The sequence below is a fragment of the Scyliorhinus canicula genome, chromosome 8, assembly GCF_902713615.1.
Source record: "Scyliorhinus canicula chromosome 8, sScyCan1.1, whole genome shotgun sequence".
NCBI classification, from domain to species: domain Eukaryota; kingdom Metazoa; phylum Chordata; class Chondrichthyes; order Carcharhiniformes; family Scyliorhinidae; genus Scyliorhinus; species Scyliorhinus canicula.
Window position 1 is genome coordinate 99,957,751 of NC_052153.1, and position 288,358 is coordinate 100,246,108.

General features: G+C 47.9%; 2 long non-coding RNA genes across 2 annotated transcripts; one reads left to right on the forward strand and one right to left on the reverse strand.

The window, feature by feature from the left end:
- Positions 1 to 22,167: 22,167 nt before the first annotated feature.
- Positions 22,168 to 159,955, reverse strand: LOC119970413. Its single transcript, XR_005461608.1, has 3 exons — positions 159,837 to 159,955; positions 22,618 to 22,760; positions 22,168 to 22,507 (listed from the first exon to the last, which is right to left on the reverse strand). It is a non-coding gene; the product is annotated as an uncharacterized LOC119970413 (long non-coding RNA).
- On the forward strand, positions 159,545 to 193,082 carry LOC119970412. The gene is made up of 3 exons (XR_005461607.1): positions 159,545 to 159,660; positions 185,690 to 185,876; positions 192,352 to 193,082. It is a non-coding gene; the product is annotated as an uncharacterized LOC119970412 (long non-coding RNA).
- Positions 193,083 to 288,358: the final 95,276 nt, after the last annotated feature.

The following is a 288,358-nucleotide window of genomic DNA, read 5'->3' on the forward strand; positions in this document are numbered from 1 at the left end:
TGGGCCATGGAATCGCTGGGCCAAGACGCCCGTTGAAGCTGGCGTGAAACACTCTGGTGCCAACACTTAGCCGCCGTTGTTTTTCATAAATTTAGAGTACCCAATCATTTTTTCCAATTGAGGGGCAATATAGCATGGCCAATTCACCTACCTTGCACATCTTTGGGTTGTGGGGGCGAAACCCACGCAAGCATGGGGAGAATGTGCAAACTCCACACAGACAGTGACCCAGAGTCAGGATCAAGCCTGGGACCCCGGCGCCGTGAGGCAGTAGTACTAACCACTGCGCCACCGTACTTTCCTACTTCATCGCCAGTTTGAAGAATCCCAGCCCTTATCCTTAACTCTTCATTATCCTCCTCCACCTTAAGGTTGAATCTAACTATGTTGCCGACATGTTTTTCCAAATATTCTCCGAGTTATTTACTGTATTTCATTTCCCAGTACCAAATCAAACAATACATTGTTCCTTGAACATTGAACCCTGTCTGACGGGAAACAGTCTTGTCTCGGAAACTGTCTTGGATGTCTGCTCTGTGCTCTCCTCAGCTGCAGACAGTCATGTGAGTTGTTTCAGCTGGATGGAAACTCTTTTGCATAGAAACTGTTAAGTGTTATTTCACCATGTGAGAGATCCACCAATATTGGTGGATAAGTCCACCAATATCATTGCTTTGTTGTTCTAACCTGTTGTTCTAACCCCTACTGCGAGGGGGTCATGCCAGGTAGAGCGCGGTGAGGGGGGTTTCCCAGAGGCCCTCCCCAAGGTTGGGGCGGGGGAGAGAAAGGTCAGGGCAGCCTTCCAAAATGGTGCCCCAATCTGTGAGAGGCTCGCCAGAGGAAATCCCTATTAGTGAGACATCAGCGAGGAGAAACTATCCAAGGCCAAAAACAATGCTAGGGCGCCATTGGACTTTAACTTGCGTCCGCTGAAGTGCGCCATACACTTGCATTCTTTCAACTAAATAACGTCTTTTAAAATATAAATTTAGAGTACCAGCCACATTGTGTCCCAGTTCGGATATTCCAATTAAGTGGCAATTTAGCGTGGCCAATCCACCTAACCTGCACATCTTTGGGTTGTGGGGGTGAAACCCATGCATACACGGGGAGAATGTGCAAACTCCACACGGCCAGTGACCCAAGGCCAGGATTTGAACCTGGGTCTTCAGCACCGCAGTCCCAGTGCTATCCACTGCGCCACATGCCGCCCTCCCATAACGTCTTTTAAGTACAAACATTTAATTGGTGTGCACAATCCCTTTTAACAACAAGCATTTGAATTCATCATTCCACTTCAAAGAGTCTATAACCACTTACATCTATCAATCAAACTGTGAAGCATCAGACACCCTACTTTGATAATGGATGGTTGTGAAATCAGCCATGCTGCACTCATCCAGCAATGGAAGCACTCAGATTTACATCAACAAACAGAATAAAATTGCAAACAATCAATTTTTTTGACACTCCAGTAATTTTTTTCTTAAGGTTTAAAGTGCAGGACATCTAAATGCCTTGACAGCATGGCAACTCCCTTTGTTTGACAGGTGCTTCAGACAGTTTTGGCAGTTAATTTTTACAGGTCCATTGATTGCTCCAATGAGCTTGACAGTAATGCACTATTGATGCACATTTGTGCCTACCATTAACAATTCCAAAGAGCACCTGACCACCAACACAGGTACCCCAGACCAGATTCAAAAGGGTACCGACCTCTCCAAAGGGATAGCCTGGCTATCGAATGAACCCACCAAGTTCAGACCTTCTATGACCTGATCTAATCTGCACATTTCGTGTTTCACATTCACGGTCTCACAAAATGGCAGTTCAGTGGAGGCAGCTCATGATTTAACTGGCCAGTTGCTCCGTAACCTGCGCATGCACGATGCATGATTTGGCATCAAATCGGCACCTGACACATTTTGGTGTCGGAACCTATTCTCCCCCCCAGTCGAGTTTCTCAATTTCGCCGTCAGTCAAAAGAAAATCCGGCCCTACATTTCTAGTCCTGTCAAGCTTACTGCAGCACTTTAATGTGCAGATTATCCAGACCTGGATCCCGCCCACAACGGGCAGGTCCCAGATCATGACGTCTTGCGGGATGCCGTTAGATTTCATGAGGCATGGCGTGCTGGGTAATTCTCACGAGAGGCCGCTCATGAGATTTACCAGCCACATTGTGTCCCAGTTCGGACATGGCATGATGTTAGATTTCACACAAAGTTAATTAAATTGACTTACTAAATAGAATTCAAAATTTCAGCGCAATGGTCTCCTCCAGATCTTTAAAATGTACTTATTCATAGGATGTTGGTGGTGCTGGCAAGGCCAGAGTTTATTGCCCACCCCTGATTAGAATCAGAATGTATCTAACTTTGGACCAGCCCACATGCTGATCTCTTTACACATCTTCCCTAGTGAGTAATCCTGCACTACTGTATGCTTCACCCGATGCCTTTGTCTATGTATTTACATTGTGTATTTATGCATGCCCTATGTTTTTTTCATGTATGGAATGACCTTTCTGGACTGTACGCAGAACAATATTTTTCACTATACCTCAGTACACGTGACAATAAAATAAATCCAAATCCAATATTTAAACTGTGAGCAAAAAGGAGAAAATCAAATGAGGTTTTCTTGAGTCATGGAAACAGCAAATTTATTAAGCACTTACCACAAGAAAAATAGTAAAAATGCAACATCATGCCTTCAGCTCTCATGCAGTCATTCGGCCAGTACACACACATTGACAGGTATCAGAAATAAGACGAGTTGGAGTCCAGTAAAAAAAAAAGTAAAATAATATACGGTTAAGTACCCTTCAATTTTCTGTAAGGGGAGGTTACTACAGCACTTTAACATGCAGATTAATCAGATCTTGCAAGATCCCGTTAGATCTTATGAGGCGTGCTGAGCTGGATAAATCCCGCGAGAGGCCTCTCTTGAGATTTACCAGCCGCATTGCATCCCGGTTCATGCACGACGTGGCTGTTAGATTTCACCCGTGCACACAGCGCGCACACTTGCTGCTGGAAAGTCAGGGCTTGAAGAGCAAAGAAGCATAATGCCCCAAAGTTCATCAACGCTTCCCTTAAGTGCCTGCTGGGCACAGTGGAGGCCCACCATAATGTACTCTAGCCATGCCCTGGGCGAAGACCTGCCTTCAGGATGAGCAATGTAGCATGGAAGGCAGTGGCAGTAGCGGTCATTGCCACTACCCTGCAGAAGAGGACCATCTTCCACTGATGAAAGAGGATGCACGATCTCTCCCATTTACATAGAATTTACAGTGCGAAGGAGGACATTTGGCCCATCGAGTCTGCATCGGCCCTTGGAAAGAGTACCCCACCTAAACCAACACCTCCACCCTATCCCCGTAACCCAGTAACCCAACTTAACCTTTTTGGACACTAAGGGGAATTTAGCATGGCCAATCCACCTAACCTGCACATTTTTGGGCTGTGGGAGGAAACCGGAGCACCGGGAGGAAATCTGCACAGACACGGGGAGAACATGTAGACTCCACACAGACAGTGACCCAAGCCGGGTATCAAACCTGGGATCCTGGTGTGGGGATAGGGTGGCGGTGTGGGCTTAGGTAGGGTGCTCTTTCCAAGGGCCGGTGCGACTCGATGGGTCAAATGGTCTCCTTCTGCTCTGTAAATTCAATGATTCTATCACTTTTCCCATGTTGATGCTGAGGCTGGCGGCACTCAACCAAGTGAGGATCCAGCACTGCAACATCCATCAGACAACAATACGGTGAGTGATGTCACCTGTTTCTTAGGCCCCTGCCATGCACTAATGGCGTTCCCTTTCTTTTGCAAGTACATCTGGGAATCAGTTAATGTATCAACGAGTGTCGTCTTCAACAACATTAGTTCTCGGACATCTGCAGTGTGTCAAGTGCCGATGTAGTCCCTGGGTCTAGCGAGGCACCATTAAGCGACGGCTCTCTGGAGTTCATGCCCAATGCCTGGAGCAGGCCCTGCCACTCCTTCCTCTTAATAGTTCTGCTCCTCATTTTGGCGAGCTGGGAACTGCCATTGACTTCTCTTTCTCTCTTGCCTATGAGTGAGAGGAATGACAGTGGGTTCACCAAGTTCCATGTTTCTGGCGGTCTCCTCACTGCAGTGTCAAAGATAGAGTCTTAACATTTAGCATTTGTCTGCTAAGGGCCGCTCTTTGTCCATTCATTATCTGCAGCTGCCTCTCAAAGCCCATTGACTCCTGTTCTGGCCACGGCATTGATGCTCAGTCCCTCATTAGCATAGTGGTTGGGCACGACCCCACACCAACCTGCCTCACACCACATGACCAAATTGTGTCAGCTTTTTCCACTCAACTGCATCCTGAGTTCTCATCTATGGCACAGGCATTGTCCAAACCTTCACTCCAAAGCTTTGCACTCAGTGTCCCATGGGGGCTCATTGTCAATTGGCACTTCAGCATAAAACAAAGGATTAGGAATGCTATCCTTGAGCAGTGTGCCATGGCCACCTATGCAAGGGGATATTGTCACTTGCCTAGTCCGGCAATGTTACATCCACACCAAGGCAGTCATCGAATTTAGAAGTCTGTGCACAAAGGGTTGAAAGCTGAGCAGCAGTCATTGGCACTCACACATAAGTACTGCTTGAGTGGGCATGAACTGTCTGACTCTAAGCGGGTCAATTGCGCACAAGCTAAACTGTCTCAACTGCAACAGAGAGCTCATCTTTGACATTTTTTTCAGTTTGTTTTGCCCTTGTCTTTATTCCACCTCCATATGCATTGAAGCCCATGACCCGGTCTTCCCTTCCCTTCCTTCCTGTGTGGAGTCTGCACGCTCTCCCCCTGTGTGCGTGGGTTTCCTCCGGGTGCTCCGGTTTCCTCCCACAGTCCAAAGATGTGCGGGTTAGGTGGATTGGCCATGCTAAATTGCCCGTCGTGTCCTAATAAAAGTAAGGTTGGGGGGGGGGGGGTTTGTTGGGTTACGGGTATAGGGTGGATACGTGGGTTTGAGTAGGGTGATCATGGCTCGGCACAACATTGAGGGCCGAAGGGCCTGTTCTGTGCTGTACTGTTCTAGTTCTAGTTCTAGTTCCCTTCAGCTCTGCGGACAAGAAGAAGTTGCTATGCAGACCTGCCTGTGACCAATTCCCCCGCACCCCCCCCCCAACCAACCCCGTCAATGTGGTGCTACACCGCAGGCGCTGTGCCATACTGACATCACGTAGCTGTGGAAATTCAATTCAAAATGAAAATGGCTTATTGTCACAAGTGGGCTTCAAATGAAGTTACTGTGAAAAGTCCCTAGTCGCCACATTCCGGTGCCTGTTCGGGGATGCTGGTACGGGAATTGAACCATCTGCTTTCAAAGCCAGCGATTTAGCCCTGTGCTAAACAGCCCCGTTTGATGTGGGGGTGTGATTCCGGCATATGGGCCGCTTAATGATATTCTCATGTATTATAATGATGTTCCCAACCTTGAACAGCATGAAACGCAGCTACTGATAGAGGGAGGGGCCGATCGTCTCCTACATTTACATCAATGGGAAACACATTTACGGCCTTCTCCCAATAATTTCTGTTCTCACTGACAAACCCATCTGATGTGAGAGGGAGTGGAAAATTCCAAATCTAACCACTGTGCTCCCATATCCCTAGTGAACTCCCTCTGAGGTTGGTTTTTTGCTGGGACTCTTCTGGTTTTGCAATTTCCATGGGTCTCTTGCAACTCATTATGTCATTCCTTACTTCATATTAGATTGGCTTGGAAATTGGGCCAAAATTTGGCAGATGGAGTTTAATGTGGATAAATGTGAGGTTATCCATTTTGGTCAAAAAATTGGAAAGGCAATGTATTATCTAAATGGAAAGTAGATTCAAAATGCACCTGGGCCGAGGGATCTGGGTGTTTTTGTTCATGAATTGCAGAAAGTCGGTATGCAGGTACGGCATGTAATTAAAAAGGCAAATGGAATGTTTATTGCAAAAGGACTGGAGTATAAAAGTAGAGAATTGGTGTTGCAATTGTGTAGGGTGTTGGTGAGACCGCATCTGGAGTATTGTGTCCAGTTTTGGTCTCCTTATTTGAGGGAGGATGTGGTGCCATTGGAGGCAGTTCAGAGGAGGCTCACCAGATTGATTCCAGGGATGAAAGGGTTGACATATGAGGAGAAATTAAACCGTTTGGGCTTATACTCCCTGGAATTTTGAAGGATGAGAGGGGATCTGATCAAGGTACATAAAATACTAAAAGGGATTGATAAAGTAAATGTCAACCAAATCTTCCCCCTTGTACAGCAATCTAGAATGAAAGGTCACAGACATAGAAGTTGTGAGGCAGTAGATTGGAATTGAGGTGAGGAGGAACTACTTCTCGCAGAGGGTAGTGAATTTGTGGAACTCGCTGCCCCATAGTGCAGTGGAATCTGACTCATTAAATTGTTCCAAGAAGGAGATATATATATTTCTTATTTTTAAAAATAGGTTAAAGGGATATGGGGAACAGGCAGGGAGGTGGATTTGAGACCAGGAAGAGATCAGCAGGATCTGATTGAATGGCGGCATAGGCTCAAAGAGGTGAATTGCCTACTTCTTCTCCTAATTCCTATGTTCCTATTTCACCTTGGAATTGCTGATACTTCACCAACGAGTTGCTTCTGAATCTGTACATTTTATAGACCTAAGCTGAGTTTTCCGTCAGAAATGAGATGCCTTACTCTTTTCTCCTCACAACTAATGTACAGGAATGTCTGAAGAAGTTGCCTTAGGTTTGAGATTGCAAGGTCCAACTTGGTAAGTGAACTATTTAGCTTGGGGAGGTGGTGTGTGTGTGTGTGTGTGTGGGGGGGGGGGGGGGGGGGGGGGGTTGTTGATAAAGGGGCGATGCAGCATTGATGGAATCTTTTTCAAAATAAATTTAGAGAATACAATTATCTTTTTCCAATGAAGGGGCAATTTAGCGTTGGTAATCCACCTACCCTGCACATCTTTGGGTTGTGGGGGTGAGACCCATGCAGACATGGGGACAATGTGCAAACTCCACACGGGGCCGGGATTGAACCCAGGCCCTCGGCGCCATGAGGCATCAGTGCTAACCACTGCGCCACTGTGCTGCCCTCTTTGGATGGAATCTATCATATCTTTCGGCCTGGGAGCTTGCAGGCTGATGTAACCAAACATCAGTCAACAGGCCCAACGTTGCCAGCCAGTCCCACAGTTATACCTGTGTACAAGTTAACCTTTTCACTTTGGGCCCATGCCACCTGTTCAGCACAGTCAAAGCTGCAGGTGGGTAATGAGGGCTGGTATATTTTCAGATTACAGTCGCTGTTGGGGTATCTATCATGACAGTTCTTTTTGGTTTGAACCAGCTGTCGTGACACTGTTGTTAGGGTCAGCCCCTTCTTTTCAAAGTGTCTCCCTTTCTGTCCCTTATTCTTGGGACTGCACCTAACAGCACAGGCTACATTAGGTAATTTGCAGTGTCAATGCAAATGTGACCAGAGTGCACTTGAACACTCCATCAACTGCCTAACTGTCACCTCTGTCAATGGCCCATGGTGAAGAACATGGGTAAACTGCCAACTCCACATTCTCTCTGTTACCAAGACCTGTTTCTTCAGCTTTCTTGGGATGTGGGAGTTAGTTTCTCTGAGAAAGTAGGGGCGAGCTTTTCAACTGCTCCTTCAACTACTGCAGCCCTTGCTGAAGAGATTGCCAGTAACACATGTTCCCTGCCTCTTCTGTACTGCTGCCCAAAATCCTCATCTGAGCTGTTTGGGGCAGCACGGTAGCACAAGTGTCTAGCACTGTAGCTTCACAGCGCCAGGGTCCCAGGTTCGATTCCCCGCTGGGTCACTGTCTGTGTGGAGTCTGCACGTTCTCCCTGTGTCTGCGTGGGTTTCCTCCGGGTGCTCCGGTTTCCTCCCACAGTCCAAAGACGTGCAGGTTAGGTGGATTGGCCATGATAAATTGCCCTTAGTATCCAAAAGGGTTGGGAGGGGTTATTGGGTTACGGGGATAGGGTGGAAGTGAGGGTTTAAGTGGGTCGGTGCAGACTTGATGGGCCGAATGGCCTCCTTCTGCACTGTATGTTCTATGTTCAATGTTCTATGTTATCACCTTGCAGCTCAATCTGGATGTTCCTGTATAAGGCGTCAGCTCTTCACAAATTACAACTCATTTTGAATCAATTGCAGAAAGTCCTGCGCACCAATCACTGTATCTCTGTGAACTCCAGGAATTTTTAAATACTTTAGCAACTGGGCTTTGCCTTCACTTTAAAATCCCCTCATTTCCTTACTGCATTTTGATTTCTGATTTTCTCGAGCCTCGTGTTGTAGAATGCACTCGTTGTTCCGAGGTTGCTTCACTTCTTCATTTACTATACTCCCAGGAACACCTCCTCCAGACCCCTGTGGCTTACTATGCCTGGCATGCTTTCAGAAAACTCCTCAATGCCCTTCCTTTGAACCATGCACTCACCTTCACACCCTGAACTTTCACTTTCCCTTCTGTTTTGATATCCACTGTTATCCCCTTGTCTTGTAAAATATTGTGAGATGTCACAGTTTGTGAGTTGCGCCATGGGAAGCTACGTTGCCATTGTTGGCGTTGAACAGAGGCTGCATGATTCAAATCACAGTGTCTGACTCCGCTAACTGAATCTCTTAAAGGTGCAAATGCAATTCTCAGATTAGTCTTCAAGAATGGGCGAAGAAACCTGAAGGGGTTTGAGGAAATATTTCTGTTTCCTGTATTTCTGTTCACTTGTGTACTGTATCACTTATTATATCATTTCTTCCGTGTTTGAACAGCTGCAGAAAATGATAATAAAAATGTCATAAAATTATACAATTCACAGAGGCCCTCCGTTTGCTCAAACAGTCAATTCAAACGATGTGATGTTTGTTTTTCAGCGTTTATTCCAGTGCTGCACATTTTAGTTTATAATCTGTTGCAGCAGATGGAACTGAAATGATCCAATGTATTGCATGTGCACAGAAGCATAACTATTTTAGATTGGTTCAATTGTGCAGACACAGAATCTGTTTAAACGAGGTTAAAATAAAACAGCATGAAGTGGTTGTATTGTGCTTCCCATTACAGGAAACTGGAAAGAATGACTTCATACCTCATATTTTTTATTTGGACATGTACAACAGCCAATTCAAAGGGAAACACATTCAGATTTCCACAAATCTGGTGGGATTGTGTGAGGTGAATTAATAACAGCTCGTTATTAATAGATTTGGCCAAAACTTTAGTCAGGGTTCCATTCCTGAACACCATCCACTGATACACCAGGAACGTGCATAAGTTGGAGCAATAGCGTCAGTACTGATGATGAAGTTGATCCTGCCAACATTCTGGAGTCAAAATTCCACCAACACACGGCTCAGCTGTGGAACATTGCAGGTTGTCGAATGCAGGAGTAACGTTCTCCATTCTCCACTTGTGATTGTCCAGGTTTACACATAGAGAATTCCAGGGATAGAGATACTTAACCATGGTATCAGGGAGCCGCTAATACCCACAAAGGAAGAAAAGGAAGACATGCATTAATATAGCCTTTAATTTATTTATTTTCAATTATTTTTTAAAAACCTTTTCCCAATTAAGGGCAAATTTAGCGTGGCCAATCCACCTACCCTGCACATCTTTGGGTTGTGCTGGTCAGACCCACGCAGACACAGGGAGAATGTGCAAACTCCACACAGACAGTGACCCGGGGCCGGAATCGAACCCGAGTTCTTGGCCCCGTGAGGCAGCAGTGCTAACCACTGCGCCACCGTGCCACCCTCTTATATAGCCTTTTGTGACCTCAGGATGTTCCAAAGCATTTTACAGGCAGTGAAGTACTTTGAAGGTGTAGTTATTGGCATACTGTAGCAAACTTAACAGCCAATGAATGCGAAGCAAGCTCCCTCAAAGACCAATGTGATAATGACCGGATAATCTGTTTGGTTATTGAAATTGACTAAAGAATAAATGTTGGCCCAGGACTGCAGGGATAACTCCACAACCTTTCTTTAAAATAGGGCCTTCAGATCTTTTGCATGCACCTAAGAAGGGGGATAGTACCTCAGCTTAAAATCTCACCTGAAGCCAGCACCTCCAATTCATGTTTCTGCAGTCAAGTTTGAATCTACAACCTTCTGACTCAGTGGCAAGAGTTCGAGTAACGGAGTCACAGCTGGCACTCAGTCCAGTGGGAAAGAGAAGGAAAACTAAAACAGAATAAAATCAACTAAAGTATTCAACCTCCAACTCAGCCAGTCAGTTGTGTCTCATTTACTTACCGTTCAGATACAGTGATAGAGGTGAATGCAAACCATTCATAACTACTAATTTACCACGTAATGCCTAGGAAATAAAACCAGACAACAGGTGAATGAGAATGCTATTTGTTACCTTCTGGTGCTTGGCCGGACTGACTTAGTGCACTAGAGAACGTCTAGTTCGTGGCTAGTTAAATGCTATTGTTACACAATAATGTTGGTCAGATAACAATAAGAAAACTATCAAAATCTACCAACTATTATATTACTATTATAAATTATCTTAGAGCTACTACAAATGCGACTATCCACTATGACGGCTATCTCCAGACTCCCCAAGGTAACAATGTCATGTAGTTGTTCTTTACTGCCACCTGTTGGTTGGATGTCATATCTATTACTATTTACATGATTGCTTATGCATATCACCACATCCCTTTGCCTTTGGAAATGAACAATATTTACATACATTACTTAAATTTAATATACAATACATATTATATGCATAATACTTCCATTATTTACATGTTTAAAGTCCATCACAAATTCAATCTGTCTGGCTTTCTTCTGTGTCTTGTCAACCTTCTTAGCATTGGTTGAACTCGTGAGTTTGATTTGCTTTCAACTGTTTCTGAAGGTGGTGTTTCTGTACTTTGTAACCTTCAGCTTGTTTTGTTTATGTGTGCTGAGGTAGCGTTTGTTCAGTTGCCCTAAGGTTGCTATCAACATCATCCAGTGGTTCTGAAATAACATGTTGCAACTGTGTCATTCTTTACTAACTGCTGCAGACACCTTGTAGATCTATCATAATACCTCTTCCGCCTCCTATTTTGAAATGTGAGCTTCTTCACAAGTTTTCGATTAGTTGGTTCCTGTGAGAGATATGGTAAAGTAGTTCTGAGTTGTCAATTCATTAACAATTGTGAAGGTAATAATCCATTAATTAATGGTGCTGCTCTGTAGCTTAGTAACGCGAGATATGGATCTTCCCGACTGTCCATAGCTTTTTTGGAGTAGCTGCTTCACAATGTGAACTCTCTTTTCAGCCTTCCCATTGGATTGTGTATAAAGAGGACTAGAAGTAATATGTTGAAAATCATAGCTTTGTGCGAACTCTGTCCATTCATGACTGCTAAAACATGGACCATTGTCGCTCATGACAATTTGCGGTATTCCATGATGAGCAAAAATGTTCTTGGTTTGTTTGATGACACACCTAGCTGATGGTTTTGCTGGTTGTACCACTTCTGGAAAGTTATAGAAATAGTCGATCACTAACAGGTATTCTTTTCCTGCCAGATAGAATAGATCCATTCCCGCTTTCTACCATGGAGTCATTATTTTGCCCAATTGCATTGATTCTTTTTGTTGCTTGTACTGAAATTTCTGACAAGTTGCACAGTTTTTTTTATCATGATCTAAATACCTGGCCAGTATATTGGTTTCCAGCTCTTTGTTTGCATTTTTCAATGCGGACGTGCCTCTCATGAATCTTCTGTAGAATCATGGATCTTAGAGATTGTGGTATGACAATCCTGTTTTGCCTTCACAAAAAAACATTGACTGCACTTAGCTCCGCTCAAATGTTGTAATGTTTGGAGCAGGATCCTTTTGGCCATCCCTCACTGAGACATTTTATGATCCTCTGTAGTATTTCATCCGTGTTGGTTTCTTTTTTTTATCATTTTTGGTTTTTGCATCGGACACAAGAAGTGTTTCTGTCACAAGATTCACGTGTACTTGCACACCCTCATCCATGTGTTGTTGTTCCACCATATCCGTAGCTCGAGAGAGTACATCAGCTACTATGATATATTTTCCTGGAGTATAAGTGAGGTTGAAATTGTATCTTTGCAGTTTCATCATCATACGTTGTATTCTTCGTGACATCTCATTCAGATTTTTCTTTATTATCGCTACAAGTGGTCTATGATCTGTTTCGATTAAGAATGTTGGTTGGCCATATACATAATCGTGGAATTTGTGAAAGCCATTTATCAGACTTAAGCATTCTTTCTCGATCTGAGCATATTCGCCGCTCTGTGTCAGTCATTGACCTTGAAGCATAGACAATTAGAAGCCAATTCTCATCAGTGTTGCTACATTAACACTGCTCCAAACCCACCTTTCAACGCATCTGTGAATATCTTTGTCTCCTTTGTACGGTCAAAAAATGGCAGCACTGGAGCTGTAGTCAATTCCTGTAGCATTCACCATTCTTGGTCATGTCTTTCAGACCATTGGAAAATAGTATCCTTTTTGATTATTTCTAGCAAGCATGTCGTTTTTGCTGATAAATTAGGAATGAATTTACCTACAAAATTTATCATAGCTAGCATCCTGAGGACTCCATTTTGTCCATTGGACGTGGCATGTTTTTTTTAACAAACAATTTTATTGAGGTATTTTAGGCATATAGAAAAAGTGACATTGTACAGTACAAAAAAAAAAGAAGTCAAGACACAAACTAAACATAGTGCAAACCACGGCTCTGTTCACGCACGGACCTGGCTCAATATCCCCCTGCTCTACTCTACTCTATCCTAGCCCCCCCCCCCCCCCCCCCCCCCCCCCCCCGCTGATGCTTGCTCCTCTGCGAAAAAGTCAATCAATGGCTGCCACCTTCGGGCGAACCCTAATAGCGAACCTCTCAAGGCGAACCTGACTTTCTCCAGGCCAAGAAAGCTCGCCATGCCTCAGCCCTCGTGGGCTTTGAATCCCTCCCTGCCAACAATATTCGTCGCCGGGCTACCAGGGAAGCAAAGGCCAGAACGTTGGCCTCTCTCTCTTCATGGATTCCCGGGTCCTCCGAAACCCCAAAGATTGCCACCTCAGGGCTCATTACCATCCCAGTTTTCAATACCCGGGATATGACATCTGCGAATCCCTGCCAATACCCCCTGAGTTTAGGGCATGACCAGAACATGTGTACATGGTTAGCAGGCCCTCCGGCGCATCTAGCACACTTGTCCTCCAGTCCGAAGAATCTGCTCATCTGGGCACCCGTCGTGTGGGCCCGGTGCACGACCTTAAACTGGATCAGGCTGAGCCTGGCGCATGTTGCGGTCGTCTTCACTCTGCTCAGGGCTTCTGCCCAGATACCGTCCTCCATCTCCCCCCCGAGCTCCTCTTCCCACTTAAGCTTCAGGTCCTCAGTATGCATATCCTCAGCTCCCATTAGTTCCTTGTAGACGTCTGAGACGGCACCAGTCTGCGTACAAAATCCCGCACCTGTAAGTATCTAAAGTCGCTCCCTCTCGCCAGCCCAAACTTCTCCTCCAGCGCCCTCATGCTCGGAAAGCTCCCTTCCAGGAACAAATCCCTCATCCTCACAATCCCCGCCCTCCTCCACGGTCGATACCCCCCGTCCATGTTGCCCGGGGCAAATCGGTGGTTGCCGTAGATTGGGGTCGACACCGATGCTCTTATCTCCCCTACATGGCTCCTCCATTGGCCCCAGATCCGAAGAGCCGCCACCACTATCGGGCTGGTGGAGTACTGTGCCAGCGGAAGCGGCAGAGGCACCGTGAGCAGGGCTGCTAAGCTGGTGCCCCTGCACGAAGCAGCCTCCATCCACTCCCAAACCGACCCCGCACCCACCACCCATTTCCTTATCATCACTATGTTGGCCGCCCAGTAATAGTTGCTGAGGTTCTTTTCTGTTCCTTTCAAGCATCACCCTCTTCACCCGCGGGGACTTCCCTGCCCATACAAATCCCAGAATAATTTTATTCAGCCTCTTAAAGAAGGACCGCGGGATAAAGATGGGGAGACACTGAAAAACAAACGAGAACCGCGGGTGAACCGTCATCTTAACAGTCTGCACCCTCCCCGCCAATGACAGCGGGGGACGTGGCATGTTTAAATAATCTTTATCTTCTCCTGATCTGGTTGTACACCTCGAGCAGACAGTTTGTCTCCGAAGAATGTAATTTCTTTGACACCAAACTGGCATTTGGTTTTATTTAACCTGAGACCATATATTTTAATGCTTCTGAGCACTTTGATAAGCTTTTCTTCGTGCTCTTCGTTTGTTGAATCCCAAACGATTATATTGTCTCCGTACACTCTGACGCTTGGACTTCTTTCTATGACGTGTTCCATTGCACGATGGAAATTTTCAGATGCTGAAACAATACCAAATGGCATTCTGAGAAAACAGTATTGCCCAAATGGAGTATTGAAGGTGCACAGCTTTGCACTCTCCTCATCCAACTTGAGTTGCCAAAAACCCTGCGATGCATCCAGTTTGCTAAAGCATGTTGCTCCTGACATCTCACATGTAATCTCTTCACTTTATGGAATTGGATAATGCTCTTGCTTTATATTTTAATTGAGATCTTTGGGATCCATGCAGATTCTCAGGTCATTGTTTTGTTTCTTCGCGCATACCATGAAGTTCACCCAATCCGTTGGTTCTTCAATTGGGTTTATCACCCCCAGATTTGTCATGCACCCCAGTTCATTTTTCAGTCATTCCTTTAATAGAGCTGGTACTTGCCTTGGTGCGTGTGTGACCTGGTTGCGCATTCTCTTTCAGTTGGATCTGATAAGTGAATGGCAAAACTCTGAATCCTAGAAATATTTCTGGAAATGCTTTAAGGATTGAATCCACTGATGTGCTTTGCGTGGTTACAGCATAGCCAGCACTGTATACTCTTTTTGCTAATTCAAGTGCTTCACAGGTTTCCACTCCCAGTAGTGATTCATGCTCAGCCTCTACTATGGAAAATTTCACTTTATACATCTTATTCTTTATACTGACCTCTAGTTCACATAGTCCTAGAGTGTAAATTCTTTTGCTGTTATAATCCTTCAAAAGTACCATTTTAAGTGGCAGCACGGTGATGCAGTGGTTAGCACTACAGCTTCACGGTGCCGAGGTCCCAGGTTCAATTCCAGACCTGGGTCACTGTCCGTGTGGAGTTTGCACATTCTCACCGTGTTTGCTTGGGTTTCATCCCCACAATCCAAAGAGGTGCAGAGTAGGTGGATTGGCCACACTAAATTGCCCTTTCATTGGAAAAAATTAAGTACCGTTTTATTCAAAACATGCAATTTAATTTTTATTTCTTGCATATCCTGTGTCGAGTTTAACATTGATTAATGTTTTATTAATCATTAAAGGAACTGCCCAGTTATCTCAATGAACAATCGTATTTGTATTAGTATTACTGCAAATTTGCTTTGAAGACTTTTTAGCTTGCACCCCGTTATAATGCTTGTCTTCGCTAGATATCACATCAATACAAAATGTGTCTTCGAGATTTGTTTCTTCAATCATGTTGATTGATTTTTGTATTCCTGCTTTTTTTATTCGAAAAACATTGTTTTACAAAGGGATTTTTGACTTTTTGCATTTAGATAGAATACACTTTTCCGAATGCTGGACATTGCCTTTGCAAATGCTTGTTGCCTCATTGCTTTCACAAAATGGTGGTAACGGCTATTTGTTTAAAATGGCTGCCACTGTTGGGACCACATTTTGCCTGATGGTGTGTTACAACATTAATGGCGTCAGCTCCATCTCCAATCATTGCACCGCAATTCTTTAGGTTTAGCGTGCTAATCTGTTGCACAGCTAGCTTGCTGGCATGTCAAATTTTAATGGCATTGTTGAGCTGGAACTTATTCTCTCGCAACAATCTTTCACAAACTCTGTAATTGCTAATCCTGAACACAATTTGATCACGGATCATGGACGCTTGCAAAGTTGCAAAGTTACATGTCTGAGCCTTTAACTTCAAGTCTGTTAAGAAGCTGTTGAACGATTCACCTGCCTGTTGCGTACGTAGGAGAAAAACATACCGTTCAAACATTTTGTTCTTTTTGGGTGCAGTGTTTTTTTTAATAAATGTTTATATTTGGTTTTTGAACACAGTATATTTACAGTTATGTATACAGATTTAAATATATATCAAAAAAAGCTGGTAGGATATTGTACACCAGCTCAAAAACAGCAACTCTGTACAGTTAGCAATATTACATTTAACAAATAAGTATGCACATGTTTGTAGGGTGGTGGAGAACTGGGTGCTGGAATATCTCCGTCAGTTCGTTCAGTGTTGCAATCCTGCTGTCCGTGTATAGGTCCCTGACTGTCAGTGTCCCTCCGTCCTGTCCCCACTTTTTAAAATTTTTTTTAGAGTACCCAATTATTTTTTTTTCCAATTAAGGGGCAATTTAGCATGGCCAATCCACCTATCCTGCACATTTTTTGGGTTGTGGGGGCGAAACCCACGCAGACTTCAAGTCTGTTAAGAAGCTGTTGAACGATTCACCTGCCTGTTGCGTACGTAGGAGAAAAACATACCGTTCAAACATTTTGTTCTTTTTGGGTGCACAGTGTTTTTTTTATAAATATTTATATTTGGTTTTTGAACACAGTATATTTAGTTATATATACAGATTTAAATATATATCAAAAAAAGCTGGTAGGATATTGTACACCAGCTCAAAAACAGCAACTCTGTACAGTTAGCAATATTACATTTAACAAATAAGTATGCACATGTTTGTAGGGTGGTGGAGAACTGGGGAGGTGTATATATATTTGGGTGCCGGAGAAACAATTACAGTGGTTATGTTCAATACCGAGATGGCAGTACAAGAATGAATCTGGTGTGATGTTGTTACTTGCTTCGCCTGGACGGTTTACCATGCCGTTGTTGTTGCACGTTCACCTGTTTGTCCCCTCTTTCTCCCATATTTTCTTGCTCCCTATTACTGTATTTGCCGAGTTTGTTGTCGTTTTCCGTGCTCTCCTTCCGGCTTTCATTCCCTCGCCTCACCTCCCTCTCTGGTTCGCCGCTATTGTTCCCTGTCTCCTCCTTCTTCCCCCCCTCCCCTTCTGCCCCCCATCTCACACCTTGGCTACTTTCCCCTGATTCTTGGCTACTTGGCTATTCTTCTGCTTGTTTGTTGGCCACAAACAGGCCCCGGATCACTTGGGTGAATGGCTCTCACGTTCTGTGGAAGCCGCCGTCCGACCCTCGGATGGCAAATTAAATTTTCTCCATTTGGAGAGATTCTGAGAGGTCGGACAGCCAGTCTGCAGCTTTGGGTGGTGCTGCTGACCGCCAGCCGACCAGGATTCTACGGCGGGAGATCAGGGAGGCAAAGGCAAGGGCGTCCTCCCCATAAATAGATCTGATCTCCTCCCCATAAATAGATCTGGCTGGTTTGATACCCTGAAGACCGCCACTTTCGGGTATGGCTCCACCCTCATCCCCACAACTTTGGGACATTGCCTCAAAGAAGGCTGTCCAGTACCCATTAAGTCTGGGGCAAGACCAGAACATGTGGGTGTGGTTGGCTGGGCCTCCTTGGCACCGCTCACATCTGTCATCCACCTCTGGGAAGAACCTACTCATTCGAGTTCTTGTTAAGTGGGCTCTATGTACCACTTTTAGCTGCGTCAGGTTGAGCCTTGCGCACATGGAGGTGGAGTTGACCCTATGCAGTGCTTCGCTCCAGAGTCCCCACCCTATTTCAATCCCCAGGTCCTCCTCCCATTTCTTTCTTGTTGCATCCAGTACGGTGTTGTCCCTTTCTACCAGTTGGTCATACATGTTGCTACAGTTCCCCTTCTCTAGGATACTTGCGTCCAGTAGGTCTTCCAGTAGTGTCTGTCGTGGCAGTTGTGGGTACGTCCTTGTCTCCTTTCGTAGGAAGTTTTTGAGTTGCAGGTACCTTAGCTCGTTCCCTCTGGCTAGCTGGAATATCTCCGTCAGTTCATTCAGTGTTGCAATCCTGCTGTCCGTGTATAGGTCCCTGACTGTCAGTGTCCCTCCGTCCTGTCCCCACTTTTAAAATTTTTTTTTAGAGTACCCAATTATTTTTTTTTTCCAATTAAGGGGCAATTTAGCATGGCCAATCCACCTATCCTGCACATCTTTTGGGTTGTGGGGGCGAAACCCACGCAGACACGGGGAGAATGTGCAAACTCCACACAGACAGTGACTCGGGGCCGGGATTCGAACCCGGGCCGTCAGCGCCGTAGGCAGCAATGCTAACCACTGTGCCACCATGCTGCCCCTGTCCCCACTTTTTAAAGGTGGTGTCAGTCAGTGCTGGTGTGAACCTATGGTTGTTGCTGATTGGGGCTTTGTCCGTCATTATGGACAGGCCCAATTGCTGCCGTAGTTGGTTCCAGGACTGGAGGATGGCTATCACCACTGGGCTGCTGGAGTGTTTTTTGGGGTGGGGATGGGAGTGCCGCCGTGGCGAGGGCCCGGAGGGAGGTCCCCATGCAGGAGGCCTCCTCCGCACGCACCCACTCGGCTTTTGGCTCCCTGATCCATCCCCTTATTCGTTCTTGGGTATACAGTGTTGATTGAAAATGTTCACAACCTCATCAAAGTTATTTCTATCAGCTTTATTATCGAATCTGAAAGTATTAAAGATTTCTATCGCCTATGGATCTGCTACGGTGAGCTGTAATGCTCTTCTCCGTTCATCAAGCTGTGCTTGAAGACCTAGAATTGCTGTTTAAATGTGCGCCAGTTCTCAACTACATTACCAGTGACTCAAAGCTGGTGTGGTGTCTTCAGACCTTCCATCATTAACTTTGATGCCTAGTAGTGTATTGATTTATTTTATTTTACAAATTTAGAGTACCCAATTATTTTTTTTTCCAATTAAGGGGCAATTTAGCGTGGCCAATCCACCTAGCTTGCACATCTTTGGGCTGTGGGGCCGAAACCCACGCAAAATCGGGGAGAATATGTAAACTCCACACGAATAGTGACCCAGAGCCGGGATCGAACCTGGGACCTCAGCGCCGTGAGGAACTAGTGCTAGCCACTGCGCCGTTGTGCTGCCCTGTGCATTGAGTTAGATTCTGTCAGTACTCTACGTGATTAGTAGAATTCATTTTTTCTTTTCTTCGTTGTTTTCATTGTCTTTGGGCTTCCTGAACCTTCAGAACCAATACTGGAGCTTCGCTGAATGGAATTAGTGCAGTAGAGAATGCCTAGTTCATGACTAGTTAAATGTTTATTATTAATAATAATGTAGGTCAGATAACAATAAGAAAACTATCAAAATCTACTACCTATTATTTTGCTATTATAAATTATCTAAGAGCCACAACAACTATCCACTACAGCGACTATCTCCAGACTACCCGAGGCAACAGTGTGACATGGCTGTCATTTACTGCCACCTGCTGCTTGGAGGTCATATCTATTACTATTTACATGATTCCTTCTGCATATCTTTTTTTAATATAAATTTAGAGTAACCAATTATTTTTTTCCAATTAAGGGGCAATTTAGCGTGGCCAATCCACCTAACCTGCACATATTTGGGTTGTGGGGGCGAAAGCCCCCGCAAACATGGGAGAATGTGCAAACTCCACACGGACAGTGACCCAGAGCCGGGATCGAACCTGGGACCTCGGAGCCGTGAGGCAGCAGGGCTAACCCACTGCGCTACCGTGCTGCCCCCTTCTGCATATCATCACACCAGTGTCCCTCACATACATTCTTTGTTCTTAAGGGCAGCACGGTAGCGTTGTGGATAGCACAATTGCTTCACAGCTCCTGGGTCCCAGGTTCGATTCCGGCTTGGGTCACTGTCTGTGTGGAGTCTGCACATCCTCCCCGTGTGTGCGTGGGTTTCCTCCGGGTGCTCCGGTTTCCTCCCACAGTCCAAAGATGTGCAGGTTAGGTGGACTGGCCATGATAAATTGCCCTGAGTGTCCAAAATTGCCCTTAGTGTTGGGTGGAGTTACTGGGTTATGGGGATAGGGTGGAGGTGCTCTTGGGGAGAGTGCTCTTTCCAAGAACTGCTGCAGACTCGATGGGCCGAATGGCCTCTTTCTGCACTGTAAATTCTATGATAATCTATGATTAATCTAGGACAAAGGTTCGGCACAACATCGTGGGCCGAAGGGCCTGTTCTGTTCTGTATTTTTCTATGTTCTATGTTCTATACCTTCAAACCGGCTGAGAATGTGGACTGGCACTTGGAGCAGGAGCAAGCTTTTTCTGTAGAATGAGCAAAGTTGGCTGTTTTTGCCACCAGGGAGCTTTGCATGTCGCTTTCTTTTGTAAAGTATTCTCAAAATGCGGCAGTTGCGAGCAATTGTTCCTTAATTCAACCTATGTTTTGAATGTGGTTCTGGCAACCCAGCAAGTGCACTTCTTCAATTGCATTTTTCAAAAACTGTATTTTATATAAAGATACATTAGGCAGAATTTTCCCCAAAAGGGCTGAAGTGTCAGGGTCTGACTGAAAACCAGTGCTTTCTCACCAGAAACACAACTGAGTTTTCAGACCGGATTTTCAGGAACTTAGTGTACAGAAAATCTCGGGGCCTGATAGAGCAGCAAGGCTGGCTACATACAGATCGGGGCGCCATCTTTAAACACAGCCTCGATGCATTTGAAATAAGTTCCCCCAACCTGCCCACAGACACGGAGGGCCATCCCCTACAGCTTTGGGGTGATCCCCCCACCACAAAAGTATCATGGGGCACTATCCCCACTTTCCCCCACTGTCAGCAGGGCTCTCCCCTCTCTCACCACACCACACACAAGGGGAACCTCCCCGCAATGGAGGATGGTATCCCCCACCACAGCCCACTTAGCAGTGCCAACTTCAGAGTCTCTGGCAGAGCCCACATCAGTGCAAACCTGCCACTGCCCTGGCACTGCCAAGTTAACACTGTCAGGTTGGCACTGCTGGGGAAAGTGCCAGGGCACTGCCCAGCCACGTTCCTCACCACCTGGGCACTATACTCACCTCTGTGCCCTCGACATGATCATCACGACTGGTTCTCGTTTTTGATAACCAGTAGTGATTCATGCTGGCGAGATGTCACACCAACGTCAGTAGGAGGATAAAGCATGGACAGACGTTACAGTATCAAGCTCGTAAGTATATGTTAAAATATTATAATGTATGGCAAGGGTGTGAACCTGATCAAATCACTGGCAGGGGATGGGGAAGATCTCAAAGTGAGATCTCGCCGGCGCAAATCCTGTCATGGCCCTCTCATGTGATTAAGCCATAACAGGATTTGCGTGCACGGTGATGGGCCTGGTACATCCTGAAAATTGTTTCACAAGCTGAGAACAAGATCTATTATGACACTTTTGTTTCTGCAGGTAACAAAGTTGTAAACTGGCGGCACTGTGGCGCAGTGGCTAACACTGCTGCCTAAAGCATTGAGGACCCTGGTTCGATCCCGGCCCTAGGTCAATGTCTGTGTGGAGTTTGCACATTCTCCCCGTGTGTACATGGGTTTCACCCCAACAACCCAAAGATGTGCAGATAAGGAGGATTGGCCACGCTAAATTGCTCCTTAATTGGAAAATATTAATTGGGTACTCAAGATTTAAAACAAAACAAATTTGCAAACTATTCCTCATCAAATGAAGTTCAATGTTTAAAACACTAAACAAGATTTAAGCAAACATATTGATCTCGATTTTAACCTTTCATGACAGGTGGGAGAAGGCCAGGAGGAATTAAAAATGAAAAATACAGGGAACGTGACCCCAGCCCTTCGCACACGCACCCATTGCCATTTTGATGGCATTGGCCTTTGTGACGCCTGACTACCAGGAGCCGTTGCTGAGGCCTCCTGTCATTAGTTCTCCAGCTGCCAGCTGGCCAGGCCGTCAATTTGGCTGGCTACCAGGCAGAAAAGGGAAGAAAAAAAATTCTAATGTGCTGCTGCTGTTGAATTCAGCATGACATCCACGTCCTTGGTTTTGTCGGACTCTTCAGCCCTTTCTGGCCTCCTCTGCTCATTCTCCCTGTAAATATCAAGACCATTGAATCTATTTAAATGAGGTGAAAAAAAATACAGAGGAGTTAGTGAAATAATTAATGTACAATATACTGTACTCATTCAGTTTTTCTTACCGATAATATTTATCATCCAGACCATTTAATCTAAATGCATTTAAACAAGGCAGAGACATTCATAGTCTGGTAATGACCTTTGTACATTACAGCACAAATTGATTTTAAGGACCTTTAGCCCCACGATAATAAGGCTTGCTTCATATATATTCGTCAGCCACCTGCCATGCAGAGATCACACCAGGCAAGGCTGCTGCTGGCTTATCTTTAATGGCTGTTTGTTGTTGTGCCAGGACTTGCGTGTTTGAGTTGCAGCTCATTCTTTTGCTTGTTGTTACATGTCATCAGATATTTTTTCCTCCAGTTTGCTTGAAGCATGAAGTTCCTGCTGACAGACTGCTGATCAGCTCTCACTGTTGATTCATCAGCACATTCATCATTATTAGTAAGACTAACTTTGCAATAACTGTTTTTCTGAACAAGATCACAAGATAATATGGATGAAGAACGTTGTTTGGCCCACCTTAGATCATTCATTTGTACTTCCACCAACCATAAATCCAACCTTGAGCATTCTTTGGATGAGGAAGAATTTCCAATTCAGAAGATGCCTTTCAGAAGTTTGAACCTCGTTATCCATCTGTGAGTGCATGGTTTAGCTGCTACCTGCATTTAAACAACAACTTTAATGTATACTTCTCAGCACGTCACGGGAATATTAAAATAAGATTTGACACTGACCCACATATTAGGATAGAGCAAAAGGCTTAACAAGGATGTAGGTTTTCAAGAGCACCTTAAAAGAGAAAGGAGCGATAAAGGTTTGTAGGGCAGGAACTCCAGAGTTGAGGACATTGGCAGCTGAAGACATTGCCATCAATCAGGGTTGCACACGAGGCCAGAATTACAGGAATGCAGATCTGTGGGGTTGAATGGGATTACAGAAATAGGGAGTGGCGAGGCCATGGAGAGATATGAAAGCAATTATGAGAATCTTTCAAATCAAGGTATTGCTTAATCAGGAGCCAATGTAGCGCAATGTAGGAACTTGGTTCAAGTTGGAACATAGCCAGCAGAGTTTTCAATCTCAGGTTTACAAAGGAGAATGTGGGAGACTGGCCAGCAGTCCCTTCGAGTAGTCAAGTCTAGACGTAAGAAAGGCATCAATTATTATTAGCAGAAAATGAGTTGAGGCAGGCAGAGATGGACAATGTTACAAAGATGGAAATTTGTAGTCTTAATGACCCTGACTACCATTCCTTTAGCTATATTTTTACTTTTTATATCTTTGAACAAGATTTTTCATTTCCCCATTAGGTTAATGAAATTAAATGAAAATCGCTTATTGTCACAAGCCAACTTCAAATGAAGTTACTGTGAAAAGCCCCTAGTTGCCACATTCCGGTGCCTGTTTAGGGAGGCTGGTACGGGAATTGAACCGTGCTGCTGGCCTGCCTTGCTCTGCTTTAAAAGCCACCGATTTAGCCCAGTGTGCTAAACCAGCCCTATTTTCCTCTGTATTATGGCCTATATGTTGTAAATTCTATGAACAGAATTTTTTCTGGACCCCTGCCAGTGGGTTTGCAGGGGGGCATAAAATAACCCAGGTAGCCTGCCCGCTGCTGTCCCACCTGCCCCTGACCTGGGGCAAGTGGGACAGGGGTGTCTATTGAGGCTCTTAAGTGATACTTGGCTAGCTTGGATTTGTTCTGCCTTTTGTGGAAAGGATATATCAGGGTAGTTTTCCACACACATAGGTAAATGCCAGTGATGTAGATGTCTTGGAACAGTTTGGCTAGGGGTGTGGATATTTTCGAAGCTCAAGTTCTGCCAGTCCAAGGAGAAATTGCCAAGGAAAATCAGATTTTCATTCTGGGAGATGGGGCAGGCGTTAATGGGAGTCAGGTCTGCCACCACTAGAAAGCATTGGGTTGCAGTTACAGAAGCTGCCGGGTGTAGATACGCACAATATGAAAGGCCCACCTTGGTGCTCCAGGACTTTGTCCCAGGTGTTAAAAAAAAAGTAAAACATAAAACAGCCCTTACTCCACACCCCTCACACTCCCCATACTCTTTTCCTTCTTTTTAAAAATAAATTTAGAGGACCCAATTATTTTTTTTCCTATTAAGGGGCAATTTAGCGTGGCCAATTCACCTACCCTGCACATCTTTGGGTTATGGAGTGAGACCCACGCGTACACTGGGGGAATGTGCAAAACTCCACACGGACTGTGACCCGGGGCCAGGATCGAACCTGGGTCCTCAGCCGTGAGGCAGCAGTGCTAACCACTGCACCGCCACACTGCCCATACTTCCCATACTCCATCCATGCCAACCCATGCCACCTCATGCCTCCTCACCCATTCCCTACAGCATTTCATAACCTCCATGCCAACCTATGTTCTTCTAATCACTCCCCATGCCCCTTCATACCCTCCATGCTAACTGATGCACCTCTACCTACCCCATGGTCCTTTATAATCCCCATGCCAATTTATTGCCAATTCATTCCAACAGTGCGTTGCACCTGCTGTGGAGCCGGGGCAACAGGTGAATCCCGTGAGAGTCCCAAATCGGGCTCTGAGCTGGGCATGAAACCTCGAGTCGCCCAATTCACTCCTCCCAGCATGATCTGGATCTCGCCCGCGCAGGGCATGGTCAGATAAGCAAATTTAAATGAGCTGTTAGCCTTATTTAAATACCCGAATACCTGCTCAGCTTACCACTGCAGAAGTGTGGCCCCGGCGGGGAGAAACTGCCCGAGGCTCAAAGCATTGGCAAAGTGCTGGTGAATGGCGGGGTGAATCTTGACGCTTCAGCTGCTGAGAAACACCTTGTGAAACGCGCTGGAAACCGGACTTAGTTTTTAAATCAGCTGAATCGTGCCCAACGTTTAATACCCATAAGGCAGCACTTCTGACATGACCTAGGTACTGAATCCAGAATGTTCTGACTTAGAGCAGAGTGTCGTTACTGAAGCAAGACTGACACCTCAATGATTTTGATTATTTCAATAACCTTTCTCCAAAATATCCAAGCTCTTTTTCCTATTCTCATAACACATTTGCATCAATATATCGGGTTTTATGTCCCTTTCTATTTGCCTATCCCTGCTGTAGTACAATCACCAGAATTGTACACAATATTGCAGACATGACCGTTACAGAATTCTCCCAACTGGCAAACAGGAACCGCAATCAGGTGGAGAATCAGGCGTCCAGCCAAAATTGAAGACCGTGCCCGATGCCGATTTAGGCGCAATACTCCAGTCCCTCCCTGGTGGCTATAACAGAGGTTTTTGCCAGCAGCAGCATGCAAAACCGGCATTTGAATACATTTAAATGTATTTTAAAAAATATTTTAAATACCCAATTCATTTTTTTCCAATTAAGGGGCAATTTAGCGTGGCCAATCCACCTACCCTGCACATTTTTGGGATGTGGGGACGAAACCTACGCAAACACGGGGAGAATGTACAAACTCCACACGGACAGTGACCCAGAGCCGGGATCGAACCTGGGACCTCAACACTGTGAGACTGCAATGCTACCACTGCGCCCATTTAAATGTATTTAGCGAGTTTGACCCACTATGCTCCTGACCTCCCGAATGTTCCTCCCCTCTCAGGCGAGTGATTTACTACCTCAATTACAAACGGGGACTGGGTGCCATGGCTGCTGAGGGGGAGAGAGAAGGTAAGCAAAGATGGAAAAACTCTTAAAACTGAAGTGCTTGCTGGTGGTGGCTGCCAGGGCTCGGGGGAGTAGCAGGGAGCAAATTGGTGACAGCTCTGTGGATTCAGGGTGTCCGCCTCATGATTGGGATGGCCTGGCTCATACTGCCATTGCTGCAGTATTGGTTTTAAATGCACCCATTTGGTACAGGCTACAGGCCCCTGGCTGCTCACTCTGCTGACTGCTCACTGTGTCCTGTAAATGTTCACAGAGCCTCTGGTCATTTGGGAGCCCACCCAGGCCACCCCTCTGGAAACCTTCAGACCCCAGCTGGCCCAACAACAGGATGGGTGTGGCCAAACTCAATCAGTGGCAGACCAGGTGCTGCCACTCCTCAATGCACTCATCAGAAGAGCAGCCCCACTTCAGGGGAAGCAGGGGAGTAGCAGAGCTCACTCCATACAAAAGACAGATGTACCCTGGCGCTTGGCCACTTCCCTGGTATACTGCCCCTCTCAGGGCAGAGGCCTCACCCATGACACTACCAGCTAGCCCACCCCGCAGGACCACCAGCTGTTTCCGAGCCCTGCCTGCCCACCACGCCCGTGCTCCCACACACCTGCCCCAGACAAATTGTCACAACCTGTGTGTCACACCGAGGACCCACATCACACTGCAGCTATGCTCCCAGCAGACTCACACCTCCCTGCCTCACCCTATCTGTAGGACCTGCCCACACACAAGCCTCTAACATGGATGTGATTGGTGGCACAGGGGGATGACCCTCTACACTGCACAACCAGGTGCCACGCCTCTGGTAGAGTAACACATTGCCCACCCAATGAGGACACCCACAGTAGACGCCACCGAGGAAACAGGACAGGGGCTGCAGAGTCTAATGCAGCCACTGGTGCCCCTGTTGACAGGGATGGGTGGTGAGGATAGAGACTATCGGGTGCCACTCACTGATTGGGACAAGGGTACAGTTTGGGGGGAAACATCGGGGGGAACGGCTGCCGGGTGGAGGTTTGGACATGTGGAGGTGGAGAGTGGAGCTTAAGTGCAACTCAGGGTCATCATATAGCCTTTTGGATTTGGATGGGCAATGGTATACTCATCTTGCCAACATGTCTTCTCTTTTACCCCTTGCAGAGAATGAATTTCAGAGTACAGCCAGGAATGCTCGCTATCTACCTGGCCGTAGCTGCCGTTGCAGACGCACGGAGGCTGGAGACACAGGGCCTGCTAAGCAAGGGCCCTGTGTGTCACACCGGGTCTCTTGACCCTGCTCAAGAGAAGCCTATCTCAGAAGAGAAGGGGCCAGCAGGTGAGGCTCAAGAGCCGGCCGTTCAACAGGCCGAGGGGGAAGTGAGAAGGAGGTGCCGCAAAAGGCACATATGTACCATCAGCACCCGTCCTTCGAGGCTCATAATAATCTTTATTGTCACAAGTAGGCTTACATTAACACTGCAATGAAGTTACTGTGAAAAGCCCCTAGTCGCCACATTCTGGCGCCTGTTCAGGTACACAGAGGGAGAATGCCAAAATGTCCAAATTACCTAACAGCACATCTTTCGGGACTTGTGGGAGGAAACCGGAGCACCCGGAGGAAACCCACGCAGACACGGGTAGAACATGCAACTCCGCACAGACAGTGACCCAAGCCAAGGGGGTGCCCTTCATCAATCGGAAGGGCTTCCACTCTCTGAATATGGAATTGTGTGACCATCAGCTGCACATCATGCACATCTGTGCTCGATACTGGGCAGTGCGCAAACATCCTGTGCATTTGTCAGTTTCCTACTCCTTCAAGGCACTCCCTTGGATAAGATGCTCCAATATATCCCCAGGAGAGTCTCTAACATCCTCTTGGCCTGTTGCATCCTGCACAACATCATGCAGCAGAGAGGGGACATGCAGGAGGAAGAATGCCAGGCTGCATTTGGCGAGGATGGCCAGGAAGAACTGAGCATGGAGCCGGGCTAGCACAGCAGACCACCAACCTGTGCTCCAGGGCTACCACACATGGGACAACCTCATTAGCTCCAGATTTGTCTACCAGGAGACCTAGCCACAGGCAGCTCCACCTTTCCACACTTTCCCCACACACCCCCACCCCTTCCAAGTGATGCCCCTTTCCCCAGAGCTGCTCACATCCTCCGCTGTCCTTCCTCCCTTCACTGCACCACCCCTGTCCCGCCACCCTTTACTACATCCCATCTCCCCAGCTCCTCCTCTCCCATCCGAGGGTCCTATGAGCATCACTACAGGGTGTTGGTCCTGACAGGCAGTATCAGCAGAACCTGTCCATGGGCCGGAGGATGATGACAACTCGCTGTGAGATGAGCTCTGGTGCTCCTTATTGTTTGACAAATTTTGGCTCCTGCCTTCAGGATCACATTCCACTGACCGCCCAGATGATCCCTGCATGTGTGCTGGCCATTCCATTCCATATATCCTTTGGGGGGGATGGGGCTGAGGGGTTGGTTATGGAGATGATGAGCAGTGATGAGTCACTCACTGGATAAGCTATCCTACAAAGCGGCCTCACACTCTTCTGGCTCCATTCCCTGCCACCTCTGGGGTGACTCCAGGTGGACCACCCAATTGACCTGGAGGCCCTGGACGTGCCATTCATCAACACCCACAACTCCACACCACCAATCCCCACATGCCCCACCCTGCATACCCTCTACACACAGCCCAGCCCATCCCTCACACTCTTCAGACGAGGATTGAGGCAGGTCGGAATGTTAGTGAAAAGGTGTTTGATCATGACTATATACATTATTGTGCCCTGACCCCTACCTCTAACCTAGGTGCTGCACCCATTTCAACTTAACTGGTGTCTAATTTCCTTATCTTACATGGCCTCCCACTCCATCTAGGTGTGACCCAGAGAGCACATCAGACGTGGAGGTGGCCTGCTGCGGATCTCACCCTCTAACTCACTATTGAAGGTGGACCACCTGAAAATGAAGATGAATCTCTGAGGCTGAAAGGTAGACACCTGAGAAAGAGGATTGATCTCAGGGACATTCTGAGGATGGAAAATAGATTCCCTCCAGGACACAGAATCTGGAAGGTCCACCTGCAGATTCTCCCCCCACCCACTGCTGTGGTATTCTAAGGTCCAGGGTTGACATCAGCCTCCATCCCGAACTCTGGAGGCAGTTTCAGGCATTGATCAAGTGAATCTTGATATCCGCTCTCCGGTATGCTCTCACATGGCCGTTGTAGAGAATCGGGTGTGGGTAGTCAGGCTTTCCTCTGCATCACATTTGCAGAATGCAAATAAGGTTCATGTCGGCCTCCAATGGGTTACCCAATCTGCCATGGCAGGCATCAGCGGAAGATACCACTAGAAAATCACGCCAGCATATTTTTGGGCCAGCCACAGAATTCTCCCCCCACCCACCATTGAACATGCTAACGGGGGCTTTAGAGAATTCCGCCCTATGTCTGTTACATATTTGTTATCGCCTGCAGAGATTTATCCCTTTCGAGCTACATAACAAGGTCCTTACTGATGCTGCTCAGTTTCAAATTTGTTCTCTAGATATGAGTGACTGGCAAATCTGCAATGATTGCCCATCTCTCGTTGCCATGGGAAGCGGGTAGTCATCCTTTTCCTTGAACCACTGTAATCCTCGTACACATGCTGCTTCCCCTTAGTGCTCCAGGATGTGCCAATTAGTTGGAGTTAATGTAATGACAGTGAAGGATTAGTGACCTGTGTCCAGGTTCAGGGTATTGTGTCACATAGAACATAGAACATAGAACATAGAACATAGAACAGTACAGCACAGAACAGGCCCTTCGGCCCTCGATGTTGTGCCGAGCAATGATCACCCTACTCAAACCCACATATCCACCCTATACCCGTAACCCAACAACCCCACCCCCCTTAACCTTACTTTTTAGGACACTACGGGCAATTTAGCATGGGCAATCTACCTAACCTGCACATCTTTGGACTGTGGGAGGAAACCGGAGCACCCGGAGGAAACCCACGCACACACGGGGAGGACGTGCAGACTCCGCACAGACAGTGACCCAGCCGGGAACTGAACCTGGGACCCTGGAGCTGTGAAGCATTAAGCGTGAAACATGTTTCAGAGGAACTGGGCCTTGGCCTTCTGAGCACAATTTGGCCAGACTTTTGCAAATAACCTGGAAAGTTAGAGAATTATTTTGCTTTGCTCCCTTTTTTTAAGCATAAGCCTGACTTTAAATTCCAATGCATTGTTGCTGATGTGTCCTTTGACATTGGCCTGTTGTACCAGCTCCTGACTGTTATGTACAAATGGAAATGCACTCATCTTGGGTTCTTGACCGATTATCCATGTTACAATCCAACATCGTTTCCAGTAGAAAGAGAAAAAGAAATCTAGGATTCATGTCCTGATTCTTGTGTTGACAACAGCTAGGATAAGAGCTATTCTGGCTGTGATGCTACTGGATTGAATTGCCTGCCAATACTAGTTGTCAAACACACAAAGAAAGTTGCAATGGAACCCAATGAGAAAAGTAAGAAAATAATGGTACCTGCTAAGGTGTGAGTCTGTGCTGGTTCCAATTCTTGAGGCAATATGAAGAAGTATTCTCAATCCCTACGGCTAAATGGGGATTGCAGGTGGTAAGAGGAGGGGAGTTTCCTGGTCAACCATGCTGCAGAAGGCAATGGCAAACCACTGCAGTACTTTGCCTAACATAATCATGGACCAATCCAATGGAAGTCTATGGTTACCAATGCCCTCTTAGAGGGCAGCAGGGTAGCATGGTGGTTAGCATAAATGCTTCACAGCTCCAGGGTCCCAGGATCGATTCCCGGCTGGGTCACTGTCTGTGTGGAGTCTGCACGTCCTCGCCCTGTGTGCGTGGGTTTCCTCCGGGTGCTCCGGTTTCCTCCCACAGTCCAAAGATGTGCGGGTTAGGTGGATTGGCCATGCTAAATTGCCCGTAGTGTCCTAATGAAAGTAAGGTTAAGGGGGGTGTTGTTGGGTTACGGGTATAGGGTGGATACGTGGGTTTGAGTAGGGTGATCATGGCTCGGCACAACATTGAGGGCCGAAGGGCCTGTTCTGTGCTGTACTGTTCTATGTTCTATGTTCTAGAGCATGGACCACAGAATTCATGGAATCCCTAAAAACCCTGTAGTGCAGAAGGAGGCCATTTGGCCCATTGAGGCGACACCGACCCTCTGAAAGAACACTCTACCTAGGCCCACTCCCTCGCCATAGCCCTGTAACCGCAACTAATTGGCACATCCTGGAACACTAAGGGGCAATTTAGCATGGCCAATCCACTGAACACTTTGAACTGTGTGAGGAAACCGGAGCACCAGGAGGAAACCCACGCAGGCATGAGTAGACATGAGTGCAAACTCCACACAGACGTCTCCCAAGGCCAGAATTGAACCCAGGTCTCTGGCATGGTGGTAAATGAAAGAAGAGGAGGACTTTTTGATCCAACTGTTTGCAAGAAAATAAACATGTATATTATGTAAAATAATTACAGTGTAATTCCATGTTAGTTTATTCAATGTCCCAAAAATCTACCAAATGTTACTGACTAAAATTATGTTGTACGTATTAGTCATCTCACTATATTTGATATAGGAAGCTTGGTATAGTGTGCGAGGTTGTCCTTTTGTAAAGACATCAAGTGTAACAACACAATGGAAACTTTGTATTGACATTCAACTGAAGGGGAGATGACAGGAAACAGGAAGTGACAACACCAGATAATGTGGCTACATTATCACAGAGTGTAATATTCCCTTTAGGAAACATTGCTCTGGGCCTTACATGGCCCTGAGTTGAAATGCTACCACTTTCAGCACAATTCAGAAGTATTCTCTGGGTTTAGCTCAATGCGGTCAATATTTATAATTCAAACCTCATTGATGTACAGTTGGTGAGTTTTCCACAGTTTGGGTCTTTAAATGAATGAGAATAAAGTTCATGGTACAAATTTGCAATGTCTAACTTTTTCAAAAGGAAATTAAGCTAAACTGAATTCAAGAGAACAGTAGTATTTTGGGAGCAGGAAAATTTGGATTTTCATGTGATTTTAATCTGGGCAGAATTTGGAAACATTTATTTGTTTTCCAAGTTTTTAACCATAGGACAAGATGGTGGTTAGTGTGGGGGTATTCATTGCAGCAACTGTGAAATCAAAGGAGCACCCTGCTCCTCTTGCCTCTGGAGAAGGGGCTGTTTGGGGAATTTTGTTTTAAGGCGTACCTTTTGGCCACTGAGCCTGGTATGCTGCCATCTACACTGTTCATTAGCAACAAATATTTGCCAGAGATATCCTTGATAGGCATTAGATCCCTTAGTAACACATACAAAAGGCTTAACGTTAATTTTAAATGGCAACAAAGCAATTGGGCTTGATGAATTTAGCAGTGACCTGAACACTCACCCAAATAGAGACAAAGAAGATTTATGGCACAGAAGGATACCATTTGACCAACTGGGCCCCCAGACGCAGCTTTATTGGCGGGACCAGGAGGAAACTTAGGAATTAGTGCATCAGCTCAGCTACCTGAAACGTTCCCACCTGTGAGTTATCTTGCCAGAGGCAGGATAATATGGCAGCAGCTTCCCACCCAGCAGCGCCAGTTGATTAGGCCAGTTAAGGGTCGATATGTGGGCCTGCTGGTATTTTGCTGACAGTAAACAATGAGACTGGACTCTGGTAGTTAAATGGAGCTGGCCTCCATCAACCTGAAATGCTATTTCTCTCTCTGCAGATGTTGCTGAGCCTCTATTTTCCACATTTTCATGTATTTTTTGGATTTCGAGCAACTGCAGTATTTTGCTTTTGTATTAATGGCCCAGCCTCGGCAATCTTTCTTCATAACTAAAACTCTCCCATCGGCCAACATCCTCATACATCTCCTCTGTATCCTCTTTAGTTTGGTGACAATATTTGAGACTTGGGCAACCAACAGCAGCAACTCAAAGCACTGCAGATGTAACACCAGTGGTACCTTTGCAAAATCCTCCAAATCCGGTGGCAAGAAAGATGGTCCAACAGCAGTGTCTTCCCCTAAGGCAATATGCCTAGAATTGAAATGCTCATCAGTCAACTGAGCATGCCATATCTTTCTTATGTTTGACACCAGACTCCAGAAGCAACTGCTCCACTAGGAACTCAGGTGCAACAGCAGAATCCCAAGAGGACAATATAAATATTTTGGGCATGTCCTCAAAGGATTCCTGAAGAGGTCAGGTATCCATGCTGATTCATGGGAGTCTCTGGCTTTTATTACCCAAATTGGAGAAGATTCATTTGGGAATGACACCAAACACATTGAGATACTTCATCAGGAAGAGGCGAAGTCAAGGTTTGAAGGGGGTGCATAACCCTCCAAACAACCCATCAATCTGACCCTTCAAGCACGGCCTGCCCCGCATGTGGCAGAGTTTGCAGATTGCACAGTGGACTTATCAGTCATCTCAGAACCCATTGAACCAGAGCAAGTCATTCTCAAACCTGAGGGATTGCCAATGAAAAAGACCAGAACTGTTTGCAGTATTCTCTCTGCACCCTAAAGAGTGTTTTCTGCAGTTTTATCATCACCTCCCTGCTCTTATATTTTATTCTTCAGCTATGAAACAGAAGTATCCTGCATTTCCTTCTTAAATACCTTGCACTGAACTTTACAGGAGGGCTTGTTGCTCACCACTTCCACACAGTCCCCTCCCCATTAGAAAATACTGTCATAAATACAGACCAACTTGAAAAAAGGCGACTGTAGTTTAATGCCAGATGAGGGGACGACTTTGGACCTGGCCTGCAGGCAGTGGAGATTGAAAAGATTCCCATTTGTTCTGTAGTTTAGCTCCACTCCAGCGGGGAGGTGGCTGAGGTTGAGATGGAGCATTCCAGCAAGGAAGATCGATCTTTCTTGCAGGTAGTCTTAACAAGCAGGGACTGGGACTTCTGTCCCTCAGCAGAAAGAGATCCCATCTGGCTGACAGTTTTTGCAGTCCCAGTAGCGCCAAAACTCAATAGTGGGCACTTCTGGGACCTCAAGCAGTTGCACGAAGGAGAGCAAAGGTGCCCAATCCCTCCCCGCTTTTGTGGCGGGGAGGGATTGGGCACCTTAGGGAGGGTATATTGGCATGTTGATGAAGTGTTTTCAAGGTAGGCAAAGGAAGGGATATGATCTTACAGGGGGTGCCCCCAGTTCACATAAGACACTCTACAAAGGATTTAGAACCTTCCTTCCACCCTTTCACTAATGTTGGTGAATAAAATGGCTTTTCACTCTCTCCCGTTTTCCACTGCCCAGTGTATTATGGCAGTAGAGGAAAATTGAGGTCCTTAAGTGGCCATTAATTGAGCAGTGAAGGGTCCCTATAGGGTTAAGGAAGGGTGAGCGAATGGCCACTTTACTTCTTCCCATAAGTAATTGGATCGAGGGTGGGCAGGAAGGTGCTGGACTATCTGTCCGTCATATTTTATGTGACCCCTGCCAAAAACATGAGGGGTGGGCGCTTGTAAATTCCAGGTCCTTATGTACCTATCCTGCCTGTGACCTTCTAGGATATGTGAACATGCACTCCAAGGTTCCTCTGTTACTCTATGTTTCTCAGTTTCCTACCATTTGCTGTGTACTCCTGTGTTTGTCTTGTTTGCCTCCCCAAAATGCAAAGTTTAGGTGGGTACAAGATGTCCCAGTGCTAAACCCACTAGCTTTGCACGGGGTCAGACACCAAAAATGGGCACGGCATATCCCAATTTCTACCAGAAGACTGCCCCTGCTGTAGTGCAGGTGCATCACTGGGCCTGCATTGGAGTTTCCTATGATTGACAAATACAGTATCATTTTTCCAAACAGCAGCATTCTTTCAACGGGGAGAACATGATATCTTTTCATCCTGTGACTTTGTTTCCATGAGCACTGAACCTTGTGAACAAATCAGCATTTTCTACATTCTTTGCGGAACCAGTATTCAAAAATATTGCTGCGTGAGAGAAATTTTTGTTTATATCAATCAAATGCCTGTTGAGTTGACTGAGAGGTGTGAAAGGAGCTTTATTAGAAGTATGTTCCAATTGGCTGATTTTCTCTCGGCTACACAAAGTCAACCAGAAAAAGTGATGCGCACCCGCAATTTTCTGTTGAAGCCAGTGCGCTGGTACTCTTTTAGACTGAAAGGCTTTCATTTGATATCTTCTTTCTTGATTTAAATGCCTGTCGATAAAAATGGAGGCCGACAATGATCTCCCTGACAGACTTGATAGTGGGGAAGGCAGAAAGCCAACCAATCAGAACTCACTTGTAATAATGTTAGTTTCACACTTCATAATCACCTAAATTGGCTGTTAATTTGTATAAATGCTGTAATTTTCATTCAGACAGCTGTGGATTATGCAGAAGAGTGTCAAACTTTGCATTGATGGCTGACTGCCAAATTTTAAAAGCCCAATTTACAGGCCAGGACATGAAGAACATAATTGATCGCAATTTTACAGAAAAAAGACCTAGCTGGACAGTTCATTATTATGATGGCAGATTTAACCTGTGGCAAAATGTTAGACACCAGGTAAGTTTTGGATTCTTGTTGGATGATATGGCAAGGAATGTGGAAATTTTGAAGTAAGGGAAGGTGACGTTATTATGTAATGTCACCAAATAAAAACAATGAGCCTGGTGGATATATATGGATGGGAATTCACTAGTTTTTACTGATTCAGAAATAAATAGATGCATCAAATTGTCAATTCAGTCTTTTAGAGAAAGAAAAGCATTTATATATCAGTTTTCATAAATAGTGGATGTTTCAAAGCACTTTACAGCCAATTAAGTGCTTTTTTAGGTGTCCCCACTGTTGTAATGTAGGGAATTGATAAGGAAATGTTGCTCATAACAGAAGGGTATGGCATATAAAGAGCAATGCTTCCATGAAATTAAGTTAACAAGTGGTCATGAAATAAGAGTTGCTCCATCAATAGAATGGAAGGCTGTTGAAAGAATGCAAACAAGTGGGAGTGGTTAGGTCCTGAACAAATCTTCCTCCATGGTTTGTTCCGCTTCTGCTGCACAACTGTTTAATAATATACTCATAGGGTTGATTTGCAACTCATTTGGTATTCTGAATGCTGTTGTATTGTGTGATGTGCCTATACTGTTGGATGTGAAAGGCTGGTGCTTATCTGCTGTGGGTTGATTCATGGCTTTTACAATGTTGTCCACATTGAGGTTCTGTGAGCCTCAGATATCTGACAAAAGAAGTCCACCATTATATAACCTGCTGCATAATGCACTCACTAACTAATTTTTACACAGCATGGTGACCCAGGTGATGGAGAGTAACTGAAGTTCATGAGCTCAGTACAGCAACGTTCTTCAGGAAATGCAAATGAGCAATATACGATGTCCATTAATACCAAACTACTCAATGCAAGATTCCCCCCTGGATATTACATCTAAATTAATGAATTAAATTTTTTTTTAGAATACCCAATTCTTTTTTTCCAATTAAGGGGTAATTTAGTGTAGCCAATCTACCTACCCTGCACATCTTTTTGGGTTGTGGGGGTGAGACCCATACAGACAGGGGGAGAATGTGCAAACTCCACAGGGACAGTGACCCGCGGCTGGGATTGAACCCGGGCCCTTGGTGCCATGAGGCAGCAGTGCTAACCACTGCTCCACATGCCGCCCTAAAATGAATTAAAAGTTGAAGGTGCAAAGACTTTACGCAGTGACGGGAAGAGGCAGTTGAATCACGCGAGTGGCCTCTCGTGACATTTGCGATGCTCGAAACATCTCGCAAGATTCAAAGGAATCTTGTGAGACACCACGATCTGGATCTTTCCCTCACTGGGCATGACTTAGATCAGCATATTTAAGTGATCTATTTGGCTCATTTAAATATATATGCACCGGGACTCCACACCGTGGATGGGAGACCCACCAGCGCGCCATTTAGCACTGATCCACCCAATGGGCCAGGTGTAACGGCACCTGAGGGGGTTTCCCAGGCCATTGGTGACCCCCAGGAGGTTGGGGTCGGGGCAGGATGGCACCCTGGTACTCCCTCTGGCTCCTGGGCATCTTGTCACTGTCATCCTGGTACCATGGCAGTGCCACCATGGCATTGCCGGGGTGCCCAGGTAGCACTGCCAGGCTGACAGGAGCACTGCCGGGGTGCCTGGCTGGAAGTACCAGGGTGCCAGGTGCTCGGTTTGCCCTGTCAGGGATTGGGCCTGGGGGGAGCCTTACCAGATAGGGAGGCAGGATGAGAGTGTGTGAGGTGGAATTCCCGAGGTCCTCCCCAAGGTTGGGGGTGGTGAGGGGGAGGGACGCGAAAGGTGGGGGAAGATCAGGGCAGCCGGTCAAAATGGCGCCCTGATGTGCGAGGAACCTTTCCTGCTGGCAAGCTTTAAATTGCTCTAAGTGCGGTCTAGGTGGAGAGAATCTCCTTGAAGCCAGAAAAAGTGGCAATGTGCCATTGAATAGCGAGATGTTTGGTGCTGAGAAACACTGTGCGAAACACATCGTTCAGTGGACTTTAACTCCGGCTGCTGAATTGCACCCATATATTGCAAAAAACTTACCCCCCTTGAGAACGTTCAATGCTCGGCAGCTTGTTTAATTACAAACAATAAGCGCGGTCTATCGGTTGTTCATGCTGGTGAGATATTCCAGTCTCACACCGGCCCACGGATTTCCTGGCAACGAGGGGTGCAGTCACTGGGAAACCCCGTTGACAATGGTGGGGTCAGTAAATCCTACCGGCGGGCCACCTCTTACGCCGAAAAGCACGATCATCCAACGTAGGTTGGATGGTAAATAGCGTCCAATTACGCAAGAGTCTCATACCTCCCAGTTGGTCACATTGATCGCCAGGCATAGTCTCCAGAACCGAAGCAAAGCGCATGGGTTGACAGGCCGTCATGAAATTTTGACTGAAAAATTAAATATTTCTAAGCAGTACATTTAAGTTCAAAAGTGACTGAGCTCGAACAGTTCATAACCAACAGCTTCAACTGTATACACCTCAATGTGCTTCCTTTGCTAATTCCTTGGTCCTCAGAAAAATTAAGGACTGGAACAATCTTCCACAAACCTTCATCTTCATGCTTTCTAAGATTCATTTGAGGAAAATCTGTTGAATTTTTCCAATTAATGAGACTATTGATTACACTCATTGTGCACCTCCTGTGAAAATTCCCTGGTGGAAGACCACAGAGGGAATCCTTATACCAAACCAAACTTTATCCATTCTAATTTCAGTAATCAATAGCTCGGAATCTAACATTTAGAATTATATATTTGATAATACGATGGATAATGCTTGTTTGTTATGTGGCTTTGATGTATACTAGCAATAGGAAGGGTTCCTGCTGATAATGTATTCAACATTTGCATCACTGTGGAAGCGTTCTGCTCTAATTTGTGGCCCTTCTGCCACAATCCTGCTGGAGGTTTGGGAATGTGCTGGAAGGACTGAGGATTTTTTGGTGCCAGGATGTTACATCGTATATATAATTTTTGGGCAGTCACTTGCCTCCAAACAAATGTGAATAGGTTCTAACCCAAATATTCATGGCCCATTGCAACTTAGAGAATATATGAAAACAACCATGAGCTCACAGCTGTTCAGTGTTTATGCTCGGATTGGGATCCCATGAGCGAATGTTGTTTCTTCAATGGTATGCATACAGAAGCAAAGCCAGGCTTACATGTCAGTGACAATTCGTGCCAGCCTAATCCTGCAAAAGTGATGCCACATTCAAAACTACAAACCTCTTGAGATTAAAGCAAAGATCTGTCCTGGCATTAATGCAGGTATGATTCAGAGGAAGTGAAAATACAGAGAGGCAGCAAGTGATGGATCTGATGCCACTGAGAATACCTCATAGAGAATAACAGTTAGGATTAGTGAGTTTGAGGGCAGCATGTGGCGCAGTGGATAGCACTGGGACTGCGGTGCTGAGGACCCGGGTTCGGATCCCGGCCCTGGGTCACTGTCCGTGTGGAGTTTGAACATTCTCCCCATGTCTGCGTGGATTTCACCCCCACAACCCAAAGATGTGCTCGTTAGGTGGATTGGCCACGCTAAAGTGCCCCTTAATTGGAGAAAAAATAATTGGGTACTCTAAATTATAAAAAAAAGATCAGCGAGTTCAGGAGAATTAAAATAAATATATTAAATAAGAGCAGTAAATGCACCAGAAGAATAGAAACTGTACACCTATTCAAATCCAATAATTGTTTTGAATGTGTTTGACCTGGGGTGGGGGTTCTAATTACCCAAAATAGTCATCTTGATGATTGACTTGTATCAAGCATGATGAATAATTGGACATGATTTTATATTTTTCGAGTGGACAGCTCGATCCAGCCCCATCTCTTAGATCAGCGAGCACAGGTGGCCAATTCGAGTTGCAAAGTGTGGCTCTGTGCCCAATCGGGAGCCTAGGCCAGGACATCATGCAGTAGAGATGTTAGGCCACAAACAGAAAGTAGTCATGGCTACAAATTTAAAGACCCCCTGATCTCTGAATCTGTCTTTACTTTTTAATGAATGTTCCACAAAGTTTAAAAGAAAGGACGCTGCCACCTGAACCAGCAGAATCTGCTGCTATGTGCAGCCATGGTCCCTGTGCCTCATTATACCTGCCGTAAAGCACTGTCAGACATTCCGGCCGACAGCCAAAGGATGCAGCGGGCAATAAAAAATATCTTGCAATTGGCTTTTTAACAAGCTCAATGATTTGTTAATTGGTGATTTAAAATTGGCGTGCAGACTTCTGATTTATGCGCCCGCTCACCTTGCATAATGTTTGAGAGTGGTGTGATATTTTTGACACAAGGTCATTATGCCATATTTTACATTCAGTCCCGGGAGTGGGCGCTGGAATGGTTCACCTGACCTCCAGTCTTAAAATCCAGCCGGTTATTGCTTCAGTTTCTTTTCTCATAATGTCTATTGAAGTTTAGGCCGACTGGTATATTGCGCACCAGGCTTTCAATTATCAGTTTAATACAGTGATGGCTGCCATTGTAATTAATTCCTCTATAAACCCCGCTACCGGTGACAAAACTAAACCATTGATGAACCTTGTTGCCTGAGCAATGGTGTGAAGCAGGCTGAACATTATCTTGCAATGGTCTTTTTTTTGTCAAGGTCAACCGGAAACTGTGCTCTTGTAAATCTACTCCTTGGGGTGGTTTGTTCTTTGATCTGGCCCCTGCTCTGCCCTCCCAGACTGTTCTTGGTTTAGCTCCGTTGGCTGGACAACTGGCTCATGATGCAGAGTGAGGCTAAAAGCACAAGTTCAATTTTTGTACCAACTGAGGTTATTCATGAAGGCCCACCTTCTCACCCTTGCCCCATGCCTGAGGTGTGGTGATCCTCAGGTTAAATTACCTCCAGTCAGCTCTCCCCCTCAAAGGGGAATGCAGCCAATGGTCATCTGGGACTGTGGTTACTTTACTTTCATCCAAATCCTTTTGCCCTATGATGTAGCCAATAATGACCATTGTGCCAATTTGATGAGTTTTTAAAAAAAATTTGTCCATGTGAGCATCGCTGGATGGCCAGCATTTACTGCCCATTCCTTATGGTATTTAAGAGTCAACCACATTGCCGTGGATCTGGAGTCACTTTTCAGCCAAACAAAAATGATAGATTTCCTTCCCTAAAGGACATTAATAATAATTTTTATTTGTGTCACAAGTAGGCTTACATTAATACTGCAATGAAGTTACTGTGAAAATCCCCCAGTCGCCACACTCCGGCGCCTGTTCGGGTACACAGAGGGAGAATTCAGAATGTCCAATTCACCTAAGAAGCACGTCTTTCAGGACCCGTGGGAGGAAACCGGAGCACCTGGAAGGAAACCCACACAGACACGGGGAAAACGTGCAGACTCCGCACAGACAGTGACCAAAGCTGGGAATCGGACCTGGCACTGTGAAGCAACAGTGCGAACCACTGTGCTGCCCATTAATGAACCAGATGGGTTTTTATGACAATCGACAATGGTTTCATGGTCACCTTTTAGACTTTTAATTCCAGATTTTGTTTATTGATTTAAATTTCACCATCTGAAATGGTGCGATTAGAACACGGGTCCCCAGAGCATGACTCTAGGTCTCTGGTTTGCTGGTCAACGATAATCCACTACGCTAATGCCTATCTCTGAGGGGAATAATCCTTTATTTATTTTACTTGTTGGAGGTCCTGTCTTTTGGATGAGTCATTAAACCAAAGTTCTATCTGTAATCTTGTTGTCTGCAAAAAATCCAATGGCACCATTCAAAGATCAGGTAGTTCTACTTTCCGAGCCAAAATTCAGCTCTCAGCCAACATAACAAAAGCAAATTATCTCCCAATGCATCTCAGTGCTCTTTGCCAAGTAAACAGTTGTCCACTGTGTTTCCCTACATTACAAAATACTCAGAAGTACCCCATTAGCTGTGAGGCAATTTGTGAGGTACTACAATTCCTCTTATTACCTGCCTCTCATGTGGCACAGATATATGTAAATATTTTAAATAATTTCTTTGTTGCCTCAATTCCAATAGCTGATATGAGTCAGAGGGTACATCACAAGCAGTCTTTGTATTTAAAACTTACTAGCATGTGAGACTTGCATCTTAAGATTCTCCACTCTACTGAGCCCTGCCTCTCTTCCTCTACTAAGTTCAAACCCTTGTGTCATTGGCGTCCTTTTCTAATATTGAGAACAAAACCTCTGCTGATCAATGCCTGTGGTTGTGAAACAGCCTTGCTGCTGTAAGCTGCACTTCTGCCTTGGCTGTCTGTGGAGCGAAATACTGGTCTGTCTACAATAACCTTGTACTCTTCCCAAGTTTCATTTCTACTTTAAATCACTTCAGCAGAACCTGCAGATTCCAGATTCTAGCTACACCATCCCTGAGGAAAATTAAGTATTGTTTGAAGTAAACAAGCATACTAAATGATAATCATTGCTGAATATAATTTTTGCTGAAAGGAGTTCTTTTGAAAATTGCACTGTAAAACATCAGTTCAGCTGTGCCACAAGACAAAGCATCATTTATCCAGAGGTGTGTGAACAATCACTCATGCCTTTCCCCTCTGCCTACTCATAAACACGTTCCAGTTTGAGGTCACTATAGGAAGGAGGAACCCCAGCTGATTTTTCACCTCACAAACCCAATATTGAGACCAATAGCAGTGTCAGTAGTGCTGTCCAGCAGAGAGCAGCTAATTCAGAAGTGACCAGCAGTCATAGGGGCAGCAGGGTAGCATGGTGGTTAGCATAAATGCTTCACAGCTCCAGGGTCCCAGGTTCGATTCCCGGCTGGGTCACTGTCTGTGTGGAGTCTGCACGTCCTCCCCTTGTGTGCGTGGGTTTCCTCCGGGTGCTCCGGTTTCCTCCCACAGTCCAAAGATGTGCGGGTTAGGTGGATTGGCCATGCTAAATTGCCCGTTGGGTTACGGGTATAGGGTGGATACGTGGGTTTGAGTAGGGTGATCATGGCTCGGCACAACATTGAGGGCCGAAGGGCCTGTTCTGTGCTGTACTGTTCTATGTTCTATGTTCTAAATGTTGGCATCTTGTTGATCTGTATGACTCCGACTGCTGACTGCTGAATACACTCACAAAGAATGAGTCAAAATGTTATTTTCGCATGAAACAGCATGCTTAATTATTCTTTAGCAAGACATTTGAAATTGTATAAACCATCCTTCCGAAGAAGAGAAACATCGAGCTAATTCTTAATAGAAGACTGAATTGTGGCTTTCAGTCTTGGAAAACAAATATGTAGAAACCATCTGTGATTAGTCTGCCTTAATTTCTATTGCAGAACGTGTGGTTAGTCACATGGCAGTGTGATGGCGTTTTACAAAAGAAATATGTTCATACTTTCTGCAAACTCATTTGGAAATTGTGTTTTCCTTGGTCTGTAGCCATATTGTTCCATTCATAAAAGAAGGAAATCAGAATTAAATATGGTCTTGACTTGCTTTAGCAAAGACACAAAACACGATTTGCTTTTGACACAATTGCTTCTGAAAAATGTAAGTAACTCATTCATTGCAATTTTTTGAAGGAAGATCATCCTATATTTAATCTGGTTTCATTCAACCAATCAACCTTTTAAATATAGAGACCTACACCCTAACAGCTGCTGGTTTTTTTTGAGAAGGGAAGAGTCCCACGATATTTAGGATGTATTGCACTGAAGCTATCTGGCCATTTCGTGAATTAACAGGCTTCTTAAAATGACATGTATGATCTTCACAAGTTGAGCTCATGACATCATTGTCAGAAATCCACAATTTGTTCGTTCTGCAGCATCTGAGTAATGCTTGGATCTAACCAGATCAAACAGAAATGTCAGAGGCTCAGAACACTGTTTGTCATCAGCTCTTTATTCCCAGGCAGCTGAATGGTGAAATGCAAGCTTTTGCACATAACACATATACACACAGACAGGCTCTTGTTGGCAGGCTCTTGTTGCAGAATGAATGCATGCTGTGAATGTAGACCATTTGTCTGCTGATTACTGAAAACCCCAGGGGACTGGTGTTGGCTCTCCACCTTTTCCCTGTATCTGCTTGCCATGACTACTACCCTCCTCCATCCCAAACTGCCCTTTTCTTCTGATACTTCAAATGTATATCGCTTCACAGTTTAACTGCAAATTCCTTTTTCATGGATAAGATTCGATAATTGCACTTCTGCATGGAGACAAGAAAGAATGTATGATCATCACCATTGTGAAAGAGGCAATAAAATTACACACACAGGAAGAATTACTGTGCTTACATTTTGCAATATGCTGTGATTTATTTGTTTGTTGCCCTTAATAGGCATGCTCAGCAGTCAACATTAACTTCAGTCAAACTGAAAAACTGGAAAAGAGATTCTAAGTGACTAAATGAAATAGGTCATAGCTGCACGTATAATCAATCAAGCATGGCCTAACTCAAACAGTCTGTATCACCATGGAGCCAATCTCGCTCTGGGAACTGCCATATTTCTTCAGTGGCTTTTGTCGACAGCCTGTCTGTTTCAAGCTTCCTTAGGTGGTTTAAAAACAATTAGCATGGTATATATTTTTTTAAATGAAGACTCATCAAAACATATTTGCTGAAGAGATAAAGGGTACTTGTACTTTGACACAATTATTTTTCTTCATGTGCAGTTTGTAACATATTAATAGAAGAAATGAAATGTGAGCCAATATTTAATGCACTCTAAGTGGACATAGCATTTTAATGAGCTGAAATCTGTTACATACTCTTTTACTTGCATTCTTATCTTATCTGACTCATTAGTCAAAATGTCAGCAGGGACGTTAGAACTGTTTTTTTCCTGGGTACACTTTAGCAGGACTCATGGGAGCTCTTGTAACACTGAGATGGTTAAGTGCAGCAGTAATCGGTGCTCCTTTATAGTGGGTGGTGATTGGTAACAGGTAGAGAGCATTCTGACTATTGTGATCATTGCAATTTCAGATAAAAAGACTTATCCGTCACAGTAATGCCTCCATTGCACTCTATAACCATTGATCAGCTGGTTAATCTTTTTCCCACATAAAATGATGCTACCAAAGGAAAGGGAGGGTGAGTAGATGTGAATGTGCATGGGTGAGCAGAAAACCTCTTTTGGGCGAGAGAACAGTTGTCAGAGAAATTACTCTGTAGTTGCACTGGGATTGAAAAATATGAGGCAAAATATTTTTTAAGTGAAGAAAGGATTGTGCTCCATGGTTAAATAGTCTGCAGATATTCACTCATCCCTGGCACTTGGTGAGGGTTTGGGCGATGTATCTGTCGCTTCTGGAATTGTACCACTCGAGGTATTGATTGACATCTTTAGGATGGGAGGAAGGAATTTAGATGGAGATAAAATAATTATTAATATCTGCTAGATTGTAAGTCTTAAATGTTAAATATGATAAAAATAACTTTTAGGATGACTTTGGCACAAATGCACATTGATCCCATTACAGTATGGTAGAAAACAATGTTCCCAAGTGTTTAAGTGAGAATGTATTGATCATGTGATTAGAAAGTGATGTACGATTGGCACAAATGCACATGGGTTCGCAGTATTTTTTTCACATCCTTGACCTTTGTTGAAGATTTCACAATTACTCGTCTTCTCTTTTTTTGTGGATTGGTTCAGGGGAGGGACTGGCTTTTTTGCTACCTGCTATTCTGCATTGTGCTTTCTCCACACTTCACAATAATATTAAGGACTGTGAAGAACGTTGACTGTGTGAACAAAATGAATAGCAATCCTATTACTTCACCTTATTCTAGTGCCTCTTTTTTTTCCCCTGGCCTCCCTACTGAGATTGAGGACAGCTGTAGCTTTGCACTGAATATTAACTAACCCCCTAACTGAACAGATTGTGGTTTAATCCATGCAAATTCAACCACAATAAAAATTTAATTACACATACAGAGGGCCCATTAATGTCTAAGAAATATTTGATAATTGGTGGCTGGGTTTAATTAAGCAAACTGCCTCTTGCAAACTGTCCTGAAAAGTCCTCCTTTCACTCAGACTAATTGCTTTGATGTAAGAAAGTGCACCTAATTTACATCCACTGTGTGTCCTGGCTCTGGCAGAGTAATTTCTAGGGTCTAGGTCATTGTTGGAGGAAGTCATTCAGAAACTTGCACAAAGCAAAGCTGCGCTCAAAGGAGCTTCGGCTGCTCCGGGAGGATCCACAACAGAAAAACAATTGTGACATTCTTTATATATTCTTAATACCCTTTCAAGATAAAGCTGTGTCTTTTCTATCCTCATTTTCTGAGACCCTGGAGGTAGGCAGTTCATTGGGGACGGAGCTGGATGTAATAGAAGAGGAGAAATTGGAAGGACAGGGACATGTTGCTGAACAGAGAGGTGCCCCTGCTGCATGATGAGGCAGCCTCTTCTTACCACCCTCCTGGAGGAGGATTACTCTCCTCTCCCACACAGTGTGCACCTTTTGATCTAGGTGGACATAGATGAAGTATGAGGGGCAGCCCTGATCCAGGTGCCAGGACTCTTGCTGTCCTTTGATAACCCCTTTCCCTCTCGTGCTTTCAAACACTTTGGCACAATTATCAGATTTTACACTTCAGACAACCAGCAGCTTCAATGATGGCTGCCATGGGTTGTCTAAGTGAGTCCCACATGGTTTCTGATTTCCTTCTGTTTTTTTTGCCCCCACTGATTCTAATCGGACAGGAAACCCATCCATTCCAATTCAGCGCTCACCCCTGAGAAAATCTGAACTTCAATTAGTTTCTCACCAGAGGCGGCTTTCTAAGAAAAAATAAGCACAGCTCTTTATTCCTGCCTCTGTGGTGGAAATTCAGCCCAGGGGTGGGTCACCTTATTTCTTTATTCAACCCCATCCCCACCCGATCCCCAATTGTTGCTCATTGAGCAGGACCAGAACCATGACTTTCGCTATCTTTAATCACCACTGAACTTGGTGGAGCTAGTGCATTGGTGGCTTATTTTCCCTTGTTGTAATGTACTGTATGTACAGAAGAGGTGTTAGCAACCCAATGGTGGCATTTTACACTTGCTGATATACGGGACAAAGCTGCTCTGAAACAGTACTACTGCTCTATCACATTACCACATTGGTGGGCAGCACGGTAGCATGGTGGTTAGCATAAATGCTTCACAGCTCCAGGGTCCCAGGTTCGATTCCCGGCTGGGTCACTGTCTGTGCGGAGTCTGCACGTCCTCCCCGTGTGTGCGTGGGTTTCCTCCGGGTGCTCCGGTTTCCTCCCACAGTCCAAAGATGTGCGGGTTAGGTGGATTGGCCATGCTAAATTGCCCGTAGTGTCCTAATAAAGTAAGGTTAAGGGGGGGTTATTGGGTTACGGGTATAGGGTGGTTACGTGGGTTTGAGTAGGGTGATCATGGCTCAGCACAACATCGAGGGCCGAAGGGCCTGTTCTGTGCTGTACTATTCTATGTTCTATGTTCTATTACCAGCACAAAATAGAACAGGTAATGTATTTCTATCCTTTGCAGAATAATACAATATACCTTTTTATATAAGAGTTTGCTAGAACCTTGTTTATTATTTTAGGAAGTCGAAAAAGAATTTCCCAGAATCTTTCCTAAATTGACGTCAGGTGTTCTTCCTGTCTTTTGACTTTTGTAGCGAATTTCATGGTTAGATGGTGGTGGGTCACTGCTACGTAAAATGTTTTAAAGGGATGGTGGGTTTGATCAACTAGATGGCCTTTTCGCAAACTTTACTTGATATGTTTGTATGTGCCATGATACAATGATCATGGGGGATTCAATCTATATATAGACTGGGTAACCTATTTAGCACTAATGCAGCAGAGGCTGAATTTTTGAAATGTATATTGGATGATTTTCTGGAACAGTAGGCGAGGTTCTCCAGTAACCCAGTCGTGTATTTCTTGGCAGCACGCCATTTGCTAGTGGCGGGATTCTCTACTCCTACTGCTTGTCAATGGGATTTCCCATTGAAACCACCCACTACGAAAGAGAAAATGCTGGAAAATCTCAGCACGTCGGGCAGCATCTGTAGGGAGAGAAAAGAGCTAATGTTTCGGGTCCGATGACTCTTGTCAGAAACCACCCACTACGCCAGGAAACCCGTGGGTGGGGGTTGCGCTGCCGGCAGGGGCAGAGAATTTCAATGGCCCGTATGGTGAGGAACCAACCAGAGAATGGGTTATTGTAGATCTGGTATTGTGGAATGAGAAAGGGCTAATTAATAATCTCGTCGTAAAGGAGCCTTTAGGAAAGTGTAAGCATAATATGAGAGAACTTTACATTAAGTTACAGGCATAAGAACAGCACCAGACTTCTGAAACAATTGTTATGCTTGGATCTGTCATCACAGGAGACTCTGAGAGGACAAAGGAAGCACTTTAGAACTGTCTTCAGAGCATCCCTAAAGAGATTAAACATTCCTGCTGACTTGTCGAAGTCCATGACGAATCAAAATGGAGAAGATATATTTGGGAAGGCACTAAACATAAAAACATGAAACATAGGAACAGGAGTAGACCATTTGGCCCCTCGAATCTGCTTCCCCTTCATTATGATCGTGGTTGATCCTCTATCTATATTCCCAGTCTCTCCTCATATCTCTTGATGCTTGAACAAAGAACAATACTGCACAGGAACAGGCCCTTCAGCCCTCCAAGCCTGCGCTGATCACGTGTCCTATCTAGACCAACCACCTGCATCCTTCTGTACCCGGTCTGTTTATGTGCCTATCCAGATAAGTCTTAAAGGTCTTTAGTGTCCAGAAATCTCTTTATATCCTTTTTAAACATATTCAGTGATTTGGTCTCCATGCCCTTCTGTGGTAGAGAATTCCACAGGTTCACCACCCTCTGAGTGAAGAAACTTCTCCGCACCTCTGTCCTAAATGGCTGACTATGTATCCTGAGACTGTGACCCTTTGTTCTAGACCCCCAGACAGGAGGTGCATCATCCCTGCATCCAGTCTGTCCAATCCACTGAAATATTTTGTTGGGGAAGACGCAGAAACAATGCTGATGCATTTCGTGAGGATTAACAAACCAAGGGAATACACAATGAACAGTAGGATGCTAGGAAATACAGAGGACCAGAGGGACCTTGGGGTGCACGTCCACAGGACCCTGGAGGCAGTAGGTACATACGGTGGATAAGAAGGCACAATGGATACTTGCCTTTATTAGCTGAGGTATACAATGTAAGAGCAGGGATGTTATGATGGAGTTGTATACAACGTTCATTAGGCCACCGCTGGAGTATTGTGTGTAGTTCTGGTTGCCATACTATAGGGAGGATATGATTGCATGAGAAAGGGTGCAGAGGAAATTCACTGGGATGTTGCCTGGGCTGGAGTGTTTCAGCTATGAAGCGAGGTTGGTTAAGCTGGGATTGTATTCCTCAGAGCTGAGAAGGCTGAGGGAGACCTGATGGAGGTGTACAAAATTATGAAGGACATAGATAGAGTAGATAGGGATAACCCTTTCCCCTTAGAGGGGTCGATAACCAGGTGGCATAGATTTAAGGTAAACGGCAGGAGATTTAGAGGGGATGGTAGGAATCTAGAACTCACTGCCTGGAAGGATCGTAGAGATGGGAACAACGTTTAAGAAGTATTTAGATGAGCACTTGAAATGCCATTTCATCCAAGGCAATGGACCAAGTGCTGGAAAATGGGATTAGAATAGATGGGAGCTTGGTAGCTAGAGCAGTCATCATGGACCGAAGGGCCTCTTGCTGTGCTGCATAACTCTATGGGCGAGATCTAACAGCCATGCCGCGCCCAACTCGGTACGTGACGGGGCCTGTAAATCTCGTGAGAGGCACTTCGCAAGATTTACCCTGCTCACCACACCTCGCACGATCTCATGAGATCTCAAAGAACAAAGAACAATAAAGCACAGAGACAGGCCCTTCGGCCCTCAAGCCTGTACTGGTCATGATATCAACCTCAGCACTTCCTTGTGCCGTTTAAAGAACACATTTATATTTTGGGGATCTTGTACAACTGGTAATGCCTCACCAAATAAACAGATAATATTGAGTCAAGTTTAAAAGAGCAACTTTTTAGCAGCATTAGCCCAGAATTATCTGGGTTGTGTTTTATAATTCTAATAACTAGGTTTGTGAAGTGGTCGTTATGTGATCAACTTTTAACTTTTATGTTGATTGTGCAAGTTAGTGCTCTGCTATTGACTGAGCTGCAGTTTTGTAACTGCTCTGGTACCCTACATTTTTCTAATTTTGATTAGATTGGTGTATGTCAGTTAGAAAGTGAGGGATTGATCAGGAATACAAGTTGTGATTGTTTCTGCTGGTATTAGAATTACAAATTAATGTCTGTTAATGTTCACCGTAGCAGTTACAGAAAATGCTGTGTTTATCGCTGGTCGTTGCTGCAACTTTTAATATTTATAATAGCTGTTTAAATTTATGTTTGTAGGACTTTGCAATGGAGTCTTTCTTGTTTTTCAGTTATCTCACAACAAGTCATGATTTGGATCCAATCCACTATGGGCGGGACCTCAATTTGCATATTTAAGTGCGCAGATAGGCATTTTGCCTGTGTCGGGGATCAGGCCTGAGGGTGCCCTGCCCTTAAGAGGTGGGGGCCAACAGGTAAGGTAGGTGGTTTGATTCCCGCCGGTGAGACTGGCATGACAGCAGCGGGACTTTGGCCCATCGCGGGCCGGAGAATCCGCGGGGGGGGGGCGCCACCGACAGGCGCGGCGTGATTCCCGCCCCCTCCAAACCTCTGGTGCTTCGGGAGACGGCGGGGGCAGGAGTCACGCCGCCCCCCGGCGATTCTCCGACCCGGCAGGGGGTCCGAGAATCCAGCCCCATGTATTGGATTTATCAGCCTGCTCAGAACCCATTGAACCAGAATGGCAACAAGTCACCCTCCTTCCAGAGGGACTGATGAAAGGAGAATACTCCATTTTCTGTTGAAGAACCCCAGCAATATAACAAAACTCTTACAAATATCTCAGATGCTTGTGTACTTTTAACAAGTGAACAATTAATTACTGCTCGATTTTCTTGATCTGTTAACCTGCATATTGTGTAAATATACTGAAAAGAAATTCTGGTTATTTATCTTATTGCTGTTTATGGAATTGGCTGCTGTATTTCCTGCAATACAACAGCGATGGATTTTTAAAAAAAAATTGCTTGTAAAACATTTTGATAAGTCCTGAGGTCATAAAATGCTCTATATAAATGCAAGTCTTGCCTCGTCCTATTCCACATCAAATAGCATCTGCAGATCCATTTAATTAACTGATCTAACTCAACTTAAGCCTGCAGTTTGTCCCATTTGACACCATCAAATGCAAGTGTTCTGCTTTGTCTCAGCTTTTATTAAAATAAATTTGAATTATTTGTGAGCGGACAAAGCGAGCACAAACAACAAAAAATGACATGTTAAAACAGATCAACATTTCATTAGTACTGCTGAATTACACAATATAGCAACAATAACAAACCTAAGTACAAGTTCCTCACAGCAGGATTTAATCCAATCAACAATAACATTCGCTACTTTACACTGTGCAGAGGTCCTGTGCTAGCACGGCTGGTTCTTCCAGTTCATGACACATGAGCCTCCTTCAGCCTCTTGCAGCCTGAGCATAAACCTGCTCGATTTGCAAAGAGCAGTTCCAGACTTCATTAGTGAACACAAAAGGTATTTAATTAATAAGAATTGTACAGCAGCCACATGGCTGCAGCTAGTTTCAAAATGTCTCTTTGCCTAAGAGGGCACCATTCCCTGGGGTGATTCCCCACGCTGAGTCCCAACTGGTCCCTCAGGTGGCCAGATGACCCTTAATCTGCTGTATTGCCTTAAAGGGACAATTGCCACAAGATGCCTCAACAAATTGGCTTAAATTCACACTGTAATTGACAGTGCTTAACAAAACCTAGCAGATTAACTGTACCAGAAGCAAAATATTGCAGATGTTAGTGATCTGAAACAAAAGCAGAAATTGCTGGAGGAACCTAGCAGGTCACCTGCTGAGTTGGCACAAATCAGCGTTTTGGGTGCGAACATCTTCAAAGAGGCAGTTCAAGCTCTGTATTGCCAGGGGTGATTGGGAGCGGCATACAAATTCAGAAGTTAACACTAGGCATAGCTTTAGGCAAGATATTCAGTGCTCTGAAGGATTAAGTCGATAAAACGGCATGAGTATTTCAGGCAGGAAAATGAAAACGAGAGAATGCATTTATTCCCCCTCTACACTCTTCATGTGCACCTGCTCCTCCATTTCTGTTCCTGGTGGAAATAGAAAATGACAGATCTTGAGATAGCTTTAAAAAATTCAAGCTTTAAAAGTCTGCTTTCCATGTAGAAAAGCGAAGAATTGGATTGCATTGACCCGTAGCAAATGGGAAAAAAAATCTACGAATCACCCAAATGAATCGATTTACAAGGAAAGTAATTGTTCCACAGAAGAGAATAGGCGCACATGCCTGCAGAGTTTGAATATGTGGCCTACAGGACCACTCCCAAAATGGGGTGAGACCTAACCATTATAATCCAATGAACCTAACTATCTAATCCATGGAGGCCTGCTCCTACCTGTGATTCTTTTTTCTATTTTTTTTAAATTCCAGTACCAAGTGTGCTACAGTGATACTATCACTGGTTCATCAACAAGTCTTATTGTATTTATAATATCCATGAAAGATATTGCCAAATATCGATCCGGCGCTTCAAGGATTATCAAGTACATTCCCACTGTCTGGGAATTAAAGTACTGCATTTGGAATTTGGTAATTATTTGAACTCCTCTAACTGCAATTTTTTTACTGTGTGACATATTTCTAAGAAAAAGCTTACTGGAAATAACTATAATTGGATGGCAACCTCCTTAAACGATAACAGAATTTTCACTAACAGAATAATCAGGATAATCACCGTCACCCCAAATACATGCTCTGATCTTGATTAAGCTAGCTATTAAATTGGCAAAGGCTTAATAAAACCTTATTATAGGGAGCAATCATTAGTATGTTATTATTAACTATTTAACATTTCTCCTAGCTGAACATCATGAGACTGTGTCAGTTTCACTGAAGATTAATAACACACTGAGGAGAATTTAATACAGTATTTGAAACAGCACGCAAGTCACAGTCTATAAAATGTACCTCACTGGCAAATGGTGAGGTAATATGATCTTCCAAGTGGCAGATTTGTAATTTATTGCTACATCCTGGCAAGAAAAGGAACTGTAATTGCTATAAAATCATGCCATGTTCTCTCAGCTTTCACCCTTTTTTTTGTAATGATAATATATTGCAAAGTTCACTTCTCCCACCCAAGATGTTCTTGAATAGTCTCCAAGTGAATATCAGCAGGTTTCTCCTGAAGAATACCAGTGCATCAACTTAGATGTCATATGACTTAAGTAGTGCAGACTAATAACATTCCACGAAAGGGAACAATTATCCATTGTTTGTTGCTCTGTGTTGGAACGCTGATATTTGATGTCAGGCGTAACCAGTTGTGTGACTTTGGTAAACACTCAGGATATCTGACATTTTACAAGCATTAACACAAGCTTCAGATAAAGCAGCCATTTTCATCCTGACCTCCTTGACCTCTTGGGAACTTTCACTTGTACTCCAAGTATCAATATGTTTGAAAGCCATTGATCAGTCAAGTGCAGCTGACCCTGTCGACCTTTTTAGCATTGCTTGCAAGAACCAGGACCAACTGTTAATAGTACACAGGCAGCTTATTGTTCCATACCAGTGAAGTGCAAATCTAAACTTGCGTTTTGCAGTTGGAACTTCTATAAATCAATTACCTCCTTTTAGTGACCACATTTGTTCACGTCTAATAACTATCCATTGAACGTAAATTAACTTTAACCTAAATATAGTAGCAATTTATGAATTTGGTTACATAACTTAATTTGCATGATGCGGGATTCTCCGTTGGCCGACACAAAATCGGGAAAGGTGATTGGGCGGAGAATCAACTCCGACACCAAAAACGAGGCACGCGCCGATTTGACGCCAAATCACAATTCTCCATCACCTCAAAGGTGGTGTCAATGCGTCGCAAAGCACGTACAGTAGACACCATTTGCATATCATTAGCGAGCCTGAACCAATATTCTCCGGGGCCTCTGCAAATCTCTGCCTCCGATGGGCCGAGTTCCCGCCGGCGCAGTTCACTAGTGGTTTTAAAAATTGTGAAACCGGCGACGTGGCTGATGAGGGACAGAGAGCGGAGGTAGGACCCAGAGAGTAACGACTGCGGACGGTCGGCCCGGACACTGACCGTGCTGGCTGGGATGAGGGAATCGTCACCTCCACCACGAACGTCACCTGTGTGGTGTTGGTCTGGGTGACATGCATAGTCGGCACCACCCCCTGCTGTTGTACGCGGTTGGACTCCTCCAACTGGACCTGCAGGTGATGGATGGTCGCCGACAACACCTCATGTAGTTCCGTGGTTCTGTGACTGCATTTCCACTATGGATGGGACTGTCTGTTCCAGAAGTCTGAGACCTGTCTGGACAGCAGCTAGTTCCTCATGTCGGCCTGCCCTCCGACTGTCCACCCCCTCGGGTGTTCCTACTTCCACCTGCAGAACCAGATCAGCTGTGTGGTACGCATCAGATAGTGTCCCAGGAGAACTCTTCAGTAAAGTGGCCAACCGAAGTGAGTATCTCTGGAATGGTGGGGAGTGTTGGAGACAGCTGTGACGGGAAATCTGTGTCAACCACCGACCCGAACTCCGGGGTGTCGTGCGTCTTGGGTGGCAGGCTGGTGTCTGAGCTGCTCTCAGCGTCACGGCTCGGCTCACAGGGAGGGGCCCCATCTCTAGCAGGTCCTGCAAGACACAAGACAAGACTCATGATTAGAGCTGGGGGTGGTGGGTGTGCATGGGGGTGGGGAGTGGTGGTGTGCAGGGGGCATGTGTGGGGGTGAGGGTGGTGCTGGGGGGTGGCTGACACACGTGTCACAGACAACAGCAACTCAGTGGAGTCTTACTTCCTCGTCCATGGCCGAACTCCACCTCGGCGACCTCCCTTTCCTCCGGGCCGCCAACTACGCCCAGGGCCCCATGCTCTGCCACAGTGAGGGACCACAGGTCAGGCAGCCCACCTCCTGTCATCTTCCGCTCCCAGCGGTTGTGCGTGGCCTTCTCTGGGGGGTGGGGGGTAATACATAAAACGACTGTTAGAGAATCTGACATGCGTCGCTGGTTTTTCTGTTGTGAAAGTCCATGAATTCTGCGATTGCGTCATCACTTAATAGTCTCAGAAACCGAGAATCCCGCCCATGGTTTTGCGCGATGGTTGAGTTCCGGAAATCTGATGGTTTAGTAACATGAATAAATCAAAACAATCCAGGAGAAATATTTATTTTCAAGAAAAAACAACTCATCGGAAATTGTGGTCTGTATTTCTTAGAAGATACAAAGCCATGTGTGCTGCCTGTGTTTGTCAGATGGTGGCTGTTACTGTAAATGGTTCTGATTGCAGATTCCACCAATCTCAAATAGCCAGTTGTGGTCAGTGCTGACGATTAGTGCTGAAAACTGCTCTTCACCACAGTCCTCTATTTGTGCTTTGGAAGTCTGTAATTAAACTTGGTGTCCAACCAAAAAATAACTTTTGTTGTACAGTCTATTTTGAAGACATTCCCGTTTTTGGACAGTGGCACAGTGGTTAGCACAGCAGCCTCACAGCTCCAGGGACTCTGGTTCAATTCCAGCCTCAGGTGACTGTGTGGAGTTTTCATATTCTCCCCGTGTCTGGGTTTCCTCTGGGTGCTCTGGTTTCCTCCCAAAGTCCAAAGATGTGCAGGTTAGGTGGATTGGACCTGCTAAAATTGCCCCTTAGCGTCAAAAGTTGTGTAGGTTAGGTGGGGTTACAGGGATAGGACGGGGAGTGGGCCTAGGTAGGGTCCTCTTTCAGAGGGTTGGTGCAGACTCGATGGACAGAATGGCCTCCTTCTGCACTGTAGGGATTCCATGGATTCTATGGATAGCACAGTGAAACCCACTATCGTTTAACCCTAAATAGATCAAGCCTTTCTCTTGTAATTAAAAATATTGTGGGTAATTAAATCTGAAAGATGTCATTTCACTTAAAGGAATAATACTTCCCTTCCTTTTTTAATTAGAAAAGGTTTACTCACCCATACTCCGATTGAGGCTGTTTTTTAGGGATCAGACTGTTTGAATTAAAAATTTGTCATCATTTTGGCTGGCTATATGCTGCCTCTCGATATGTAGCATAGAATATGAAGCATTCAAAACATGTAGTCAGAAACAAACTAACCTTTGTCAAAAATATTCATCAAATATTCTTCAAAATTCCTCACATGCAGAATAAAACGGCATTACTAATTCTCTGTGGGCTGGAATGTAGCAGCCATTGATCAGTAAATATAGAGCAATACACATGGAGATGAATTTGGGGATAAAAGATGTGCGGGTTAGGTGGATTGGCCATGCTAAATTGCCCGTAGTGTAAGGTTAATGGGGGGATTGTTGGGTTACGGGTATACGGGTTACGTGGGTTTAAGTAGGGTGATCATTGCTCGGCACAACATCGAGGGCCGAAGGGCCTGTTCTGTGCTGTACTGTTCTATGTTCTATGTTCTATGTTCTATGGTGGAAAGAAAGAGGTCATGACCTAGAATATCACCACATCAACAATCTGTCCAGGATGTTGATTGCAGTAACAGGCTGGCCGGGATTCTCCCATCGGGCGGTTAAGTGTCGACGCTGGTGTAAAAACGGGAGTGTTTTACTCCAGCGTCAGCGCCCATTCCGGGACCCCATTCTCCGGCCCACAGGGGGCTGGCATGGCGCTGGAGCAGCCCACGCTGCCCCAGCTGCCGTTCCTGGCGTGAACTCGGCGCCGCGGGGTCTGCGCATGCGCAGTTGGGCCGGCGCCAACTAGCACATGTGCAGTGGCCTTCTTCCCTGTGTCGGCCCCGATGCCAAATGGTGCAGGGCTATAGGGGCCGGCGTGGAGGGAAGAAGGCCCCTAACCAGAGAGGCCGGCCCACCGAATGGTGGGCCCGATCATGGGCCAGGCCACTACGGAGGCCCCCCTCCCACCCCCCTAGGGGTCGGACCCCCCCCCCACACACACACTACCACCTCCCTCCCCCACAGGCCGCCCCGGGGCCCTTCAAAGCCGAGGTCCTGCCGGCTCAGAGGATGTTAGGAGGTCCAATCCACCTAACCTGCACATCTTTGGACTTTGGGAGGAAACCGGAGCACCCAGAGGAAACCCACGCAGACACAGGGAGAATATGAAAACTCCACACAGTCACCCAAGGCTGGAATTGAACCAGAGTCCCTGGAGCTGTGAGGCAGCAGCGCTAACCACTGTGCCACTGTCCTAAAACTGACATTTCTTCAAAATAAACTGTGCAACAAAAGTTAGTTTTTGGTTGGACGCCAAGTTTAATTACAGACTTCCAAAGCACAAATGGAGGACTGTGGTGAAGAGTAGCTTTAAGCAATGTCCCGTCGGTGGGACTCAAATTTTTTGTGACGTCTGGATTCTCCGGGCTGGAGAATTGGCGCACGGGCCTGGGCCGGAGAGTCGTCGCATACCCCAACTGGCGGCGCGCCGACCACGCTGGTGCCAATTCTACGCTCTGCGGGCATCGGGGCGCCGTGGTGCGGTTCACGCTGCACCGCACGATTCTCCGACCCGGAGTGGGGGCAGAGAATTCTGCCCAGGATTCTTCCTTAAACTGCAAAGGATATTAGATTAAAACACTTTCAATCTCTGCTATGGTGCCTGCACTTGCAAACTCTATTGCAGCCAATCATTTTCAATTCTGTGAAGCCTTTCAGTTTAAAAAAAAAGTTAATTTAGAGCACCCAATTATTTTTTTTCCAATTAAGGGGCAATTTAACATTGCAATCAACGTAACCTAACATCTTTGGCTTTTGGGGATGAAACCACGCAGGCACGAGGAGAATGTTCAAACACGGGCAGTGACCCTGGGCCGCGTTTCGAAGCCGGCTCCTCAGTGCAAATTCCACACGACCAGTGACCTAGGGCCGGGTTTTGAACCCGGGTCTTTAGCGCGGTAGGCAGCAGTGCTAACTACTGCGCCACCGTGCTGCCCAAAGCCTTTCAGTTTTAGTATCTGTCTATAAATAAAGGCCCCACTGATCTTGGATGCAAAATTGGAAATATCTTGTAAAAGAGAAATGTAGGTGAGTGCCCAAGTTTTACTGCAAACTTTTAAGAATTTGTTACAACCAGGACCAGAGGGGTGATTAAGGTCCACTCTTTTGACAGACTGACAATGGGGAGGGCGGTAGGGCAACTGCGTAGGGCAAGAGGGGTGCAGTATAAGTATGGGGAGAAGGCGAGCTGAATGCTGACGCACCAGCTGCGGAGGCAGGCTGCGTTCAGGGAAATTATGAAGATACGGATTGGGGCTGGGGATGTGGTGTCGAAGCCAGGGAAAATAAACAAGATGTTTAAGGAGTACTACCAGACTTTACGAGGTGGACCAGGGGGTAGAGGAGGGTGACATGGGGCGGTTTCTGGACAAGCTGGAATTTTCCCAGGTGGAGGAAGCGAAGAGGCAGGTGTTGGGAGGAGCCCTGGGGCTGAGGGAGGCTCTGGATAGTATCAGGGGCATGAAGTCGGGGAAGGCCTCCTGGGCCGGATGGGTACCCGGTGGAATTTTATAAGGAAGTTGCGATGGACTTGGCACTACATCTGTTGCGGGCGTTTAATGAAGCACTGGAGAAGGGGGAGTTGCTGGAGACGATTACGCAGGCAGTAATCACACTAATCCTCATAAAAGGGAAGGACCCGGTGGAATGTGGGTCGTTTAGACCCATATCACTATTGAACTCGGATGTGAAAGTATTGGCTAGGTTGTTGGTGGGGCGGATGGAGGATTGTGTCCCGGGGGTGGTTGCAGAAGATCAACCAGGCTTCGTGAAGGGCAGGCAGTTCGCGAGTAATATACGATGGCTGTTGAATGTGGTGATGAATCCATCGGGGGCTCTGGTACCGGAGGTGGAGGTGTCCATGGACGCGGAGAAGGCATTTGATCGGGTGGAGCGGCAGTGCTTGTTTGAGGTTTTGGGAAGGTTTGGGTTTGGGCCGAGATTTGTGGCATGGGTGTGGTTGCTGTATGTGGCACCAAGGGCAAGAGTGTGGGCGAATGATATGAGCTCGTGAAGCTTTGACTTACACAGGGTACAAGGCAGGGTTGCCCACTGTCACAGTTGCTGTTTGCGCTGGCCATAGAGCCTTTGGCAATGTCTCTCAGGGGGTCTGCAGAGTGGCAAGGGATTATGAGGGGACAGAGGGAGCATTGGGTGTCGCTCTGTGCCGATGACCTCTTGCTGTATATTTCGGATCCATTGGAGAGTATGGGAAGGATTATGGGCCTGTTCTCTGGGTACAAGCTCAATGTAGGGAAAAGTGAGGTATTCCCGGTGAATGAGCTGGCACAGCGGGCTATTTAGGGAGGATGCCATTTACGGTAGTGAGGGATATGTTTAGGTATTTGGGGATTCAGGTAGCGAGGGAATGGACGGAGCTCCATAAGTGGAACTTAACGAAGCTGGTGGAGGAGGATCTTAGGAGGTGGGCTACACTGCACTTAACGTTGGCGGGGAGGGTCCAAGTGGTGAAAATTAATATTCTACCAAGATTCTTGTTTATCTTCAAGCTCAGCCGATCTTTATACCAAAGGTCTTATTTCGTAAAGTGGACATGATCATTTCTGACTTTGTATGGGCGGGTAAGGTGCCGAGGGTGGGGAGGACCCTGCTACAGAGGCAGAGGCAGCAGGTGGGTGGTTGGCGTTGCCGAACTTGCTTCGTTATTATTGGGCGGCGAATGTAAACAAGATGCGGCAGTGATGGGAAGGAGAAAGGGTAGAGTGGGTTAGGATGGAGGAGGAATCTTGTAAGGGGTCTAGTTTGAGGGCTATGGTGATGGCAGCATTGCCAATGGCTCCGAGTAGGTATTCGGGGAGCCCAGTGGTGCAGTACACAGTGAAGATATGGAATCAGCTGAGGAGGCATTTTAGGTGGAAGGGATGTCGGTGTCAACGGCACTGTGTGAGAATCATGTGTTTGAGCCGGGGTGGGGGGATGGATAGTGTATGCTGGAGGTGGAGAGAAGTGGGGCTGGTCAAGGTGAGGGATTTGCATTTGGAGGAAGGGTTTGCCAGTCTGGAGGAGCTAAGGAAGAGGGTAGAGCTGCTGAGGGGGGAGTGAGTTCAGGTATCTGCAGGTTAGGGACTTTGCACGAAAGGTCTGGAAGGGGTTCCCTAGGATGCCGGGAAACACTCTGCTGGGGCGACTGCTGCTTCCAGATATGGAATGGGAGGAAAGAATTGGGGATATATACTAGTGGTTGAGGGAGCAGGGAGGTGAGCGGGTGGTGAAGATCAAATAGAAATGGGAAGCGGAGTTCACAGGGGAGATCAATTGGGGAGTATGGAGTGAGGCACTGCAAAGGATAAACGGGACCTCCTCTTGTGCAAGAATTAGCCTGATACAGTTTAAGGTAGTGTACAGGGTCCATATGACTCGAGCGAGTATGAGTGGGTTCTTTCAGAGGGTAGCAGATGAGTGTGGGAGGTGTGTGCGGGGGCCAGCGAATCATGCGCACATGTTTTGGGGTTGTGAAAAGTTGGGAAGATTCTGGGCGGGAGTGTTCGCAGTCTTAGCCAAGGTAGTGGAGGATCAGGTGGACCCGGACCCTTTGGTGGCGATATTTGGGGTTTCAGAGAAGCCGGAGCTCATGGAGAGGAGGAAGGCCGATGTTGTGGCATTCGCCTCTCTGATTGCATGGAGGCTAATTGTGCTGGAGTGACGGTCGGCATCGCCACCGGGGGGTAGCGGCGTGGTTGGATGACCTGTACGACTTCCTGCGGTTAGAAAATATAAAATATGGGTTAAGGGACTCAGCGGGTGGAGTTGAGAAAAGGTGGGGGATGTTTGTGACTGTGTTTGAGGAGCTGTTTGTCATGGGGGAGGGTGGGGGGAGGGGAGTGAAGGGGGGTAGGGGGAGTGAGGGTGAAAAAGGGGAAAAATCTCTACAGACTGTATAGTTGATTGTTGGGAAGTATGCCTCCTGGGGTGTTTATTTGCTGTAACCTGTTTTGATACTTGTTTGTAATAAAAAACATTGAAAAATTGTGGGCGCAATTCAATGGAAAAACTTTGGGTGCATTTGGCGGGGTGTTCCTGAATGATTACACTGGCGTATTCACAGCCGTATTCAACGGCTTAGTGCTGAAAATTAGCCCCCACAAGCCTCTCGCCATTACTGACTGTCCTGCCGTCTGATTCACCAAACTTGTGACTCAGCTTCTCGCCGCTAACAAGCTTGTAAAAGCTCCCCATCTACTCACTTCCAGTCAGCACACAAGCATGGCAGTACGCAGACCCGGCTCCTCACTTCGGCAATGCCGAACTGATTCGGCTTCTCGATGCTGTGAATGATGCAGCAGGGGGTCGGAGGACCAGCAGCAGGGTCAGCAATGCCACCTGGGAGGCCGTGGCAGCACGAGAACCACTGTCCAGTTTCAGAAGAAGACCAACGACCTCCACCGAGCTCCAAGGATAAATTACAACCTCTCTCTTGGCTTCCACCTCCCCCCCCCCCCCCACCCACAGATCACTGGCTGACACCTCAAACCCTCCCCACATCCGATCTTTGTGCTTGTTCCTCAGAACTCACCGGCACCCACCAGCACAACCCCTTCATGTCCAGGTGTGGTGCCCACACATGCCACCTGGTATAGACCACCCTGACTCATCTAGCATGTGGCTCACATTGCCGTCTCTGTGTCCCTGCAGGAGAAGATAGCCCATAATAAGCGGGAAAGGATCAAGATGGGGGGAGGGAGCGGAGTTAGTGTCAAAGAGCCTGGCAGCTGGACCCTGATTTTAAGCACTCCACACATTGCAGCCACCAAGATTGCTCTTGAAAAGACCTGTCTCCCCGAGGTCAGAAATCCAAGGTGATCCACAACTCCATGCCAGTGAGGAAAGGAGGAACACCCTCTTCATCAGGGTGGGCCACAGACACAAGCCTACCATCTTGAACAGTACCTGGAAGATGGTGGCAGAAGCAGTCAGCACTGCCAGTCTCACCAGGAGGAGACAGCTGGCGATGCGGAGGGGTGGGGGTTCACTGGTGAGTCCCCTGCTCTGAGAGGGGCAGAGAGCAAGGGAGGATTACAAAGGCTGTGGTGCAGGTGTTCGCTGGTTGGGGTAAGCTCTGCTGATCCCCTGCTTCCTCTGCAGTGGGGCAGCACTTCTGAGGAGTGCCAACACCTGGTGGGCGATGAGGGTGTCCAGAGGGAAGGCCTGGCTGCACCAGAGGCCTTTTGAGCATTTAATGGACACAGGTAGCACTCAGAAGTGTGAGCTGCCAGGAGCCTATAAGTAGCACCGAAGTAGTGCGTTTAAAAGACAGACTGCAGCAATGGCGTTTTGTCCTGAGGGGGCCATCCCAGGTTCACAGACATGGAACCAAGTCACTACCTGCTACTGCTCCTGGCCTAGGCAGCCATCCCCCAGCAAGACCGGCAGTTTTCAGTGTTTCTTTAGCCTCCTGCTCCCCCTCCCCAGTCATGGCACCCAGTCCACTTTTGTAAATACTTGTAGTAATTCACGCCCATGAGACTACGTCTTGAGAGGAGTGGAGCATTGCGGAAGCGCGGACCATACTGTGTGCAACTCACTAATCACACTTCAATACATGCAAATGCCGGGTTTGCAGGCACCGCGAGCAAACACTGTTATTGCCACCAGTGAGGGAGCGGAGCATGGCGCCCGGACCGGCACCGGGTGCGGACCTTGAGTTTGGTCGGACACCTGATTCTCCGCACAATCGCAGTTTGCATTTGCTTCGCCAAGAGGCGGAGAATCGGGTGTCCGCTGCATTGCTGTCAAGTGCAGTCACTCTCACTTTATCCCTTGATTGGCTTTTTTGTCTTTATTAGGACCAGAGCTGTAATGAGGTGAGGAGCCGAGTGGGCTTGATTGTATGTAAACTGAGCGTCAGTGAGCAGGTTACTGCTGTGTAAATGCTGCTTGATAGCACAGTTTCTGACACCTTCAATCACTTTGCTAATGATGAAGAGTAGCTTGATGGATGTTAATTAGTTGGTTTGGATTTGTCCTGCATTTTGTGGACAAAACATATCAGACAGAGCTCCACAGTGGAAGCATCAATTTATGTTCACTTGACAGATGCTATCTCACTTCCATCTGGACTATATGTGCACGAGATGAAATGAGTGAAGATCTGACTCTACTGTGATGCTATCCCCAGTTGAATAGTTTGCCACCAATGACCATGGTTTAATGGGACGGAGGAGGGCCTGTTCACAGGCTGGAAAGTTGGGGGCTCTTTGACTCTGCCAGTCATGGAACCCCCAACTGCAATTTACTTTCCTGAGGCAACTAATTACCATTTGGGTCTTCCAAATGAGAATGCCCACTCCTCAATAAATGCCACCAAATTGGGTAACAATTGGAGCCCTTCCCTGCCAGCAGTGTCATTGGGAGTGGTGGCCATTGCTGGCACTGCAGCAGGCCTGGATTAGCAAAGGTGGAGAAGGCCCCAGTGTGCTTGTAAGTGTGTGTGAGACGTGTCAGGGTAAGCCAGGTAGACTCCAGCGAGAGGTGGGATGGCGGTCTGTTTTTATTTTATAATCTTTTTCAAAAATAAATTTAGCGTACCCAATTATTTTTTCCAATTAAGGGGCAATTTAGCATGGCCAATCCACCTATCCTGCACATCTTTTTTGGGTTGTGGGGGCGAAACCCACGCAGACACGGGGAAAATGTGCAAACTCCACACGGACAGTGACCCAGGGCCGGGATTCGAACCCGGGTCCTCAGCACCGTAGGCAACAATGCTAACCACTGTGCCACCGTGCTGCCCTTATTTTATAATCTTTATTGTCACAAGTCGGCTAACATTGCAATGAAGTTACTGTGAAAAGCCCCTAGTCGCCACATTCCGGCGCCTGTTCGGGTGCACGGAGGGAGAATTCAGAATATCTAAATTACCTAACAGCATGTCTTTCGGGACTAGTGGGAGTTGCCACCCTCCCTTCTGTTTCTAAAATGGCAGTATTGGCTGTGTAATGAACTCCAATTGGCTTTATTGGCTGGCCAATTGGAGTATGAGCTCCCTCAATGATAGCTCATTGAGGGGGCCCATATAATCACCTGTGTAGGCTTTGTGAGCCAGTCTTAAATTGACTGGACTGCTAGCAGCACTGTTTGTAGCTGCTCCTGTAATATCGTTATTGTAAATAAATATTGGTGTGGTGACGGAACTCCTGCCTCCCGTGGATTACTACAGTGGTGACGGGGTAAACTACGAATTTTGCGGAGACCAGCTGCCGCACTCGGAGGGTAAGCCTTGCCATTTTACAAATGCCGTTTTTTGGGAGGTTAGAGGCAATCGACCCAGCTATTGAGGACTTGTCCCAGTATGTGGAGAGAATGTGTTCCTTCTTCCAGGCAAATGATATACTGACGGACGAAAGGAGATGGCTTATCCTGCTGTCGGCGTGCGGACCCTCCGCTTTCGCCATTATACCTAGTCTGAATTCAGCCGGGCAGCACGGTAGCATTGTGGATAGCACAATCGCTTCACAGCTCCAGGGTCCCAGGTTCGATTCCGGCTTGGGTCACTGTCTGTGCGGAGTCTGCACATCCTCCCCGTGTGTGCGTGGGTTTCCTCCGGGTGCTCTGGTTTCCTCCCACAGTCCAAAGATGTGCAGGTTAGGTGGATTGGCCATGATAAATTGCCCTTAGTGTGTCCAAAATTGCCCTTAGTGTTGGGTGGGGTTACCGGGTTATGGGGATAGGGTGGAGGTGTTAACATTGGGTAGGGTGCTCTTTCCAGGAGCCGGTGCAGACTCAATGGGCCGAATGGTCTCCTTCTGCACTGTAAATTCTATGATCTATGAACCCGATGTGCCAGACACGAAAACTTTCCAAGAAGTAACGGAATTGGTGAAAGAGCACTACGACCCAAAACCACCCCTAATTTTGCGTAGGTACAGATTCTACACAGCGAAGCGGGAAGACAGGGAGTCAGTCACGAATTTCTTGACCCACCTGAGAAGGCTGGCGGAAAAATGTGAGTTCGGCCCAACGCTAAAAGAAATGCTTCGGGACCGGTTAGTGTGTGGTATAAACGACATCACAATACAGAAACGCCTGTTGGTGGAAACGGAGCTAGACTGCAGGCAGGCGTTACAGCTCGCACTGTCCCTAGAAAAGGCAGCAAGTGGGGCGCAGGAACTACAGGGCATGCCAATGGAGGTAGATACCTCTGAGAGGGACTACCACAACGGGTCCTGCTACCAGATAGCTGCTCTCAGGAAAAACCTGAGGAATAGAGGGAAAAAGGAAAACCCCAAAACAGCCCCCAAGTCTGCCAGGACTAACTGGAGACAGAGGGAAGTACCGCCTGAGGCTCCCCCAACAGAGAAGGACCGTTTCTGGCACCAGACAGAGTGGGGTAACAATGACAGAAACCCTAGAAGGAGGTGGCAAAAGAGGAATAGCAGGTGGTGACGCAGGGAAATACACAACCTAGACGCCCCATCCTCCTCCGAAGGGGAACAATTATATAATATTACAACGAAGAAAGCAGAACCCATTAGGATTACCCCACGGGTGAACGGGCGGCCGATAATAATGGAAATAGACACGGGTGCGGCCGTATCAGTAATGGGAGTGGCAGCATTTAGAAAAATCAAAGATGGACTCCAGCCACTAACCCTAACAAAAACATCGACAAAACTTAAAACCTACACGGGGGAACCCCTGGAAGTTGAGGCACGACTCATGTACCTGTGGAATATGAGAAACAATTGCTCAGATTACCGTTGACGATAGTAGAGGGCTCCGGACCGAGCTTAATTGGATGGAACTGGCTGAAAGACCTAAAATTAGATTGGATGAAAATTTTCCAGAGTGGAAGCGGGCAGTTGAGTGGAGTACTCCAAAAATACCCGGAGGTCTTCCAGGAAGGTTTGGGGGAAATCATAGGCACCAAAGCAACTTTGCATGTAGACCCAGAAGCCCTTCTGAAATTTTGTAAGGCCAGGCCGGTACCTTTTGCATTAAGAAAGAAAGTAGATGACGAAATAGAAAGGTTACGGCGCGACGGCATTATCAGACCAGTACAATTCTCAGAATGGGCAGCGCCGGTGGTACCAATTTTGAAGCCAGACTGCTCGATACGTCTCCTTGGAGATTTCAAACAGACAGTAAACAAATACGCACTGCTGGACAAATACCCAATCCCGAAAATAGACGACCTATATGCCAAATTGGCAGGTGGGCTTTTGTTCACAAAACTAGACATGAGCCACGCCTACCTGCAGTTAAAACTGGACAAGGGCTCCCAGAAGTTCGCTACGATCAACACCCTGAAGGGCCTTTTTCGTTATACTAGGCTACCTTTTGGAGTGTCATCAGCCTGTGCTATATTCCAGCGTACGATGGAAAATATTCCGCAGGGACTACCGCAGGTGGCGATTTATTTGGACGATGTCTTAATCACGGGTAGGACAAACAGGGAACACTTAAGGAACCTGGAGGAAGTGCTCAGGCGTTTCGCAAAGGCAGGCGTACGGCTAAAAAGGGAAAAATGTGTTTTTCTGGCCCCACAAGTGACGTACCTGGGATATAAAGTAGATGAGTCAGGCTTACATCCATTAGAAGACAGAGTGAGGGCAATAAAAGAAGCCCCAGCTCCCACCACGGTCCAGGAGTTACGATCATTTCTAGGGTTGGTAACCTATTATGGAAAATTTATTGAAAATAGGGCGTCCATCCTGGAACCCCTCCACCAGCTACTTAAAAAGAGGCAAGAATGGAAATGGTCCACCCGCCAAAACTGAGCATTTAGGGACATTAAGGAACAGCTGTCATCCGAAAATGTCCTAGAGCATTATGACCCAAGGAAGGAGTTGGTGGACACTTGCGATGCATCCCCATACGGGGTAGGAGCCGTCTTAGCCCATAGAAGAAGGAATGGGGAAGAACGGCCAATAGCCTATGCTTCGAGGACCTTGGCGATGGCTGAGAGGAAGTACGCCCAAATCGAGAAGGAAGGACTGGCGGTGATATTCACAGTAAAAAAATGTCACCAGTATCTGTACGGGCGGAAATTCACCATAGTGACGGACCATAAGCCGTTATTAGGGTTATTAAAAGAAAACAAGTCAATACCCCCGACTGCATCAGCTAGAATCCAACGCTGGGCGTTGCTACTGGCGGCATACAGATACGTTCTGGAGCACAGACCGGGAACGCGAGTAGCACATGCAGATGCTTTGAGCAGACTTCCCCTCCCGGACACTCCGCCGCAAATACCAAAAGTAGAGGAGACAGTAATGACTCTAAATTTTTTGGACACCCTACCAGTAGACGCACAACATATTCGGTTGTGGACGCAAAAAGACCCAGTTTTAGCCAAGATGAAGCATTCACTGCTAACAGGGGAACTGGAAAGACCAGTGGAGCCCCAGATGCACCCATACTGGAGCAGAAGGGACCAAATAACCATAGAAGACGGTATCCTATTATGGGGAGCCCGGGTAATCGTCCCAGCTCAGGGCCGTCAGGCAATCTTAACTGAGTTACATCACGGACACCCAGGGGTGTCTAAAATGAGGATGCTAGCTCGAAGCTACGTTTGGTGGCCAGGTTTGGACACAGACATAGCAGCCTTTGTACGTCGGTGCCAGGAGTGCCAACAGGGGCAAAGAGTGCTACCAGCAGCGCCATTGCACCCGTGGGAATGGCTAGGCAGACCGTGGACCCGCCTGCATATTGACCATGCCGGCCCTTTGATGGGCTCAATGTTTTTGGTGATGGTGGATGTCCACTCCAAATGGTTGGACGTCCACCGGGTAAACACAGCAAGCACAGCATCGACAATTGAAAAGCTCAGGGCCTCGTTTGAAACACATGGACTTCCGGAGGTATTGGTGTCGGGCAACGGAACGGCATTCACAAGTGGGGAATTTGGAAAATTCCTGAAGGAAAACGGAGTCCGTCACATCAAAACGGCCCCTTACTATCCAGCGACCAACGGCCTGGCAGAGAGAGCGGTCCAGACACTTAAAGCGGGACTCAAGAAGCAGCCGGCAGCGTCAATAGACACAAAGCTCTCCCGCTGGCTGTTTGATTACAGGACCACACCGCATTCCACAACGGGCATACCGCCAGCTGATCTCTTAATGGGAAGGCGGCTGCGAACGAGGCTGAGTCTCCTTTTCCCAAATTTAACGGGGAAAGTGGAGAAACAACAGGAGGCCCAACGCAGGGGGCATGATAATAGTCGGCAGCAGAGACATTTCCAGGTGGGGGCACCGGTTTGGGTCAAGAATTATGGGAATGGACCAATGTGGGTCAAAGGCACGGTAGAGTCCCAAACAGGGCCCATATCCTATGAGGTTTCAATAGGAGGTAAGGTGCTGAAGAAGCACCTAGACCAAATAAGGGCAGCGGAACCACACCTGGAGGCAAGCGAAGCAGGACCGCCTCAAGCTGGGATAGCCCAGACGGAAAGGATACCCACACCCCAGCCCCGAGAAATTTCTCCAGACCCCGTCATCCAGTCATCAGAGTCGGAGATGGGGGCAGCACGGTGGCCTAGTGGTTAGCACAACCGCCTCACGGCGCTGAGGTCCCAGGTTCGCTCACGGCGCTGAGGTCCCAGGTTCGATCCCGGCTCTGGGTCACTGTCCGTGTGGAGTTTGCACATTCTCCCTGTGTCTGCGTGGGTTTCACCCCCACAACCCAAAAATGTGCAGAGTAGGTGGATTGGCCACGCTAAATTGCCCCTTAATTGGAAAAAATAATTGGGTAATCTAAAATTTAAAAAAAAAAAAGAGTCGGAGATGGACACACTCGACGAGGCCGCCGCGACACCTCTCCCCGAGGAGGAGGAAGAACAACTTCCAAAGAGGTCGTCAAGGAAAAGATGGGCACCTATAAGGTACACCCCCCCACTTCGGAGAACGACCCGGCGGACGACACAAAGGTGACAGACCCAGACATGAGGAGCAGGAAGAAGCTCAGAGGAATGCCAGCTGGCAGGAATTCCTCGGACCTTGGGGGGGGAGGGGTGTAATGAACTCCAATTGGCTTTATTGGTTGGCCAATTGGAGTATGAGCTCCCTCAATGATAGCTCATTGAGGGGGCCCATGTAATCACCTGTGTAGGCTTTGTGAGCCAGTCTTAAGTTGACTGGACTGCTAGCAGCACTGTTTGTAGCTGCTCCTGTAATATCGTAATTGTAAATAAATATTGGTGTGGTGACGGAACTCCTGCCTCCCGTGGATTACTACAGGCTGGATGGGAATAGCCATGTAACTCCGTACCATCCCACCTTATTTTACATCCACCTGCCTTCAAGCATGCTCCCCCAGGCCTTGTAAAATTTCCACCACCATCTAAGTGTTCAGGGCAACCACCATCCAGAGTGTTGTACGCAACAAATTTAGGAGTGATGTGGACAAAATTAAGGCGATGAAATGTTTTGAGTTCTACTGGCGTCCCTATCTGATAATTAGTTGTAATTGAATCTATTTATTGTACAGCGTGTAAAAAAGTTGTATTCATTTCTTTTGCCTTTTGTTTGCGATTGTTCATTTGAAAATGTTAAGTATGAAATGTGAAAATCAGGAACATCTTGTCCTTGATTATTATATTTAGGCATGTTTGGAGGTGATGGAGAATCTTGCTGAGTTCGGGAATTTCTCGGGATATAAATTGAACCTGGGCAAGAGTGAGCTGTTTGTCGTACACCCGGGAGATCAGGAGAAGGGGATTGGTAGGCTCCCGCTAAAGAGGGCAGTGAGGAGTTTTAGGTACCTGGGGGTTCAGGTGGCTAGGAGCTGGGGGACTCTGCACAAGCTCAGTTTTACTAGGTTGGTGGAGCAGATGGAGGAGGAATTTAAACGGTGGGACATGCTGCCGTTGTCGTTGGCGGGTAGAGTACAGTCCGTTAAAATGACGGTGCTCCCGAGGTTTTTGTTTTTGTTTCAGTGCCCCCCCATTTTTGTTCTGAGGGCCTTTTTTAGGAGGGTGAACAGCAGCATTCTGGGATTTGTTTGGGCGCACGGGACTCCGAGGGTAAGGAGGGTCTTTTTGGAGCGGGGCAGGGATAGAGAGGGGCTGGCGCTGCCCAACCTCTCTGGGTACTATTGGGCGGCTAACGTCTCGATGGTACGTAAGTGGGTAATGGATGGGGAGGGGGAAGCATGGAAACGGATGGAGATGGCGTCCTGGTAACGGCGCCGCTGCCGCTCCCTCCAACGAGGTACACCACGAGCCCGGTGGTGGCGGCTACCCTCAAAATTCGGGGACAGTGGAGGCGACACAGGGGAAGTGGGGGGCTCGGTGGAGGCCCCGCTGCGGGGGAACCACCGGTTTGTCCCAGGGAACATGGATGGCGGGTTCCTGGGGTGGCACAGGGCGGGCATTAGGAATTTGGGAGACCTGTTTATCGACGGGAGGTTCGCGAGCCTTGGTGAACTGGAGGAGAAGTTTGAGCTCCCCCCGGGGAATATGTTCAGGTACCTTCAGGTCAAGGCGTTTGCTAGGTGACAGGTGGAGGGGTTCCCTTTGCTGCCCCTGCGGGGGGTAAGGGATAGGGTGCTTTCGGTGGTGTGGGTCTGGGATGGGAAGGTGTCTGACATCTACCAGGTAATGCAGGAGGTGGGGGAGGCGTTGGTAGAGGAGCTGAAGGCTAAGTGGGAGGTGGAACTGGGGGGGCAGATTGAGGAGGGGACATGGGCGGATGCCCTGGAGAGGGTGAACTCCTCCTCTTCATGTGCGAGGCTTAGTCTCATCCAGTTCAAGGTGCTGCACCGGGCCCACATGTCCGGGTCTAGGATGAGTAGGTTCTTTGGGGGCGAAGACAGGTGCGGCAGGTGTTTGGGGAGTCCAGCGAACCATACCCATATGTTCTGGGCAGGCCCGGCACTGGAGGAGTTCTGGAAGGGGGTGGCGAGGACGATGTTGAGGGTGGTGGGATCCAGGGTCAAGCCAGGCTGGGGACTCGCGATATTTGGGGTTGGGGTGAGCCGGGAGTGCAGGAGGCGAAAGAGGCCGATGTCTTGGCCTTTGCGTCCCTAGTAGCCCGGCGGAGGATCTTGCTGCAGTGGAAAGATGCGAGACCTCCGAGCGTGGAGACCTGGATTAATGACATGGTGGGATTCATTCAGCTGGAGAGGGTCAAATTCGCCCTGAGGGGGTCGGTACAAGGGTTCTTTAGGAGGTGGCAGCCTTTCCTCGACTTTCTGGCTCAACAATAAGGTACTAGGTCAGCAGCAGCAGCAACCCGGGGGGGAGGGGGGGAAAGGGGGGGGGGGGTTTCTAGGGGGATAGTGTTTAAGTTAATTTGCTTATTGTTAATTTCTTTTGTTGTTTATTGGGGCTGGGGGGGTGGGGGGGTTTGTTATATGCGTTGTTACGGGCGCTGGGGGGTGTTTATTACTATTATTGTTATTGTTATTATTGTTTTGTTGATATATAATTTTTTCAAAAATTCCAGTAAAGATTATTTAAAAAAAAAATAAAATTTAGGCATGTTTCTTAGCTCAGAGATTCAATGCCGGCATGTGAGTGGGGAATAGTTTGCTTTATTAGAGTAATGTGCTGATAATAGGGAAGGAGTTTTTTTCGGCAATCAAATCTTATCAACTGTTGTGTCAGCAGATACCGCCCATAGCCTCAACTGTGAAATGACTCTCATTTGGAGATGACCTCCATATGACAATCACATTTGGTTTTCCCTCAAATCAAAATGCATGACTGTGCTAAAATGCATGGACTTTTGTATGGATTACATGAATGTATGGATTACAGGAAGAAAAATATACGTAATCCTAGGCTTACCTCTTCAGTGCAGTATTATGGTAAATTCAAAAACCTATTTCCAATTAAGGGCGAATTTAGCGTGGTCCCTCTATCTACGTGCACATCTTTTGGGTTGTGGAGGTGAGACCATGCAGACAATGTGCTCCACAAGGACAGTAACCCAGGGTCGGGATCGAACCCGGGTCCTCGGCGCCGAGAGGCTGCAGTGCTAACCACTGCGTCACTGTGCTGCCCTATTGCATTATGGTATTGAGACCAGGTTTGAATCACGATTGTAGTAATTAAATGATATGGGACATAAGAACATAAGAACTAGGAGCAGGAGTAGGCCATCTGGCCCCTCGAGCCTGCTCCACCTTTCAACGAGATCATGGCTGATCTTTTGTGGACTCAGCTCCACTTTCCGGCCCCAACACCATAACCCTTAATCCCTTTATTCTTCAAAAATTCATCTATCTTTACCTTAAAAACATTTAATGAAGGAGCCTTAACTGCTTCACTGGGCAAGGAATTCCATAGATTCACAACCCTTTGGGTGAAGAAGTGCCTCCTAAACTCAGTCCTAAATCCACTTCCCCTTATTTTGAGGCTATGTCCCCTAGTTCTGCTTTCACCCACCAGTGGGAACAACCTGCCAGCATCTATCCTATCTATTCCCTTCATAATTTTATATGCTTCTGTAAGATACCCCCTCATCCTTCTAAATTCCAACGAGTACAGTCCCAGTCTACTCAACCTCTTCTCGTAATCCAACCCCTTCAGCTCTGGGATTAACCTAGCGAATCTCCTCTGCACACCCTCCAGTGCCAGTACGTCCTTTCTCAAGTAAGGAGACCAAAACTGAACACAATACTCCAGGTGTGGCCTCCCTAACACCTTATACAATTGCAGCATAACCTCCCTAGTCTTAAACTCCATCCCTCTAGCAATGAAGGACAAAATTCCATTTGCCTTCTTAATCACCTGTTGCACCTGTAAACCAACCTTCTGTGATTCATGCACTAGCACACCCAGGTCTCTCTGCATAGCAGCATGCTTTAATATTTTATCGTTTAAATAATAATCCCGTTTGCTGTTATTCCTACCAAAATGGATAACCTCACATTTGTCAACATTGTATTCCATCTGCCAGACCCTATCCCATTCACTTAACCTATCCAAATCCCTCTGCAGACTTCCAGTATCCTCTGCACTTTTCGCTTTACCACTCATCTTAATGTCATCTGCAAACTTGGACACATTGCCCTTGGTCCCCAACTCCAAATCATCTATGTAAATTGTGAACAATTGTTGGTTCAACACGGATACCTGAGGGACACCACTAGCTACTGATTGCCAACCAGAGAAACACCCATTAATCCCCACTCTTTGCTTTCTAATAATTAACGAATCCTCTATCCATGCTACCCTTAATGCCATGCATCTTTATCTCATGCAGCAACCTTTTGTGTGGCACCTTGTCAAAGGCTTTCTGGAAATCCAGATATACCACATCCATTGGCTCCCTGTTATCTACTGCACTGGTAATGTCCTCAAAAAATTCCACTAAATTAGTTAGGCACGACCTGCCCTTTATGAACCCATGCTGCGTCTGCCCAATGGGACAATTTTTATCCAGATGCCTTGCTATTTCTTCCTTGATGATAGATTCCAGTATCTTCCCTACTACCGAAGTTAAGCTCACTGGCCTATAATTTCCCGCTCTCTGCCTACCTCCTTTTTTAAACAGTGGTGTCACGTTTGCTAATTTCCAATCCACCGGGACCACCCCAGTGTCTAGTGAATTTTGGTAAATCATCACTAGTGCATCTGCAATTTCCCTAGCCATCTCTTTTAGCACTCTGGGGTGCATTCCATTAGGGCCAGGAGACTTGTCTACCTTTAGCCCCATTAGCTTGCCCATCACTACCTCCTTAGTGATAACAATCCTCTCAAGGTCCTCACCTGTCATAGCCTCATTTCTTTTTTAAAAAATAAATTTAGCGTACCCAATTATTTTTTCCAATTAAGGGGCAATTTAGCATGGCCAATCCACCTAACCTGCACATCTTTGGGTTGTGGGGGTGAAACCCACGCAGACACGGGGAGAATGTGCAAACTCCACACGGACAGTGACCCAGGGCCGGGATTCGAACCCGGGTCCTCAGCGCCGTAGGCAGCAATGCTAACCACTGTGCCACCGTGCTGCCCCATAGCCTCATTTCTATCAGTCACTGGCGTTTTAATTTGTGTCTTCCACTGTGAAGACCGACCCAAAAAACCTGTTCAGTTCCTCAGCCATTTCCTCATCTCCCATTATTAATACTCCCTTCTCTTAGCCACACTTTTTGTTTCATATATTTGTAAAAACTTTTACTGTCTTTTTATATTCTGAGCAAGTTTATTCTCATACTCTATCTTACTCTTCTTTATAGCTTTTTTTAGTAGCTTTCTGTTGCCCCCTAAAGATTTCCCAGTCCTCTAGTCTCCCACCAATCTTTGCCACTTTGTATGCTTTTTCCTTCAATTTGATACTCTCTCTTATTTCGTTAGATATCCATGGTCGATTTTCCCTCTTTCTACCGTCCAAGCAAAGTGTCCTTGGTCATTTTCTTTGATCAACAACCAGTAATTGTAAAGACTCAGGGTCTAAATATCTGGTTGTACATTGAGGTGGCATCACAAGTTAAGCAGACAGGTTGAGCTGATCTACTCCTTCCCGACACACTGGGCAAAATTTTCCCATAGTTTTTTCAGTGTTGAGTTTAGCGCGAAAACCGGAGAGAATCCCGTTTGCGAGAAAAATTGCTGTATCTTCAGCCAATTTAAAAAAAAAAGTTGCACGAGTCTCACGTTATGTTCGTGGCAGACTGCTCGCCCGCAAGTACTTCGTCTCAGCAATCAGCAGGGAACCTCTCCAGGATGCCTCAGCACTTGTTCCGAATCCAATTGGGAGGCCGGCTGCCTGGAAGACAACATCATATTTCACTGAGGGAGCCCTCACCAAGGTGGTAGATAGGGTGGAGCAGAGGTGTGACGTTCTCCAGCCTCAAATGGGCAGACGGCCTGCCAGCAAGATGGCCAAGCCCACATGGGTGGCAGTAGCCATGATGGTATCAGTATGGGGCAGCACCCACAGTTTTGGGCTTGCCCCAAGCTTGCTGGGTTCTGGACAGCCTTCTCCGAGGCAATGTCCAAGGTTGTGGGGGTGAGGGTGAAGCCATGCCCAATAGTGGCAATCTTCACGGTTTCGGAGCAGCCAGAGTTACACATGGGGAAGGCGGTCAATGCCATTGCGTTCACTTCCCTAATCGCACACCGAAGAATCCTGCTGGGCTGGCGATCTGCAGCACCACCCAAAGCTGCAGACTGACTCACTGACCTCTATGAAGTTCTCTACCTGGAGAAGATTAAGTACGCCATCCGAGGGTCAGAGGAAGGTTTCCTGGATACCTGGAAGCAGTTCGTTGGCCTGTTCCAAAACCTGTTCGAGGCCAGAAACGAGTAGTAAGCCAGGAAAAAAAAGATAGATGGGGAACCAAAGGACTGCGCAACCCGAGGAGGTGGGGGGGGGGGGGGGGGTGGGGGTGCGGAAGGAAGGTGGGGAAACCACAAGAGAAGAGGAAGGGTGCTGAAGCCAATGGGGGGGTGGGGGGGAGGGGGTGGGGCAGAAGGGGGGGGGGGGGGGAGGGAAATCATAGACCAATTCAGAGGGCAGAAAAATGTACATGGAGTTAGTCAATGAAGGACAGAACAAACCTCTGTAAAATAAAGCAAATTAGCACGGGCAAGAAAAATGTAATGTATATGCACAGCAACTGTTTATAAATATGAGAAAAGCCAATAAAAAGAGTTTCAATAAAATAAGTATGGGGCTGCAGTGCCGAAAGAAGATCAATGACCTTCTTCGTGCAGCCAGGGTAAGTCTGCCGCCTCATGTGTCCAGCCGCACCACTTAACACTTCTATCACACCTCCATGGTGGTCTCACTCACAGCCATCACACAGGGTCACAACACTTGTCAAGCCGCCCTTCCTCTCCCCACCATTCCCCAGTAGACAATCTGCTCCTCACATCCCCGCTCCTGCTCACCTCCCAGGCATGCCAGACTTCATGACCATTTGACCTGGCATGAGTCCTGCTTACATTCTCCCCATCTGTCTCGTTTGCAGGACAAATATGACCAGAATTGGCGTAAGTGGGCACAGCCAGCCTTTGTGATGCCTGAGCTGAAGACCCTCAACCCATTTTGAGGAGAGAGCCCTTGAGATGGCCAAGGAGGAGCAGGACCGCACCTGTGTAGAAGGAGAGGTGAGGGCAAGAGACACAAGTGGGTGCCCTCAACACATCCAGCTATGGCACAAGCCTTGCGTGAGTTACCTTCTTCTATCAGTCTGTTCCTGTCCTGCATTAATGCCACCTTACTCCACCTGCAGGTCAATCAGTCAATCCCGGACTATCCTTGTGCCCTCTGGAGACCACAGACATGAGTAGCTCCAACGGGAGATACCTCGGAGACCAGCATTGAAGAGGCATTACATCTGTCACCCGCACTCTCGACCAGCGCAGATACTCACACCTCAGTGGGACTAACTAGTAGGCAGGCTTCTGGGTCACTCACTGATGAGCACCTTGCAGCTGAAGATCCACAGCAGACGGAGGGATCCAGCACTTGGAGGGATGCCGGAGCCCAGGACTCTGCTGAGCCCCTGGTTGATGACATGCCCCTGGGCTTGATCGATTGACCCGCAGCTGCTGGAACTACAAAGGCACAGTCATAAATATCAGGAATGGATGTCAGCATTTTTCCTCAGACTGCAAGGCTAACTGGAGGAGTCCCATCGACCTCTATCAGAGGAGATGATGCCGTCACTCTGAGGTAACGAGGCCAACACTGCGAAGGTGGCGTCAGCAGTGCAGATCTTGGCACAGGGTGTGTACTCCACAGTGGGGAGGTATCCACTCCATGTTTCAGGTCATGCACTTCATTTCAAAGGCATGAGCTCCATGGGGCAGGGCTTCAACTGCATGGTACAGGCACTGGTGGGAATCCATGAGTGCCAGCACCAGAGGACAGCGGGGCTTCTGGCTCTCACTCCAGCTGCCCCTTTATCCCATGGAGGGGCTCCGAGGCCTCCATGCACCCACAGGGAAGAGGATTAGAAGGTGCACAGCCTTCCATCCAGGAGACCCTGGGGCTGTCCAGCCCATTTGAATTCCCCCTCTTTGTGACCGACACACCTCCAGCCCTGTACACCAAGTAGGGTTGTACAACTACAGGCGTGCTGCCCGAAAGGAGGCCTAATACGCAAGGTTTAGGCCCCCAGGATATGTCCGCCAAGCTCATCTCAAGCAGCAGGCAGTAGAAGTCAGGCCACCTCAACATCAGCTGTGAAACCTGGAGACACTCAGACGAAGCGACAGGGTGAACAAGGCACAGAAAATATAGTCATGTAGTGGGCATGGGTGGATTTAGGCACAAGCAGATATTTATCACCAGTGATAACACCATTAAGTGAAGTGCCACTTTGATCACCCTGCTCTCAGTTCATAGCGCCTTGCTCTGCCATCTCCGCAATGTCAGCACATCCTCCATTTGCTCTGAGAGAAAGGAGACTAATAGATCCCTCTCCTCCCACTGCGATGCGCTGTCATGCTGATATGATCCTTGTGATGCCTCCCCTACCTAAGGGATAGGCAACCCTGGGATAGGCAAGTCTCCCTACCCCACCCAGAACAACATGCAGGCCTCTCATATCTACCTTCATTCTTCCATCATGAGGGAGCCATTGCCGGAAAGCTTGTGAGAGTCTGTACACCTCCTCAGTAGGTGGAGAAACACCTACCTCAGAGTAGTGAGTAGCTGCTGAGAAGTGTCATTCAGCATCTCATTACCGCCCCCCCCCCCCCCCCCCCCCCCCCCCCCCTCCCCCCCCCCCCACCCCCCGATTACCTTGTTATGGGGCAGTTCATGTTCAGGTCTCTGTCAGGCAGATGTCAGACATTTGCAGAAGAGGAGTGTTGCTCTGTCCTCACTGCAAGACATCATCGTTCGCCTGCATTGTCCGGTCACATGGCTTTTGCGCCTTGCCCATGAAAAGAGCAAATAAACATCATGACCTCGCCTGGCAGGACACAAATTAAATGGTCTCACACCCCAACGGGAAAATATTTGGCCACTCTAATCCCAGTCCTCCCCAAAGCGTGAAGCAATCATGGCTTCTTTAGTCCTGCGCCCTTATGGACTTAATCACTGGCCATGCCAGAGAACCCCACACCGGCCATGCAGCCTGGCATTTCACTGCGGCCCACTCTGGGACCTCCTTGCTGATCCTTTGAATTTACCCGCTCCCACCCACTGCCAGCTGCCAGTCCAGAAAGGCAATCCCTCTGAGGAAATATCGCTTAAACCAGAGTAAAGGGGACCTGAGAAGTGGCAACTATACACTTGGAGTCAGACTCCTTGGAAACCTAGAGGTCCACAACGACAAAGGCCTGCCAAGGCCTGCGAGCAGTAAATGATCTCCTCCCACCCTCAATGCGAGACTCACACACCCGCCAACCCCCTTCCCCCTGCCCCGGCTCTGAGAATGGCTTTGCTTTGCTGGTTCTCCCACCTCCTCTCCAGTGCCCCCTCTTCATTCAGTTCCCTGGTGGGTAATCGCGCCCTGACTATTCACCTCTGATATCCCCTTCATCGGTGAGGTCGCCAGGCTCATGTTTTTATAGAGCTGTTGGAAATTGCACCGGCATGACATCACGCCAGAGTGTAATAAATATTCAGTGAGGGGGAAGTCCCGGCGGGAGGGCTCACAATCAGATGAAAATGCATTAAAATTAGGTTTCCGCCCCTTACGTTATGGGCGAGGAGCATGGAAAAGCGTGAAATGCACCCTGACCGGTGAGTATCAGTGGTTCTCTTTCCACCCCCCCGCCCTACACCACTGAGCCAGCATCGCGGGCACCCTCCTGCTCACAGCTATCACCCACCCTCACAGCATTCGTCACTTCCCTTTTCACTGGCAAGATTCCCCCCCCCCCCCCCCCCCCCCCCCGCCGCCCGCCCGCCCCTCGTCAACTTCCCAGGCAAGTTTCCCCCACCCCACCTCATCGACTTCACAGGCAAGTCCTTCCCCCCAGCCCTCTCACAGAAAAGGTCTCTCCCAATTCACAGGCATAAGCCCTTCATTCTACTACCAAACCTTAGTGGACTTCACAGACGGCCTGCCCCTGGCACTGGCATCTGGCACAGGTTGGCACTGTCTGGTTGGCAATGCCAAGTTTCCCCCTTTCCCGCCAGGGCTATACTTACCTTGGCGCCCCGAGTGGGATCTCCTCGACTGAATCATATTCTTATAAAGCTGTTGTAAACCTCGCCAACGTGATGTATGAATATTCAGAGAGAGAGCAATATGTGATGGGGAGGCTCATTCATAAAATTAAAATGTATTTAAATGATGTTCCTGCCCTTTCTGGACATGAACCTTGTTCCATCACCGGTGGGGTGGGGCTGAAATCGAGGAAATGTGAGGTGGGGCGGGGCTGAAATCGAGGCAATGTGATCTCGCTGGCGAGAATCGCATTTCCCGACTCTGAAGGGATTTTGTGCCCGCATCACCATTTATGCTTATGGCAGACGCAGGCTCAAAATTTCGCTCCATGGTTTCAGATTTGTTTCTGACAAAAATGGTGGCATGACACATGGCGGACTTTGTGAGGCATGTGTGACGTGTAGTCTGAGGGACGGGATGCAAATAGAGAAACAGGCAGTTGGAAAAGAGCATTTGGCATTTAGCCTGGCACCAGGCTTCAAGTCAGTAATGATATCAAATCCTCAGGCCTGCATGCTTCAGAGTGGTGTCGAGGCTAAATCCAAACCCTGGAACACATTGGCAGTGAGATTAGATGTCAACAAGGACACAAAGCATATGGTATCAAGTTGCTCACCTGTTATGTGCTCTGCTCAATATTCAATTTCCGTTGACTTTGATGAAACTGAATATTGAGAATGTTGTATAATGGTCAGTCAGTGCAATTACATCTATCTTGTTAACTCACTCATGCACAGTTTTTCCCCCACCACTCATTGAACTATAATAGTGCTTTAGAAACATTGCCAGTAATAAGCTATGTCCTATCAGGGAGATGAGGTTTTAAAAATAGAGTACCCGATTCTTTTATTTCCCAATTAAGGGGCAATTTGGCATGGCCAATCCGCCTACCCTTCACAACTTTGGATTGTGGGGGTGAGACCCATACAGACACAGGGAGAATGTGCAAACTCCGCACAGTGACCCGAGGCCGGACCGAACCCTGCCCTCAGCGCTGTGAGGCAGCAGTGCAAACCACTGCGCCACCGTGCCACCCCCAATCAGAGAGACGAGTTAACTGGTGACACATTGCCATTTAAAAAAAAAACAGACAACACTTCCATTGAGTCACAGCCAGGATGAAAAGTAAGAAATAGGATTGGTATTAAGATCCTTACAAGTTTTATCAATGAGCTTCAAAAAAATTAAACTACATGTCCGATCCTCCAATGTGCAGAGTTTCATATTTGTTTAAACATGAATGCTGATTTCTGGTTCACACACCTGGAAACAAATTCTCAAGCACAGGCAACACATTTCATCTTATTTTATTGTAATGATTATGTTTGTGAGGGATGGTCCCCATTAACTGTCCATTGAAGCATGAAAATGGAGAATAGAATTTACACAATGTTATAATAAGGATGTGGTGGAATTTATACAATGTAACATGATGGCAAACTCACCAACAAGGTTAGGTCAAAATAATTTTAACTTTATCTCCTGCTGCCTTCAACAAGAATTAAGTATTATAGGGAACAGTCTTATGTGAATCTTCCATCTGTTATACAGAGCTTAATGTAGTGCCAAAATCTGGGTATAGTTCAGGTCTGCTTTCCATTCAACAGCAATCATGGTTGAATTAGGTGATTGACTAACTAACTTGGTTGACTGTCCTTCTAACTGAACAAAGGACTGAATGTCATATTGACAGTGAAACCAATTTATTTAAATACGCTCACATGTGTCCATGACACATCAACCCCATGGCCTATACTTAAGGGGATATTTTAACATGACAAAGTGGGAGTGTTTCTGTGTGTGCGTGTCAAGTTAAAACTGAAGACTGGTCAGATTGGCATGTGAGGAAGTTCCTGGACAGTACCATGCCCAGTGAAGATATGTCTTATTCATAACTTTAAGCATGGACTGCACTCAGTGTCTAATGTTTTGGAACTGTCTTTTATTTGAAAATGAACACTCACAAGACTGCTAAGATGGCTAGTGAGGGTCACGTTTTCAATTTCTGCACAGACAAAGGGTTAACGCTTATCTGAAAATGCCTCAGGAAAGTTTTCAAATGCAAATCGATTTCTCGGGTTCAAACAGACATCCTTACCTGCACCATGCAAGATATTTAACAATGACTGCCAGACGTGTCAGAGTCGTGAGGATGGAATTTCAAATAAGGTCATCCGGTGAGAAATTTTGTAGCTCGTTTGTTGATGGATTACCAATCATTTCCCCATTGTGTATCAATCCCCCTGGCTCCTATCCATTATGCAGACAATGGAAAGCACGGGCACCAGCCATCATGTGACCAAAACTAGTTTCTGATACCAAGTCCTTTTTTATTCCACGAAGCAGAGAAACTAGTCAGTCAGTCTACACAGACCACAGCTGCAAAGTATCAGCAGCAGACAAGGCAGTGCACCCATGTCATTTTAAACCTGGAGACCTACATCTAAAAGGTGTCTGAGCTTGATTCCTATTCCAAATCCACCTGCAAAGAAACTTGATCTCCTGGTCAGAAGAAACCACAAGTGATTAACTTTGTAACCTACTGCACATCTAATCTCCAAGGGAATCCTACAATAATCCCTGATACACAAATACAGTCATTGAAACCACCAAAATATCCATTCGGAGTGAATATATTTGCCTTCACCAGGCCCAAAAAGACTTTTTCCAAATCCAAACAATAAACTATGAACTATTCTTTTATTTATAACTTGTAAAAGTGCAATATTCTCTTCAGCTGTATCTTTCTCGTATGTGTGTGCGGTGAGAGATGTATAGCTTATACTTTTGGGGTGAATGTGTGAATGAATTATCCTCTTTATTTAAAACCACATAAACTTGCTACTGCTATTTAAATTGACCACACTTTCAGTTGAAGTTCTCTTCCAACCATGTCCGTGACAACAGGGAGGAATGTGTGCACTCAAGGTCTATTGGTATGGGGGGTGATGTGTAGAAGATGACTTTTTGAAAGGCAGAATGAGGGAGTTTATACTTGATTATACCCTGGCACTTACCTTCCCAGCTCTGATTAGATCATTGGATTTCTTATGACACTAATCCAGGAGGCTGTAGACGCTTAATCATTGATCATGTTCAAGACAGAAATTGATAGATTCCTGGAGACTAATGACATCCAGGGATATGGAGAAAGTGTGCGAAAGTGGCATAAAGGTAGATGATCAGCCATAATGTAATTGAACAATGGAACAGGTTTGACCCTCCGAATGGCCTACTCCTGCTCCTATGTGAAGCACCACACTTCTGCTGCTGACCTCCTCTATCAATTGCAACTATTCTTGCATGTTTCATGAGTTGGCCTTCTTGTTCTTCCTTGCAGGGAAATTAATCTCCCTGCGCGCCCTAACAGCCCACAGTATCGCGTGCAGAGAAGCATCGCTGAAGTGTGGCACTGCCTTGCTACATTGTATCTCCATTTCTGCAGCTTGTGGCTCTGCTCAATATGTGAACCATACTTCAGCTATGATCCTTGCACGGTCTCCTCGAATACTTCATCTAAAATAGATTGCTGTAAGTTGTCATCACACCCATTTGCTCTAAATAGTTTGGATGCAGTGGCTGTGTTAAAAAGGCACTGACAAATGCATGCTGAAACTTCCAGGTTACTGCGTGCTTCTGGCTCCCCCACTCTTATTGCCCAGGTTCACATGGAAAGGTATTTTCGGAGAGCTGGGGTCACTTGTTTACCCCTACCAATGGCACAGCTTTTTACTTCAGTGTGTCAGAAAGGCATACAGCTGGAAACTACCAAATCAGAAGAACTCAGTCAAAGGCTCTAACGGCTTGAATTTAATGATGGGAGGACATTTATGTGCTAAAGTGCCTATTCCCAGCAATTTCTTTTCTTTCAGACACATTGCAAAAAATTGCGGAAAGCAGCCCATCAATACCTTTCTCTTCTCCCAACCTCTTTTGATGTAAAAATGAAAAGCAACGACCAGAACCAACAACCGCATTCCTGTTCTGTGCAGATTTTGATCAATGTGTTTATTCTGAAGATAAGTGAGAATCTGACAAACTTTTTTTTGCTGCTGTGTTGTAATTCTCTGTTCAGCTAACTTCACAAAACTATCTAATCAATATTAACTTTACCTTTATTGGGAATTGATAGCTTTGTTCGGCTGGAGCGGAATATATCAATTGAATAAGGCAGTTATAGTTTTGTACTGAGTCTGGCTGATTTCAGTGATTTGCTCACCAAGGAATTTGCACAATATGACAGGCGAGGAAGCTGAATGATTTTTGAAAGGAAGCAGTAGCAGTGTATGAGTACAAAGTGCATCTGATGGTTGGCACATTGGAGTGGTGGCTAAATACAGGGGCTCTCTGATTTTGTTACTTGATGTGAGGTTGCAAGAATTCAGTTGGTTCCACAAATAGATCAGAAACATTTGGATAAAATTATTGTCAATGATCTATAAGAATATTGCTTCATATACAAGTGAGAAAGGTTCCAGGTTTTGATTCCCCACCTGCACTGAATTCTCTGAACTCAGCCAGGATGTTATGAGTTGCTTGCTGTACCTCTCTGACAGTGATTAACATCAACAGCAAAAACAACTTGGATTTTACATAGCACCTTTCGGATCATGAATTAAATGTCCCAAGATGCTTCACAGGAGTGTTCGCAAGCAAAGTTTGGCGTTGAGCCACACAAGGAGAAATGAGGGGGAAGCTGACAAAACGTTTAGTCAAACTGCTGGGGCTGGATTTTGCGGAGTCCGGAATACTTTTAAAAGTGGTGGATGGGACCCGGATGCATATGTCACGTCCTCCCTCCAGCTCCTGGCCACAAAACATTTCCGCTGGTAGGGGAAAGTAGGATAGGGCATGACTCGCAGGGGCACAAACCAAGTAAAAATAGGGCTCCTGATTTTTAAGGAACATCTTGAGGAAAGAGAGGTTTAGCCAACATTGCACTTTTGATCATTATCTATTCATCTTTGCTTGAAAGTATGTGTGTGCAATTGCATGTGTGATGTGTGTGTGTCTCTGTGTAGCTGTGCGCACAATTTTGTTAATGTGTTTGCTTGATGAAGATAGGGTCAGGCTGTCCCCCATGAGGAACGGCATGTTCGCATTAACTAGGTTCAATATATGAAGAATGGCCACTTTGATTGCATCTAATGTCACAGAATTTCATAGAATTTTCAGTGCAGAAGGAGGCTATTCGGCCCATCGAGTCTGCACCAGCCAATGGAAAGATCACCCTATCTCAGCCCACATCTCCACCCTATCCCTGTAACCCAGTAACCCCATTTAACGTTTTTCGACACTATGCGCAATTTAGTATGGCCAATCCACCGAATCTGCACATCTTTGGACCATGGGAGGAAACCGGAGCAGCCGGAGGAAACCCACGCAGACACTGGTAGAACGTGCAGACTTCGTACAGACAGTGACCCAAGCCAGGAATCGAACCTGGGGCTCTGGAGCTGTGAAGCAACTGTGCTAACGACCATGCTACCATGCTGTCAACAAACAACAAAGAACAAAGAACAAAGAAAAGTACAGCACAGGAACAGGCCCTTTGTCCCTGCAAGCCTGCGCCAACCATGCTGCCTGTCTAAACTGAAAGCTTCTACACTTTCGGGGTCCGTATCCCTCTATTCCCATCCTATTCATGTATTTGTCAAGATGCCCCTTAAACGTCACTATCGTCCCTGCTTCCACCACCTCCTCCGACAGCGAGTTCCAGGCACCCACTACTCTCTGTGTAAAAAAAAACTTACCTCGCACATTTCCTCTAAACCTTGCCCCTCACACTTTAAACCTATGCCCCCTAGTAATTGACCCCTCTACCCTTGGAAAAAGTCTCTGTCCGTGCCCCTCATAATCTTGTAGACCTCTATCAGGTCGCCCCTCAACCTCTTAGATCCAGTGAGAACAAACCCAAGTTTATTCAACTTCTCCTCATAGCTAATGCCCTTCATACCAGGCAACACCCTGGTAAATCTTTTCTGCACCCTTTCTAAAGCCTCCACATCATTCTGGTAGTGTGGCGACCAGAATTGAAAACTGTACTCCAAGTGTGGCCTAACTAAGGTTCTATACAGCTGCAACATGACTTGCCAATTTTTATACTCAATGCCCCGGCCAATGAAGGCAAGCATGCCGTATGCCTTCTTGACTACCTTCTCCACCTGTGTTGTCCCTTTCAGTGACTTGTGAACCTGTACACCAAGATCTCTCTGACTGTCAATACTCTTGAGGGTTTTACCATTCACTGTATATTCCCTACCTGTATTAGACCTTCCAAAATGCATTACCTCACATTTGTCCGGGTTAAACTCCATCTGCCATCTCTCCGCCCATGTCTCCAAACGATCTAAATCCTGCTGTATCCTCTGACAGTCCTCATCGCTATCCGCAATTCCACCAACCTTTGTGTCATCTGCAAACTTACTAATCAGACCAGTTACATTTTCCTCCAAATCATTTGTATATACTACGAACAGCAGAGGTCCCAGCACTGATCCCTGCGGAACACCACTAGTCACAGCCTCCAATCAGAAAAGCACCCTTCCATTGCTACTCTCTGCCTTCTATGACCTAGCCAGTTGTGTATCCATCTTGCCAGCTCACCTCTGATCCCGTGATGTCTGTTGGAATTTCTTCCCAGTTCACTAAGTACCTGCGGCGAGATTCTCCCTTCCCTGATGCCGATTTTGTAATCTGCGATCGGGCGGAGAATCCCTTTTTACACCAAAATCGGGGGTGACGCAGGTTTCGTATGCTCCGTCCCCTCCGAAATGGCATCATCATGTTGCGCTGCACATTTTGGGACGGCTTCAGCGTGTCACATTAAGGCCTCCCTGATGCTCCACCCCAGATGGTCTGAGTTCACGATGGCGCAGTTCACTTCTGGTCTCAGCCGTGTAGGAACCCGGCGTTGCGGCTGCGGACTTTGTCCAGCGCCGTCACAGTTGGGTGGGAGTCGTGCTGCTGGCCGGGGGGGGGGCTTCCATGAGGAATGGTGGGGGGTGGCCGGGGTGCACTATCTGGCAGGTCGGGTCTGCGCACAGCCGGCACCACGTTGTACAGCGCGACCGCTGCAGGCCGTCGCCATGTGCATGGGCGGCCACGGACCTGGCCATTCTCCAGCCGTTTATTTTGTGAAGGCCAGGAGTTTGACATGAAATGAAATGAAAATCGCTTATTGTCACGAGTAGGCTTCAATGAAGTTACTGCGAAACACCCCTAGTCGCCACATTCCGGCGCCTGTCCGGGGAGGCTTGTACGGGAATCGAACCGTGCTGCTGGCCTGCTTGGTCTGCTTTAAAAGCCAGTGATTTAGCTGAGTGAGCTAAACCAGCATGACGTGGCTGCTAGACCCTCACTGATTACAGCATCGGTGAGGGGCGACACCGATTTTTATTCATGTAAAATGCCACAGACCCTCCGCATTTAGCCTCAGAATCGGAGAATCTGGCCCATTTATATGAATGTAGACAGCATTGTAATAAGTGTACTGGGTATTGTGGCTGAGTGGATATGTTACTAGACTATTAATTTAGAGGCTTGGACCAATAGTACAGAGACATATCCCACCATGATCGCTGAGGAATTTAAATCTAGCTACCAAATACTGTTAGAATATCCATGCATTGGTAATGGTGACCAGATTGTCACAAAAACCTATCCAGTTCATTACTATCCTTCAGGGTAGGAAATTTGCCATTGTTACCGGTCTCACCTACATGTGACTCCAGATCCATAGCAATGTGGTTGACTCTTAGCTGCCCTCTGAAAAGGTCCAGCGTGCCACTCAGTTTTTTCAAAATGCTGAAAGAAGGAAATGAGTAAAACCAGCTATCATCGACTTAGAAACTGGAGATGTCAAAAGCACACCCAGTCCACTCGATCTTGCAAGGTCTTGTGCATGAACATCTGTGGATTTGTGTCAAAGTTAGCAGGACTTCCCCACGGACTAGTTAAGTAACAGTCTGACAGTATCATGCTCACTGAATCATACCCTTAATCCACACTTCCAAACTCCTTCATTTAAAAAAAATAAATTTAGAGTACCCAATTAATTTTTTCCAATTAAGGGGCAATTTAGCGTGGCCAATCCACCTAGCCTGCACATCTTTTGGGTTGTGGGGGCGAAACCCACGCAAACACGGGGAGAATGTGCAAACTCTACACAGACAGTGACCCAGAGCCGGGATCGAACCTGGGACCTCGGCACTATGAGGCTGCAGGGCTAACCCACTGCGCCACTGTGCTGCCCCCCAAACTCCTTCATTTTTAAAATAAAAAAAAAAATTTAGAGTACCCAATTAAGGGGCTATTTAGCGTGGCCAATCCACCTATTCTGTACATCTTTTGGGTTGTGGGGTGAAACCCACGCAGACACGGGGAGAATGTGCAAACGCCTCATGGACAGTGACCCAGAGCCGGGATTCGAACCCGGGTCCTCAGCGCCGTAGGCAGCAATGCTAACCACTATGCCACCGTGCTGGCTCCAAACTCCTTCATGACCATCCCAGTGAATACCATGGCCCACCAGTGGGACACACCTACAACAATTGCTGGCACAATGGTGTACTATCAGAATGTCCTGGGAGTACTCGACCTTGACTCTAGACCCCCATGAAGTCTTATGGCATCAGATCAAACATAGGCGAGAAATCCCCTGCTGATTATCATCTACTGTCCTGTGAGTAAAGGGGGTGTTTGCTTCCGCTATTGACCAATCTAGTATAGTCCAAAAGGATATATGTACTAGAATGGGCTTGTGGTAAGTGGGAAAACCAATGTAATCAAAAAATCTACTTGACCTTGTCCTCAGCAACCTACCTGTTGGAGATTCATCTGTTCAAGACAGTATAGGTAGGAGAGAACTTCACATAGACCTTGTGGAGATGAAAGAGCGGCACGGTACTACTGCTTCACAGTGCCAGGGTTCCAGGTTCGATTTCTGGCTTGGGTCACTGTCTGTGCAGAGTCTGCACATTCTCCCTGTGTCTGCGTGGGTTTCCTCCAGGTGCTCCGGTTTCATCCTGCAAGTCCCGAAAGACCTGGTTGGTATGTGATTTACATTCTGATTTCTCCCTCACTGTACCCGAACAGGGTGCCAGAATGTGGCAACTAGGGGCTTTTCACAGTAACTTCATTGCAGAGTTAATGTAAGCCTACTTATGACACTAATAAAGGTTATTATAATTATTATTATAAGTACCATCTTCAAACTCAGAATGCCGACCGTTGTGTTTCCGCTGTGCTAAGTGGGATAGATTCAGGATAGATCTAACTTCAAAACTGGGCAAACATGAGGTGTTGTGGGCCATCAGTCATAACAGAATTGTACTCCACCACAATCTGTAAACTCATGGCTGGACACTTCACTCACTCCACCTTTAGCTTCGGAACAACTCTAATTTAGGATCAGCAACAAGTGTCCCTGAAAACGAGACACCAACCTGGTGAAGTTACAATACAGGACTACGTGTTTGCTAAACAGTGGAAGCAGCATGCAATAGACAGGGCTAAGCAGTCCGAAACTAACAGATCAGGTCAACGTCTGTATTCCTGCCATATCCATTGTTAATGGCAATCGACAATCAAGCAACAATCAGGATGTTTATTTATGGATGTTCCCATCCTCAATAATTACAAAATACAGCATGAGGGCAAGAGACGAGGAATAGTTAAAGGCACTGTATGTAGCAAAATGAGTGTGAGGTCATGCATTTTGGCCGAAAAAATGGGTTGCCTACTTATTATCTAAATGGGGAGAGACTTCGGGGTGCTCTGATGCAGAGGGATCTGGGTGTCCTCATGCATGAGTTACAGAAAACTAGCATGCAGGGGCAGCAGATAAAAAGGAAAGCAAATGGAATTTTGGCATTCATCGCAAAAGGAATTGAATATAAAGGTAAGGAAGTGTTGTTGCAACTATTCAAGACATTGGTGAGACCGCACCTGGAGTATTGTGCATAGTTTTGGTCCCCTTCTTTGAGGAAAGATGAAGTGGCATTGAAGGCAGTTCAGAGGAGGTTCACTAGATTGATTCTAGAGATGAGGGGTTTGTCGTCAAGGAGAGATTGAACAGTTTAGGCCTGTACTCTCAAGTTTAGAGGAATGAGGGGGAGATTAAATTGAGGTATACAAGATGCTAAAAGATATGGATAAAGTAGACATGGAGCAGATGCTTTCTCTGGTGGGGCATCTAAAATGAGAGGTCATAATCTTAGAATAAGAGGGAGATAATTTAAAACAGATTTGAGGAGAAACTGCTTCTCCCAAAGGGTTGTGAATCTGTGGAATTTGCTACCCCAGAATGTGGTGGATGCAGGGACAGTGAGTAAATTTAAGAAGTTAGACAGATTTTAAATTGGTAATGGGTTGAAGGGTTATGGAGAACAGGCAGGACAGTAGAGTTGAAGTCAGGATGGACCAGCCATGATTACATTTAGGGTGTTAGGCTCAGGAGGCTAAATTGCCGACTCCTGATCCTAGTTCATGTATTCTAGGGAGGAGAAGCTCTGGCTGATTTTGCCAGTCAGCTCTTGGTCTGTAGCATTAGAGTCATAGATGTTTACAGCATGGAAATAGGCCCTTCGGCCCAACTCGTCCATCAGCTTCCATCACTAAGCTAGTTCCACGTTCACACATTTGGCCCATATCCTTCTATACCATTGTAGGTAACAGATGAGGGGCATATCAGCCATGATCGAATGGTGGCGCAGACTCGATGGGCCAAATGGCCTAATTCTGCTCCTACATTTTATGAACTTATGAAAAGACCATGGGTGTCAACAACATTCCTGTTAGACTGCTGAAGACTTGTGCTCACAAGCTAGCCGTGCTCCTAGCCAACCTGTTGCAGTACAGTGACAAAACTGCCATCTACCTGGCAATGTGGCAAATTGACCTGTAGGTGAGTCCTGTACACAGAAAACAGGAAAGTCCAATCTGAGCAATTACCATCCTAATACTCTCAATTATCAACAACGTGATGGAAGGTACCATTGACAGTGACATGTTCAACAATAACCTGCTCACTGGTGATCAGTTGGGATCTTCCATAGCCACTTGGCTCTGGACCTCATGATGAATTTGGTCCAAATATGGACAAAACTTAATTCCAGATGCAAGGTATTAGTGACTGTCCTTGACAACAAGGCAGCATTTGATTAATCAATCATTGACATTGTAACGCTAAAGCCAGAAAGAATCAGGGATAAGCTCTCAACCAGCTAGAGTCACACCCAGCAAAAAGGAAGATGGTTGTGGTTGTTGGAGCCCAATCATCTCAGTTCCTTGATGTCACTGCAGAAGTATGATGTTCAGTACTATTTGCAACTGTCATGTGAGAGTACCTTTAAGAAATGAGTGTTTATAAATGAGTATGTATATAAGTGTCTGTAGTGAGAGTACCTTTAAGAAATAGGTGTCTATTACTGCAGTGATGTCAGAGAGTGGGTGGTGCTGGGCTGTCTGTCAACTTTTTACTTTCGTTTTAGGTTGTTTGCTGAAGGGTGTGTTTTAGTTTTGTTTTCAGAGCTGGATAGCTGCAGTCACAGCCAGAAGATGTATTAGAGTCTCGCTCTGTAATCTAAAGACTGTAAATCAATCCTGGTGATTTAAAACTAATAACAGTAGTGACTGTAACCTGATGTGCTTCTGGTAAAAGGTGTTTTAAGTCTTCTGGATATTATTTGGGAAGTGTATAAGCATTACTTAGTGTTGTATTCTTTGGGGGTTGTATTTGAATTAACAATTGCTATGATGTTCACTGTATGTTTTAAAACGGTTAACTTGAGTTCATAGAATAAACATTGTTTTGCTTTAAAAAAATGTTTTTCCATTTCTGCTGTACCACACCTGTTGAGTGGGCCGTGTGCTCCCCATACCACAATTATTAAAAGTTGTGGGTCAGGTGAACTCCATGATACACTTTGGGGTTCTCTAAACGCTAGCCCATAACACAACTCTTAATGGAACCGTTCATGTCTGTATGCAGCAAGGCTGGACAACATTCAGGTTTTGAAATATCTTCAGACAACATGATATGATTCTAAACTCTATATTCAGTTTGCTAACTGTGAGGATGAGATCATCTGCACCTAAGGGGCATCATTATATTCTCAGTTACTCATGCTTGGTATGCTTTTATCCAGAGATGTGGCACTAGACCGCAGGGAAAGGCAAACTGTTTTGTGTACAGAAATGCAAATTTTAAAAATACATAAATGTATGAAAACTACATGAATTAAATTGAAATATTTTTTCTCAAAATCTCAATTTAACGCTCTGTGAATACTAGCTCATTGCAAAAATAGTGACCTTTTCTCACTTCAGATGTGGAAGAGCAAAAGTTGAAGGAATAAGAAATAAATGTGTTCCTAGATAAAGTTTAATGATGCTTCGATGAGCGCTTTGGGTGAACATTACATTCTGGAGCCTAATTGAAGTGTTTATAGGTCGCTGCATTGACCAATCTGGCACTGGATCATACAGAGCCAGAAAGCCTTGATCAGGTCTGCTCTCTCTGTGCTGACTTTGCTGCTTTAAGCTCGGCTTCAGCAAGTCTGCACTATGGAGGAGAATAAATTCAACAAAAGCTTTTTTTCCTGGCTGCTGATCAGTGAGCTTTGCTGGAATATTAATGTGTGTTTAAGTCAGGTGTGTACAAGATCAGGAGAGTATCCAGAGCTGAGAATCCTGCAAAACTCACTGAGAAAACCTTGCTTCTTTTCAAAGGTGCTGTGTGATTTTGAGCACCTACATGAACTGCAGGGTTGGCTTTGGTTTAAGATTAAATCCTGGACATGCAGCACCTGATTTTCTCTCCAGTTAAATGGATGGATGAAAATCAGAGATGTTAATCTGCAATTTATTAGCATGCACTCCCTCCAACTACTGTTCCACTCATAAAGAACCCACATCGTAATCAAAGCACAGCAGCCCCGACAATAAAGCAATCCCTCAGTTATGCTCAATTCTAGAAGGAAACGTGAGACCTCAACATTTTGTCTCCAAAACAAGAGTGCTTCCATGTAAGTCAAGCTGGATTTAAAACATCATGACCAACTGGGTGCTACTTAGTACTCAGCTGACAGAAGGCTTTCTGGATCATGTGGTCCTGGTTGGTCTGAAGTACTGCCTTTCTTTGATGTGAATGAGGATTAGCCGGGAAAATATATCACTAGTGCAACTGAATTGCAAAATACGAATGCAAAATGTTGAACAAAGTGAGGCAAAAATAAATATTTATTATGCTCCCTTCCTTTCCTTAAAGACTAGTGACCAAAGTCACAATTGTAGTGATCTCCATATATGTATATACATAAAGGTTAATGCATAGTCAGTACAGTTAAATGATCACTGGAGGGCAACACTAACAGGAGGTATAAATACAGGCTCAATCTGTTTTCCCACGCTCTTCAGGTGTGTTGTGACTAGAGAACAGGAGTGTAGAGTTAGCTCAGAGTGCAAGTATAATATTCATAGTTTAATCTAGTTCTATCTTGTTTAATTCAATAGCTAGTAAAAGTATTGAAGAATCAAACTCACAAGTTAATTTATTAGTTACTCAATAAATTATTTGTTATCACTGGACGACTTTGAGAATTCATCATCAGATGATGAACTTCTCGGCATAAACAAATAAGTAACATATATTACTTCAAGTAATATAACATGGTACCAGGGAACTAGCTTTAAGAAAGATTACTAGTAAGATTAGACAAGAAAACAAAAACCAGTACTGACTATTTGACTGTGGAAGGCATCGCAGCATTCGGATCCTCGACGACCAATCCACGCTCAAGCTCCACGGCAACTAAAACTACCAGTAATTTAAATTCAAACTGGAAACTGTTTTAAGCAGCAGTCCCAAATATATTTGGAAGCGCCTGATTTAAACACTGCGTCTGAAGCCAGAAGAATAGCAATGCTACTGACAGGTCAGCAAGATATTGAAATTTATAACTTGTTTATATTCTCTGAAGGAGGGGACAAGCAAATTTAAGGTGACAATCGCGAAGTTTGATGACCCTGCAATATGCAGACTAATGAGATCTTGGAACGTTTCAGATTTCATAAAAGGTTGCAGAAAAATGGCGAACCGACCATAAGCTTTGTCACTGACTTAAAGTTGCTCGCACAGACATGTAATTTTGCTGATTTGCATGATTCACTAATAAGGGATCAAATTGTTTATGGACTTTGTGATGAAAGTTTGAGGGAAGCATTATTAAGACAAAACAATCTAACGCTTAAAGTAACGATTGAAAAATGTATTTTGCATTAACAAAGCAAGATTCAATATTTAGAGTTTTATCACCGGGAAAAGGGCGTGAAAGTCCACCACGAGTTCGAGAGTGTTAAAATGGTATCACAGGCAGCAAAGAAGAACGTTCTGGACAGCATCTATCTTGTGCGTGCGCACTCCAGCTCGGGACATGCGCAGTTTGTACAAAAATGCGGCGCTCAAGGAAAGAAGTCGAACGTGCACCATGCGTCAGAGAGACGACGTCATGACGTTCTACCACTGTGGTGATGCCAACTTAATGGGGAAATGCCCTGCACCGGGAAAAAGATGTCTGAAATGCTCCAAACTCAATCACTTTGCTTCCCAATGCAAGTCCAAAGCTATATATCACTCTCCAACACAGAAACAACAAAACGTCATTGTTCGCCACTTTGATAAGAAGGAGAATCACAAATCAAAGAAAGATTTCTCAGACGAAGAGGATTATTTTTCCTCGTAGGAATTATTAACAAAACTGAGGAACTTCAGGCAACGACCAAGGCTCCTCAACAAATAAATGTAATTGGCTCTAACAGTGATTGGGCCTCGATAGTGCAAGTCAACAACTTGCCAATCCTGTTCAAGTTTGACACTGCGGCTTCAGCAAACTTAATGACAAGCAAAGAGCTTGCATCGATTCCAGTGGAACACGAGATGATACCTGCTGCATGTAGGCTGAAAGACTACAATGGCAACCAGATTGCTTCAAGAGGATTGTGCCATTTGAAAGTAGTTAATCAGAAGGTCAAGAAAGTACTGCGGTTCGAGCTCATGGATGACCAGAAATCTTCGTTGTTAGGAACTTGCGGCTTGTCCAACGAATTTTCATGAATACCAAAGACACATCACGATTGGACGATGGCATCCAACAACTGCTTAATGTATAACCTGACTAGTTTTGAGGTATGGGTACTTTACCTTACCAATATAACATTTTGCTCAAAAAAGATGCAAAACCCGTCATTCATCCACCTAGGAGGGTTCCAGCTCCCTTGTGCGAAAGGCTGAAATTAGAGTTACAATGATTACAATCTCAAGGAATCTCTCAAGAGTCACGCAACTGATTCTGTCAGTTCGTTGGTGTGCGTCAAGAAACCATCAGGTGATCTCAGAATCTGTATAGATCCCAAGGATCTGAACATTACCTATCCCTAAGCAAAAAGAGATAACTTGTGAGATAGCAAACGCTCGCATTTCAACCAAACTCAATGCTGCGCAAGATTTCTGGCAGATGCAACTAGATGATTCAAGTAAATTGCTTTGTACATTCAATACTCCATTTGGGCGTTTCTGTTTTAACCACATGCTTTTTGCGATCAATTCCACTTCCAAAATCTTTCACAGAATAATGGAGCAGGTGACTGAGGGTATTGAAGATGTCAGAGTCTATGTAGATGATATAATCATATGGTCGACTACGGAAGAAGACCACATCCCTCGTTTGAGAAAAGTGTTTCACAGGATCCTCCAATATGGATTGAAACTCAATCAATCAAAGTGCATGTTTACACATTCATCTTTAAACTTCTTGGGTGATACAATATCAGCTCAAGGTGTCAGGCTAGATGATAAAATATCAGCGATATTGAACATGCAACAGCTAAAAGATAAAAAACTGTGCTAAGATTTCTAGGATTCATTAACTTTTTAGGCAAGTTCATATCCAACTTGTCGATGAGGGAGTCAGCTCTACGAAACCTAATAAGGAGGACCATTGAATTTGAATGGGCACAACGCCACCAAGATAAATGGGTGGATCTCAAGCATCAACTGATGACAGCTCCAATTCCTACTTTCTTTGACCCAACCAAAACTACAAATATCTCCACCGACGCCAGTCAAGAAGGGATCGGTGCAGTGCTTCTTCAACAAAATGATCAATCAGACTGGGTTCCAGTTGTATACGCATCCAGAGCAATAACTGCCACGGAGTGCAGGTATGCACAAATTGAAAAAGAGTGCCTTGGGCTGATCATAGGTATCACAAAATTTCACAGCTATGTCTACAGTCTTTCTATGTTTATCGTAGAGATGTATCACAGACCACAAGTCAACATAATTGAAAAAAGCCTAAATGACTTGACTCCTCGCCTACAGCGCATGATGATGAAGTCGAGGAGGTATGACTTCACACTAGTATACACTCCAGGAAAGAACCTCATCATAGCTGCCACACTGTCTAGATCTATCAACACTGAAAGCTCACCACCTGAGTCCATTGACAATATTGAAGCTTAAATGCAGTTGTGCACAGAGAATCTTCCAGCATCTGATGAGAAGCTGCAGCAAATTTGTCTAGAGACACAAAAAGATGTGACCTTGCTCCGAGTAATGCATCATCTCCAGCATGGTTGGCCAAAGGGACGGTGCCCACAGTATCAGAACATACAGACACAATTGATAGCAGTGGATGGCCTACAGTGGATTACTCCTAAATGATCAGATTATTATTCCACCAAGTCTAAGGTCAGAAATGCTCAGCAAGATTTACGAGGGACATCTCGGAATCAAGAAATGCAAAAGAAGAGCACGGCAAGCTGTGTATTGGCCTGGTATAAATATAGAGATAACCGTTATGATAATGACTTGTGCCACTTGCCAGAAACATCAACCGGCACAATGTAAGGAGACACTCCAGCAGCATGAGTTAACTACGCCGCCATGGACAAAAGTAGGCATCAATTTGTTTCATGCTATGGGTCGTGATTATGTTCTCATCATAGACTACTACTCAAATTTTCCTGAAGTGATGAAACTTCCGGATCTTACTTCCTCGTCAGTAATAAATAAATGTAAGGAGACATTTTGGAGACATGGGATTCCACACACAGTTATGTCCGATAATGGTCCTTGTTCCGTGAGCTGGGAGCAGACAGAATTCTCCAAGCAGTACCATTTTCACCATGTCACCTTGAGTCCACACTTTCCACAGTCAAATGGCAAAGTTGAGATAGGTGTGCACATTATCAAGCAAACCGTAAGCAAGTGACTCGCAATGCGACATTCCCTTGACTTTGCTTTCTTACAGGGCATCACCACTAAGCTCAGAGCTATCTCTGGCTCAAATGCTTTTCAACCGTGATGTGAGAACAACGTTACCCGCACTTCAAATCAGCAATCAGGATCAATCGTATGTACTTATAAACAGCTATGCAACAAAGAAAGACAGATTTATGAGCTGAATGCGATTCCACTTAAACCACTAATGAAGGATGACATTGTTCGATTGAGACATCCAGGGCGCGATTCACCGATGCCGCGCGGCATTGGGAAAGCTTTTGTGAACTCGGCCGAGTTCCACGACGGCGCAAAACGGCCCCATTCACGATTACTTCTGGCTCCGGAAATGGGCTAAGAGCGGGGCCGCAGGAAACACGGAGGGGGTGGGTTACGTCTGAAGGCCGCGACGCCCGAATGACGCCGCTCCGCGTCGTAAAAGGCTGCGAGCGACGACAACAAGGGAGGGGATGAAAATGTTGGAGCCACGGAGGGCCGCCCCGAGGTTCCGTGATACGGACCTCGACACCCTCCTCGATGAAGTGGAGCAGCGCAGGGGCATCATCTGCCCAAGACGAGGGCATCGCCACCCTTCCAGTGTTGTGCGACGGGCCTGGTGTAAGGTGGGCACGGCAGTCAGTGCTGTGGGGCAGACCCCTCGATCCGGGGAGCAATGCCGCAAGAAGCTCCATGACCTCACCAGGGCTGCCAGGGTAGGTGCCACGAGGGTGCCCCCGGGTCACAACCATACCCCCCCATGTCCGTCATCACCCACCTCCCCCCGGGCACGAGGGGGAGGGGAGGGGGGGGGGCGAGAGTGAGTGGAGGGTGGTTAACAAAGTTGTCACAGACCCATATGAGTGCTGCAATCCCCTGGAGAGATGCCATGGTGTAGCTGCAACTTTCCCTCCAACCTGTGCCAATATCTGAACGCCCTGATACCTGCCGAATTGTGATGCTCTATCTATGCTCCCCCACAACAGGACAAGACTGCTCACAACAGCCGGGAGCGCTACAGGACCGGAGGGGGTTCACCCATCATGCACCCCCTGACAGTGTTCAAGCAGAGGGCACACTGGACATTTCTGGGGGATCTGCCACCTGGGAGGTCGTGCAATGCGAGGTTGGAGGTGCAGAACCAAGTGAGACAATCCTGCATGACAACCCCCCCCCCCCCCATCCTCTGTGCCCTCACACTCTACCCACTGGACGCCCCATCCTCTGTGCCCTCACACTCTACCCACTGGACCCCCCATCCTCTGTGCCCTCACACTCTACCCACTGGACCCCCCATCCTCTGTCCCTTCACACTCTACCCACAGGACCCCCCATCCTCTGTGCCCTCACACTCTACCCACTGGACCATCCAACGCCCGGCCGAGCGTGTCTAACTAACCCCGTATTATTCTGTTCCCTAGGGCATGCTGACGAACGTCCAGGGCCGTCGGGTGCCACACACAGGCGCCCATTCGCTATGACCACCACACCCAGGGCAGCACGCCAGGGGGTGGCAGGAGGTCAGCCAGGAGTGCCATTCTCCAAATCGGGGACTCTTGAGCAGGACGCACAGAGGACGGCGACGCAGTCAACAGACTCACCTGACGGAGAACCAGACATGGGCTGCGTGCACCCTGCGCTGGGATACGACTGGGACCAGGACACTGCTGATTTTTTGACAGACAAGGACCTAGAGCTTGTGGCACTGCTGTCTCTCACACCATCCACCATCCCAGAGACACTCACCTTGGTTGGGCAATTAAGTGATGAGGCTCCTGGGTCACGGTCTGGTGTGCACCACACAGCTGAGCTGGTACAGCAGGTGGAGGTCGGAGCAGCCGAGGGGCTGGACGGTCGGAGTGCAGCCCAGGCCCAGCATCCAGCTGGCTCCTAGACCTTTCCCGGGTTCCTGGATTTACTCGACCCACCTGGACAGCCGATGCATTTTGAAACCCAGGAACACAATGACGGGATGAGGGCCGTCTTCCAGCAGCTGCAGACGCAGTTAGAGGAGTCAAACCGCATCCAGGAGCAGGGAGTGGTGACGCTCATGGCAGCCACCCAGCCCGACACGGCACGGGTGGCATCCGCGGTCGATGCAATGGGTGAAACGGTTTCGGCCATGGGTCAGGTTCTGCAAGGCGTTGGGCTTAATGTGCACGTGTCATCCATGGCCCTGGAGAGGGTTGCCCTCTCACAGGCAGCAATGCGCCATGCCAACATGACATTGCCAGCACGCTATGGGCCCTGGCCGAGTCTCACCACGTCATGGCCCAGTCCCAGCATGGACCGTCTGACGCACGTTCTGGATGGCGTCGCGCACTCACAGGTTGAGGTCGCACAGTCCCTGGCGGGAATGTCTCACTCCCTGGACTCCGTCTCAGCGAACCTTCGGACCCTGGTCAATACGGTTGCAGGCCTCCAGGACTGGCAGTGCCAGGTGTCGGTGGGGCAACGGGGCACCTCCCCGCTCGCACCTCCGTCCCACAGTGAGGCCCGGGGGCCACGGGGCTCACCGAGGGAGGAGGAGGTTCTGGGGTTATCCCATTAACTCCATCACTGGGATGTCCCTGAACGCTCGGCCTCCCCCCGTCCCATCCCTGGTGCATCGGGTGGGCAGCGGGCAGAGCAGGGTGGCACCATGTCATCCGAAACGCCCGTGGAGCAGCCTGGCCCATCAAGGCCGGGTCGCCCCAGGAAACGAGTGCCGACGGGGAGACATGTCGCGGGTCTCCGCGTTGGTCCGAGGCCTCTGTATGGGCGTCATCAGCCAAGACCTCAGTGGATAACCACTGTCGCCCAGCAACCAGCCCCTCAGCCAGGGGGGCCGTCCCTCAAACATAGCAGGGATGAATGACTGCGCAAGAATGTACGCATCATGCACACTCCCAGGGAACCTTGCACACACGTGCATGATCTTCATGTGGGGGTCACATACCACCTGGATGTCCATGGAGTATGTCCCCCTCCTGGTTGTGAACACTTCCCTGTTGCCTGTAGGCCGGTGCATGGGGACATGAACACAATCAATCACTCCCTGGACCATCGGTATCCCGGCCACGTTGGCAAATGCACAGGCTCGTGCTTCTTGATTTGCTCGGTCCTTGGGAAAGGTGATGTAGTGGTCCGCGATGGCAAACATGGCGTCGGTCACATCCCGGATGCACCTGTGGACCGATGCCTGTGATATCCTGGATAGGTCCCCGCCCGGAGACTGGAAGGAGCTGGTTTCATAAACGTTAAGTGCCACCGTCACCTTGACGGCAACTGGGATCGCGTGTCCTCCTCCCGTTCCACATGGGGCGAGGTGAGACACGAATTGGCAGATATGTGCGACTGTCTCTCTGCTGAACCGGAGTCTCCTCCTGCAGGTGATGTCCAGCAGTGTCTCGAAAGAGATCCGGGCACGGTACACCCTCGGCCTCGATCGTCGCCTCTGGCGCCCTGGCTCCACCATCAATGTCTCCTCCGTCTCCTCCTTCTCCTCCTCCTCCTCCTCCCCCCCCATGCTGCTTGACGACGGGCCACTCCGTGGCCATTCCCTCTGCTGCTGCAGCTGCCCCTGTCAAGGTGACGGTGGCACTTAACTTTTATGCTACCGGCTTCTTCCAGTCTCCGGGAACACATTTGGCTGTTTGGGAGAATAGCGGGAGCATGTCGGACTGGCGTTGCGTGAACAACTGGCGCGGCCCGCTATTCTCCCAACCGGCATGACATTGGAGAATTGCGCCCCCAGAAAGAAGATGGTCTGCTACCGCCATAGTACTCAGGCAAGCAGCACCGCGTTCATACATTTTCGGGTGTACTTTTTCGACGAAATCGGCGAGACCTATTGAAAATACAACTTCCAGGGCAGCACGGTGGCCTAGTGGTTAGCACAACCGCCTCACGGCGCTGAGGTCTCAGGTTCGATCCCGGCTCTGGGTCACTGTCCGTGTGGAGTTTGCACATTCTCCCCGTGTCTGCGTGGGTTTCGCCCCCACAACCCAAAAATGTGCAGAGTAGGTGGATTGGCCACGCTAAATTGCCCCTTAATTGGAAAAAATAATTGGGTAATCTAAATTTATATAAAAAAAAAGAAAAAAAAAAAAAGAAAATACAACTTCCAAAACCTGTCTTTCCCACATTGAATTTACATGAATCACTTACCCAACAGCACTTTTGTCAGCCAACCAACCGACATTGATCAGAAGGACATTAAAACTTCAATGACTCCACTTCAACCAAGGAGATTAGGCAGAAGAAGACGTAAACCCAATTGTTTGAATTTGAACATTGAACTGATTTATTAATTGGCTATGTATAATGCATTACAACCTGTACAGATGTTCACAGCATCATTTCTTTATGTACAATTTTCTTTACAGGATACAGAAAATATGTAACACAAAAAAGGGGGATGTAGTGATCTCTGTATATGTATATACATAAAGGGTTAATGCCTAGTCAGTACAGTTAAATGATCACTAGAGGGCAACACTGATCACTAGAAGGCAACACTAACAGCGGGTATAAATACAGGCTCAATCTGTTTTACCGCGTTCTTCGGGTGTATTGTGACGAGAGAACAGAAGTGCAGAGTTAGCTCAGAGTGCAAGTATAATATTCATAGTTTAATCTAGTTCTATCTTGTTTAATTCAATAGCTAGTATATGTATTAAAGAATCGAACTCACAAGTTAATTAATTAGTTACGTAATAAATTATTTGTTGTCACTGGACGACTTCAAGTATTCATCATCATCAAGTTTAAGAACTTCTCGGCATAAACAAATGAGTAATATATATTACTTCAAGTATTACAACAAGAATTATAACATTTTTGCACTGACCATGCTAACAACCTGATTTCTTTCAAAGAAATGAGATAAGATTGCTATAAACAAACAATTTTCAGTGACCAGTTAAGAAAAACGGGAGCGACGTCCTATCTAATGGCCCTCCCAGCAAGTGGCCATGCGGGCACTGATTAGTACTGCTTTTTAAAGACATGAAACTGGTGGAGGGGCTTCTGCAGGGACCTGAGAATGCGAGTAGATATTTTTGTTCACAGGCAAAGAGCCCAGGGGCTCCGGGGTTGCTGCTTTGGTCGTCGGAGGTGGTGGGGGAGAAACCAGGGAGCCAACCTCAGTCAGGGTGAGCTCCCTTTGGGGGTGGAGGTCACGGAGCAGGGGGAGTGGCCACCCATGGTCTCAGCTGGGGGGGTGGATCTGTCATGCCAATGACTGGATCATGTGTACCCGTTCCGGGGAAGCCCTAGCCCCTGCCTGCCGCACCGACCACACATTAATTTTTTAAATTAGAGTACCCAATTCCTTTTTTCCAATTCAGGGGTAATTTAGCATGGCCAATCTACCCACCCCACACGTCTTTGGTTGTGGGGGTGAAACCCACGAAAACACGGGGAGAATGTGCAAACTCCACACGGACTGTGACCCACAGCCAGGATCGAACCTGGGACCTCGGCGTCGTGAGACAGCAGTGCTAACCACTGCGCTACCCTCCCACTGAGCATCCATAAGTACCATCCTGATCACGGAGGCCATTGGTTGTGTGGGTGAAGGCTATTGCTACTTGGAAATTGGCAGTTGTAGTTAAGTGATCACCTCACATTTCCCAAGTGGATTACCATGGGTGGCGTGCCATATAGCATGTGGGAGTCATTAGCATCCCAAATCGACCATGATGCCTGAACATTGTGCTTGGACACTGCAGGAAGCAACACCATGGCCCCAGCGTCCAACATTCGAACACCATGGGGTTGGACCCTGCACCGGGGAGATTATCGCAGCCGGAGGGTGGGTGAGTGCACCGGGGAGGGGACCTGCACCCAATCCAGGTAACATTACGTGCAGGTGTCTGGAGTGCAGGGTGTGGGGTCCGGTGAGTAGGGGCCCCCGCTGAGGTCAAGGGTGAGTGGGTACGGCATGGCAGGGGGGTGGTGGGGAGAGCAATGGGGGGACTGGAGGGTCCCAGGGTGGGGGTACCGCTGGTTGTCAATCTCACGCCCTCGCCCAATTTCTTACAGATTTTGAACGTTATGGACGATATTTTGGACACAGTGGTGCTGCTGTCAGGCCAGGCGGCCAGACGTTGGAGAAAGCAACGGCATCAGCAATGTCGACACAGGCTCGAGATGGCGGTGCATGTGATCTGTCATCGCCCCACACTGAGGTCCCGGCCACCCAAAAGGCCCAGGGGGGTGGGGGTGAACCCAGAGGGCTGTACGCTTTGTTGATCTATCGAACAGATGACGAGCAGCATGTGCCGCAGGATGCTCTGCCTCAACATGTGCCATGTCTTGTGGATTTGGCACCGCGTGGAAGAGGAGGCCACCCGCTCCTGGTGGCCATCAAGGTCACCGCAGCCCTGAACCTCTGTGCCTCCAGATGTTTATAGAGCTCAAGCGGGACTTGTGGAGCATCTCACAAGCTACAGCCTACATGTGCATTTGTGAGGTCACGGTTGCCCTGTTTGCCCGGGCAGAAAACTACATAAACTTTGACATGGATCAAGTCCAACAAGGTGCTCGGGCAGCAGGTTTCTCGACCATCAATGGGATGTCCCAGGTGGAGGGAGTCATAGATGGGATGCATGTCATCTTGCGCTTACCGAGCCGTCAGGGAGAGCCCTACATCAACAGGAAGGGGTTCCATTCCCTGAACATCTAGCTCCTATGCAACCACCACGTGAAGATCATGCACGTGTGTGCACGCTTCCTCGGGAGTGTGCAAGATAGCTGCATCCTGGGTCAGTCAGATATCCAGGACCTCTTCGAGGACCATGTCATGATGGTTGGTTGGCTCTTGGGGGATAAGGAGTATCCGCGCAGCAACTTTCTAATGACGCCAGTAAGGAGGCAGGTAACCGATGTGGAGACCCGATACTACGAGGCCCATGCGGCCACTCTGGGCTGTCATTGAGCAGTGTATTGGACTGCTCAAAGTGTGGTTCCAATGCCTCGACCACTCCGGTGGTGCTCTCCAGTACACCTCCCAGAGGGTCACCCGCTTTGAGGTCTGCTGTTCCCTCAACAACCTGGCACAGCAGTGGGACAATGTGCTGCAGGTTGAGGGAGACGAATATGTGGCCACCTCTGAGGAGGACGAGGAGGCGCTGGACCAGGAGGGGCTGGTGGACGAACCCAGGGAGGAATTTCAGGATCAGCTGGAGGATGGAGGACAGGCGACAGCGGTGAGGGTCCTGTAAGCATAGAGCCAGGGAGGCCTTCATCCTCGCCCACTTCACATAGGACGTGGCCTCGTCCATCAAATCCCCCGCTCCACCCCCACTTCCTGTTTCCCCCCCTCACCCCGCCACTTTCCACCCTCTCAGGGTCTGTTTAACATCAATCAAGAATTGGCACTGTCAGCGGGTCACTATCGAGGGCAGGGGGGTGATGATAACCCGCAGAATCCTGAGCGTCAGTGCTCCTCAATCAATGCCATAGATTGACCCATGTTTGCCTGCTCAGTGCTTGCTCACACCCGGTGTGCCGGGTTGAGAATGGGATGGGGCGTTGCAGAGGGGATGGCATGAGTCCAGGACCCTCATGTCCAGGTAGATAGGCATGGGACTGGTGCTCAGCCCGCATAGCAGAAGAAAATGCCAGAGGTGTCATAATAGTTGAGGTGCAGATATTTTCTTTTTATAAATTTAGAGTACCCAATTCATTTTTTTTAATTGAGGAGCAATTTAGCATGGTCAATCCACCTACCAGTGTTGGGGAGGTTTTAAACTAATGTGGCAGGGGGATGGGAACCAAATTAGAAAGTTAGAGGTCAGTAAAGAGGCAGCAACTAAAGCCAGTAAGGTACTAGATAATAAACTCAATGTGACTAAGGGGAAGAGTAGACAGGAAAGAGATGATGAACGCAAAGGGACAGGTGGTCTGAGGTGCATTTGTTTTAATGCAAGAAGTGTAGCAGGTAAGGCAGATGAACTTAGGGCTTGGATCAGTACCTGGGAATATGATGTTATTGGTATTACTGAGACTTGGTTGAGGGAAGGGCAAGACTGGCAACTAAATATCCCAGTGTATAGATGCTTCAGGAGGGATAGAGAGGGAGGTAAAAGGGGTGGAGGAGTTGCATTACTAGTCAGAGATGATATCACAGCTGCGATTCAGGAGGACACGATGGAGGATTCGAGCACTGAGGCAATATGGATAGAGCCAAGAAATAGTAAGGGTGCAGTAACATTGTTGGGACTTTACTACAGGCCTCCCAAAAGCGAGCATGAAGTAGAGGTACAAATATGTAGACAGATTATAGAACAATGTAAGAGCAATAGGGTGGTTTTGATGGGAGATTTTAACTTCCCCAACATTGAATGGAACTCATACAGTGTTGGAGGTGTAGATGGAGCAGAATTTGTAAGGTGCATCCAGGAGAGTTTTTTAGAGCAGTATGTAAATAGTCCAACTCGGAAAGGGGCCATACTGGACCTGGTCTTGGGAAATGATCCCGGCCAGGTGGTTGAAGTTTCAGTCGGTGATTACTTTGGAAATAGCGATCACAATTCCGAAAGTTTTAGAATACTCATGGACAAAGACGAGAGTGGTCCGAAAGGAAGAGTGCTAAATTGGGGAAAGGCCAAGTATAACAAAATTCGTCATGGAGCTAGGGAATGTGGATTGGGAGCAGCTGTTTAAGGGTAAATCCACATTTGAAATGTGGGAGTCTTTTAAGGAAAGGTTGATTGGAGTGCAGGACAGACATGTCCCTGTGAAAATGAGGGATAGAAATGGCAAGATTAGGGAACCATGGATGACGGGTGGAATTGTGAGACTAGCTAAGATGAAAAAGGAAGCATACATAAGATCGAGGCGACTCAAAACTGATGAAGCTTTGGAGGAATATCGGGAAAGTAGGACAAATCTCAAACGCGTAATAAAGAGGGATAAAATGGTCATGAAATATCTTTGGCTAACAGGGTTAAGGAAAATCCCAAAGTCTTTTATTCGTATATAAGGAGCAAGAGGGTAACTAGAGAAAGGATTGGCCCACTCAAAGACAAAAGAGGGAATTTATGCGTGGAGTCCGAGGAAATGAGTGAGATTCTTAATGAGTACTTTGCATCGGTATTCACCAAGGAGAGGGACATGACGGATGTTGAGGCTAGGGATGGATGTTTAAATACTCTAGGTCATGTCGGCATAAGGGAGGGGAGGTTTTGGGTATTATAAAAGGCATTAAGGTGGACAAGTCCCCAGGACCGGATGGGATCTATCCCAGGTTACTGAGGGAAACGAGGGACGAAATAGCTGGGGCCTTAACAGATATCTTTGCAGCATCCTTGAGCACGGGTGAGGTCCCGGAGGACTGGAGAATTGCTAATGTTGTCCCTTTGTTTAAGAAGGGTAGCAGGGATAATCCAGGGAATTATAGACCTGTGAGCTTGACGTCAGTGGTAGGCAAACTGTTGGAGAAGATACTGAGGGATAGGATCTATTCACATCTGGAAGAAAATAGACTTATCAGTGATAGGCAACACAGGGAAGGTCTTGTCTTACAAACCTAATAGAATTCTTTGAGGAAGTGACAAAATTAATTGATGAGGGAAGGGCTGTAGATGTCATATACATGGACTTCAGTAAGGCGTTTGATAAAGTTTCCCATGGCAGGTTGATGGAAAAAGTGAAGTCGTATGGGGTTCAGGGTGTACTAGCTAGATGGATAAAGAACTGGCTGGGCAACAGGAGACAGAGAGTAGTGGTGGAAGGGAGTGTCTCAAAATGAAGAAAGGTGACTAGTGGTGTTCCACAGGGATCCGTGCTGGGACCACTGTTGTTTGTGACATACATAAATGATCTGGACCAAGGTATAAGTGGTCTGATGAGCAAGTTTGCAGATGATACTAAGATTGGTGGAGTTGCAGATAGCGAGAAGGACTGTCAGAGAATACAGCAAAAATATAGATAGATTGGAGAGTTGGGCAGAGAAATGGCAGATGGAGTTCAATCCAGGCAAATGCGAGGTGATGCATTTTGGAAGATCTAATTCAAGAGCAGACTATATGGTCAATGGAAGAGTCCTGGGGAAAATTGATGTGCAGAGAGATTTGGGAGTTCAGGTCCATTGTCCCCTGAAGGTGGCAACGCAGGTCGATAGAGTGGTCAAGAAGGCATACAGCATGCTTGCCTTCATCGGACGGGGTATTGAGTACAAGAGTTGGCAGGTCATGCTACAGTTGTATAGGACTTTGGTTAGGCCACATTTGGAATACTGTTTGCAGTTCTGGTCGCCACATTACCAGAAGGATGTGGATGCTTTAGAGAGGGTGCAGAGGAGGTTCACCAGGATGTTGCCTGGTATGGAGGGTGCTAGCTATGAAGAAAGGTTGAGTAGATTAGGATTGTTTTCGTTGGAAACACGGAGGTTGAGGGGGGACCTGATTGAGCACTACAAAATTATGAGAGGTATGGACAGGGTAGATAGCAACAAGCTTTTCCCAAGAGTGGGGGTGTCAATTACAAGGGGTCACGATTTCAAGGTGAGAGGGGGAAAGTTTAAGGGAGATGTGCGTGGAAAGTTTTTTATGCAGAGGGTGGTGGGTGCCTGGAACGCTTTGCCAGCGGAGGTGGCAGAGGCGGGCACGATAGCATCACTTAAGATGCATCTGGACAGATATGAAAATGAAAAATGAAATGAAAATCGCTTATTGTCACGAGTAGGCTTCAATGAAGTTACTGTGAAAAGATATATGAACGGGCGGGGAACGAGGAAAGTAGATCCTTGGAAAATAGGCAACAGGTTTAGGTAAAGGATCTGGATCGGCGCAGGGTGGGAGGGCCGAAGGGCCTGTTCCTGTGCTGTAATTTTTTTTGTTCTACCCTGCACATTTTTGGGTTGTGGGGGCGAAACCGATGCAAACACGGGGAGAATGTGCAAACTCCACACGGACAGTGACCCAGAGCCAGGATCGAACCTGGGACCTCGGTGCCGTGAGGCAGCAGGACTAGCCCGCTCCGTCAATGTGCTACCCCAGGTGCAGATACTTGAATGGGTTTCACAGTGTGTCCACCACTGCCCCACTACCCCCCCCCCCCCCCCCCCCCACTGCCCGCAGTGCCCTCTCGGGGATCCTCGGCGTGCCCTCCCGCTGCGTCTAGGTGTCTCCCTGGGATGCACATCAGAGGTGGAGGCAGGCAGCTGCTTACCTTGTCCTGTGGTCTTCCATGCCCCTGGCTGGCGTCCTCCATGGCTCAGGGGCCAGAGGGCCCTGGGGAGCTTGCCGGTATCACATGCCCTGCCCTGTTACCGGTTTCTTCCTACTAGGCGTTGTCAGAGGAGTGGAACTCGATGGGGATTGGTGGCCATCATTGCCACTCGTAGGATGGGTCCAGGTTGGCATCCAGTGACCTCCTGGTTGGTGACCATAGGATCCCGGGTTCACCTCAGGACAGGGAGAGCAGCTGGTTTGAGCACCGGTTGTCTTGCGTCGTCTGGCTCCTCAATGTCTGCAGCTCCGCAGCCTCTCGGCTATTCCCATCTGAGACTGGGTCACGTCCCCCAGCATCTTGGACACTCTACCAAGGCCCTCAGCTATGGCCGCCATTGACTGAGCCACGCCTTGGTCACCTTCCCTCATTCTGCTGATGTCGTGAACCAGTCTCTCCACTGTTGTTGCCACCCTAGCAGTGTTGGCCTCAATGCCACACATTGCTGGTGCCATTTCCTGCGGCTGTAGTCTCCGAGCCTCTTCCAATCGGCTATGGACCTGTTGCAGGGTCGCTGACATTCACCTCTGAATGTCACAATCACACGCTAAGTCTCCAGCAGCTCCGGGGAAACCTGGTTCAGATGCTCATCATCTGACTGGGACCCACCTGGGTCATGTGATCCAGCAGCCCTCCGACTGCTGTTGCGCCTGGGTGCTCCTGCCTCCACCTGATTTGCATCTGCAACTGTGTGATGCTCACTAGATTATGCCCAGAAGCCTAACCACTTCTGTTGCCCACCGAGGTGTGTGTCAGCACTGGTGAAGAGCAGGGATGTTAGCTGTGCCATGTCTATGGTGGCATCCTCGGAGTTCGCCTCTGACGTATTCTCAAGGGAGGCGGGGAGGAGACCACCCCTGATGGGCCGGCGCCATTGGTTGGAGGCCCTGCAGGAGAATGGGCATGTTGTCAATGGGAGAGATGGGTCAGTCTGCGTGGCATTAGCAACTTATGTTTGACAGGTCATCTGTGTGGTGAACGGTGGATACTCACCTCTGTGTTGTGCGCCGACCTCTAGGTTGGTGACCGATCTGTCCTCGGCCACCCCCATGACCTCCAGGGCACTTTCCTCCTCAGAGGTGAGGACCCTGATGTCGGGCATCCCACCGTCCTTCTGGGCCCTCTCCCGTCCGTTGTGGGCCACCTTCTCCTATGGGGACACAGAGGGCGCATTGTTAGTTGCACGCATGGTTACTCGTGGGGGATTGGCAGGCTTGGGGGTTGTGGGTGCAGATTGGGGGGAAGGGCCCCATGGGGTGGGTGTTGGGTCAAATGGGGGGGAGCGTTTGCGGGCGGGGGGGTCGAGAGTTGGCAGTCTGGTGCGATCCTACTTGAGCGGCCCAGTGGAAGTCGTTGACCTTCTTGCGGCACTACGTGCTGGTCCTCCTGGTCACACTCCCCGAGCTAACGGCCATTGCTGTTTCCTCCCAGGTGGCGGTGGTGCCTCTGTGGCTGACCCTCCTGCACTCTCGGGGGAACAGGGCCTTCACCATGTCCAACAGTCGTCCCAGGACGCGCCAGCAAAGTGTGGGGCTGGCTCTGTGGCAGCATGGCTGTGAGCAGAGTGGGGTTGGATGTGCAGGATTGGTTTGAGTGCTGCTGTCACTTGTTAGCAGGGGCTGGAGAGCGCGGTCCCAGATGAATCAGCCGGCAAACCATGATTTGCGGCGTGCATCATGTGGGGCCTAGTTAAGTGGGCCGATTAATGTTTCATAGTGGTGACGGCCTCGCTGGGCCGAGCATGGGGAGCTCACAGCATTTCCTGCTCATTAACACACCTGAAAACCTTTCCATTAAATCGTGCCCATAGTCCAAGATGCTGCCAGTAAAAGTCCAGATCAGGAGACTGACTGGCTTTGGAGAATGTTGTGGGGTGGAATCTTAGCCTACTTTTCCCAAGTGTCAGGCTGAAACTGAAAACCGGCGTGTACCTCTCTAGCTGCACAGCCCAGTTTTCACTCCAAAATCTTGAGCCGCCCTGATAGAGCTGGCAAGACGAACCTGATAAAACCCGCAAAGTGGCTCCACCAAAATCAGGGCACCATTTTAAAGGGCATCCCGCTCAGAACTTAAGATCAACTTCTCCCCCCGCTGTCCACTTGCTTATCAAAAATCTATCTACCCCATTAAAAAAATATTCAAAGATTCTGCTTTCACTGGGCTGGATTCTCCATCCCGCCGCTCCAGATTTCTGGTTCAGCACGCCGGCGTGAATCTCCATTTCGCCGGCTGGTCAATGGAGTTTCCCATTGTAGGCAGCCCCACACCGTCGTGAAACCCCCGAGCTGCCAGCAAAACAGAGCATCCCGACAGCGGAGAATTCAACCCACTGTCTTTTGAGGAAGAGAATTCCAAAGACATTTGACCTTCTGAGAATAAAGTGTCTGCTCGTCTGTCTTAAATAGGCGGCCCCTTACCTGTAAACAATGATCCCTAGTTCTATATTCTCCTACAGATGGAAACATTGTGTTGAATGTAACAAATTGGTGTATATACATTATATTTTATCTGTTGCAGTATAGTTTCTTAAAAGCCTGGGTTACGGTATATATTTGTTGTGGTGATATTATTAAAGAACACAGGTGGTGGCATCCAGATTGTGTGTGTGCTAAAGCTGAAATTAAGAGGTCATAAAAGGTGAGGTAATTATTAATTATAACTATTTACGCGTTTACAGAGAGATATCTAATGGAACATTGTTATGATTGCTGGAGATCCCCTGGAGAATAGATAATTTATGAGGCATTGTATGTCATCCTAGCTAAGCAGATGATGGAACATTATAGTAGGATACAGATGATGTACTCAATGGGAAGTGCCAGGTCTGTCTGTAGTTTTACAGTCGGCTAGAAGTTTTTAAGTTGAACAGCAGTTTTGCCAAATGCTGTCAGGTTGAGCAGAAGTGTCAGACAAGACAGAAGGATTTTCAGATTGTTCCTGAAAATGTCTCTCTCTCTCCAAAGGTCTACACAGATAAGCAACTAAATCTGTCCTGATAACTGTATTTGTTAGTGCATTTGAGCTGTATTGGGATTGCTTCATTGGAGTTAGTAGCAGGTATATATAGTAAGTAAGTAGTTCCTTGTGATTAAGAACTGTTTAACTGATAATTGTAAAGCTATTTTTTGGCATTAATGAGGATTAAATTAAAGCTTGTTTTAACATAAAAGATACGTGTTCATCAGTGTCATCACTCCTGTAGTGAATTATCTTTTCCTCAGAGTTTAAAAAAATGAAAAAACACGTGTTTGGGGTTCTTATCCTGTATCCTAACAAATGCTGGGGTCTGGTCCAGGATCTTAACAACATCCTTTCCACACCAGTCGGTGAAGTCCCCTCAGGATCTTGTGTTTCCATCAAGTCACCTCTTATTTTTCGCAACTCCATCAACGTTACGATTCTCTTTCCCAGAATTGCGAGCTTTTAACTTCTGTTATTGAGATAATAATAGATATCCTGGCTGTACCCAGAAGTCTCAAAATGGGTCATCCATTGTTAGGTCTCCTTTCAATTATCACATCTGACCTTGTGAGATAAACATAGGTTAATTAAATCTAGGCTTGTTAGAATTGCATTCACTTGGGATGCCGACCAATTTCTTAATCAGATGGCCCCATTTTCTTCCAGTTAAAATTTTAATTCCTAAAACCAAAAGTTGCATTCTAAAACACACAAAATATGAACTAGGTATTCCCAACAAAATTCATTTTTGCCCCAACAGACTAACTAACATTGTATAGACTGACAATTAGGTCAAGAACCTACCAATTACATTTACCCCCAAACAAAAAAAAAACCTTTCTATAACAATAAGAACAACGTGCTCTGTGGTGGGAATGATAGGAACAACTTAGAATCAGCTATCTTCAACCCATGGGTTTGGGTCTCAGCTGATTCTTGAACAAGGGCAACAACTGTGAAGCAGGCCCTGTTTTTTGTGGGAAAGTGGCACAAATATATTGAGGTTACTTCTGTAACTCTGTATGGACTGGAATACATTACGGTACTATCAGCAAATGCAAAGTAGACATTGGGGTATATTTTGCTCTGCAGGGAAATTTGAAGATAAATTATTTTACAAAACTGTAATGATCAAATACATTTACAAACATAAATAAATGTATTGCATCTTGTTCAACTCTCCAGTCCACAGATGTAGCATCTCTTTCCCAGAAAGGAGGGAGTCCGAAACAGGAAACAATTGGTCAGTTCGTCTTAACATCTTTCATTGGAAAAATGCTGGAATCCATTATTAAGGGTAATAGGATGGCACAAAGGATCTGATTTTCAAATTGAGGCTGAAAGCTGAAGCCCAGATAATTTTCAGGTCCCAACCATGTGCAGATCACAAAGGAAGATGGCAAGCATGATGGGGCCTGCTATTCTCTTTCAGACGAGAACAAGCAGCATCTCAGAGAGCCACAAATCTAACCATGCAGGAAAGTGGTCAGACATCCCAATGAGAGGCAATGCGCATGATACAGCCTAAGATCCCTCAGTTTCTGACACTTCTCCATTGAACCCAACAGTTGTGCGCTAACGTGCCCCAGACTGTTTGGTTTGTCGATTTCCACATGGAAAATTCTGTTCTCGCCCTCCCGAGCCTGTTAACAAGATTCTCAAGGAGCTTAACAACTGTTAATTGGAGGCACATGGGTTTCCGATACCCTCCTCTTACTTCACTTTTGAAAATTGGAGGGCATCTTGGAAATGTCACGATCCAGAGATGTCCACTGGAGCATTTCAAATTGCTCCCACTCCCATTCCTTGCCCTAGCAGCAATTGAATGTCCAACTCAAAGAGTCTGCAAAGGGAAGGGATATAGATAAGAGTCGGCAAAAAATCAGCAGATGGAGTATAGGGCAGGAAGATGTGAGGCTGTCTACTTTGGTGGGAAGAATAGAAAAACAGGATATTATTAAAATGGTGAGAGACGATAGAATGCCATTATACAGAGAGATTTGGGTGCCCTCATATATGAATCACAAAAAGTCAGCATGCAAGTAATTAGGAAGGCAAATGGAATGTTGATTTTTATTGCAAGGCAGGTGGAGTGTAACATGTAAAGGGTATTGGTGATACCATATCTAGAGAATTATGCACAGTTTTGCCTTTCATTTTTAAGAAGGGCTAACTTGCATTGCAGGCAGTTCAGAGAAGGTTCACCATCGGGGTTGAATATGTTGACTTTTCAGGCAAGTTTGACAAGTTTGGAACTATACTCACTGGACTTTAGAAGAACAATTGGTGATCATATTGAAATATATAATGTTATGAAAGAGCTTTAAATGGTAGCTATTGAGAGGATGTTGCCCCTTGTTGTGGAATCTAGAACTACCGGGCACAGTTTCAGAATTATCCATTTAAGATGGAGCTAAGGAGGAGAATTGTTAATCTTTGGAATTTTACATCTCAACTGATGAGGCAGAAGGCAGAATCTAACCGAATTAGAACATAGAACAGTACAGCACAGAACAGGCCCTTCGGCCTTCGATGTTGTGCCGAGCCATGATCACCCTACTCAAACCCACGTATCCACCCTATACCCGTAACCCAACAACCCCCCCCTTAACCTTACTTTTTAGGACACTACGGGCAATTTAGCATGGCCAATCCACCTAACCCGCACATCTTTGGACTGTGGGAGGAAACCGGAGCACCCGGAGGAAACCCACGCACACACGGGGAGGACGTGCAGACTCCGCACAGACAGTGACCCAGCCGGGAATCGAACCTGGGACCCTGGAGCTGTGAAGCATTTATGCTAACCACCATGCTACGGTGCTGCCCTCAACTTAGATTAGAGCAGAGTCCCGCGATGAGCGTGCTTAGCCAGGGGATTCCTGGTGCTCACAGTGCTGAGAAACACCATGTTATCTACCGGGACTCTGGTTCAATTCGGGGACTCAGTGGGGAACTCCCCAATGAGGCTGCACTTAGTTCCATTTCCTGCACTGAGGAGCTCCACTCGCCGGAAATCCTCAATGCAGGGAGAGATGGGGGACACCATTTTAAAATGTGGTCCTGATCTCATGACCCTTAGAAGTGACCTCCGAATCGTCCCAAAGCTCAGTTCACTCATAAGGGGGTCCTCGGGCTCCCACACACACCCCACCACATCTACACAGGACACTCCCTGGCCGGATCCCTGGCATGGGTAAATACCAGCATGGCACCTTAGCACTTCCAACCTGGCACCCAGGCAGTGCCCTTGCCAGATGGCAGCACAGACTGGCATCCAGTGGCACTGTCAGATTGACAGAATCAAGGTGGCACCAGCAGTGCCAGAGGCAGTGGCACCCTATCCAGAGGGCAAGCACCTAGGGGCCTCCGATCTCCTGGGAGACCCCCACAAGTGCCCTTCTGTCTGGCACCTGTTAATGAAGACCAGTACTGAACGGCACTCTCCTACGGTCTACAAGGTGAAGGGGTTAGATCCCAAACTTTGGGTACTTCAGGAATTATAGTAAGACTAGCTGTCTTGTTCTAATATGCAAATTTGCAAAATAGCGATCGTTTACAATGGGCGGGATTCAGATCGCGACGCCGCACAAGATCATGTTAGATCAAGCGGGGCGCGGCGTGCCGGGTCGATCCCGGAAGAGGGATCTCCCGGCATCTACTTTGCACCCTGCCTTTCGAGTGCAACATGGCTGGTAGGTCGTGCCCTGAATCATTGATTATAATCAATGCTGAGATAGGTAGATTTTGAACTGCAGGTGAGTCATGGATTATGGGGAACAGGTAGAAAAGGGTGTTGAGGCCAGTATCAGGATCAGTCATGATCTGAGTGAAAGATGGAGCATAATTGTAGGGCCACATGGCCTACTTCTGCTCCTGTGTCTTATAAAATGATATTCAAAGCAAACCATGAGCTGCCAGATTTTAATCAGTCTTTTGCATTTGATTCTATTTGAATTACAACTGCCTTCCGCCTGAGAATTATAATGATTCACTTTCCTCTTCAGTGAATAGGATTTTTAACATAATGGTGTATGCGTGTGTGTGTGTACAGATATTCAGATCATTCAGAACTGCTTTAATTTGTACAAACCCAGGGAAGAACCTGGATGAAAACTGATGCTGTAAATAAGACACCTTTTTTTTGACAAAGCTAATCTCAATTAAGTTACTTTATCTTTAAATCCATTAAATCTAAAGATACAACAATTAACCGCATTTGACATGATAAAGTTGTTGAGCCCTATTTATAACACATGTCAATTTGAGAAAGACACTGTAGAATGGGCTCAAATTCTTAGCTAAACTAGTAGGGAGAAGCTTTGCCATTGATCTAATGCACTTTGTAGAGCAGCACTGAGCCACATGGACCAAAGTTCCCTCGTTTTCATTTTTTGGATGTAATACATTAACTGGGATAACAGTTGAGGCACAACAATTTGCCTCAATATTTAAAAAATTTTTAGAGTACCCAATTCATTTTTTCCAATTAAGGGGCAATTTAGCGAGGCCAATCCACCTAGCTTGCACATCTTTGGGTTGTGGAGGTGAAACCACGCCAACATGGGGAGAATGTACAAACTCCACACGGGCAGTGACCCAGAGCTAGGATTGAACCTGGGACCTCGGCGCCATGAGGCAGCAGTGCTAACCACTGCGCCACCATGCTGCCCTGCCTCAATATTTTTGGTGTGGGGAAGGAAATATTTGTCAGGGTCCCTGCTCCTAATTGTTATTCAGCTAACTTTGGAATATTTCTGTTCAGAGAATAATTGATTTTAATCACACGACATCCATGCAATGCAAGCCTTTTTTGTGGTGTAATTTAATTTGCCCTTCATGAAGCTGGTGAAGGAACCCGAAACAAAGGGATACAATATTACAATTAGTTTGGATCATTCAGCAGTGAAAAGCACTTGCTGACGCAAAGTATAGTGCAACTCAGGAATTTTCTCACACCAGAAGATTCTGGATGCTGGTCAATCGATATCTTTATGGTTGTGATTAATTCATTTCTACTTGTAAGGCTATCAAGTAATATGGCAAAAGTTATGGCAAAAGGATGGTGATGGGGGCAGCAGGGTAGCATGGTGGTTAGCATAAATGCTTCACAGCTCCAGGGTCCCAGGTTCGATTCCCGGCTGGGTCACTGTCTGTGTGGAGTCTGCATGTCCTCCCACTGTGTGCGTGGGTTTCCTACGGGTGCTCCGGTTTCCTCCCACAGTCCAAAGATGTGCGGGTTAGGTGGATTGGCCATGCTAAATTGCCCGTAGTGTCCTAATAAAAGTAAGGTTAAGGGGGGGGGGTTGTTGAGTTACAGGTATAGGGTGGATTCGTGGGTTTGAGTAGGGTGATCATGGCTCGGCACAACATTGAGGGCCGGAGGGCCTGTTCTGTGCTGTACTGTTCTATGTTCTATGTTCTATGTTACTGAGTGAGGTATTCAGAGGCCTGGGTTCATGCTCCTGAGGTATGTAAGTTCAATTACTTAAATACATCTGGATTTTTAAAAAATTGCCAGTCTAACTAATTAAACAACTAGATTGTCAAAAAATGCCTTTTTTAGTTCAAAAAATCTGTGGTCCCTACCTATATGTGACTCCAGACCCACAGCAATGTGGTTGACTTTAAACTGCCCAATGATCTAGCAATCCACTCAGGATATCAAACTGCAGCAGAAAAATTGAATAAGATTCAAACTGGCAGGCCACCCAGCATTGACCTAGGCATGGGAAATGGCAAAGGCCCAGTTGATCTTGCAAAGTTGTCCTCACTAACACCTAATGTCTTGTCGCAAAGTTGGGAGAGCGATCCCACACAAGAGCCAAATAATAGCCTGACATAGTCATACACACTGAATCATACCTCAAAGACAATGTCACCATTCCTGGGTATGTATGCCCTGTGTCATCCAGGGCAGACATAGCAGAGATGGTGGCACAGTGAAATATATTCAGGAGCGAGTGGCCCTCGGAGTCCTCAACTGCTGAACGAATACTGCACCATGTTGAACCTCACTTGGAAGAAGCAATGAAGGTTAACAAGGGCACTGAGTATACTTTGGTGGGGCCCTTCAATGTCCATCACCAGGAGTGGCCCAGTGACACCACTGAGTCCTGAAGGACATATCTGCCAACCAAGCCTGTGGTAGATGTGCGAAAAGCAACACTAGGAAAAAACCTTCTTGACCCCGTTTGCACCAATCCGCCCAAGTTGCAGAAACATCTGTCCACATAAATGTTGGTAGGAATATCTACTACACAGGCCTTCTGGCGATGAAGTCCCATCTTTACACTGAGAACATACTCAATTCTGCTGTCTGGCACTACCACCAAGCTAGATGGGATTGATTCAGAAATTACCTCGTAGCTCAAGACTGGGCATCCATGTAGTGCTATGGGCCAACAGCAACAGCAGAATTATATTTCTCCACAACCAGTAATCATGTCCTATGAAATTCCTCACTTCACTATTACCACCAAGCAAAGGGACTAAGCCTGGTTCAATCAATGTAGGATATCTTTCCAGGAGTAGCACCAGCATCTAAAAATTAGATGCTAACTTGGTGAAGTTACAACAGCAGACTACACAAATGTGGTACATCAAGAAGAAAGATAGACAAATGATACTTATTTCCTCTCAGCATCTGTCCATAAGCAGAAAGTGTTTAGAATTATTTTAAAAATATGAGGTGCTATGTTTAATAAGGATATAGGGAATCCACACCGAGTAAAATAAAGAAACAGAGTTTTATTTACAACACGATATGTACACTGCCTGGTAGATCCTTACTGGGTTCCTGCTCTGGTACCCGGTGTCTTACTGGCCGACCTTTTACACAAAGGTTACCAGGGATCCCCCAACCCTAGGGGATATCAGGCTGTTTCCCCAAACTCTTGATTTGTCTGATCAAATTTGCTAATAACCCGCAGCAAATTAACATTATTATTAATTCAGAAGGTTAGTTTATTTCATATTCAACACCTGCGGGAGAAATGTTTGCAACTCCCTGTCATAATATACACCAGTATATCATGGTGCAGACACACACTGATGGACACACACAGGGACCAATCAACATGTACATACACCGCAGCCAATCACCAGTTAGAATACACACACTATAAAGGCAGAGGGCACCACGGTTCCCACTCATTCTGGGTGCTGCCTCTGAGTGTAACAAGAACTCATCCAGCCCAGCACAGACTTACAACACGTGCTGAGAGAATCAACTGGTTCGGACAAGGCTTAGGTCTCTAGTTTAAGTTAGCATCATTTAGACCCACAGTCATCGTGTGTTAGTTAGTTAGAAGTAGTTAATAAAATTGAGTTGAACCTTCATCAGTGTTGGAAGTATCTGTTCATCTCTCAAGTCTACACTAGCCAACACTTCACTCCCCACTCTACGATATATATAAACACATACACAGATACACCCAGATGCACATACACACAGTAAAGTGGGGGGAAGAACAAACTTGTTTTACAGCTATGGACACAGTAAAAGAACCACAGAAATGAATATTAGTTTTTGTGATTTGCAGAGTCAAATGAGGAATTATTTCATGGAAGATTTCGTGTCCAGCTGGCTGAAGACCAGAGTTGTAGAATTCACTTTACAGTTGGTGCTGGTACCAGTAGTTGAATTAAGTACACAAAGACTGGGTCAGTTGTGCAGGCGATGGTCGGAAATCTTCCAGCAGATATAGGCCTGAGACACTGGCTATTGTTCTGCCTGGAGGGCTGCTTCTAGGTGACTCACCAATTGGATGTCAAGCAGCAGACTGTTTGTGAGGCTCAAGATATAATGTTAAAACTGTCCCAAAAGGCCAGAGGCTGGGTCATGTCATATCAATGGTTCATTGCAACTTAACAATCAGTTCCTATCTCTGGCCAGAATTCCATTATTCCTCATTAGGAGAGAGATAACATGGTTTTTAGCATCTCTACTATAATATATTAGCACCTCTTCTACAATGAGTTTCGATCTCTCTCGTTTCTTATTGTTCCAGTTGGGGGAGCCAGTTCGTCTGCACTTCCTCTGTTTTCAATGATACAATGGGTCTGTGCAATGAGGGTGTGAGATTCTATAGGCTGAGTGAAGAATTATTTTATTCTTGTAACTGAGGTGGTGGCTTCCAAAACAAAGGACAAACCCTGTGGTCATGTGAGTTTCAGCACCCATCTTTTTTGGAACAGCAGAAATCTATTTTAAGAAATAGCAGTAAGAATTTATTATTTTTAAAAAAATTTAGAATACCCAATTATTTTTTCCAATTAAGGGGCAATTTAGAGTGGCCAATCTACCTATCCTGCACATCTTTGGGTTGTGGGGTTGAAACCCACGCAGACACAGGGAGAATGTGCAAACTCCACACGGACAGCGACCCAGGGCCAGGATTCCAACCCGGGTCCTCAGCGCCGTAGGCAGCAATGCTAACCACTGCACCACCGTGCTGCCCCTAAATAGTTTGACAAACCTGATCGAATTTTTGAGAATGTAACTAATTGAATAGATAAGGGGAAACCATTGGTTGTAGTATATTCGGATTTTCAGAGGGCTTTCAATCGGGTGCACACAGGATTAATGAACAAAATTAAAGCACATATGATTGGGTATAATATATTTGCTTCGATTGAGAATTGGTTAATCGACAGAGAGTAGAAATAAATGAGACATTCTCAGTTTGGCAGGCTGAGTGCAGTGAGACATCACAAGGATCAATGCCTGGTCCACAGCTGTTCGCAATTTCTAGCAATGATTTGGATGTAGGGACCAAATGTAATATTTCCAAGTTTGCTGATGACACAAAACTGGATAGGAATGTGAGTTGGGACGAGGATACAAAGAGGCTTCAAGGCAGGCTAAATGAATGGCGGGAACTTGGCAGGTGGAATATGATGTGGAAAATATGACGCTCTCCAGTTTGGAAGGAAAAACAGAAATGCAGAGTACTTCTTCAATGGTGAGAGATTGCAAAGTGTTGGATGTCCAAAGGAAACTGAGTGTCCTTGTTCATGAGTCAGTGAAAGCTAACATGCAGGTGCAGCAAGCAATTAGGAAGGCAAATTGTATGTTGGCCTTAATTGAAAGGAGATTTGAGCACAGGAGTAAAGAAGTCTTGCTGCAATTGTACAGAGCTTTGGTGAGACTGCACCTGGAATATTGTGTACACTTTTGATATACTTGTCAGAGAGGGCGTACAATGAATGTTCACCAAACTGATCCTTGAGATGGTGTGATTGTCTTATGAGGAGTGATTTCAGAGATTGGGCCAATATTCGTTAGAGTTTAGAAGAATGAGAGATAATAGGCTGGATTCTCCATTCTGGAGACAAAGTGCTCCTGCTGGAGTACAATCCCTCCTGGTCTCTGCTGGCATTAGGAGTGGCACCCAGGAGCGATTCCCTCTCCTTTTTCATGCAAATTTATGCATGCAGGAGAGTTAGTGGGATTCTGTCAGAATCCTGGTATCCGGTTATCCGCTCAAAATGTCAGCCTGGTACTGAGATCCGACAGCTGCCCACCTCCTCCCACAACACAAATCCTGCCCCTCCCCTATTGACAAGTAGGGGCATCCTCCACCCCATTCCTACAGATGCCACAGCATATACGCATGAGGGTGACCCGACCTCCCCCTCCCCACGACTACCCAATAAATCCCCCCCATCAGATCCCCCAACTGACCCTCCAGCAGACACTTCAAACTGAGACCCCCATCAGACTTCCCATCAGACTCCCCATCAGATCCCCCCTAACAGAGAGCTAAATGCTTCCTGCTATGAAAAAAAGGAAGTCAAACCACTTAGCTAGTTTTGATGAGGTGAGGAACTGTCAATCATAGCAACAGTGTTTATAAACATTATGGTTAGCATCAAAGCAGGATAATGGAGATGCATTCAAGCATGAAGGGGGAGATCAGTAAACAATACACCAAGCAGCTGTCTCTGAAGTACTAAAACTGTCAATCACTGGCTAATGCAATGTATTGCTGTGTGAAATTGGATGAAAGATCTGAGTTTCAAAGGCTGTCAAGGGATTTCAAGCTCTTTGGAGTGGACTGGGCTTTCCAGCAAGCCTCTGACACTTGTAATAGCTGCTGCTTTGAACATTTCTGTATGAGGCAGCAGTTGTTACGAAGGGATTAGTGAAAATACAATGATTTTCCAACCTTCTGCCTGGACTGCTCTTCAGTATTCAGGTAGGGGTCTCTGATGGGGTCTGATTGGGGGCTGGGTGGGGGGGGGGGGGGGGGTGGAGAAGGATTTGCATTGTGAGAGTCCTTCGATGGACTTCGGGGCACCTATGTTACGCACTGACCCCCTTGACCCAGCATGAGGTCCACAACATCAGGGCCTAGCTGCAAAGTACCTGCACCAACCCACGCCCATGTAAATCCTGGTGGAAAGGCCTGGAGCCTAATGGGGGCCTGGAGATTTGGGCTTCCAGCCCATTAATCAGATGCAAATGACCTGGGAGACCCCACCCCCACAGTGCCGTTGTACCTGGTCTATATTTGTGTGGACCAGTACTAAACGGCACCCTGGTGAGGTCTCCCAGGTGCAACCATTCGTCCCGGGTGCTGGGAGAATCTGCCGCAAACATATATATATCTTTTAATTTGCATCAACTTTTATTCAACCTTTTTGTCTGGTGTAATTTATTTTTTCTTTATAATATCGTGATTGCCATTTCTCATATAAACAGTTGTGTATATATACATTACATTTTTTCTTGCCCGCATCAATTTACTTTATTGTACAGAGAGGTTTATTTTGTCCTTCGTGAACCTATGTACATTTCGCTGCACTCTGGATCGGTCTACAGTTCCTCCCCCTTTCCCATTGCCCGCCCCCTCCTTTCCTCCCCATCCTTTGGCTTCAGGTGTGTTTTTTTAAATATCCCGGCAAAAGGGGGGTATAGCCCCCCCCCTTCTCTTGTGGTTTCCCCACCTTCCTTCCGTCTTCCTCCCCCACCTCTTTCCCACGGTGAGCCACAGACTCAAGCCTGCCCTCCTGAACAGCGCATGGGAGGTCGTGGCAGTGGCAATCAGCATTGCCAGTCTTACCAGGAGGAGACACCCAGTGATCCTGACGGGTGGGGGGTCACTTGTGTGGCCAGGGAGTGATCCGAAGGTCATGGTATATGTGTCTTTGGTTGACCCTCTGCTTCCTCTGCAGTGGGGCAGCGCTTCTGAGGAGTGTCAATATCTGGTGGGCCCCTGATTGAGCTTGGCCACGCCCATCCCCTTGATGAAACAGCTAGGGTATGAGGGTGTCCAGAGGGTGGCCTGGCTGCATTCCCAGATTTTCATGATATGCAAACATGCAACCAATGAACACTGAGAATAGGACACAACTAATGGGCAGTCAGGACACTCAGAGGTGGCATCACCACAAGGGGGCATGACATAAACACTATAAAAGGGATGAGGCACTCACACCCTGCCTCTTTCCACAGACAGACATCTAGAGAGTTAGACAGGGTTGATCAGCAGCATCACATCCCAGCACGTGGCTTAGAGCAAGCTGGTACAGTTAGACTGAGTTACTACAGTTAGATTAGCAGAGTCAAACTCATTTGAGAACTGTGTTAATAGTTCAAGAAACATGTTGAACTCATTTCAGAGTCTGGAGCATCCTTTAGTTAAGACTGCATCAAGTAGCAGCCTGTGTTATCCGAAGCAGCATAACACAACACAGATGACCAGAGACTGTCTGAGCATTCAAAGGACACAGTGAGCACTCAACAATGTGAGCAGCCTGGGGCCTGTACGTAGCACCAAAGGAGTGCATTTAAAATACATACTGCAGTAATGGTGGTCTGAAACAGACCACCTGATCCCAAGAGGGACATCCTGGGCGGCAATCTCCCCTACCCGGCGTGACGGAGGGTCCCGGAGTAGGGGAGTGGCGCCAACCACTCAGGGGTCGCGCCTCCCCAAAGGTGGGGAATTCTCCCCACCTTTGGGGGCCAGCCCCGCGCTGGAGCGGTTTGCACCAGAAGACTGGCGCAAACACCCGGCGCCCCCGCCAGCAGGGCTGGCCGAAAGGCTTTCGCCGGTCGGCGCATGCGCGATGCAGGGTTCTCTTCCGCTTCCGCCATGGCGGAGGCCGTGGCGGCCGGAAGGAGAAAGAGCGCAGCCAGGGCACTGGCCCGCAGTCTGAGCGGGGGGCCCCGATCGCGGGCCAGGCCACCGTGGGGGCACCCCCCCGGGGTCCGATCGCCCCCCGCCCCCTCAGGACCCCGGGGGCCTGCTCGCGCCGCTGAGCCCGCCGTTCCAGAGGTGGTTTAAACCTCGGCGGCGGGAGAGGCCTCCCAGCGGCGGGACCTCGGCCCATCCAGGCCGGAGAATCGCCGCAGGGGCCTCTCCGATCGGCGGGGCGAGATTCCTGCCCCCGCCACTTCCCGGGTGGCGGAGAATCTCCGACCCTGCGTGGGCGGGATTTTAGGCGCCCCCAGGTGATTCTCCGACCCTGCGTTGATTACTTGCAACCTCAGAAGTGTCTTCAATCATTTCTGGAGATGGTACCTCTTGAGTAGTTCTATACTTGAGATTGGTATACGAAACCCACGCAAACATGGGGAGAATGTGCAAACTCCACACGGACAGTGACCCAGAGCCGGGATCGAACCTGGGACCTCGGCGCCATGAGGCAGCAGGGCTAACTCACTACGCAACCATGCTGCCCTAAGACCAACAACTCTTGAGGATTCAGAGGCTTACTCAGAATGTTTTTAGCCTCCTGCTCCTCCTCCACAGCCATGGCGCCCAGGCCCCGCTTGTAAATACTTTCATGAATTTGCGGTTGCGAGACTTCTGCCGAAGAGGGGCGGAGCATCACGGGGGGTGGAGTATAAAGCATCCAAGCCGCTAATGATATTAAAATCCATGACGGTTTTGCATGGATCCAAATCATCACCAAAACAACATGGATCAATATCGCCGGCAGCGAGCAACTGGAGCATGCTGTTGGAATTGGTGCCGGGTATAAAACAGATATTTTCCATTTCGTATGATTGTCCACCCAGTCGCGATTCTCTCTTCTGGCATCACGAATTCAGCAGAGAATTCAGCCCCACACCTCAGAAATCTCTTGAGAATTTTTTCTTCATTGAAGGGCAATATATAAATATAAGTTGTTATTGTTGACCAATCAGTGGCCTTTTGAGTGGGCTGCATTGTCAGGGGAGGTGTGCTTTTGAGCTTAAAACAAGATCCCAGTGTGCTAATAAATATTCCTCCCTCAAACAGGGCCAATCAATGAAAATTAACTGTCTATAGATCTTGCTAGGGCAGCACAGTGGCGCAGTGGGTTAGCAGTGCGGCCTCATGGTGCCGAGGCACCAGGTTCGATCCTGGCTCTGGGTCACTCTCCGTGTGGAGTTTGCCGTTCTTCTGTTTGTGTGGGTTTCGCCCCCACAACCCAAAAGATGTGCAGGCTAGGTGGATTGGCCATGCTAAATTGCCCCTTAATTGGTAAAAATGAAATGGGTACTCTAAATTATAAAAAAAAATTGATCTTGCTGTGTGCAAATTGCTGTCACATCTGCCTTATGACAGTTCAAAGTATTTAATTGTAATCTGAGTCCTATTTTCAAAGTATCCAGTTATCACTTTATAATCCTTTATAATAGATTCTAGCATTTGTTTTACTGCTGATATGAGCATATAATTTTCCGTTTTCCCTCTCCTTCCTTTCTTTTTTAAAGTTTTAAAAAATAAATTTAGAGTACCCAATTAAGGGGCAATTTAGCGTGGCCAATCCACCTAGCCTGCACATCTTTGAGTTGTGTGGGCGAAACCCACGCAAACACGGGGAGAATATGCAAACTCCACATGGACAGTGACCCAGAGCCAGGATCGAACCTGGGACTTCGGCGCCATAAGGCATCAGTGCTAACTGACTGCGCCACTGTGCTGCCTGTCCTTCCTTTCTTAAATACTGGGCTCACATTAACTCCCTTCCAATCTTCAGGAACCGTTCCAGAATCTACAGAATTTTGGAAGTGACCACCAATCCATCCATTATTTCTACAGCCACCTTTCTCAACGTATATCATCAGGTTCAGAGGATTGATCAACTTTTAGTCAATCAGTCCCAATAATTTCTCCAGTACGACTTTTTTTACGAATACTAAATTCTTTCAGTTCCTCGTTCTTGCTAGACCCTTGGTTCTCTGTTGTTTCTTGGAGATTTGTTTGAATCTTCCATTTGAAGACTGGCCATGTCTTCCTCATCAATCTTTGAGTCATGTTCATGGTTCAATTAATAATCCAGAGATTATCTTTGAGATTCTGCCTTTTAATTTAGCCCCTAGCAGCACATACTCTGTAATCAGAACCCCTTTCCTATTCCTACTTATGCTGTTAGTGTACACTCTGGTATCACTCCCTTGGCAGGTTCCTCTCCTGTCCAGAGCTGATGTCCCGAACCGCAGCCTAACCGCAGAGAACTGCGCCAATACCCCTGACTACACTGTCACCCACTAGTACTAAATTCCTATTGACCCCCACTGCCCAGCTTTCTGTATCATGATGCCATGGTCAGTTTGCTCAACCATCCAAAAGACCCCACTTTCCTCCAGACTAGTTGCAAGAACCTCAAACCTGTTGGAAAATTTCAGAGGGTGAGGCTCTTCCCCTTCTACCTCCTCAATCACCATACCTGCTTCACTCCCATCCCTGACCATGGACCAAATCAAATGACCCTATCTGAAGGGATGTGACCTCCTCCTGGAGCAAAGTGTCCAGGTAACTTCCTCCCTCTCTGATGTGTCACAGTGTCTGCAGCTGAGCCTCCAGCTCAATGACAGTAAACCAAAGTATGTCTAGCCGCAGATACTTGCTGCAGATATGTTTGCCTTGGATTATACTGGTGTTCCATGCACAATAAGCCAAAGGTGATACATAAACTTGCTTGAAGAGGTGAGTTTTAAAGGCTTTAATGGAGGAGCAAGGTGCAGAGCAATGGAATTCCAGAGCGTAACCCTCCGACTTTGGATGATGTCGCGAAGGCCAATACTTAAATAATAATAATATTTATTGTCACAAATAGGCTAATATTAACACCGCAATGAAGTTACTGTGAAAGTCCCCTAGTCGTCACACTCCGGCCCGTGTTCGGGTACTCAGAGGGGGAATTCAGAATGTCCAATTCACCTAACAAGCACAACTATAAAATCTAAAATTCCTCAATCGGTAGCAATAACGGAGGAAAACGCCATTGTTGAACGTGCTCTGGCTATGGTTGAATAGTAAGAGCAGAACCAAGGAAGTCATGTCCTGCTGAGCTGGATAATGGAGATGAGTTGGGGATAGATGGTATAATCGATTGTAACAAAGACAGCAGAGGGGTCAAATAGAATGATGGAAAATGCCTCACAATGGTTGTCACAAAATGCTTCAGTTCAGATTATGCATGGAGTCCTAAAATGATTCCTAAACCCATAATTTTCTGACCCAAAGGCAAATATGCTATTAATTGACTCTGGTCAGTACTTGAAATTGTTTGTTCATACATGTACGTTTTTCACCAAGCACAAAAGATAGCTTTATCCTCGTAATGTAAATTGGTTAAATATTAACCAATACTGGAGGTATGATCTAGAATCTTTTTCTTTTTTTTCCATTTTAACCTTGTTTAAACAAACTTTAAATTCCTTTCCGGGACACTGATCATCCTCCAATGCCGCACCCAATTGGATCTTCTTTCTGCTTGAAGGTAGAGTGTGAATGTTAATACATGAATGTTAATACGGTGGGGCTGGTTTAGCACAGGGCTAAATAGTTGGCTTTTAAAGCAGACCAAGGCAGGTCAGCAGCACGGTTCAATTCCCGTACCAGCCTCCCTGAACAGGTGCTGGAATGTGGCGTCTGGGGGCTTTTCCCAATAACTTCATTTGAAGCCTACTGGTGACAATAAGCAATTTTCATTTCATTTATTCACGAATACAGCAGTGGACACCACACGGAGACCAGTTGTGCCTTCACCACATCATCAGATATATACATTTATAGCAGGGTTTTCTGTGAACCGATACTGAGTGGGAACCCTACCTGTTGTGCTCTTGTGCTGACTGGCAAAAATCATCTAACTCAACGTAGACCAGGGATTAAACTTGTTACCTTCTTCGTCTGAATGCCTCAACCAATCAGTGACTTCATCAGTGGAAGTGTCAATGAAATATAAATTAGCTTCCTGACATGAATTTCTTTTGATACTAAAGGCTTGACATAATTTTCAAGCTATTGAAAAAGAAATAAAATTAGAAACAAATTATGTGACAAATAAGGATGCAGAGATTGCATTGACTTGCATTCATACACATTTGGTGGAATTTTCTGAGTTTTTTGTAGAGTTGCGCAGGAGGCAGGGTGAGGGAAGGGGAAGCCACCAGCTCCAAGATGGTTTCCTCCTCACAGATACCTGGGAGTGAGTTACAGACTGGAATTTAATTGAGAGGTTTGGCATGGGTTATATATATATACAATAACAGATTCCCGGCATTGAGTTACAGACTGGAATCTAATCGAGGGTTCTTGGTGGTTGATATATAGATTAACCAATACCTGGGCGTGAGTTACAGACTGGAATCTAATCTATAAGTGAATAATTTTAACTACTCCGTGCAAATAAAGTTGAGGGTCAGGTTCCACAAGTTACTTTAGATTACAAAATCAGGGAGGTCATGTTGGAGTTGTAAGGCACTTTGGTGAGGCCACAACAGGAGTACTGTGTGCAATTCTGGTTGCCACATTATAGGAAGGATATAATTGCACTGGAGTGGGTGCAGAGGAGATTCACCAGGGTGTTTCCTGGGATGGGACATTTAAGTTATGAAGAAAGGTTGGATAGGCTTGGGTTGTTTTCTCTGGAGCAGAGAAGACTGAGAGGTGACCAGATTAAGATGTACAAGACTATGAGGGGCATGGACAGGGTGGATAGGGAGCAGCTGTTCTCCTTATTTGAAGGGTCAGTTATGAGGGGACACAAATCAAGGTGAGAGGTTGGATATTTAGGTGGGATTTGAGGAAAAATCGTTTTACCCAGAGAGTGGTGATGGTCTGTAATGCACTGCCTGGGAGGATGGTAGAGGCTTTAAAAAATACCTGAATGAGCACTTGGCATGTCATAATACATGCCATGAGCCAAGTGCTGGAAAATACGATGAGGTAGGCAGGTCAGGTGTATTTCATGTGTTGGTGCAGACTCAATGTGTCAAAGGGTCTCTTCTTCACTGTAATATCCTGTTATTCTGTGCGGTTCTGAGCCCCCCCCCCCCGCGCCCCGGAGGCTGTACTCAGCTCTGCGCCTCTGGCAGATTATGCTTGCCAGGTGAATGTTTTGGGAGGCCTGTCGTGATTCATGTCGGCGTGCCCTCATGCCAACATGAATGGACAATCCAATGGGGAGGGGAGGGGGGGGGGGATTATCGGATATAAGGGCCTGATATTTGTAATCTTCTTGTCGGATGGCCTGATTTATATTACAAGAACCACTTGTAGCTAAAGCTATAAATGATTTAATAATATTAACTGCGGGTCAACTGTATACAAAACAACAGATAAATGACAGTATGATCATGCACACGCAACCTCTCTCCTTCCAGGTCTCCCGTCATTCTGAGGTCACCTGACTCTAACATTCACTCATATACTAATGAGACTCCTAATGGCTAGTCGGTGAATTAGAACACAACCATGATACTACTACAATAGTGATATTTGAATCCATGCAAATAGGGGGCGAAATTCTCCGAAGACCTGCGTGACGCCCATTTCCGGCGGGCAAAGGCGGTGCGGATAACTCCGGCGTCGGGGCTTTCTTTTAAGCCGTTAATCTCCGTTCCCGAAAGGGCCAGCAGCGGACTGACGCGATACGCGTCAGTTTCACCCGCTGCGGAAGTGGCGCGTTGAGAGAGAGAGAGAGGGGACGGGTACCGGGATTGAGAGGAGAGGGGAGGAGAGGGGGGTGGGTACCGGCGTTGAGAGAGAGGGGGGGTGGGTACCGGCGTTGAGAGAGAGGGGGGGTGGGTACCGGCGTTGAGAGAGAGGGGGGGGGGGTACCGGCGTTGAGAGAGAGGGGGGGTGGTGGGTACCGGCGTTGAGAGAGAGGGGGGGGGTGGGTACCGGCGTTGAGAGAGAGGGGACGGGTACCGGCGTTGAGAGAGAGAGAGAGGGGACGGGTACCGGCGTTGAGAGAGAGGGGGGGGTACCGGCGTTGAGAGAGAGGGGGGGTGGTGGGTACCGGCGTTGAGAGAGAGGGGGGGTGGGTACCGGCGTTGAGAGAGAGGGGACGGGTACCGGCGTTGAGAGAGAGAGAGAGGGGACGGGTACCGGCGTTGAGAGAGAGGGAGGGTGGTGGGTACCGGCGTTGAGAGAGGGGGGGGTGGGTACCGGCGTTGAGAGTGGGGGGGGGGGCGTGGGTACTGGCGTTGAGAGAGAGAGAGAGGGACGGGTACCGGCATTGAGAGAGAGAGAGAGGGGACGGGTACCGGCGTTGAGAGAGAGGGGGGGGGTGGGTACCGGCGTTGAGAGAGAGGGGGGGTACCGGCGTTGAGAGAGAGAGAGAGGGGACGGGTACCGGCATTGAGAGAGAGAGAGGGGGGGGGTGGGTACCGGCGTTGAGAGGAGAGGAGAGGGGGGTGGGTACCGGCATTGAGAGAGAGGGGGGTGGTGGGTACCGGCGTTGAGAGAGAGGGGGGGGTGGTGGGTACCGGCGTTGAGAGAGAGGGGGGGGGGGGTACTGGCGTTGAGAGAGAGGGGACGGGTACCGGTGTTGAGAGGAGAGGAGAGGGGGGTGGTACCGGCGTTGAGAGAGAGGGGGGGGTACCGTGTTGAGAGAGAGGGGACGGGTACCGGGGTTGAGAGGAGAGGAGAGGGGGGTGGGTACCGGCGTTGAGAGAGGGGGGGGGTGGGTACCGTGTTGAGAGAGAGGGGGGGGGTGGTGGGTACCGGCGTTGAGAGAGAGGGGGGGGGTGGGGTACCGGCGTTGAGAGAGAGAGAGAGAGAGGGGGGTGGGTACCGGCGTTGAGAGAGAGGGGACGGGTACCGGCGTTGAGAGAGAGGGGAGGGGCGGCGTTGGAGTGGGGTAGGGTGGTGGGGAGGGGGTAGGGGTGGTGGGGAGGGGGGGTAGGGGGTGGTGGGGAGGGGGGTAGGGGTGGTGGGGGGTTGGGGTAGGGGCAGCGGCGTGCAGAGGGGGGGTCGATGGATGCCGGGGCCAACGCACACGTCGCCCCCCCCTCTGCACGCCGCTACCCCCTACCCCAATCCCCCCCTCACCACCCCTACCCCCCTCACCACCCCTACCCCCCTCACCACCCCTACCCCCTCCAACGCCCCTACCCCCCTCACCACCCCTACCCCCCTCACCACCCCTACCCCCCCACCCCTACCCCCCTCCCCACCACCCCTACACCCCTCCCCACCACCCCTACCCCCCTCCAACGCCGCCCCCCCTCTCTCTCAACGCCGGTACCATCCCCTCTCTCTCAACGCCGCAACCCCCCCCAATGCCGCAACCCCCCCCAACGCCGCAACCCCCCCCAACGCTGCACCCCCCCCAACGCCGCAATCCCTTCCCCAACGCCGCCAACCCCCCCCAACGCCGCAACCCCCCCAACGCGCAACCCCCCCAACCCAATGCCGCAACCCCCCCCCCAACGCCGCAACCCCCAACGCCGCAACCCCCCCAACTCCGCAACCCCCCCAACGCCGCAACCCCCCCCCAACGCCGCAACCCCCCAACTCCGCAACCCCCCCAACTCCGCAACCCCCCCAATGCCGCAACCCCCCTCAACGCCGCAACCCCCCCAACGCCACAACCCCCCCAACTCCGCAACCCCCCCAATGCCGCAACCCCCCTCAACGCCGCAACCCCCCCCAACGCCGCAACCCCCCCAACGCCGCAACCCCCCCAACGCCGCAACCCCCCCCAACGCCGCAACCCCCCCCAACGCCGCAACCCCCCAACGCCGCAATCCCTCCCCCAACGCCGCAACCCCCCCAACGCCACAACCCCCCCAACGCCGCAACCCCCCCAACCAAACGCCGCAACCCCCCCAACGCCGCAACCCCCCAACGCCGCAACCCCCCCCAACGCCGCAACCTCCCCCAACTCCGCAACCCCCCCCAACGCCGCAACCCCCCCCCCCCCCCCCAATCCACCCCCAATCCACCCCATCAATGGTTGACGCCGTTTTAAAGCTACTCTGTTTTTCGCCGACGTGACCCGTGGCCACGTCGGCGGGAATTCGGCCCATCCGGCACGGAGAATGTCTGTCTGCTAAAAATCAATGACATCCCGCCGGCGCCAGCTGTTTTCAGAGGCTGCCGGCGGGATTTGAACAACGCAGGTTTTTGGCCGCTCGGAGAATTAAAAACCCGGTGGGAGCGGGAATAACGCCGCCGCCGGCCGATTCTCCGACCCTGCGTGGGGTCGGAGAATTTCGCCCCCAGGGATTGTGACTTTGAAAATCAGGATTCCCGTTACGTCATTGGTGAATGGTAGGGGCAATCAATTGGGGAAACCCCACTGCCGCAAATCACATTTTCAGCCTCTTGTGAGATTTTGTGTCTTGATCGCCATTTACCCCTGCTGCAAAATCCCAGCCACTATTTTCAAAAATTAAACATTGAGACATTTAGAGAACCATCCACGCAACTATAGGCCTCGTTCTGCTAAAAGACAAGGATGTGAAACTAATAAGCACGCAGGAATAAGCCTATTATGACTGTGGCTCTTTGAAAGCAAACTCACAGTAAGATCAGCTTGCCCAGTTTGTTTAGTCATTGCTATACTGATATGAAAATGGGCCTAACCCTTCTGATCTTTTCGTAGGTCAAGCATTGATATAGATACAGCATGTATGTGACCAATGTGTTCAGTACTCCCACCTGCCCATTATCATTATGTCACTTTTCCAGATATTATATGACTGAAAGAATTGCACTTTTGATAGAGCAGAAGCTAAAATCACTAATGCTTATGTGGCACAGAGGTCATGCGGTGCCTGTCAATCACTGCAGTATGAAATGCCAGACCGCCTTGCCGAGCTGAATGAGTAAATAAGCAGGACATTTGCTGTTCATTGAACAATCCTCACCCAGCTTTACTGTGCTGTGTGAAGGGTAAATTTAGCATGCAAAATATAGAAACCATTAAACTGTTAGCTCTATGCAACACAAATATAATTCTCCAGAAGAAAGTATGCAACGGTCAATGACTTGAATAACAAACCACATTTTGCATACAGCAGCTTCTTTAGAGTATTCAGAGAGCCGTTAATGTCAAAAAATAAATCAACTGATCTCCAGGAATCAGGTAATTGCATTGGTGGGGCTAGCTAGTTCTTTTGGTTTTTTTCCCCCTGAGTTATGTGGGCAACAGATGTTTGCTGATCAGGATCTCGAGGTACTCGGGTAGCAATAAACTTGTACAATTAACTAGAGAGCAATGGCTTTCTGGCATCCGTGCCAGAATTAATCACACAAAAAGCCCTGTGGTATTATCATGCTTTGTACTGAGTGTCCGAGAGCCAAAATAAACACCAAAGAGAGAAAGGAGGAACATTTATAATGTAAACTGGGTTTTGACTGAGGAGGACAAGAAAAGTCTTCATAGGATTGTACTGCACAGTTTGGATTACAGAAATCTTGGTAAATTATACCATCATCGGGGTAACTCCTTGATATGGGTAAATTAATCTGCCAAATTTCTCCTCTATTTCAACTCCAGAATTGAAGTCAGGTAAGTAAGGAATAAATTCACCTTTAAGCCAGTGAAAGTTTGCACTGGTTGCTGGCAGTTGATAAACTATGTTATGGCAACATTGATGTATCATGTGTAAAAAATTTTGATCCATCTGATATTGCACCTGGAACAAAGAACACAGAACAAAGAAAATGACAGCACAGGAACAGGCCCTTCGGCCCTCCAAGCCTGCACCGACCATGCTGCCCGTCTGAACTAAAAAAGGGAGAATGTCCTTTGGTTACAACCAGGAGAAATCTCTTCCTAATCTCGGTCATACTTGCACAACCTGAATTTCAGCTGCATTCTGGCTACCTCTCCAGACCTGATCCCCTATCACGTCATCTTTTTTTCCTGGTGGCCTCCCTTGTGCCCTCCTCTGCACTCTCCTCCCCTTCCTCTTGTCCAGTTGGGTCACCTTTTTTCCTCCCCGTTGTGTCATTTTTAGGCTTTCCCTAAATCCTGCACCAATTCATGACTATTCTTCAGCCTTTCTACTCTCCTGTGGCTGTAACTTCCAGGATTAAATTTTCCCCCTGGATAGTTCCATCGCTACCTTCTGCATCTGTCTTTGCATCATCCCGTCCAAAGCCAGCTCTGCTCACCCAGCTCTCCTCTCCTTGCTCACCTATGATGGTTCTGTTAACCTGAACCTTCATTAAAATTCCTAACCTTGTATCTAATTCCCTTTTATGGCCATGTACCTCCTATGTAATCTATCTGCTGTAATTCCTCCACACCACCAGCGCTTCTTCTTGTGCAACCCACACTCTCCTTGCCCACCATTAGCAGCAGAGTCCTTTAAAAAAATTCTTTCATGGGATGTGCGCGTGGCCAGGTGAGCATTTATTGCCCAACCCCCTGAGGGCATTTAAGAGTCAATCACATTGCTGTGGATCTGGAGCCACATGTAGGCCAGACCGGGTAAGGATGACTGATTTCCTTCCCTAAGGGACATTAGTAAACCAGATGGATTTTTACGACGATCGATAATGGTTTCATGGTCATCCTTTGGCTTTTAATTCCAGATTTTTAAAAGTTGAATTCAAATCAGCCACGGTGGGATTCGAACCCAGGTCCCAGGGCATGATTCTGGGTCTCTGGATTACTGGTCCAGCAATAATACAACTACACCACTTCCTCTCCTGTCTTCAGCTATTAATCCCTGTGCTCTGGATCACTTCCTAAATCTTTCCACCTCTATACCACCTCTCCTTTCGGTCCAACCTCTAATTTTTCCATTTTAGGTAAGATGCCTTTTTTCCTGTCTGATCACATATATGTGAAGCACCTCTGGATGTTTTTTCTACGTTAAAGATTCTATACAAATACAAATCACTGTTGTAGCTATTCCTTTTTGTTCAAGTTGTTACAAAATCTGGGTGGTTACATAAGTTAAGGTCAGATGAATAGGGAGCCAGGATAGAGGGATAACGATCGCCTGATGAGGCACCAATTCTGGACTCAATAGCCTGCAAAACAAATGAAGCAGGCTAGCTTTAGGGTTCAATGGTTCTTAAAAGCCTGTCTGCCTTCAGCAGCTTATTGACTGGCACATAAAGGCCTCAATGAGATCTGATTTATATTGCTCTTTGTATGGTTTTGTCTGTTGTGGAAGTAGAGCAGGGTTTATTAGGACAACGAACGCCAAGGAAAGTTACTTTGTGAATGGTTGAAAATCTTACGGGTTAATGCATACCCCCTGATTGGAATATCTCCAGCTTTAGCTTGACATAAACGGGTCACAAAGCGCCAACCTGCTATTTCTTTCCTGTTAGAATTTATCTTGTTTTGCTATCTAATTGAGTACAAACTGTGCAGCCCCATACTAATTGCATGCCGTGTACAGAATTCCAGTACTGCACTGGTACCTTGTCAGGTGGCCCACTGCTTTTCCTTTACAACTGTCAGCATGGGAGCTGCTGTTATTGTAGAGAAAAAAGGTTTTCCTGTTTTCATACCCTCTCTCTCCCACTGTGTGCACTGAGTATCATCTGACAAGATTGATAGAAAGAATGCTGGGAATGTGCTACAAATGGTGGTCAGTGGAACCACAAGATCTTTAAGTGTGGAAGTGAGCTAACATCTGATCTCTTCAGTAAAAGCAGTTATTCTTTTGGCCAAGCCACATTTGTTGGCTTACGTCAAGCAAGTCAACCTAGATCAAGGGGGAAAATATTTTGGCGCTTCGGCAGCAAAAAATGTGGCTGCTGTTTTTTTAGAATCCAAAACACAGAGCAGCAAGTTTTGATGTGGTTCTTAAATAGCAGAGCTCATCCATCAAAGCGAATGAATACAGACATTAAAGCAATATAATCTCTTGGTTTACATGGTGTCTAAAGGTTTTAAACTTACACCAATAAAATATTGTCAAGTACAACATTCTCATGTATTCTTCTTAAAGAGTGTCAAACGTGGAGGAGAATTAAGAAAAAACGGATTATTTTAAATGCTGGGTAAAAGAAGACCTCATCTGCTCTTAATAGGAAACTACAGTTTGTGGTCTCTTGAGTTACTAGCATAGAATAAATTTAGTGTTTGCGTATAAAAGGAAATTGGAGCTTTTGAGGCACCCTGACATTAAGCACAACATGAATGCTTAAAAACATCAAGTCAAGGGAGAGAGGAATTGCAATAAGCAATACATTTCACATTTGCCAATAAAAATTTTCACAGGACCGTGACTTAAATCTTCATGGCTATATAGTACAATCCTAAGTAGCAGCAACATGGATCAGGGCTGAACCCTGACCTAATTTAGCTACCAAACACTGAACTGCACACATCTGCCTAGCCATGACCGGAGACTTATTCAGACATGTCTTGTGCCTGCATTTGATTTTTCACTAACAGAAGCTCACAAACCCCTGAAATTAGCCTCAGATGTCCTTCAACAAAACGATTCGAAGTTGGATCTGGATCACCCTGAAGTTCGAAGAATGTCAGTGTTGAATGAGCATCGTGCTGCTACTCCTCTGGAGAGAGCGAAAATGTGGCAATGGTGTGAAGCTATTAAATTAATGTGCACCCAGGTCTTAAATTTGATCACCATCGCTGGGGATTAGTTATAGTGGGGGTCTCCAGTTCACCATCGCTGGGGATTAGTTATAGTACGGGTCCCCAGTTCACCATCGCTGGGGATTAGTTATAGTGCGGGTCCCCAGTTCACCATCGCTGGGGATTAGTTATAGTGTGGGTCTCCAGTTCACCATCGCTGGGGATTAGTTATAGTGTGGGTCTCCAGTTCACCATCGCTGGGGATTAGTTATAGTGCGGGTCCCCAGTTCACCATCGCTGGGGATTAGTTATAGTGCGGGTCCCCAGTTCACCATCGCTGGGGATTAGTTATAGTACGGGTCCCCAGTTCACCATCGCTGGGGATTAGTTATAGTGCGGGTCCCCAGTTCACCATCGCTGGGGATTAGTTATAGTACGGGTCCCCAGTTCACCATCGCTGGGGATTAGTTATAGTACGGGTCCCCAGTTCACCATCGCTGGGGATTAGTTATAGTGCGGGTCTCCAGTTCACCATCGCTGGGGATTAGTTATAGTGCGGGTCCCCAGTTCATCTGCTGTAATTTAGACCAAAGAGCCAGAAAACTACCAGAAAAAAGGAGTAAATGGCATTTCAGCATCCCAAGGTTTCTGTGATTCATCTGCTGAAGTTTCAGCCCGTGGATCCCTGTGGAAATTCATTGTCCAGCTGAATATTCCTAATATTTCTTTTTTTTTTTAAATTTAGAGCACCCAATTCATTTTCCAATTAAGGGGCAATTTAGCGTGGCCAATCCACCTAACCTGCACATCTTTTGGGTTGTGGGGGCGAAACCCACGCAGACACGGGGAGAATGTGCAAACTCCACACGGACAGTGACCCAGAGCCGGGATCGAACCTGGGACCTCGGCGCCGTGAGGCTGCAGGGCTAACCCACTGCGCCACCATGAATATTCCTAATATGAGTGGAAACAGTTAGAAAGAACTATTGTGTCCTTCATACCATCAGGATGTCCAAAAGTACTTCACAGCCAATTAAGTACTTTAGCAGCACAATCGCTGCAAAATGTACAGTCATGTCAGCATACTCCCACAACAACACAGAGGTCATGGCCAGATAATCAAGTTACCAAACACTGAACTGCACATATCCGCCCAGCTTCAATGGGAGACTTATTCAGGCATGTCCTGTGCCTGCATTTGTTTTTCACGGAAGAAGGTACACAAATCAGAATATCTCTCTGAAGAGAAAGAGAGGGTGAAATTGGTCCAATTTATGGGCTAGCCCCTGCACCTCCAGAATGCTGGAAAGATGTACTGCTATAATGTTTGCCTGGTGGCCGTTTAAAACAGTCGTTCGATTGTGTTAATTACTCCACATTAAATGAATGCATTTACAACTCAGATTTACCAGATATATGTATGGCCTAAACATAGAAACATAGAACCCCTACAGTGCAGGAGGAGGCTATTCAGCCATAGAGTCTGCACCGACACCCTACTAGGCCCACTTCCCTGCCCTATCCCCATAACCCCACCTAACTTGCGCATCTCTGGACACGAAGAGGACATTTAGCATGGTAAATCCACCTAACATATACATCTTTGGACTGTGGGAGGAAACCCACGCAGACAAGGGGAGAAAGTGCAAACTTCACACAGACAGTCACCCAAGGCTGGAGTTGAGCCTGGGTTCCTGGTGCTGTAAGGCAGTAGTGCTAACCACTGTGCCACCATGCCACCGCCCCTGCATTCATTAAAGCAACAATTAGAAGATGCCACTTTCTATAGATTCTATGGAACTTAAAGCAATGAAAGAAAAGAATAAAAGCGTACCCACATGCCAGTCCATCCTCCAAACCAACAAGAAGAACCAGAACGAGCAGAACCAACCACCCTCCTGACATAAATGTGTATGAGATTTGGAACAATTATAAGGCTTCCAGGCCACCTGAACCTTTAACTTCAAGGACTTGACGTCAGGATCTGGGATACTGAGAATGTTATTAATGTTAATACTGTGATGGCAATAATGCTGTAATAGTGTTAAATATGTAACAATAAGGTGAATGCAGAAGATTTATAACAATGTAATACTTGAAGTAAGTAACTCTATGGGTGCGATTTACTGAACTCGTCACACCCGCCTTCGTGACACGACGAGGCAGTTATAACTCATGAGAGGCCTCTCATGAGATTCGCGACCCACAAAACGCCTCCTGAGATTTAATGAGATCTCATGAGATGTCACAATCTGGATCTCACCCTTGTTGGGCGAGATCCAGATTAACATATTAATATGTCAGCGCCATATTCTGCCGTGGCCCGGAATCTAACGGCCTCGCCTGGGAAACCTCACCAGGTTGCCGTTTAGCACTGGTCCACACTAATATGGACCAGGCATAATGGCACCCGAGGAGGGGTCTCCCAGGCTATTGGAGACCCCCGGGTGGTCAGACTCTGGGCAGGTTGGTACCCCGGCACTCCCACTGGCATCTGGACACATTGGCACTGCCATCCTGGCACCTTGGCATGGTCACCTTGGCACCTTAGCTGCCACCTTGACACCCTGGATCGGGCCCGGCGGTGCCTTGTCCTTAAGAGGTGGGGTGAGGGGGGCTTGAGGACCATTTAAGAGGTAGGTTGGGTGTAGTGGGGGTCCAAAGGCCGTGGGGGAGTCGCTGAGGGGGGTCGAAACCCAGATCCGAGAGTCGTCATCCTGCATGGGCGAACTCAGCTCATCAGTGCGAGAATTGAGGTAAGTGCAAACTTGGTGGTGCGTTCCTCACCGAGGCCAAAATAACGCAATGTTTATCTGTGCTGCAGACACTGAGAACCACCCTGCTAGATGCGTCCAAAACAAGATTCTGTTTTTGTCCCGTTAAATCATGCCTTCTATCCATGAAATTAATTGCAGGGAGATGAGTAGAAGGGTCTGATACTTACAGGGTTAATGTGGAACTGAGTACAATACCACCCACACAGTGATGTAAGAAGGCACCTGACCTAAACCTAGGGTCAATGTGGTGTTGGCAGAGAAGTGGTAAGGCGCAGAGATGGAGATAGCTCCTTGCCTGTACCCTATACTGTATATAGTTAACATATACACGACTGCAAAGAATCCTTTAGCAGTCCCCAATACTAATGCAACAATAAAAACACCATTTTACAGAGAAGTTGTTTGACACTGACCGCTCTTTTCCCTTCTCAATTGCCTCTCCTTTCAGCCAGTCTCACCCTGCCCAGCTGATTTTTCTCCCACCTTGCCTTGACTGCAGCAAGCTTCAGTGTTGTTCTCATGAAGCCAGCAGGCCAATTTGCCACAGTCCAGCAGCTGGCCTCATTAGGCAGGTGAGTGTAGGCTGCTCCAGAATTGCATCCAGATTTGGATTGATCCAAATTTCAGGTCATTGCCTGAAAAACTAACGGTGCAGAGCAGTCAAATGATTAAATGATAAGTGACTCATGCGAAGCACAGAGAAAGTGGTATTTTGAAGCCAGCTTGTGGAGGAACATGTAGTGAAAATCTGAGGCAAATGCCGTGACAGAGTAAAAATAGAGAAGCAGATTGAAATCCAGCTGGGAAAAAGAATGGTTCCCTGGGAAGTAATGGCAATTGGCCCCATAAATCCAAAAGGTCACAATTTAAACTGATTATGATAGTTGTATCAATTTTGCAGAAAATTGATTCCTACAAAGTTGATGTGGTATATTGGCGGTCTGGCGGACATGCGCAATGCCACTTTGTGTCAATCTGTACTTGGGTGGTCAGCTGTGCTATGCACATGTGATGTGCTACAAGACATCCAATCCCAGGTTTGCAGCTAACAGCTTGGTTGCCACACTGAGCTTGCCACAGTCAAACGTTTGACCTGTTTTGCTCAGTCTGGTTTAAATAGAAATGAATGGATCTTATTATTTAAAGTTCATTTCCCTGACCTGGATTCATGTACATTCCTACTATTGACCTCAGTACCAATGCCGCACTATTATCATGAGCGTGAAATTGATGTCTGCAGAGGCAGTGCATGGGGATTTATTAATACAGTAAAGTACTTGGAAAAGAGACTACAAGGTACAGCAGACAAAAACTGGTATAGTGAGCGACAGTGAAGGTCACCTATCGATTGCTCAGTACCGTGAGTGAAAAGATATTCTGACATTTTCAGTCTAAAGCAGATGAAGTCACAGATCACAATTATTCCTTATTTTATAGTCACAGAGTGCTGATTTGTTGTCTGACTTGAAGGACGCTTTTGTTCTGACTCTTTTATGGTGCATTTGTATTGCAGAACTCCTTATGCTGGAAAAGATTTTGCTGTATGCTAGAACTGTTTTCTCCCACAAAATCCTGAAGGGCGTGCTGTTCGGTGAATTGGACATTCTGAATTCTCCCTCTGTGTACGCGAACAGGTTCCGGAATGTGGCAACTAAGGGATTTTCACAGTGATTTCATTGCATGTTGATGTAAGCCTGCTTATGACACTAATAAAGATTATTATTATTCATCCCACTAAAATATCCCCACCTCCACCCTCATTCACACGACTGGTGAATTCTGGATCCTCATCTGTGACAGGAGACCACTGTGTCCGTGCAGTTTTTTGAAATCACAATTAAATCATGATTACAATTTCTGCAAGGGGCTCTTCCCTGGTTTTTAAATCGCTGACCTCTGCCAGCAGGCAGAGTTCTTTACCTGATCGATGAACAGGAAAAATGGAGGCCGCTGGTGTGCAGCTTCTGTTCATTGTTGCCAGCGCTGTTAAACTGAGGGCGTGCTGCACTTTTATAGAACAGTACAGCACAGAACAGGCCCCTCGACCCTCGATGTTGTGCCGAGCAATGATCACCCTACTCAAACCCACGTATCCACCCTATACCCGTAACCCAACAACCCCCCCTTTAACCTTACTTTTTAGGACACTACAGGCAATTTAGCATGGCCAGTCCACCTAACCTGCACATCTTTGGGCTGTGGGAGGAAACCGGAGCACCCGGAGGAAACCCACGCACACACGGGGAGGACGTGCAGACTCCGCACAGACAGTGACCCAGCCGGTGTTGGAGATGGCGTCTTTTTGATGGGATGTAGAACAGAGGCACCTGCCTGCTTTTCCCAGTGGGTATAAATGATCCCCATGGCACAGTTTCAAAGAGAAGCAAGTGAATTTGTTCAACAAACCGTCCCCGCCCCCATTAGGAATGATTTGTTTCATTGTTGTTTGTGGGAGCTTGCTGTGCACAAAATAGTTGCCGAGTTTCCTACATTACAACATTGTAACTTGTATTGGGCATCCTGAGAATGAGAATGGTCCTATATAAATGCAAATCTTTCCGGTGAGATGGAAAGGGCCACATCTTGAAAGAGGACTCAATTCAGCATTTGCCAATACTTTGAGGGGAGCTTCAAGCAAACTGCATGCTTAGTAAAGAGAAAATAAACCTTTGCTTTTAAATGTGGTGCACTTATGCCAAGATAGTCGCGTTCAAAAAGTATGACTGCACAATACATCAGCCACTAATTCATTTGCCAGTTAGCTTTGGAACATTTCCTCCAGCAAGAATCCACTTCTGCTGTATTCTATGTAGTCCTTTGTTCCAGGAACAATTGGACAAGGTGACTGAGCAGTAGCTAACAGATGAGACACAGGGATTAAAATATTCCAAGCCTCAAACAGAAGTCTGTGAGTGTGCTTTGCATTCCACCTAGCCCCAGATGTAGTCAGCTGTGAATAAATATATTGCTGAAGGTTTGATCACAGGGCTCGGCCCCACCCCTCCACTCTTGTCATTAGTCGGCTAACCCATCCATCCTTGTTACGCATTACTGCTGCGTTTTTGCGTCTGTGTTCGGCGCATGGGCAAATGATGACATGGGCGTCACATATCATGAGACAATAAGATGTTATTTTTCGATTCTGCCCGCCCCGGCCAGTGATGTAACAAGGTATCCGCCCTTGGGACCTAATTTTAATACATTTAAATATAATTAGCACCCTTCTCCGTGAGGAATTCTGTCCCACTGGTGAGGTTGACAACTGCTTTTCAAATACGGGAACCAGGTGAAGGGACGTATAATTAAGTCTAGACCTCATCGGGAGAGGGACATCCCGGGTAGTATCCTGTCATTGTCCCTAGTGCCAGGGGACAGTGTTGGAGGCAGTACCAGGGTGCCGGGGGCAGTGCCAGGGAGCAGTGTCAGGGTGGCATCTCTGGGAAGTTCCATTCGGTGGATTTCCTTTTATCGTTTGGATGGGTTCCCCTTGTTCATGTCAGGGGTGGGTGTGTGTGTGTGTGTGTGTGTGTGTGTAGGTTCCCCATGTCCATTTTGGGGGGTTTCTCCTGTGTTACCCTTTGGAGATCATGGCGCCCTAGGATTTCCGGCTGCTGGCTTTTCCTGGTACCGCCCCATCAATGTGACGGCTTGGGCCATGCCTCCAGATGTTTTCTGCATGGTGCTGGATTAAATGGCGAGAAGAGCTGGCTGTGCAGCCTGCGAGCTGGACGCCAGTTTTCCTGCCTCAGCCAGCACTCCGTGCCGAGAATGAAAAATTCCGCCCGCCCTTCCGAGATCAATTCAAAAGTGAAAAGACCCACTTTTGGATTGGAGGATGCTTGTCTGTCAGTCAAACAGCCTTTTCCCCATTTTTAATTTTTATATATCTGGTAAATGGAAATGTTTAATGATGACCTGAACATATTTCTCCATGTTTGCACATGGCAGTGTCCTTGAGATTACTCTTTAACTCCTGGTCACTCCAGGCCAGTCCAGGTGTGTTGGCACCCTACACATATGCCTGAAATCTGTTGTGGTTTAATATTAACCTTACGTCTTATTAATTTTGCTGGAAAGAATATAAAATGTTCCATGGAAAGAAAGTCTTCCAATAACATTGTGTTTTAATTTTAAGATCAGGTACACTCAACTCTCCTCTGTCAAAACTGTCCACTTCCCAAGTTTCCTGTTCTCCACTACCAACCATATCATAATAAACAAAGCAAAACACTGCAGCGCCTGGAAATCTGAAATATAAACAGAAATAGTAGACGTGGTGGCATCTATGGAGAGAGGAACAAAAGGCCAAGATATACTACCTCCCCTCACCACAGCATGTTTTCTGGTGGCAGAGGTGCCATTGGCTGCCAGTGAGATTTTTTTTAAAATTAGTTTTTATGGGATGTAGGTTTCGCTGGCTATGCCAGAATTTGTTGCCCATCCCTAATTGCCCTTCAGAAGGTGGTGGTCAGCTGCCTTCTTGAACCGCTGCAGTCCATGTGGTGTACACCCCCTGTGCTGTTAGGGAGGGAGTTCCACGATTTTGGCCCAGCGACAGTGAAGGAATGCTGATATCTTTCCAAGTCAGGGTGGTGAATGTCTTGGAGGGGAGCTTCCAGATAGTATTGTCCCCATGATTTTGCTGCTCTTGTCCTTCTAGACACTAGTGATCGTGGGTTTGGAAGGTGCTGTCTAAGGAACCATGGTGAGTTCCTGCAGCGCATCTTATAGATGGTACACACAGCTTCCATTGAGCGTTTGTAGAAGGGGTGCCAATCAAGCAAGCTGCTTTGTCCTGGATGGCATTGAGCTTCTTGAGTGTTGGAACTGCACTTATCAAGGCAAGCGGAGAGTATTATAGGAGTGAATAGGAGATAGATATTGGTCTTTCACACTTAACTACTGGATAACTAGTCTAGTCAGCTTTCCTTCATTGAGCAACAAACGTGGAGACATAGGCCAGGATTTTCCAGCCCAGCCCAGCCATGGTGAAGGACCTGCCATGGAGGTATGTAGCGGGCTAACCAAAACTTGATTGACCTTTGGCGGGACCGTTAGGTCCTGGTGTTTGATGGAACTAGAATATCCCGGCCGTTGAATCTAGGGGCAGACTTTAGATGGCATGTTCGCTCCGGGCTTGATTTAGTGACCGTCATGGAATTTGTGCCAGTGAGATCTTGGTTTGGGATCTTCCCTGCACCCCTGACAGTGGCATGAGGCATGAACCCTTATTTTAAACTTCAAATATACTCAAACAGCTTTACGCCATAGTGTCTGGCCACGCTGGATCCTCCTCCCCCAGAGGCATGACGTCATGCCAGCACGAATCACTCCTGTGCCAGGTTGGCAGTACCAAGGATGAGCCATCTAGAGAGCCCCATTGGGTGGTTCTCCTTATGTGTGTGCAGGGGGAGGAACAATGGTTGTTGGGGCAGGGATGTTGTGCGTACATTTGGGCTGAGGGGAGTCTGTGGAGGAGGTGGGGGATGGTGCCAGTGACCGGGGTGTGTGGGGGGGGGGCAGTACCAATGGGGGGATGCCCCGATGCTGGCGGGAGTAGGAAGGTGGTGGTCGGGTCACCCCGATGCTTGTGTGGTATGGGTGATGCCCTGATATATTTGCGTCGTGGGATTGGGGGAGGGGTGGTGGTGGTGGGGAGAGGGGGTTGTCCTTCTGCGTGTTGGGGGTGTTTCACTTGTCTGCCTGGTTTTCACGATCTCTGACGGGGGAGCGGAGGGCCCCAATCTCCGTGGAGCAGGGAAAGGATCCTTTAATGTAGGTTTAAAATTGAGGCATCCTTTAAAAAGGTCGCCCTGCTCTCAGAATCCCAGAGTTGCTTATGTCTGTACGCCCCTCCGCCCTCCAGCTGGGGCTGTGATCCTCGTCAGCCCTTTGAAATTGCAGAGTGCTGTTTAATCAGGCTAAAAAAGGTCTGTGAAGCCAACAAGTTTCACACAGAATTTTGTGCCTGATCCAGCACAATTTGGGGAAAATTCCACCCTAGGAATTCACTGACTTTGTGTTTTGAGAAAGTTTCAGAAGATGAATTCCATCGGTCTTGGTCTGTCCATTTCAGAAGGAGGTTATTTAATCTATGTTGAATAAGCAAAGGTTAGCTGACCACTTGAAAGCCATCGGTGTCAATTTTAAATAAATAAAAGACTGTTCCAGAAGCTTCCATACAAGCATTTGTAAAGTTATCATTATAACCTTCACGAGGACCTTGGGGATGCCATTGCTGATCCCCCCGGAGGATTCGTGGAGTACGATCTGCTTCCCAGATAGGGGGCGGAGGCCACCCAGCTGAAGCTTGTTAAAGACTTCCATAAAAGCACACTCAAAGCACGGTCAGGTGTCGTTAGTTCTACCAGCAAAGACTGGAGTGGGAACAAGTTACTGCCTTGAGCAGAATACTGCATGTAGTTAAATAAAACCCTATTCTATTACCGCTGGCTTCCTCAAGTTAATAAACTGGCAACAAGGACAAAAGGAATCTCCAGACTCACTCATGGAGCCTCCTCGTCACCTGGTCGATTACTATCCCGGAACGTGGGAACATAACAGTTCTTGATGCCACTGTTCGGGAAGCTGGAGGCCTTGGATGCAAACCTGAAGCCAGTATGTTTTTTTTTAACAAATGTTTTGTATTGGGTTTTTGAACATTTTGAACATTACTGTTATGTACACAGAATAAGAAATATATATATGTACATATATAGAAGAGAAGGGCACACCCAAACATACCAAAGAAAATAAAATAATAAAAAATAAAAAATAAAATAAAATCGAATAAATGGTAGGGTATGTGCGCCAGCTCAACAGCAGCAACTCTGTCCACCTGGCAAAATTATTTACAACACATAAATAGGCGACTGTTTGTGGGGGGGGGGGGGGGGGGGAGGGGGGGGGGGGTGGAGACTGGGGAGGTAAATATACATTACAGTGGGCAATACTCGAATGGGTTTGGTGTTGGTGTTGTCGCTTGCTTCTCCCGGACGGCTCTCGCTGCCGTCTCGCGCTCACCTCCGCTTCAGCTGTTCCTCTCGTCTTTCGTCTGTATTCTCCTTGTTCTCTGTTCCTGGAGATGTCAAGTTCATTATTGTATCCCGTGCCTTCCTTCCGGCTCTCATTTCCCTGCCCCCCCCCCCCCCCCCCACCTCCCTGGTTCTCCTCTCTTGTTCCCTGTCTCCTCCCCCCCCCCCTCCTCTGGTTCGCCTTTCTTTCCTCTTAGGTTTAGCTGTGCCCCCCCCCCCCCCCGCCTCTCCCGGTCTATCTCGCCCTCTCCTGCTTTGGCTACTTTCCCCTGTTTCTTGGCTACCTGGCTATTCTTCTGCTTGTTTGTTGGCCACAAACAGGTCCCGGAACAATTGGGTGAATGGCTCCCACGTTCTGTAGAAACCGTTGTCTGACCCTCGAATGGCGAAATTGATTTTCTCCATTTGGAGTGATTCCGAGAGGTCGGACAGCCAGTCTGCAGCTTTGGGTGGTGCTGCTGACCGCCAGCCGAACAGGATTCTACGGCGGGCGATCAGGGAGGCAAAGGCAAGGGCGACCGCCCTCCTCCCCAGGAATAGATCTGGCTGGTCTGAAACCCCGAAGACAGCCACTTTCGGGCATGGCTCCACTGTCACCCCCACCACTTTGGACATTGCCTCGAAGAAGGCTGTCCAGTACCCCACAAGTCTGGGGCAAGACCAGAACATGTGGGCGTGGTTGGCTGGGCCTCCTTGGCACCGTTCACAACTATCCTCCACCTCCGGGAAGAACCTACTCATACGGGTTCTTGTTAAGTGGGCTCTATGTACCACTTTTAGCTGCGTCAGGCTGAGCCTTGCGTACACGGAGGTGGAGTTGACCCTATGCAGTGCTTCGCTCCAGAGTCCCCAACCTATTTCAATCCCCAGGTCCTCCTCCCATTTCTTTCTTGTTGCACGGTAGCATTGTGGATAGCACAATTGCTTCACAGCTCCAGGATCCCAGGTTCGATTCCGGCTTGGGTCGCTGTCTGTGCGGAGTCTGCACATCCTCCCCATGTGTGTGTGGGTTTCCTCTGGGTGCTCCGGTTTCCTCCCACAGTCCAAAGATGTGCAGATTAGGTGGATTGGCCATGATAAATTGCCCGTAGTGTCCAAAATTGCCCTTAGTGTTGGGTGGGGTTACTGGGTTATGGGGATAGGGTGGAGTTGTTGACCTTGGGTAGGGTGCTCTTTCCAAGAGCCGGTGCAGACTCGATGGGCTGAATGGCCTCCTTCTGCACTGTAAATTCTATGATAACTCCCTCGCTGTCGGCCGGCTAAATCTCCACAGATCAGCTCCCCCCGTTTGCTCCATGAACCCTCTCAGTTTCTTTGCCATCGCTGGCAACCTGCCCATTCTTGAGCATGACCGGTCCAGGCTCGGGTCCGGGGAGGGTTTTCTGACACAATATGTTGACAGGCCAACAAGAGGTGAGGCCACTTTGGATTTGGTTTTGGGTAATGAACCAGGCCAGGTGTTAGATCTGGAGGTAGGTGAACACTTTGGAGACAGTGACCACAATTCGGTGACCTTTACGTTAGTGATGGAAAGGGATAAGTATACCCCGCAGAGCAAGAGTTATAGCTGGGGGAAGGGCAATTATGATGCCATTAGACATGACTTAGGATGTGTTGGTTGGAGAAGTAGGCTGCAAGGGTTGGGCACACTGGATATGTGGAGCTTGTTCAAGGAACAGCTATTGCATGTTCTTGATAAGTACGTACCAGTCAGGCAGGGAGGAAGGGGTCGAGCGAGGGAACCGTGGTTTACCAAAGAAGTGGAATCTCTTGTTAAGAGGAAGAAGGAGGCCTATGTGAAGATGAGGCGTGAAGTTTCAGTTGGGGCGCTTGATAGTTACAAGGAAGCGAGGAAGGATCTAAAGAGAGAGCTGAGACGAGCAAGGAGGGGACATGAGAAGTCTTTGGCAGGTAGGATCAAGGAAAACCCAAAAGCTTTCTATAGGTATGTCAGGAATAAAAGAATGACTAGGGTAAGAGTAGGGCCAGTCAAGGACAGTGGTGGGAAGTTGTGTGTGGAGGCTGAGGAGATAAGCGAGATACTAAATGAATACTTTTCGTCAGTATTCACTCAAGAAAAAGATAATATTGTGGAGGAGAATGCTGAGACCCAGGCTATTAGAATAGATGGCATTGAGGTGCGTAGGGAAGAAGTGTTGGCAATTCTGGACAAGGTGAAAATAGATAAGTCCCCGGGGCCAGATGGGATTTATCCTAGGATTCTCTGGGAAGCCAGGGAAGAGATTGCTGAGCCTTTGGCTTTGATTTTTAGGTCATCATTGGCTACAGGAATAGTGCCAGAGGACTGGAGGATAGCAAATGTGGTCCCTTTGTTCAAGAAGGGGAGTAGAGATAACCCAGGTAACTATAGGCCGGTGAGCCTAACGTCTGTGGTGGGTAAAGTCTTGGAGAGGATTATAAAAGATACGATTTATAATCATCTAGATAGGAATAATATGATTAGGGATAGTCAGCATGGTTTTGTGAAGGGTAGGTCATGCCTCACAAACCTTATCGAGTTCTTTGAGAAGGTGACTGAACAGGTAGACGAGGGTAGAGCAGTTGATGTGGTGTATATGGATTTCAGTAAAGCGTTTGATAAGGTTCCCCACGGTCGGCTATTGCAGAAAATACGGAGGCTGGGGATTGAGGGTGATTTAGAGATGTGGATCAGAAATTGGCTAGTTGAAAGAAGACAGAGAGTGGTAGTTGATGGGAAATGTTCAGAATGGAGTTCAGTTACGAGTGGCGTACCACAAGGATCTGTTCTGGGGCCGTTGCTGTTTGTCATTTTTATAAATGACCTAGAGGAGGGCGCAGAAGGATGGGTGAGTAAATTTGCAGACGACACTAAAGTCGGTGGAGTTGTAGATAGTGCGGAAGGATGTTGCAGGTTACAGAGGGACATAGATAAGCTGCAGAGCTGGGCTGAGAGGTGGCAAATGGAGTTTAATGTGGAGAAGTGTGAGGTGATTCACTTTGGAAAGAATAACAGGAATGCGGAATATTTGGCTAATGGTAAAATTCTTGGTAGTGTGGATGAGCAGAGGGATCTTGGTGTCCATGTACATAGATCCCTGAAAGTTGCCACCCAGGTTGATAGGGTTGTGAAGAAGGCCTATGGTGTGTTGGCCTTTATTGGTAGAGGGATTGAGTTCCGGAGCCATGAGGTCATGATGCAGCTGTACCAAACTCTGGTACGGCCGCATTTGGAGTATTGCGTACAGTTCTGGTCGCCTCATTATAGGAAGGACGTGGAAGCTTTGGAACGGGTGCAGAGGAGATTTACCAGGATGTTGCCTGGTATGGAGGGAAAATCTTAGGAGGAAAGGCTGATGGACTTGAGGTTGTTTTCGTTAGAGAGAAGAAGGTTAAGAGGTGACTTAATAGAGGCATACAAAATGATCAGAGGGTTAGATAGGGTGGACAGCGAGAGCCTTCTCCCGCGGATGGAGGTGGCTAGCACGAGGGGACATAGCCTTAAATTGAGGGGTAATAGATATAGGACAGAGGTCAGAGGTGGGTTTTTTACGCAAAGAGTGGTGAGGCCGTGGAATGCCCTACCTGCAACAGTAGTGAACTCGCCAACATTGAGGGCATTTAAAAATTTATTGGATAAGCATATGGATGATAAGGGCATAGTGTAGGTTAGATGGCCTTTTGTTTTTTTTTCCATGTCGGTGCAACATCGAGGGCCGAAGGGCCTGTACTGCGCTGTATCGTTCTATGTTCTATGTTCTATGTATTAAAGTCCCACCCATGATCAGCTTAGTGTTGGGTGGGTCATGGGGATAGGGTGGAGATGTTGACCTTGGGTACGGTGCTCTTTCGTAGAGCTAGTGCAGACTCAATGGGCTGAATGGCCTCCTTCTGCACTGTAAATTCTATGATGAGTCCAGTACGGTGTCGGCCGATCATAAAAGGTCTAACTTACCTGACTGCACCTGAGTCCAAATTGTTTGATGAGCTGGTTGCTTTGGTTGCTGAACCTAAGCCTTCAGTCATCATGCATCGGGATAGGTTTAATAAGGCGATGCAGTCTCCAGATCAATCGCCTAAGGCCCCCATCCAATGCTGAGTATTGTCACTCTCCAAAATGTTGAGGGATAGGCTAGTGTGTGGCATAAAATTCACAGCCACTCAGAGAAAGTGTTGGAGCTGACCTTGGATTTGAAATGGGCCATCGAGCTTTCGATGTCCTGAGAGCACTCAGAGAAAGGGGTGCAGGAGCCGCAGTGGGCCATGCAATGTGGCCAATTATTCCATAGTTTGGGCTGCCCTCTGTTTCGAACTCCCGCTGCATCATGGGGCAATGCCGGTCTGGCCAGATCACATCCGAAAGAGGAGTCCAGAGGCAATCCTGTAGTTGGGTCAGGTTCTCGGGAACTACGGCTGACCAGCGGGATAACTCCGCTGAGATTGAAGGGGAGAGCCGGACACATTGCCAAACATGTGATCGGAGGACTCGTGATGACCAGAGCCATGAATGTCAATGCAGAGAACACCGTGAATCAGAGCCTTGCACACAGGCATCCTGGATGAAGAGGACTGTTTGATGCAAATGAACTGCGACATGGTCCTGAAGATATCATAGAATCATAGAATTTACAATGCAGAAGGAGGCCATTTGGCCCATCAACTCTTCGCCGGCTCTTGGAAAGAGCACCCTACTTAAGCCCATGCCTACACCCTCTCCTCATAACCCACTAAGCCCACCTAACCTTTTGGACACTAAGATGCAATTTAGCATGGCCAATTCACCTAACCTGCACATCTTTGGACTGGGGGAGGAAACCGGAGTACCCAGAGGAAACCCACGCAGACACGGGGAGAATGTGCAAATTCCACACACATCCGGGCCATGTTACAAGTCACCCCATGGTGGTGGAAATTAACACTGAACCTGCTGTCTCCAACGTGGTCCATTGAACATTGAACCTGGTGTCTCCATCGTGGTCCATTGAACATTTGGGCGACTCTGCGCAGGGTTCATGCCGCTGACATTGCATGACACCAAAGTGAGGTTGCTGACCTCTACCTGCAAGCCTTTGAATATCGTGGGGACCACCGTGATTCCGGTAATGCATGGGCAGCAGTCAGTCCGACTTCCCTTGGTTGTGGTACAGGGAACAGGGTCCAATTTGCTGGTTGCGAGTCCTCCATTTCAACTGGGAACAGGTTTTTCAGATGGACTCTGGGAACCTGTATGCTGTATGGGACAAATACCCCAAGTGCTGCAGTAGGGCCTGGGCACGTAGACCCTGAGGCTCACCCCCGATATTTTACAATGAGACCTGTCCCCTACTTCTCAAAGTTGTCGCGGATTTTCAGCGCCTGAAGGAGCTGCAGGTCATACGCTCTGTCCAATTTGCAGAATTGGTTGCACCCGTGGTGCTGGTACTGAAGCCCAACAAATCTGTCCAGCTCTGCGAGGATTTTAAGCTCACGGTGAACAGAGCTTCACGCCTGGACCCGTACCCGATGCCTAGAGTGGTGGATTTGTGCGCAAAACTGTCTGGAGGATGTTCTTTCACGAAGCTTGACATGAGCCACGCTTATTTACAGGCGGAGCAAGATCCTGAGTCTAGGAAATTTGTGACCATAAACACCTATGAAGGGTTATTTGAATATACCCTCCTCCCATTTGGGATTTAATGGGTCCTGGCGATTTTCCAGTGGGTAATGGAGAATATCTTGCAGGGTCTGCCAAAGGTGGCAATCTATCTGGATGGTTTGTCCATCCCGGCACCACGGAGAAGGAGCATATGGACAACCTGCAAGAAGCGCTTCGGCACTTTTCCCAAGTAGGTGTCCAGCTAAAGAGGAGCAAGTGTGGGTTTGCTGCTAAAGCGGTGACCTACTTACATACAGGTGGGCAGGGATGGTCTACGCCCAGTGAAGATAAGGTTTGGGCTATAAAAGGGGCGAGCACCCCAAAGAACATCACTGAACTCTGATCGCTCCTAGGCCTGGTAAATGACAAAGAACAATAGAGAACGGGAACAGGCCCTTCGGCCCTCCAAGCCTGCGCCGACCATGGTACCTGTCTAAATTAAAACCATCTGCACTTATGGAGTCCGTATCCATCCATTCCCACCCTATTCATATATTTGTTCTGATGTCCCTCAAATGCCACTATCGTACTTCCGGTGGTGTCCATGGAGGAGTAGGTCGCGCATTCGGCAGCTCCCGTCTGGAACGGACTCTCTGACCTTTTTTCAGGAGTTTCCACGGAAGTTTTGGGGCAGATTGGTGAAGCGAACACTGCCAAAAGGATTCCCTCTCTGTTGTATGGATAGCTGGACCAGGAATGGCTGGGTGAAGCATTTAAGTCCCAGCAGACAGAAGCGTGTGGAGCAGGCGCCGAGGCACGGCATGACGGCCGGTATACACCAGGGTGCATGGGCGCAGTAGGCACAGGAGCAACAGGAGTTCCTTAGGGGCTGCTTTGCTGATCTTAAAAAGGACATGCTGGCCCCGATGAAGGCATCAATAGACCAAATGATCGCAACTCAGGCGACACAAGGGAAAGCGATTAAGGAGATAGAGAAAAAGCTATCCGATCATGAGGACAAGTTGGTTGTATTGGCCCTTCAGATGGAGGCGCAGGATGACATCCACAAGAAGTGGCAGGCGAGGCTGGAGGATCTAGAAAACAGGTCCAGGAGACAGAACTTGAGAATTGTGGGCCTCCCCGAAGGTGTGGAGGGGTCGGATGCGATTTGTGTCCAAGGTGCTGGAGAGGCTGATAGGGACGGGGGTATTCCCTCGACCCCTGGAGCTGGACGGGGCGCACAGAGCCCTCGCAAGGAAGCCCAAGGCGAATGAACCGCCAAGGGCCATGGTGGTGAGATTTCATCGCTTCTCGGACAAAGAACTTGTCTTGCGGTGGGCAAGAAAAGAACGGAGCAGCAGGTGGGAGAACCTGGGTGCGGAGCTGGCCAAGAGGCGTGCTGGATTCAACCGGATGAAGACGACCCTCTTCAGCAAGGGGGTGAAATTTGGGATGCTACACCCAGCGAGGCTATGGGTCACGTATAAAGAACTGCATCACAATGTTGAGGCGCTGGACAAGGCCTGGTCATTTGTCAAACAAGAAAAGCTGGACTCGAATTAAAGGACAGTTAAGCTTTGGTGGAATGCGGCGGTGGGGCTGGGTAACACGGTACCGTTTCTAATAGAAGATTGTATACAATGTTGGGTGTGTATCAGGGTTGTTGTGGTGGCTGGAGGGTGCAGTGTTTTCGGCAAAGTTGAGATACGGAGGGGGGAGGGGGCTCTGTACTTCGTGCGATTTTTTGAGAAGTTGGAGCTTTGGTTCAACAAATGTCTTCTGTTTATTTTTTGTTTCGTATTCCTATTTACTCACTGGGGCTGGAGAGGTAGCTTAATTGGTTTATTCATGTGGGGAGAGGGGTCCGGACAACGAGGCGACAGTCTGATCGGCGCCAGGGGCAGGAGCTGCCGGGGTCGGCATGGGTCAGCTGACTCTTGGGAGCGTAGTAGGGGGTGAGCACGAGCTCAGCTGGTGCTTGGCGGAGGGGTTTTGGGGCTGTTGGGATGGAGGGGAGGGGAGATGCTGCTTTGCTGACAGAGGAGGTATCAATTTCAGGGTACCAATTGAGGGTTTGGGGCGGTGGCTCCCTGTGGGGGCGCTCGAGGAAGCGAAGGGCGCGGGCTCGAGGTTGGCCAAAAAAGGGAAATGGCTAGTTGGCCGGGGGGGGGGGGGGGGGGGGGGGGGGTAAGCCCCCCCGTTCAGGCTGATCGGTAAGCCCCCCCGTTCAGGCTGATCACGTGGAATGTGAGGGGTTTGAATGGGCCGGTCAAAAGGGCGCGCGAGCTCGCGCATCTAAAGGGGTTAAACGCAGACGTAGCAATGCTTCAGGAGACACATTTAAAGCTCGCAGATCACATGAGATTGAGAAAGGGATGGGTCGGCCAGGTGTTCCATTCAGGGCTGTATTCGAAGACCAGGGGGGGTAGCAATTCTGATCAGTAAGGGTGTGACATTCAAGACTGGGACAACTGTGGCTGATAAGGGGGGCAGGTATATAATGGTGAGTGGAAAGTGGGAGGGGGTCCGGGTGGTGTTTGGGAACATCTACGCTCCGAATTGGGATGATGTGGAATTTATGAGACTCATGCTGGGCAAAATCCCGGAATTAGAGTCACACAACCTGATCATGGGGGGAGACTTTAACACAGTCATTGACCCTGAGCTGAACCAATCAAAGTCCAGGACAGGGAGTGAAGGAGTTCTCTTTTTTCTCCCACGTTCAAAAGGTTTATTCCCGCATAGACTTCTTTGTCTTGAGCAGGGCGTTAATCCCAAAGGTGGCAGGAACAGAATACTCAGCAATCACAGTCTCGGACCATGCCCCATACTGGGTGGATCTGCGGCTTAGTGAGGAGAGAGGGCAGCGCCCACTCTGGAGACTGGATATGGAGCTGCTGGCGGACGAAAAGGTTTGCGGGCGGATTAGCAGGATTATCCAGGATTACCTGGAAACAAACAATACGGGTGAGGTAGCAGCGGCAACGATCTGGGAGGCTCTGAAGGCAGTTGTCAGAGGGGAGCTCATCTCAATTTGATCCCATAGGGAAAAGAGAGAAAGAGCGGAGAGGGAGAGACTGGTGGAGGAGATACTCCGAGTGGACAGGAGATACGCGGAGGCCCCCGAGGCGGGGCTACTGAGGGAGCGGTGGAGTCTGCAGGCGGAGTTTGAACTGCTGACCACAGGAAAAGTGGTAGCACAGCTGAGGAAGGCAAGGCAGGCAGTCTATGAGTACGGGGAGAAAGCGAGTAGAATGTTGGCACACCAACTGCAAAAGAGGGAGGCGGCCAGGGAAATCGGGGGGAGTAAAGAATAAGGAGGGTAACACGGTCTTGGATCCGGCGGGGGGGGGGGGGTGAACTGAGTCTTTAAGGAGTTCTATCGTAAACTATACGAGTCGGAGCCCCCGACGGGAGCGGAAGGGGTGAGGCAATTTTTGGACCAGTTGAGGTTTCCAAAGGTGGAAGAGGACCTGGTGGAGGGGCTGGGGGCCCCGATTGAATTGGAGGAGATTGTCAAGGGTATAGAGGGAATGCAATCGGGTAAAGCCCCGGGGCCAGCCGGTTGCCAGGTAGAATTCTATGAGAAATTTTCGGAAATATTGAGCCCACTCCTGATGAGGACCTTCAATGAGGCTGGAGAGAAAGGAACCCTCCCCCCAACAATGTCACAGGCCTTGATCTCACTCATTCTTAAACGAGGGAAGGACCCAGAACATTGCGGGTCACACAGGCCGATTTCGCTTTTAAACGTGGATTCCAAATTGCTAGCTAAGGTTCTGGCCACAAGAATTGAGGATTGCGTCCCAGGGGTGATAGAGGTAGACCAGACTGGGTTTGTTAAAGGCAGACAACTCAATACCAATGTCCGGAGACTTTTGAATATTATTATGATGGCCTCAGAGGGAGGGGAGGCGGAGGTGGTAACAGCGATGGACGCAGAGAAAGCCTTTCCCGGGTGGAGTGGGAGTACCTGTGGGAAACGCTGGGGAGGTTCGGGTTTGGTGAGGGCTTTATTGGCTGGGTGAAATTGCTGTACCAGGCGCCTGTAGCAAGTGTATGTACAAACCGGCTGAGGTCGGAGTACTTCGAGCTTCACCAGGGAACGAGGCAGGGGTGTCCCCTCTCCCCATTACTATTTGCCCTAGCTATAGAACCACTAGTTATGGCGCTGAGAGCCTCGTGGAACTGCCGGGGACTGGTTCGGGGCGGGGGTGGAACATCGGGTCTTGCTATACGCGGATGATTTGCTCCTGTACATTTCGGACCTTGTGGAGGGGATGGGGGAGGTTCTGTGGATCCTGAGGGATTTTGGTAGTTTTTCAGGATACAAACTGAACATGGGAAAGAGCGAGTTGTTTGTGATCTAGGCCAAGGGGCAGGAGGAGAGACTGAAAGAGCTGCCGCTCAGGATGGTAGAGAAAAGTTTTCATTACCTGAGTATACAGGTGGCCAGGAAATGGGATGCCCTGCACAGGCTCAACCTGACCTGGTAGGTGGAGCAAATGGAAGGGGACTTTAAAAGGTGGGACATGCTCCCGCTGTCACTGGCAGGGAGGGTGCAGACTGTGAAAATGACTGTCCTCCCCAGATTTTTGTTTGTCTTTCAGTGCCTCCCCATCTTCATCACTAAGGCCTTTTTTAAGCGGGTGAGTAGGATCATTACGGGCTTTGCGTGGGTGAATAAGACCCCACGAGTAAGGAGATCGCTGTTGGAGTGCAGTCAGAGGGAGGGGAGGAGGGGGTGGGTTGGTGCTGCCGAACCTTCGCAACTACTACTGGGCGGCCAATATAGCTATGATTAGGAAGTGGGCGAGGGATGGGGCTGGTGGGGGGGGGGGGCCGTGGGAGCAGCTGGAGGCGGCGTCATGTAAAGGTACTAGTCTGGGAGCTTTGATAACGGCTCCTTTGCCGTTCTCGCCGACCCGTTACTCCACAAGTCCGGTGGTGGTGGCGACACTGCGGATCTGGGGACAGTGGAGGGGGTACAAGAGGGTGGAGGGAGCGTTGGTCTGGACCTCAATATGCAACAATCACAGGTTTGTCCTGGGTAGGATGGATGGTGGGTTCCAGGGCAGACATCAGAAGGATGTGAGATTTGTTCATAGACGGAAGCTTTCCCAGTTTGAAGGCGCTATAGGGCAAATTTAATTTGCCGCCAGGGAACGCCTTTAAATATCTGCAAGTGCGAGCCTTCCTGAAAAAACAGGTAGTGGCCTTTCCGACGCTGCCGCCACTGAGGTACAGGACAGGGTGGTCTCCGGCACCTGGGTGGGGGAGGGGAGGGTGTCGGATATCTACCAGGAACTACAGGAGGCGGAGGAAACCCTGGTGGAGGAGCTCAAGGGCAAGTGGGAGGAGGAGAGAGGTGGGGAGTTGGAAGCAGGTCTGTGGGCAGAGATCCTGGGCAGGGTTAATTCCTCCTCATCATGTGCCAGGCTCAGTCTAATTCAATTAAGGTGGTCCACCGGGCACACATGAGATTGAGCAAGTCTTTTGGGGTAGAAGACAGTTGTATGAGGTGCAAGGGCAGCCCTGCAAACCATGTCCACATGTTTTGGGCATGCCCGGAGCTTAGAGAGTTCTGGCAAGGGTTCGCGAGGGCAATGTCCAAGGTGCTTAACACATGGGTGCTGCCGAGTCCAGAGATAGCCAGATAGTGATCTTTGGAATGTCAGAAGACCCGGGAGTTCAGGGGGCGTAAGAGGCTGACGTCTTGGCCTTTGCCTCCCTAGTAGCGCGGAGACGGATTTTATTAATGTGGCGGGACTCGAAGCCCCCGAGTGTGGAGACTTTGGTTAACGACGTGGCTGGGTTTCTCAGCCTCGAGGAAATAAAGTTTGCCTTAAGAGGGTCTACGCCAGGGTTCCCTTGGAGGTCGCAGCGTTCGTCGACTTTCTCGGGGAAAATTAAAATGTCAGCAGCAGCAGCAATCCGTAGGGGGGATGTGAGTGCTTCATTGGGATGGTGTGGGAAGACTGGGTCGCGTGGGCTAATGTCTACTTAATTGTTATTGTATATTCTCTTTTTACACTATTTTAATGTTCACTCTAACTTGTTTTGTTGTTATTGTTACTACTGTTTTATTATGAAAAATTCTGCAAAACCTTAATAAAATTACTTTAAAAAAAATACCACTATCGCACATGCTCCCACCACCTCCCCAGGCAGCGCGTTCCATATGTTTACCACCCTCTGTGTAAAAACTTTTCCTTGCACATCTGTTCCCCACGCACTTTAAACCAATGTCCCTTAGTACTTGACTCTCCTACCCTAGGAAAGAGAATCTGACTATCCACTCTGTCCATGCCATTCATAATCTTGCAGACCTCTATCAGGTCACCTCTAAAGCTCCGTCATTCCAGTGAGAATAGACCGAGTTTATCTAACCTTTCTTAAGGTGGGAAGTTCATTGCAAACCTGGCCACCTTATTGGCTTCACTCCACATATTGATGAGGATGGACAAGGAGATATTCTGGGGTGCTTCGCAAGACAAAGTGTACACTGGGGCAAAAAAGTGTCTGTTGCCCACCCAGCTTCTCATGCATTATGATCCAACTCGGCAGCTAATCCTGTAGTGTGATGCCTTCCCCTAAGGCATTGGGGCAGTGCTGGCCCACGGATGGGACAACGGCACGGAATGCTCCATCGCTTTCGCTTTCAGGACCCTTGCGGACGCTGAGTGACATTCCATTCAAATCGAGAAGGAGGGCTTGGCTGTAATATTTGGAGCCAAGAAATTCCACCATATTTATGGGTGGCTCTTCTTCATTGTGACTGATGGCGACGGCTACAGAGATGCGCGCATGGACACAGCGTAATCCAAGACTGGCAAAACGTCGCCTCATGCTTTTGAGCGGCGCAACACAGGGGGTGCTTCTTGTAGCCCTCCAGCCTTTGCCCAGAATTTCTCGGAACACAGCGTGGAGGAGGATGTCATACTGGGGGAGCTGGTGTGATAATCCTGCCACATGGTCAGGAATCCCTGCTGAAGGACTTTTCACAGTACTTCATTGCTGTGTTAATGCAAGCCTACTTGTGACAATAGTAATAATAATAATAAAGTTTACACAGTGGGCACATGGGTGCCTCTAAGTTGAAGATGTTAGGCCGTAGTTATGTCTGGTAGCATCAACAGGGACTTTGAAAGGGTCATGCACAGCTGCCCACATGCCAGGAGCCCATCAGAAACACCCACCAGTGCCCTCCCTTCATCAATGGACGACCATGGGTGCATCAACATGCGGACTCCGCAGGGCCTTTCATGGGGTCCATGTTCCTCGTCATCGTGCATGCTCACTCAAAGTGGCTAGATGTGTACAAGATGGCCTTGACAATGTCCAGGGCCATGGTAGAAAAGCTCTGGTTCTTGTTTGGCATCCATAGGACCTCGGAGGTCCTGGTAACAGATGATGGGATGCCTTTCACTGGTGAAGTGTCTGCTGCATTTACAAAGCAAAACTGCATCTGGCATATTCAAACCACCCCGTAGCATCTCTCCTCCAATGGCCTGGCGGAAAGGGAAGTCCAGACTTTCAAAAGGGGCATAAAAAAACAAACCACAGGTTCCATGGACATGTGACTGGCGTGGTTAATTTTTAACTACTGCACAACATGACACAGGACGATGGGAATCGCCCCTGCAGAACTGTTGATGGGCTGACGGTTTAGAACCTGGTTGAATGTCACATTTCCCAGGAGCCCGCACTTCACGACATCCAACCGACAGTGTTGACTTCTCCTTCGTGCCAGGAACCATCCCTCAGCCTGGGGACACAACCGTCTAGATTTCAGCACCGGGTTCAGCAGGAGGAGGATGACCCTGGCTCGGAAACAGACACAGAAGTGTCCGTGCCTATGGGCGTCGTTGTGACAAAATGATACACACTTCCTGTCCCAGAACCACTGCAAGCAGAAGCACAGCCTCGGGCAAAGCGGCACAGAAGGCCCCCACCATTGGCGGCTGAGGGGCATTTCTGACCTTTGGGTGGGGAGGGGCCACCGGAAGCCATTGTTGATCTCCCCATAGGACTCGTGGAGTATGAGCTGCTTCCCAGATAGGGGGTGGAGGGCACCCTGCTGGAGCTTGTTAATGACTTACATAAAAGCCAACCCAAAGCAGGGCCTGATTTCGTTATTTCTCCCAACATGGCCGAGAGTGGGAGTGAGTTACTGCCATGTGTGGAATATTGTATATAGTTAAATAAATCTCTGTTCTACTACTGCTGGCTTCCTCAAGTTACTAAAGTTATGAATATGATATGCTTTTACTGAGAATGTGCAGTGTCTATGTTTTCTGATCACAACTCTGTGAATCACGTTGGGATGAACATAAATATCCATTGTTGATAGTGCCTGGCCGGCCAAAGTAACCTACTGATATCATGCTGCGGGTCGGAGAACACTGAGTCAATTAAATATCAGATCTGAAGTTTGCCACAAGTTGAATTCGGTAATTATCTGAGTGTGAAAAAAAATGCAGGATTGCAGAGCAAAGGCAGGAGAGTGGATCAAGCTGAACTGCTGTTGCAGGGAGCTGGCACAGATATGACAGACCGAATGGCTTCCGATTTGGTAACCATTCTAAGTTTTCACAATGGCAATAATTTCCTTCTCAGAAAGAAATCGCCTGGGAATTTCCAAAGAGCAGCTGCCACTCCACCTACAAAAGAGTTTCCACTGCGCTTCTGGTGGGGTTACAGCAGTAAAGTGGGAGCATCTCCAAGGCCATTTCCTGTCTCGGGCCTATGTATCCTGTTCAAGTTGACCATTCATAGTCAACTGAATAAAACATCATTGCTCACTCGCTCAGGTTTTCACATCTTGAAGTATGATTTTTTTCAATCTAATTTTTATTCCCTTTCCAAAGGTGGGTAATTAATTGCAAACTCAGCTATGTGTTTTTCAATGGAACGACGTGCAAAGCCACCAGGGAAAATCAAACTAGGGCAGGTCTGTGGTTTTAACTGGACTGATTTACATGAAACTACATGAATTGTCAGAAGCTCTTTAGCAAGCAAACAGCCCTGAGAACATAAGTCAGCAGATGGTCTGCTTCTGGTGTTAGCATTCCCTCCTTTCTAATGTGTGTGATCCCATTACATCTCTGTATCTGTTACCCAGGTTACTGCTAAGTTGCTGTGAAAGGCAGGGCAATGAGTAACCTGTCGCACATGCAGCCAAGCGGGAATATTTTCCTGTTCACTGAACTTTTCATCCCATCGGTGCTTGGGCATAAAATACAAAACTAATAGCTCCTGAAAATGATTGCAACTGACCTAGGAATAGAGAGAGTGACTAAAACACAGCCCCGTTGAACCTGACATCTGTATCATATAATTCGATGAGGCGGCTGGCAAAATTTGGTCTGGCTTGGAAAACAAGCTAGATCAGGCAGTTTCCAAAGCATTTACATTCAGACAGTGTGGCTGCAAACAGTTGTATCAGCAAGTTTAGCTTCAATAATCACACATGCAACAACAGCTGCGTGCTGGGACTTGGCAAGTGGGGAGTTTTTAGAAATCAGCCCTCTGCAGCTTAAGCTTTTGGCTTTGTGAGTGATCTACTTTGTTATTTGAGGTACGTAATTAAAGGGGATGTTTACAGCTAACTGTCAAAATTATACCTTCCAGCGAAATTAAGGAGGATCAGTCAGTGTAATTCAAGCAGAAAGAGAAAAAGAGAAGCAACTGGCCTTTTCCACCTTCCGCCTCCCCGGGTTTGTAATAACATAAAAATCTACTTTATCCACTTACCCTTGCTCACCATCAGCTGTCTCTCTCCCATTAATACTGAAAAAGAAGTTTTCTTGTGCATGTGCAGTGTATTTGTAGGTTAGAGCTCAGCACAGGTCCACAGCCTACCTCTCCAACAGATTCACACAGGGTCAGTTCAGATAAGCCTGCCAATGCAGTTACATTTTTGCTTGAGCTTCACTTTAACACTGTTTAATTTTTAGTCATCCAGCGTGAAGGGTGAGTAGGTCATAGAACCCCCCGCTGGGTGTGCTTCTGCAGGGCTTTGCAAATTATTCCACTAACAAGTGCAGGATGTGTTATCGCGTAAAGCGAGTTATCTTTGACTGCTTACCCTGTGTTCACATTGGTATGTGTCTGTGAAGCCTCAGAAATGTTGAGTTATGATATCCGCCATTTCTTTGGCTACCTATGTGAGCAATGGGCATCCAGAGCATCAAACAGCTGGTGGAGGTGTCTGGCTGCAAATAACTAAAAACCCTGAACTCCACAACCAAGGAGACCACTTTTTTTGAAGAGTAGTCACTGCTGTAATGTAGGGAAACACAGCAGCCGATTTGTGTACACAAGAGGTCCCAAAGCAGCAATGAGACAAATGACTAATAGTCTGCTTTTTATTGGTGTTTGTTAAGGGATAAGTATTGACCCAGATACAAGGAATGTGCCTCAACTGTAGGTTCTTTTCCAATTACCTGTGAGAGCAGACACAGCTTTGGTTTAATGTGGAAGGAAGGATATACTTGCATTGGAGGCAGTGCAGCAAAGGTTCACTAGATTGGTCCCTGGAATGGGAGCGTTGTCCGATGATAAGAGGCTGAGTAAATTTTGGGTCCATATCCTCTGAAGTTTAAAAGGATGAGGGGAGATCTTGTTGAAACATACAGGGTTCAGAAGGGGCCTTGAGCATGTAGATACTGAGAGGCTGTTTCCACTGGGTGGAGAATCCTGAACATAGAGACACAGGCTGGGATTCTCTGATTCCAGTGCGCCCCACTACCACCGCTAGTGAGGTCAGAGAATTTGGCGCTGTAGCGGGACCAGAGAATCCCTCCATTGTGAACGGACGGGGAATCCTGCCCACAGTCTCAGGATAAGGGTTGATTATTTGGGACTGAGATGAGAAATTTCTTCACTCAAAGGGTTGTCAATCTTGGAATTCTCCACCTCAGAGTCTTGTTGGATGCTCCATCATTGTTTATATTTAAGATTGGGATGACGCACTTTTGGTCTGTCAGGGAATCAAGAGATGGGGGGAGCAGGCGGGAAAATGGAGGTGAAGCCCAAATTCAGTCATGATCGCACTGAATGGCGGAGCAGGTTTGACGGCTATATGGTTTCCCCTGCTCCTTTCTCTTGTGTTCTTGTATGTACCATCTGAAAGATTGCACCTCTGACAGTGCGGCATGACCTCCGATTACTTAGAATTTAGAATTTAGAACAGTACAGCACAGAACAGGCCCTTCAGCCCTCGATGTTGTGCCGAGCAATGATCACCCTACTTAAACCCACGTAACCCGTATACCCGTAACCCAACAATCCCCCCATTAACCTTGCACTACGGGCAATTTAGCATGGCCAATCCACCTAACCCGCACATCTTTGGACTGTGGGAGGAAACCAGAGCACCCGGAGGAAACCCACGCACACACAGGGAGGACGTGCAGACTCCACACAGACAGTGACCCAGCCGGGAATCGAACCTGGGACCCTGGAGCTGTGAAGCATTGATGCTAACCACCATGCTACCATGAGGCCCCAAACTGAAGTGTTAGTTTAGGTTACTCACTGAAGGTGCAGTCACGAGAGCACGATGATAGAGAGAAACACTTAATTAAGACAAATAATATTAGGTTTATCTGATAGTTCAGTGAATTTACCCTGTGAATAGCTGAAACATTAAGCCCATGTTTGATCCCCAATTAACTCGATTTATCTCATTTCAGCGGCAGCTAGGGTAACATTGCAATTTACCTTGTTGCCATCAGATTGGTGGAGGTGAGTTGGCTGAATCATCCAGCCTTGATCACCATCTCATTATCTAGTAAAGCATAATGGAAGTGCACAGATGTGGGTATAAGTGAGGGATAAGTGAGGGCTGGAGTGGATCAGCTGTGATGGTGTCTGGATCAAATGCATTGCTAACATAGAACAGTACAGCACAGAACAGGCCTTTCGGCCCTCGATGTTGTGCCGAGCAATGATCACCCTACTTAAACCCACGTAACCCGTATACCCCTAACCCAACAATCCCCCCATTAACCTTACACTACGGGCAATTTAGCATGGCCAATCCACCTGACCCGCACATCTTTGGACTGTGGGAGGAAACCGGAGCACCCGGAGGAAACCCACGCACACACGGGGAGGACGTGCAGACTCCACACAGACAGTGACCCAGCCGGGAATTGAACCTGGGACCCTGGAGCTGTGAAGCATTGATGCTAACCACCATGCTACCGTGAGGCCCCATCTTTTGTCAAAACCTTCCCATTACCACTAGTCAATTGGATGAGATAATGGGGGTGACTGCAAAACTGTACCAGCCTATTAATGTATTCTTGAGAGGAGTGGAGGGCCCTGTCTAATGGTTGTCATGGTCAGAATGTAAAAAAAAGGACAAGCTCTGAGCAGCACCTTGTTGTCCATTCTTGTTTGGGGATACACAGAATTCAAAGATTGATGGTGCTAACAAACATGGTCTATGTTTGTATCGGTGAGCTGATACTCTACCATGCTAGTTTGAAACTCATAGCTAGACAGAAGAATGAATGTTCTATTGGGAAAGGGGAGTAGATTACACTAGCTGGTTTATAATCCACACTGGATGCACCCAGCCTGAAATGAGTTCAGAGACATTAGTTAAAAGGTGGGACAGGAAAATAAGCGTCGAGTATGGATATGACACTCAGTTAAGCACTCCAGACCATCTTGTTTCAGATCAAAACAGTCCAAGGTTACTTGTCTCATTTGTAATTGATGCACAGCCCCATTACCACTATTCCCCCCACCTCCAATGGTTTGGTGTCCTCTGTATTGTGGAGTATTTCATATCAACAGTTCAGTCGTGTTCAGGACTAACAAAAGTAGAAGTGTTTGCAAGAGAGAGGTGACGGGGAGAGAAACAAAACAAATACTCTAAAAACATTTACTTGCAAATAATTATTTTGATATATTACATTTTCACAGTTCTCAATGCTTTGGATTTTGTACCTGTTGTGCTTACAAAGCTTGAAATTAATTAGCTAATGAAGGATTAATTAGTCTGCTTTTAAAAACCTGAGCAGAACAGTTCTCAAGATGTGCTGATGGGAGCTTCCTTTCCTCCTGGATGAATGAGAGCTTACTGGTATAAATAAGGCAGTCATGCTGGGTCATAAAACTAATTGTGTTCCTTGGTGGTGAAAATTCTCAATTTCCAAATGCAAGCGCTGCTGAATGATAGATGAATGTTAGAAATGCAGCACCTTCATCTCTGTCAGTGGATATTTATTCTTACTGTGCCTCTAAATTATTAATTTTCTATCTAGGCAATCAGTATTAAGGTTCTGATGTGCATTGTGACATTTTTAGTCACACTTATGTTTAACTGGCTGTGAATAAAGGTCACTTGGTTACTCCCTGCTGCTTTTAAGGCCCTTTCCTAATTAATTCTCAACACGGCTTCTACATGTGATTATCAGTTGCATCCAAGAACTGAAATTAATTGCACTCTCTGCCACTGATTTGTTTCATCCAGCTGCATGAATGATTTACATTCGGTTGTTTAAAGCTGATGAAAATTAAAGACAGTACTCAAAGCAAAAAGATCCGGTTTAATGAATGTGCATGTACATAAATGTATAATGTCCATATGTAAATATACATATGTGTGGATATACATGTGTGTGTATGCATGTGTGTGTGTATATACATGTGAGTGTATGCATATGCGGGTACACGTGTGTGTATGTGTGCATGTGTGTAGGTATGCATATGTGTGTGTATGCATGTGCATATATTATGTGAGTGTATATACATGTTGTATACATAGGTGAGGTGCCTTCTTGAACCGTTGCAGTCCCTGAGGTGTATGTACACCCACGGTGCTGTTGGGAAGAAATTGCAGGATTTTGATTCAGCACAGTGAAGTAACAGCTATATATTTCCAAGTTAGGATGGTGAGTGGCTTGGAGAGGAAATTCAAGGTGGCGACATTTCCATGTATCTGTTGTCCTTGTCCTTCTAGATGGTAGCGGTCATGGGTTTGGAAGGTGCTGCCGAAGGAACCTTGGTGATTTCTTGTAGTGCATCTTGTAGGTGGTGCACACTGCTGCTACTGTGTGTCGGTAGTGGAGGGAATGAATGTTTGTTGAAGGGGTGCCAATCAAATGCGCAACTTTGTCCTGAATGGTGTCAAGCTTCTTGAGTGTTGTTGGAGCTGCACTCATCCAGGCAAGTGGAGAGTATTCTATCACACTCCTGATTGTCTCTTGTAGATGGTGGACAGGCTTTGGGGAGCAAGGAGGTGAGTTACTCTTCGCAGGATTCCTAGCCTCAGACCAGCTCTTGTAGCCAAAGTATTTAAATGGCTAGTCCAGTTCAGTTTCTGACTAATGATAACCCCCAGGGTGTTGCTAGAACATAGAACATAGAACAGTACAGCACAGAACAGGCCCTTCGGCCCTCAATGTTGTGCCGAGCCATGATCACCCTACTCAAACCCACGTATCCACCCTATACCCGTAACCCAACAACCCCCCCCCCCCCCCCCCCTTAACCTTACATTTATTAGGACACTACGGGCAATTTAGCATGGCCAATCCACCTAACCCGCACATCTTTGGACTGTGGGAGGAAACCGGAGCACCCGGAGGAAACCCACGCACACAGGGGGAGGACGTGCAGACTCCACACAGACAGTGACTCAGCCGGGAATCGAACCTGGGACCCTGGAGCTGTGAAGCATTTATGCTAACCACCATGCTACCCTGCTGCTAGTGGGGGTAATAGTGATGGTAGTACCATTGAATGGCATGAGACAATGGTTAGATTCTCTTCTGTTGAAAATGTTCATTGCCTGGCATTTGTGTGGCAAATGTAACTTGCCGCTTGCCAGCCTAAGCTTGGATATTGTCCAGGTCTTGCTGTATTTGCACATGGACTTCTTCAGCATCTTGGGAGTTGCAAATGGTGCTGAACATTGTAGGTCATCAGCAAACATCCCACCTCTGACCTTATGATGAAGGAAGGTCATTGATGAAGCAGCTGAAGATGGTTGAGCCTCGGACACTGCACTAAGGTATATATGTAAGTGTGTGCACCTGTGTGTGTGTTTCTGCATGAGTGTGCATGTGTATGAGTGTGAAGAGTGTGCTTGTTTCCCTGTATGTGAGTGTGCATGAGTATGAGTGTGTGTACGTGAGTGTGGATAAATTTGCTTGTGTGTGAGTGTGCATGTGTGTGTTATGTCAAACTATTATTTGATTGTAAAATTATAAAACATTTTTCCAACAAGTCATTCTCCAAATAGATGCTTTTCAATGTCATATAGTAATCAGTTTAATTTTGTTTTTGCATTCTTCTTCAATGCTCTGGGTCTGTTGGCACTGCACCAACCAGAAACAGGCCTGCCCCACAGCAATAATACACTGGGGAGACTTAACTGGTTCTGAGTGTGACTTACGCCTTCATACGGGAGGAACCCCATCCAGAGAGCCACTGGTCAATGTGATTGGCTGGCAGCAGTGTAGCCCCAGCAGCGTTAGAAGTGGATATTGGCCAATGCTGGGACTACCAGTAATCCAGGATGAAGGACAGTGATGAATCACCAATTTCAGGAAAGTCAGGAATTGTTGGTCGGACCTGCCTGGAAGACTCCAGTAAGGAGTGCTTGATCAGGTTTTAGAGGCTGAAGTGGAAGGAAAAAGGGGGAGTTATGATCTTGGGGAGGTGTGCCTAATGGGCACAGGGGATCCCCCAAGAGAGATACCACCCCTTGATGTGTTGGGTATGCTGGGTCTGTGAGGACTGCGTTTACCATAGCAGTGAGAGAGACAGGCTTCCAACACTTGGAGAAATGCAACTCTATTTTATTGAACTACCAACTGTTAAACATACTTGAACTGTGGGTTGACACTATGCTGAGTTGACTGGAGATCTGAGGCTAACCTGACCAGACTATCTTGCTACCACATGGTGGATGTTCAACCATGGTGGTTGTTGCTCACGGGCTCTGGCTGTCTCAGAGGCTGCATCCCAAGAGAGCGGGAAAACTAGTGCCCTCTGGCTTTATAGTGGCCGTGTCCTGTCTGGTGATTGGCTGCTGTGTTCCGTGTGTTCATTGGTCATCTTGTGTGTCAATCAATGCCTGTCTGTGCACCATCATATACTTGTATGTATATTATGACACCCCCCACTCCACTTTCCTGCCCATCGACAAAACATGCTGTTAAATCTATTGGGTTGCTCACCTTGCCCCTGCCTTCCCCAGATGGATGAAAAATTGTGGCAGAATGAGGCATTTAAGTGGCCATTAAGGACAGGAAGGCGATCTGACGCCTTGGGTTTTATGATCCTTGCACCCCCACCCCTCATACAGCTTTAAACAGCTGACAGGAGTCCATAAAATGCATCCTTATGTGATGGAACAGTTGTAAATATTGGAATGCATAACAATGCTATCTTCCCTCTTAACCCCAAACAGTAACTGAAAATGATAGTAAGAGTAGTAAATGTTAATTTTCTGAAAGTAAATAAATAAATGAATAAAAATACAAACAGCATTTGACACAAGGAGATGGGTCCCAAGAAGCATTCTAAATTTGGCCTGTGCTGAAGCCAATCAAATTAAAAACATAGAACCATAGAAAAGTTACAGCACAGAAGGAGGCAATTCGGCCCATCTTTTCCATGCCATCTTGAGGGGACCCAGGTGCCCTTTCTAATCCCACCTTCCTGTACCCGGTCTATAGCCCTGTAGCTTAAGGTGGAGGTCCAGGTACTTTTTAAAAGAGTTTCGGGTCCCTGCCTCCACCACCAACTCGGGCAGCGAATTCCAGACTCCCACCAACCTCTGCATAAAAATGTTCTTCTTCATTCACTCAGTTGATCAGATATAATTCATGTCTTGGAGCAATTTTGCCAGAAGTTTTGACATTAATTAAAAAACCTTTATCGTAGCCTTTTAAAAAATGATAGCTGGTTGACCTCTCATTTAGTAGCTTTTATTTGTCTCTCAAACCTGATTTTAAATCTAATCTGTGAGCATGAAATGAAAATTGACTAAAATAATATATAGCCTAAATGTTAATGTAGAATTGAATAATTTTGTCCATAATTCTTTCACTTTTAGTTCATTTTTATAAAATGTTAAAGACTGAAACAAATTTAATCAACATTTTCCAAATCTTTATGTTGTTTGCAGTGCCAAGCAGTAATCTTATTATGAGTACTATAAATCCTAGCTACTTAATCTCACATGGCATGATTTTCTGATTATGCGTCACTCTATTTAAAGAATCATTTGAATCTATTGGGAGCTACTGCTTTTGGCCCAATTGATCCTGAATTGATTCAACAGTCGATAGAGTCCATATTAGTGCAAATTGTACAGCATCTGTTGGAAACAGCAAGCTTAATGGACCAAGGGGCCCTTTGTCGTTCTATTCTTTATGTGTTATGTTCACGCTCAGTAATTCACGTTTTTGTGAGCTGCCATACATCAGCACAATTGAAGCTGTGTTTACCTCAGATTGTCACCCAGTCTGAACAGGACCAAGCCGGAAAATTCGGGAAGCTGCTGTTAGATCCATATTTGCTTTTTGATATAAAGGGAAACCAGCAAAATTTACCCTGCTAAATGTTTTGTGGGGAACGAGTTATTGTTTTCATTTATAGGAAGGTGGTGAAAGCATTTGCATTCTCTGTTCTGGGAGCAGACAAAATCTACTTCTGATGTCAGCCATGAATCTATGTCAGAGGTCATGGGTTCAAGTCTCACACCAGAGACTTGAACACCTAATCTAGGCTGACATTTCAGTGCACTACTGAGGGAGTGAGTTTTAGTTGAGCTGGTGAATGCTGAGAGGTACTGGGCGGGATTCTCCTGTCTGCCAGCTTTGTGTTCCTCGATGGCGTGCCCTCGCCGTCAGCGGGATTCTCCGTTCCCGCCAGCTGCCAATGGCCGTCCCACCTTCCGGGAAACCCACAGGTGTGGGTGCGTTGCCAGCAGAATGGAGAAACCCGCCCACTGTCTTTCACCAAAACATTAAACCAAATCCCCACCTGCCCTCTCAGGCAGATGTAAAGGATCCTCTTTTTATTCATTCATACGATGTAGGTGTCACTGACAAGGCCCCCATTTAATGCACATCAATAATTGTCTGAGAAAAGTTAGTGGGGAACCGCCTTATTAAACCACTGCAGTTCATGGAATGAAAGTATTGTTAGATAGAGAGGCACACGGCGGTATGTTTCAAAGTTAGAATGGTGTATATCTTAATGGGGAGCCTTGAGGTAGTGGTGTTTCTTTTTTTAAACAAACTATTTTATTGAGGTATTTTAGGCATATAGAAAAAGTGACATTGTACAGTACAAAAAAAAAGTCAAGACACAAATTAAACATAGTGCAAACCACGGCTCTGTTCACGCACGGACCTGCCTCAATATTCCCCTACTCTACTCTACTCTACCCCATAGCTCGCCATGTCCGATAGCCATACATCAGCCTCGGGGTTTTTGGGTCCCTCCATACTAACAGTATTCGTCGCCGGGCTACCAGGGAAGCAAAGGCCAGAACGTCGGCCTCTCTCTCTTACTGAACACCCGGGTACTCCAAAACCCCAAAGATTGTCACCTCAGGGCTCATTACCACCCCAGTTTTCAACACCCGGGACATGACATCGTGTTTACTCTGCTCAGGGCTTCTGCCCAGATACCGTCCTCCATCTCTCCCCCGAGCTCGTCTTCCCACTTAAGCTTCAGGTCCTCGAACTGCGTATCCTCAGCTCCCATTAGTTCCTTGTAGATGTTTGAGACTCTACCCTCTCCCACCTCCTTCCTAGAAATTACCCTGTCCTGCCTCCACTTCGGCTGGAGACATGGGAAGGATGGCACCAGTCTGCAGACAAAATCCCACACCAGTAAATATCTAGTTGTTCCCTCTCGCCAAACCAAACTTCTCCTCCAGCGCCCTCATGCTCGGAAAGCTCCCTTCCAGGAACAGATCCCCCATCCTCACAATCCCCGCCCTCCTCCACAGTCGATACCCCCCATCCATGTTCCCCGGGGCAAATCGGTGGTTGCCACAGATTGGGGTCCACACCGATGCTCTTAACTCCCCTACATGCCTCCTCTTGGCCCTAGATCCAAAGAGCCGCCACCGCTATTGGGCTGGTGGAGTACCGTGCCGGCGGAGGTGACAGAGGCGCCGTGACCAGGGCTGCTAAGCTAGTGCCCCTGCATGAAGCAGCCTCCATCCGCTCCCAAACCAACCCCACACCCACCATCCATTTCCTCAGCGTCTCACAGACCGCCTCGTCCGCGAGTAATCCAACTTCCAGCCTCCATGGCGGGCGCTGAAAGCTGTCCTTACAAAACTGCAGGTCTACCCAGCGCGGAGCATGGTCTGATATGGCAATTGCTGAGTATTCTGCCCCCACCATTCCGGCCTGCAGGTCCCTACTCACAACAAAGTAGTCAATTCGGGAATACACCTTGTGTACGTGGGAGTAGTACGAGGGGGCAGCATGGTAGCATTGTGGATAGCACAATCGCTTCACAGCTCCAGGGTCCCAGGTTCGATTCCGGCTTGGGTCACTGTCTGTGCGGAGTCTGCACATCCTACCCGTGTGTGTGTGGGTTTCCTCCGGGTGCTCCGGTTCCTCCCACAGTCCAAAGATGTGCAGGTTAGGTGGATTGGCCATGATAAATTGCCCTTAGTGTCCAAAATTGCCCTTAGTGTTGGGTGGGGTTACTGGGTTATGGGGATAGGGTGGAGTTCTTGACCTTGGGTAGGGTGCTCTTTCCAAGAGCCGGTGCAGACTCGATGGGCTGAATGGCCTCCTTCCGCACTGTAAATTCTATGATAACTCCCTCGCCGTCGGCTGGCTAAATCTCCACAGATCAGCTCCCCCCGTTTGCTCCATGAACCCTCTCAGTTTCTTTGCCATCGCTGGCAACCTGCCCATTCTTGAACATGACCGGTCCAGGCTCGGGTCCAGGACTGTATTAAAGTCCCGCCCATGATCAGCTTACGCGAGTCCAAGTCGGGGATCTTCCCTAGCATCCTCCTAATAAAATCCACATTGTTCCAATTAGGGGCATATACACTGACCAGGACTACTCTCACCCCTTCGAGCTTGCCCCTCACCATAACGAACCTGCCACCCCCATCCACGACTGTGCCCTCCGCCTCAAATTGTACCCTTTTATTAATCAGAATTGCAACCCCCCTCATCTTAGAATCAAGCCCAGAATGAAAGACCTGACTGACCCAGCCCTTTGTTAACCTAACCTGGTCTGCCACTTTCAGGTGCGTCTCCTGCAACAAGACTATGTCCGCCTTCAGAACCCGCAGATGCGCAAACACATGCGCCCTCTTCACTGGCCCGTTTAACCCTCTAACGTTCCAGGTGATCAGCCTGGTTGGGGGGCACTTATCCTGCCCCCTTTGCTGATCAGCCATCCCCTTTCCTTGGCCAGCCCCCCAGCCATGTGTCGCGCTTCCTCTGGCCCGCCTCCTGGCCGGCTCTACCCATGACCTCCTCACTGTTACCATGCCCAGTTTCCATTCCCGTCAGCAGAACGACTCCCCCCCTTCCCCCTCAAGCAACACCATCCTATCACCTAACCCCTGCCCTAATCTAACTATATGCACACTCCCCACCTCGGCTTCCGTTGACTAGCCCCACTCAGCTAGCCTGGGGCTCCCAGCCTCGGCACCAGCGCATCTCCCACCCATTGTTCCCAGTCACCCCTCCCCCGACCCATCTATACCACTTCCCCAGATCAGCCCTACTTAAGCAAACACTCTATACAAGTCATAAACAGCCCCCACAATAGCACAATTCAAGTTAAACAAGACAAAAAAAAGAAAGAGATAAGAAATAACAGGCACTCTCAGTCCTTCCCATACAGACACAAAAAGATTGCACAAAGTTCCCCTGAAGCATCCCTCTTAACCCAACCCTTTTAACTGTTCTCTTTATTATTTTCCCCCCCAGCCAAGCTCCGACTAATCAAAGACCCCAAAAGGTAAATCACGCAAAAAGCACGCAAAGAAACGACAAAAACGGACCCAAACATGCAGGCAATTTTCAAAACGGGAGAGACAACACATATACTTAAAAGTTCTAACATGAGTCCAAATGTCCTCAGCTCAGGGCCAGCCCTTGCTCCTTAACAAAGTCCATCGCCTCTTCAGGTTCCTTGAAATAGTGCTGCTGACCCTCATATGTAATCCACAGTCGCGCCGGAAAAAGCAGCCCGAATTTTATCTTGTTTTTATACAGTATCTCCTTAACCTGCCTGTAGCCTCACCTCCTCCTGGCCACCTCAGCGCTCAAATCTTGGTAAACACGGAAGGTGGTATTGTCCCAATTACAGCTTTATGTGCTCCTTGCCCATTGCAGCACCCGTTCCTTGTCCAGGTACCTGTGAAAGCGTACCACCATCGCTCGTGGGGGAGCCCCTCGTCGCGGCTGCCTCACCTGCACTCTGTGTGTCCTGTCCACCACCGGCGGGCGCGGGAACACCTCGTTCCCCAGGAACTTCTGAAACATACCCTCCACATGCGCGGCAGCGTCCGGCCCCTCTGCCCCCTCTGGGCGACCCACGATTCTCATGTTCTGCCGGCGAGATCTGTTGTCCAGGTCCTCCAGCCTTTCCAGAAGCACTTTTTGCTGGTCCCTCAACCTCTGAATCTCCACATCCGCCACCGTTTGAAAGTCAGCCTGCTCCTCCACTGACTTCTCCACCTGCTGGAGCCTCTCAGCCTGATCATCCAGCCTTTTTCCCATCCGATCAATCGACTTCTGAAGCGGCTCCAAGTTTTCCCGCTTCAGAGCCAAAAAGCCCTCCTGCATAGTCTGCAGCAGCTGCTCCATTGTGGGCTGTCAGCTCCTTGCTCTGAACATCAGCCTTGCTAGTTCCTCTCACAGCCTCCACTTTGCCCTTACTCGACCACTTCTTCTGCTGTTTACAGTCTCTCTGGCTTCTTAGGTCCATACAATTCTGTATGGGTCCTGTGCCTGAGTACTATTGCTTTCCAGTTCCACGCTCAAAAGCGCAAAAAAGTCGGGGGAAAAGGTCCAAAAGTCCGACCGAGACGGGAGCCACCAAATGTGCGACCTGCTCCCTCATAGCTGCCACCGGAAGTCCCGAGGTAGTGGTGTCTCTAAATGTCTGGTGTCTTTGCCCTTCTGGCTGGTAAAGGTCAGGGTGTTGGATATGTCACTGTTTGAAGCAGAGCGGAGGCATTATCCCTCAGCAGTTACCTGTAGCAATCGCCTTGACATACGTATCAGGGGTTGAAAAATTAACCAAAGTTCCATATTACTGGATCTGCACCATTTTTGCACAGTGTAAGATCTTCTCCCAGAATTTTAGGCTCTTATACAAAAAGCACAAGAACTTAATTGAAGTATAATCATCTCGAATTAAATATAGCTTGATTTTTCCATCAATTTTATCATAGAATCCCCACAGTGCAGAAGGAGGCCATTTGAAGCTCTGTCTTCAACACCATAATCCGGGCAAGCTCATATCAAAGCTCCAAAACCTAGGACTTGGCTCCTCACTCTGCAACCGGATCCTTGACTTTCTGACCCATAGATCACAATCAGTAAGGATAAACAACACCTCCTCCGTGATAGTCCTCAATACTGGGGCCCCGCAAGGCTCTGTACTTAGCCTCCTATGATACTCCTATAGAGACACAACTGTGTGGCAGAATTTGGTACCAACTCCATCTACAAGTTTGCTGTTGACACAACCGTAGTAGGTCAGATCTCGAACAATGATGAGCCAGAATACAGGAGGGAGCTAGAGAACCTAGTGGAGTGGTGTACCGACAGCAATCTCTCCCTCAATGTGAGCAAAATTAAAGAGCTGGTCATTGACTTCAGGAAGCAAAGTATCGTACAAACCCCTGTCTGCATCAATGGGGCCGAGGTGGAGATGGTTGACAGCTTCAAATTCCTTAGTGTGCACATCACCAACAATCTGTCCTGGTCCACCCACGTCGACGCTACGACCAAGAAAGCACAACAGCGCCTATACCTTCTCAGGAAACTAAAGAAATTTGGCATGTGCACATTGACTTTTACCAATTTTTACAGATGCACCATAGAACAAAGAAGAACAAAGAACAAATAAAATTACAGCACAGGAACAGGCCCTTCGGCCCTCCCAGCCTGCGCCGATCCAGATCCTTTATCTAAACCTAAAAAGTATCCTTTTTTAGCTGCATCACAGCCTGGATGGCAACTGCTTGGCCTAAGACCGTAAGAAATTACAGAGAGTCGTGAACACCTCCAAGTCCATCACACAAACCCACCTGCCATCCATTGACTCTGTCTACACCTCCAGCTGCTTTAGGAAAGCGGGCAGCATAATCAAAGACCCCTCCCACTGGTTTATTCACTCTTCCAACCTCTCCATCGGGTAGGAGATACAGAAGTCTGAGAACTCACACTAGCAGATTCAAAAACAGTTTCTTCCCCGCTGTTCCTAAATGACCCTCTTATGCGTTCATCTGATCTCTTCTCTACTGAGTACTACTGCATTCCTGTATGCTTCACCCAATGCTTGTGTCTTTGTATTTACAATGCGTATTTTATGTTTGCCCGATGTATTTTTATAACAATCTTTATTAGTGTCACAGTAGGCTTACATTAACACTGCAATGAAGTTACTGTGAAAATCCCCTGGTCTCTACACTCCAGCGCCTGTTCAGGTACACTGACGGAGAATTCAGAACGTCCAATTTACCTAACAAGCACATCTTTCGGGACTCGTGGGAGGAAACCGGAGCACCCGGAGGAAACCCACATAGTCACGGAGAGAACATGTAAATTCCGCCCAGACAATGACCAAAGCCGGGAATCAAACCCGGGTCCCAGGTGATGTGAAGCAACAGTGCTAACCACTGTGCCGGTACTGAGAAGGTACATGCCACTCTCATGTACGGAATGACCAGTCTGAACTGTCTGCAGAACAATACTTTTTCTGTACCTCAGTACACGTGACAATAAAAAAATCAAATCCAATCCATTTGGCCCATCGAGTCTGCACCAACCCTCTGAAAGAGCACCCTACCTAGGCCCACTCCCCCGTCCTATCTCTGTAACCTCACCTAAACTTTTGGTCACTAAGGGGCAATTTAGCATGACTAATCCACCTAAACTGCACATCTTTGGACTGTGGGAGGAAACCGGAGCACCCGGAGGAAATCCACGCAGATACGGGGAGAAAGTGCAAACTCCACATCATCACTCAAGGCTGGAAATGAACCTGAGTCCCTGATGCTGTGAGGCAGCAGTGCTAACCGTTGTGCTACTGTGCCGCCCTATTTTAGACTGTGTAACACTACAATCAGGTTGGTGCTTCCTTCTAAAACTCCTTAACTGCATCCTTCAGAGTGTGTGTGACTATGCAAATATTAGTAAGGGGGCAGAGCAAGCCATGAGGTTTTGTCATGATCTGCAGTTTTTTAAAATAAATTTAAAGTCCCCAATTATTTTTTTCCAATTAAGGGGCAATTTAGCTTGGCCAATCCACCTACCCTGCACATCTTTAGGTTGTGGGGGTGAAACCCACGCAGACACGAGGAGAATATGCAAACTCCACATGAACTGTGACCCTGGTCCGGATTCGAACCCGGGTCCTCAGCGCCGTAGGCAGCAATGCTAACCACTGTGCCACGTGCTGCCTTGATCTGCAGTATTGACATTACTTTAAAACCACTCACCTAGGCTTGTAAAGATAGAAAAGGAACATATGCAAGAATATTGGCTCTAATATTCTCAAACAGAGCTCCCAGTGGTACCTTTTAAGGTACTGATTGTGTGTATATGTCTGTGGGCATGAACAAAGCCAAACATAAAAATAGGTGGTACCAGTCTTGTACATAAGGAAACCTGCTGCTTCACTTGCGTCCGTGTTCTTAAGATATTGTGGGCTATAAATTTGGCTGCACTGTCCCCAATTTTCAGGCGCTAACTGGTCTACTAAGCTCCCAATCTGACGGGCAGAAAATGTGTGTACTTTCTGGCTATGTTAGTAAAGAACAAGAAAATAATCCTCCAGTGCTCATGACTGAAGCAGGCAATTGTACATTTGCATATGCAAATAGGTGTTTAACACCTGTTTGAGGACACCAGTATTCACTGGTTGCGCGCAAGAAAATTAAGACCTGAGACCACCTGTTACCAACAAGTGTGGTGATATGCCTGTGATATATGCCTGTGCACCATTCTGCAGTTCGTTAGTAATGCAACCTCCAACCAGCTGGTGGTGATAGAGATTCACCACGTGACTCAACACACCTGGCAGTTGGTAGTAAGACATACAAGAAGCCAATCGCACTTAGAGTAGCTCCAGGAGAATTCACTAAATTCAGTTAGTAGCCATTGTCTGTATTGTCGTTCCTTAGTTATCTTTTCCACGTGTTTATTAATATATCACCTTTATAGTTAAACAACTGTATGTTCTGTGAACATAATTACAACGGTTACAACGCAAAACACAACATGGTACCAAGAGTGCAGAACACCTAAAGATAACAACGGTGAAGACAGGGCAAAAAAGGCTGAAGAATGAAAAGAGAAGATTCTTTGGCCAACCTGGGAACTGTAGCCACCTGCGACTCACCGCAACAAAAGACTGTGAAGTTAGAGATGGAAGGTTTGAAAGCACCCCACCAACTTCAAGTCTTGGGTAATGTAGAGGAAAATTGGCGTGTGTTCAAGCAGCAATGTAAACTCTGTGATACATCCCTTAGCCTGCAGGCACAGCCTGATGAGAGGTGTATTGCTTTACTGCTCACTGTAGCAGGTCCTCAAGCAATAGAAATATAATACCTTCGCCTTCGACAGCAAAGAGGAAAGCAAGAGCTACAATGAAGTCATAAAGTACTTTGATCAGCATTGCTCTCCGAAGATAAACAAAACATTTGATGTTACATATTTCATACACATACCCAAACAGCAGGAAAGTCTTTTGATAGTTTTGTAACTGACTTGTGCTTGAAGGTGCAGTCGTGCAATTTTAGTACTCTGAAGTCATCAATGATCCGTGACCAGATACTGTTTGGTATGTCAAATAATAAAGCACGTGAGAGATTTTTATTCAAAGAAGACCTGAAATTAGAAAATGCTATCAAGACCTGCCATGCGAGTGAGCTGTCTGCACAGCTCACTGGCTGCTGGTGAGCTGCCACTAATCTAGAAGTAGACGCCAGCGCCATCAGCGCTGTGACGTAGTTCAATAAAAAAACATGGTCTCAGTGCATGCGGCCATTTTAAGCAGTCGACCGGGTCTGCCATCTTGTGCCAATTGGTAATCGGCATGACCTACGGCAATGTCCAACATTTGGGAAAGTATATTCCAAGTGTGGCCGCAGAAATCATTTTGCGAAGCAATGTTTTTTTTGCGTCCTTCAGTGGACCAAACAGGGTCTGGCAACGCAGTTGATGAGGTGTCCCTTGAAGAACAGTTTTTCAGTGATCTGATTTCAACCAATGACGCAATGAGTCCGATTATGAAAAGTCTCACTGACCAGTTGTGACAATAGTGATGATGAAGCTGATACCATCAAAGGCAGATGGACAATTCCAGTGATGCTGAACGACACATTGTTAAAATGCAAGCTCGACACGGGAGTGAGGATCAACCACCTCAGTCTGTCGGATTTGCATGGGCTGCCGGTTAAACTGAATGTCGACAATCAAATAAGACTGCTGAAAGACTACAGTGAGAATGATATTGCAACACTGGCTGTATGTGAACACAAAGCATGGGTACACAACAGAAGTCACATCATACCGTTTTTTATTGTGGAGATGGAACGCGAGTTCATCATCGGAGCGGATGCTTGTAAGGCCTTGAACCTAGTTGAGCAGCTGTACATTCCAAGCAACGTTGCGACAGAGGATCATTGTGACTGGCAACAAGATATAAAGGCATTGTTATCTGATGGGATACAAGCAAAATTTAATGTGGATGGCAACAAACCAGATGAAGCAATGGAGGATCCAAAGGGAATTCTTGACTTCTGGTTAACAGTCTTCAAGAAATAGAATTTGCTCAGTGACATGGTACAGGAGCATGATGAGCCTATACTAAAGCATCTACAAGATATGAACATTAATTGTCCAGAGATTGAACAGCCAATGAGCTTCACTCTGGAGTTTAAGTTTGGGCCAATTGAATATTTCACAAATGAGGTAGTCACGAAAGTATACCAGATGGAGCCCCGGCCTGACGAGTTCGACTTTTGATTCTTTGACGAACCAGAAATCACGGGATGACAGGGTGCTAGATCGACTGGAAGAAAGGAAAAAATGTCACACTGAAAACCATTAAAACGAAGCAGAAGCATAAGGGTCGGGGTACTTGCAAAACTATACCAAATGACTCTTTGTTCAATTTGTTCAGTCCTCCTGAAGTTCCACAGCATGGAGCGTTAAGTAAAGTTTCTGTAGCAAGACTCACTGTCGACTTTGAAATGGGTAATCTCCTGTGTGAACACATAATTCCATGTGCGATGTCCTACTTGACAGGAGAAGCCTTTGCAGATTATAGTGACTCCGATGATGAGAACTACAATGAGCATGGTGAGGAAAGCAGAGACTCAAATAGTGAACCAGATGAGGACGACTATGAAACGCTATTCAGGTGGTTTGGCGGGAGTGACAAGGTGATCACAAGGGATGCCCGGTCTGCGCAACACACCGATAATGTGAAAGCCCTAAAATGGCATGTGCAGAGGCTGAAAGTGAGATTGCAATAGCAGACACATCAGATGACAGCAACTCAACTGCGAATAAACTGATAATTGATAACGTGGCTCCAGAGACGTATGGTGAATCATCTCCTGCACACAAAATGGTTCCTTCAGTGGACTCCCCAATACTCGAGGCCACACCACCCAGAGACGTGCAAGAAGAGAAGATGGGTACATCTGCTTGCAGTTCGACAACGACAGACAAAACATATATCATCTATCAGATGAGGATGAGACACTAATCGACTCTTCAGCAAAAGACAACCCATACATCATCATATCAAGTGAGGATGAGCCACCAAGTGGGGCTCAAACACAAAATGAAGGAGTAGCACCCAACGTTGGGGGCGTTGATCCAACTCAGACATCAGAGTGCAAGGCTTTGCAGACTGCTCCTGAAGTTGTAGACTTGACTGTCACTGCACAGTCATCCAAAACTATGCCACCTCTGGACGTTTCACAGATACATATATACATAGAAGATAGGAGCAGGACGAGGCCTTTTGGCCCTTCGAGCCTCCGCCATTCATCACGATCATCGCTGATCATCCAACTCCATAGCCTAATCCTGCTTTCTCTCCACAGCCTTTGATCCCATTCGCCCCAAGTGCTATATCTCGCCGCCTCTTGAATATATTCACAGTTTTAGCATCAACTACTTCCTGTGGGAATGAATTCCACAAGCTCACTTGGTTATTCATTCTTGGTGTGAATAAATGTCTCCTTATCTTTGTCTGAAATGGTTTAACCTGAATCCTCAGACTGTGACCCCTGGCTCTGGACACACCTATCATTGGTAACATCTTCCCTGCATCTACCCTGTCCAGTTCTGAAATTCTAAGTCTCTATGAGATCCCCCCTCATTCTTCTGAACTCCAGCGAGAACAATCCTAACCTAGTCAATCTCTCCTCATATGACAGTCCCGCCATCCCTGGAATCAGTCTGGTAAACCTTTGCTGCACTCCCTCGAGAGCAAGAACATCCTTCCTCAGAGAAGGAGATCAAAACTGCACACATTACTCCAGGTGTGGCCTCACCAAGGCCCTGTACAATTGCAGCAACACATCCCTGCTTCTATACTCGAAACCTCTCGCAATGAAGGCCAACATGCCATCAGCCTTCTTTACCGCCTGCTGCACCTGCATGCTTGCCTTCAGTGACTGGTGCACAAGGACACCCAGGACCCGCTGCACACTCCCCTCTCTCAATTTACAACCATTGAGGTAGTAATCTGCCTTCCTGTTTTTGCTTCCAAAATGAATAACCTCACACTTATCCAAATTATACTGCATCTGCCATTGATTTGCCTACTTGCCCAACCTGTTCAGATCTTCCTGTAGGATCCTTGCATCCTCATCACAATTCACCCTCCCACCTAACTTGGTATCAATAGAACCATAGAATTTACAATGCAAAAGGAGGCCATTCGGTCCATCGAGTCTGCACCGGCCCTTGGAAAGAGCACACAACCTAAGCCCATACCTCCACCCCATCCTCACGCCTCCACCCTATCCCTGGAACCCAGTAACCCCATCTAACGTTTTTGGATACTAAGGGCAATTTTAGCATAGCCAATCCACCTAACCTGCACATCTTTGGACAGTGGGAGGAAACCGGAGCACCCGGAGCAAGCCCACGCAAACATGGGGAGAACGTACAGACTCTGCACAGACAGTGACCCAAGACGGGTATCGAACCTGGAACGCTTGAGCTGTGAAGCAACTGTGCTAACCACTGTGCTACCGTTTCACCAGGTGATGGGCCTGCAACTCAGCGTGTGGACACAACCATGGATCAACCAAAACACATCGGTCCAGCTAAGGCTCCAAAAGCAGCTATGGTGGAGGATGAGCCAGGGTCAGCCTGCACAGCAGACGATCCACAAGCAACTAGTCCCATGGCACAGTCCAGCGGCATGATGGGTGTAACCAAAGATAAAAGAAAAAGAAGCCCGGTCAAAAGATCTCCCACATGAAAAGAAAGGCGAGAAGGAATGTGGAGTCTACCCACTTTCAGTACCCGTGGTACTGAAGAGGATGGCAGCAGCAACGTGGCCCTCAGGCCAAAAAGCATATGACGGTGCAGCAAGAAGCAGAGCCGTAAAAAGAGACCTGCAAGAAAACCGAGCTTCTGGCCGCATCGCGTTAAAAGGCCAAACAAGCTGATAACACACAACAGACCTGCCAGAAAAACGGTCTTCCAGAAATTAAAACAACATCGAGCAGCCTATAAAAGTTCAGAAGATCAATGGGGCAGAACAACGGGGCAATGTCGTCATGAATGTCCAATAAGCTGTGCCCAAGGAAACATTCATCAGGCATATCATGTTGTGTGAAGCACAGCTGCATCTGCATACATGACATGTGTAAAATGATAATGCAGATCATGCGGGATTCTTCGGAAACTGGCGGGGTTGGCTACTTTGGCGTGAAGGAGTGGCGTGATCCATTCCGGCTTCGGGTCACCCCGAAGATGCGGAATCCTCCACACCTTCAGGGGCTAGACCGGCGCCAGAATGGTTTGCGCCACACCAGCCGGCGCGGAAGGGCCTCCGCTGGCCGGCGTAAGTTGGTGAATGTGCGGGAGCGCCAGCGTGTGCTGGCGTCATCCCAGCGCATGCGCAGGGGTGGGGGTTCATCTCCGCGCCAGGCATTGCGGACCGTTACAGCGGCCAGCGCAGAGGAATAGGGTGCCCCCATGGCACAGGCCCGCCCGCGGATCGGTGGGCTCCGATCATGGGCCAGGCCACCATAGGTGCACCCCCCCGGGGCCAGATACCCCCATGCCCTCTCCGAGGCCCCCAGAGGCCACCCGCGGAGCCAGGTCCATTCGGCCCATCGTCGGGGGGGGGGGCGCTGCTGACCGGCGCGGCATGATTCCCACCCCGCCAAATCCCGGGCGCCGGAGAATTCGGCAGTCGGCAGGAGCGGGTTTCACGCCGCCCCCCCCCCCCCCCCCGCGATTCTCCGACCCGGTGGCGATGGAGATTCTTCACGTGACTCAACACACCTGCAGTTGGTAGTAAGGCATACAAGAAGACAGTCGCACTTAGAGTAGCTTCAGGAGAATTCACTGAATTCATTTAGTAGCCATTGTCTGTATTGTAGTTCCTTAGTTATCTTTTCCACGTGATTATTAATAAATCATCTTTATAGTTAAACAACTGTCTGTTCTGTGTTCGTCATTACAACTGTTACAACACAGAACACAAACAATAAGTACCCTTAATGTGGGTCACTGCATCCAGATCTCTTCTGACCTGGTCCTCATATACCAGAAGGCAACTGCAACACTCTTTGCCAACACGCCCCTTGCGTCATACTAGTTTGATGGAAATGAGGCCCAAAGCCTAATATCGGGGCCTCTGCAGGCCTTACCATTCAGTTGCAGAGATCTCGCACACAAAAATAGGGGTATCCAAATTTCTACCCCAGAAATATCCGTAGTAGCTTCTGTACAGCTGTCAATGGTTTGTGCAGTAGCCCTCTTCCAAATTGGGTCTCATTTTTTGTGTCAGATCCTAATTTGCCATCCAAATAGGGAGATGGTCATTGCCTGACACTTGTGCAGCTCAAATGTAACTTGCCACTTGTCAACCCATGCCTGGATATTGTCCAGGTCTTGCTGCATTTGGACATGGACTGCTTCATTATATTAGGAGTCGCAAATGGTGTAGTCATCTTCAAGCATCCCCACTTCTGACCTTATGATAGCAGAGAGGTCATTGATGAAGCAGCTGAAGATGGTTGGGTCTAGGACACTACCCTGAGGAACTCCTGCAGTGATGTCCTGGAGCTGAGATTATTGACCTCCAACCACCACGGCCATCTTCCTTTGTGTCCAGGTATAACTCCAAGCAATGGAGAGGTTTCACTCTGATTCCCATTAACTCCAGTTTAGCTAGGGTACCTTGATGCCATACTCGGTCAAATGCTCCCTTGATATCAAGGGCAGTCACTCTCACCTCACCTCTGGCATTCAGTCTTTTGTCCATGTTTGACCCAAGGCTGTAATGAGATCAGGAGCTGAGTGACCCTCCAGAGCCAAACTGAGTGTCCGTGAGCAGGTTATTGCTGAGTAAGTGCCGCTTGATAAGTGCCGTTGATGACTCCTTCCAACATTTTGCTGATGATGGAGAATTAACTGGGTTGGATTTGTCTAGTTTCTTGTGTACAGGATATACCTGGGCAATTTTCCACATTGCTTGGTAGCTACCAGTGTTGTGGTTATACTGGAACAGCTTGGCTAGGGGTGGGGCCAGTTCTGGAGTCTTCAGTAATATTGCCAGAATATTGTCAGGAGCCTTTAGCCGTTTCTTGATATCATGTGGAGTGAATCGTATTGGCTGAAGACTGACATCTGTGATGCTGGGGACCTCCTGAGGAGACCGAAATGGATCATCCACTCGGCACTTCTGGCTGAAGATTGTTGCGAATGCCGCAGCCTTGTCTTTTGCACAGATGTGCTGGGCTCCTCCATCATTGAGGATGGGTATATTTGTGGAGCATGCTCCTCCAGTGAGTTGCTTAATTGTCCACCACCATTCATGGCTGGATATGGCAGGGCTACAGAGCTTAGATCTGATGTTTGTGGTACAATCGTTTGCCTCTATTATTTTCTGCTTATGCTGTTGGCGCACAAGTAGTCTTGTATTATAGCTTCACGAGGTTGACACCTCATTTTTCGGTATGCCTGATGTTGCTCCTACCATGCTCTCCTACACTCTTCATTGAACCGGGATTTACCCCCTGGATTGGTGATAACGGTAGAGTGGGGTATACAATAATAATCGCTTATTGTCACAAGCAGTCTTCAATGAAGTTACTGTGAAAAACCCCTTGTCGCCAGATTCCGGCGCCTGTTCGGGGAGGCCGGTATGGGAATTGAACCCACGCTGCTGTCTTGTTCTGCATTATAAGACAGCTGTTTAGCCCACTGTGCTAAACCAGCCCCTTATGCTGGTATATGCTGGGCCACAAGGTTGCAGTCTGTGGTTGAATATAATTCTGCTACTGCTGATGGCCCACAGTGCCTCATGGATGCCCAGTCTTGAGTTGCTAGATCTGTTCGAAGTCTACCCATTTCGCATGGTGGTAGTGCCACCCAACTCAATGGAGGGTATCCGCAATGTGGAGACGGGACTTTGTCTCGACATGGACTGTGCGGTGGTGACTTCTACCGATAGTATCATGGACAGACGCATCTGCAGCAGGCAGATTGGTGAGGTATGGTCAAAATTGGTCAAGCATGTTTTCCCCACTTGTTGGTTCCCTCACCATCTGCTACAGTCTCAGTCTAGGAGGTACGTCCTTTAGGATCCGGCCAGCACGGTCTGCGGTGGTACTACCGATCCATCCTTGGACATTGAAGTCCCCCACCCAGAGCATATTTTGCACTGTTGCCACCCTCAGTGCTTCCTCCAAGTGGTGTTCAACATGGAGGAGTACTGATTCATCAGCTGATGGTGGCGAATACGTGGTGATGAGCAGGAGGTTTCCTTGCCCATGCTTAACCTGAAGCCATAAGACTTCATGTGGTCCAGAGTTGATGTTGAGGACTCCCAGGGCAATTCCCTCCAGACAGTATACCACTGTACCACCAACTCTGCTGGATCTGTCCTGCCGGTGAGACAGGACATACCCATGAATGGCGATAGTGGTGTATGGGACATTGACTGTAAGATATTTGTATTTGTATTTGTTTATTGTCATGTGTACCGAGGTACAAAAGTATTTTTCTGTGTGCAGCTCAAACAGATCATTTAGTACATGAAAAGAAAATATGTAGCAAGGCAACACAAGGTATACAATGTAATTACATAGGCACCGGCATCGGGTGAAGCGTACAGGAGTGTAGTATTAATCAGGTAAGTTTATAAGTGGGCAGTTTAGGAGTCTGGTAACAGCGGGGAAGCTGTTTTTGAGTCTGTTCGAGCGTGTTCTCAGACTTATGTATCTCCTGCCCGATGGAAGAAGTTGGAAGAGTGAGTAAGCCGGGTGGGAGGGGTCTTTGATTATGCTGCCCACTTTCCCCAGGCAGCGGGAGGTGTTGATAGAATCATTGGATGCGAGGCGGGTTCGTGTGATGGACTGGGCAGTGACAACGACTCTGAAGTTTCTTGCAGTCTTGGGCCGAGCAGTTACCATATCAGGCTGTGATGCAGCCAAATAAAAGTAAAAGTTGGTAAGAGTCAATGTGGACATGTCGAATTTCCTTAGTTAGCTGAGGAAGTCTCGTTGCTGTTGTGCTTTCTTGATTGTAGCATCAAGATGGGTGGACTAGGACGGATTTTTGGTGATGTGCACACCTAGGAATTTGAAGCTGTTAACCATCTCCACCTTGGCGCAGTTGATGCAGACAGGGGTGTGTACAGTACTTAGCTTCCTGAAGTCAATGACCAGCTCTTTAGTTTTGCTGACATTGAGGGAGAGACTGTTGTTGTTACACCACTCCATTAGGTTCTCTATCTCCCTCCTGTATTCTGACTCGCCGTTGTTAGAGATCCGACCCACTACGGTTGTGTCGTCATCAAACTTGCAGATGGAGTTGGAGCCACATTTTGCCACACAGTCGTGTGTGTAAAGGGCGTATAGTAGGGGGCTACATATGCAGCCTTGCGGGGCCCTGGTATTGAGGACTATCGTGGAGGAGGTGTTGTTGTTTATTCTTACTGATTGTGGTCTATGGGTCAGAAAGTCAAGGATCCAGATGCAGAGTGAGGAGCCAAGTCCTAGGTTTTGGAGCTTTGATTTGAGCTTGGCTGGGATTATGGTGTTGAAGGCGGAACTGTAGTCAATAAATAGGAATCTGATGTAGGAGTCCTTGTTGTCGAGATGCTCCAGGGATGAGTGCCGGAGGGCCAGTGAAATGGCGTCTGCTGCGGACTGGTTGCGGCAGTATGCAAATTGCATAGATCTAGGCATTCTGGGAATATGGAGTCGATGTGCCTCTTGACCAACCTCTCAAAGCACTTCATTACGATCGATGTCAGGGCCACCGGATGCTTGTCATTGACGAACGTTGACTGGTCCTTCTTTGGCACAGGTATGATGGTTGTCTTCTTGAAGCAGATGGGGATCTGAGAATGGAGTAGGGAGAGGTTGAAGATGTCACCGAACACATCTGTCAGCTGGTCTGCACAAGATCTGAATGCTCGACCAGGGACCCCATCTGGGCCCGTCGCCTTCCGAGGGTTCACTTCCAGGAAGGTCAATCTGACTTGCGCTGGTGCCGGAGATTCTGCTCGGCTTTGCTTTGTAATCCGCTATGTTGTTTAAGCCTTGCCACAACTGCCGAGAGTCTGTAACACTGGTCTGTGACTCTAGCTCGGTCTGATATTGTCTCTTGGCATCTCCGATGACTTTGTGGACGTCTTATCTGGATTAATTGTATAGGTCGGGGTCACCTGACTTGAACACCTCGGACCTGGCCTTCAATGGCGACTCAATCTCAGCCATGGTTACCGATTAGGGAACGTACGTACTACTTTCTTTGACATGCAGTCGTCCACACATTTGCTGCTAAAGTCTGTGACGGTGGTGGCATACTTGTTTAGGTTGGTCGCTGTGTTCTTAAATATGGACCAGTCCACTGACTCTAAGCAATTACGTAGGAGCTTAGGATATGATTCTGTGAGAATGACGATGCCAACTTGTAGTTTGACTAGTATGAGAGATAGCTCTCCCAACTTTGGCACAAGCCCCAGATGTTAGTAAGGAGAGTTTTGCAGGGTTGACAGGGCTGGGTTTGCCATTGTCATTTCCAGTGCATGATTCAATGCCGGGTGGTCCATCCAGTTTCATTCCTATTTTGTGTTTTCTTAGCAATGTTTCCCTGTCCTGCACTAATGCCATCTTCCTTCCATTGCAGATCAATCAGAAGGCCAGCTTGAACCATCCTCGCGGCCCCTGGACACTACAGACTCAAGGAGCTCTGGGAAGACATCCTGGAGATCAGCATTCAAGAGGCATCACAGCTGCCAACCGCACGCTCCACAGCGCAGATACTCACATCTTGGTGGGATTAAGAAGTAGGCAGGCTTCTGAGTCACTCACTGGTGAGCACCTCACAGTTGAAGATCCACAGCAAGCAAAGCCAGGGACATCCCAGCGATGCAGCACTTGGAGGGATGCTCGAGCCCAGGACTTTGCTGAGCCCCAGGCTGCTGATGTGCCCCCGGGTGCGGTCATTTTAAGAGCTGCTGGGAATACAAAGATAGAGTCAGGAGCAACAGTAAGGGATAGCAGCATCCCGCCTCGGACTGGAAGGCTGATGGAGGAGTCACTTCGCCTTCTGTTCAAGGAGGTGGTGCCACCGGTGCAACACAATGAGGCCAGCAGTGTGAGAGGGGCATCTGCAATGGAGACCTTGGCGCAGGATGTGCACTCCATGGTTCAGTTCATGACCTTCATGGTGCTGGGCTTCAGCTGCATGGTGCAGGCACCAGTGGGAATCCACAAGTGTCAGCACCAAAAGATGGTGGAGCTTCAGGATCTCACTCCAGCTGCCCCTCTATTCCATGGAGGGGCCACCGGGCACCTGAAGGGAAGAGGATCAGCAGGAGTCCAACCCGGGACCTTCCATCCAGGAGAATTTGAGGGTGTTTAACTCATCTGTCACACCCCTTCCTGTGAGAGATACACCTCCAGCCCCGCACACCGAGGAGAATAGAACTACAACACTCGTGCAGCCAAAAGTCAGGCCTGAACTCTCAAGGTCCCGGCCCTCCAGGGAGACCTGTTAAGGTCATCTCAGGCAACAGGGTATCAAAGTCAGCAGACCGCCTCAACCTCAGCTGTGGATTCTAGGGAAATACCTAGACGTAGTGGGAGGGTGAGGAAGACTAAGAACCGATTGGCACCTAGTGGACATCAGTGAACCTAGGCACTAGTAGAGATAAGTCAGCATTGTAATAACTGATTTGCATGAAAATTCACCTTGCACACCCATAAAGAGCCTCTGCGCTGTCATGTCATGGCGTCATGCTCCGCAAACTCCCCGCGCAAACTCAGCACTTCATCCGTGTGGAGTGTGAAAATGTCAGTGCTATATCTCTCCCACCTCACACATTGATGACACAGTAATGCCATCCCCCCCCCCCCCTCCCCCAACCCCCATCCAGGGATGTTCTCCACCCCCACCCCCACCCCCAACATCAACAATCAGGCCTTCATGTCACCCAGTATTCTCTGGTTATGAGGATGCCAATGGCTGAAAACTGCGAGAGTCTATCCACCTCATCAATAGGTGGAGAAACACACTGGGGCCCCTGACCTCGGAAGAGGCAGCAGCAGCTGAGAGGTATCATTCAGCCTCTCTGGAGCCCGAGATCATCTGATTCAGTGGCAGGTCGTACTCAGCTCTCTGCCAGGCTTAAAGTCACAGAGTCATACAGCGCAGAAAAGGCCCTTTGGCCCAGCGAGTCTGCACCAACAATAACTACCCCTAATCCCACTTACTGCCACTTGTCCCATTACCTTGAATGTGATGGTGTTTCAAGTGCTCATCCAAGTACTTTTTAAAGATTGTGAGTTTCCAGCCTCCATTACCTTCCCAGGCAGCGCATTTCAGATTCTCATCACCCACTGAGTGAAATTTATTTTCTCAAATTCCCTCGGCATCTCCTGCCCCTCACCTTAAACTATGCCCTCTTGTGATTGGCCGCTCGACCAAGGGGAACAGCTGTTTCCTATTTACCCTGTCCAAACCCCATATAATCTTATACACTTCAATCATATCCCCCCTCAGCCTTCTTTGCCCTAAAGAAAACAATCCAAGCCTATCCAGTCTCTCCTTACAGCTCAGATGCTCCACCCCAGGCAACATCCTGGTCAATGTCTTCTGTGCCCCCTGCAGTGCAATCACTTCCTTCCTATAGTGAGGTGAACAGAACTGCACACAGTACTCCAGCTGTGGCTTAACCAAAGTTCTGTACAGTTCCAACATAACCTCCCTGCTCTCATATTCTATGCAATGAATGATAAAGCTGAGCATCCCATATGCTTTCTTAACTCTCCTATTCAGCTATTCTGCCTCCTTCAGCAATACGTGAACATCTGTTCCTCTGAGCTTCCTAGTGTCCTGTCATTCATTACATACTCCCTTGTCCTGTTTCTTCTTCCAAAGTGCATCAACTCAGACTTATCAGGGTTAAATACCTTCTGCCACTGCTCTGCCCATCTGACCAACCCATCTGTTTCTTCCTGTAACCTATGACCCTCTTCTTCACTGTTAATCACCCTACCAGTCTTGGTGTCACCTGCAAACTTACTTATCATTCCAGGAGTCCGACATTTCTTGGAGGAGAAGAGGACCATGGCTCTGTCCTCACCGCAAGTCAACATCATTCTCCTGCAGCACCCTGCCCATGGATGTAGCCACCATCATGGTGGCCCCCCGCAGGCACCTCACTAGGACTGAGCACGACCTGCCACTGAATCGGATGATCTCGGGCTCCAGAGAGGCTGAATGACTCTTCTCGGCTGCTGCTGCCTCTTCCGAGGTCAGGGGCCCCAATGTGTTTCTCCACCTACTGACAAGGCGGACAGACTCTCACACGTTTTCAGCCCTTGGCATCCTCACAACCAGAGAGGACGTTAGACCCCATGGTGGGCGATGTCTTGACATTCTAATCCTGGTCTTCTTCAAACGGTGAGGCAATGAGTATTTCTCAAGCCCTGTGCCCAATGCGAGCCCTGGCTATCACCCCTTTCTCCATCTCCTCTGCAGATTGTCACTCACTGTCCTCCTTGAACTCCCACTCATCCGAGGAGATGCAACATTCCTCCAACTCATGGTCCAGCTGCTCGTACCAGTTTGTATGGAGCACAGTAGACCACAGTGATGCGGAACACTCTCCTCTGGGAGCTGTATTGGAGGGCTCATGCTGACTCGCCCAGGTACCAAAACTGCATCTTGAGCAGGCCAATTATCAAGGATAGTAGTGGAAAGTTGTGTGTGGAATCAGAGGAGATAGGGGAAGCGTTAAATGGATATTTTTCATCAGTGTTTACACTGGAGAAAGACAATGTTGTCGAGGAGAATACTCAGGTACAGTCGACCAGGCTAGATGGGATTGAGGTTCACAAGGAGGAAGTGTCAGCAGTTTTGGAAAGTGTAAAAATAGATAAGTCCCCTGGGCCAGATGGGATTTATCCTAGGATTCTCTAGGAAGCCAGGGAGGAGATTGCAGAGCCTTTGTCCTTGATCTTTATGTTGTCTTTGTCGACAGGAATAGTGCCGGAAGACTGGAGGATAGCAAATGTTGTCCCCTTGTTCAAGAAGGGGAGTAGAGACAACCCTGGTAATTATAGACCTGTGAGCCTTACTTCGGTTGTGGGTAAAATGTTGGAAAAGGTTATAAGAGATAGGGTTTATATTCATCTTGAAAAGAACAAGTTGATTAGCGATAGTCAACACGGTTTTGTGAAGGGTAGGTCATGCCTCACAAACCTTATTGAGTTTTTTGAGAAGGTGACCAAACAGGTGGATCAGGGTAAAGCTGTTGATGTGGTGTATATGGATTTCAGTAAGGCGTTTGATAAGGTTCCCCATGGTAGGCTATTGCAGAAAATAAGGAAGTATGGAATTGAAGGTGATTTAGCGGTTTGGATCAGTAATTGGCTAGCTGAAAGAAGACAGAGGGTGGTGGTTGATGGCAAATGTTCATCCTGGAGTTCAGTTACTAGTGGTGTACCGCAAGGATCTGTTTTGGGGCCACTGCTGTTTGTCATTTTTATAAATGACCTGGAAGAGGGTGTAGAAGGATGGGTTAGTAAATTTGCAGATGACACGAAGGTCGGTGGAGTTGTGGATAGTGCTGAAGGATGTTATAGGATACAGAGGGACATAGATAAGCTGCAGAGCTGGGCTGAGAGGTGGCAGATGGAGTTTAATGCAGAAAAGTGTGAGGTGGTTCACTTTGGAAGGAGTAACAGGAATGCAGAGTACTGGGCTAATGGCAAGATTCTTGGTAGTGTAGATGAACAGAGAGATCTCGGCATCCAGGTACATAAATCCCTGAAAGTTGCCACCCAGGTTAATAGGGCTGTTAAGAAGGCATATGGTGTGCTAGCCTTTATAAGCAGGGGGATTGAGTTTCGGAACCACAAGGTCATGCTGCAGCTGTACATAACTCTGGTGCGGCCGCACCTGGAGTACTGCGTGCAGTTCTGGTCACCACATTATAGGAAGGATGTGGAAGCTTTGGAAAGGGTTCAGAGGAGATTTACTAGGATGTTGCCTGGTATGGAGGGAAGGTCTTACGAGGAAAGGCTCAGGGAATTGAGGTTGTTTTCGTTAGAGAGGAGAAGGCTGAGAGGTGACTTAATAGAGACATATAAGATAGTCAGAGGGTTAGATAGGGTGGACAGTGAGAGTCTTTTTCCTCGGATGGTGATGACCAACACGAGGGGACATAGCTTTAAATTGAGGGGTGATAGATATAGGACAGATATCAGAGGCAGTTTCTTTACTCAGAGAGTAGTAGGGGTGTGGAACGCCCTGCCTGCAACAGTAGTAGACTCGCCAACTTTAAGGGCATTTAAGTGGTCACTGGATAGACATATGGATGAAAATGGAATAGTGTAGGTCAGATAGGCTTCAGATGGTTTCACAGGTCGGCGCAACATCGAGGGCCGAAGGGCCCGTACTGCGCTGTAGTGTTCTATGTTCTATCTGCACACCTCCCCTGAGAATTCACTGGAAATACTTCGCTCTTCGACACAGAGCTTATAACCTGAACAGGATCCAAACTTCCCTAATAGTCCCATTACTTTCTCCATACATACAAGTGGATCCGAGACATAACAACAGATTGTCCACATAGAAAAATACCCTGTGCTCCCTGTCTCCCCTTACTATGCCTTTCCAGAAATAACAACGGAGATAACGAGTATCGTGCCCCTATCAAGCCGGTAATATACTGAATTCACCGCATTACATATAGAATTTACAGTGCAGAAGGAGGCCATTTGGCCCATCGAGTCTGCACCGGCTCCTGGAAAGAGCACCCTACCCAAGGGTAACACCTCCACCCTATCCCCATAACCCAGTAACCCCACCCAACACTAAGGGCAATTTTGGACACTAAGGGAAATTTATCATGGCCAATCCAACTAACCTGCACATCTTTGGACTGGTCCTCACAATCACACGTGGTCCTGAAAAGGTGGGATGCTGTTGGGGGCAGCATAGAGCAATTTTACCCATGAGATGGACATTGGCTTAAAGCTGAAACATGCTAGGACTTTCACTCCAGCCGGTCAAATGCCTTCTCCGCATCCATAGAAATCATGGGCTGGATTCTCTGCAGCCCCGCGCCGAAATTGCGTTTTGCGCAGGGGCGGAGAATCAACTTACCCTACGGAATTCCAGCCCCCGAATATCCACGCGTCCGCGAATTAGGCAGTGCGGCTGGGGGGCCCATTGCCAGAGGCCCACCCAACGAAGCTTCGCTCCTGACTGGCCAACTAACATGGTCTAGCCGGTCGTGACTCTCGCATGGCAGCTGCAGACTCAGCCCGCGGCCACTCAGGTTGTGGGGAAGGGCAATTGGGCAAGGGGGGGGCCTTATGGGTGGCCGGGGCACAGGTCGGGCCGGTCCAATGCAGGGGCGCGCAGCCAATCAGGGAGACCTATATTACGGAGCTGCCTCTGTGGTCCAAGTCCGCCATGGTGCTTGGCGCGGCCACTGGAGGCCAAGGATGTGCGCATGCGCTGTCCCGGAACCGGACGTGCGGGGGCCCATATCCACAGCCGAAGCTGCGTGAAGCTCTCCGGGTCCCTGCTGTCACCCCCCCCGAACTTTTATTTTTGCAGGAAACTGGGGAATGTAATGCCAGTGTTTTTACGCCAGCGTGGGGAAATAGCCCCATTTTGGGAGAATCCAGCCCCATTTGCATTTTTGGAGGGTAGAAGATTTCCCTTTACAATAAACAGAGCTAGATTAACAACTCAGTGGCCATGCGCTCAGATAATAATGTGGACATGCACAAAACAGTCCTTCAAACCTTCCCCATCCATCAAAACATAAACATGTAGTCAAACAGACACAGAAATAAGGAACCAAAACAAGTGAGCACCTTTGGGTTCCCTTAAGACACTACACAGAAACATTTCAAAGTAGCAACGCGGCAAACAATATTAGTATGAGATGTGAATGAAATTAATCCGGGGCTATGTGTCTGCTCTTCTGTGTTTTACCAGGGCCCCCATATTCAGTGGGCCCCTGGCAAATTACCCAAAGGTAAATTCCCTGACTACAAAATTTTTAAAATGCTGAGCTCAACATATTAAAACCTATTCTGTTGGTAGATGAATGCAGGCTGCTTCATTGTTTAAACTTCCTATTGTGAACTATCTCAAGGTTAAGATTAAACCAGCTTGATGCAAATCTTTTTCTGCCCTACGTGCAAATAGATAAATTGGTTTCAAACCTCTAGTGGGTATAGTGCAGTATACCAACTGACAAAACTAACCAAGCGCTCCATAGGACTAGCTAATAGTTTCCATTTCTTTCTTCCCTATTATAGGAAGTGCAAAGCCTGCTTGCTCAAGCTCACTGGGGATGTGACAGATTTCTCAAGTTACTATCCGTCTTTCAGCAGTCACTGCAGAGAATACGTCTCCCAGTCAGAGGGAAATAAAAGGTTCAGCTGGTGTTTATGTGCAACGACTTGGGATGGGGAACGATGAATCTGGAATGGCATCACTCATTTCATAATTAATGTCTTGGATTGAAGGAGGAGTGTATAACTGGAAAGCATTATCTTTGTCACAGTGCCTTTTAATAAAGTGTTCCTCAGAGGACTTTCAATAGCTTGATCACTGCTTTGTGAACTTTGCACTACCTCCCACCCACATCCTAATCAATCTTCCCTTTGAATTCTTCATCATCCCTGAACCACTCGATGCAAATCATTGTCTCATACTGCACTGTATCAACCAACCCTGCATATGTTTTTCTTAGGCTCAATACACAAATGAGTCATTAACCTGAATCATGGCTTTCATCAGCTGAGTTATTGCAATCTCAAGGCAACCTCGAAGGCTTGGCAAAATAAACTGCTTGACTACAGAAACATTTAGCTCGGGGAAAAACATTTTGTATCTGATTAAGTGGGTTAAGAAACACTTGACCCTTGGATGTGTCCCGAATTTGTATTATGTAAAACTTTCTGTGTATATACTGCTTAATAATTGCTATATGACATATTAAAACAGATGAATGAAATAAAACATTAAACTGGATAACCCCCCACTCTTCTTAAAGGAGCCCTGATTTTATTCTTTAGCAATTATCTTTCTTGCTTATTTATAACAGAGTGCAAAGATGCATTTGTTATCCAAGTAAATCGCAAACTCACGCCATAGGGCCAGGCCAATAGTCTGTCTATGATTTCTCAGGTTTTTCACAATATTGTGATGGAAATTCTTTATCTCTCTACCAAGAAAATGTTTACAAACCTATGCGCTGATTCAAATCTAACAGACCTGGCGGGAGAAAAATGTGTTCGGATCGACCACCAATTTTATACCTAAACTGATTTTCCTCTGGATTGGCTTCACTGGTGTGTCAAAATGATCAGGTGTAAAACAGACTTTCAACTGGAGCCTGCTTCATTGTAGCTGGGCTGGTCGGGTTCAAATTGGGAAATAATTAACTGTTGAAAAATAATTGTGAAGGACACATACCAAGAAAAGGCTGTACATTTTTTTCAAACCCTACCTTGTGTTTAATGCTTATAAATATCTTGAACTTTACAACAGCATTGAGCAACTTAGTACAGAGTACTAAGGCAAAGGGCACTGATTGTTTGAGTGTTGTCTCTTGGGTTTAAAAGGAACTATTGTTCCATGAAGGCAGTAATTACAATGTTAACATCAATGACTCTGTTTATAGTGGCATAAAATCAGAAACATGGGATAATCTGGAACTGCAGCAGGAAAATGTTCATAGGGCAGCAGCTTCATGACTAACGTATTTAGAACTGAAAAGAAAAGGAAGATTAAATGGAGAATAGATCTTTCCATTTATTAAACCTGGGCACAACAGGATAATAGACAATTAAATCTTGCTGTTAACTCATGGTTTCACAACTTTATAACATTGAAAAACTGTTGAAAACAATGAAAAGCATGTCCAAAAATGAAGTCCGTCCTTAGAGTCATATAATTCTTCAGAAGAAGGCGGCCGAGTATTCTTTGGCTCATTCATTTTGAGCATCTTTTTAGTGTTGCAAATAATGATCAAACATACAATAAAAAAAAGGTGCGATCTAATGCTCCTTTTATTACACCAGCTGTTTGACATTCTTTATGTAAGATGCTGTATGATGTATAACTAGTGTCTTCACACAAGTAGCCCAGAATGCTGGCGGGTGATCATAATAATCTCCATCATACGATTACCATCCCATTGATAGTGTTGCAGTTCTGCAACGTGATCTAATTTCCATTGTGTCAGGTTTGATCTGTTCATGCTATGGGAAAATTCAGCAATGCCAGAGCTAAATTTGTACATAAACCAGCTTGTCAGGGGAATTGTTTTCACAGGCCGGCATTGTTTAAACTGCATTGCTGCCTATATAGGATGGGGGAGAGGCCAGAATATAATGATGTCCACAAGTGTGAGCCAATCTAGAGACATATTTTTGGGGTGGAAATACCTTAGCCTCTAAAATGGGATAATCTTTCATGATAATAGGTCAATGATTTGGATATTGGCTAGAGAGGTGTGCACATTATACTAAACTAGGAGATAGCAAATATTTCTGAGGAGCAAAGGAAGCTGTAAGGGGATTTTAATAAAATTGTGGAACAGGGAGAATATACAGAGAGAAGAAAATATAAGATCAAAAGAAATAGGAGCAGGAGTAGACCATTCAGTCCATCAAGCCTGCTCCGCCATTCAATAAGTTCACGGCTGATCTGATTGTGTTGTCAATGCTACTTACTTGCCTACCCTCTTATACCCTTTGAATTCCTTCTTAGTCAAGAGCCTATCTACCCCAACTTTTATAACAATTATACTGTCTCTACCCCTTTCTGGGGAAGAGAGTTCCACAGACTAATGAGTTAAAGAAAATTCTCCTCATCTCTTGTCATAAATGGGAGATCCCTTATTTGTTTAACATTGACTGCAAGTTCTATCTCCCCGACGAGGGGAAACATCCTCTCAGCATCCACTCTCTCAAGTCCGCTCAGACTTGGGACTTTGAGTTCTTACAACATTAAAAGTAGAGCATCAAGTGGGTAACATTATAAAAAAAAGATGTTAAAGGGAAGCACGGCGGTGCAGTGGTTAGCACCGCTGCCTCACAGCACCGAGGACCCAGGATCGATCCCGGCTCTGGGTCGCTGTCCGTGTGGAGTTTGCACATTCTCCCCGTGTCTGTGTGGGTTTCACCCCCACAACCCAAAGGTGTGCAGGCTAGGTGGATTGGCCACGCTAAATTGCCCCTTAATTGGAAAAAGAAATGAATTGGGTACTCTAAATTAAAAAAAAAGGATGTCAGGAAAATAGGAAGGAGCAGGTTATTCAGTCGCAGATCCACTATTCAATTAGATCAGAGCTGATCTGTGCCTTAACTCCACCCACCTTGGTTCCAGAACCCTTGATGCTCTTGACTCACAAAAATCTATCAATCTAGTCTTGACATTCTTCATTGACCTTGCTTCAATAGCTTTTTGTGGGAAAGATTTCCAGATTTTTCACAACGCTTTGACCCTCTTGTTCTAGGTTCCCAACCAGAAGAACTCCACCAGAGTAAATCTACCGTATCAAATTCTTTAATCATCATACACATTGAAAAACTGGATTTTATAAAAAGAGATAAAGTTGATCTTGAATAATACAGCAATGGGTGTACTGTGTGGAGACGATAGGATGGGGAACTGAGTCCCAGAGATCTGAGTCCCAGTACAATATATAATGGGCAGGATTCTCCGTTTTGCCGGCAGCTCGGGGGTTTCCCGACAGCGTGGGGCTGCCCCACAATGGGAAACCCCATTGAGCGGCCGGCGTAACGGAGAATCCCGCCGGTGGGTCGATGCTGAAAAGTGATGTGGCGGGACGGAGAATCCAGCCCGATATCTCCAGATTTGCAATGACACCACGTTGGGTGGGAGGGTGTGCTGTGAGGAGGATGCATAGATCCTTCAGTGTGATTTGGACAAGTTGAGTGAGTGGGCAAATGAAAGACAGTTGCAGTATAATTTGGACAAATGCGAGATTATCCACTTTGGCAGCAAAATCGAGAAGGCAGACTATTATCTGAATGGTCATACGTTAGGAGAGGAGAACGTGCAACGAGACCTGGGTGTCCTCGTACACCAGTCACTGAAGATAAATATGCAGGTACAGCAGACGGTAAAGAAGGCAAATGGGATACTGGCCTTCATTGCAAGAGGATTTGAGTACAGGAGCAGGGGTGTCTTGCTGTAATTATACAGGGCCTTGGTGAAGCCACACCTGGAATATTGTGTGCAGTTTGGTCTCCTTATCTGATGAAGGATGCTCTTGCTCTAGAGGGAGTGCAGCAAATGGTGGGACTGACGTATAAAGAGAGATTAGGATTATATTTGCTGGAGGTCGGAAAAATTTGGGGTATCTCATAGAAACCTATAAAATTCTAACAGGACCAGACAGGGTCGATGCAGGAACAATGTTCCCGATAGTGGGTGTGTCCAGAACCAAGGATCACAGTTTGAGCATCCGGGGTAGACCATTTAGGATAGAGATGAGGAGAGATTTCTTCACCCAGAGAGTGGTGAGCCTATGGAATTCATTACCACAGGAAGTAGTTGAGGCCACAAAATTATATGATTTCAAGAAGCAGTTAGATATAGCATTTGGGGCGAAGGAGCTCAAAATATATGGGGGGAAAGTGGGATTAGGCTACTGAGTTGGATGATCAGCCATGATCATAATGTATAGTGCAGCAGTCTCAAAGGGCTGAACAGCCTCCTCCTGCTCCTATTTTCTTTAAATAAAAAAAATATTTTATTGAGGTATTTGAAAAATTTTATAACAGTAACATAAACAATGACATCAACATGGTAAAATAAACATTCCCCCCCCCAGCCCAATCTTCACGCACCTCAACCATACAACAATCCCGCTCCCCTTGGAACACTGCATCTGCTGAAATTTTAATTTTCCCCAAGAAAGCCGGTGAACGGCGGCCACCTCCGGGTGAACCCTAACATTGACACTCTTTTTTAAAAATAAATTTAGAGTATCCAATTCATTTTTTCCAATTAAGGGGCAATTTAGTGTGGCCAATCCACCTAGCCTGTACATCTTTGGGTCGTGGGGGTGAAACCCACGCAACATGGACAGTGACCCAGAACCGGGATCGAACCTGGGACCTCGGCGCCGTGAGGCAGCAGGGCCAACCCACTGCGCCACCGTGCTGCCAACATTGACACTCTTAAGGCTCTCATAATATCCACTCATGTATATCCTGAGATGCAGACAGGCAGTGATTGACACACAGGATAACCAATGAACACACACGACACAGAACAACCAATCACCAAACAGGACACCACCACTATAAAGCCCACAGGGCATTAAGGCTCTCCCTCTCTCACAGGACATGGCTAGGGAGATAGTCAGTGCACAGGCCAATGAATATCATCACCATGTGGTAGAGAGCTAGTCTGGTCAAGCCAGTAGGAGGTTATTAGTTATTAGTGTCAACCCACAGAAGATTATGTACAGCAATCAACAGGTTCAATAAAACAGTGTTGGACCATCTCCTGTGTCGGAAGCCTGTTTTACGTTTTACTGCATCCAGTTGCATGCGATGTTAGACCAACACAGATAACACATCATGGTACCAGAGAGCTATTAACTCTAACGAACCTACCTCAAGTGAATCTGCAAAGACCAGCACGCAGCCATCCAGCGGCATGGAAAAGATCCAAACTCCTCCGCAACTCCGGATCACCGGCAACCTCGGCGCCAACTGAAAAGTCTTCAAACAGAAGTTTCTCCTGTATATCGAGGCCTCCAACCTCGAGGAAGCATCGGATGCCTGAAAGATCGCGCTGTTCCTGTCGCCTGGGGGGGATCATGCCATCCACATCTATAACTTGCTCACGTTTGCCGATGGTGAAGACAAGACGAAGTTCAAGACGGTTCTGCTGAAATTCGGCAACCACTGCGACATTGAGGTGAATGAGAACTTTGAATGGTTCATCTTCCAACAGAGGCTTCAGGGTAAGGATGAACCTTTTCAGTCCTTCTTGACCCATCTCAGCATCCTAGCGCAGTCATGTAATTATGACTCAATGGCTGATTCCATGATCCGGGATCAGATCGTTTTCGGGGTCCAGTCCGACTCCCTGCGGGAGCAGCTCCTCAAAATCAAACAGTTGACCTTCTCCATCGCCATCGAAACGTGCGTTGTCCATGAGCATGCCAGGAATCGTTACTCCCGAATCAGGGCGGCAAAAAATGCAAAAGTAGCCTCCCACGAGGCACAAAGAGGCAGGCCATCGCAAATATGCAAGGCCTGAGCATCGAGGAGAGTGTCCGTTTCACGCGCTTTTCCAGGGTCCCTATGCATGCGCGCCACAACCGGGTGGACGACAAGGCCGAAGACCCCGATGCGCATGTGTGAACTTCGGCCAACCACACTGCGCATGCGCGATGGCGCACAGAACGCGCCGACGTCAGCATCATGAAGTGTCCAAATTGTGGCTCCGCCCATTTAAAGCGTCAATGTCCAGCCAAAGGAAGGCAATGACTACAGTGTGGAAAGCCTGGGCATTACGCGGCCTCATGCTGGTCCACTCCACCGACCAACAGCCAGCGATCCCAGCTGCAGTGCAGACGTGTCAGCTGCATACAACAAGGCATGCAGGATTCAGATCCAACAGCCCAACGGGCCCCGATGCTGACTGCCTCGAGTCTCCATACCGGGTGGGCATAATCACCATGTTCGAGCTGGCCTCCACTGTGCCTGCAAACCGCCTTTCAATCCTCACTGTGGATCCTGATGACGAGTGGTGTGCTGTCATCACGGTTAACCAGTCTCGCATCCGATTTAAATTGGACACTGGCGCATCTGCAAACCTCATATCACAGTCGGACCTCGACAGCATCCGAGACCAACCTAGCATTCTTCCACCAGCCTGCCAGCTCCTTGACTATAATGGCAATGCCATAGCTGCCAGTGGATCGTGTCAGCTAGGTGTATCTCACAAGGCAATCAAAGCGACATTATGATTCGATATCGTCTGGCCTGTCAAGGCATCTCTGCTCGGTGCTCGCACATGCAAACTCCTAAATCTGGTCCAGCGCGTCCATGTCATTTCCTCGACACTGGCGACTGCCTCGCCCAATGTAAATCTCCAGGCTGAGATAGATGACATTCTCACGCAATACCACAATGCGTTTGATGGAATATCGCTCCCATATCGTTACAAGATATTACTCAAACCGAATGCCATCCCAGTCATGCATGAACCGCGCCGGGTGCCGGCTCTTCTCAAGGATCATATGAAATTGCAGCTACTAGTGCTCCAAGACCAGGGTATCATCTCAAAGATCACGGAACCAACAGACTAGGTCAGCTCCATGGTCTGCGTCAAGAAGCCCTCTGGTGAACTCCGCATTTGCATTGATCCCAAAGACCTGAATCACAACATCATGCGCGAGCACTACCCGATCCCAAAGCGTGAAGAGTTAACCTGTGAGATGGCTCATGCCAAATTCTTTACCAAGCTGGACGCCTCCCGTGGGTTCTGGCAGATACAGCTGGATGAGTCCAGTCAGAAGCTGGGCAGGTTTAACACTCCGTTTGGCAGGTATTGCAACAACCGCATGCCTTGTGGTATCATATCAGCTTCCGAAGTATTTAATTGCATAATGGAGCAAATGATGGAGTGCATCGAGGGGGCGCGAGTCTATGTGGACGACGTGATCATCTGGTCCACAATGCCCTAGGATCACATTGCTCGCCTCAAACAAGTTTTCCAGCGGTTTCATGAAAATGGCCTCCAGCTCAACAGGGCCAAATGCTCATTTGGTAGGTCCGCTATCAGGTTTCTGGGCGACCACATTTCACAGCAGGGTGTGCAACCTGACGCTGACAAGGTGCAGGCAATCAATGCCATGAAGACCCCAGAGGACGAAAAGGCGGTCCTCCGTTTCCTCGGGATGGTGAATTTTCTCGGGAAATTCATTCCCAATTTGGCATCCCACACCACAGCCCTCCGGCATCTCGTAAAAAAGTCGACAGTGTTCCTGTGGCGAAGCTCACCACAGCCCCAGTGCTGGCATTCTTTGATCCAACCAAGGATACCAAGATATCCACAGGCACAAGCCAGGACGGCATTGGTACGGTGCTCCTCCAGTGAGACGACTCTTCGTCCTGGGCTCCAGTGGCATACGCCTCCAGGGCCATGACTCCCACCGAACAACGGTATGCCCAGATCGAAAAGGAGTGCTTGGGTCTCCTGACAAGAATAGTCAAGTTTCATGACTACGTATACGGTCTGCCAAAGTTCACGGTGGAAACAGACCACAGGCCTTTAGTCCACATAATCCAAAAGGATTTAAATGACATGACACCTCAGCTGCAGCAAATTCTTCTTCGTCTCCGCCGATATGACTTCGAACACGTCTACACACCGGGTAAGGAGCTGATCGTCACGGATGCCCTATCCCGATCCGTCACCACGCCGTGTGAACAGGGCGACTTCATTCGCCACATTGAAGCACAGGTGCAGTTGTGTGCCAGCAACCTCCCACCCACTGATGAACGAGTTATACAAATATGCGAAGAAACTGCCAAAGATCCCCTACTGCAGCGCGTGATGAAGCACCTCGCCGATGGCTGGCAAAAGGGGCAGTGCCCCCAGTTCTTCAACTTTAAGGACGAGTTGACGTTTGTTGAGGGGATCCTTCTTAAATTAGATAGAATCGGCATTCCCCAAAGCATGCAAAACATGGTGCTCAGACAGATCCATGAGGGTCACCTGTGGGTCGACAAATGTCGACGCAGAGCTCGGCAGACAGTTTACTGGCCTGGCATCAGCCAGGACATTGCCAACACAGTCTTCAACTGCACAACATGCCAGAAATTTCAACCAGCTCAGCCCAAGGAAACGCTGAAGCAGCACGAGATCGTGACCTCTCCGTGGTCCAAAGTGGGGATAGACCTCTTTCACGCCAATGGGCGTGATTACGTGCTCCTGGTTTCCTACTTCTCCAGCTACCCGGAGGTGGTGAAACTGTCGGACCTCACGTCCAAGTCCGTCATCAAAGCCTGCAAAGAGACGCTTGCCAGGCATGGGATATTATTCACGGTAATGAGTGACAACGGTCAATGTTTCTACAGCCAAGAGTGGTCCGACTTTGCACGATCCTACCACTTTAGTCATATCACATCCAGTCCCCATTACCCACAATCAAACAGGAAGGCCGAGAAAGGAATCCACATTGTCAAGCAGTTGCTGTGCAAGGCTGCAGACTGTATGCAGGCTGCATACAGGGCAACCCCTCTGTCGACTGGTTTGTCTCCGGCGCAGTTGCTCATGAACCGCAACCTGAGGACGACTGTTCCAGCCATCCATGTTCCCGACTTTGACCACCTCACAGTGCTGCAGAAGGCGCAGTGATCCAGGGACTGGCAAAAGATCACGTATGATGCTCATGCCACGGATCTGCCTACACTGGCTCCAGACGATGTTGTTCGCGTTCAGCTGCCTGAGGGAGGTTGGTCAGCCACAGCTGTTGTCGTCAGACAGGCTGCTCCCAGGTCTTTCGTTGTCCAACTGGCTGATGGCTCCATTTTACGGCGCAACAGGAGGGCGCTGCCTAAAGTTCCCTGCCCATCACCTGACCGCACCTCTCCGCATGTCATCATGCCTCCTCCGGACGTCTTGCACCACGAGGCCACCGATCTAGCAGCGATCCCGCCTGTCCACAAGGCCACTGAGATGGCAGCCATCCCGCCTGTCCAGGTGCCGGCATCCACCCCTCCACCTCTGCGGTGATCGACAAGAATTCGTCGCCCACCACAAAGACTGAATCTATAGACTTAAATCTTGTAAATTTTGTTCAGTTTGCTCTGTATCTGCATGATAGACACCTCCCCATGTACATATGTTCATTCATTCCCCACTTGGTCTTAGTTATGCATGCAAAAACAGCCACGTTCCAAAATCTATTTTAAAAGGGGGAGATGTCATAATATCCACTCATGTATATCAGGAGATGCAGACAGGCAGTGATTGACACACAGGATAACCAATGAACACACACGACACAGAACAACCAATCACCAGACAGGCCCACAGGGAATTAAGGCTCTCCCTCTCTCACAGGACACGGCTCGGGAGATAGTCACAATGCACAGGCCAATAAATATCATCACCATGTGGTAGAGAGCTAGCCTGGTCAAGCCAGTAGGAGGTTATCAGTTAGGTTAATAGAGTGTCAACCCACAGCAGAATATGTACAGCAATCAACAGGTTCAATAAAACAGTGTTGGACCATCTCCTGTGTCGGAAGCCTGTTTTTCGTTTTACTGCATCCAGTTGCAGTCAATGTTAGACCAGCACAGATAACACATCAAAGGTGAACTTTATTTTCTCGAGACTGAGAAACCCAGCCATGTCACTAATCCAGGTCTCTACACTCGGGGGCTTCAAGTCCCTCCACATTAACAAGGTCCGTCTCCAGGCTACCAAGGAGGCAAAGACGAAGACATCGGCCTCTTTCGCCCCCTGAACTGCCGGATCTTCCGATACTCCAAAGATGCTCCCTCCGGAATTGGCACCACCTGTGTTTTTAGTACTGTGGACATTGCCTTTGCAAAATCCTGCCAAAACTATCCAAGCTTCGGGCACGCCCAACACATGTGGACATGATTTGCTGGGCTTCCCGCGCACCTTGCACACCTATCCTCAACCGCGAAGAACTTACTCATCCGGGCCACTGTCATGTATGCCCGGTGGACTATCTTAAATTGTATCAGGCTAAGACTGGTGCATGATGAGGAGGTATTAACCCTGCTTAGGGTGTCTGCCCATAGACCCGCCTCAATGCCACCTCCTAGCTTGTCCTCCCACTTGCCCTTAAGCTCCTCCACCGAGGTTTACTCTGCCTCCGAAAGCTCCTGGTAAATATCTGATACCTTCCCCTCTCCCACCCAGGCACTGCAAACTACTCTATCCTGTATCCTCCGTGGCGGCAGCAGCGGAAAGGCCTGCACCTGTTTTCTCAGGAAGTCTCGCACCTGCAAATACCTAAAACCATTCCCTGCTGGCAATTTAAATTTATCCTCTTGAGGCTTTCAAGCTGGGAAAGCTCCCATCTATAAATAGGTCCCCCATCCTTCTAATTCCTGCCCTCTGCCAACTCCGTAACCCACCATCTAGCCTACCCGGGACAAACCTGTGGTTATTATAAATCGGGGCCCAAATCGATGCTCCGTCCACTCTCTTGTATCAGCCCTTTGAGACTGCTGCACCATACATTATGATCATGGCTGATCATCCAACTCAATAGTCTAATCCCACTTTCTCCCCATATATCTCCTCCATTGCCCCCCAGATCCTCAGAGCCGCCACTACCACCGGACTTCTGGAGTATCGAGCCGGCGAGAATGGCAGAGGTGCCATTACACGTGTTCCCAAACTGGTGGCTTTACATGACGCCACCTCCTTCCGGTCCTGTGCCGACCCCTCCCCCACTACCCACTTCCTAATCACGGCTATATTAGCCGCCCAGTAGTAATTGCAGATGTTCAGTAGCGCCAACCCACCCTCCCCCCGACTGCGCTCCAGCAACACGTTCTTCACTCATGGGGTTTTATTCGCCCACACAAAGCCCAAAATAATCTTATTCACCCTCTTGAAAAAGGCCTTAGGGATAAAGATGGGGAGGCACTGAAAGACAAACAGGACCGTCATTTTCATGGTCAGTACCCTCCCTGCCAGTGATAGTGGGAGCATGTCCCATCTCTTAAAGTCCCCTTCCATTTGTTCTACCAACCGCGATAGGTTTAATTTGTGCAGTGCCTCCATTCCCGGGCCACCTGGATTCCCAGATATCGAAAGCTCTTCCCTATCAATCTAACCAGCAGCTCTCCCAGTCACTTCCCCTGTCCTCTTGCCTGGATTGCAAACATCTCGCTTTTCCCCATGTTCAATTTATACCAAGAAGAATTGCCAAATTCCCCCAAAATTCGCATTACTTCCCCAATCCCCTTCAATGAAATTTACAAGAGCAGGTCTTCTGCACAGAGCGAGACCCGGTGCTCCACTCCCCCCCCCCCCCCCCCCCCCCCCCCTCCACCCCCTGGAAGCAGCCCTTTCTAGTTCCTAGAGGCTCTTAATGCCACAGCTAACGGCTCTATGGCCAGAGCAAACAGTAACGGGAAGAGGGGGCACTCTTGCCTCATCCCTCGGTCTAGTTTAAAATAACCCGACTTCAGCAGGTTCGTACGCACAGTCGCTGCTGGTGTCTGATAGAGCAAACGCACCCAGTCAATAAAGCCTTCACCAAACCCAAACCTTCCCAGCGCCTCCCACAGGTAATTCCACTCTACTCGATGAAAGCCTTCTCCGGATCCATCACTACCACCACCTCCACGTCCTCTCCTTCTGAGGGCATCATAATAACATTTAGAAGCCTTGGAGCATTGGCCTTGAATCGCTTGCACTTAACAAATCCCGTCTGGTCTTCCCCTATCACATCAGGACACAGTCCTCTATCCTTTTGGCCAGTATCTTAGCCGACAGTTTGGCATCCACATTCAGTAGAGAAATTGGCCTGTATGACCCGCATTGTTCCGGATTCTTCTCCCGTTTCAGGATCAATGGAATCGAGGCCTGCGACATTGTTGGGGGAGGACTCCCTTCCCTCTTGCTTCGTTAAATGTCCTCACCAGCATGGGGCTCAATATCTCTGAAAACTTCTGACAGAATTCCACCGGGTAGCCGTCAGGCCCTGGGGCCTTGCCCGACTTCATGTCCTCCAGCCCCTTGATTATTTCCTCAATCTCAATTGGGGCTCCCAGCCCCTCCACCAGGTCCTCCTCCACCCTCGGGAACCTCAACTGATCCAGAAACTGTCTCATCACCTCCACCCCAGCCGGGGGCTCCGATTCATATAATTTACGATAAAAGTCCTTTAACACCTCGTTCACCCCCACTGGGTCCAGGACAGTATTACCATCTCTACTCTTTATTTTACCTGTCTCCCTGGCCGCCTCTCTTTTCCTGAGCTGGTGTGCCAACATTCTGCTTGCCTTTTTCTTGCACTCATAGATCGCTCCCCCTCCCCTTGCCTTCCTCAACTGTTCCACTGCTTTCCCTGTGGCCAACAGCCCAAACCCCACCTGTAACCTCCGCCGCTCCCTCAGTAGACCTTGGTAAAGGTCCAAAAGTCCGTTACAGGCAGGCGCTATCAAATGTGCGACCTACTCCTCCATGGCCGCCACCGGAAGTCCCTGCTCCTATTTTCTAACTTACATGTCCTCACCGCCTATGAGGAACAGGCCCTGAAGATTACTGGGTTGATTGATGAGAGAGCAGTCACTGACACAACAAGGTTGGCCTTCACCACAGAGGTGACGATCGACTTCCCCTTCACCTGGATGTCCTGACTCACGTGAATAGTTCATGTCAGACAAAATGGTCCCTCACTCTCACTGTCTACATGTCCATTGTCTCGCAGTGTGATCAATGTAGAAATTTCAGATATATTTTGTACTTTGAGTATTTGGTGAAGTAAGAGTTAAAAGCTTGGGTTAGAGTGCGTTTGACTGTTGCAGTCATGTGTTTCAAAGAATCTTGGTTTGAAAGACAACAAAGCTTTTAGGAGCCTGAGGTGCAATTAACCATTATAAAATATTTGGCTCATGCAATTTTGTTTTGATCAAGGGGATTCCCTGGGAGTTAATTAGTTTTCAGCTTGGTGAAATGATGTCATTGCTGGGTGGAGCTAAGGCATCAGGGCTTTTTGGGAAAGCATTTTTCAGTTTCAGTTCTGATTCTGGCTGAAATTGAGACCAATTAAGGCAGTTTGTTCTCCCTGCAAATTAGTTAAAAGATATTAACTGACCGGGATTCTCCGTCCCGCCGCACCATATTTCTAGTGTGACACACCATCGGAATTCTCCGTTTTGCCAGCTGGTCAATGGAGTTTCCCATTGTGGGGCAGCCCCACGTCGTTGGAAAAGCCCTGGGCTGCCAGCAAAATGGAGAATTCCGATGGCGGAAAATTCAACCCACTGTATTTGAAGCAGTGCAGACTTTCCTGAGGACAAGGAGTAGCTGAAACAAGCCACATGAATCAGTGTTTGAAGATATCCAGCCAGAGATTCTGCAGGGGTTCGGATCGGAGTCAGATCTGTTCTGTAAAGCAGTGTCAAATGATCTCTTTCTCAAAGAATAACTCTGTAAAGCAAATATTCTCTGTGCCATTGGCATTTCGGGTGAATTAAGAGAAGAGATCGTCTATTTTTTGTTTAAGTGGGAAAACAAATAGCAAGTAAGGGTATTGCATTCACTGTGTTGAGTAGTATTGTTTAAGGGGTAATTGTAAGCTATTTCTGGTGTGATGTTAAAGATTTTAATACTTTAATGTTTAGTAATAAAGTTTTATTTAAATGTACCATATGCCTATATCTTTGTGCAACCACTTGTGGAGCAAACTATCCTTTCCTCACTGTGTTACAAAATTAAAATTAAATATTGGAGTTTTGGTCCAGTATCCTAGTCACTGTGGGCCTCTGGTCTGGGATCGTTATAGCAGGATCTCCATCTTATGAAGCCAGGACATCCGCAGTCACTCCCCCACACCACCTAAGAGAGTACCTCGGAGGACACCACCAGCAATTCGTCACCGCTGTCACCACCAACTTCCACCAGCGCGGAGAGACACACCTCAGTGGGTGACATTAGTGGACAGGCTTCTGGGGCACAATCTGGTGAGCACCACAAAGTTGCTAATAATTTAATAATCTTTATTGTCACAAGTAGGCTTATATTAACACTGCAATGAGGTTACTGTGAAAAGCCCCTAGTCGCCACATTCCGGCGCCCATTCAGGTACACAGAGGGGGAATTCAGAACGTCCAATTCACCTAAATGCAGATCATGTGGAGGCAGGACCATCCAAAGGAGCCAGCAGTCGGAGGCCTGCTGGATCCCAGGACTCAGCCCTCTGGACAAGATTCTCCCAGAGCTGATGCAGATAATAGGACATAGTCAAGAGGCTCAGGAGGGAATATCAGGTACATTCCAGTGACTGCATAGCCGATTGGAGGAATCTCAAAGGCTAAGGGCACAGTAGATGTTGCCGACCATGTGTGGCGCCAAAGCCAACACTGCTCAGGTCATGACCGCAGTAGAAAACCTGGATCGCGATGTCCACATCTTGAATGGTGGTGTCCAATGCATGGCTCAGACTGTGATGACCATGGCTGAGGGCCTCGACATCATGTCACAGTCGCAGAGGAGCGTGTCCCAAACGCATATGGACATTGCCGAGGAATTCCAGAGCGTGGCTCAGTCACTGAGGAACATCCATGAGGCCGTCAACACCATTGTGTAGGCGATGGGGAGCTGCCAGGGCTGGCAGATCCAGATAACTCATAGGCATCGGAGGTCACGTCAGCTGCCCCTCCATCCATGGAGACCCCCAGGGCCCTACAGGCACTGTCAGGGAGGAGGATGCACAACCATAGCGACAACCCAGGGCCTTCCACCAAGGAGACAAGGTCTCCAGTTCTCCTGAATCCCCCCTCCTGACACCGGTGCATCTCAAGGGCAGAAGGGAGAACATGATGGCACGGCAAAGCCAGTGGCACCAGTAAGTCAGCCAGGGCCCTCCAGCTCCACGCCTCCAGAGGATGTCTGCCAAGGCATCAAAGGCGACAGGGCGCCTCAACCTCTGATGTGTGTCCTGCTGGACATAGCAGAGGACCACAAAAGCTCAGGAAGCTTGAGGAGCATGGTTTGGGCCCAGGGCGGGGGTTCGGGGTGACGGGACACTATCTACAGCTATGCAGACTGGAAATGTCAGTCATTCACTATTAAAACATGGAACATAGAATCATGTGAAGCCACTGTCAAGTTAATCTTTACAATGGGCCTGCCTGCATCTCCAAATCCTGTTGCCCTCCGCTCCCCCCAACAGGATGTTCAGGAGAGTGTCGTGTGATGGGAAGCGGTGGGAAGGGGTGGAATTGGGGGGGGAGAGGGGGGGAGTTGAGCTGACAGACATAGCCTTGTCCTCTGTGAATCCGGTGAGGATGAGGACCTCCCTGACTCTCTGTACCCTTGCAGCCACCTGTCCTCCATCCTCTGGCTGCTCCTGCCAGGCTTGTCCTCCAGCCCCTCCATGTCCATCCGTACCTCCTCCTCAGACAAAGCCGCATGTACCACCTCCTTCTCCAGCACGTCACCCCACTGCTGTGCCAGGTTCTGGAGGGCACAGCAGGCCACCACAAAGCGGGAGATCCGTCGAGGATGTACTGCTCAATGACAGCACAGGTAGCAGCACAGGTCTCATTATATCGGGTCTCTGCCTCGGTCTCAGGCCTCAGCACTGGAGTCATCAGCCAGGACCTCAGCGGGTACCCCTTGTCCCCCAAGAGCCAACCCAACATCCTGGGGTGGTCCTCAAAGACACCGGGGATCTTCAAGTGCTCCAGGATGTTGCTGTCATGCACGTTGCCCGGGAGGCATCCACACATGCATGATGGGAAGGCGGTGGTTGCACACAATCTGAACATTCAGGGAGTGGAACCCCTTCCTATTAATAAAGGGCACTCGCTGATGCCCCGGCGCACGCAGAGCGACATGTCTGCCATCTATTGCCCCCTGGACCTAGGGATCCCGGCGAAGGTGGAGAATCCTGCAGCCTGGTCATCTTAGTGGGCGTAGTCCAGTTCAGAGGTGATGTAGTCAGATGCCCAGGCATACAGACCATCCGTGACCCTCCAGATGCACTTGTGGGCTGTAGCTTGAGAAATGCTGCACAAGTCCCTACTCGAGGCCTGGAATGAGTCGGTCGCATAAAATCTCAGGGCTTCATGGCCACTGGGAGTGGGTGTCCTCCTCCTCCACTGCATGCCAAGTCTGCTAGGACATGGCACAGGTGCAACACTGTCTCATTGTTGAGACTGAGTCTCCTGCAGCACATGCTGTCCGTCATCTCATTGAAAGACCAACGATGCCATTGCACGTTGGGCCGTCACTGGTGTCCCCCTCTGGGTTCATCCTCAACCTGATGGGTGTGCGGCAGGCCCCTGCACATGAGATACCACCTCCAGCCTGCGTTGTCGCTTCTGCCGTCTTCTCCAGCAACGCGAGGTCAGCCTCTGTAGGATCCACACCTGCAAACATTTTTTAATCTGGAAGGAATTGGAGAAGGAGAGAGTCCAACAATCCATTGAGGCTTCCATCCCAAAACCTTGCTCTGCACACTCACCCCGCAGCTCCTAGATCCCAGACCTCTGGTAGGAACATTAGGGAGACCCTGTTCAGGTGCTCTCCCCTGATCCGCACAGTTACCCTTTGATCGCGAGGATATTCCCAGTATTGAAGCCCAGCACTTGGGTGTTTGATTGTTGGCTGCTGCCTCTATGGTGCTGACACTCCTAGATTTCAGGCACAGTGTTCAGGCGTCAAAGTTTCCTTGAGGTGCTATGCACTAATCATCCTTTGAGGCATGGTACCTGTACCCTGGAGTAGGCATTTGAGAGCTGAGAATATTTTGTTTATTAAATGGCACTTGAGGTTGAGGGGTGGGTTTCTCCGTCCCGCTGCACCAGATTTCTGGCGCGGCACGCCGTTAGGGATTCTCCGTTTCATTGGCTGGTCAATGGGGTTTCCCATTATGGCGCAGCCCTACGCCGTTGGGATATCCGCGGGCTGCCGGCAAAACGGAGAATCCCGATAGCGGAGAATTCAGCCTCAGGAGTGTGAAGTGCTATCACAATTAACAAAGCTAATTCGCCATTTGCATTAGATTTCTGCTATGAAGCTAGAAGTTGCTCAAAGGGAGTGAATTTGACTTTCAATTCTGGAAGCCTCTGGTGGGACAGACAGGCTGCAGCTTGTCTCTGTTAGGGATCTCCAGAATATTTAAAGAGGGATCTGAAGGCCTCACAGACACAAAGCCCCTCATACTGCCCAGCAACCCCCCCCCCCCCACAATCCCCACTCCGTCGCAGGAATGATCCCCAACCTGGAATGCTTCAGCCCCCCTGACCAATCACAATTTTGGCTTTTACCGCTATTTACCGCGCTGGGTGAAACACAGGGGTTGAATCACGCCCCTTGAATAAATCATAGCAGTCTGTTGGCAGGACATTAATGATTCTGAAACGATCCTGTTCACTAATGATAATACATCACAGATCGACATTCTGTACTTTTGTGCAATTTAACTTTGAAGGACAGCATGAAATAGTTCACATCTCGTTGTCAAGAAATTCTACATACTGTCTAGTCTTGGGTTGTAGAAGGTTGAGTGACTTTTTTGCAATTCATATGTTGTGTTAGCTTCATTTACTTATTCTCATTTTGAACTGATGTTTACTCTAAAACCACACAGGTTCGCATCCATAACATTTACTTTTAAAGAACAATTAAATGTTGTAGAAACAAAGAAAATATAGCTGAAAGCTTGCACTGTTTTGACTGGAGAAATCATCAGGTTTGTGGTAAAACTGAGAAATGTGTTTGAGCTCAGCACAAAAGGTCAGTTGCTCTGTAAATAATTTAGAAGTTCAATAAATGTTATTTGTTTAAGTTTCTCTGGAGTCTTGCACTGATGCTTTTACCAACTCACCTTCCAGCTGGTGCCCCAGATGACAGAGAAAACATTAATAGCTAGACCATGTGCTATCATGTTTGCTGATTACTTGAAAATGATGGATTAAAGTTTGCCATAGCTCGAAAATATGCACAAAGAAGGGAAGTTTTCTTAAATAAATGATCAAAGTAATTTAAAGATAATTATTGCTTTGATAAATGAAAGCACTCTCATCTTCCACATCGTCGAGCAAAGCTCTAAAATTCTTGATTCTTTTCTCATCTATTGTTATGTCTATGGAAAGGTCTCGAGGCTGAAAGAACGAGGCAACATCAGATGTAACTGTTCGGATGCATTTGCTAATGATTTCCACGCCTGGCCCTGCCAAAGTATATAGGATCAGAGGGAGGCTGCCTCAACCTAATATTGGCAGTATGACCCTTTGTCACAAGCAGAGTATCTCAGGGCTCACTTGACTGGAGAGACAAAACATTTAGGATGGAGCTGCCACATTAGGTCCCTCCCCTCCACCAAAATCATCACATGGTGAGACCTTGGTTCCCTTCATAAGAAGAACAAAATTAATCATCCTGAGAGAGTATTTCATTCAGGGATGTCCATGGAATAAAAAACAGGAGACAAGTAAAATAGGCTACTGACTTGCTAATACCTATTTTACAATATTGCACAAGAGTAATCAACACCTGGAATGAACTTCCAGATAAAATAATGAAGATCAAAGTCCTGAAAACCTTCGGTGGAATGGTGGGCTTTAAGATATTTCTGGACAGATGAATTTAGATGGGTTGCATGTGCAATCTGATCCATAAATATCTTATGATCATCTGAAGAAATTTAAACTAAATGGGTTAATACCAGAGCTAAAATTACGATAATTGAAAAATCAAGTTTTTCATGTCCACTGAAGATTCAATGTGAGAACGTCAATTCTAATTCAATAATAATAATAAAAATCGCTTATTGTCACAAGTAGGCTTCAATGAAGTTACTGTGACAAGCCCCTAGTCACCACATTCCGGCGCCTGTTCGGGGAGGCCGGTACGGGAATTGACCCGTGCTGCTGCCTTGTTCTGCATTAGAAGCCATCTATTTAGTCCAGTGTGCTAAACCAGCCCCGGTATACCTGACCAAGGGGGTAAAAAGATCAACCGCTTGTTTCTTGTGCAAAATTGTAAATGTATTCTTTATAAAAGAATTTATAAATTTTCTACAAATAACACAAATTATCACTTCTGCAGTCAATTTAACCATATTTGTACCGGATCCGGGCCGATAATATTCAGTTGAGACCAAGATGATCCAAATTAAATTTGATCTCTCCTTGTCATTCACTTAAGTGCTGTCCTGAATCAGTTCATGGCATTAAATTATAAACTTGAAACATTTACTGAGCTCCCTTTATCCTGTAAAAGACGATAGCTGAGTCATTGTAAGTTAAGGTAATTAGCCACAATCCACAAGGACCACCGGCATTATGTCCATTACAGAGGGACAATTAGTTATATATAGCTTGAAGGGCAAGTGTGGGGCAAGGCAAGGAAGCAGACTTCCATGAACGACCACAATCAATATCAGGATTGAACCCATGCTATTGGCATCATTTAAGCCAACTGAATTCATTGATCCATTGACACATAACATCATTGTGACATAATGCAAATCTCCTGTTTTGCTGTCGAGTAGAATTTCAAGAGTGAGTTGTTCTCTTTATTTGTTGTGATTTGCAGCCGTTTAGACCATAGACCTGGTGTCCAGCTGTGAGACAGGCAGCTGTCCATGTCAACTGCGTGATCTTTGGTAATGCTGTGTGACTATCTAGTAAGTGTTTTTATTGTTTCTCTTGCCGCACTTAATGGTGCAGACTTTCATAGCCAGGTTTTTCCTGGAACACATGGCTAGCCTGTTGTCAAGGGCTTGTAGCTTGAGCGGCGCATCAAGCATGGCTGGCGAGGAATCTCTTCCACTCTTAACGCCAGCCATTAACTTGTTGGAAGGATTTCACAGGTTGATACCTGCCTCAAGACCATTCTAATTAGTGTGCTGATGTCATGTCTCAGGAACAGTAGAGAAGACTAAAGAAAACTGACTGCACCCAACTCACTTTGCTTTAAGTTCATTTCTGTAGAATATGTTGCCAGATGTTCTATGAACAGACTTGATTCCAATCACTTATTCACTTCCTACACTTGCCTATCCAAACTTCTTCACTGTCACTAGTCCTTGGATCAAACAACTGCCAAATCTCTCTCAATGCAATCTCTCTCCCTTTAGGCTTGTCCTATCATCTGTGATGATTGGCACCTCTTTTGATCCACCCATAGCCAGGACATTTCCACTTTCTGATCCTGGTTGATATCGCTTCCACAACATTTCTCACAAATCAACTGTCAACATTGGGTTTGGATTTGACCGAGGTACAAGTATTGTTCTGCGTACAGTACAGTCAAATCGTACCATACATGAAAACACATGGGACATACAATAAATGCACAATGTAAATACATAGAGACAGGCATCGGGTGAAGCATACAGGAGTGTAGTACTACTCAGTAGAGAAGATGTGTGAAGAGATCAGTTCAGTCCTTAAGAGGGTTATTTAGGAGTCTGGTAACAGCAGGGAAGAAGCTATCTTTGGATCTGTTAGTGCGTGTGCTCAGACTTTTGTACCTCCTGCCTGATGGAAGAGGTTGGAAGAGAGAATGACCCAAGTGGGAGTAGTCTTTGATTAAGATGCCTGCTTTCAGTGGCAAGTGTAGATCAATGGATGGGAGGTGGTTTCACGTGATGGACTGGGTGGTGTTCACGACTCTCTTGAGGTTTCTTTCGGTCCTGGGCCAAGCAGTTGCCATACCAGGCTGTGATGCAGCCAAATAGGATGCATTCTATGGCGCATCTGTAAAAATTAGTAAGAGTCAATGTGGACATGCCGAATTTCCTTAGTTCCCTGAGGACATATAGGTGCTGTTGTGCTTTCTTGGTTGTAGTGTCAAGGTGAATGGACCAGGACAGATTGTTGGTGATGTGCACACCTAGGAATTTGAAGCTGTCAACCATCTCCACCTTGGCACCATTGATGCAGACAGGAGTTTGTACAGTACTTTACTTCCTGAAGTCAATGACCAGCTCTTTAGTTTTGCTGACGTTGAGGGAGAGATTGTTGTTGTTACACCATACCACTAGGTTTTCTATCTCTCACCTGGACTCTGACTCATCTGTGGCCTCAACCTTTGTACAACTGGTGTCTGTGTTGTCATTTTACTGCAGCAGCTTAGCTAGAAGTATGATTAGTTCTGGAGTACAAGTCTTTTAAAGCTGCGATCTTGCCGGGCTCATACCCAGTGCTCACTGTCATTTTTTGATATCACATTGGAGTGAATTGAATTGGCCAAAGACCAATTCAACATCTTTGAGAGTGGAGAAGTCAGGAGGAGGCCAAATGTCAACACACCAGGCAGAAGATGTTGCAAAAGCTTCAGCTTTGTCGTTTGCAGTGCTGGGCTGGGCCATCATTGCGGATGGGGTTGTTTGTGGAGCCTTTCCTCCTGTCATTTGTTTAATTGTCCATCACCACTGGATGTGCCAGGGCTGCAGAACTTTGTAGTGATCAGTTGGTTTATGACAGATTAGATGTGTCTGCAGTGTGTTCCTTTTGCAGTTTAGAATGCTTGTCACCCTGTGTTGTAGCCTTCAGCTATTCCTGGTGGTGCTCTTGACATGCTCTCCAACACTCCTTATTGAACCACACTTGATAGTAAAGTGAGGGATATGCTGGATCATGAGGTACAGATTATGCTAAAATAATAACATTCTGTTGCTGCTAATGACCCACAGTGCCTCATGGATGCACAGTTTTGAACTGTTGGATCTTTTTTGTAGAAGTCTCAGATGAGGACTTCAAATGTCAGCACACGGTAAAAGATTGATGGTTGTACATACTGTAGCCACCTGGATTGGCCACTTCCTGACTTAAAATGGAGATTCACAAAGAATGCAGGGAAAATTGGACAGTATGAGAAAACAAGTAGTTTGCAGAGTTCTTCTGTATATTCGAGTTGCAGAAAGCAGACAGCATTGAAACCAGCAATCTGAATATTAATGAGCGATTCCCAGGCACAATAGCAACAGTTAGGATAATCAAGGTAAAACCAGACTTCTCGGCGCCAGCAGGAGTCCAAGACAAAAGAGGCCAACGAGCACCCAAGGACCGCCCAGCGATCAGGAAACAGCCCCAGTATTGAGGAATTCAAACTGATCGATTGGTACGTGATCCAATCGATTGGAGTTAGGTACGGGGTCCGCCCAAAAAGGCGCGAAGCCCCTGGGGCCTATAAAAGACATGCCCCAAGTTCAATTCGCTCTCTTGGCAGTTTCTCTCGATAGACTTCTCGGCAGGGTCACGCAGCAGACCGAAACAACACTTGACCCTGAACTGCTTTGCAGCTGCACCAACAAGTAAGTGTCCAGTCAACGCACGCTACGAGATAGGTGCTCCTGACCCTTAGTCCATACCAGCTGGAAGCCTGCAGACTCAGGATTAAACAAGAGGCCATTGTTCCCTGACCCAGTGATTTCCTTTTCCAGAAGATAAGTATTGGCCTTTAGTGGTAGAAGTAGCTTAGTTTTGTAGTATTTATGCATGAGTAGCGATTGACTGTGTATATAACAAATGTGTTTTGATTTGAACCTTACTAACTGGTGTACTGAGTCATTGATCAGCACTTGAACTTGAACCTCATGGTGGTATCATAAAGATACCTGGTGACTCTAGAGCAAGGGAATAAAACAGAGTCAATTGAGTGTAAAGCACACTCACCAAAACGAGCAACAATACCAAAATGCTCAAGGCATTTGGAAACATGTCAGAAATACTGTGGTCACTATTAAGAAGCATGGAGGAATCTAGTACCAACTTGGCTTTGGGCTTTGCATAGGGGTTGTTGTCCATTTTGTTTTAAAGTGGAACGGGTGGCCAACTCCATCAACACATCTCTGGGCCCAACCATGATCCTTGCCTAATGGCTGATGTCTCAGCTTCCATTGCAGCACAAGCAACAACCACACAAAGTCTGAGTGCTGCAGTGAAACATAGAACATAGTAATTAGGAGCAGAGGTGGGCAATTCACCCCTTCAAGCCTGCTCTGCCATTCAATCAGATCATGGCCGTTCCCTTCCTGCTCAAACTCAGACTCCTGCTTAACAGTGTTCAAAGGAGCTAGTAGGATGTCACAGTGGGCCAGCAATCTGTTATTCAACAGATGATTAAAATTGCTGAAGAGTCACTCCAGTAGAGTGGAAGTCTCTTTGTGTGGTCAACTGCCCTCCCTCCCCATAACACCACATGGCGAGGTAGTGGCGAAGTGGTATTGTCGCTGGTCTAGCAATCCAGAGAACCTGGGCTGGATTTCCCATTTTTGGGTCTAAGCCCCCACGCCGTCGTGAAAACTGTGGTCTTTTACGCCAGGAAAACTGGCATCAAAAGGCCATCGATTCACCGTTTTGCTGGGAGCTAGCAAGTAGCCGTTTTGGAGCTCGCAGCTTTAGCTGCTGATACGCCCCCCTGCACCTCTGGGTCAGAGGCCGCGCATGTGCATGGCGGCAGCCTCTAGTGGCCGCTCCGTGCTCCATGGCGGACTCAGCCTGCGGACCTGGACCGGAAAAGTAGTGCCCCGCATCGGCCGCTCGTGTGCCCCAGACCACCCGCCCACATTGCTCCCAGCCCCGAATGAAACCGCCCATTCCCCCCCCCCACCACCGCCAGCCGATCGGCCGTCCTCCGACTGTGGCAGCCCCGGACTGTGCCCGCAGCTGCCACGCGAGGATCCCGGACAGGGAGACCACACAAGTCCCACGCTGTTGGGAATTCGGCTGGTCGGCAACGGAGCATCGGAGGGCGGGTCTCAGGCAATAGCCTAAGGTGGTGGCGTACTCCATGAGTATGCCGATTATCGGTGGGGCGAAGGATTTATAAAACAGCACCGCTCCGGATTTCGACGCCAAAACGGATTCTCCGCACCGTCGCTGAACGCGATTTTGGCGTTGGGGAGTGGAGAATGTAGCCCCCTGGATAATGCTCTGTGGTATCGTGTTCAAATCCCATCATGGCAGATGGTAAAATTTGAATTCAATAAAAATATGGAATTAAAAGCCTAACGTTAACCATGAAACTATTGCCGATTGTCGTAAAAACCCATCTGGTTCACTAATGTCCTTCAGGGACGAAGTCTGCCATCCTTACCCGGTCTGGTTTACATGTGACTCCAGGCCCACACAGAAATGTGGTTGATTCTAAACTGTCCGTACTAAAATGGGCTAGCAAGCCAATCATAGAACATAGAACATAGAACATAGAACAGTACAGCACAGAACAGGCCCTTCGGCCCTCGATGTTGTGCCGAGCAATGACCACCCTACTTAAACTCACGTAACCCGTATACCCGTAACCCAACAATCCCCCCATTAACCTTACACTACGGGCAATTTAGCATGGCCAATCCACCTAACCCGCACATCTTTAGACTGTGGGAGGAAACCGGAGCACCCGGAGGAAACCCACGCACACACGGGGAGGACGTGCAGACTCCACACAGACAGTGACCCAGCAGGGAATCGAACCTGGGACCCTGGAGCTGTGAAGCATTGATGCTAACCACCATGCTGGCAATTAGGGACGGGCAACAAATGCTGGCCCACATCCCAAGAATGAATAAAAAAACATTCTGCTTGCAACCCTGTCACTTTGCCAGAGCTCTTGGAAGGCTGCCACCTGCTGCCATACACCTGGCCTGGGCGCAGGTGGCAAGGCCATGAGCACAGTGGACCCCACCTCCAGGACCAGCCAGCAGTAGGGGCTGGTTCAGCACAGGGCTAAATCTCTGGCTTTGAAAGCAGACCAAGGCAGGCCAGCAGCATGGTTCAATTCCCGTACCAGCCTCCCCGAACAGGTGCCGGAATGTGGCCACTAGGGGCTTTTCACAGTAACTTCATTTGAAGCCTACTTGTGACAATAAGCAATTCTAATTCATTTCATTTTCAGTGCAGGAAGAAGTGGCCAGGGTAAGTGGGGCAGCACCGTGCCGTGGCGCCAACACCCGTATTACACAGCGTGTAACCATGCCTGCCACCCCCCACCCACTCCCCGACGCCCGGAGGCTGATTGAACCTCACCTGCCGGCAGTGTGCACGCTCCCCACCCTACACCACATGCCAGGACCTATTCCCTGTGCTACCCATGACCGACTGCTTTCCATCTCCGCCATCCCCCACCCCCAGGAGAAGGTGCCGCTTAACCTCACAGAGTGGGAGAACACTGGAGGGGGACCACCGGACCTGCTACCTCTCACTGCAGCAGAGCGGCGGGCAATGAACCTGGTCAGTAGCTCCAGATGAGGAAAGTCACCGAGGCATTGCGGTTTCTCATGGTATGCATGGTACCACTACCACCCCACAACCCTCTTCAACGCCCCTACCCCAACCCTCTCATCACCCCACCCCCACACCATACACCCGTCACCGCCCCTTCCAATCATCACCACCCCCACCCCACACCTCCAACATCTTCACCCCGCCTCAGCACAGCGCCCCATCCCCACCCTACCCCCACACCACCCAATCCGCGATCCAATTGTGCGTTATGTCTTGTGCCTTTCAGGATCACCTGGCGACGAGGCGGGCCCTTCTGGTATCCTCCGTCCCCGATCCCAAACACAAGCAGATACCAGCAATGAGGAGGACATGGACACTGTGCTCATGGCCTTACCACCTGCTCCCAGGCCTGGCATATGGCAGCAGGTGGCATCCTCCCAAGACACTGAACAGAACCCCTAAACGCCAGCCTGAGACACCACGGACCACCAGTCCTCAGACGACTTCCCGTCATAGCTGTCTCTGACACCCTCTACCATCCCAGAGATATTCACCTCGGCTGGGCATGTTATTGAAGAGGCTCCTGGGACACTTTCTGTGTATGCACCACACACGGGCAGTGGCATATCATGTGGAGGTAGGAACCCCCAAGGGGTGAGACGGTCGGAGAGCGGCCCAACCCCAGGCACTAGCTGCCATCCGGATAGGTTTTGGGCTTCTGGAAATGGCGGTCCCCTCAATTTTGGAGATGCAGTCACAGAGCGGGGAACTACATGAGTGGGTGTCAGCAACTATCCAGCGCTGGCAGGTGCAGTTGGAGGAGCCCAACAGCTTGCAGTGGCAAGAGCGGGTGCCGACCATGTGTGTCATCCAGGCCAATACCGCATGCGTGGGTTCCCTGGGCAAAGCCTTGGGCGTGAAGGTATTGGCCATCGGTCAAGATGTTCAAGGCCTGGAGCCCTGTGGTGGCTGAGGCAAAGGACAGTGCTGCCCTGTCATAGACAGCTATGTACAAGGGCCATGGGCGTTGCGGCATTGCCCGGAATCTAGCTGACCTGGCACAGTTACAGAGGGACTTGTACAGTCCAGAGGGAACTGGCCCGGTCCCTGCGTTCCATGGCCATAAGTTTTGAGAGTTTTGTCGAGATGAAGGACCAGGACAGGCAGCCCCAGGTGGCGGGCGGGTCATGGGGGCTTGCTCCGATCGCACCCCCGTCACAAGGAGTATCCCAAGGGCAATCGTGCATCCTGAGGGAGGAGGACGTGATGAGACCTGTACCTATGACCTCCGCAGAAGAAGTGCCTTGGACTCCCCCCCCCCCATTCCCATCTCCCCCCTCCCCATCCCCATCTCCCCCTCCCCCCATCCCCATCTCCCCCCCGCCCCCCCTGCCCCCCCGGCCCCGGCACAGCCGATGGGCAGTGGACAGAACAGGGTGACATCACACCACCTGGGACCCCCAAGAGACTCCCCAGCCCATCCAGGCCCAGTCGCTTCAGAAGATAGCTGGCAAGGGGAATCAAGGTCACAGGGTGGAAATCACAGCTGGCCATCTCCACCCCTCACCACAGTAAATCCACCAGGTAGACTTTGGTGCAGGTATGGCCAAGTGCGACCCTGGCGTGATGGACTCCGAGGTGGGTCAAGGGGATCATTCTGTAGCTAATGTGCCCCTCTGCCACTGCCAGGCTGCAGAGGATAGAGGGGGGTGGTGACCCCCAAGGTCCTGGGGGTTAGATGGGCTTGGTTTGTGGGTGAGGGCTTGAACCCTGACCCTCTCCCAGGGATGGGTGGCCCATATCTGGTCTGCCTTCCAGCTCTGGGCAAATTAAAGATCAGCCTTTGCTTAGTCATCTCAGACAGCCCTCTGCTCAGAAGTAACCTGCTGGTCTGACCTTTTTCAACTCGAAAGTGGCCTCTTCACCCTGAACTTTTGTGCCTGACAGCTGAAGGGCAGTCCAGACAATGCAACGAAGAATTTTTCTGAACATCTGCTCCCTCAAATATAACCCTTTAAAACATTTTGAAGTGTCAGAGTCATCCTAGAAAGTCCTCAACACTTGAAAAGGGTTTAAATCCCCTGAGATCCTTTGAAATATTTAGCATCCATTCACAGAGCAATACCATTCACTAGCCAGTGATTACAACTTAATGGTTCCGACACAGCCGCTAGTGAGTTTGTTTATTTATCTCGTGGTTCATGTTTGAATGCATCTCCAATACCCTGCTTTCATGCTAACCACAACTTTTATGAACAATCTTGCTATGATTGACAACTCCTGACCACATCATGGCCGCGAAATGGTGGGGACGTCCGGTGACGGGGATGGGCTGAGCAGTCGCACATCAGGTGGCTCTCCTCTAGAATGCAGCAAAATAGGCACTTTTGGACAAATTTAGCTTGAAAATTCGGAATCATTCTACCCGTAAACAGAAAAGGAAGAGGAAAGGAGCAATATGCCAGCAAGTGGAAGCTCAAGAGGCCACAGGGAAGGCAGAAGTAGTGGAAAAGACCGGAACAGTGAGCGAGTGAGTCAGAGGACCCATGAGGCAAGGGGTCGTCTGCAACGCCGTGGAGGGGGAGAACGATGACCCGTGCAACAGGTTCCCCCCGGCATCTGGAGAGGGATGGAAGACATTCCTGACTGAGGAATTGACCGAAGGAGGAACTCAAAGTGGAGATCCAGATGGAAGTCAAGGTGGCGGTGGTGGTGGTGCTGGCGGAGGGGGAGGGGTACTCGACAGAATGGGGAAGAAGCTGGAGGCTCAGGGGACAATGATCCAGGAGCTAGAAAAGTCGTCGACTGACCAGAGCAACAGGATTATTGCTCCGGAATTGAAAAGGTTGGCGGCGACCCAGGAGAGCCTGAAGGCGACAGTCGAGGATCAGGAGAACCGTCTGTGCACCAAAACATCCAAATAGTGGGCCTGCCGGAGGGGATTGAGGGCAGGGACCCGACAGACTATGTGGCCAAGATACTGGGCAACTTGGCCAGAAGGGACAGCTTTCCCAAGCTGCCGGGGATTGACAGGACACACAAGGAACTCCAACCAAAGGCCAAGGTTGATAATTGCCAAACTACACATGTGCCAGCATCGGGAGAGGATCCTGTGTTGGGCCACAGGGAAGGGGGAAAGTGAACATGGTGGTGAACAAGGTGGGGGGGCCATGGGGGAAGTGGGAGAGCAGAATGGAGGAGCGAGGGGGAAGGAGGGCCACGGGAAAATAATGAGAAGGAAGGGAAGGGTTTTAAATTGGCTTCAGCAGGTCAGGTTCAGGTTGATGGAACAAGATGGAACAGCAAGCAGCCACTTTGGAGGGTCCCTAAACAAAGGGAAACTCCGGAGTGCAGGGGCGCACCCACGTGGCATACTCACAGTTGGCGGCCATGTTGGGTGTCCGCTGGAGAAAGGGAAACCCCGGAGCGCAGGGGTCCATCCACAAGGTAAGTATGGTTGATCCTGCAGGAGGAGGGGGACAGAAACCACACACCAGGATAGTCATCTGGAACTTTAGGAAACTTAACGGCCCAGTGAAAGATCCAGAGTCTTCATCCATCTGAGAAGTTTGAAAGCCGACAGACACTTCCTCAAAGAGATGCATAGATACATAGGAGATAGGAGTAGTAGGAGGCTTTTTGGCCCTTCGAGCCTGCTACGCCTTTCATCATGATCATGGCTGATCATCCAACTCAATAGCCTAACCCTGCTTTCTCCCCATAGCCTTTGATCCCATTCTCCCGAAGTGCTATATCCAGCTGCCTTTTGAATATATTCAAAGTTTTAGCATCGACTACTTCCTGTGGTAATGAATTCCACAGGCTCACCATTCTTAGTGTGAAGAAATGTCTCCTCATCTCTGTCCGAAATGGTTTACCCTGAATTCTCAGACTGTGACCCCTGGTTTTGGACACACCCATCATTGGTAACATCTTCCCTGCATCTACCCTGTCTAGTCCTGTTAGAATTTTATAAGTTTCTATGAGATCCTACCTCATTCTTCTGAACTCCAATGAGAACAATCCCAACCTGATCAATCTCTTCTCATATGACAGTCCCGCCATCCCTGGAATCAGTCTGGTAAACCTTCGCTGCACCTCCCTCGAGAGCAAGAACATCCTTCCTCAGAGAAGGAGACCAAAACTGCACACAATACTCCAAGTGTGGCCTCACCAAGGCACTATACAATTGCAGCAACACATCCCTGCTTCTATACTCAAAACCTCTTCCAATGAAGGCCAACATACCATTAGCCTTCTTTACCGCCTGCTGCACCTGCATGCTTACCTTCAGTGAATGGTGTACAAGGACACCCAGGACCCACTGCACACTCCCCCCTCCCGATTTACAACATTCAGGTAGTAATCTGCCTTCCTGTTTTGCTTCCAAAATGAATAACCTCACACTTATCCAAATTATACTGCATCTGCCATAGGTTTGCCCACTTGCCCAACCTGTCCAGACTTTCTGTAGGATCACTGCATCCTCGTCACAATTCACCCTCCCACCTAATTCGGTATCTGCAAAACTTGAGATGTTACGTTTTGTTCCCTCATCCAAATCATTAATATATATTGTGAATAGCTGGGGTCCCAGCACCGATCCCTGTGCTACCCCACTGGTTACTGCCTGCCAATTTGAAAATAACTCATTAATCCCTACTCTCTGTTTCCTCTCTGCCAACCAGTTTTCTATCCACCTCAATACATTTCCCCTAATTTCAAGTGCTTTAATTTTGCACAATAATCTCTTTTGCGGGACTTTGTCAAATGCCGTCTCAAAGTCCAAATATACCACATCAACTGGCTCCCCCTTGTCGACTGTACTGGTTACATCTTCAAAAAATTCCAACAGATTTGTCAAGCATGATTTTCCCTTCATAAATCCATGCTGACTCTGAATGGTCCTGCCACTGCTTTCTAAATGTTCCGCTATAAAGTCCTTGATAATGGATTCAAGCATTTTCCCCACTACCGGCGTTAGGCTTACTGGTCTACAATTCCCTGCTTTCTCTCTACCTCCCTTTTTGAATATCGGAGTGATGGTCTATAGAATCCCGGAAGATGACCACCAATGCATCCACTATTTCCAGAGCCACCTCCTTAAGCACTCTGTGATGCAGATTCTCAGGCCCTGGGGGTTTATCCCCCTTCAATCTCATCAGTTTTCCCAGCACCCTTTCTCTACTAATATTGATCTCCCTTAGTTCTTCCCTCTCACTAAACCTTTCATTCTCCAGCATTTCTGGGATCTGATTTGTGTCCTCATTTGTGAATTCAGAACCGAAGTATATATTTAATTGCTCAGCCATTTCTTTGTCTCTTATTATGCATTCCCCTGTTTCTGTCTGCAGTGGACCTACATTTCTCTTCACCAATCTCTTTCTCTTCACATATCTGTAGAAACTTAGTGTTCCCTGCAATCTCTCCTTTCGTACTGTACTTTCCCCTTCTTAATCAATCCCTTTGTCCTTCTTTGTTGAATTCTAAGCTGCTCCCAATCCTCAGACCTATTATTTTTCTTGGCCAATCTGTATGCTTCTTCCTTGGATCGGATACTATTTCTAATTTCCTTTGTAAGCCATGGATTGGCCCTCTTACCCCCTTTGCTTTTGTGTCAGACAGGAATTAACAGTTACTGTAGTTCCTCCATGCGTTCCTTGAATGTTTGCCATTGTCTATCCACTTTCATCCCTTAAGTAACTCTCCCCAATCTATCAAGGCCAACTCACGCCTCATATCCTCATAGTTCCCTTTATTAAGATTCAGCACCCTCGTCTCCGAATCAACTACTTCACTCCATCTTGATAAAAAATTCTCTCATGTTATGGTTGCTCATCCCCAAGGGATCTTGTACAGCCAGATTGGCAATGATTCCCTTCTCATTACACACTACCCAGTTTAAGATGGCCTGCTCACTAGTTGGTTCCTCCACATATTGGTCAAGAAAACCATCCCGTATACACTCCAGGAATTCCTCCTCTACGGTATTGTGGCTAATTTGATTTGCCCACTCTATCTGAAGATTAAAATCACCCATGATCACCGATATTCCCTTATTACATACATCACTCATTTCTTGTTAAATGCCATTCCCAACCTCACCAGTGCAATTTGGGGGTCTATATATGACACCCACTAATGTTTTTTGTCCGTTAGTATTTTTCAACTCTACCCACATAGATTCCACATTGTCAGAGCTAATATCCTTTCTCACTATTGTGTTAATTTCCTCTTTAACCAGCAGTGCCTTTTCTTTTATGCCTGTCCTTCCTAAATACTGAGACCCTGGGACATTCGGTTCCCATCCCTGTTCATGCACCTGAGGGAGAAGGACTGGCTGCGGGCACAGAAGGGCTGGGAGAGACAGACCTACCATTCTTGCTACTGGACGAGAACTAGGGAGGGTAGTTATTTTGATAAACAAGGGCACGGTGTTTACGGCTACAAAGGGTTACGGACCAAGGGGAAGGGTACTGTCATAATATCCACTCATGTATATATTGAAGTGCAGACAGGCAGTGATTGACACACAGGATGACCAGTAAGCACACAGCACAGTGCAGTCAATCACCAGACAGGACACTATCACTATAAAGCCAGAGGGCACTAGGTTTCCCGCGCTCTCTGGACCCAGCTACTGAGACAGTCAGAGTCCACGGGCTAGCCAGTGTAAACACCATACGGTAGCGAGTAAGTCTGGTCAGGCTAGTACTAGGTCTCCTGTCAGTTCAGTATAGTGTCGACCCACAGCTGAGCATGTACATTAGTTCTATCGTTGAATAAAATAGTGTTGGATCTTCTCCAGTGTTAGAGGTCTGTTTCTAGTTCACCGCATAAAGTGCAGTCCACATCGAACCAACCTGCCGAACACATCAGGTACATCATGGTCAGCGGTGTCCTAAATGGGGCACCGGGAGTCCAGGTAAATGTGTACGCAACCAACTGGGATGACATGGATTTTATAAAGAAGACCATGGCGGAAATCCCTGTCATAGATACGCACTGATTGATCAGTGGCAGGGGGACATTAACTGTGTGCAGGACCCATTGACGGACCGATCAAACCCCGGAACGGTCATGGCTAGGGAACTGGGAACATTTATGGAGCAGATGGGGGCAGTGGACTCATGGCAGTTCCTGCACCCAGGTGAGAAAGAATTCTCGTTCATTTCATCAGTACACAAGGTCTACACCCACATCGACTTCTTTGTCGCGGGGAAATCGGTGCTTCCTGAAATAATTTGAGCGGAATACTCCTTGATTGTCATCTCGGACCACACTCCACATTACGTGGATGTGAGGTTGGAGACGGGCCGTGCCAATGCCCCACATGGAGGACACGGCCCTCAGCCAAAAAGGCTTCATGCCAGAAAACATCACCTGCCATAGGCGAGTACGTTACTAACAACCGGAACGGGGAAGTCTCACCTCCCCGTTCTGGGAGGCAAAAAGGCGATGATTTGGGGAGAGATTGTAACTTCCGAGGCTGGTAGAGACAGGGAAGAGAAGGCGGCTAGGCAACAACTGATTAACTCCATCCTGGAGTCGACTGAAGATACTCGGAGGCCCCGATTGTAGAGCTTCTGGCGGAGAGGAAAATGCTACAAATGGACATTAACCTGCTATCCACCAGGAAGGCAGTGCACTAACTCTGCCAGACATGGGAGACCTTCTATGAACACGGAGAAACACCGGTTGGCTCACCAGCTGAGAAAGCAGGCAGCAAAGAGGGAAATAGCCCAGGTAAAGAATAGCATAGGTGGATTGGCAGCCAAATCAAAAAAGGTCTGCAAAGCATTTGAAGCATTCTACCGGAGACTCCGGGATCAAACGGTTCCTCGATGGCCTGGGCATGCCAGTCGTGGGGACGATAGACGGAGGGAGCTGGAAGCACCAATAGGACTGGGTAAGGCCATGGAGAGTGTCAATTCTATGCAGGTGGGGTAGGCGCTGGGACCTGATGAGTTCCCAATCAACGTCTACAAAACATTTGCACTGGCTCTCACCCCGCACCTACGGGAGATGTTCGCAGACTTGCTAGCGAGAGGCACCTTGCCTCCAACCCTAACACAGGCTACCATATCGCTTATACCCCCAAAGAACCAGACGGAATGTGGATCATGCAGACCCATTTCACTGCTCAATGTGGATGTGAAAATACTCACAGAATTCCTGGCCTAGAGACTGGAGATCTACGTACCAGAAGTGGTCGCAGAGGACCAGATGGGCTTTGTCAAGGGTAGGCAGCTAACTGCGAACATCAGATGGCAGCTGAATGTAAAACTGACCGTTTCCGGGGAGAGACAACTAGAGGTTATCGTTTCCCTTGATTCTGAAAAGACCTTCGCCAGAGTCGAATGGAAGGATCTCAGTGAGTAACTGGAGCGGTTTGGGGGTAGGAACAGGGTTCACCTCATGGGTGAAACTGTACAACACCCCCAAAACGAGTGTTCGGACCAACACCATCAGTTCTGAATGCGTGCAGTTGCACAGAGACACGAGATGGGGATGCCGCTCCTGTACACCCTGGAAATTGAGCCCTTGCCGATCGTCCTGCGAGACCTGAGAGGCTAGAAGGTTATCCAAAGAGAAGGCAGAGAACACAGGGTCTCACTCTGACCCACAGAACAGCTTGATGGAAATCGTGAAGCTCCTGGAAGAGTTTGATGCGTTCTCGGGCTACAAAATCAACCTGGGTAGAAGCGAGGTTTTCCCAGTGAACCCTAATGGGGAAGGAACAGAGGTGGGAAGTCTCTCATTTAAAATAGCCCAAAACAAATTCCGCTACCTGGATACCAGATAGCCCATGACTGAACATGGATCCACAAGTGGAATCTGACCAGTTTGGCAGAGGAAGTTAAACAGTACCTGCAGAGATGGGATGCACTCCCGCTTTCCCTGGCGGGGAGGGTGCAGATGATCAAGCTGAACGTACTGCAGAGGTTTCCCTTCCAGTTTAGATCCATACCGATCTTCATCCCCAAGGCCTTTTTCCAAAGTTTAGATAAAATGATTATGGCGTTTGTGTAGGGGGTGAAGAATCCAAGAATCCTTGAGACAACACTGCAGAGAAGAAGCATGGGAGGCCTGACCCTCCAAACTTGCAGTACTACCACTGGGCAGCCACAGCCAAGAGAGTGAGGGGATGGGTAAAGAAACCGAACATGCAATGGGCGTGTACGGAGGAGTCCTCCTGCACGGGAATGACCTTCCGAGCCCTCGCCATGACAGTGCTCCCATCCCCACTGGCAAAACACACATCCAGTCCAGCGGTAGTAGCAACACCACAAACCTGGAACCAGATGAGACAACACTTCGATTTAACCGAGGTGTTCACCATTGCCCCCATCTGCAGCAACCGCAGATTCGCACCAGCCATGCTTTAAGAGGTAGAGACAGGACAGGGGTACGCTAGCGATCAGGCACTTTTACACAGGGGACAGACTTGTGACCTCAGAAGACCTGATTGAGAGACTGGACGAACAGGAACTCCGATATTTACAGGTCAAAAACGTTCTCAGCAAGGAAACAACAAGATATCCTAGAGCCCCGAGAGACACAATGTTGGAGGAACTACGGACGTGGACAGTATCGAAAAAGGGAACTGCGGGGTCATATATGGACGACTTTTAGAAAGGACCCACAGGCGGAGTGGAAAGGGAGTGCTGAAAAGGAACAACATGTAAATTGTAAATACTAACCGTTTCAGTTGTCTCCTGTACAATGTAAAAATGTAAACTTCAATAAAAATATTTATTAAAAAAATTTAATTTCCTCCTTTCAAACCGCAGAAAGCACTCATGGTCTACCATGCCAGGCTAGGTGTCACTGCCAGGTCAGTGCCATTGTGCCAGGACGCTGTGCACCATTAGCAATGCCAGGGTGCCTGGCCAGAAGGGTGTGTGTGAAGGGGAAGCTGATAGAGGGGGCTGGGGTGGTTGGGTAACCCTTATGTGTGCATCGTGTGGCTGACCAGTTATTCCGCAGTGTGGGGAAGGTTGCCCTTTTTGGGGGTGCCCTCCTTGTCAGATGGGGGGGTCAAGATTTGAATTGCGGGAGTGGGGGGGCGTGGGGGGGTGGCCTGATCCCAGCATCCAGCAGCAGGCCACCCCCTCCACGCCACCCCACCCCCGCAATTCAAATCTTGACCCCCCCATCTGACAAGGAGGGCACCCCCAAAAAGGGCAACCTTCCCCGCACTGCGGAATAACGGGTCAGCCACACGAAACTGGCGTGCTTGGCGCTATGCATAATTTGCATGGTCAAGGACTGTGACTCACACCTGGGCGTAACTCCTAGCTCCAGCGGAAACCAGTCCCAATTTTGCAATGGTGGGAGCACTTGCACGCCGGAATGGACAATCCTGGCTGGGTCTTACGGGAGAGACCACTGGACCTGGGGATGGGGGGTTGATGCCCAACTTCAGACTGAGCAAGTAAAATAATCAATTAACCAATATGTAATAATCGTGAGTTTGCACGGTTATGCCTTTAATTGTGTAAATTGCCATACATGGTTGGGATTTTCCAGCGATTCAAATCCCTCCTATGGTGATCCCCCTGCCATAGGCACCCTGGTGGCAGTGGGTACAAACAACGGGAAACTCTGACAGCGGCGGAACTGGAAGATCCCGGCGGGGAGTCACATGACCAGCCACAACCAATTGGCAGAGAGGCACATGACTTGCCTGGGCCAATGGGCAGCGAGGCTGCTGTACCAATGGCAGCCTGGTTCTCCGGTAATATGATCTCTCTAGCCATATTACCACATTCACCCCTTGTGGAGAAAGAAGCGGGGGGGGGGGGGGGGGCAGGGATGGGAAGGAGTGGCGGGAGAGACGGGGGTGGGGGGGTGTATGGACCATAAAACTGGTGGTATGACTAGAGACCTTCTCGGGTAGTACCGAGGTAACTATGGCTGCCCACTGGCCCGTGACGAACGTGCAAGAAAACCATGCTATATACAGTGTACAAGAGACAAAAAACAACAATAACCATAGTAATAATAATAAAGAAACATCAGCAAGGAACATATGTAGAACATGAAAGTCCATAAGGTCCATCAAATTGACTTTTTTAATATAAATTTAGATTACCCAATTATTTTTTCCAATTAAGGGGCAATTTAGCGTGGCCAATCCACCTAGCCTGCACATCTTTGGGTTGTGGGGGCGAAACCCACGCAGACACGGGGAGAATGTGCAAACTCCACACGGACAGTGACCCAGAGCCGGGATCGAACCTGGGACCTCAGCGCCGTGAGGCGGTTGTGCTAACCATTAGGCCACCGTGCTGCCCTTGGTCCATCAAATTGACTTGATCAGCCGGATGGGTGCTTTCGGTGTCCTGCCGGACCTGCGCAGTGGCGGCGGTAACGTTGGAGCGGTGGTCCTCCGGAAGCAGTGGTCGTGGTCCTGTGTTCGTACACCTGGTCAGAGATGGTGGTAGCCGGCCCGGGGGAAGGGGTTCCTGTGCGCTGAGTTGCGGGGGCACTGGGGGCGGTCGGAACTGGGGGGGAGAGTGTTGGTGTTGGGGGGTGTGGCCGCACTCCGACGGGTGCCATGTTCCGAAGGAAGACCGTGTCCTGTCATCCGTCGGGATACTCCACGTACGCGTACTGCGGGTTCGCATGGAGTAACTGGACTCTGTCAACCAACGGGTCGGACTTGTGCATCCGCATATGCTTCCGGAGCAGGATGGGCCCGGGGGTGGCCAGCCAGGTCGGGAGTGGGGTCCCAGAGGAAGACTTCCTGGGGAAAACAAGAAGACGTTCATGAGGTGTTTGATTCGTGGCAGTACAGAGGAGAGACCGAATAGAGTGGAGGGCGTCTGGGAGGACCTCTTGCCAGTGGGAGACCGGGAGACACCTGGACCGCAGGGCCAGTAGGACGGTCTTCCAGGCCGTACTGTTCTCCCTCTCGACCTGACCATTACCCCAGGGGGTATAACTGGTCGTCCTGCTGGAGGCGATGCCCTTGCTGAGCAGGAATTGACGCAGTTCGTCACTCATAAAGGAGGATCCCCGGTCGCTGTGGATGTACGCGGGGTAACCGAACAGGGAGAAAATGGAGTGGAGGGCTTTGATGACGGTTGAAGTGGTCATGTCGGGGCAGGGGATGGCAAAAGGGAAGCGGGAGTACTCGTCAATCATATTTAAAAAGTATATGTTGCGGTTGTTGGAGGGGAGGGGACTCTTGAAGTCCATGCTGAGACGTTCAAAGGGGCTGGAAGCCTTTACCAGATGCGCCTGCTTGGGGTGGTAAAAGTGCGGTTTGCACTCTGCGCAAATGTGGCCATCCCTGGTCACGGTCCTGACCTCCTCGATGGAGTAGGGCAGATTGCGGGTCTTAATGAAATGAAAGAAGCGTGTTACCCCTGGATGGCAGAGGTCCGCGTGGAGGGTGCGGAGGCGGTCTATCTGCGCGTTGGCGCAGGTACCGCGGGACAGGGCATCAGAAGGCTCGTTGAGCTTCCCAGGACGATACAAGATATCGTAGTTGTATGTGGACAACTCGATCCGCCACCGCAAGATCTTGTCGTTCTTGATCTTGCCCCTCTGTGCATTATCGAACATGAAGGCTACTGACTGTTGGTCTGTGAGGAGGGTAAACCTCCTGCCGGCCAGATAGTGCCTCCAATGTTGCACAGCTTCAACAACGGCCTATGCCTCCTTTTCCACCGAGGAATGGCGGATTTCGGAAGCGTGGAGGGTCCAGGAGAAAAAGGCCACGGGTCTACCCGCTTGGTTGAGGGTGGCCGCCAGAACTACATTGGACGCGTCGCTCTCGACCTGGAATAGGAGGGACTCGTCGACAGCGCGCATCGTGGCCTTCGCAATGTCAGTTTTGATGTGGCTAAAGGCCTGCGGGCCTCCACGACAGTGGGAACGTGGTGGATTGGATGAGGGGACGGGCTTTGTCGGCATAATTAGGGACCCACCGGGCATAATAAGAAAAGAAGCTCAGACGGCGTTTGAGGGAGTTGGGAAGGGGGAATTCCATAAGGGGCCGCATGCGTTCGGGGTCGGGGTCTATCACTCCGTTACGCACTACGTAGCCGAGGATGGCTAGACGGTCGGTGCTAAACACGCACTTATCCTTATTATACGTGAGGTTAAGGAGTTTTGTGGTTCGGAGGAATTTACGGAGGTTGGTGTTGTGGTCTTGCTGGTCATGGCCGCAGATGGTGACATTGTTGAGATACGGGAAGGTGGCTTGTAAATTGTATTGGTCAACCATTCGATCCATCTCCCTTTGGAAGACCGGGACCCCATTCGTGACACCAAAGGGAACCCTTAGAAAGTGGTAGAGTCGCCCATCCGCTTCGAACGCAGTTTACTTTCGGTCACTCGTGCGGATGGGGAGCTGGTCGTATGCGGACCTAAGGTCCACCGTGGAAAAGACTTTGTAATGTGCGATCCTGTTAACCAGGTCAGAGATACGGGGGAGAGGATACGCGTCCAGCTGCGTAAACCTGTTGATGGTCTGACTGTAATCAATGACCATACGGTTTTTCTGCCCAGTCTTAATCACCAGCACTTGTGCTCGCCAGGGACAGTTGCTAGCCACTATGACCCCTTCCTTCAGAAGCCTTTGGACCTCGGACCTGATGAAGGTCCGGTCCTGGGCACTGTACCGTCTGCTCCTGGTGGCGACGGGTTTGCAATCCGGGGTGAGGTTTGCAAACAAGGGGGGTCGATCTTGAGGGACGCGAGGCTGCAAACAGTAAGGGGGGGAATAAGGCCACCAAATTTAAAAGTTAGGCTCTGCAGGTTGCACTGAAAATCCAGTCCAAGAAGTGCCGGTGCGCAGAGGCGGGGGAGGACGAGGAATTTATAATTTTTTTAAACCCTCCCCTGGACCGTGAGGTCCGCTACGCAGCACCCGGTGATTTGGACGAAGTGCGAACCAGATCCCAGAGCTATTTTGTGCTTTATGGGGTGAACGGGGAGCGCGCAGCGTCTTACCGTGTCGGGGTGGACGAAATTCATCTGTGCTCCCGGAGTCGAGTAGGCAGCTTGTTTCGCGACTGTTGAGGTGGATCTGTGTGGTCGCCGTGGAAAGCGTGCGGGGCCGTGTCTGGTCCAGTGTCACCTAGGCGAGTCGTTTCAGGAACGCGGAGTCATCATCCAGGACGGAGTAATCGCTTGCTGGGTCCTCCGTGCCGAATCAAGATGGCAGCGCCCGTCGGCCGCACGTGGTGGGGGATGAACAAGATGGCGGCGCCCTGGGGTCACACGTGGAGTTGGGGGCCCAAAATGGCGGCGCCCGGGGCTCGCACGTGGCGTCGGGGGCCCAAAATGGCGGCGGCCGTGGAACACTCGTGGCGGTGGGGGGTGAAGGCAGCGAGATCCGCGGGTCGCACGGGGCCCTAGAGGAGTGCAGGGGGGACCCGCGGTCGCTGTCCGGGACGGTAGCGACCGACTTGGAGAGGCAGACGGCCGCTAAATGGCCCTTTTGCCGCAGCTCTTGCAGACTGTGGTGCGGGCCGGGCAGCGCGGGCGGGGGTGCTTGGCCTGCCCGCACAAATAGCAGCGGGGGCCTGTGGGCTTGTCTGGGCATCCTGCCGCGCAGGTCTGGGGGTCCGAGTCGGCGGGGGTGAGGGGGCTTTGCCACGCTGCCCAAGGGGCTGCCGCACGGCCGGGGGCATACGCGCGCGCGTTGCGGTCAGCGACCTCCAAAGAGGATGCAAGGGTCCGTGCCTCAGTGAGGCTGAGAGCATTCTTCTCTAACAGTCTCTGCCGTATTTGGGGTGACTGCATGCCCGCCACAAAGGCATCCCTAATCAAGAGTTCGGTGTGCTCCGCAGCAGTGACCTGCGGGCAGGCGCAGTTTCTCCCTAGGACAATGAGGGCCCGATAGAATTCATCGAGGGACTCACCGGGGAATTGTTGTCTTGTTGCCAGGAGGTGCTGCGCGTAGACTTGGTTTACTGGCCTGATGAAGTGCCCTTTTAGGAGATCCATGGCAACATCATAGTCCAGTTCGTCCTCTATCATCGAGTAAACGGCGGTGCCCACACATGAGTGGAGGATGTGGAGTTTCTGCTCCTTTGTTGGTTGATTTTCTGGAGTAGAGAGGTAGCTGTTGAAGCACACCAGCCAATGTTTAAAAGTTGCTGACGCGTTTGCAGCATGCGGGCTGATCCGGAGGCATTCTGGCTTAATCCGTAGTTCCTTTTCCAAAGTCTAGCGTATTAAATTGATGCACCATCAATTGGACTTGAGTCGTACTGAAGTTCCAAACAACAGGCTTTAACACGTTAGATGTGAGCCCGGCAGTGGTCATACAGAGAAAGGCCGACTGCCAGCCAACATGAGCTCTTATGCCCCGCCTTGTAGGCGGAGCTACCAACCTCTCAGCCAATCGGCGGGGAGTCACATGACCAACCACAACCAATTGGCAGAGAGGCACATGACTTGCCTGGGTCGATGGGCATCGAGGCTGCTGTACCAATGGCAGCCTGGTTCTCCGGTAATATGATCTCTTTAGCCATACTACCACAATATTTATCCCATATGGGGCCTTTCTGGAGTCTAATAATATCCTCAAATCAGCAGCATAGGTCAGGTTTATTCATAAAACTGGGCTCAAACAAGTAATGTGATGCTTTAACAATAGGAAACTGGCTTGTGTGGGTCTTAATATGACTGAGATATCTGTAACTGCCCCAATGCCACTGCAACAAGAAGGCAATAAATTGGATGTATTTTATTTGACATAGCTAAGGTAATTTTATGATATGAAGCACAATTTTTTAATGCCATTATGAAAAAATAAAATAAAATCATGGCCTATAAACTTTAATGTACTCTGTTAATGTATTTTAGTTGAAGCTGCCTATTTTATTAACACAAAATATTCTTTCAGAACTTCCTAAAACATTACATTAAAATGCAGAAATTACTATTCACAGTGTCATCATACAGACACTTAGAGCGTCTATTAAATTGCTCGATTTGCTATTTGTAACTGACACAATTTTGACAGGGGTGTTACTACCCCAGTTAAGATAGCTGAGAGAGCAATTGGGTGCAAGCATAATAACATTGCATTAGTCTTCATTCTCTAATCTTTCACCACTTCATTCATTCTGTCCATCAGTATATGTTGATAATACAAATGGACAAAAATCATGAAGATTGGTCAACGGCTGGAACAGGTATTGCAATTTAAGCACCTGCAAGGCGTCTTGTGGTTACTGTCATGAAGAATGCAGAGCTGGAATCAATTTTATAGGATTCTCCAAACCTAAAAAATTGTTAAATATAAAAATAAGGGTCAAAATTCTCTGACTCGCGACGCTGCAAACGCAAACCGCAATCGGACGGAGAATTGGACATTCAGCCAAAATCCAGCCAACCCTCTGGAAACCCTCAGATGCATAGAGGCTGGAGATAAAGGGCCTGCTTGGGGAGGACCCTGCACATGAGGAGCCTGCCCCAGAAGAGCAGGGGCCAGCCAGTGATGCTGGGGAGCCGGCTGTCCAACAGGCTGAGGAGAAAGGCGGCACATGTATATAATCGGTGCCTGTCCTTGGAGGACCTGCTGGACTGCGTGTGCCGCTGAAGACTCCGGCTAACCAGGGAAACAGTGCACCATCTGTGCTAGATGATGGAGCACCTGGCACTGCGGGTGTTTGGAAGAGGACACCTGCTCCTGGTGGCCATCAAGGTGGATAGTTGACCTGAACATTTTTGCCTCTGGGTCTTTCCAGTGGCCGAGACGGGCTGTCTGGGATCTCGCAGACTTCTGCCTACAGGTACATCGCTGTGACGGTGCCCCATTTGCACAGGCAGCAGACGATATACCCTTCAGTCTGGACCAGGCGCACCGAGCAACAGGATTTGCCACCATTGCTGGTATGCCCCAGGTCCAGGGGGTGGTAGATGGAGCACTTGTCCCTCACGGGCAGTGGCTAATCAGGGCATTCTCTTCATCAATAGAAAGGTGTTCCACTCTCTGAATCTGCAGTTGGTGTGTGACCACCAGCTGCACATCATGCACATCTGGGCCTGATACCCTGGCTGCGTGCACAACGCAAAGATCCTGGCACACTCATGGGTCCCCGGCACCTTCAAGGCGATTCCTTGGGTGAGCTTTCCTCTGCCTTCCAATCACCTCTCTTCACGGTTGTGTGATTTTGAAGTGGTCAGCTGGAAATTGATAGCACTTAATTCTGTTTGAAGTGATCCAGTAGCTGCCAATCTAAACTTGATGTTTATAAACATTGTGTTCGAGCACTTCAGAGTTACTCAACCATGAAGGAAGATGAATGGAACAATATTGGCAGCTGTGATGTGTGGAAGCTGTCAATCACAGCCTAGTAAAATCAATATCAAAGAGGAATGAATGAATGGCTTGCAGATCAAAGACCTGAGAGGGTTTATATCCAGCTGACTGGTTTTCTCTTTCGAGGATTTGACAGATGCTGCTTCCTCTGCCTGAACCAGTAGGTGTATTGCACTGGTGAATTTTAAAGCAGTGATTATTTTTCACTGTCTCTGTCTGGACTACTCTCTAACTTCCTGAGAGGGTCTCTTTTCTGTGGGGCTTCCTGTTAGGGGTCCCTCTTCTGGGTGGCTTCCTGACTGGGGTCTCTTTACTGGGGGTGCTTCCTGACAGGTGTGTCTCTTCTGGGGGGCTTCCTGAAAGGGGTTTACTTTCCGTGGGGAGGGGGGGTCTCCATATTCTCGTTGGTCTGTGGTGGGGTCTCCATATTTTAGGGGTCTCTTTATTGAGGGGGTCTCTGTGGTGGGTCTCCTTATTTAGGCAGTCTCTGGGGGTCTCTTTATTTAAGGGATCTCTGGGATACTCTCTTCGTTTAGCAAGCCGCTGAGAGGATCTCTTTGTTTAGCGGGTCTCTGGGGGGTTCTCTTTATTTAGGGAGTGTCTGTGGGGGAAGGGGTTGCGGGTCGGGTCATTTGGGGGAGGCGAGGGACCTAGAAAGTTCAGGGGGTGGGGTGCTGAATTGCAATGTGTGCGTGTAGGTGGGGGGGGGGGGGGGGGGGGGGGGGCGGAATCCGCCACGGGATCTTGCTATTAGCCCGCCCACTCAAAATGACGACCCGATAGCGGGATTCACTCCCACGCAATGCTCACCATCGATAAGTTTGCATGGCAAAGGATTGGGAATCACTTCCTCGTTTACACTCCCATCAGGTGCATTTTAGCTCCGGCAGACGAACAGTCTTCCAAACGAAGAATTTTGCACATAGTGTTACGGAGTGAGGTGATTTGACAGGCATGCCAAACAGATGAAGAAACATGCAACAGACTGAGTTAAGTGATCCCACAACCAAAGGAGCAGACCACAGCTCTGCAGTCCTGCCGCATCCAGTCATAAATGGGGAATAACAGTTTAACAACTCACTGAAGGAGGAGGCTCCACAAACATCCCCACCCTCATCAGTGTAAATGACAAGGCAGAAACATTTACAACTACCTTTAGCTAGAAGTGCCGAGTAGATGATCCATCTTGGCCTCTTCTCCAGGTCTCCAGCATCACACTTGCCAGTCTTCACCCAATTCGATTCATTCCATGTGATATTAAGAAACGGCTGAAGGCACTGCAAAGGACCTGACAACATTCCGGCAGTACTACTGGAGACCAGTGCTCTGGAACTAGATGTGCCCTGCCAACCTGTCCAGTACAGCTATGACAATCGCATCTACCCAGCAACGTGGAAAATTGTCCAGGTATATCCTGTCCACAAAAAGCAGGACAAATACAACCTGGTGAATTACTGTCTCCTCAGTCTACTCCCAGGAAAATGATGGAAGGTATTATAGTGTTATCACGTGGCACTTAATCAGCAATAATGTGCTCACAGGTGCACACCTTGTGTTCTGCCAGGGCCCCTCATGTCCTGACCTCATTACAGCCTTGACCAAACCTGGACAAAAGAGCTGAACTCATGAGAAGAGGTGAGAGTGGCAGCGCTTGACATGAAAGCAGCGTTTGACCGACTATGGCATCAAGGAGTCCAAACAAAATGGAGTCAATGGAAATCAGGAGATTACTCTCCACATGTTGGAGTCATACCCGCCACAAAGGAAGATGCCACGGTGGTTGGAGGTCAATCATAGTTTTATGACATCACTGCAGGAGTTCTTCAGGGTGGTTCCTAGGCCCAACCATTTTCAACTGTTTCATCAAAGTCTTTCCTCCATCATAAGGTCAGAAGTGGGGTTGTTTGTTGACGACTGCTCAATGTTCAACACCATGCGTCCCTCCTCAGATGCTGAAGCAATTTTTTTCATAGAATTCATAGAATTTACAGTGCAGAAGGAGGCCATTCGGCCCATCGAGTCTGCACCGGCTCTTGGAAAGAGCACCCTACCCAAGGTCAACACCTCCACCCCGTCCCAATAACCCAGTAACCCCACCCAACACTAAGGGCAATTTTGGACACTAAGGGCAATTTATCATGTCCAATCCACCTAACCTGCACATCTTTGGACTGTGGGAGGAAACCAGAGCACCCGGAGGAAACCCACGCACACACAGGGAGGATGTGCAGACTCCGCACAGACAGTGACCCAGGCCGGGATCGAACCTGGGACCCTGGAGCTGTGAAGCCATTGTGCTATCCACAATGCTACCGTGCTGCCCTTGTGTGGTGGCAAGATGTGGACAACATTCAGGCTTGGGCTGATAAAGTGGCAAGTGACATTCGCACCACATAAGTGCCGGGCAATGATCAACTCCAAGAAGAGAGGGTCCAACCATCTCCCATTGACATCCAGAGGCATTACATATACTGAATCAACATCTTGGAGGTTCTCATTGACGAGAAACTGAACTGGACTAGCCATATTAATACTGTGGCCACAAGAGCAGATCAGAGGCTGGAGGCAGCATTCTCCATTCAGGAGACTAAGTTCTCCCGCTGGAGTAGAATCATTCCTGTTCTTCGCTCGCGCTAGAAGTGGGGCTTGGTATGCGATTACCTTTCCTTTTCAATGCAAGTTTCTGCATGGCAGAGAACTCATGGAATTCCATTGGACCCTGGGATATGGCAATCATTTTGAGTGGGTGGCCTGATACGGAGGACTGGCAGAGGACCCCTTTCCCCCAACAATACAAATCCTACCCTCTCTCTGCTGACAAGTAAGGGCATTCCTCCCCCCACCAGCACGGAATAACCATGCATGAGGATGACCCGACCCCCCCCCACGACCCCTTCATCAGACCTCTGATCAGATGCCCATCAGAGACCCCACCTGAGACCCCCAACTGAGACCTCCTATCAGACCCCCCATCAAACCTCCAACAAAGACTGCCCCATCAGTCACCCCTGCCGGGAAGCTGAAGAGCAGTCCAGGCACTAAGGTGTAAAATTGCTGTATTTTCACTTACTCTTCCCGAACATCTGCTGCCTCAGACAAAAGTGTTTGGCGTGGCAGCATGAAAGCACAGTGGTTGCTTCACAGCTCCTGGGTCCCAGGTTCGATTCCCGGCTTGGGTCACTGTCTGTGTGGAGTCTGCAGGTTCTCCCCGTGTCTGCGTGGGTTTCCTCCGGGTGCTTCGGTTTCCTCCCACAGTCCAAAAGATGTGCAGGTTAGGTGGATTGGCCATGCTAAATTACCCTTAGTGTCCAAAAAGGTTAGGTGGGGTTACTGGGTTACGAGTGTAGGCTTAAGTGGGGTGCTATTTCCAAGGGCTGGTGCAGACTCGATGGGCCGAATGGCATCCTTCTGCACTGTAAATTCAATGATTCTATGATTAAAGCAGCAGCTGTTACAACTGTCATAGGGTTCCTTGAAACCCCAGTATGCTTCAAAGGGCTTGAAATCCACCATACCAGGGCCATGCTTGGAACTACCAGCTGAGGGGTCTGGAACATCATGGGGTCAAGGAAAATCGGGCTTCCAGCCTGTTAATTGGATTCAAATGGGTGCAAATGATCCATTTGCAACCTCCCACTGGTAGGCACCACTGCCGGCGGGGACCCGATGTTTGATTCTCCGTCGGATCAGGAATCCCTCTACCTGTGGCGTGAGGCGGTGAATCCATCCCTGAGAATTCCGTGGTGAGTAACTCACTTCCTGCCCATCATCTATGAGGCACAAGTCAAAGGTGTGATCGAATACTCTCTACTTGTCTGGGTGATGCAGCTCCAAAAATGCTCAAGAAGCTCATTACCGTCCAGGAATAAGCCTGATTGGCACCCCTTCCACAAGCATTTACTCACTCTACCACTGACGTTCAGTGGTAGTAGTGTGTACCATCTGCAAGGTGCAGGGCAGGAAAGATCCTTCGACAACCCCTTCCAAACCCGCAACATCTACCACCTTGGGTGAGCGTAGCAGATTCATGGGAACACCACTAAGGGTGATTGGGACGTCGTCCCATCTATGGGCCAGCGCCACCCTGATTCCATATGGGGAAGCATCCACGTCAATATTAGGGACCTAGCCAGATCATAATGTGCAAGAAACTGCTTGGAGTACATTAAATAAATGTACAGTACCCAATTCATTTTTTTCCAATTAAGGGGCAACTTTAGCGTGGCCAATCCAACTAGCCTGCACATCTTTGGGTTGTGGGGGCAGAACACACACGGGGAGAATATGCAAACTCCACGCAGTGACCCAGAGCCGGGATCGAACCTGGGACCTCGGCGCTGTGAGACAACAATGCTAACCACTGTGCCACCGTGCTGCCCCCGGACAGATGCTTCTTAACAGCAACAAATGCTTTCTCCTTTTGAAGGGCCCCAGCACCACTCCAGATCCTTCCTCAATAACACGTGGAGCAGTCTGACCAAGTTTGGCAAGGAACTTCCTATAGTTCTTGACTCAAACGAAAAATGACCGGAGCTCTGTGGCGCTCTTTGGGGTCGGGGCCCCTTTGACAGCGCAAATGATGGCCGGGATTCTCCGATCGCTGACACCAAAATCACGATCGGCGATTGCTGGAGAATCCACTTTTACGCTGGAATTGGGGGCGACACTCTGCCCCCTCAAAAGTGGCATCACTTGTGTGGGCTCAGACCATTCGGGAGACCTCACGTGGCGGCTGCAGACTGTGTCCAGCACTGCCACCATTGAGGGGGGGGGGGGCAGAGCTGTTCCGCTGGCAGGGGAAGGGGGCTTCGGCGGGGACTGGGAGTACTGGTGGGGGGTACTCTGGGAGTGGCGAGGGGAGTTACAGGGGGACAGTTTTTGGCAGGGCAGATCTGCGTGTGGCCGGCGGCACGCTATACAGCGTGTCATCCACAGGCCACCACCGTGCGCACGCGCGGCTACTGACCCAGCCATTCGGTGGCTGCATCCGCAAGCAGTCGGGGGCTTTACTCTGCACTGCTGCTGGCCCCCTCACTGGGCTGAGGATCGGTGTGGGGGCGGCGCTGACTTTCTGTTTGTAACGGGTCCTGCGGGCATAGCCACAGGATTGGAGAATCCAGGCCCTTATCTTCCACCAGGTGCAGACCGCAACTGTCCACCCTACAACTGAGATAGGTCACCACTCTTCAGGTGCCTACATAGCAAAACTGATGGAGCACTTCCTGTTGGTTATCCATATGTTTCTTCTCTGTGTAATGAGCACGTCTTCCAAATGATGGACACCTTCGATAGGCCGTGTAAGGTGTTCTCCATCACCTGCTATAAAACCACCGGGGCTGATGAAATTTTAAAGTGGCGGTGGGTGTACTCAAACAACCCCTCACGAATAGTGATGATGGCAAATTTTCTGGACTCCGGGTCTAGCTCCACCTGCAGATAAGCATGGCTGATGTATGGAATGATCTGTCTGGACTGTATGCAGAGCAATACTTTTCACTGTACCTCGGTACACTTAACAATAAAACAAATTCAATCCATCGCCGGGCAAGTGCGTGGTCAATTCCAGCCCCACGTGCCCAGTGAATTAACCAACAATCTTTCTAAAAATTCCCAAAATCGTTGACCATTGGCTGCCCAATAATTATTGTCACCAGGTTTGTAAGTTGAAACACAAGTACTGTTTGTTTAACATATAGATCGTACACCACATTGATAAGTATATCACATTGTACCCGTTTGCAAGATGGGGATACTTAAGTAGGGACACAAAATCAGAATTGGTAGGATATTCAAATAGAGCTATTTGTTGTCCCATATTTGTGTGTGGTGATAGTAAATGATCAAAAATGGAATCATGTAAATGCAAATATTTGTGTGCCTGTGAGCTTCTGTATTATTTCTGTATTGGAACTATTGTTTCTTTAAATGAGCCGGGGAGGCATCCAAACTTAAAATAGCCATAAATATGTTTTTCCAAACAAAACTTTTTTAAAAATGGACTTTCCTGGGATCATAATGGAAAGCTGGTAATCTCTGGCTGGAATATCTGCAGTGTTGTGTGTGGTGAATGTATAATATGTATAATTCACACTGTGCATCACTGTGTCCCTGTGGGCTCCATCTGTGAGCCGTTGCACGGCTCTGCCCACAGGGGGAGATGAGGAGCATGTACAGGGCTCCACCTTTGGCTCCGCCCATGGCTCCTCCCACTACCGGAAGTATAAAGTGCTGCGGTCTTGCGAGCCTGCCCTCAATTCATCCAGTCGCAGGCAGGCTCAGTTGTAAATCGATTAAAGCCACAGTTTACTTCTACTCGTGTCTTGAGTGAATTGATGGCCGCATCAATTTAATCGACTTAAAAAAACCCACCATGGAATCGGCCCTCAAACCTGATCGACTGGAACTCGATCCACAGGCCGCAGAAGCGACGGAAATATTTCTACATTGGCTTCGGTGCTTCAAGGCCTACCTGGCTGCGTTGACTACCTCCGCGGTTACTGAAGAGCAGAAACTCAGTCTTCTATACGCACGGGTGAGCCATCGCATTTCTACTCAACTCGATAGTACCGACTCGTACACCGAAGCCCTCGCAATACTCGACCGCCTGTACGTGCTGCCTGTAAATGAAGTTTACGCGCAGCATATTTTTACTACCCACCGCCAGCGCCCTGCAGAGTCGCTAGAAGACTACCTGCAAGACCTCAAAGCTCTAGCACGGGAATGTAACTTCCAGGCTGTGACTGCCTCCCAGCACATGGAACTGCATGATGTGTATGTTGCAGGGGTCCGGTCCAATTACGTGCACCAGCGTCTCCTCGAAAAAAGGGCCCAGGACCTGGAGGCCACAGTAACGCTAGCGACATCGTTGGAGGTCGCTTTTCAAAGTTTGAACTCGTTCCTAGCTGACCATGCGATCCCATCGTGGACCCCCGACCAGAGATTACCCCAGGCCTGCGCCGCACGCCCACCACGGAGCGCCACCGTGCCACTTTTGCGGCCAGCCCCAACACCCCCGGCAGCACTGCCCAGCCCGCAACGCGACCTGCAGCAGCTGCGGACGGAAAGGACACTATGCCCGGGTATGCCTGGCTAAAACCAAATCCTCAAACTCTAACACTATCCAGAACAATCATCCCTTCAACTCTCAGGCCCGCAGACCCCGCAATGTGGCAGCGTGTCTGCCGCCTCCGCCTCCGCACGACATGTGCGACTCATGAGGGCCGCCAACTTGGCAATCCTCCCCCACGCGGCCGGCTATGTGCGAGTCATGTGGGCCGCCATTTTGGGCGCCATCTTCCTCGCCGCCCGCCACATGCAATCCACGGGGGCCGCCATCTTGGCCATCACCCGATATGCAAATCGACGACTACGACCTCCGCGGACAGTCATCACGGGGCCGCTCCAGCACCACTGATCAAGCCACCGACTACTCGCAACTCAACGCAGTCATTTTGGACCAGTCACGGCCAAAGCACCTCAGAAGCTCCATGATGTCCATTCAAGTCAACGGATACAAGACACCGTGCCTCTTCGCCTCCGGGAGCACCGAGAGCTTCGTTCATCCAGACCTGGTAAGACGCTATTCGCTCTCTATCTTTCCAGCATGGCAAACTATCTCCCTCGCCTCGGGGTCGCACTCGGTCCAGATACAAGGGCGCACCGTTGCGACATCAACGATACAGGGCGCCAACCACTCCAACTTCTAATTGTATGTCCTCCCAGACCTCTGCGCCCTTCTCTTACGTGGACTCGATTTTCAATGTAACCTCAGGATCCTAACACTCAGCTTCGGCGGACCCCTTCCCCCTCTCACTATATGCAGCTTAGCAACTCTAAAAATCGACCCCCCTCCACTCTTTGCTAACCTCACCGCTAACTGCAAACCCGTGGCCACTCGCAGCAGGCGGTATAGCCTGCAGGACAGGGTATTTATTAGAGCCGAAGTCCAGCGACTCTTACGTGACGGAGTCATAGAGGCCAGTAATAGCCCCTGGAGAGCTCAGGTGGTGGTCGTCAGGACCTGGGAAAAGTTCCGGAAGGAGGTTGATTACAGCCAGACCATTAACCGGTTCACACACCTCAATGCGTACCCTCTCCCCAGAATTGCAGACATGGTCAATCAGATTGCCCAGTACCACATTTTCTCCACGGTGGATCTGAAGTCTGCATACCACCAGCTCCCAATCCGCTCAGAGGACCGCCACTACATGGCGTTCGAGGCAGACGGCCGCCTCTTCCATTTCCTCCGGGTCCCCTTTGGCGTCACAAATGGGGTCTCGGTGTTCCAACGACTAATGGATCGAATGGTGGACCAGTACGGGCTGCGGGCCATGTTTCCGTACTTCGATAACGTCACCATCTGCGGCCATGACCAGCAGGAACACGACGCCAATCTCCCCCAATTTCTCCAAACTGCCCAAAAACTCAACCTCACATACAATAAGGAGAAATGCGTTTTCCGCACAACCAGACTAGCCATCCTCGGCTATGTCGTAGAAAACGGGGTCCTAAGGCCTGACCCTGACCGTGCGCCCCCTATTACAACTCCCTCTCCCTCACTGTTCCAGGGCCCTCAAGAGGTGCCTTGGATTTTTCTCCTACTACGCCCAGTGGGTCCCCCAATATGCGGACAAAGCCCGCCCACTATTTAAGACCACACTCTTTCCACTGTCAGCCGAGGCCCGCCAGGCCTTCAACTGCGTTAAGGAGGACATCGCCAAAGCCGCCATGCGAGCGGTGGATGAATCCGTCCCCTTTCAAGTGGAGAGCGATGCCTCAGAGGTCGCTCTCACCGCCACTCTGAACCAGGCAGGTAGGCCAGTAGCTTTCTTCTCCCGAACCCTCTCCGCTTCGGAACTTCGACACTCCTCAGTCAAAAAAGAAGCTCAAGCCATTGTGGAAGCCGTATGGCACTGGAGGCACTACCTGGCAGATAGGAGGTTTATCCTCATCACCGACCAGAGATCAGTTGCCTTCATGTTCGTCAACTCGCAATGGGGCAAAATTTAAAATGACAAAATCTTGATGGGAGGATCGAACTCTCCACCTATAATTATGATATCGTATACCGTTTGGGGAAGCTCAACGAGCCCCCAGATGCTCTGACCCACGGCACATGCGCTAGTGCACAAGACGATCGATTACAGGCTATCCACAATGACCTCTGCCACCCGGGGGTCACCCGGCCCGCCCACTACATCAAGGCCCGCAATCTGCCTTTCTCCACCGAGGAGGTAAAAGCTGTCACCAGGAATTGCCCGATCTGCACGGAGTGTAAACCACACTTCTATAGACCAGACAAGGCCCACCTGGTAAAGGCATCCCGGCCCTTTAAACGACTGAGTATGGATTTCAAAGGGCCCCTCCCCTCGACCAACCGTAATGTGTACTACCTTAACATCATAGACGAATTCTCTCGCTTCCCGTTTGCCATCCCGTGCCCCGATACGACCTCCCATACAGTCATCAGAGCCCTGCACAGTGTCTTCACTCTGTTCGGTTTCCCCTGCTACGTACACAGCGACAGGGGTCGTCCTTCATGAGCGATGAACTGCATCAGTACCTGCTCGGCAAGGGTATCACCTCGAGCAGGACTACCAGCTATAACCCCAGGAGGAACAGGCAGGTGGAGAGGGAGAACACGATGGAGGGGAAGACTACTGACCCTACGGTCCAGGAATCTCCCGACCTCCCACTGGCAGGAGGTCCTCCCCGACGCGCTCCATGCAATTAGGTCCCTCCTGTGCACGGCCACTAATCAGACTCCTCACGAGCGATTATTTGTTTTCCCTCGGGGCACTACCACGGGGGCCTCGCTTCCATCCTGGTTGAGGACACCGGGCCTGGTTCTCCTCCGGAAGTACGTTCAGACACATAAAACGGACCCGCTGGTAGAGAGGGTCCGACTACTACATTCAAACCCCCACTACGCCTTTATCGAACACCCCGACGGCCGGCAGGACACCGTTTCCCTCCGGGACCTGGTGCCTGCAGGATCCACCACCACCACTACCGCCGAGGTACCCCTCCCACCACACCCCACCTGACCCCCCATGCCCTGCGCCCCCATGCCTACAGGTTTCCTGCGCCCTCTTTCACCCGTCACACCGGTCAGGAACGAAGCTCGGAACGAACCACACCCGGAACCACCCTCAGATTCACACCGGACATCAGCACACAGCCATCCGAAACGGCTGCAACCACGGTGCTCCGCCGATCCCAGCGGATGATTCGAGCACCAGACCGACTCAACTTATAGACCCCCCACCCCTGCCAGACTTGATTTTTAACAGGGGGTGAATGTATAATATGTATAATTCACACTGTGCACCACTGTGTCCCTGTGGGCTCCATCTGTGAGCCGTTGTGCGGCTCTGCCCACAGGGGGAGATGAGGAGCATGTACAGGGCTCCACCCATGGCTCCACCCATGGCTCCTCCCACGACCGGAAGTATAAAGTGCTGCTGTCTTGCGAGCTTGCCCTCAGTTCATCTGGTCGCAGGCAGGCTCAGTTGTAAGTCGATTAAAGCCACAGTTTACTTCTACTCGTGTCTTGAGTGAATTGATGGTCGCATCATTGTGTTTCTGCGGTCCCTAATCCTGGGGAAGGCCCACTGCTGGCCACTTAAGTGTCTGATTGATGCTTAATATGGCTGACCTTCCCTCGCTATCTCTCCAGCCATCAGGTGAGAACCTCCCCCCTCCACCCCCACCTGGATTAAATTCTATTTCAAGTTAGATCACAACTGGAAAACAAGGAAACATGAGTAAAAACCCATAACAGACAAGTTGAGGGTTGGTCTCAAGATACACATTGAAGAGCGATTAAAACAAGCACAGAAAATGCTGGATAAACTCAACGGGTCGAGCAGCATTTGTGGAACGAAACCGTGTTAACGTTTCAGGTCTAAATGACCCTACTGCAGTCTGAGAAAGTTCTGAATCTGAGAGAGATTAATAGCTGGAGTAGTTTTCTGTTTAAAGTAGTGGAATCAAATGCTCTGGAGTCATCACAGGTCACTTAGTTCTGTGATGGTGAGTACTATAAGTTTCTATGAAAGGATAAGCTAAATGCTGTCCCAACTTTTAATATTAGGTTCAATTCATTTTTGGCCATGATTATGTGGGATAAATATCTTTCTGGTATAGATCTGTAAGTGGCTTCCAGTATGGATAGTTCCTAATTTAAAAGTATTTTAAAGGATTGAGCAATGTAAAATTGATCTATTTTCTTTCCACAAATGGAAGAGCCCTAATGGAACTTGGCTGTACATGTGTGTACAGTACTGGGGTTTTACATTGCCACATAGCTGCAAGGAATTCAGAAACTTGGTGAGAGGCCAATATTCTGCAACCACAGAAAGTGATATATATGAAAATCATTAACCTGACTATAATATAGCATAGAAATCATAACAGATGACTGTTTGAATGAAATTTCAGCTTTCAAACCTCAATGAACAGTAAATTGACGAAAATATTATTCAAATTGGGGAAAAAAGATGGAATTGAACCGATTGGAACATTGAGGTGAATTGAACACATTCAAGTAAGGTATAAATTGATTGTGTGCTGATTTTTTACCCAAAGTTTCCTGAGCTAATAAAATATCTGACCTATATACCCAAGTTTTGCCTAAGGCCAAAATTGCATCCATTTCATATTTTTGCTATTTTTGACACTTTTGGTTCTACAATATAAATCCATACAGAAAAAGGGGACCTCCTGACTTCTAGTACATTGAAAATGTTTTAGGGGCAACCATTGTTTTCTTAACCATTGAGACATTTAAAGTTGAAAATTGTTCCATAATAAAGACATGGAAATAATCTAATTAAAGCCAAGTAAAACTGATTTTTGTTCATTTTTATTTTCTGAAAGACTTGGGGTAGGATTCTCCGTTTGAGAGACTAAGGGCTGGATTCTCCGATTCTGAGGCTATGGGCTGGATACTACGATTGCCAACGCCAAAATCGCATTTGGTGATTGGCCGGAGAATCCGTTTTGATGCCAAAATCGGGGGCCGTACCTGTTTTTGGGTGCTCCGCCCCCTCCAGAATGGTATTGCTGAGTATGCCGCATGCTGTTGCGACAGCCTCAGATCGTCACCTGAAGGCCCTCCGCTGATGCTCCGCCCCCAATGGGCCTACTTCCCGAAGGCGTGGATCACTTGCGGTCTGAGGTTTTGTCAACCTCGCGTGGCGGCTGTAGACTGTGTCCAGCGCTCCACAGTCAGTGGGGGGGGGGGGGGCGCAGTATCTGGCAGGCCGGGACCCCACGTGGCCACGGACCCAGCAATTCTCCGTCTGTATCTGCAGGTAAAGCCGGGGGCATAGCCTCAAAATCAGAGAATCTAGCCCTATGTCCGGAGCATGTGTCTAGTCTTACGACGGAAAAGTCAGCAGCGCCCCCACACCGATGCTCCTGCAGGGTGACCGAACTCCACCCACTTGCGTTCCGCACACAGCCCACCCTGCACCACATGCCAACACTACGTGGATACACTGGCCACTAGCTGCGGACCCGAATGGGTTGCATTTCCGGTGGAAGCCATGTGTGCAAGGGTCACAGCCATGGGTCAGGATGTCTAAGTCCACTGTTTATAAATATGGGAAATGCCAATAAAAAGATTTTTAAAAAAAGGATGTCCAATGCCTGAGGCACTATGTGCAGGCGGTTGCTGAGGCGCAGGACAAGGCATCCATGTCATAGGTAGCCATGTACCAGGGCCACATGGACATGGCTGTGATGCTCCAGAGCTTGGCCCAGTCACAACGGGCCATGGCTGCGGCCATCGAGAGCAGTGGTCTGGCACTGGATGATTTGAGCCAGCCACAGAGAGACCTGGCACAGTCACTAAGTGATGTGGCATAGTCCCAGAGGATGGTGGCACAGTCCCTGTGCTCCATGGCCACGAGCATGGAGACCCTGGTCGAGATGAGAGCGGGCCTCCAGGACTAGCTGTGCCAGGTGCTGGCAGAGCACCCAGAGCTCAGTGTGGCCCCGCCCCCATTCTGAAGAGTAGCCTGGGGGTTATCGGGCATCCTGAGGGAGGAGGAGATGATGGGGCTCATGCCAGTGGCTCCCGCAGGGGAGGTTCTGGAACACCGGAGCGTCTCTGAGTCCCCGCCACTTGTTTCTGGTGCATCTGATGGGTAGTGGGCAGGACATGATGGCACCATGCCACCTCTGACACGAAGCCTGCCGAGCCCGGTCACTCCAGAGGATGGCCGCTAAATGGGACCCAGGTCACAGGGCAGGATATCCAGCAGGCCGCATCCACATCTGATGCACCACCTGGAGGCCCACCCAGACGGAGTATTACAACATGTAAGGTTAGAATGGTAGACACCAGTTAAGTTGACATGCGCGCTGCACATAGGATAGCGTTAGGGGCTAGGTCACAATTATTGTACATTTCACTGTCACAAATAAACACCTGTTCACCTAAATTCCAAACTGCCTCGGCCCTCTATCCAAGGGGTGTGGGGGGGGGGGGGGATGGACTGGGCTGGGTGCAGAGAGATTGCTGGGTGAAGGGGGGTGGGGGGGGCAGGGATGTGGGGGCCAGCGATGTGGAGTGCGGGTGTTGGAGAACAGCACAGGCCAAGGCCCCCAGGACAGTTGGGGTTACCTCCTGGGGTCGCCCTCGGAGGCAGCAGATGACTTGGCCAGAGATATGGGGGCGCCATGTGGTACAGCCTACACGGTTTGTGGAATCTAGTGCTAAATGGCACCTGGTCAAGGTCTTGCAGGTGCGGCCGTTGACTCCAGGATGGCTCATTTAAATATGCTGACCTGGATCACGGTCAGCTGCTGCATGATCCAGGTCACGGCGGGTGGAGCGACCTGGTAACTCGCAGTCGGCCTGGTGCCCGGTACAGAGCCCAATTTGGGGCTCTCGCGGATTCACCCGTTGTGCAACATGGTGGCTGAATCGCGACCGACATCTCACGACAAAGGATCTCATGGTATCAATTGAATCCAATTTGTTAAAGCCTTAGTCATAGTGTTATAGAGTTTTACAGCACAGAAAGAAGCTCTTTGGCTCATCGTGCCTGCACCATCAAGCACATATTTATTCTCAATTCCATTTTTCAGTACTTGGTCCATAGCCTTGTATGCCATGTTGTTTCACATGCTGATCTAAATGCTTCTTAAATGTTGTGAAAGTTTTCGTCTGTACGCCAGGCAGTGAGTTCCAGATTCCCACCACCCTCTGGTGAAAAGGTTTTTCCTCAAACCCCATCTAAATCTCCTGCCCTTTATCTGAAATCATTACTCCCTGGTTATTGATCCCTCTATGAAAGGTAAATGTTGCTTCCTATCTACCCTATCTTTGTCCTTCATAATTTTGTACACCTTGATCATGTCCGTGTGACCGTGCCAGGTCTCTGTGGCGGGCTCAAATCCTCCAGTGCCAAGCCAATGCTCTCGATGCCCGCAGCCATGACATCTCTGCTCGATGAAAACAACACCAGTCTAACCAGCCTCTTTTCACAGTTGAAACGATCCAGCCCAGGCAACACCCTGGCAAATCTCCTCTGCACCCGTTCTAGTGCAATTAGATCCTTCCTATAGTGTGTGACCAGAACTGCACACATGAAGACTGATTAGCAAGAATCCCTGTACCCATATTTTGTTCCAAGAGATAATGTAATTAAATATATATTTTATATTCTTTATTTAGACCTTTTTCAGAATAATCTCCATTCCTGTGTTTGCCTGGGTTTGCTGGCAACTCTCTTTTTTGGAAAGCAGGAAGTTTTTTTTACCAGACAGCATAAAATATTAGGCAGTAGGTCACAATTGGGTCATCTTATCCACTGTTTACATTGCAGAAGAAGATACACTCAGGAAGAATGTGTATGTTTACAATTCACCCATTTCTGGGTCTGTCTTTTCCTATTTGAATTACGACAGAGGTGTTTTGCCAATTGGCATTCTCTTCCTTCAGCAGTTTAAGGGGATGATTTTCAAATTATGTTGCCTGAGAAAATAGTCCTTCATATATTCCTTCCTACACTGATAATTCAACCATCATATTTGTTCTCTGAGGGATTCTCTACAGCCAAGTCATTACAGTATATTTCTACAGTCATTCATTCCTATCCCTCCCAGCAGACTGTTTCCAGCTTCTGAAAATTAAAGATCAGAACCAGAAGGTATCACTAACACTAATGTGGCTGACTCCGTTATTTCTGTAGCTGTTTCCAGTATTATAATTATCTCTTGCAGGAGTTTCGAGGAATGTAATGCTTTCTTTTTCCTCCTGGATGTAAATGATTCATTTTGAATAGTACTTTAGCAGACTTGTCTAACTCAAACCTTGGAGATGAGTCTATTATCCTCTGAGTCATAAAAGCCTGTCATGAAACAAGCTGTTAGTAAGTTTGACTCCGATTTAATTTTGAGTTAGGCTTCACTCTTCTAACTGCAATTTCAGCAGTCCCACTCAATGCATTAACATTTTACCTACCAGTTGCTTACTGAATATGCAAGTTTGAGCTATACATGTTTGCATTAACCTTATGCTGGTCATTTAAATGTTTTTTATCTCTCTCATTCCAATCCTAAAGGCAATTTTGTTTGTCAGTGGAGTGTCACCTATATATAAAAATACAGTAATGGACATCAGCACCACTTAACCCCATTTAATAAACCTCTCGTGAGGTACTTATCGTTAAACCAATAAACCATGAGTGGGATTCTCCGTTGCCCGGCGCCGATATCGTAATCGGCGGAGAATCCCTGTTTACGGCCAAATCGTGGGCGGCGCCTGTTTTTGGCTGCTCCGCCCCCTCAAAAACGGCGTCATCGAAGAGTACTCCACACCCCGTTGGTTGGGACGGCCTCAGGACGTTACCTGAAGGCCCTCCCCCGATGGGCCGAGGTCCGATGGCACGGGGGACGTGTGATCTCAGTTTCTGGGAACCCGGCGTGGTCACAGTCTGGGGGGAGCTGCGCTGCTGGATCGGGGGGGGGGGGGCTTCCGCGAGGAGTGGTGGGACTGTTGGGGGGCCAGGGGGTGTCCAGGGGGACACTATGTGGCAGGCCGGGTCCACGCACGGCCAGCACCATGTTTTATGGCGCGGCCGTTGCAGGTCGTCGCCGTGCGCACGAGCAGCCACGGAACAGGCAATTCTCCAACCGTTTTTTTTGTTGAGACCGGGGAGTTTTACGTGGTGCGACTGCAGGCTGCACAATTGTTGGAGCATCGGTGCGAGGGCAGCACCAACTTTTGTGTTGTAAAACCAGACACATCTCCGGACATAGCCTCAAAATCGGAGAATCCAGCCCCATATTTTCCAATCTTCATCTCTGTGACACTCTAAATATCTTTTCATCATTCAGCTAATATTAAACAGGGTTTAGGACCCATGTTTTCAACATTCTTTTGTAGCTCTCTTTGATTATATGTTTTCCACAACATCAACTGTGCGTTTCCACCTGCTGAGAAACATATTTTTAATGGCCCTCTGGGATTAGAAGTTCTCCTTATGGTTTCCTCATTTTGCTTAGCAGTTCTGAAATGTTATATTTACTGAGCAGCATTTGCTTAGCAAACTAGTTTTTGGTGCCTATGTAGCATAGGCATCTTACAATTTTGTTCCAATCATCAGTGGTGTTACTAGTGACTAAAATGAGGGGATATGAATCCTTCCCCGTGCTCTTGGTAAATTCATTGACAGGAGATTTCAGAATTAAGCTGGCCCGTAATTTAGAGCTCGCATATACTCTTTTGTGCTTCAAGGTGCAGTATTATTCAGGTATAATTTGTCTCAGACCATAGTGCCAAATGGGTGAAAGCACATCTGCGTCCCATTTTACACTCTGTCCAATTATCTTTCTTGGAATGTAAAATCAGTTCCAAAGCACTATTGCCTGTTTTACATTACCGCCCAAAACAAATTTCACCCTCACTGCGTTTTACCTAACACCTTCCCGAATTCCAAAAATCACTTCTCGATGTAAATTGGCGTGAGGCACGTTAATGTATTGATGCTGCATTGAATTTCTTTTTACTTGTTAAGCAGCAATTAACTGAATTTACTCAGGCTAGACTTCAATTACATATCACGTTAATGATGGCCAAATAAAAACTGCAATTTAATCAGCAGAGGAAACTGGCACAGGTTCAGCCTGGAGCAGAGAAGGAGATATTGAACAGAAGGCCTTGTGTGTTTCAGTGCATGCAATAGAATGGTTATGGCAGCAAGCCTCAACAAGATGAACTTGTTGGAAGAAGATCAGCAGTAAGAGAAAAGGAAGATGATGGATATGTGAGACGATAGGAGACGCCTCAGTATTATATATTTACCATTTAGCAAAGCTACATTAACCTCACCAAGCAATGTTTGAGGCAACTACATTTTACACGGATGCCAAGGAAAATTGTGCCATATCCTGAAATTAAAACCAAAATCACAAGAGTAACATCGTGGTATTGAGACGTTTTGTGCAAATCCTGCGGTTAGAGCTGGCAGAATAGTAACAGCTTTCCAAGTGTACACAATATTGTAATGAAAAGGGGCAGATGCTTGATTAAGCATGGGGAACAGCTGCATATCAACTTGAGAGTCTGATACTGCGAGCTAGGCACCTGAAGTAACAGAGGCACTGTCGAGGCAGTGTGTGGTCAGCACACTATCATTGATTAATTCTTCAAGTGAGGCCTGTACACAAATAATTGCATGTACTTTCAAACTTCTATATATTACTTCACAATCCTTTTCTGTTATTGATTTTCTTTTTCATATATACCATTCTTTATTACTTCTCTTTATGATATAAAGATAATTACAGATATGAAAAGTTAGCTGCAAAATTGCATTCAAAGGGACCAATTTTCCACCAGTAGATAGTCTCTCCTGCAAAAATTTGGAAATTGGCAGCTCTGCACTCTTGGCTTATCTATTGGCATTTCATTTGTTGAAGCTCTGTGTCACTGTCATACATTTGGAAAATCAGCCGTAGCATAGTAGGGTAGAGTTTCTACTGATTAGGGTTCGTCTAGTCATTATTGTTGGTGAAGATTAGTAGAAAAAAGACATAATTAAATGGAAAAAAAAGATACTGCGCATTTCATACCCACTTCAAAAAACTTCAATAGAGGTTATATGCTCTGAATTCAAAGAGGGCTTGGTTAACAATCCTAGTGGAAGACTTTAATGCACTTCAGGGCATTGGTGAAACTTAATCTGGAGTTCTGTATACAGTATTGGTCTCCTTATTTAAAAAAGGATGTAAATGCATTGGCAGCAGCTCAGAGAAGGTTTACTAGACTTATGCATTCATAGAATCCCTACAGTTCAGAAGGAGGCCATTCAGCCCATTGGATCTGCAGTGGCCCTCCAAACGTGCATGTCACCCAGGCCCACGCCCTGCCCTATCCCCATAACTCCACTGAACTGCACATCTTTGGATAATGAGGGGAAATTTTTATCATGACCAATCCACCTAATCTGCACATCTTTTGACTGTGGGAGGAAACTGAAGTACTTGGAGGAAATTGATGCAGACATGGGGAAAATGTACAAAGTCCACATAGTTACAAAAGGCTGGAATCGAACCTAGGTCCCTGGCACTGCGAGGCATGGGTGGGTGGGTTAACTAACGAGGAAAAGTTGGAAAATATAGGCTTGTATTCATTTGAATTTAGATGGGTAAGAGGTCACTTAATTGAATCATATATTATCCTGAGGGAATCTTAAGAGGGTGAATGTGGAGAGGATGTTTTATCTTGTGGGAGAATATAGAGTTAGGGGTCACTGTTTGAAAATAAGGGGACACTCATTTAAGACAGAGATTAGGAGAACTATTTTCTCTCAGAGAGTTGTGAGTCGCAGGAACTCTCTTCCTCAAAAGGCAGTGGAAGCAGAGTTTTGAATATTTTAAGGCAGAGATAGATAGATTCTTGATCAGCATGGGGATGAAAGGTTAACCGAGTAGGTGGGAATGTGGAGTTGAGGTTACAATCAGATTAGTCATGAATTCATTGAATGACGGAGCAGGCTCGAGGGGCCGAGTGGCCTACTCCTGCTCCTTTGGTACCCTCTAACCTCTCTGTTGGAACAGTCTCAACACGAGCCTCAATTTGTTAAATTTCAGAAAGGATACCCCCCAGATTGTTATTGGGTGAGGAGGGGTGAACTGGCTCCCCTTCATTATTCAATCTCATCGGTTGGCTGCAACAAGATTAATTTAAAAAGGATCCTTTTCTGACTCCGAATGTATTTATGTTTTATAAGGAACCAATTTGACTAATATTTCCTGATAAAAGAAAAAGTGAGTATATTAGCTATTAAATCACGAGAGAATAATAAAATACACACAGATTAGAAATGAGGTGCATCCAAAAATAAGAAAAAATATACACAAATCAGTTTTTGACTTATCCGTGAGGAGTAGATGGTGAAACGCTATGAGCGTTTGTGATCCTAACTACAGCAATTGATTAGTTGGTTCCAAGATTCCTGGTGCTGTAGTTTAGTTGAATGGAGTGTCCTGGTTTCTTTTCCACTGCGGTTTTATTGCACTTGACCTGCTTCTAGAAATGAGAGAGAGAGCAGGACCTTTTCTTTTTACCTGCCAGAGCAGCAATTTTTCTTTGTTTTTGTGTCACACACTCTGACACACCCAGCACCAGTCCAAACTGATAAGGTTTGCAGCTCACTTTTTATTACAGTCCCCTCTGTAATCCTGGAAGGAGAAAGCCAACAAACAGGTCTGGGACATAATATGATTCCTGCTGTGATGATAATCAGCTTCCATTATCTCCATATGAGATGACAGTTTAGTATGCATTACTACTTCCTTTGATATGTCCCTGTATGGAAAAGGCTGTGACATTCCATTGTCCCTCAGGACTTCATTAAATCTACACAGGAACTTTTCAGACAGCCACTCAAATTACATGCTTTGCTATTTTGGTTTGTATATCTATTTTTGAAAACAATGGACTGGATTCTCCGAAGTGTCCATCTGATTACCTTTTGAAATCATTGATGAGCTCTGGTTCTATAACCCTTGTGCGACCGCTCTGGTCTGTCCACTCATAAAAAAATTCTTCCCTATGTTTCCCTGTATCTCTTCTCAAACTCTTCTTTCTATGTTCCCTTGGAACATTTTGTCTTTGCACCATCAGCCAAAATGAACAATGTTTCTTTGTCTACTTCTTCATAATCTTGTACACCACCATCAAATATTCCCCTCAATCTTCTTTGCTGCAAGGATAATCCCACCATCTCCAAATTAACCTCGTATCTAAAACCCCCCCATCTCTCAAACCATTCTGGTAAATATACGCGGCACCCTTGACAGGACCTTCTTCACATCCTTTCTAACATATGGTGATCAGAGCTAGAATCAATACTTTAGTTGTGATGAAACCAATGTTCACCCTAACTTCCCTCTTTTGTATTCAATAATTTTATTTTTGAAGCCCCAGATCCCATTTTCTGTTAATTACTTTGTCAATATGTCTTACTGCATTCAAAGATATATGCACATTAAATTCTAGGGCGGGATTCTCCCGTACCCGGCTGGGCGGGGGGTCTTGGCAGGACGGAGTGGCGTGAACCACTCCGGCGACGGCCCGCCCCAAAGGTGTGGAATCCTCCGCACCTTCAGGGGCTAGGCCGGCGCCGGAGTGGGTTGCGCCCCGCCGGCCGGTGTGGAAGGCATTTGGCGCCGTGCCAGCCGGGGCCGAAGGGACTCCGCCGGCTGGCGAGAGTCTGCGCATGCGTGGGAGCGTCAGCGGCCGCTGACGTCATCCCCGTGCATGCGCAGGGCAGGGGTCACCTACGAGTTGGCCATCGTGGAGGCTGACACAGCCGACGCTTAGGAAAAGAGTGCCCCCACGGCACAGGCCCACCCGCCGATCGGTGGGCTCCGATCGCGGGCCAGGCCACCGTGGGGGCACCCCGTGGGGCCAGATCGCCCCGCGCCCCCCCCAGGACCCCAGAGCCTGCCCATGCCGCCAGGTCCCGCCGGTAAGGGACCTAGTCTGATCCACGCCTGCGGGACCGGCAAAAAACCAGCGGGTCTTCGGCCCATCGCGGGCTGGAGACTTCGGGCAGCCCCGGGACCCATTGAGTTGCGCCGGTCCCCGCAATTCTCCGGGGCAGGCGGCGCGACTCACGCCTTGCTGACGTTTGGAGGGCCGGAGAATTCGGCAGCCGGAGGGGCGGGATTCACGCCAACCCCCGGCAATTCTGCGACCCGTCGGGGGGTTGGAGAATCCTGCCCCTAGTCTCTCTGTCCTTCGGTGAATTGGACATTCTGAATTATCCCTCTATGTCCCCGAACAGGCGCCTGAGCGTGACGACTCGGGGATTTTCACAGTAACTTCATTGCAGTGTTAATGTAGACTTACTTGTGACAACAATAAAGATTATTATTATTTTGCCAAAATATATCACCTCACTTTGCTCTATATTAAATTGTCATCTGCCACTTGTCCTCCCATTCTGCTCACTTTTCTGTGTCCTGTTGCAGTCAACTGATATTAGCTTCACTGTCTACCTCACCTCCAACTTGATATCAGCGGCAGATTACAAATTTCGGAAGCTGAATGGCCGACTCATGTATCAATGTTCCCTCTGTTTATTTTAGTCAGCAAAAAATTGGAAATGCTGCGTGTTGGATTGGACTGACTTCCTGGATTGATTTTTTACTTAACCCTCCAATCAAGTAAGCCAGCAGCTTGGACAGAGCTTTAGGAATGGATGTTGCGATGATCACTCATGCAGAATTGTCAATCGGGCATGCTTTGATTAACAGCTGGCATTCATTGAACTGCACAACAATGACAACCTTCAGGAAAGGCAAGAGAAAGGCGAGTGGAAAATGATAGGAAAAAACAGAAGAAAGGTTACCTGGTAGAACAATGGAAGAGTGCTCTAGCTCAGCAGTGCTGTTTTCCAGAATGTTTGTTTGGCACAAATATTGAGTAAATTATCCTGAACTGGCCCACACCAGAATTCCAGATTTAGCATTTATCGTGAATGCCTAGTTGGCTAATTTAGAGGCAGTGGTATGCATGAGTTGCAGAACAACACGTACTGTTGATGAACTGAGGCAGGACTTTAGCCTTTGATGGATACAGAAACATATGTACATTATGATTTTGTATTAATGTGGCATGCAATGATTATAAAACACAAACTAACGATGACAAGTTTTGAATTATTGATAGTTTGTCTGATGTTTTATTTATAGGTAACATTCCTGTTAGCCCTATCACTTATTTGTTATTTGGAGCAGTAAGTGATAATAAACAGATATTTGTCCTTGTCCTTGACATTGTTGATATGTTCTTGCCATATGCCTGAAGTTAAATAGATAACTGATACCACCTACATAATAATGGGGCATAAATCAGCTGTCTTCAATCTCTTTTTACTATCTTTAGCCAGGCTCATGTTGACAGGCTGAAGCAATTTACAAACAAACTGTGATTCAGCCAAGTTAATGAGCTCATGGTAAACCATACTTCAATTGCAATTGAAGTGGAAAATTCAGTGGTACTTATAATATTACTGTGGTCACCTGAAACCTTCTTGGTAGCTTTTGGGAGATTTGCTGTTTTATGAGGTTCTTGGCTTTCGTTCAATGCTTATTATTATGCTGTTCCACAGAATTAACAGAGTTTGGAAATAGTCCAGGTATTGTCGTGATGAAGTGTTTAAAACAGCACACAGAATCTTATACTTCGCTAGAATGGACTTCAAATTTTAATTGTTGCAGCAAATCAGGAGTCAAAATTCAAAGTATTATGGAAGACATTTCCCCCAGTGAAAATAAATGTTAATGGTCTTCAGCACACGGGCTGGATTCTCCGCAGCCCCTCGCCAAAACTCGCATTTGGCACAGGGCAGCACAGTAGCATGGTGGTTAGCATAAATGCTTCACAGCTCCAGGGTCCCAGGTTCGATTCCCGGCTGGGTCACTGTCTGTGTGGAGTCTGCACGTCCTCCCCGTGTGTGCGTGGGTTTCATCCGGGTGCTCCGGTTTCCTCCCACAGTCCAAAGATGTGCGGGTTAGGTGGATTGGCCATGCTAAATTGCCCGTAGTGTCCTAAAAAGTAAGGTTAAGGTGGGGGTTGTTGGGTTACGGGTATAGGGTGGATACGTGGGTTTGAGTAGGGTGATCATTGCTCGGCACAACATCGAGGGCCGAAGGGCCTGTTCTGTGCTGTATTGTTCTATGTTCTATGGGTGGAGAATCTAAATTCACGCCAAAACCGGCCCAGCGCCGGTTCGGCAATTCTCCGGGACCCGAGAATCAGTGTGTTCGCGAAGTATTCAGCGCAGCTGGAGGGCCATTGCCAGAAGCCTGCCCTGCGATCCTCCACTCCCGACCGGCCGAGTTCTCGATGGCGTGGTTCTAACCACCTGTTTCCATTCGGAAAGCACGCGTGGTGGCTGCGGACTCATCGCCGATGGGGGAAAGATCGGGGCAGCCGGATATTTGTGCGCGCGGCCGATTGGTGGGGGCCTACGGTTCTCATCTCCCTCCGTGGTCCGAGTTGCCATAGCGCTCGGTGCGGCGGCTGGAAGCCACCGTCGTGCGCATGCGCGGATTCAAAACCGGAAGTGCGGGGGTCCGTATTCGCAGCTAAAGCTGCGTGAATCACTCTGGGTCCCTGCTAGCCCCCTGCAGGTGAGTGAATTGGCTGATCTTTTTAACAGGAATCTTGAAAATGAGTGAAATGAAACACTAGCCTTTTTATGCCGCCGTGAGGACATCATCCCAATTTGGGAGAATCCAGCCCCACATCTCTTTCTTTAGTAAAAGCAAAGTACTGCGGATGCTGGGAATCTGAACTAAAAACAGAAAGTGCTGGATAAACTCAACAGGTCTCTCAGAGTTAACGTTTTGAGTTCATATGCCCCTTCTACAGTAGAATGTCAAATGGACTCGAAATGTGAACTTTGTTTCTCTCCACAGATGCTGCCAGATTTGTTCAGTTTATCCAGCACTTTCTGTTATTTCTTTCTCCTTAATTATTTGTCAATCACCTGGCTACTAACAGTACTTATGGCTACTTCAGAAAATGAAGGAATTTTGTGTACCCCTGCAACTTATGTTACGGCAAGTCCACAACAAGGATTTTCCGGCCCCGACACAGCATGCCCCCTCCTCCCCCCCTCCTCCCCCCTCCTCCTACCACCCCCACTGCAGCCCCACACATCTCCTCCCTCCCCCCCCTCCCCCCCAGCGGATGCGGTGAGCCATCTAAATCGCCATTCAGTTTGGTGAGATCATAAAACCCCGTCGGGCGGGAAAGGTCGGAAAACCCCTTGCCCATGTCATCTTCCACTCTCAGTCTAACAGCTTGGAGGTGTCATGCCAGACCTCTTGGGCTTTCATCAATGCTCCTCCTATTTTTTTTCTGTGCGTGGACTGATCATTTGAATGTATAGTTACTCTAATTTTTATTTGCACTGCCGTACGCACCAGTGTGTGATATGGGCCTTCCCTGGCTTGGCCAGCATTCATTCCCTATGCCTAATTTCCCTTGAGAAGGTTGTGATGCGCCACCTTCTTGAACTATTGTTGTCCATGTTGTGTAAGTACACTCATAATGCTATTAGGAAGGGAATTCTAGGACTTTGCCAGTAGAGGAACATCAATATAATTCCGAGTGTAGCTGGAGGGAAACTTTTAGGTTCCCATGTGTCCCCTGCCCTTGTGCTTCTAGATGGTAGAGGTTATGGGTTTGGAAGGTGCTGATGAAGGACCCCTGGTCAGTTCCTGCATGTATCACACATTCCTTTCACTGTGCTTCAGAGGTGAAGGAAGTGACTGGTTAGCTTGGTGGATGGGGTACCAATACCGTTGACTATTATGGGCATATTTTGTTTTCGATTTAGATTTATTGTCACGTGTACTGAAGTACAGTGAAAAGCATTATACGGTGTAAAATCCAGGCAGATTGTGCCATGCATGAAAAACATAGGACATAAGATAAATACACAATCTAAATACATAAACATCGGGTGAAGCATATAGGGCGGGATTCTCTGACACCCCGATGGGTGAATCCCGCCCACCGGCTCCAACGCCGGCTGCCGTATTCTCCGGCTCCGGTATTCGGACGGCGGCGGGGTTTACGCCACGCCGGTCAGGGGCCGTTGGCAGCGGTCCCCCTGGCGGTTCTCCGGATCCGATAGGCCGAGCGGCCGTCAGTTCCTGGCCCGTCCTGCCGGCGTGAAATGGGCATGGTTCCACACGGCGGGACCTGGCCGGTAGGCCGTCTAGTGGAGTCCTCGAGTGGGGGGGGGGGGGGGGGGGGGGGGGTTGGTGGGTGCAGGGGGATCAGGGCCCACCGACCTGCGGGCGGGCCTGTATCGTGGAGGCAGTCCTTCCTTCCGCGCCGGCCTCTGTAGGGCTCCGCCACGGCCGGCGTGGAGAAGAACCCTCCTGCGCATGAACACGCCGGCCGGTCTGCGCATGCGCCAACCCGCGCCGGCCCTTCGCCGCCAGTTGGCGCGGCAACAACCCCTCCAGTGCCAGCCTAGCCCCTGGAAGTGTGGAGGATTCTGCAACTTCCAGTTGGCCTAATGCCAGACTGGTTTGCGTCATTTTGTTACGCCGGTGTCGGACCATCAGGGGATTCGGAAGAATTCCGCCCATGGAGTTTAGTGTTACTCAATAGGTAAGATGTGTGGAGAGATCAGTTCATAAGAGTACCATTCAGGAGTCTTGTAACAGTGGGGAAGAAGCTGTTTTTGAATCTGTTAGTGCGAGTTCTCAGGCTTTTGCATCTCCTGCCCGATGGAACAGGTTGAAAGAGAGAATAACCTGGGTGGCAGGGGCCTTTGATTATGTTGCCCGCTTTCCGAAGACAGCGGGAGGTGTAAACAGGGTCAATGAATTGGTAATTGCCTGGCAATTGTTTGATGAAAATGTTATTTGCTACTTATCAGCCCAAGCTGTCCAGGATTTGTTGCATGTGGCTATGGACTGCTTCAGTATTTGAGGAGTTACAAATGGTACCGAGCATAGTGCAATCATCGGTGAATATCCCCACTTCTAAACTTATGATGGAGGGAAGGTGGTTTGGTTTGTTTCATTTTACTTGTGTTGTCATCTGGCTCGATGAGGTTTCACTGACTCTATGCATGGCTTGGAGATAGTCACTATTTAATTTTTCTTGAACTTATTTATTTCTAATTGTTCATGTCCAAGACTTCATGGTATGTATATTGTTCTCTGGACATAGACTGTTCAGCATCTTGCTTGTTTGGTGTCTCTTGGTCTCCTGCCCCTGTTATCATGCTTACACAATCATTGCCGTGTTGTGGAAATAATGGAACAGCTTGGCTAGGGTTGTGGCTTGTCCTGGAATACAAGTTGTTTAATTCTCCAGCACCATTCACCATAAAATGAGGCAGGATTGTACTGGTCTGGTTCATCGGTAATAGAATTGCTTTGCTCTGTCTATCGCATGCTGCCTCTGCTATTAGCATGCCTATAATCCTGTATTGCAGTTTCTCTAGGTTGGTATCTCATTTTTAGCTATGGCTGCTGTTGCTCCTGGCATGCCTTCCTGCAGTCTTCATTGAACCAGGATTGATCCCCTGGATTGATGGTAATAGAGTGAGGGGTATGCAGGGCTACAAATTACAGGTTACAGATTGTGGTTGAGTATAATTCTGCTGCTGATGGTGGACTGCAGCAAATCACGGTTGTTCAGTTTTGAGCTTCCATTTCTCCTGAATCTATCCCATTTGGCATAGAGGTAGTGCCATGCAGCACCTTGCCTTTATTAACCGAGGCATTGAATATACAAGTAGGGAGGTTATGTTGGAACTGTATAAAATGCTGTCGGCCACAGCTGGAATATTGTGTAGAGTTCTGGTCACCACACTATAGAAAGGAAGTGATTGCACTGGAGAGTGTGCGGAGGAGATTCACCAGGATGTTGCCCGGGCTGAGGAGTTTCACTATCAAGAGAGACTGGATAGGCTGTGTTTGTTTTCCCTGGAGCAGAAAAGGCTGAGGAGGACCTGATTGAGGTGTATAAAATTATGAGGGACATAGATAAGGTGGGTAGGAAGGTACTTTAGCTCTTAGTGGAGCGGTCAATAACCAGGGGGCATAGATTTAAGAACATGGGCAGGAGGTTTAGAGGAGGAGATGTGAGGTAAAGCCTTTTCACCCAGAGGGTGGTTGGAATCTGGAACTCACTGCTTGGAAGGGTGTTAGAGGAGAGCACTCTCACAACAAAGTATTTAGATGAGCATTTCAAATGTCATTGCATACATTGGACTAAGTTCTGGAAAATGGGACTAGAATAGTTAAGTGCTTGATGGTCGGCACAGACACGATGGACCTCTTTCCGTGCTATAAAACTCTGTGATTCTCCAAATTCTTTAATTTCCTGAGAGACCAAAAATCTGTCTATCCCAGGCTACAATGTATTCAACAATGGATCATCCACAACTCTCTTTGGTGTTATGACAACCTTGGGGTCATAATGTGCGGTCAGTTCCAACCCCACTCGTCCCAGAATCACACGCAAGTGAATTAACCAATAATTCTTATAAAAATACCCAAATTCTTTACCCTTGACTGCCCAATAATTACAGTTATCAGGTTTGTAAATATAAACACAATTACTGTTTATTTATAACAAGAACTATAATGAAAAACACAGCAAATACAGTTGGTTAACTATTAACTAATATCTAACTACCACTTTAATTTGACCTCCCCCCACTCCTCCTGACCAACAGGTACAGTGTACTTCTTTCTGTGAGGTCAACAAGACAGACTACAGGGAGGACAGCCACAATGAGGACCAAGGCACCATGGCTCAGAAGGCTGTACAGGGATGTGGTGGTAAATGGATTAGAAATGGGGTATCGATGAGGCCTTCTTGACAATCCCTCTGAAAACTTTGCTGCCAACTCCCGATCAATCATAGGCTCCATTTCCTAAACCTGTGTTTTCCTCAGGGATGTGACTATTCTGGATAATACAGAAATTCCTCCCTCTCCCGTGTGTCAGAGTCTCTCCAGCTCAAGTTCAGTGACTGTGCCAGAGAGATTCGAAATGCAGACAGAATTGTAAGGAGCCTAAGGTCTGGAAAAGCACAGGAAATAATATAGTAAGGAAGGACATTGATGCCAAGATAATAAATACAATTATACAGGAGTGCCGTGCCCAGTACAGGTATGTCATATTATGAACTTTCAGTCAATACTTTTACAAATTGGAGACATACAAGCTGTTAAGATGGACCTATTGTATCATGATGGCTTTGCCATCCAAACTAGACTGGGGGGAGAAGGGGGGTGCTCAGAAGTGTGAACCCAGTGTGCCTATTATCGAAACTAACTTCAGCCCTGTACCTTCAGGATCCAGAAGGTCCATAAGCACCATCAATCATCAGCGAGTCTGAGAACCAGACTCTGAAACGAGTTGCAAGTCATCAAGTAGCCAAAGTACTTAACCTGTTCCAGTTTCAACGTTCACCTGGGAACTGGCATAGTGACACAGTGGTTAGCACTGCTGCCTCACAGTGCCAGGGACCAGTGTTCAATTCTGGCCTTGTGTGATTGTCTGCTTGTAGTTTGCATGTTCTCCTTGTGTCAGCGTGGGTTTTCTCCAGGTGCTCCAGTTTCCCCCCACAGACTAAATATGTGCAGGTTAGGTGGGGTTATGTGGATAGGGTTGGACAGTGGGCACAGATAGGGTGTTCATTCAGAGGGTTGATGCAGACTCAATGGGCTGATTAGTCTCCTCATGTACTGGAGGGATTGTATGGAAATTCTATGGAAACTTACATCCTAAATATTTGACTACAAGAAAACTCATAACCTGCTGTTATCTTTCACTTTACAAGGCTCACTTCAACTTTAAATCATGAATCAGAGACTGAATTAACTATAATCTGTAAACATGCACTATCTTTATCTGTATCCAATATGTGCGTGTGTGAGAGAGTTAGCATGTGAGACTAAATATGAAAGAATGAATAACTTTCTGTATTTTAAACTCACAACAGTTTGCTGATGAACTATTTAATTGAAATACACACTCCAAGTGTATGAAAGACACACACCTCTTTTCTATCAAAGCATATGGATTATAGGAATTGAGAGAGCACAAACATTTTGTCGATGTCAAGAGTTTAAAAAGATGGTTAAACATAAAGCGAGAGGAAATCCTAATAAAAATGTGCTAAAATGTCTTTACAAAAATGCACACAACAGTGTCTGTAATATATCAGAGGAACTGTAAGCAATCATGGGTTGGGAAGCACCAGGTATAATAGGAATTACTGAGCCATGGCTGCAGAAAAATCAGGACTGGAATTAAATGTTGGAGCGCATACCATATTTAGAAAATATTTCAACCACCCTGATATTAATTGGATAGAAAAGGTGGGTACAGAGAAGAGGAGAATGGAATGGAGTTCCTAATAATATGCACAAGACTCAGCAGCCCAACAAAGGCTATTGGATCTAGTAATTGGTGATGAACAGGAGAAGATAAAAGGAAGCAACACTTAGAATATAGCCACCAAAATCACTTTAATATGGCAATAGAGAAGAACACAAATTTACCAAAAATGGGTTAATAGTATTGGAGAAAAGGAGATTGAGGACCTGCGCACTTAATTGGAAGAATAAAATGGGCAACTGGATTGGCAAACAACGATGTCAAAAAACAACTGGAAGCATTTAAAAAGGTGTTCAATACAGTGCAGGAAAAATATATTCCACTTCAAGAAAAGAACAAACGAAACACTAGTGAGACACAGAGGGAACAATTGAGGGTTAGAAATGAGGTATAAAATAAGTACACAGACAGCAGATGAGTGCATGATAAGAGAACGTGAAGAGAAAGGAGAGAAGTAAAAAAAAAAACAATTACAAATATAAAAAGAAACAACAAAATTAATGACCACGTTCTGGTTCTGGAAGGTCTAACAAATTCTCAGCCTTGGCAACAGGAGTCTGGACTGCTTGACAGACAGACAACAGCATGAACACTGGGGAAGTGACAATGGTGGCTGGGAAGACAAATCCTTTATGTTTGTGTTCCAAGGAGTCACTGCTATTCCCACTGGGAAAGGTTTTAGCAATCCTAATTTATCGCAAGACAGATTTCAGCACCGCTGTCAGAGCCAGAAAGCCCCTTTGAAGAAACAATGGCAGCATTCTGAGCCCATATCTTTAACTGAGCTGCAGCAAGAGAAAAATGCTTGATTTCTGCTCACAGCCTCATCTAGAACTCAACTGAGCCTGTTTTTCTGCAAACTGCCAGATACCTAAGCTCGTCCCATTAATTACATCATTTTATCAAGCTGAAATCTAATTAACTCCCCTTAATCCAAACAGCACTCTGATTAGCCCAAGCCTTTTACGATGCTGCAATTGTATATCTGGCTCCAAAACGTAGTTGTATATCAAACTAGGATCTCTTTTAAAAACATGACCGCAGCAGTTAGATACTAACTCAGGCTTTTAACCCTCACTGCGCCAAATAACTATAATACAACATATCTGAAATTCATCACAACGGTGCAATCTATTTGGGTGATGTTCCTGTCATAGTTGAATAGTTGGCAGTGTGTGAAAGCTGTGAAATGTGAATATGAAGCTTGCAGCAGTACTGCGTGTGTGATGGTGAAGTACGAGTTAGAATTGATAGGGATTGAGAGTAGGTGAGTAATGGGCAGTATGTGGGAATACTGGTTCAGGTGTGAGAATCTGGGGCTGAATTCTCTGTTGTAGGGATGCTCCGTTTTGCCAGCAGCTCAGGAGTTTCCTGACAGCGTGGGGCTGCCCCATAATGGGAAACCACATTGACCAGCCAGCAAAACGGAGAATCCCGCCGGCGTGCTGAACCAGGGAATCCTGCCCCTGGCATTTGAAGATTAATCACCTAACATTAACGATTCATAGGAGGCCATTTAATTTCTTGCTGCATTGAATCCAAGTCTACTGGACCGCACTACTAGCATTGACTACAACAGATACCTTCCCTCATTGCCTGCTTAGAGTTTGTGTGGAAAGTCTCCTGGCCCTGTGGGGATAGAGGACCTAACTCATCCTGTCAACTTTCTGTTTCAAGATCTCCAATGATGCGTCTAAGAATGTAAGAGAACACATTTTCCCATGTTGCACTATATTCATTCTTCTTCCAGGTCAGACTGTCTCTCCAGCCACTTCCAGCACTTACTGTAGCCAGAATGCACCTCCTGAATAAGAGGTATACTTTGGTTTTATGTGAAGCAGGTTAGCTTTAAGTTGTGTTGCCTTCAGACAAACCTAAACACCCTGCTGAGGCATGCAGCCATTCAACACCGTGTTTAGCAATTGGCTGCACAGTGCAATCATATAAATAAGCAGGTAACAATAAAGTTCTTGTTCCTGATCCAAACAAATGGGCATGGATTAATCACACATTGATCCCTGTGCCCATTTTCAGGCTTTAACCAAGTGTTACCCCTCGACTGTGACATCCTACTTAGTTTATTGCGCAGAAACTGATAAGCCTAGTGGAGATCGATATTGAATTCGGAATGCAAATAATAGAATGCAGAGAAATTGATGGCCTCGTTGAGATATATGTCTATGAGAACAAAAGTATAGGAAATATAAAGCCTTCAGACCAGAGGGAACTGTTGGTATTTCACTGAGAAAAGAAACTGGTACTATAAACTGTGTGCAGCAGCACATTCCTAAAGTCAATTTCAGAGTACATAATAATATATTTCTTTGGCAGCTGACCTGTTGTCTGACTTCTGGGTGGCCTCTGTATGTTTCTATGTTTAGCAGTAGATGTTTAGCTGAAAATAAAAATGTTCTGAGAAGAGGATATTAGGCGGGATTCTCTGACCCCCCCCGCCGGGTCTGAGAATCTCCGAGGTGCCCTGCCACTCTGACGCCGGCTGCCGTATTCTGCGGCCCATGAAACAGTCCGCCGATGGGAATCGCGCCGCGCAGAATAGCGAGAATCGGCGCGACGCGATGGACCACGGGACTGCTGCAAATCTCTGGCCCGAATGGGCCGAAGTCAAAGTAGGTCTGAAATGGCGTCAACCAGTCGTGCTGGCTGATGCCACTGAGTGAGGAGGTAGGGGTCAGCGTGGCCACCGGAGAGGAGACAGCACAGCCGTGGCTGTGGGGGGGGGAAAGAGTGACGGGATTGGAGGAGGGGGGGGGGGTTTGCCTGGCCAGGTGCTAGCTGGCAACAGTGGCGACCATGCAGCCCATGGCATCTGGCTGCGGAGGGGAGTATGTGCAATAATGACATGTCATCTACCCCCACCCCCTGCAGACCGTTATGTTTGGGCACCACCCAGCGATGTTGGCCACCGTAGCGTGAGACGCCCTTCTACATGTTGCCCTATAGGAGCTGGAGCAGGGATGTGCCAGAGAGGTGGCGGAGCCACCCGATGCGGCCCCGTGTACACCAGCGCCGCTCGTCGTATCAGGACCTCACGGACCGGGCATGCAGGAGGAGACCCAGGATGAGCCGGGAAACCGTCGCCCATATCTGCCACCTGATGGCATACCAGGCACCACGTGGGATTGGGGGTGCACACCCTCTCTCAGTGGCCGCCAAGATGACGGTGGCCCTGAATGGCGATGCCACGGGGTCGTTCGAGGCGCCGAGTGGGGACATGTCCGGTATCTCCCAGGCATCGGTGCATCGGTGCGTCCGTGCAGTGACCAATGCCCTGTACGACAATGCGGAGTGCTACATCCAGTTCCCTGTGGACTGCACCCACAAGGATGCCCAGGGGCGGGATTCGCAGCCGTGGCCAGGATGCCCATGGTACAGGGGGTGATCGATGGGGTGCACGCCGCCGTGCGGCCACCAGTGGAGAACAGGGACGTGTTCATAAACAGGAAGGGGACCTATTCCATGAACATTCAGGTGGTCTGTGACCACCAGATGAAGACACTGCACGTCTGCGTCCGGTACCTGGGCAGTGTGCATGACACATTCATATTGGCACAATCGTTCATCCCTGGCATGTTCGAGGGAAACCCCCGACCACTCTGGAGGGGCCCTCCAGTACCATTCGGAGAGGGTCGGCCACATCGCTGTTGTCTGCTACGTCCTCCACAATATAGCCTAGTAGAGGAGGAGGAGGAGGAGGAGGAGGAGGAGTAACACGATGAAGGGTAGGCCTCCCCAGATGAGGAGGATGGGGGCAATGTACGAGACAGATGGGCTGGACAGGGACGGGTGGCTGCCCACTGTCATCGGCTAGGCCAACAGGCACGGGACGGGTTGTTAGCCGCACCGTGCACAGAAGGGGTGGGGGGTGGGATTCGCCGTGTATGGGCATGGATGGCACAGTACGTCACCCTGCCCACCACCCTCACCCCACCCACCACCCTCACCCTACCCACCACATCACCTGCATGCACACCACCCCTCCATTGCACATCTACCTGCGGCACAATGGGCAGGGCTCACATGGTTGCCGATGGAAGCGTGCCTATTGCAGGCTATGGAGGATGATGACGACCCGCTCTGCGATGAGCCACGGGCTCCACATCGTTAGACAATGTCTGACTCATGGCCACAGTACCACCCTCCACCTGGACCATCCCTGCATGCGGCCTTGACACTGCAGCGCACGGTCCCGTTGTCTGCCCGGGGAGATGGCGAGGGCGACCCGGGGGTCGAGGGGGGCACACTCACCTGACGCCGATGTCCTATCACCCCTCCCACACATTGGTGCTCACTTCACACCCCAGCTCCGAACGCATTGGACAAAGCACAGACGCAGCTCCTGTAGGTGTTAAAGTGATTTTAATGACAAACAGTTCATACACGTGCTCTAGCCCCTATGACTAATCTGTGCCCTGCACCCGTGCCAACTTACTCAGTGTCTAATTGTTTTTGGCCATACGGACCCTGTGACTACGCAGCAGAACTGGAGGTGGACTACTGTGATTCCAGCCCTGTGACTCGGGTCCCGTTTGGCGGCCGTTTCCTGGAGCAGCCCGGCCTGGATGGGCCAGGCTGCACCTCGGGCGGGCGGGATGGCAAGCTGCCAGCCTGTTCTGCCCATTTCCCACCAGACGCACCTGCAACGGAAGAGGAGGGGGGGGGTGGAAGTGTCCGAGGTGTCGTGGTGTTCCGGGACCTCCTCTGCAGGGGGAGCCGGAACAGGCCCCAGCACCTCCTCCTCCCTCGGGGTGCCCGATGGTCCCCGGGCCTCTCCATGGGTCAGTGATCCAGAACCCGGCGCACCCCCGGCACCAGGCGCTGCCAGTCCTGGAGGCCCGCCCTGGTATCAGCAAGGGTCTGCAGGTTTGCAGCCATGGAGCTCAGGGAGTTGCCCATCCCTGCCTGTGCCCGGGCGATGCTGGCCAGTACCTGGGCAATGGCGCCGATGCCCTCAGCAATGGCCTCCTGGGATTGCGCCATGGCGTTGAGTGCCGCTGCAATCTGCAGCTGGCTTTGGCTCATGGCTTCCTGTGAGAGGGCACCATGTCCCAGGCCACTGATGCCGCCTGCACAAAAAGCTCCAGGCCTTGCATACTGTGACCCATGTCTGACACCGGCGCACTCATTGCCTCTACCACGGATGCCATCCTGGGTGGCACGCATGACCGGCACCACTCCCTGCTCCTGCACGTGGGTGCACTCCTCCACCTGCGTTTGCAAGTCGGCCGTCACCCCCTTTGATCGTCCCTTGGTCCGTGACTACATCGGGCCTATGGGTGGGCGTGGTAACTGCAGGAACCCGGGACGTGTCGGGGTGGCAGCTGGTTGCTGGGGCCGGGCTGCACTCTGACCGCCCGGCCCCTCAGCGGCTCCTATATCCACCTGCTGTACCGGGGCGGCTGTGTGGTGCGCACCAATGAGTGTAACAGAAGCCTCATCGCTAAATTGACCAACCGAGGTGAGTGTCTCTGCGATGGTGGAGGGTGTTGGAGAAAGCACTGGCGGAATGTTGAAGTCCTCATCAGACCCAAAGTCCAGGGTCCACTGGGGTGGTGTTTCCTGTCCGTCCGTCCCCTGTCTTTGGTCGTCCTGTGTGGGTGGGGGCGTCCTGTGTGTCGGTGTCCTGTGTGTCGGTGTCCTGTGTGTCAGTGTGTGTGTCAGTGTCCGAGGTCAACTGTAACGGAGGCCTGTTGGTATGGTTGTCCTCCCTGCTGTCGCTGGATGTGGTCCTACGGTGTCGCCGCACTGGCGCCAGATGGGGCGGCGGACGCCTGACGGGCCGGGTCTATCTCTGGCCCGTTAGCGCTCCGGCACTGGGTGGGAGCATCGTATGCCTGACGGCCCAGGTCGTGCCCTGTCCCGTGGACGGCCTGGCACTGGATGGGGGCGTCGTATGCCTGACCCTATTCGTTCCATGTCTTGTGGCCACCCTGGCATGTCCTGGGGGTGGTCGGCATCCGCAGGGACGGGTGGGTCGATGTTTGGTCCTGCAATACACAATACAGCATGCATTGGTAGACACGCAGATGGTGGTGGGGGGGAGGGGGGGGGGTGGCGTCTCACTTGGTGCTGCGCCCCCGACCACAGCTTACGCAGCCTCCCGGTCCTCGGGTCTGAATGCAAGATCCAAGGCCCTCTCCTCATGAACGGTGAGGGGGCGCAATTCAGTTTGACCTCACGCTCCCGGTTGTTATGAGCGCGCTTCTCCTGGAGGTGGCGGAGGGGGGGAGATTGGGGGGGGGGGGAAGAGAGGTGACAGTAAAGGGCAACAGTGTTCGGCGGACATATACTTGCAGATCAGCGGTTGTGTGTATGTTGGCATAGGTTCACAGCCCATACTGCCAATGCAGCCTGCACGGGTGGGTGCAGCCATGTCGGTTTCAGCTAGGGCTATGCCGCCCAGCCTGGAGAGGGGGGGGGGGGGGGGGGGGGGGTGAGTATCACCCTGGCTGCCCTGACTAGGTCATTGACCTTCTTGTGGCACTGGTTGCCTGCCACGGCCACGGTGCTGACAGCCTCTGCCACTTCCCTCCACAGGCACCGGCTGACATGTGGTTCCGGGGTACAGCGCCTCCCTCCTCTGCTCCACTGCGTCCAGGAGCACCTTGATGTCCCGCTCCTGGAACCTCGGCGCTGCGTGACGGGCAGCCATTTTGCTGAGTCTCCAGCAGTGGCGTCTTTTGTGCAGCGATGCCGCGCAGCATCAATGATGGCACGTACGTCTGTGACGGGTGACGCTGTCGCGATTGGCATCACACCGCTGCTAGCCCCTTCAGGGGCGGAGGATTTTTACGCCAGCGTCGGGCCATGGCGGGGATTCGGTAGAACCCCGCCCATTATGTCAAAAATCTGTCATGTTCAGTGCAGTTATTTTCTAACTTTAGATGTTCGTCTATTTGGGCTGAACCAGTTTGTGTGAATGTATATCCATTATGTTTCACAAGTCTATTTTTTTACAATTACAACCCGAAAAGTCTTTCTATAACTGCACTGATTTTTCCATTTTATCGTCAAGACATCAAATAATCAAACCCACTTCAAACAATTGGGGGTAGAAATTGGTGTGTTGATCACCCATCTTGCAAAGCCAAATCATTGAGGGGTGGGTTGGCCTGAGCACAGTACAGATGTTGGTCCCATTGCTAAAACTATGTGCCTCTGCTTTGGGATGCCCGAGATCAATATTCATTGCTCCTTGAGCTTCTTGCTTAGGCCAAGCACTGATTGCACATCGGACAGAATCTTCCCAGTTTTGCAGCGGTTGGTTTGAAAGCAGTTCTGGGAGCAAACATGGCGTTTAGGATCGAGAGTCAGCAAACCAAAATATTCCCAGCTTTCCATCTCGTGATGTCATGCTGATATCCCTTTAAAGCATATTACAACACAGATGATTTTGCTGGAGGAGGATGAACATCTGCTGCAGGGGTAGTCTAATGAACAATTAAGGGCCTAATGGGTGAAAGGGGGACCTCTGCTGGGATCTTCCTGGCTCCACCTCCAGTGGAGTGGCAAGCCCAGAGACTCTGAGGAGGTGGTCTCCTGGCAGCAGGCCAGAGTGGCCATTGGAGCAGACGGCTCTGTGTCCAATGACTGAGTTGCAGGCACAAAAGGTTTCCCTTCTATTGCGAGGGGCCGACTGGCTTTGCCGCTCATTATTTTTGATTGTGACCCATGCCTCAGAGGATGCCTCCGCCTTGCGCTCTCCTTCCTGCCTGAGCAGTGTCCATCTTTTCTAATGGGGCTGCTGGCCAACAAAGGTTAGATGCCATCTGATCAGATCTAAAATCGTTCCATACACTGTCCCTAATCCTGTCATCAGAAGATTCTGCTAACTCAGACACTACCAGCCCAAAATGAGCACCTTTAAGTCAATATTCTCATGCTTCAGCAAGTATATCCACTCAGTAGTTGAGCTATGTAGAGCTGGAAGACCCCCAGTTTAACTTCTGGACTAAGTTAGCTGATTCCATTTGCAAGTAGTGGAGGGACAAGATTAGTGGCAACAAAGGGATTTTGGTGCTCTGGGTTCAGGGTAAAGTAATAAACTGTGTTTCCTGATCACAATTTTGTTTTGCTTATGCATGTCAAGGGAGGATGAGATCTGATTACATGCAGTTGAATAGCTCACTGATATTACCATTTCATGTGTGAATCTTGAGCATTGACTTGGGTGGGGGTAATTTAACAAGGCGTCACTTTTATAATAATCTTTATTGTCACAGGTAGGCTTACATTAACACTGCAGTGAAGTTGCTGTGAAAATCCCCCAATCGTCGCATTACAGCACCTGTTCAGGTACACAGAGGGAGAATTCAGAATGTCCAAATTACCTAACAGTGTACTTTCAGGACTTGTGGGAGGAAACCGGAGCACCCGGAGGAAACCCACACAGACACAGGGTGAACGTGCAGACTCCACACTGACAGTGACCAAAGCCGGGAATCAAATCTGGGACCCAGAAGCAACAGTGCTAACCACTGTGCTCCCGTGCTGCCCACTTTATGAAATTTTATGAAGACACGGTTACTCCACACCGAGTTGTAACAAAATAAATGAAGGTTTATATACAAGGTTTAAGGTACACTGCTCCCGGTAGTACCCAACCAAGTCTGAGGTGGCTGGTCCCGTACTGGACGATCATATATGCAATGTTAATTGAGCTTTCCCCGCCCCCTTAGCAGAGAAGCCTTATTCCGCAAGGGACGGGGAATACAATCATTCCCACCCTGCAAGTCCCGTGTGGGTGCAGTTTTGGACAGTCAGTTCCTTCACGAGGGGTGGTGAGAGTAGAAAAATATTAGTCTTAAGCTTTTCTGTTTTCAAAATGCATGCACAACTGATATTCATCATATGCCATATTCTCAAGATAACTGATACTTTATACTGTGTAGTTTGAATACCACATGTCAAATTAGAGGAACATATGAAACCACAGGATATTCATTTACTAACTGTACATTTAAAACTTGTTTTGCAGGATATTGCAGGCAACTGACTGCATAGAAAAGTCCAGAAATACCTCACAGCTGGGATCAACGTAAATACTCACATTGCGAAACAGAACCTTAAGTTGCCAAAATAGTTACATCTGGCCCAGAACTAAGATCTCTGTATACTTTTATAAATACTATCAGAATGCTTAACTTATAAAATCTTTGAAACTGAACAAAACAATGACTGAAGCTATTGCCGGCCATGGACGGGATTTTCTGGCCCCCATGCGGCGTGTTTTCTGGCGGTGGTGACAGCTCGGCATTGGCCGGCGGCGGGTCCCACCGGTACCTATGGCGCTTTGCGTGGTGTGCCCGTCCAGCCACCGGGGAACCCACCGCTGGGGTTGAGAGCCAGAAACTCCTGCCCCATGTCGCAAACATTAGGAACTTCCTGGCACTCAAATTAGCTACAATCTCATTATCCCTTAAGATGCACTAACAACCCTACGGTTCAAGAGACCAAATTCCAAAGGAATTGTACAAACGCCATTTACATTTTCCAGGCCAGACCCAGCCAATTGAAATTCCCTGGGCGCGATTCTCTGCTCCCAACACTGATTGGGAGAATCGCGGGAGGGCCGGGCGAATCCCGACACGCTGCCCTGGCATACCCCCCGATTCTCCCACCCCCCCCCAAAATGGCGTGTCGCGTTTTGTGTGACGCTGCTTGGAGAATCGCCGCTCGCCATTTCTCACGGTGTCCGGCGATTCTCTGGTCCTGATGGGCCGAGCAGCCTGACAAACCTGGCCGGTTCACGCCGGCGTCAGTCACACCTGGTCGCTGCCGGCGTGAATATCGCGCGACCGGTATGTGTGGGGCCTGTGGGGGGGGCGGAGAGAGGATCGAGCACCACGGGCGTGCTCATGAGGTGACTGGCCCGCGATCGGTGCCCACCGATCGTCGGGCCGGCGTCTCTAAGAGACGCACTCTTTTCCCTCCGCCGCCCCGCAAGATCAAGCCGCCATGTCTTGCGGGGCAGCAGAGGGGAAGATGGCAACCGCGCATGCGCGGATTGGAGCCGGCCAACCTGCGCATGCGCGGCTGTCGTCACTTAGGCGCTGCCGGCCGCATCCTTCTCGGCGCGCCGCTTTGACGCAAACGTCAAGGCCCGGAGCCCGAGATTCGCGCAATGCCGCTACTAGCCCCCCCGGGGGTTGGAGAGAATAGGGGGCGAGGAGCGGCCTCCGATGCCGGAGTGAAACACTCCGGGTTTCACTCCGGCGTCGGCTATTTCTCTCCGTTTCGGAGAATTGCGCCCCCTGTCTGATAGGACAAAGGATGCTGAAAATTCCTTTGAAATGATTATAATAATCTTCATTGTCACAAGTAGGCTTACATTAACACTGCAAAGAAGTTACTGTGAAAAGCCCCTAGTCGTCACATTCTGGCACCTGTTCAGGTGTACAGAGGGAGAATTCAGAATGTCCAAATTACCTAACAGCATGTCTTTCGGGATTTGTGGGAGGAAACCGGAGCAGCCAGAGGAAACCCACGCAGACACAGAGAGAATGTGCAGACTCCGCACAGACAGTGACCCAAGCTGGGAATCGAACCTGGGACCCTGGAGCTGTGAAGCAACAGTGCTACTCACTGTTGTACCGTGCTGCCAATTAATAGTTGAGATATTAACCATTTTATGAATCTAGAAAAAGGAATATATATCCATTGTCCAAACCAAAGTTGAGAAGCCATTGATTTTAGTCCCCGCTGCAAGTTCCATTATGAAATGCAATGAAAATGAAATGAAAAATGAAAATCGCTTATTGTCACAAGTAGGCTTCAAAATTAAGTTACTGTGAAAAGCCCCTAGTCGCCACATTCTGGCACCTGTTCAGGAAGGCTGGTACGGGAATTGAACCGCGCTGCTGGCCTGCCTTGGTCTGCTTTAAAAGCCAGCTATTTAGCCCTGTGCTAAACAAACCCCAAAAATCTAATATCTAACTACTGATGTATCCCTGGCAACAGTCTTATATTAAACCACTCAGTTCACAACCTTGCTTTCACCCGAGGTGAGCTTTCAGCCTCATATTCATGCCATGTTTAAGACTGCCTATTTCCACCTCCATAACATCACCCGACTTTACCCCACCTCAGCTCATCTCTAGACGTGACTATTCCAGTGCACTCCCAAATCTACCCTCTATCAACTGGAGGTCATCCAAAATTCTGCTGCCCATGTCTTAACGCACAGAAGGTCCCGTTCCCTTATCAGAGGTCCTGTGGTGGAATGACAACCAAAGGTAGAATCAGCCTGAAGCATCAATAAGCTGTTGTCCAAGTTTGGAAACAGATGAAGTGAGTGAAGTCCAGAAGATGTTTGAGGGTAGAGTTTAGAGGGCGCACTGATGGAGGTATTTCCATAAGACTGCGTGTGTTATTAATATGTTGTTATTTATGCAGCAAGATCCAACCAAATATAAATCCCATTTAAAGTGAACACTTATGCTTGGTATTTATTATTTGAATTATTTGCTTGATATAGATGCAGGAACTATAAAAAGTAATTTATATCTCAGTCATAGTGTAGACCAGCACAGACGTTTAACTTCATCACTCATCAAATATTAGACCAGCATCCGTACATAAGATGGAAATCCAACTCTGGTACCCTGACTCTATTCTTTCTGTAGCAGACATTATGGATTCTTTTTTTTCCCCAAAACATATTTCATTCCATATGTAAACAATAACAACAAAACAACATCCCAACAAAGCAAAGTAAATAGTTTGTACATTTTCCTCTGTATAGGTCCCCAGCCAGGCCGCAACCCCTAGTGGCTATCTGACCTCCGATTCAAAAGAATCCATCGCTGGGCAATCAGAGAGGCGAAGGCCACAACATTGGCCCCCTTCCCCTCCAACAGCACCGGCACCTCAGAAACCCCAAAGATCGCCCTGATGTGATTCGTCTTCACCTCAGCCCCCACCATCCTCGATAGGGTCCCAAACACTGCTTCCCAGTGTCTCTCAAACCTCTTGCATCCCAAAACATGTGAACATAATTCGCCGGCCCCTGCCCACACTTCTCGCATCAGACATTAATGATTCTTAATGGCACCTATGCAAACAATCCAAAACTGCAGCAATATTGTCCAAAATTGAAAAATAAAATGTTGGAAATGCACATCAGGTAGTAACTGAGAGTGACAGGGTTACATTTTCATTGACATCAATGGTAATCTGACTGAGCAGATCACCCGTCTGTTATAGAACCTGTCTAATTTCCATTGATTGGTGCCATAATGTGCGAGCAATCCAATCTGATGGAGCACCACATGTGGCGAAGACAAAAATTTACCTTGAAAATTTGGTTACAGCTGGGACCCTTCATTAAAATTTAAAACTCATAAGTTCTGATAAATCAAACAGTAAATAAGATTTTTTCAGATGCTGATGGATCTGATGCTCCGTTCCAGTACTTGAATTTTTCTTTTCATCTCAACAATTCTGCCAGAGTATTCCCAGCACATTGAAAAAAAATCTTAACAGATTCCGCAATTTACAAAGAGTTTCAAGACAGCTGTATTTTATTGCTTACATTCATTTGGCTACACACAGAGGAAGTGGTTGCTAGCTTAATGCCAAATCTTTATGGTAAATGAAAAACTGGGACTGTAATTGAATCTGTAGCAACCAGTTTAATTTTATCTAGTAGTTAAAACAAAATTATTGCAAAGAGCAGGGATTACCATATTAAACCACACATTCACCAGTTCAATAAGTAAGCAATTGACTGTCTAATAAAATGCCATTTTATTCAAAGCCAGTTTTTTCTCTTTCCTGTGACAGACCCTGGAATAAAGTATCAGTTTTCTGGACAGACGTCATGACCTATCATACTTACTGAGTACAGAGGTTAGACTTGCTCTAACATGTAAGACTGGATGTTCTGGAATAAGCAAAACTCTAAGAAGAGCTGTAATTAATTAAAAGGAACTGGTCACTATTATGATGTAGAATTAGTGTTATGGGCCAGCGTTTAGAGAACCCCAAAGTGTATCATGGAGTTCACCTGACCCACAACTTTTAATAGATTGTGGTATGGGAAGTACAGGGCCCACTCTACAGGTGTGGTACAGCAGAAATGGAAAAGTATTTTTCATTAATTAACAATGCTATCCTCTGATTCATCTCTCTGATCTTATTTGCCCCATGTCAATTTGCACATGGCTCAGGTAATAATCCAGAGTTTATTACCTTTGAGGTTCTGCTTCTTAATTTGGGGCCAAGACCTTCACACTGACTATACCGAACCTCTTTCCTCGTCCTGGTTATGCCATTGCCATCTACAACAACTGGATCCTCCCCCTCTCACTGTAAGTTCCTCTCCAGTCCTGAGCAAATGCGCCTAACTCAGATACTGGGCATGCAACATAGCCTGATTCTAGAGTGGCTCTTTGCTGCAGATAACAGTGTCAATCCCCCTCACTATATTGTTGTCGACCACCACTGTATTTGTTTTTGCGCTCGCAACTTGGACAGTTTCCTGTACCATGTTGCCATAGTCAGCCTGCTCATCCACCTTGCAGACCTCATTTTCATCTACATTATTGTGAACATCTCAAACCCGTTTGACAATTTCAAGATCTAAGGCTCTTCCACTACCATCTGTATGGCCCCTTTACCTGCCTCTGACTGTCACATTCTCCTGTCCCTCACTTCTGTCCAAAATAGACAACCCTATTGTAAGAAATGTGACAATATTCTGGAACAAAGTTTCCAGGTATTTCTCCTTGTCCCTTACGTTGTGTAGTGTTTGCAGTTTGGCTTCCTGATCAATGCTCCTGACCCGGAATCCCCCTAACTGCTTACACTTTCTGCAAATCCTGGATTGCCTTGGTATCCAGAAGTTCCCACATTCCACAATTGCAACACAACACCTGTCCAATCATTGTTCCTTTTACTGTTTGGTTAATTTATTTTAATTACTTTCTAAATTAACTTAAAATTATTCCTGTCTGTTATAATTTACTGTGCTTATTAAAGCTAGTACCACATACAACTAAATGTTCTTAATTACACAGATATTCTAGGCATTAATTATATTTATTTATCTTTACTTATTTTAATTAATGAACCCTCCTGCATCCAATAAGCGTTCCTACTGCTACAACATAAACCTTAGGCCATAACCTCTTTGACTCCCCAGTGCCAGATTTGGGGATATCCCAAAGATGCACTGGGAAATCCCTCCAGAAAGTTACCATGTTAAGATTTACCCAGCAATTGTCCAGAAGGACTAACTTCTTCTGTAAAATTGCATTGGTCTGGGAATCATCGACAAAGCAATTGAAATTGCTAACTTCGGATGGCCCTGCCAGTTTCACACTCATTGTTACACTGAAAGAGTTAGAAGGAAAAAAGCATTTCCATCTTCAGAGTGGCTATTTTAAACATGCCTCCCAACTGACCACTCCCTCTCCTACCAACCTAACCAACCCGAGACGCCCACCCTCCCAGCCAGATAGGAGGAAAGGAAGAATGCTTGTAATGAGGATAAAAGGTTTTGGAGCATTTTCTCGAGATAGAGCAGAAGGAATTGTTGAGAGTGGTAATGGCTAGTGAAATATTGTTGTGAAATGTTACTGAGAAAGGTGGAGAGGTAAAGAGGCTTACTCACCCTTGCTGCACAATGGATTTATTGAACCTATTTTTGACATTGCAATCATGTTCTGGTGTGATGCTGGTAGCAGTGACCCTGTTCACATCTAGACCGCTATTGCCTTTGAGATGCCACTGTGTGAGGTGGGGAAAGAGGACCCACCCCCCTCCAATTCTTCACCTTCTCAATACAAATCTCCATTGAGGCAGCTGAGAATTGGGAGGTTGTTTTAGTGCTAACCTTCTCCCTTCTTTCCAACTCTCTCTCTCTCTCTTCAGGTGCTTCAGTTTATGGAAATATTTACTCTCTGATCAGTCAATTAAAGTTGCACAGCAGTAATTGCAAGCATGTGCCTGCTTTAAGTACTGTTCAGAGGGTGGACTTGCAACTGCCACACAGATTTACTCCTGGATTGGAAGAGTAGCCAATTTAATTGAAGTCCCGCGAGCTCCAACAGCCTGAGCCTCACATTGGCATGCCAGCATAATATTGGTGCTTGCCCTGTCAGCCCCATGCACCCTAGCTACTTACCCCAAGCTAAAATCAGGGCTCAAGTCTCTCTGGACAGTCACTACCTATAATTTGAAAGTAGTTTTGTCAACAAAATGAGTGGATTTTAAAATTTGATTCCCCCGAAGGAAGCATTTCCTAACTTCCTCGCCCCATTTTTAGGGTCAATTGGAGAACTCTTTAACCGATAGCATTATCTGTTTCTGGGAATTAGAAATTATTTATGGCAGGCCCTGTAACATGCAACGTCATTAAAGTGCTCCATGATTTACTCAATGAATACATTTCAGATTTCAGTGATAAAAATGCAGACTGTCAATAACAATTAACATTAACTGCACTAAATTATTATTGACCAAGATAACTTGATCACACTACCCTGTGATCATTACACTAATTGGCATACATCAGCACTGAGAACAGGATATTACATTTCTGTATATTTAACTGGGAGGAATTTGCATTTCATGTGGCCCTTAATTTCAAACTTAATAATATAATCAGCGACTGGAGACATGGAGAATGACCGGTGTAAAGGACAAAAAAGATGAGTTCCAATGTTTGACTTTAATTGACCTATTTTACACTGTTTGTCTATATCAGGTATATTTCTTGCAATTCTAATACCCATGAAGGGCCAAATGGTCTGTTTCAGTATCGTAATAATGTTATGTGATTCTATGACCTTCAAGGGCATTCTACAGTAGTGCTTACTGGAATTGAAAAGAAGGTTGAGAAACTCAGATTCATCCTCTGTGGCAAGATTAAAATATATAAATTCCATGTAAGAAAATATCTCGGGTCTTTTACTAAATCATTCAATCCAGAATCTTTTAGAATCCCACATGGTCCATTATGAACAAACTTTACCCACACATCAATATTGTCAAAAAAGGTCAACATATGCTGGGGAGTGAGAGAAAGGTAGGAATTGGAAGCGAGATTTGCTCTGTGCTCTGTGTATGATGCACTCATACATATATTTACAAATAATTCTGGAATTTATGTCATGGCTCTCTCTCTCTCTCTCTCTCTCTCTCTCATCATGATGCCTCTGAGAGATTGGAGGAAATGTTGGAAAAACAATATAAACAGCAGTTTCTTCCTTTCTTGCCGAGTTCCCAATGATGTTGGAATGACGTTGTGAGAGGATATCTGGACAATCCATGTGGACATTCGAGGTGAACATGTTTATGGTGTTGCTACTCGGTGCACAGAGACAGTTTTTATCCTTGACTACGAAGGCGTACAATAATCAAACCCGCTTTTCTGCAAAATCAGCTTGCGGTCAAAACATTTGGAAATATGTTTGTTTATAAATTCAAGGAACAAAGTAGGCTGATCAATCCTTATTTGGTGTAATTGATCACCAGACAGCGTGGGCTATCACTGCTAGCATTTTCAGTAGTTTGACACTGCGGCATCATTAAAAGAAAGCCATGCATTTATATAGTGCCTTTCATAACCATTGGACATCTCGATGTGCGCTGTACCAAAGGAAATAGTTTAGTCAATGTTGTTGGAAAATGTGGTAATTTACTCTTTGCCTTTTGGCTGTCCCGCACTGAATATTTCTCAAATTGATGTTGATACTTTCACCAAATGTGAAACTGCTCAAAATATAGTCGTTAAGTAATTTCCCCAGATATTACCTGCTCTTGTTGCACATGGTGACTCATACAGAGTCTCATTTTCATAAACACCCTCAATTCTAGGGTCAATTATTTTAGACCTACTCCAAAATCAGGGGAAAGAAAATTCTCATAATAGACAAAGGAAATTGTCCTTCTGGTGAGTGTTGTCAAGCCCTATCAGGAGTTGGGGATTTATATTTATCTGCATTTAAATCCATACTGCAAACTATACATTGAACATCTATTGGGTACAACAATTATCTCCCATTTATACCACTTGTGCAGAGAAACAGATTGTCATACTATTCATGGTTCAGTGGTCTCTCATGTGTATAATTTATTCCCGTGTTGAGACAGAAACTAATTTCTATTCTACTCAGTCCACAGAATTCTGCAAATAGTATATTTTAATAATCTGTCAGAAACCTCGTCTAAATTTCTATCTGCCTGATTCATCGGCACTGTAAATATAAATATATTTTAAAATGAGCAGTTCTTGAAGGAACTGGAGCAGGGAATGTAATTTGCTGCAAACTATGGGTGCGACTTTCAGCCTGTGTTAGCCATCCCCGAGAATGGCAACAAGGGTTCAAAGTACTGCGAGAATTGGGAAATGAGATCCTGCCTGGCTGGAGGTGTGTGTGGGGCTGTGCCAGCAATGGCACGGATTTACTGCGCCGTCAGTGTGGGAGGTGGGAGTGACAGAGTGTTGCAATTCTCACAGCGCACAGTGATGAAGCGGAAGGTTTGCGTGGGGGTTTGTAGAGCATGGCGCCAACACATGACATTGTGGAGGATCTCTTTGTGTGAACAAAATAATTTTTACTACAAGTTATTATTGCAATGGCGATATATCTCTACTGGTGCCTTAGTTCACCCATGCCCACTAGGTGCCGATTGTTTCTTACTTTTTCTCAACCTCCCGGTATGTCTGGGTATCCCCAGGATCCACAACTCAGCTTGAGGCAGCCTGCTGAACTCCTCGCCCTGTTTCCTGAGAGGACCTTGGCGGGTGGCCCCGAGGGGTCGTGACCTTGAGGGTATGGGCCTCATCTCGGGCTGCACGGGAGTTGCAATGCTGCCCACCTCGGTGTGCGTGGCTTTAGGTGCGTTGCTCACAGGGACGGGGGTGTCAGATGGGCTGGACACCCCCAGGGTTCCCTGGGTGAAAGTCCCCAGGCTATGTACCTAATCTCATCCTTCAGGTGCCCGGGGGCTCCTGGGCTCCCCTATGGGACAGAGGGGCAGCTGGAGTGAGATTCAGAGGCCTTGCTGTCCTCTGGCTCTGACACCCGTGGATTCCAAATACTGCCATGCAGCTGAAGCACTGCATCATGGAGCTCATGCTCTCAGCCATGGAGTTCATGTGCTGCACCATGGAGTGGACATCCTTCGCCATGGAGTGTGCCAAGTCGCCACTGCCACACTCGCAGTGTCGGCTTTGTTGCTTCGGAGTGACGGCACCATCTCCTCGGACAGAAAGCAATGGGGCTCCTCCAGTCGGCCTTGCAGTCTGAGGAGAAATAGTCATCCCTTATTGATTCCTGTGACTCTGCCATTGCAGCTCGAGCATCTCTGGGCTGACTGGACCCAGAGGCACGTCATTGATCAGATTTCAGCAAATTTGTGGGCTCCAGCATCCCTCTGAGTGCTGGATTCCTGGGACGGCCCAGCCGTGGATCCTCAGCTGTGTGGTGTGCTCACCAGTGAGTGACTGGATGCCTGCCTACTGATAATCCCACTGAGATGTCTGCACTGGTGGAGGGTGCAAGTGACAGCTGTAACACTTCTTCAATGCTTGTCTCCGAGATGTCTCCCTCGGAGCTGTTTGTGGTCTCCAAAGGGCAAAAGGAGGATCCAGACTGGTCAATTGATCAAACATGAAGGCTACTGACCGTTGGTCTGTGAGGAGGGTAAACCTCCTGCCGGCCAAATAGTGCCTCCAATGTCGCACGGCTTCGACTATGGCCTGGGCTTCCTTTTCCACAGAGGGGTGGCGGAGTTCGGAAGCCTGGAGAGTTCTGGAGAAGAAGGCCACGGGTCTGCCCGCTTGGTTCAGGGTGGCCGCCAGAGCTACTTCTGATGCGTCGCTCTTGACCTGGAAGGGGAAGGCCTCGTCGATGGCGCGCATCGTGGCCTTTGCGATGTTCGCTTTGATGCGGCTAAAGGCCTGGCAGGCCTCAGTCGACGGCGGGAAGGTCGTGGTTTGCATGAGGGGATGGGCCTTGTCCGCGTAGTTGGGAACCCATTGGGCGTAGTATGCGAAAAACCCCAGGCAGCGTTTGAGGGATTTGGGGGTATTGGGGAGAGGGAGTTCCATCAGGGGGCGCATGCGTTCGGGGTCGGGGCCTATCACTCTGTTACGCACTACGTAGCCGAGGATGGCTAGGCGGTCGGTCCTGAACACGCATTTATCCTTATTGTACGTGAGGTTAAGGAGTTTTGCGGTTTGGAGGAATTTCTGGCCCGTGGCACAAGCCTGAGGGAGGCCGGGAGCGGCGGGTGGCTGGTGGGAAGCGTGCCAGGAGGCGGCCTGGCCAGGGTCATAGGTGCGAGCGCTTAGATCTGCGACCTCCAGGGAGGCGGAGAGAGTCAGCGTCTCCGTTGCAAAAGAGATGGTGCTAGAAAAGCTAAAAGGTCTTAAAATTGACAAATCTCCTGGCCCCGATGGGCTACACCCTAGAGTTCTGAGAGAGGTGGCTGAAGAAATAGCGGAAGCGTTGGTTGAGATCTTTCAAAAATCACTGGAGTCAGGGAAAGTCCCGGACGATTGGAAGATCGCTGTTGTAACCCCCTTGTTCAAGAAAGGATCAAGACAAAAGATGGAAAATTATAGGCCAATTAGCCTAACCTCGGTTGTTGGTAAAATTCTAGAATCGATCGTTAAGGATGAGATTTCTAAATTCTTGGAAGAGCAGTGTCGGATTAGAACAAGTCAACATGGATTTAGTAAGGGGAGGTCGTGCCTGACGAACCTGTTAGAATTCTTTGAGGAGGTGACACGTAGGTTAGACCAGGGAAACCCAGTGGATGTGGTCTATCTGGATTTCCAAACGGCCTTTGATAAGGTGCCACACAGGAGGCTGCTGAGTAAGGTGAGGGCCCATGGTGTTCGAGGTGAGCTACTGGCATGGGTTGAGGATTGGCTGTCTGACAGAAGGCAGAGAGTTGGGATAAAAGGTTCTTTTTCGGAATGGCAGCCGGTGACCAGCGGTGTCCCACAGGGTTCAGTGTTGGGGGCACAGCTGTTCACCATATATATTAATGATCTGGATGAAGGGACTGGGGGCATTCTAGCGAAGTTTGCCGATGATACGAAGTTAGGTGGTCAGGCAGGTAGTGCTGAGGAAGTGGGGGGGCTGCAGAAGGATCTAGACAGTTTGGGAGAGTGGTGCAGGAAATGGCTGATGCAATTCAACGTGAGAAAATGTGAGGTCTTGCACTTTGGAAAAAAGAATCCGAGCATAGACTACTTTCTAAACGGTGAGAAAATTCATAATGCCAAAGTACAAAGGGATCTGGGAGTGCTAGTCGAGGATTCCCTAAAGGTAAACATGCAGGTTGAATCTGTGATTAAGAAAGCGAATGCAATGTTGTCATTTATCTCAAGAGGGTTGGAATATAAAAGCAGCGATGTGCTATTGAGCCTTTATAAGGCTCTGGTTAGGCCCCATTTGGAGTACTGTGTCCAGTTTTGGGCCCCACATCTCAGGAAGGACATACTGGCACTGGAGCGTGTCCAGCGGAGATTCACACGGATGATCCCTGGAATGGCGGGTCTAACATATGATGAACGGCTGAGGATCCTGGGATTGTATTCATTGGAGTTTAGAAGGTTAAGGGGAGATCTAATAGAAACTTACAAGATAATACATGGCTTAGAAAGGGTGGACGCAAATAAACTGTTTACGTTAGGCTAGGAGACGAGGACCCGTGGGCACAGCCTTAGAATTAGAGGGGGTAAATTCAGAACAGAAATGCGGAGACATTTCTTCAGCCAGAGAGTGGTGGGCCTGTGGAATTCATTGCCTCGGAGTGCAGTGGAGGCCGGGACGCTAAATGGCTTCAAGGCAGAGATAGATAAATTCTTGATGTCGTGAGGAATTAAGGGCTACGTGGAGAATGCTGGTAGGTGGAGTTGAAATGCCCATCAGCCATGATTGAATGGCGGAGTGGACTCGATGGGCCGAATGGCCTTACTTCCACTCCTATGTCTTATGGTCTTATGGTCTTAAACTGAGTTCGTCTCTTTCCAGCATCCGCTGGCGGATCACGGGAGACAGCATCCCAGCCACGTAAGCGTCTCTGATGAGTAGCTCCATGTGCTCTGTAGCGGACACCGCTACACAGGCGCAACCTCTCCCCAGGGCATAGAGGGCCCGGGCGTATTGGTCTAGAGACTCACCGGGGACCTGCTTTCTGGTGGCCAGCAGATGTCGAGCGAATACCCTGTTGATCGGTTTAATGAATTGTCCTTTTAGCTTTTGTATAGCATCATCATAATCCGTTTCCTCTTTGATTATGGCGTAAGCGTCAATACCCACGCTGGAGTGGAGGACGTGCAGCTTCTGTGCCCCGGTGGGGGGGGGGGGGGGGGGGGGGGGGGGTTGTAGATGCTAGGAACCCTTCGAGGCAAGTCAGCCAGAGTTTGAAAAGTTCTGCAGAGTTCGGAGTTTGCGGGCTGATGCGGAGGCATTCGGGCTTGATGCAGAACTCCATCTTCAAAGTCGTAGTTAATTAAATTGATGTACCATCGATTGCACGCGAGGCGAGTGATTTACCAAAGTCTGGCTTTAATTAACTAGAACACAGCTCTGCGATCGTCTACAGTGGAAAGGGACGATCTTCAGGCGTTTGAGCATTTATACCTCGTTAATAGAGGCGTGGTTAACTCAGCCTCTCGACCAATCGGTCGAGAGGCACATGACCAACCAGGGCCAATGGTAAGCCGATGTTCTGGCCCAATGGCAGACGAGTATGCAGATCATATCATCACATAGACCTTCAAGGGAAGAGATGGCATTAGCATCTCTTCTTGTAGACTGATGGGAGAAAGATAACTCAGGTGAGGTTTGCACCATGACTGCATGTGTTAATGGTTCACCATGAAGGTGTGATGGGTGTGTGAAGGGGTGCAGCGGGAGAGATGAGGAGGCAGATTTACCCTGGCTGCACAAAAAAGGTCATTCATCTTCTTTTGGCACTGTTACCCTGACCTCTTATGGAACGAGCTGGCACTCAATATCGCGGCCACAACCTGGCAGGCGATGTTGGTGGCCTTGCTTGCTAAACGTCTGGCTGATCGCAGTTACAGGACGTCACACCTCTGCTTGGCACCATCCAGGAGTTTGGTGAGTGTGGTGAACCACTGTGTACACCTGTATTAGGTGATGTAAGGTAGGACCTGTACTACAGGTTCGCCGGTAACCCCTGCCAGCTGGCTCCGCCCACTAGAAGCTGTATGAATACGCGTGTCCTCCATTGATCTGCCATTTCACCAGCTGCAGTAGGAGGCCACACATCTGACTGCAATAAAGCCACAGTTGTACCCAAACTGAGACTTTGTGCAATTGATCGTGTTTCAGTGAGGGATCCCTCCATGAATTGTGATGCTGTCTTCCGGGCAGCCATCGCCCAACTAGGCGAGGAACAAGTGCTGGAGAGTAGTAGGGGGGGCTACTAAAGAGGTTTAAAAAGAGCGTTCCACTGATTACAGATGTTACGTTTTCTCGGGACAAGCCGTCACTGCACGACATGAATCATGTGGAAAAACATCCTTTGTCAAAGAGGCTGAATATACATAGAACATAGAACAGTACAGCACAGAACAGGCCCTTCGGCCCTCGATGTTGTGCCGAACAATGATCACCCTACTCAAACCCATGTAACCCGTATACCCATAACCCAACAATCCCCCCATTAACCTTACACTACGGGCAATTTAGCATGGCCAATCCACCTAACCCGCACATCTTTTGGACTGTGGGAGGAAACCGGAGCACCCGGAGGAAACCCACGCACACACGGGGAGGACGTGCAGACTCCACACAGACAGTGACCCAGCCGGGAATCGAACCTGGGACCCTGGAGCTGTGAAGCATTGATGCTAACCACCATGCTACCGTGAGGCCCCTATACGGTGGTTGGGATTCTCTGTGAGCGGGATCCTCCACTTTGCCTGCAGCGCTCTCCTGCCTGAGGACTTCCCGACCGCATGGAGGTAGCCACAATGAGAAACCCATTGGCCAGCTGCTGGGATGGAGGATCTCACTGCCGGACGGGGCGCACGCCGCCAAAAAAAGAGTCGAGCGGGATGGAGAATCCCACCCGATGGGTTTTCCGCTGTCATCATTGGTGGGATTCGGCACTTTGTAAAGTTATGGGAAAATTACCCCCAAGGTGTCAGCACCAATAAGGTATTTTTATTTGATCTCCCAGAAGACTGCTGACATGATTTTAAGCAAAATATCAAACATAACTTCTGATGTTATTCCTTCATTTCCTGGATTTGGGGTGGCTCCCTGTGTCAATGTTTTATTTTTATTTCCCTCTCCCCTTTACTCCCATAACGTGGCTCGTTTTCCCCCAATTTTCTTTTCTCCTTCAGTTAAACATCCATACTTTCTGATTCTTTTCATTGCTTTAAAATATTCAACTTGTGCAAAATCGTAGTTATCTGTGCACTTTAAACACAGTATTTAATAAGGACACCTGGGCGGGATTCTCTGACCCTCTGACGGGTCGGAAAATCGACGGGGGTCGGCGTGAATTCCCCCTCCGAATTCTCTGACCCCCCAAAAGTCGCCGAGGCGTGAATCGCGCCGCCCGCCTCGGAGAATGGCGGGGACCGGCGGGACGCTGTGGACCCCGGGGCTGCCCGTATTCTCCCGTCCG